General features: G+C 41.5%; 1 protein-coding gene and 1 pseudogene across 1 annotated transcript; both read left to right on the forward strand.

Annotated features, from left to right (window-relative positions):
- The first annotated feature begins 55732 nt into the window (after positions 1-55732).
- cbln4 (cerebellin 4 precursor) lies at positions 55733-191702 on the forward strand. The gene is made up of 3 exons (XM_055652444.1): positions 55733-56871; positions 58245-58361; positions 185187-191702. The coding sequence occupies exons 1-3, from the start codon at positions 56599-56601 to the stop codon at positions 185382-185384; spliced, it is 588 nt and encodes a 195-aa protein (XP_055508419.1). The 5' UTR covers positions 55733-56598; the 3' UTR covers positions 185385-191702.
- LOC129707605 (U2 spliceosomal RNA) lies at positions 165116-165282 on the forward strand (annotated as a pseudogene).
- Positions 191703-288358: the final 96656 nt, after the last annotated feature.

The raw sequence follows: 288358 nt of genomic DNA on the forward strand, positions 1-288358 counted from the left end.
GATGATCAGCCATGATCATAATGAATGGCGGTGGTGGCTCGAAGGGCCTAATGGCCTACTCCTGCACCTACTTTCTATGTTTATATCTCTCTGTGACGATTATCCGATGGCTCTTAAAGTTAGATGAGTGTTAATCAGATTTCTTCATGTGAATGTTTTTTTGTCTGCAAAAAAAAATTCCAATATAAGCCCTTCTGCTGATAAACAGGATACTTACGTGAACAAAAACATGCCGATTTCAATTTTGATATTTTTTATATTGGATGTTTTATGAACAGAAAATGTCAGTTTTTGGGAAAATAATGTCAAGTTACGTGCTCAAAAGCTGCAGGGTTTGAATTTAAACTTTTGCATTGATAGGATGAAAATATGCAAAATCTCTTGGACTGCTTAATGCGTTGAATACAAATGCAGATGGTTGTGAAACTGCACAAGCCTAGGTACAATGCTGCAGTGATTGCCACTGATTATCCATTTACAGGCAGCAGGGATGGCTTATCTGGGAAATGCAAATGTCTTCTTGTGGGGATGGGGAGGTGGTGTTGACGAAGGTGGGTCTGGAGAAGATTTCTTGATGCAGATGGCAAATGTAAAAATTGCAAAATTATTCCTACGGATTCGTCCTTGTTGCAATATCATACAAATCATTTGGGTTAAAGTATTGGAAAATAGCATTTAAAACGGTAAAAATATGCAATAAATGCTATTGGTATTATTATAAAATAAAATGTAAAATAGTACAAAAATCTTCCTGTTTGAAGTTTTATATTCATTTCTCCTGATTTATTGGCCATGGGTATTTGGGATTTGGGATCCTTGTTCAAGAGGTTGAGTGATTGTTTCAGACAAAATAAATATTGCTCCAGGCGATGGATTTTTAGAATTATTAAAGGTGCCAAGGAGCATCCTTGAAAACTTTGATTCTCAAAGTCTATATGGTATCCAACCACACATCTCTTAACCTAATATGATTTGCCTTGTCAGTCGTAGTTGTAAAAAGCTTTTCTCCAGTCAGGCTCATATAAATGGCTAGGCTTTCTGTGTTGATCACAGTTATCATATAGATTTCATTACTTTGTATATAAATGGTCTTGTGGAATTGAGTGTGTCTTTTATGTGACTGCCATCTTACCTGCATCTAACATCTTATCCAAGTTCTAAATCCCTTGTAAATTTGAGCCTGTGCATCCATCTCTCAATAAGCCAGCTCTTTTGGTGGTACCTTTGAGGTTTGCCCATCATAACCCAAATGCTGATACCATGGTATTTTACCTTCTGATTGTGTCTAGAAACTTTTATTCAGAGACTTGACAGATAATGCACTCAGTTAAGCTCTGCTAACCTAGCAATGGAAGAGTTATTGGGCACTTTGGTAGGATCATCAAGGAAAGTTTTACTGAGAGGAAGAGGGATGGAATATAGAAAAGCAATGCTTCATGTACTGTGATAGAAAGGTCACATATGTGGAAGAACAACCAGTCCTATTGTGCTGTGATTTGAGGAAGGCAGGGTTGAAGGACAGGGAAGGTCTTGCACTAAGCGCTATTCACGCTATTCCCTTTATCATGTATCTGTACACTGTGGATGGCTCGATTGTGAACATGTATAATCTTCCCGCTGACAACAACTTTTCACTGTACCTCGGTACACGTGACAATAAACTAAACTCAAACTCAAAACAAGGACGTGTTAACTGTGAACATACAAAAACAAATCATCTTTAAAGGCAATTCACATTTCCCAACCAGAAAAGACCTACCACCTTTTAACACATCAAGGTTCTATGCTTCTAGTGCCAAATTCCATAGTTTATGGAAAGGTTGTTACTGAATCAGTCTGGGTCTGCCCTACACGCCACATATCCTGGCTGCCTGCACTTACCCGAGCTGGATTCAGAGGGATGATCGAGTTCAGTCCCTACCTCTGACAGATGAGTGGCAAGTCATAGCGAACCTTCGGTAATGAGGAGGCCGCTGAGAACTTCCTGACAGCTCAAAAATTAAAACTAACAGCTAAAAAAAGTTAAGTATTGTGTTTAAAAAACAGTTTTTAAACAAAGAAGACAGTAAAACAAAATAATTAAAAATATGTATGAATTTTTTTGTTCTTAATTTCCAGCTGAAGTTAAATGGATGAAGCTGTTAACTGGCCTAGGGTCAAAAAGAGAGATTTTGTAATAATTGCACAATTAGATTCCACCATAGGTCTTGGCACAAAGTCCATGGATGGATGGACTTAGTATGGCCTAGACCTAGATTTAGAATACTGAGGGATGGCCTGGACCTTCTTACCTGGGAAAGGCTGAGTGCTAACAGTTTGATCAGAACAACTGATGCAGCCAGCTCACCTTTACCTACTGATATCATTGTCCTTGTTCTTAATGTATCTGTGCTCTATTAGCCTACTGGTATAGCCATGTTCTATCTCTGCGTGGATGATTTGGACACTTGGTTCTTGGTTTCTTGGTCTGATATTAAACACATGGGAGAAATGAGGTCATCAGTGGTATTCACCTCCCACACATTTGTTACATTGAAGTTAAGGGAAACAAATGTGTGACTGGTGGGTGCAACAGATATGGTGAAATTGCAGTGTTTCTCTTCTCTCTAGACTAAAAATACAGAAACCCGAGTTCAAATGCCACCATGCTCGCTGTGGAATTTAAATTGTTAATAATCTGAGATTTAATTGAGGATTAGCCAATGGTGAAGGTGAGGACAGACATACCTGAACGTCTTAAAAAATCGATCTGCTTTGCAAATGTCCTTCGGAGTAGAAAATCTGACTTACTTACGAGGTCTGGTCTGTGTTTGACTCCTAATCCAACAATGCGGTTTGATTTTTAATGGTGTAGCCATTTCAAGGGGAAATTAGGGATGGGCAGAAACTGCTGAATCTGCCAGTGACACCCAGATATTCAAAAATGAAATAACTTTAAAAATGTGGCTCATAATTTCACATTTTTAACATGAGTGACCAAAGAGGAATTTCTCCTCCAACATTCATAATCACGACTGGCCATAATATCTCAATACCCTCCCGTCTGCAGTTCATTCCTACAATTAATATATAAGGTTGTTCAAACAGATTAGCTGGTCTAATTCTTGAGGTGAGAAGGTTGTCCTATAATTAGTGGTTAAATAAATTAAATTGACATTCTCTGGAGTTCAGAAGAATGAGGGAGTGATTTTAGTGACATATAAAAAATCCTTTTGGGGTGTGACTTGGTAAGTGTCGAGATACTACCACTAATATGTAAGAGTCAAACAAGGGGACATGGTTGCTAGGGGGTGATCATTTAAAACTAAGGTGGATAGGAATGTCTTCTCACACAGGATAGTGTTTCTCTGGAATTCTTTGTCCAAGAGGCTTGTGGAGGTTAGATTTTTGGGGGTATTTAAAGAGGATTTTGCTTTAAAGAATGGGAAACTGAGCAGAACGGGCACAGAAGAGGAGTTGAGGTCTGGGATAGATCAGGATGATCATATTGATGGGCAGGCTTGAGAGGACGACATCTGCTCCTATTTTAATATGACATGGATATTGTAAATGTGGAGGCATTAGTCATTGGTAATTTCAGTTCAAAAGCTTAAGTTTTAAAGAATAATACAGGTGATTCATGTGAAACCATTTTCTAATCACAATGAATTGCTCTGCAACAAAATCAATAGACCCTGATTTTTGTTCTGGTTTTGTAAGTAAGCCTGCACAGATGAATTGGAAAGATTAATAAAATGTTGGGTTTTCAAAGAGATCAGTAAACAAAAAAAATATTTTTATTTGTAGAAAGCCTCAGTAACACTCAATAGAAGGGGAAACATTTATTTCCGTAAATGGCATCTTCGACTTGGAGGAGTTATGGCACAGATTTACTAAAATATTATCACTGGGTTATGCAATTAGTTACATTAGTTTATGCGCTGATAAACTAATATTCCCATTGGTGAAAGGCTCCCGAAAGGCTGATGATTGATCTAATGGAGGTGTTTAAACTAATCCCTAGGTTTGGGGTAAAATGGAGTAAAATTAATGGCTTGCAATCAAAATCAGGAAGCAATTTCTCATCCAGTCATTAGCCCCATGACCTTTGGGTCAATTGGAGCTTTTGAGGTTGAAATGTTTAGTAGAGATGATTATTAATGGGTAATGAGTAGAGCCAGGATTTTGCCATCAATGCCATGTGTGCCTTTTAATGCCTTTTATGATGATTTCATCAGGATAATGCCTTTTTCTTGATCGAGTGCCAAAATCAGCCTTTTTTTCCCATTTTGCTAAAAGGTCGTGCTATTTTCTCTAGTTGTACAATGATTACAATGACATTTTCTATGTTAACACGTTAATATTAATAAGTTATTATTAATGTGTTAACATAGTATAAGTTGCAAGAAAATCTCCACCACCGGGGTGAAACCGGGGTCGCCACCATCGGTCATTCATTCGTTCGTGGTGCTGCCCGCTGGTTAACTCTTCTCCAAGATCTATTTAAGAAGGAACTGCAGATGCTGGAAAATCGAAGGTAGACAAAAAATGCTGGAGAAACTCAGCGGGTGAGGCAGCATCTATGGAGAGAAGGAATAGGCGACATTTCGTGTCGAGATCTTTCTTCAGACTGATGTGAATGTGGGGCGGGAAAAAGAAAGGAAGAGGCGAAGACAGTAGGACTAGAAGGAGAGCTGGGAAGGAAGAGGGGGAGGAGGGAGAAGACAAGGGCTATCTAAAATTAGAGAAGTCAATGTTGATACCGCTGGGGTGTAGACTACCCAAGCAAAATACCAAAGCTTGTCTCCTCACTACATTTACTGCTGGCTCCAGTCGCAAATCTGAGTTTTCGAGTGATCTGTGCAAGGCATTCATTGATGCCGGAATTCCACTGTGGAAATTGGAAAACAAATCTCTCAGAGGTTTTTTTAGAGAAATGCACAGAGGGACTAATACCAAGCGAGTCATCATTATGGAAATATTATGTTGACAGCAACTTCAACATTGTTGTGCAGAAAATTATAGATTAAGTTCCATGCAACAAAATATGGTTCTCAATAGACAAGACAACTGATGCTGTGGGGAGATATTTAAGAAGTAACTGCAGATGCTGGAAAATCGAAGGTAGACAAAAATGCAGGAGAAACTCAGTGGGTGAAGCAGCATCTATGAAGAAGGGTCTCGACCTGAAACGTTGCCTATTTCCTTCACTCCATAGATGCTGCCTCACTCGCTGGGTTTCTCCAGCATTTTTGTCCACCTGAGGGGAGATATGTTGCCAATGTGGTCATTGGTACATTGGAGACAGGTCAACCATCAAAGGAGTATTTGTTGGCATTGGAAGTATTGGAGAAGTCAAACAGCTCAACTATTGCTCAGTTGTTTATATCTTCACTTGCTGTACTTTTGCCAGAAGGTATAAAACCCGAGAATGTTCTTCTCTTTGTAACTGATGCAGCTCCGTACATGAAAAAAGCTGCTCATGCTCTTAAAGTTTTATTCCCAAAATGTTGCATTTGACATGCTTAGCTCAAGGACTTCATAGAATTGCCAAGCACATACATAGCTTGTTTCCAAATGTCGATCGCCTAGTTTCCAATGTCAAGAAAATCTTCCTCAATGCAGTTGTGCAGTTGTTCAAGGAAATGGCACCCGAGATTCCGCTACCTCATCAGCCTGTTTTGACTAGGTGGGGATACATGGCTCTCTGCTGTACTCTACTATGCTGCAAATTTTGAAAAGATAAAATAAATCGTCAACTGTTTTGAAGAAGAAGAATCTGCTCCAGTATGGATTGTCAGTGAAATCATGCAGAAAAAATCCCTCCTACGCGATCTTGTGTTTATTGCTTCCAATTTTGTAAACTTCCCACAAGCTATCACTTCCCTTGAGAAACATTGCGAAACATTAGTGAATAAGTTGCAGGTTTTCACACAAAATAGCTGACGATATTCGTAAAGTTCCTGGCGATGTAGGTAAAGACATAAAAGGAAAATGTGAGAGTGATTTTAGCTAACAAAGATCTTGAAGAAATACAAAACATAGCTAAAGTTCTCAAAGGGAGTTGTAATGCACAAGATATCGACATGAATTTAGAGTTTGTAGCTTGTTTTGGGTATGCACCAGTGACCTCAGCTGAGGTAGAAAGAAGTTTTTCACAGCTGAAGCATATTCTGTCTGACAGACAGCATAGTATATCACAAGATAATTTGAAAAAAATGCTGGTAATTATGTGCAACAAGGCAACTTTGGTCATTTAATGTAGTATACCTTTATATTATCATTTTAAACCATATTTTGGTGGCGGAAATACATGCCTTTTTATGCCTTTTTTAGTCAACAAATGCCTTTTCCGTTCCTTTTTTGTGATTTTATTTTGCTTTTTTGCCTGCCTATTTTAGAGTTTTTTAGTGCCTAAACATCCTGGCTCTAGTAATGAGGAACTAAGGTGGATGGTCAGATTAGTTGTGATCTAATTGAATGGTAGAGGGGGCTCAGAGCATGAAAGCTCTGTTCCCATGGAGTTAATCTATCCCCCTGTAAAATATTAACATCAGAAACCAAACCTCAACTTGAATTTCATTTTGATCTAATTGAGGCAGGGTTGAGAGCAGCCCTGCTCTGAAATCTGCGTGCTTCAGATTTTAATAGCCTTTCAGTTTCATCAGTTGCCAGTCAAGTGTCCAAATGAATGAGAACATTGTCAGCTGAACACAGGACCTCATCCATCAGGTAAGTAACTTTCCAATGCTGCCTGTGGCCCTGGAAAAGCAGATATGTCTTATATCAAGGAAGCTGGCTTGCAGGTCTAGGCTTGACTGTTGGTTCTCTTTGCTTGAAGCCTGCTCATGCAGGAACTCCTGTTTGGCAGCCTGGCAGCCTCAGAACTTGGTTGTTGCTCATACAGCGTGGAAGCAGGCCCTTTGCCCCAACTTGCCCATGCGTCAACGTGCTCCATATATACTAGTCCCACCTGCCGGCGTTTGGCCCATTTCCCTCTAAACCCATCCTATCACAAAGGGATTGGTGTTGGCTGCTGTTAAAATGGAACAAGGAAGATTGAGAAAATGCTCAGTCACTTCCCTTAAAATTGTCCACAATTCTTCACATGAAGGGACCTGTTCTGAACTTTATCCATTATCGACCACTTCTTTACTTTCAGATTGATCAAGCACGAATAAAAGTCAAATGTGTTTAACACATAGTTCATTTGCCTCGCTGCTTTAAAACCTGTACACAAAGTATCAGAATTGTTAATAAGACTTAACTTGAGTTCTCAAGTCTGAAACTAGTGTCTTAAATTGAATAATACAATTATTGTAGATAAATTTGTTGAGAAATTTAGTAACATTGGTGGGGGAATGATATGACTGAACTTAGGCAGTGGGAAACAATTAAAGAAATAATTCATGATTAGCAATTAATATATATTCCTTCAAAATTGTTTGATGCCAGTGGCAAATGCCATCAAGAGTCGTTTAATGTAAGAAGCTTTTAATGTTATGAAAATGAATAACGAGCATGATTGGGAACAAATCAGAACTCAGCCCAGGATGTTAAAGAACTTGATAAAAAGAGTGAAGTTGGAATGAGAGTCAGAAACATAATAGAGAGTGGGAGCAAGGAGACATAACATAGACTGTTATTTTCTGATGTAAATAAAGGGTTTGGCAGAAGTAATTGCGGATAAAAACATAGAAATATAGGTGCAGGAGCAGGCCATTCGGCCCTTCGAGCCACCACCGCCATTCAATATGATCATGTCTGATAATCTAAAATCAGTACCCCGTTCCTGCTTTTTCCCCATATTCCTTGATTCCTTTAGCCCTAAGTAACTCTCTCTTGAAATCCTTTATGAGTAGAGATGCAAATAAAATCAAGAAGAGAAGTAAGGAAATTAAATCTATGCTTTGTAACTCTCCCCTATAAAAGACAGAAAACTTAGAAATGTTAGAAAATCAACTGAGGACAATGAATTCAAAGAAATAGAGATAGCATTGGTGAAATAATGGACAATTATATCTCCTGAGCATGCTAGGCTAAATTTGAACTGTGAAGGGGTTTAATTTAGTACACATATTTTTAAAATGTGTTTAAAAAGATGCTGCACAAAACAATATTACACAATTTTGGCATTCATGGTATTGGGCTAAAATCTTAGCATGGACTGAGGGTTGGTTAATGGTCAGAAAACAGAATGAGAATAAATTGTCATTTCCAGATTGGAGGGCTAGAGGTGCTACATGAATGATATTTAAATTGGCGCAATCTATAATTTGCATCAAACCTTTGGAAAAGTGGAGTCAAAGCAATATACAGTGCCCTCCATAATGTTTGGAACAAAGACCCATCATTTATTTATTTGCCACTGTACTCCACAATTTGAGATTTGTAATAGAAAAAAATCACATGTGGTTAAAGTGCACATTGTCAGATTTTATTACAGGTGCACAACCTTTTATCCGGTGTTCCAGAAACCGAAAAGCTCCGAAAACCGGCCATTTTTTCCAGATGTCGTCTGCGCACCAAAGCTCGCGTTTGGCGCCAAACTTGACCCAAAACGACCCACGGTCAACCCAGGTCTGTACTACTGTAACGGCTGCCTCCTCCCTGGAGACCGGGAGACGCTTAAACATCTGTAAATCATTGCTTAAATGTTAGTCAGTTAGTTTGGAGGGCTTTTATGTGAAGGGGGGTGAAGGGGTAAACTTTAATTCTTAGTCCCCTACCTGGGCGGGGAGCGGTCAGTGCCTTACCGGTTCGCCGTGCAGTCAGCTCCGCAGCGCTGTGGCCGGTGGGGCTGTGGGCGGCGCTGGTTGTAGCTCCGACCCCGGCAACTCTACCCCTGGCTGCGAGGCGCTCCAAATCCAGCGCCGCCCGCGGCCTGACGCCCCAGCTCCGCAAATGTCGGGAGTCGGCGGCGTCGCAGCGGCAAGCTCCGGAGCGCTGTGGCCGCCGACACACAACATCGCGGAGCGTCGCTGGATTTGGAGCCGCGCAGCCAGGGGTAGAGTTGCCGGGGTTGGAGCTCCAACCGGCGTTTCCCGCGGCCGGACGGAGCCCCCAGCTCCGCGGTTCCAAATCCAGCGACGCTCCGCAATGTTGTGTGTCGGCGGCCACAGCGTTCCGGAGCTTGCCGCACGGCGACCCGGTAAGGCATTGCCCGCTCCCCGCTGGTATCCCAGCGCTGCGATGCCGCCGATTCCCGACATTCCCGGAGCTGGGACGTCCGGCCGCGGGCCGCGCTGGATTTGGAGCCGTCGCAGCCAGGGGTAGAGTTGCCGGGGTCGGAGCTACAACCAGCGCCGCCCGCGGCCGGACGGAGCCCCCAGCTCCGCGAGGTTGGGAGTCGCCGACCAGGTAGGTAGGGGACTAAGAATTAAAGTTTCCCCCTTCACCCCGACTCCACCACCACCACATAAAATCCCTCCAAACTAACTAACATTTATGCAATGATTCTCCCGGTCACCCGGGAGGAGGCAGCAGCTCCAGACTTTTCAAGCCGCCCGCGCTACCTACCTAATCTACGCTAAAAATCTTCCATTCTGAAATCCGAAAATGTCCGAAATCCGACAAGTGTCTGGTCCCAAGGCTTTCGGATAAAAGGTTGTGCACCTGTAAAGGTTATTTTTATACATTTTGGTTTCACCATGTAGAAATTACAGCAGTGTTTGTACATAGTCCCTCTTATTTCAGGGCACCATAATGCTTGGGACACAGCAATGTCACGTAACTGAAAGTAGTCATGTTTAGTTGCATATCCTTTGCATGCAATGAAGTCTGCGATTCATGGACATCACCTGCGCTGGGTGTATTCTCTGGTGATGCTCTGCCAGGCCTGTATTGCTGCCATCTTTAGCTTATGCTTGTTTTGGGGGGCTAGTACCCTTCAGTTTTCTCCACCATATAAAAGGCGTGCTCAATTGGGTTCAGATCGAGTGATTGACTTTGCCACTCAAATTGTCCATTGACCATTTTTAAGCTTTGAAAAACTCCTTTGTTGCTTTTGCAGTATGTTTGTGTTCATTGTCTTGCTGAAGAATGAACCGCTGGCCAACGAGTTTTGAGGTATTTGTTTGAACTTGAGCAGATAGGATGTGTCTATACACTTCAGAATTCATTATGCTACTACCATCAGCATTTGTATCATCAATGAATTCAAAGAAATAGAGATAGCATTGGTGAAATAAATGAGTCAGTACCTTCAGCAGCCATACATGCCCAGGCCATAACACCCCCACCACCGTGTTTCACAGATGAGGTGGTATGCTTTGGATCTTGGGCAGTTCCTTCACTCCTCCATACTTTGATCTTGCCGTCACTCTGATATGTTAATCTTCATCTCATCTGTCCACAAGACCTTTTTCCCGAACTGTGGTTACTCTTTTAAGTACTTCTTATCAAACTGTAACCTGGCCATCCTATTTTTGCGGCTAACCAGTGGTTTGCATCTTGCAGTGTAGCCTCTGTATTTCAGTTCATGAAGTCTTCTGCGGATAGTGGTCATTGACAAATCCATACCTGACTCCTGAAGAGTGTTTCTGATCTGTCCGACAGGTGTTTGGGGATTTTACTTTATTAAAGAGAGAATTCTTCAGTCCTTGGCCTGCCAGTCCCTTTGTGATTAGTAAGCTCACCAGTGCTCGCTTTCTTCTTAATGATGTTCCAAACAGTTGATTTTAGTAAGCCTAAGGCTTGGCTGATGTCTCTAAGATATTTATTCTTGTTTCTGAGTCTCATAATGGCTTCTTTGACTTTCATTGGCACAACTTCTGCCTTCATGTTGATAAACAGCAATAAAAGTTTCCAAAGATGATGGAAAGACTGGAGGAAAGACTAGGTGCTGATAGCTCTCTTATACCTGCATTAAGGAGGCAATTAAACACACTTGAGCAATTACAAACACCTGTGAAACCATGTGCTCCAAACATTATGGTGCCCTTAAATGGGGGGACTATGTATAAACACAGCTGTGATTTTTACATAGTGAAACCAAAATGTATAAAAATGGCCTTTAATAAAATCTGACAATCTCAAATTGTGGAGTACAGAGGCAAATAAATATGGAGAGCAGTGTATCTAGGGTAGCTGATGATATAAAAATTGGTGGAGGACTTAAAGAGGCAGCAAAGAACAGGTAGAAGCCTGTTCAACAAATTGGCGAGAATGTAGCAAATGCAACAACAGTGTGATTATCTACTTTGGTACACACACATATATATATATTATATGCATGTGTGTTAGTGAATGTGTATATATATATAGATATATATCTATATATATATATAGATTTCCATAAATATTCAGTGCTAAATTATTCAGAGAGCCTCGGGTGTTCTTGTATATAAATCACAAAAACCTGGAAAGCTGGTACAACAAACAATTAGGAAAACAAATGTCTTACACATTTTATTTCTCAAAGGAACTGTGGTCAAAGAGTAATGAATTATAACTACAAATATACCTGGAGCATAAAATATTGTTTTGGCCTCCTTAAGTAAGGAAGGAAATGTGATGAACTGATTCCTGGAAATGGGTAAATGTTCTTTGAGGAGTGGCTAAGTAGCTATTTACATAATCCCGATTACTGAAAGAATGAAAGATAGCCTCGTTGAACTGAATGTAACAGCCATTCTTGAGGACATTGATAGGGAAATTGTCGGGTAAATGTTTCCCCTTGCTGGGAATTCAGAATAAATAGTTGGCCACTTTGGGCACAAGTGAAGAGAAATGTCTTCATATTAAGATGTAATGAATCTTGGAAATGCAGAAGGTTATGGGTGCTCAGTCATTGAATATATTCACAAGATCAATGAAGTATTTTTTTTTGGTATACTAAAGGAAAAGCACAAAGATAGTTGGATATAGTCGAAGATTGGTCAAATTGAAGGGTGAATCAGGCCTGATATATGTCATATTTCGTTATGAATGCATGCAGCATTATACAACACCACTGTGTTGATCAGATCAGAAGGATAAATGGGCTGAGGAATGGCAAATTCATTCACATAAGTGTGGAATGTGGCATTTTCAGAAGTCAAACCAGAACAGGATTTTCACAGTGTACCCTGGGGAGTATTTCAGAACAGGGTGACCTAGGAGTACAATTCCCTAAAAAATGATATCACAGGTCGACAGATTGATGAAGAAAGTTTTTGGCACATTGGCCTTCAACAGTAAGGGCATTTAGTATAGAGTTGGGTCATTATGTTGTAATTATATAAAACATAAATGAGGCTGCACTTGGAGTGTTGTATTCAGTTTTGCTCGCCCACCTATTAATTTAGAAAGAATGCGATAAAGATTTACAAGGATGTAGCCAGGACTAAGTTATAGGGCGAAATTGGGCAGGCTAGGACTTTATTCCTTAGAGCATAGAAGATTGAGGGGTGATCTAATGGAGTTGTATAAAATCACGAGGGCATAGATGGGATGAATGCGCAGAATATATTTCCTGAGGTTGTGGAGTCAAGAATTAGAAGGCGTAGGTTTATGGTGAGAAGGGAAAGATTTAATAGGAAAATGTGGTGCAACTTTTTCATGCAGAGTATGTTAGGCGCACGGAGTGAGCTGGCTGGGGAAGTAATTGAGGTAGGTACTATAATAACATTTAAAAGACATTTGGACTGGTGTGTGGATAGGAAAGGTGTAGGAGGATATGGGTTAAACATGGCATCTGGATTTGGCATAGATGGGCATGTTGGCCATCATACACGAATTGGGCCAAAGGGCTTGTATCTTTGATACGTTATACCATGATTTGGTCAGTATTTTGAGCAACCAATTAATAATTAATGTATTGTTCTTTGCATGTTATAAATTAAAATGCTGCATCCATTTGTTTTGAAGACTTTCTATAAAATTAGTCCACATTCAGAGCTTGTGTTGTCCTTTGTTTTTCCTGTCACCATCGGCTGCTATTACTTTGATTACACAATCCAACAGCAGCTTAGAGATGCCTTTTTGACTTGTTTAATGTCATTTTGCCACCAGCCACAGTATATCTTCATGCAGTCAGAAAGGTTTATCATGATTGGAGTAAATAGAAATGAATGTGAAAGGAAGTCTTCATTTAATTACAAAATTACAACTGATGGCTATTTCAATTCTTCAATTCAATTATTGGCACACTTTATGATGCTGCTTTGCTATATTGCATTCATATTGCACATCACCAGGTTGCTTATGTGTATCATTTTGTTAACAATTTTGCATTTGCACCAAATGATTAGATATAATTGTTAGTTATTTCACTTTTATCATCGTTTTGTAGAAGGTGGACAAAAATGTACAAAATGGCAGAGAATAGTATCTTAGTTACACAACCCTTACTGACCCTTTCATTTATTCAATGTAGTTGAGAACCGTTCACTTAAAATGTTCAACTAAGACTATTTAATGATACCCTGCCACCAAAGAAGCATCTGCAGGATTCAGATTGATGAGCCATCATGTAAGCAGGGCTTCTCCAGTTGCTGGTATTAATAGCAGTCCAGAGTGACAAAAATATTTCTTTATGCTTATACCTTTTTTATTCATTTTATAATGGCCTGGATTTTATTGCAACATCTCTGAAATTTCCAATTAAAAGAAATGAAAATTATTTATTGAGTCTTATTTGAGCAAGTCCAACCTAATGTGCAGTTATAATGGTGATTTTCTTCTGCCCTGAATTTTGTGATGCGCAAATGCTTTAAATTTGTGAACCAATAGAACCCAATGGCACAGCACAACTTCATATGTCTCCCAAGCATTTGAACTGAGAAATTCAAACACAAACTGGACACAACCCAGACCACCACACAAACCAACCTCCATTCTATTGACTCCATTTATACCTCACGCTGCCTTGGCAAGGCCAGCAGCATAATCAAGGACATGTTGCACCCTGGCCACTCCCTGTTCTCCTCTCTCCCATCAGGCAATGGTATAGAAAAATGCCCACCTCCATATTCAGGGACAGTTTCTTCTCAGCTGTTATCAGGCAACTGAATCATCCCTGAAGGGCTGAATGGCCTACTCCTGCACCTATTCTCTATGTTTCTGTGTTTCTATCGTACCACAACCAGAGAGCAGTGCTGAAATACTATCTTCCTCATTGATGACTCTCAGACTATCTTTGATTGAACTTTGCTGGCTTTACCTTGCACTGAATGTTATTCCCTTATCATGTATCTATGTATACACTGTCAATGGCTCAATTGTAATCATGTATTGTCTTTCTGCTGACTGGATAGCATGCAACAAAAGCTTTTCACTGCACCTTGGTACATGTGACAATAAACAAAACTGAAACAGAAACTGATTAGCTGAGTTCCTCCAACACAAGGATTTTTGCTCCAGTTTCCAGCATCTGCTGTCTCTTGTATCTTGACATGATAATTAACCTATTTTATTTTAAAGAATAAATATGATAATGATATAGTAAGATGTTTATACTTAATATTAAAACAGATCTCACATTCAACTTATGGAAACCTAGAGATGCCATCATCATAAAATGTTATGAATATTTCAATGACTCAATTAACCACTTTAAGCAGAGTGGCATTTCAATTGATTTGTAGTGTTCAAATTAGCTTCCCACATTTGTCAGTATAACAATATTATTTTCACTGATATACTTGGAGAATTCGTATGGCTGAGACACGAGTGACCTAGTTTCTGGTCAATACAATATCACAAATTATTTTGGTTTAGAGATACAGCGTGGAAACAGGTTCTCTGGTCCATCGAGTCCATTCGTACTTCATAAACTGGTGTCGATTATTCTCAAAAAACACATTTTCCATCAAGAACAATTTAGTAGATGCAACATAATTTTCCGTTGAGGGAATACAGGTCTGGAGCACATTTTGGGGAAAATGTCAAAGAGATGAGCCAGAAGCTATGGAATCCCTAGATTTTTAAGCTGCATCCATGTCGGATATGAAAGATTGGTATTTATGTCTAATTATGTCTAATTAGACATGTCTAATATGTCTTGTGTTTACTCACAGAAGCAGCAATAGAGAGTAGTCCTAGACATCCAAAGGTAGATAGAAGAAACAGTCTATGCACTTTATATTGCTCACAGAATTGTCATGCAGAACAGAAGGAGGTTTGATTAGCTTGCAAGGGAAACCAAGCCAAGTGTCAAAACTGTTGTGTCAATATGCTTCATCTGTTACTTTGTCTATTCTTCACTCCCACTTAACGATCAAGATCCGATTGTCAGGTAAACATGTATATCAGAAGCAATTTCATTGTTTAAGATTAATTTCACTCTATCCATCACAAGGACTGCAGTTAGTCCTGAATGTTATTTTATTTAAAGGGACATGGACATATAGACCTGGTAAATAGAACGTCTAAACCTCTGGACCCAGGTATCAGCACAACCCATCTGCAGCTGGATCCTTGACTTCCTGACCTACAGTATAAACCACAATTAGTAAGGATAGAGGGATTCTCAGCACCTTACTATACTCACTATACACTCATGACGGTGCAGCGGAAATCTGCTCTATCTCCATTAACAGGTTTTCAGATGACACCATCATTGTGGGTTGCATCTTGAACAATGATGAGAGGATGTACGGGAAGGGAATAGAGTGCTTAGTACATGGTGTCCACAACTTCTTCCTCAATGTTAGGTGAATGAAAGAGCTTGTCATCAACTTCAGATATTGGGGTGTTGTACATGCTCCATTCAGAATCAATGGTGCTGAGATGAAGATGGTCAAATTCTTCAAGCTCCTAGGGGTAAATATCACCAATAATTTGTACTGATCCACCCACCTTGATACTAGGTGGCCAAAAAGGTACAGCAACACTTCCACGTCCTCAGAAGAATAAATAAATTAGACTGGTCTCCAATTACTCTTATCAATTTCAACAGGTTTAATCAGGATGCATCATACCTTTGTTTGGCAACTGCTCTCCCCAAACCACGAGAAATTGTGGCTATAGCCCATTTCATCATGCACACCAGCCTATCCTAGCCCCCCCCCCCCCCCCCCCCCCCCCCCCCCCCCTCCCATCTACATGGACTTCATCTACACTTCACACTGCCTCAGGAAAAATTGCTCAAGGCAAAATTACACCCAAGTCATCCCCCCTTCTCCCCTCTCCTTTGGGATGGAAGAAACCAAAGTGTAAAAGCATTTACCATCAGGTTTAGACATAGCCTCTTCCATGCTGTTATGAGACTATTCAACAGACCTCTCATAAGGTAAAGGGCCTGTCCCACTTGGGTGACCTAATCGGCGAGTTAAAAAGAGTGTCTTCAACCTTCCAGCTCGAGGGCCCTCACCTGGAAAACCTCGAGCTGGATCGAGCGTCCACGCTGAAACCGTGAGCTGGATCGACCGACCGCACATGCGCACAAACACAAACACGTCACGAAAGCGGGGGCCAGGGAAAGTGGAGGAGTTTCCTACGGCTGCCCTCGACTGCCTGTAACTATATAGCAACCCCACTCCACTGCACTGCGAGTTAAAAAGAACCATGCCGACCAAATCTTATTTGCGGAAAATGTTTCAACATGCTGAAAAATTTCTGCGACCTACCTGAGGCCACGAGTATTTGGGAACTACCCTCGAGCATGAAGGAGAGTTCCAACCACCTCATAGGACCTCCTACGACCACATGTCGACCATGCTGTGAGTTTGAAGGTCAACAACACTCTTCTAAACTCTCAGATTAGGCCGCCCAAGTGGGACAGGCCCTTAAGAGCATTATTCCAATCTCTGAATCCACCTTGATGTGGTCCTTGCATTAAATAAAAATCCATATTTTCTCTGTAGCTGTCACGCTATTCTGCACTCTATTCCTTTTTCTCGTGGTGCTTCAAGTTGTACATGTGTATGATTTAATTTAATTCATACGTATGATTTGTTTGGATATCATACCGAACAACGTTTTTCACTGTATCTTGGTACAAATTAACCAAAAAAATATTTTGAATACAGCCAAGGAGTTTCTCTATCTTTTGCTTTGTATGGAATTCAATTGGAAAAATCTAATGATCTCCCAAGAACATCTATTTCCTACTTGGCTTCAATGCCCTCACCAGCTCTTTTTTGATCTGCATGTTCCAGCAAAATAATTTTGACACACTTGGTGATGACTGACTCTAAGCGGAGATGTTAGTCATTCTCAGCTGAGCTATTTACATGTCCACCTACCTTCACTTGAAAATAAATATGTTTCCTTTGAGCAATTCCTGCCTTTGAGCAATTCCTGCCTTGAGAAATGACCAAACCGAAGCAGCAAATGTCCTTTATAGCCCCATAGAAATGAAAACATTGTTGTTCAGGCAAGAAGCACCAAGTGTAGCAGCCACTCAAAATGTCCTCTAATTTCTGACTTCTCTGAGCAATGATTTTGAGATGCAGATAGACACAAAGTGCTGGAGTAACTCAGCGGGCCAGGCAGCATCACTGGAGAAAAGGAATAGGTGACATTTTGGGTTGAGACCCTTCTTCAGACTGATACTGCCTTTCCACTGACTCTCAGTCTGAAGGAAGGTCTCGACCCAAAGGGTCACCTATTCCCTTTCTCCTAAGATGCTGCCTGACCCACTGAGTTACCAGCTTTTTGTGTCTATCTTTGGTTTAAACCAGCATCTGTAGTTCCTTCGTTCAAATTTCATGGTGGAAGTGGATGGTGTGAGGATGGCAAAGGTGGAGAGATCTCCAAATTTGGGTTGAGTTAGGTTATAAACTGGTGATAATTTGCAAGGTGTGATTATATGCATTCATTTTTATGATAACTCTGACGGATATGTCTTCATGTCTATTCATCACTTCACACTGATAGAATACTTATTCCCTCTAAAATGTTTCCAAAATTGATGCCATTTTTCAAAAAAAAATTTAGACCTTTGCATGGACTATAAAGTGCATTGGGATAGCTTGAGGGCATGGAAAGATTATATAAATCTCAGTTTGTCCTCTCTATCCCAGCTCACTGTCAGAGAGTTCCATAAAATTTTGGTTAATGACATTTTTACAGTGACATTGATACTTACAGGGGATGGCGGAGTTCTGCAGTCAGCAGATTAGAAAAAGAGTCTTCCTTCCTTCAACAATATCCAATAACTTGTGACGTTTTTTTGCAATGTTGTCATTTAATGAGGCCATGCGTGGCATCAGGTTTACTTTTAGTGGCTTTAATGCTGGCAGTCCCCCTCATCATATATGGAATAGCTTTGAGAACAGGCATGGGATCATGAGGCCTGATTAAGCTGCATTCATTAATTCCAATACAAGCAGCATTATTGCGATAATGCCACTTCTTCATGATGATTTATCAGTTGTGCTGATTGTTGATGAGATATTTTAGTAGATATTCAATATTGTGAGTTATTAGCTCCCATTAAAGTTAGCTGCATCTATCTTTCTCTTTACACAACCTATTGTATTTGTGTGACTTGATTGCATTCACGTACAGGTCCACCACTAATTTTACAACACCCTTGGTTCCTGAGCCTTGCTGTATTATTCATTTTGTTGGGCCACCAGAGGTCGTGGCTTTGGGGCGGGGGACGGAGGAGCCACTGGCCCACAAAGTTGGTCGTGGAAGTCGGCAATGAGAATGGATCTGCTGGCTCTGGCTGGGCTGGAGTTCCAGAGCCCCGGCCGCAGGTGGCAAATTCAACGTGCCGAGGAAGCAAGTCCCGATGAGGTCAGGATCAACTGTGTCGCCCAGCCTAGGTGCCACATTTTTGGGGTGACAATGAACCAATACCAAATAATGAACCAAAATAAAGGTGAATTGCATTGCGGTTGATGCGGATATGAATGTGAACAATAATGCAGCAAGTGAAACTATCCGAGAAACAGCAATAGGCCTGTCCCACTTAGGCGATTTTTCAGGCGACTGCCGACGGCTGTCAAGTCGTACTGAAAAATCGGTGACTGGAACGGCGACTGTCAGAGTGGAACACACACACACACGCTATACACATCGCTTCCTTCACCAGCCAGTTATGCAGGCGGGGGACAGGGCAAGCGGGGGCAGTGCTGTCTGAATGAAATTCACATGGTGCAAAGCCAATGTGATACAGACACACTCCACGATGAACAGGAAGGTTGGCGCTGTAATTAAGACGGTGAAAGCACAGTGTACGGGAAGGGTCACTTAAGACCTTTAAAAGAGAGTGAAGGAGGGGGAGAGGGGGCAGAAGGGGGAGACGGGGTGGGGAGACGGGCTGGAGAGAAGGAGTGGAGACAACTTTTAAGAAGCCAGACATACACGGCTGTGAAGCTCGGCGGACAGTAACATTACCGGTTAGTTATCCTTGGTTCTGAAAACTACTGTTTAAGTTTTGTTTCCCCCAATGAGCCAATCTTATTCATCTGTCAGCACCAGCAACAACCTACGACCTCCTGGTGACCCACTACCACTGCACCTACGTCACGAGAATTCTCGCTAATCTCCATGGCCTCAAAATTCTGGTCGCTGCTAATTTTTCAACATGTGGCGACCTTGTGGCAACATCATAGTCTCCTGTAGTTGCCTAAAAAGTCGCATACGTGGGACAGGCCCATAAGGGATGGCACAACAAGGGAAGGGCAAGCTCCCCAATTTGCAAAATCTGAATGGAAAGATTGGTGGAGAATGTGGGCCCTGCAGACATAGTCAGCCAAGGAAGTCAATGCTAGATGATAGAAACTCAGTCAATTGAGTCAAATGTAACATTCAAATGTTTTACCATCCCCTTACAAACGCTTCACTGTTTCAAACTCCACATTCAGATCATTCAGCTTTCACATATTGCCATGTCAATAGTCAAGAGTGTTTTATTGTCATGTGTCCCAGGTAGGACAATGATATTGTTGCTTGCTGCAGCACAACAGAATATGTAAACATAATACGGAACAGAAGATAAAAGTACCATAGACCATATATATACGCAATAAATAAACAGCCAAAGTGCAATAGGCTGTTATTGTTCAGAGTTTGTTTAATGGCGAGTTTAATAGCCTGATGGCTGTGGGGAAGAAGTTGTTCCTAAACCTGGATGGTCCAGATTTCAAGCTCCTGAAACTTCTTCCCGACGGCAACGGAGAGATGAGTGTGTGGCCAGGATGGTGTGGGTCTTTGAAGATGTTGGGAGCCTTTTTGAGGCAGTGACTGCGATAGATCCCTTTGATGGTGCGGAGGTCAGAGCCGATGATGAACTGGGCAGTGGTCACAACTTTCTGCAATCTTTTCCACTCCTGGACGTTCAAGTTACCGAACCAAGCCACGATGCAGCCAGTCAATATGCTCTCTACTGTGCACCTGTAGAAGTTCGAGAGAGTCCTTGACATACCGACTCTCCGTAATCTTCTTGGGATGTAAAGGCGCTGATGTGCCTTACTTATGATTGCATCAGTGTGCTGGGACCAGGAAAGATCTTCGGAAATATGCACACCTAGCAATTTGAAGTTCTTGACCCTTTCCACCATCATCCCATTGATATAAATGGAATTGTGGGCCCCTATCCTACCCCTTCCAAAGTCCACAAACAGTTCCTTAGTTTTGCTGGTGCTGAGAGCCAGGTTGTTGTGCTGGCAGCATTTGGTCAATCGGTGGATTTCACTTCTATACTCTGACTCATCACCATCAGTGATTCATCCCACAACAGTGATGTCGTCGGCGAACTTGATGATGGAGTTTGCACTATTTCCGGCTATGCAGTCATGAGTATAGAGTGAGTACAGCAGGGGGCTGAGCACGCAGCCTTGTGATGCTCCCGTGCTGATTGTTAATGAGGATGACACAGTTCCACCAAGACGGACAGACTGTGGTCTGTGGATGAGGAAGTCGAGGAACCAATTGCAGAGGGATGCGCGGAGACCCAGATCTGAGTGCTTGGTAACCAGCTTGGAGAGGATGATGGTATTAAACGCCGAGCTGTAGTCTATGAATAACAGCCTGACGTGAGTTTTTGTTGTCCAAGTGGTCCAGAGTGGAGTGGAGAGCCAGTAAGATTGCATCCACCGTTGATCTGCGTGGAGGTAAGCGAACTGCAGTGGGTCGAGGTTCTTGTCGAGGTAAGAGTTGATATGCGCCATAATCAACCTCTCAAAGCACTTCATCACCACAGATGTTAGTGCCACTGGTCAATAGTCATTGAGGCACGTCTCCTTGCTCTTCTTGGGCACTGGTATTATTGATGCCCTTTTAAAGCATGTGGGAACCTCAGACGTATTGGGCATGGATGCTCAAGAATTGGGTTGGGGACAATATTCTCATGCGAGGGAGAGGTCGAACTTCAGTTCTGTGACAAGGCTATCTAATGAAGCAGCCTACGAATGATTTATAATGGATGGAATCTGTGGCATATTGTCAGGTTGCCAGAAAGCCTGCCCACCATGTCAAGATGGATGAACAATTCGGCACAAACTAACATCCTGGAGTTGTTTGCACAGAGCTGATGTGAGAGCTAATGTCTTCCAGTGCGCGAAGGAGGTCAACTCCAATAGTTGACTTGCAGTCATAACCATCACTTTGCTGGTAGCTATCTAGGCTTCCACAGCTGCAGGTAAAGCGCAACTTCTGCCATCATGTTTACTGATTGCAGTGATCAAAGGAACTTGGAGGGTATCACTCTATCAAATTACTGACATAGTTGAGGTGCCCAGTCAAGGAAGAAGAATGGGCTGCAAGGGGATTAACTATCTGTGCTATCTCAGATGGACAGCATTCATCCACAAATCTTCCTTATTTTTCTGTCAGGCAGTCGGTCACCCTTCCAAAGATGTAGGGTTACCCCAGAGTGAGTGGTCATAATTCTCTGGTCAGCGATCCCTATCACGAAAAGACTGCAGCATCCACCAGCCAAGCAGCAGCCACTAGAGGAAGCCCATGGAAGATGGAAATCAAAGTACCATTGCTACTTATTAAATTGTGTTTTTGAAATTATCTACTGCACCATGCAATCTGACACTTTAAGAGGAGTCTTGACCCGAAACGGCACCCATTCCTTCTATCCAGAGATGCTGTCTATCCTACTGAGTTACTCCAGCATGTTATGTCCACCTTCAATGTAAGCCAGCATCTGCAGTTCCTCACTACACTTTAAACAGCTGATCACTCTGCTCAGAGGTACTTTAAACTATTTAAATGCCCTATTACAGGGTTCAGCAATTTACGTTGTCTACTATTAGGAAACAAAACTCAAGATTTCAGGCTATGAATAAATCATTATAAAAGCAGACTATAGTTAATCAAGATATTGTTAAATAACATTTTCAATACAAATCCCACATATTGATGGCGCCTACAAATTTTATTGATTACAAATTCAAAGCTTAGTCCAATTACACAAATAGGCATAGATTTACATCCTATGATACAATATAAATCAGCTTATAATGAACATAGCTGTTTATATCTGTCATAGTTTTGTTTCTATTGACTATATTGGAATTGAAATTGGAGTGATGTAAAACATGCTACCAATTCATTGTTACATAATTTATACAACGAATAACAGGTGCTGGTTTACAAAAAAGGACATAAAGTGCTGGTGTAACTCAACAGGTTAGGCAGCAACTCTGGAAAACATGGATAGGTGACGTTTCAGTCAGGATATTTCTTCATGTGTAGGAAGGAATTGTAGATGCTGGTTTAAACTGAAGATAGACACAAAAAGATTGAGTAATGCAGCGAGACAGGCAGCATCTCTGGAGAGAAGGAATGGGTGAAGGAACTGTCTCGACCCGAACGTTACCCATTCCTTCTCTCCAGAGATGCTGCCTATCCCGCTGAGTTACTCAAGCGTTTTGTGTCTATCTACAGGATACTTCTTCAGATTAAAGTAAGGTCCCGACGCAAAATGTCACCTATTATTATACTTTAGTGATGCTTTCTGACCCGCTAAGTTGTTCCAGCACTTTGTGTCCAGCACTATGTGTCCTTCACTGTTAAAACAATTTGTACTATCGCTCAAAAACAACCAATTTATATTATGAAACAATTAATTTGTGCAAATGATGAAGACATGGAAAATAATCAGTCAGACTTAAGAAATGGCTAGGTTGGTAATTCTGTCAAGACAATATGATAAATATGTGCATTGGCTGCCCATGTTAAAAGTCAATTAAATGTTAATGTGATATGTTCCTTCTATTAAGAACATAAGAAATAGAAACAGGAAATTCAATAAGGTCATGGATATTTTGAAACTAGCATTCATTCCCTGGATTATCTTCCTATCCCACAATCAATAATCAATAATTATGTCTGGAATATATTCAGTGAGTGAGTCTCTACAGTCCTTTGAAAGCAAAGATTCACTGCTTCTAGGGAGAAGAAATTTCTTCCATTTTCAGTTCTTACCTTGATTGTGTGAATTCAAGGTCTAGATAGCTCATATATTCCAAAGAAAACATTATCCCCAAATCTTTCTCTGAAGAGTATTGTAAGAATTATTTCATGTTTTAACGATACCACTTCTCTTTTTTCTGAACACTAGAGTCTATGGGCCCAATCTACTTGATCTCTCCTTCCAAGCATCCCATGAAGATTTGTTGCACTCTCTCTATTACAACTGTATCCTTGCTGAGATCGAGAGATCAGATTGTTATGTTATTCCCCTGTCCCACTTAGGAAACCCAAACGGAAACCTCTGGAGACTTTGCGCCTCACCCAAGGTTTCTGTGCAGTTCCTCGAGGTTCCCGGAGGTTTTTGTCAGTCTCCTGACCTGCTTCCACTATCTGCAACCACCGGCAACCACCTGCAACCTCAGGGAACCACACGGAAACCTTGAGTGGGGCGCAAAGTCTCCAGAGGTTTCCGTTCAGGTTTCCTAAGTGGGACAGGGGCATAATACTTCAGCTATGTTTTCTCAAGAGCCGTATATAATTGCAGCCAGATTATGTTACTCTCATGCCCAAATCCTTTTAGAATAAAATGCAAGATAAGGATTTGTCTTCTTAATTGCTCGCTGCACCTATATGTTAGCTTCCTGTGATATGTATGCAAACACCAGGTCCCCCTGACCACCAAGACCTTTCAAACTTCATTTAAAAACGTACTTGACTTTTCTGCAATGTTCTGTACAGACTCATACCTTTCCACATTATATTCCATCTACCATAATTTGTTCATTCATTTAGCATGTCTCTCTGCATTCTTATCAGCACCAGTACTGTCAATCAACTTGGGTTACACTTGATCTTCTCATCAAATTATTGATATAGAAATGTTCAAATGCCTTCACAATCTTTGCATTTCTGCTCTTTTTGACAGAAATCAGAAACTTATATTCCCTGGTGCCGTAGTTTTTGAATGAGCTGAACTAAAATAACCAATCTAGTTACCGGGTGGGATTCTGACTTACCGCCTTCTATTGTTTGTTTGAAAATACTGCCTTCATGAAAATCTAACCATGAAGCAAAATTAAAGTAACAATTGTTAAAATCAAATGCCCCCTTCCTCATTAAGTTCCACAATTTGTCGGCACTGCACTAATGCAATGGCACAGAATGTGCTAATAGACACCAACAATTGGTTTCCCACTGTTTGGAGTTGGATTAATGTTCCAGGGGTGATTATGCAACGACTAAGTCATTTAGGAAACATAAAGTGAGTAAAACAGCAGATGAATGCTGATTAACTTGATCCTTGCAAGTAAACAAGATCCGCATAATGGGTAAAAGGATTAATTAAAATTTCTATTTAAAGGCAAAATAAACACACATCACTTTACATCATCATTTCTACAAGCAAGTTAGAGCCAATACTATTATTAGCAATATATAAGGCACCGACTTTTTCAAATACGAACTCATAAAAGATCACCGGTTTACTACGCTGCATGAAATTGTGGAATTTTCCTACTTTAATGATTGTTTTTACTTCCTAATGTGTTTAGATTTCAATAGATTCTATTCAAGCTGTCAGCCTTTCCATGGATAGGCTATAATGTTTATAATTCTGGTCCTGAGTACAGTGCTGGATATTGCACTTCTACCTGAGGCCTCCTAATTCTTTATTTCTTGATATTTTTTTAAACAATTGCAGCTTCTTTGTCACACTTTACTAATACAGTTCCTGATTTGTATTTTGAAGGGTCAGAAGTCGAATTACCAATTAGCTTCATATTAGCTGATATTATTGAACCCTTGTTTTCATTTAAACTTTTAACTTACTCCCAGAGCAAATATGCCTTACAAAAAAAGCAATGAAGCAGTTAGCTAGTAACTACAGTAAATCTAATAGATACTCTGCCCACATGAAAGGTGATTCCAGCTTCTTTTTACTCTGGATTTGTATTGATGTCAGTTACCTTTCTGTCAAATACCTTTTCTTTAAAACCATTATCGTGCCACACAGTTGCACAGTAAGCGAACAATTTCTTAATTGTGCTGTAAAAATGTTCTATTATGTTGATATATTAAACTATAAATATACCATTCAAAATATTTTGTTGTGCCAACTGCAATTAGTCATGCAGAAATTGCAGAAGCTGCAATTGTTTATGCCATAATGTTGAATAGAAAATCTATTCTGTGTTCACAATTCAATACATACAGTTTAGGTCACTTTGGGGCTTGTCTAATCTTAATAGCAAGTGTCTCAAATCTGTGTAGGAAAGAACCGCAGATGCAGATTTAAATCGAAGGTAGACACAAAATGCTGGAGTAACTCAGCGGGACAGGCAGCGTCTCTGGAGAGAAGGAATGGGTGCCGTTTCGGGTCGAGACTCTTCTTCAGACTTCTGAGTCGGTGTGTTTCTTTTGACTTTAAATTGAAATTTTAATTAATCCTTTTACCCAGTGTGTGAATCTTGTTAACTTGCAAGGATCAAGTTAATCAGCATTCATCAGCTGGTTTCACTCACTTTATGTTTCTTAAATGACTTAATCGCCATTAAGTCATCGAAATTCAGCCTCAAATCTCATTTACTCAAAACAATTGATGCTGTATTCAATTTACAATGGACTTCATTCTCAAATGAATATTATTGGACCCTCATCTGGGTTAGTAACACACCTGATTGCACGTTTTTGTGGATGCACGAAGACTTGCCGAGCAACTTTGAATTGGTAGTCTGATCACCATTCTTCTCTAGCTGGCCAGTTCTCTTTATAGTTTGAAAAGATCTACAGTTTGTAGCAGAGTAAATAAAGCAGATCTTTCACCAATATCCTGAGGGGCCCATACTGGAAATGCTCTGGTTGCAAGAGTAAATGTGGTTTTATATATTGACTGAGTAGCTTATCGTGACTAGTAATCATCTCTCCGGATGCTGTATTCAGCATTTCTACTGCAAAAGCATTTGCAGTCAGGTTGATTGGGTTGAAAAGTGAAATGGAAGCATTTTCTGGACAAAAATCTTACAGCTGGGGATAGAGCATTGGATTTCTCAAATAGTGAGTGATTAAAATAAAGCATAATCTGAATTGAAATCAGAAAACAGCAGGGCAGCATGGTGGTGCAATGGTAGTGTTGCTGCCTTACTGCGCCAGAGGCCCAGGATCAATCCTGATTAGGGGTACTGTCTTTACGTAGTTCTCCCTGTGACCGCATGCATTTTATCCGGGTCTCTGGTTTCCTCCCACATTCCGAAGACGTACAGGTTTGCATGTTAATTTGGCTTCAGTAAAAATTGTAAATTGTCCCTAGTGTGTAGGACAGTGCTAGTGTATGGGGATCGCTGATCAGTGCAGACGTGGTGGGCTGAAGGGCCTGTTTCCCCACTGTATCTCTAAAACTAAAAACTAAAACAAAAGAAATGTAAAAACTTGTTTATGACATTAAATACGATTAGCTTATTGTCAAATGCAGCAACATGCAATGAAATTCCTTGTTCACTTGAGCTCACAGAGTAAACAGTATACATATAATAAAGATAATACAACAAAAGCAAAATAGCAGAATAGTCCAATATTTTAAGGCCAAATCTGAGTTGGGCAAAGGAATAATAAAGTACAAAAGTAAATAGCTGAATAAGGTATATTTAAGAGTGAGTGCCAATATGGAATCTAAAATTAAAATCTGGCATAGTGGAAACTAAGAGATAATTTTGTTCACTTATGTACTATTGTAGAAAATATTCAACTGTCTATATAGGAAATATGTAATCAGATGTAATCTTTTGCAGTTGTCAATTCAATACATTCTAATGCCTTTTGACACACACTCCCCAGCACGGTGATAACATTATCCCAGGAAAAATCTCCAAATAATTTTTGTTTTCCATGCAAATAGATGGTATAGGCTCAAAAACTTGATATAAACCAGGTATAAAGGAGAATCTCACTCAGCCACTCTCTAAGGCATTGGGACATAGTTAGTGAATTAATCTACCCACAAGTTCAATGTTTTTATAAAGCAAAATCTTGCAGGGTCATGCAGAATTACTGTGTCAAAGTGCCTCTGGAACCTTCTACATACTTTGTTGCAGCCCTGAGAGTGTACATTATATAACACTTTCTTCAAAAGGAAGGTAGAATTAAAATGCCGATTATTGTCTGCAAACCAATGTTAAAATAAAACACAGATATTGTGCAAACCTATTTAATAATGAAAAACAAAAATAAATAAAAAACAATCATCTAAATAATTGTTCAACACAACATGTCTTCCAGGTATTTCAGTCATTGCTTTCTTATGATCTGCCTTTCTGCCATATGTCTGGATTAGGTCTGATGCAATCATTCATCCCAAAAGCTATGGCTTCTGGCCACTGTGTGTGAAAATCTGATATGGTCTGCTAATTCAGGTCAATAAAATTACCTTAAAGATCTTGACCAAAGAGACTGCAGGTTTGCCAGGGCCTGTGGCTGAGGGGTGGTATTCACAAACTGCAGATCTGATGGAGCAGCCTATGATGTCTTCATAACTACATTTATAATCAAGTAATCTTGCCATCTTCACTTGTAGCCCTTTTGCAATGTGCCTGTTCCTCTAATATAGGTTACCTTCTTTGGCAGTAACCTTATACAATCTGGAGTATAGACTATACCATGGCTTCTGCCATATCTGATATTGGTCTGATATTGGCTTCATCCCAACAATTCCTCAAACTCAGATTATTGACATGTCTCTCCTGCCTCTGTTCTGGCCGGGTGCATGTATTGTTGCTATCTTACCTTGCTTAACTATGGTTGTGTTTCAAGTTCTTGTTCATCATCTAGTATGCCTCTGCACAGGTGTCAACATCATCCCATGTGTGGGGTATTGTTAAACATCAGGTCAACAAGTTGGGACCTGATGATTATGTACAGAAAGGAACTGCACATGTTGGTTAATATCAAAGATAGACACAAAGTGCTTGAGTACCTCAGCAGGCCAGGCAGCATCTTTGGAGATAAAGGGTGGGTGATATTTTGGGTTGGAACATTTCTCAAACCCAGTCTGAGTTACTCCAGCACTTTATGTCTATCTTGGGGACCTGATGATAATCATGTAACCTTCTCCAGCGATTCTTTCACAGCATTCTCTGCCTTTGCATCACTCTGTGGATTGAGATGTTGAAATGCAATGAGGAAACCAGTTATTGAGCTGCAAATTTGTCAGCTATGAACTGTGAACCACTGATCATGATGAGCACCTTCAGGTGCCATATCTAGCCAACTGATCTTTGAGCTGGTGCATGCCCATTGGTATTTGGGCTTTACAGAGCCTGCCTCCCTGTCATCAGATGCAATTCCCATAGGTCTGAAGTCCTGAAACATTAAGCACTGGAGTAACTTGGTGGGTCAAGCAGCATCTCTGGAGGTAATGGACAGGTGATATTTTGGGTTGGGACTCTTCTTCAAGACGCTAAAGAAGGATCTTGACCCAAAGCGTTACCTATTCATGTCCTCCAGAGATGATGCCTGATCCACTGAGTTAATCCAGCAGTTTGTGTTCTAGCAAGATTCCAGCATTTGCAATTCCTTGTATCTCCCAAAATATGAACTCTGTTTCTTTATCGCTGATGCTGTCAGACCTGCTGAGAGATCCTGACATTTCTGTTTTTATGAATGCATTGCATGTTGAAATGCAAGAAAACTATTCTGAAATGGACAATTAAAGAATTGAACAGCTTGTATCTTAATGGACCCTCATCCATAGAAAAAGATTAGTTTTGAATTTTAATCTTGGTTCAAATGTGATAGAAATCAAAGTCCTGAATCTGTCAGCAATGATGTGATGTCATTTAACTGGATAGAATGTATTATTTCTGTATTACAGAGCCAATTTTAATGAAGCTCACAGTTGACTATTTTGCGTGCTTCAATCCACCTACCTTGGACCAATACAAAAGGAATTCACTTACACTTTGCAAGATATTACTAGGAGCGGCATGGTGGCGCAGCGGTAGAGTCACTGCCTGACAGCGCCAGAGACCCCGGTTCGATCCTGACAATGGGTGCTTATCTGTACAGAGTTTGTACGTTTGTACGTTCTCCCCATGCCCTGTGTGGGTTTTTCCCTGGAGCTCTGGTTCCTATCACACTCCATAGAGGTACAGGTTTGTAGCTTAATTGGTTTGGTAACATTGTAAATTGTCCCTAGTGGGTGTAGGATAGTGTTAATGTGTGGGGATCACAAGTCGGCATGGACTTGTTGAGCCAAAGGGCCTGTTTCCGCCCTGTATCTCTAAACTAAACTAAACTTCATCAAGATAACCAAGGTACAGAAGCAAGAAGCAGATTAAACTGATCCGTAATTTGAAAGCTTCAACCTCCAATCACACTGACGTGATCATATTGTCACTCGGGTCTAATCCACCCAGCCAATTTCATATAAATGCAGATTTGATAGAAGATCGCTCTGAATACATTTTTTTTTGTTCTGTTTTCATAACACATCCAGATATTATAATAATATGCAGCTTTTTCAAATTTTAATTACAACAAAAAAACAAAGGCATGGTATGCATCACATGAAGTGAGGTTCAAGACCCCATCCAACTGACAATGAATTATCCATAGCCCTCAAATTTTAGATTGCTGCGATTGGAATTGTCTGTGTAAAATGTAACCATTGGGAGTCATGACTCTCAATTATTTCATAATATGTTTTTTTTCCACTTTCACAGAAAGTCACAAAACTGCAATAAATGAACTATTTAATTGCACATTTGCATTTTTGTAATGCAGCTCTGCATGATAGCTTTGAATATAAAATAGATACAATACATTTGATGTATACTGGAGGTTTAAGGCAACTTCATTTACTGAAAGTGGTGAAAAGTAATGGCGCAATGCCTTTTGAAAAAGAGTTTCAAGCCCAGGTAAAATAAAACATGCATTAAATCCTCAGAATCCAAAGGTTGATGAAAACATTAAATATTGTTCTATAATGCTCTCTCCCTTTTTCCTCGGTTAACATTTTAAAACATGATCATATTGCTGATGACAGTTGAAAGGAATTCAACAGATACATCCAGCCTTTCCCAAACAGCAGTGATGTCTTATGATTTACAATACACACATGGCCAGTGGACCCAGAAAGAATAGATCTGTGAGATACAAGAAAGTAAATCAACATTATATGAAATGTGTAGACGCTGGAAATTTGAAGCAAAAACAGAAAATGGTTGCAGAATCTCAGTAGATCACAGTGGTGCAGAATCTCAGTAGATCACAGTGGTGCAGAATCTCAGTAGATCACAGTGGCACAGCTGGTTGAACTGTTTCCTCACATCACCGGAGACCTGGGTTCCATTTTGGCCTTGGGCTCTCTCTGTATGGAGTTTGCGTGTTGTCTCTGTGATCATGATCGCTTTTTTCCGGGTACTCCAGTTTCCTCCCACGCCCTAAAAATGTGCAGACTTGTTAATTGTCCTTTGTAAATGTGTGTGTATGTTGTCTATGCAAAAGTGGGACAACAGAACTAATGTGAATGGGTGATCGATGGTCAACATGGACACTGTGGTCTGTAGTGCCTGTTTCCATGTTGTCTCTTTCAATTAGTCAATCAGTCATGTAGCGTTTGTGGACAAAGAGACACAGATGCCATATTAGATTGATGACCTTTTTTTTAATTGGAAATTGAACAGAGTAAACAAGCCTCTCCCAATCTGCAAAGAGAGATTCAGATGGAGAAAGCAGATGGAATGTCTATGAAAGTTGGAGATTGTCCAGGTGACACAAGTGTTCTTGGTGCCACTGAAGCGAAGGTGACCCCTTGCCTTTTAATCACAGCTAATCTGCCTGAGGAGGTAATGAGTGAGGAGGTAATGAGGAATGAATTGGAACAGTTAAGGGCCTGTCCCACAATATGAGTTTACCCAAGAGCTCTCCAGAGTTTAAAAAAAAATCAAACTCGTGGTAAGTACGTAGAATTTACGTAGCGGGTACATCGGAGCTCGGGACATCTCTTAGCGGCTCGTATCGCTAACAGCAGGCACTCAGGAAACGCGGTAAGCTAGTGAAATTTTTTCAACATGTTGAAAAATGTCTACGAGAGCCCCGAGTACCTATGAGCAGCTATTACCTTAAGTCTCCGAGTTCAAATCAGGGGAAACTCGGGAGAACTCTTGAATTACCTTGTACAGTGGGACAGGCCCTTTAGATGCAGAACACAGCAGCTGCCAGAACTAAGAAAGAGAAGAGAATATTGGGAATGCCTAACAATTTACGTAGCATCTTTGGAGCGAGAAAATTAGTTAATGTTATAGACAAATGACTTTGCAATAGAACTAGACATATTAACATCAGTACTTTTGGTTTATCAGCCTGTTATCTGTAGATTAGCCAGTTCTAATATATGCAGGACAGGCTGGTTATCTGAAAGTACTGAAGTTAATATGGGGTCCTTCACGTAGAAACATGCCCAGATTGAAAATGAAATGCTGGTATTTAGGCTTTCATTACACTTCATGGGAATAGAGTAAGAAATAAAAGACGGAGAGGTCTGAGTGAGAGTTGGGTTGAGAATTGAAATGACTATAACTGGAAGATCAACATCACCCTTGGTGAGCAAAAGGAGGTGTTCTGAAAAGTAGTCTACATGCAAACCTATTAGAGAGCAAATATAATATGTAAAACCCCTTACAATTCCTTTTGCAATCAAAACCAATACAATACAATACAATACAATTTATTTGTCGTTTGGACCCCGTTGAGGTCCAAACGAAATGTCGTTTCTGCAGTCATACATACAAAACGAAAAAGACCCAAGACACAACACAATTTACACAAACATCCTTCACAGCGCATCTTCTCCTCGCTGTGAAGGAAGGCAAAAAAAAACATATCTCTCCCCTGCACTCCCCTCTCCCCCCCATGTCAGAGTCAAAGACAGAGTCAAAGCCCCCAGCGGGCGATGTTAAATGTCCCGCAGCCATTAAAGCCACGCCGGGTGATGCAAGGCCAAGCACGGGGTCTTGGTGTTGGAGCCCCGGCGGGCTCTTGGTGTTGGAAACCAGTCCATGAGATTCATGCTTAGATTCAGCAATACGCTTACAATGAGGATCAGCCTTGCCTAAAACCAGTCTTGCATTCCAGAGTACTTTCACATGAAGGAATCCTCTACACATGCTGGAAGCCAATTTTTGAAAGATATTTTATCAATTTGACTGCCTAGACAAATGTGCCATTTAAAACTTTTGCCTTTGCTGCCCACAAAAAAAAATAATCAGAAGAATCTGTGAATGATCAGCTTGGGATACCAATTTAAATACATTCATAGGGCACACACCTTATTTGATGGGAGTGCTGGTCGCATAAATGAAGATTCCCTGGAAACTAGCATTAGCTAGGCTACTGGAATAAAATTACCACATATATTGTTTTTAAAAGGTGACGATATTTAAGGGCGGCAGAATGGCGCAGAGGTAGAGTTGCTGCCTTACAGCACCAGAGACTTGGGTACGATCCTGACTAAGGTTGCTGTCAATAGGGAGTTTGTACATTCTCCATGTGAGTGTGTGAGCTTTCTCTGCGTGCATCGGTTTCCTCCCGCATTCCAAAGACGTGTTTTTCTGTGTTAAATATGCAATTTATATTGAATAAAATTTTTTCACATTTTTACTGATACTTGTATTGCAATAGAGCTATTGAAGGTCGAAACAAGATGAATGTCAATGGTGAATCTCTCATCAGGTGTGTAGGTTAATTGGCATCTGTAAATTATCCCTAGTTTGTAGGATAGAACTAGTATACAAGTGATTGCTGGTTGGCCAGGACTCGATGGGCCGAAGGGCCTGTTTTCATGCTATATCTCTAAACTGAACTGAACTAAACCTGCTGTTGTTCATCCTAAAATGTGGGGTAATAATTTTCAGTATTTTAAATGATGACCTAATAATCTACATATTTTTGTATTTGTTTTGCCTGCAATCATATGAATAAAACATCAAGCCAGAGAGATTCACCATTGACATTCATCTTGTTTGTACCTTCAATAGCTCTATTGCAATACAAGTATCAGTAAAAATGGGAAAAAACTGAATTTTTATTCAATATAAATAGTATATTTAACACAGAAAAGCATTTCAGGAATCTTCACAGGAATATTTGACATCCAACTACAAAAGATGAAATCAAGCAAGATGACCAAATAGGTCGGTTTTAAGTAAAATGTCTGTGTGGGTTGGTTTCAGCATTGTAGCAAAACCAGTTTAGTTTAGTTTAGTTTAGTTTAGAGATACAGTGAGGAAACAAGCCCTTTGGCCCACCGAGGCAGCGCTGACTAGCGATCCCCGTACACTAGCACCATCCTACACACTAGGGACAATTTACAATTTTACCTAAGCCAATTAACCTACAAACCTATACGTCTGTGTAGTGTTGGAGGAAACCAGAGCACTCGGAGAAAACACACGCGGTCACAGGGAGAACTTACAATCTCCATACAGACAGCACCCATAGTCAGCATCGAACCAAGGCCTCTGGCGCTGTAAAACAGCAACTCTACCGATGTGCCAGTGTGCTGCCCAGTTACAGAAACAAAGTCCAGTGTACGCAATGAGAGAGTGGTGAAAGGGCTAGTATCTTAGCTAATGGAAGGATCATTCAGAAGCTCGATAACAGAAGGGAAGAAGCTTTTCCTGAGTTTGGTGATGCACACTTTCAAGCTTTTGTATCTTCTGGTGACAAGACTTTGATTGTGTTGGTTGCTTTCCTGAGGCAACCTGAAATGTAGGAGTCATGCATGGGAATTCTGGTCTGTGTGATGGACTGGGCTACACCAATTAGTTTCTGTAAGATTCCAGGAAGATGGTCCATGAAATGTATTTAAAGTTCATAGCACGGTTATATCACAAGATGTGCACAAACTATCATATGCTGTGGTCACATACATGCCCTGAATTCCACATGTGAAATGAGGGCCATTGTTGCCACATTGTGTGACAGGAATTAAAAAAAAACAAAAAAACATAAGCTGTAAATTGATGAAGTACCTACAACCCATGATGTATGTGTGGATGCTACTTGACTGGATGAGTGTATTCTGCAATTTCTGTTCATGTTATCTTAACAAGTATTTAGCACATAAAACAGATATCCAATTTGTACCCAATTCTCTTTGATGAAGAGTTGGAATCTAGTTATAAATTTATCACAAGCAAGAGACTTTATGAAGGAGTAGTTTAAGAAAGAACTGCAGAAGCTGGAAAAATCGAAGGTAGACAAAATGCTGGAGAAACTCAGCGGGTGAGGCAGTATCTATGGTGAAGGAATAGGTGGCGTTTCGGGTCGAGATCCATCTGAAGAAGGGTCTCGATCCAAAATGTCACCTATTCCTTAGCTCCATAGATGCTACGTCACCCGCTGAGTTTATGAAGGAATCGTCATTTTTTCTCTGGTGGTGCTTTTTTGTGCAGTAATCATTGTTTCGTTTCTATTCAAAGTAACATTAGAACATTTGCAGATGACACAAAGCTGGGTGGCAGTGTGAACTGCTATGAGAGTGCAGGGTGACTTGGACAGGTTAGGGGAGTGGGCAGATGCATGGCAGATGAAGTTTAATACGGATACATGTGAGGTTATCCACTTTGGTAGCAAAAACAGGAAGGCAGATTACTATCTAAATGGCGTCAAGTTGGGAAAAGGGAATGTACAATGGGATCTGGGGTCCTTGTACATCAGTCTGTGAAAGTAAGTATGCAGGTACAGCAGGCAGTGAAGAAAGCGAATGGCATGTTGGCCTTTATAACAAGAGGAATCGAATATAGGAGCAAAGAGGTCCTTCTGCAGTTGTACAGAGCCCTAGTGAGACCACACCTGGAGCATTGTGTACAGTTTTGGTCCCCTAATTTGAGGAAGGACATTCTGGCTATTGAGGGAGTGCAGCATAGGTTTACAAGGTTAATTCCCGGGATGGCGGGACTGTCATATGCTGAGAGAATGGAGCAGCTGGGCTTGTACTCTGCAGTTTAGAAGGATGAGAGGGGATCTCATTGAAACATATAAGATTGTTAAGGGTTTCAGTTACGTTACAGACAGGAAACATGTTTCCGATGTTGGGGGAGTCCAGAACCAGGGGCCACATTTTAAGAATAAGGAGTAAGCCATTTAGAACGGAGATGAGGAAACACTTTTTCTCATAGATAGTGGTGAGTTTGTGGAATTCTCTGCCTCAGAGGGCAGTGGAGGCGGGTTCTCTAGAAACTTTCATGAGAGAGCTAGATAGGGCTCTTAAAAATTAGAGTCGGGGGATATGGGGAGAAGGCAGGAACGAGGTACTGATTGGGGATGATCAGCCATGATCACATTGAATGGCGGTGCTGGCTCGAAGGACTGAATGGCCTACACCTGCATCTATTGTCTATTGCCTATTGTCTATTACTTTCGGGATAGGGTTTACTTAGGTTTTCCTTATAAAAGACGCTGTGTCTCACTTGTTCTGATCCATTTTCTCATGATATCTGTATTAAAACATATCAGTTATTAATTTATTAGAGGGTGGTTTGTTTTATTCATACTGGATATACATTATACGATTGCTTTCAACCTTTGCACAGGTGTCTCCTGTACATTGAGTAGACACTCATTGAGTATTACCAGTATTTTCACTGTCGTTTGTTGTATTTTAAACCATTGGCAAACTGAATAAATTACTGTGGCTGATTTTGGCAGATGTCCACATCAAGATCATTGAGATGTTTAATATGAATTGCCTGTAAAGATGCATGTAAACAATTTGCTTTGTTGAAACACAAATGTTCTAAGCTCCATTTTGCAATTAATCGCGGGAGTCCTCTTTGCATTTCAGATAGTGCACAACATAAAGTAGGAATCAACATAGGAGTTTGTTTTTTGATTTTTTCCTTTTCTCTTTTTCCTGTTAATTGAATTAGCTCCATTACATCATACTTAATCAGTGCCATGCAAGTGGTATTTGTTTAATAATATGCTCTAATAATAAATACAAACATAGTACATCAAGAAAAAAAACATAACCCACAGTAATATTGAAACTCCAGTGGAGTTGAACTGGAATTACTAATAGATTTACCTGATATTACTTACTGGAGATAGTTAATAGGTGTTACCATTTAATGTTTTACATTTCATATTCCTATAATTGAATGTTAAGTTCCAACACATTTTTGTTATTAATATAACAGAGATCAATGAGTTTTTAAAGTTCAATTAAATAGGGAGGCATTGTTACATATAGGCAGAATTAATCTGTCTTCTCTATACCTTGTTAAGAGTAACTGGTTTCATTGATTAACCTTCCTTGTTTCGCTTTGCCGCATTTATTTTATATTTGTATTGCTTGAGGCTTCCATATATTGTGTTCACAGCCCTTAAGGCCTGTCAATAGGAAATGCAATAATACGAATTGTCATGTTTTCTCTATAAAATAAAAGGCAAACATTTTTAGGTAGGTTTTTGTATCAGATGCCTTGAGTACAATGTAGATGCATTGAATTAGATTTCTGTTTATTTCACTTGTCACCATTTTTCAGCTGACACAAAGTTTCCCAATAGTTCAATATTAATGATGGTGTAACTGGCTTCATTATTTACATTTTCTTTTTTAACACTACTTTGGCACTCAGCCAACCTCTAATAATTCAAAACCAGATGTGGAATTCACAATATGTGTTAAGAAGCTTATGTTAAGATTTCTAATGAAATCTTCGCAGTCCCACCCCACAATATTTCACCCCCTCTTTAATTTATTTTGATCAAGGACCAATTATGACTCTCATTTTACGGACCATCCATGATAATGGAATGTGTAGGAAATAGCTGCAGTTGCTGGTTTAAATCGAAGGTAGACACAAAACGCGTCTCAGCGTCTCAGTGGGACATGTAGCATCTCTGGAGAGAAGGAATGGGTAACGTTTCGCGTTGGGTCTGAAGAAGGGTCTTGACCCGAAACGTCACCCATTCCTTTACTCCAGAGATGCTGCCTGTCCCGCTGAGTTACTCCAGAATTTTGTGTCTACCTTGATAATGGAATAAGGGGTAGGTCAACAGAATGTGTGTTTAAGAAAGAACAGCAGATGCTGGAAAAATCGAAGGTAGACGCAAAATGCTGGAAAAACTCAGCAGATGAGGCAGCATCTATGGAGAGAAGGAATAGGCGATGTTTCGGGTCGAGACCCTTCTTCAAACTGATGTCGGGGGGGGGGGGTCAGGAAAAAGAAAGGAAGAGGTGCTGACAATAGGCCGTGGGAAGGAGGAAGGAGGAAGGAGGGCGAAAGCAAGGACTACCTGAAATTGGAGGTCAATGTTCATACCACAGGGGTATAAACTACCCAAGCGAAATATCAGGTCCTGTTCATCCTGTTTGTGCTGGGCCTCACTCTGACAATGGCGGAGGCCAAGGACAGAAAGGTTGGATTCAGAATGGGAGGGGGAGTTGAAGTGCTGAGCCACCGAGAGATCTGGTTAGTTTTTGCGAACTGAACGGAGGTATTGGGCGAAGCAATCGCCAAGATTGGTCTCACCGATGTAGAAAAGTTGACACCTGGAACAGCGGATGCAGTAGATGAGGTTGAAGAAGGTGAGATGAACCTCTGCCTTCTCTGGAAAGATTGCTTGGGTCCTTGGATGTAGTCGAGGGGGGAGGTAAAGTAACAAGTGTAGCATTTCCTGCGGTTACTAGGGAAAGTACCTGGGGAGGGGGTGGTTTGGATGGGAAGGGATGAATTGTCCAGGGAGTTAAGGGGGGGACGGTCTCCAAGGAAAAGAAGGGAGGAGATGGGAAGTGGCCCGTGGTGGGATCCCGTTGGAGGTGGCGAAATTGTCAGAGGATTATATATTGTATGCGACGGCTGGTAGGGTAGAAGGTGAGGGCAAGGGGGACTCTGTCCTTGTTACGAGTAGGGGGATCAGGAGTGAGAGCGGAGCTGCAGCATATAGAGGAGGTCCTGGTGAGAGCCTCATCTATAATAGAAGAGTGGAACCACCATTCCCTAAAGAATGAGGACATCTCCGATACCCTAGTCTGGAACACCTCATTCTGGGTGCAGATGCGGCATAGACGGAGGAATTGGGAGTAGGGGGATAGAGTCCTTACAGGAAGCAGGGTGGGAAGAAGTGTAGTCCAGATAACCATGGGAATCATTGAGTTTGTAGCAGATGTCGGTCAATAGTCTGCTACCTGCAATGGAGATGGTGAGGTCTAGAAACGGTAGGAAGATGACTGAACTTTATTGCCTTCCCTCACAGTGGGAAATGTTGATTCCACTGTGTGGAGATGTTCATGTTAAATTCTATCGTGTATTGTGTTCTTTTTTATTCGTATGGCTGTATGGTAACTCAAATCTCACTGTACCATTTGGTGCGTGTGACAATAAATGCAACTGGAACTTGAACGTGAGATGTCAGTAATGGTCCAGGTGAATTTGAGTGCCAGATGGAAGTTAGTGGTGAATGTCTGTTTTTGTATTTTCTTTAAAATAAACATTGTGAGCTGGAATGCGTGATTTTTAGGCAAAATCATAAATAGCATCCAGAGTATTTTTGCACTTGCTGTAAATATCCTACCCGCCCTGTATGTAGAGCAGACCCACCTGAAAAACTATGCTTTAGTTACATGACCTCTGGCCCATCTCATTAATCATCCTTTAATGAGATGGAGGCATTATTGATTAGGCTTGCAAATGAAATGCCATGAAAAAGGCTATGAAATGTCATTGTTGAGTCAGACTAAGGAAAATCCCAAAGCTTTTTATACGTATGTTAAAAATAAGAGGGTGTCCAGGGAGAAGGTCGGACCGGTAAAAGATAAAGGACAGAATCTATGCTTGGAGTTGAGGATATAGGTGAGGTACTAAATGGATATTTGCATCTGTGTTCACTATGGAGAAGGACTTGGAGGACTGTGAGATCAGTATGGAGAATACAAATATGTTAGGGCAGTTTGAGATTGAGAAAGAGGTGTTGCAGAGGCTCTTGAAGAACATTAAGGTGGATAATCCTCCAGGGCCAGATGGGATCTGTCGCAGATTATTGAGGGAGGCAGAAGAGAAGATTGTCGGAGCCTTGATAAGGATCTTTGTTTCTTCTCGACCCACAGGTGAGGTCCTGGAGGACTGAAGAGTTACCAATGCTGTCCCTTTGTTTAAAAAAGAAAGTAGGGAGAATTCAAGGAACTATAGACTAATGAACTTTATATCCGTAGTAGGGAAACTGTTGGAGAGAAATCGCCAACATGGTTTTGTACATTAGAGGTCATGTCTCACTAACTAACTTCATTGAGTTTTGTAACCAGTGGCATTCCGCAGGGATCTGTGCTTGGACCTTTGTTGTTTTTCATATGTACAAATGATCTAGACATAAATATAGATGTGCAGGAAGAAACTGCAGATGCTGATTTATAGAGAAGATAGACACAAAGTGCTGGAGTAATTCAACGGGCCAGTCAACATCTCTGGAGAAAAATTATGGCTGACGTTTTGAAGAAGGGTTCCGACGCGAAAGATCACCCATCCTTTTTCTCCAGAGATGCTGCCTGACACACACACACAACACACACACACACACACACACACACACACACACACACACACACACACACACACACACACACACACACACACACACACACACACACACACACACACACACACACACACACACACACACACACACACACACACACACACACACACACACACGCACACACACACACACACACACACACACACACACACACACACACACACACACACACACACACACACACACACACACACACACACACACACACACACACACACACACACACACACACACACACACACACACACACACACACACACACACACACACACACACACACACACACAAAACACACACAAACACATCGCAAGGGCCGGGGCCAGGAAAGCGGGAGAGCGCTGTCTGAAATTCTGTGATGAAGAAGAAGGTAAAACGGCTGCAGAGTGCAAGGTAAGTCCTTTGGAAAAGGGAAGAGAAGGAGAGAGAGGGGAGAGAGGGGGAGAGAAGGGGGAGCGAAGGGGGAGAAGGGGAGAGAATGGGGAGGAGAAAGAGTGGAGATATTTTTAAGAAGTTTAATAAAGTTTAGCGGGCATTTTACGTACCGGTAGGTCTTCCTTGGTCCTGAAAACTCCAATGATTCAATCAAAATGCCTGGTCAGTGAAGGAGACTGCCTATGGCTGCCCTCGACTGCCTGTAGGTAAATGGCGACCCCACTCCACTGCACTACAAGTTAAAAAGACCTATGCCGACCAAATTTTACTAGCGGAAAAATGTTCAACATGCTGAAAAATGTTCCGTGACCTAGCTGAGGCCACGAGTATTCGGGAACTTCCCTCGAGCATGGAGAGTTCGAGTGAACAAGACCACGTGTCGACCATGCTGCAAGTTTGAAGGTCAAAGACACTCTTCTAAACTCGCAGATTGGGTCGCCCAAGTGGGACAGTCCCTTAAGAAAGGGCATTGAGTATATCGCAATGGGCATTGCTAAGGGCATTGAATATATAGCAATGTTACAAAATTTTGAGATTTTAAAAATCAAGTCTGCAATTTATCCCATCAGATAAAGCATAACAATAAGTTTAATTTGACACCAAATTCACTTTCATATCTCAAGTATTAAAAAAGTTATGGCCATTTTCATACTCGGAAATTAGCATCTTGTTCCCTATTGATTTTCAATGGATATTACAAAAAAGCTGTGATCTTGGATAGTCAAAAGCCCATTTCTTAAGGAAAGATTAACATTTTTAAATAGCCTAAGTGTCCAAAGATTATTCACAAATAATTCGCAATATAACATGATTTTTATATCTAATTTACATTAATTTATAGGCCAAATGGAAGGAATTTAGTGTTCAATTGCTGTAAATAAATGCCCATTTAAATCGGCTTTCTAGTGGGTTCATGTGGAACGCGCTGGTTTAGAACGTTGACATCGCGCTGGATTAGTGCCCTCAAATGCCGAGAAAAATACTGCGGGATATAAAAAGCCCAAAATGAACTACTCGCTATAGATAACTTGATATATAGGGTTATATATATGCCCCATTTAATGTAAAAATAAGGTACATACCTTTAATAGTTTGCTTTATAAAACCCTGGGGCTGCGAGAGGTTGCGGAGTGAACGAGAGCTTTTAAAACTAATTATATCTATTATTCGAGGCCTATAAAACTAATAATAGCTTTTGCGACCGGGTCTTGCAGCGATTCTCCGTTAATGATTTACTAGGCTGAACATCTGCGATTGGAACAGCCTAGTAAAAATCGCGTTTTAAACCCGCCCCCTCCAAACAGCGCCAAAATCACACACAAGGGGTGGGGCAGATGCTCAGCCACGATTCAGGTAGGTTTTGTAACATACCTAGAGTATACAGTAAAAATCAGGAAGTTATGATTCAGCTCTATAGGACTCTGTTTAGGCTGCATTTGGAGTATTGCATGTAGTTCTGGCCGCCAACTCTAGAGGGCATAGCTATAAGGCGAGAGAGAAAAAGTTTAATGAAGATATGCGGGGCAGGTTTTTGACTCAGAGAGTGGTGGGGGCTTGGAAGGCACTGCCAGGTGTGGTGGTGGAACAGATACAATAATGAAGTTATTTGGATAGGCATGTGGAAGTGCAGTGAATAGACAGATATGGATCTTGTACAGGCAGATTCGATCAGCTTAACTTAACATCAAGTTCGGCACAAACATAGTGGGATGAATTGCCCGTCCCCGTGCTGTACTGTTCCACGTTCTAAATATTATGCATCAGGAGTGTATATTTACTCACTTCACTTCTTCTAATGAAGGTACAATGCCATAGGGAAAGGTATTTCTGGTATCCCATTTTAGCTCAGTAGATGTGTCACTTGGGGATGCGGCTCCTACGCGTTTGTTGCCCTTTTACATGATAACGATCAGAGATTTGGGTGGTTATATTAAAATAGCCGAGATGAATAATTGCAGTGTATTTTGTAGATGATACATACTGGAGCCATGATGCAGCCGTGATGAAAGGAATGAATGATTAGATTGGTGGGTGCTTTGTCTTGAATATTACCAGGTGTTGATGGAGCTGCAGGCACTTTGGCAAGTGGAGAGTATGTTTAGATTTTTTTTAGTTTAGTTTAGAGATACAGTGTGGAAACAGGCTCTTCGGCCTACCGAGTCTGCGGCAATCAGCGATCCCAGCACACCAGCGCTATCCTTGTACACGAGAGACAATTTATAATGTTACCAAAGCAAACTAACATAGAAACATGCATGTGTTTGGAATATGGGAGGAAACAGGAGCAACGGGGAAAAGCCACCCGTTTTCAGGGAGAACGTACAAACTTCTTACAGATAGCACCAGTAGTCAGGATCGAACCTGGGTCTCTGGTGCAGTAAATCAGCAACTAGCAACTCTACTGCTGTGCCTCCCCGATGTTACTACATTTCATTCTCATGTCTTGCAGATAAAGCAGAGCCTTTAGGATCCAAAAACGTATTTACTTACTGCAACAGAAAAGGAGGCCCTTCAGCCCACTGGGTCCATGACCTTCTTCAGTCTGAGACATCAGTCTGAAGAAGGATTTCGGCCCGAAACATTGCCCATTTCCTTCGCTCCATAGATGCTGCTGCACCCATTGAGTTTCTCCAGCATTTTTGTCTATCCTGGGTCCATGACATCTCCTAGTGGAACAAACCCCATCAATCACACCACCCCACTTCATATTTCCCTTTAGCTGTGCAACATTCTTTATTTCTCCTTCAACTTCCTGTTGATTCTTTTTCTTGGTTATTTTTGAGTATTTGTTGAGTATTTAACTTACCACCAAGTTTGGGATATGCAAAGAAACTGAAACTAGCAGAGATCTATCCAGCCATGGAGAGATCATGTGAATTCCACACGGACAACATCTGAGGCTGTGAATAAACACAGGTCACTGGAGCTATGAGACATCGACACTAACTGTTGCTCTGCTGTACCATCCAGGAGGTAAATTGCCCGCCACAGGTCTGCAACTTGATCTTGCAACCACAATATTTATGTGTCTCTTCCTCTTAACTTTCTGATCAATAGTAACTAAGAAAGGTGAGGGCTTCGGGTTGACATAGCTATTGCTTGGCACATGCGTGTCATGTCGCCACTCACCCTTGCCTGAATGTTCTCCCTGTCTCGGCGTAGGGTAAGTGTAATTTTCCAGGGAGTTGTGACTGGAGTTGAGCTGTCTGCAATCATCAATGAACATCGCATCTACTGACCTCTCCTGCAAGGAAGGACATTGATCCTGATCTTTTGAGCAAATCCACTTGAAACTGCAGATTTTAAGCACTTAACTACAGTATTTGGAGGGTCAGGAGTCTGACAGAATGCTGAAAATCAGCCCTGTTAGATCATCATCTATATCTCTCGCTTCCCTTTATCCGTAACCAGTCTGAAGAAGGGTCCCGACCTGAAACATCACTCATACCTTCTCTCCAGAGATGCTTCCTGTACCGCTGAGTTACTCCAGCTTTTTGTGTCTATCCTCAGTTTAGATGTGTGCTGGCCTCCTGACCTGTGAATTTCAGTAGCAATCAACAGAGCAGCATAGACTGTGCCTGGTTAATGAGCATAACAGTCCGATTGAAGTGGATGGGAAATTTAAGCTGCAGATGGAAGGCTTGGTAGACTGTTTGATTTGATTTCAAAGGTTCAAAGGTGCAAAGGCCAGTTTATTTGTCATGTGTACCAATTATGGTACATGAAACTCTAATTACAATGCAGCCATACTAAAACAAAAGCGATAAGACACACTAACATAAACATCCACCACAGTGGATTCCCCACATTCCTCAATGTGATGGAAGGCTATAAAGTCTTATCCTCTTCCCTCTTTATTCTACCGCGGTCAGGGCAGTCGAACCATCTGCAGTCGGAGAGATCGAAGCTCCCACAGCCGGCGATCAAAGCCTCCGCGTTGGGACTGTCGAAGATCCTATGGCGTGAAGCTCCCGAAGTCCTATATCCACGATGTTAGGCCGCAGTGTGGACAGAGATACAATTCGGGGAAAGATTGCATCTCCATCGAGGTAAGTGATATAAATTAGTAGGGTAGGCAGGGTAGGCAGTGCCTACCCGGACTAAAATTATATAAATGTAATTATTAATTATAAAAAGTTCATTTATTTCCAATTCAGTTACTAAATCCAGTATTTATTATTAAATGGTTATTATTTTAACAATCGATCTTAGATAGGCATAATTCTCCCGTGCCTTTTATCCGCAGTACTCGTTAAAGCCCTGTCCCACGGTGCTAGTTCATTCCAAGAGCTCTCCCAAGTAAAAAAAAATCAAACTCGTGGTAAGCACGGAGAATGAATGTAGCGGGTACGTCGGAGCTCGGGGACGTCTCTTAGCACTAACGGCAGGTACTAGGGAAGACTAGCTAACGGCAGGTAAGCACATGAAGACTCGTGAAGATTTTTCAACATGATGAAAAATGTCCACGAGAGCCCCGAGTACCGACGAGTGGCCATTACCGTAAATCTCCGAATCAGGGCAAACTCGGGAGAACTCTTTGAAGGAACTCGTACCATGGGACAGGGCTTTAATACGCGTAACTGTGTTCAACTCACATGCCGTGGATGCTGCTTCAAGCCTTCACTTACAACGGGCAATGAAGGCAGCTGAAATCCTGACTTTGCACCGTGGACTGCGCGCAAGGTGCTGCGCATGCCTGCAGGAGAGAAGACCAATCTGCGCATGTGCTTTTAAAAACGATTTTTAAAAAGTCGACTGACTGCCTAGTGTCTGGCCTGAGTAATTACTCATGGTACGTGCTTGATAGAAGAAGTTCATATAATGTTGTTACCTATGTATTTTATATTTACCTTGAATCTAAATATTTGTATTATCTGAAATATGCAAGTGCTGTGTCGAAAAGGGAAATTATTTATCTATAAATTGCACATTGGAAGTATGTATCTATGAATCCAAAGCTCAGGTCTGCATTTTGTAAATATGCAAATGGCAAAATAATTACTCTAAAAGGGCCTATCGCACTTAGGGGATATTTAGGCGAATGTCATAGTTGTAGCAGGTCGCCAAAAAATCGGCGACTAGATTAATCGGCCTATCCGACTTAGGCGATTTTTTAGGCAACTGCCTGTGAATACGTCAATGGAATTCGCCGAAGACAGCACCAGCGACAGCTAACGTCACCTGGTGACAACCTATGACATCCTGGCGACAACCTACAACAGCACCTACATCATTAGCGTCAAACCCACGGCCGTCGAAAAGATTTTCAACATGTTGAAAATCCAGCGGTGACCTGAAAGACGAGGTTCACAGCAGGAGAGGTTCACACCATCGCAATCTGAACCCCCATGGCTTGGCATCTCCCTCACCTGTCACTTATTGTGAGCTAAGGCTAACAAGTCTGATTCAATGAGGAGTGCAAAAAGGGCCAGAGACATGATTCAATCCTGACCTCAGGTCTGTGTGATGTTTGCATATTCTCCCTGTGATCCTGTGAGTTACCTCCAGGTACTCTAGTTAATTTTCAAATATCAAAGACATATGGGTTAATAGATTAATTTGCACGATAAAAAGCACTATAAAATGCATGAGTGGGTAGAATCTGAGAATAGTTGAAATTGTGGGAAGAAAAAACCTGAGATTAGTGTATGATTAATGTAAAATGGGTGATTGTTTGCTGATGTGGATTTGGTCGGCCAAAGGACCAGCTTCCAGGCTGCATCTCTTTATGATTCGAAGACCTTAGAAATCTAAATGCCAAATAGTCTGTTTATCTTAGCTTATTTTGAGATCCTCGCAATTATAGAAAGCCTTTCCCCAGCCAATGTGATTTACTCCAGATGATGTTGAGAAATGGTTGACAGTGCTGGAAGCAGCAAAGGCTTGGGACCAGACAACATCCCAGATATAGCACTGAACACCTCTGCTCCTGAACAAAATGCAGCTCCAGCCAAGCTGTTTCAGCATTATTATAACACTGGCATCTAGCTGACAATGTGGAAAATTGCCCAGGCAGTTTCGGCTCACAAATCGCATGACAAATCTATCCAGCTAATTACAGCCCAAGCAGTCTTTTCACTGATTACCAGTACGTTGTTGGATTTTGCAAAGACAATTCATCTTCAGATCTTTTCACTGCCTTGGCTCATACCTGTGTTGAGTTACAGAGGAAGTATGAAGGGAACATCCCATATTATCAATACAACATTTGACAGGATGCAGTATCAAAGGTAAACATGAAGTCCGTGGGTATCAAGAGGAAAATCTCCATTAGTTTGAGTCACAGTTCATGAAAAGAAAGAAGATTGTGGTTGTTGGAGGTGGATTGTCCAGGCACAGCCTTGCAGGAGTACTAGGCACAGTTATCTTTAGACTCTTCTTCAATGAACTTACTTCCCCATACGGTTATAAGTTTGCTGATTACACAATGTTTAATTTCACTCAGACAATCTCAGATAATGAAGCCGTCCATGCTTGCATGCATCAAGACCACATTTATGCCTCAAAGGTGCCAGGCAATAACCATATCCAACAAAGGAGAATCTAGCCAGGTGTACGTGACATACAATGACACTGCTATTACCAAGAACATTCCAGGGGTTGCCATTGATTCTCAACGGACCTGCAACTTAATTACCATGATTAAGGTCAAAGGTTTTTGCTTCACCCTACTCCTCACCTCCCTTTACTTGCTTTCTCCCTTCCACTCCATTTGTCTGAAGAAGGGTTCCGATCCAAAATATCATCTGTCCATTTTCCTCCACAGCTGCTGCCTGGCCTGCTGAGTTCCTCCAGCACATTGTCTTTTGTTCAAGATGCCACCATCTGCAGTCTCATATGTCTATAGTTCAGAGGATCAGTATCTTGAGTCAAACAATTAATTTACTGACACACTAAGGACCTTCGACCAACTATAGGACCCCAATCAGGAATACCATACAAACAACTCACAGAGCTGGACGTAATCCAGAAAAAGTCAGCCACTTAAGTTCAAGTTCACATTTATTGTCACGTGCACCAATTAAGGTACAGTGATATTTGAGTTACCATACAGCCATACAAGTATAAAAAAGAACGCAATACACAATAATTTTAACATAAAATCCACCACAGTGGAATCAACATTCCTCAGTGATGGAAGGCAATAGAGTTCAGTCACCTTCCTCCTTTGTTCACCCGTGGTGGTTGGGGTCTTGAACCATCAACACTGCCTCTGCCGACGGCCCGATGTTAAAGTCCACTCATCGGGATGATGGAGACTCCGACGTTGGGACGGAACGGAAACACTCAGTGGCATGCAGCTCCCGAGTCGGCCGTTCCTTAACGGAGACCGCGGTGTTAAAGTCCACAAGCCGTATGGTCGGAGCACTTCCACAGCGATCCTCGGCAAAGGATTGCCAGCTCCGCGATGGTAAGTCCGTGCCACGCCCATGGCTTGAAGCTCCAGGCCCGTTCCAGGAAAGGCCGCACTAATCCAGTTGTTTGACCGCGGGGAGGGGACAGAGACATGACACGGAGAAAGATCACATCTCCGTCGAGGTACGTGACTAAAAACGGTTTCCCCCTATTCCCCCTTCCCACCTCCCAGATAAAAACATACCAGGAAACATTAAAATATACAATTTAAACACACTTAAAATAACAAAAAATCGAAATAACATACAGGCTGTTGGCGAGGCTGCCATCTTGGCGTCACCAACATCCAATCCATTTTGTGTTCTATCTACTACTGGCACCTGGATGCTGCAATGTGCCATCTAGAAAATACACTGTATGCACTGTAAATATACTGAGTTGCTCAGGCAACTCTGACAAATCCACCCACAATCATTACTACCAAGAAGAACAAGGGCAGTTATGCATGGGAACACCACCACCAGCAGGTTCCCATCCAAGTAACACACAATCCTGACTTGGACATGAATCGCTAATTCCTTATCATTGTTGGATTTGATTTCTGGAATTTCCTTCCCAGTGGCACAGTGGGAGTTTTTTTCATTAAAAATACAGGAAGAGTTCAAGAAGGCCGGTGACCACCACCTTTATGCACAATTAAGGATAGGCTATAAATGCTGGCTTTGATAGTGGTGATCAGCTCCTGAAAAAATAATTTAAAATAAAATTGAAAAGCCATTGAATTGCCCATTTACACTTACATCTTTATGCAATGGAACATCATTAAACATATTCTGGAACAATGCACATTGCAATGTTAGAATGGATTTTGATTTTATATGTTTGGTGTGGGCAATTGGGATCAAGTCTTTCAAGGCTCAGGGAAGATACATGGAACAATTTTTGTTCTCCTCTTCCACTGCAAATTGAACGGCGGAGAGTTCAAAGGAGACAGAGCTGCTGAACAATATTCCAATTAATTCTGAGACAGAAGAATTCCAGGCTGAAGTACAAATGCACATTCTGCAATGGAAAAGAATACTCTGAATTTGTTCAAACTACTGGTAACTTGTTAGTGAGTTCTGCCAATGGTATGAAATTGGGAGGTCATGTTGCAGTTGTATAAGACGTTGATGAGACTGCATTTAGAATATTGTGTTCAGTTCCGGGCACTATGTTATAGGAAAGATAATGTCAAGCTTGAAAGGTTCAGAAAATATTTACGAGGATGTTGCCCAGACTAGAGGGTGTGAGCTATGGGGAGAGGTTAAGTAGGATGGGTCTCTATTCCATGGAGCATAGGAGGATGAGGGAAGATCTTATAGAGGTATACAAAATCATGAGAGGAATAGATGAACAGAGTCTTTTACCCAGAGTAGGGGAGACGAGGACCAGAGGGCATAGGTTCAAGGTGATGGAGAAAGCATTTAATAGGAATCCGAGGGGTAACTTTTTCACAGAGTGGGTGGTGGATGTATGGAACAAGCTGCCAGATGAGGTAGTTGAGGCTGGGACTATCCAATCGTTTAAGAAACGGTTGGGCAGGTACATGGATAGGACAGGTTTGGAGGGTTATGGACCAAGTGCAGGCAAGTGGGACTAGGGTAGCTGGGACATTGTTGGCCAGGGTGGGCGAGTTGGGCTGAAGGGCCTGTTTCTACACTGTATCACTCTATGACTCTACGACTCTATGACAAAGAGGAAATCCATTTATTTATGTATGATTGCTTCCAATCATTTATATTTGGTTATAATGGTCTATTGAGAGAATGAGAACAGATGGTAGCAAATGCAAGCAGCTCACAGTTCATGCTACATCATGTAGGAAGGAACCACAAATGCTGGTTTAAACCGAAGATAGACACACAAAGCTGGAGTAACTCAGCGGGACAGGCAGCATCTCTGGAGAGAAGGAATGGGTGACGTTTTGGGTTGAGACCCTATTCAGACTCACACTACATCATTGGTTATTGTGTTTACATAGGAGCTGTGGTACTCAAAAGGCAAGTTACCTGAAGCACTTTGAGATAAGAATTCAGTAAATAGCAAAAGGAAAAAAGAGCAAAATGCCTACAGTGCATTTGCTGGACATTTCAGCATAGTTTGCATTCACTCTACTGTTGTAAATTTTGTAATTCATTGCGGAATCACAGGTAAAGTAGGGTTCAGCTGCCACACGTAATCCCGAGACCACTGTGAGAAACTGGGAATATTATGGGAAACATTACTCTCACTGCTTCCTTTTTGAAAGCTCCAGGATATTTACCACTCGAACTGCTGTCTTTTCATAGTGAGGCCTGTATATTATTTGGCCGTAAGGTAAACTATTAGGATTCCTCAACAGTGATCCAGGAAACCATCACTATAGGACAATCAAAGATGGACAACAAGTATTGGCCTATCCAGTAACAACCACTGTCTTTGAATGAATAAATAATCAAAAACAAAAAATGTTTTTTTTCTTTAAAGATGTTTCAGGTTTTCAATTTATAATGGAAATGGGAAGTTGTGGTGCGTGGGTCTCAAAAGGAGGCACGAAGTCCCCAATTTGAGAAGCACCTTTATTGTATTCCTCCCGGTTGAAGGGAAGACAAAACCAGAGGAAGTTGGCACCCAAACCCTGCCTTTTAAACCCTGCCTTTTAAACGGTACTTGTCCAGGTTGATGGCCAAACCATGCTCGCTGAGCCGCTGACAGAGCTGTCGAAGGTGAGCGCAGTGTTCCTGCTTCGAGCGGCTGGCCACCAGGATGTCGTCCAGGCCCCCCATATGCAGGATCCTACCTGCCCGCTCCATCCTACTCAGTCCGTAAATCTGGAGCAGGAGCTCTTTCAGGCCGAGATATTTATTATTGTCCGGGGGGTCTGCAAGGAAATCCGTGAGTTCTTCAACCGCATCCTGGTCGAGGGCTCCCACCAGGTAATAGAAACAGGTGGCATCGACCGTGATGCCCCGCAGGTTGAACAGCCTGCTGGAACCAGATGAGCGGCCGGGTGGTCCAGAAGTTGGGCAGCTTAACGGCGACTGCGTCTAGAGCCCAGGCCGGGCTGGCGGTGTGAGGAGGTAGGGCTTTCTCGTCTCTCCATCATGACACCAATGGAGCGTCGGGGTCACCAATGTGGTGCGTGGGTCTCAAAAGGAGGCACGAAGTCCAGTGTTTGAGAAGCACCTTTATTGTATTCCTCCCGGTTGAAGGGAAGACGAAACCAGAGGAAGTTGGCACCCAAACCCTGCCTTTTAAACCCTCCGGCTGAGGGCCGCCTCCGGACTGCACCACTCCTGTGCCGAGGGGTTCGGCAGTATAATGGCACGACCTTTAGGAGCCGCCACAGTCATTTAATCTTCTATTCACTAAACTCTTTTCCAAATCTACTCTAATATTTGCCTTACCACCTAAGTAAAGATATAATAATGTCATAGCTCTCCTGAGGTTGTCTCCTTCTTAATGTTAAGGGGTTGTCAAATTTACAAAGGTTATTTACATGTAAAATGCACATGGTTGAGCCATTTCATAAAAGTGCTGAGCTGATAATGGATCCTCCCCTGCAGCCCTTGTTGCACCATCCCCATTGTTTGATCAGGTTTGATATGTTTATTGTAATAATGGAGCTCACACCTTTTTGACAGATCCCCAGGCAACGTAAAATAATATGAATTTATAATTAAAAAGTCAAATAATTGTAATTTTGTGCTTTATCTTCACTGATGTTTTCCATACGCCTTTTTTCCTAAAATCCCCAAATTGCCTATATATGCCTTTATCCAAATAGTTGATTATTCATTGTTCCACAGGTCCCAGATTCACTCCTTAGTTTTCTCTTAGTCATTCTCTACACCCGTCACAGGCTTGATGATGGTTCAACCTCCCACGTGTCAGTGAGCTTATGAGAATTTAACCATTTTACAGATTATTTTCAAAGGAAAATACATTAAGAACATTATGCTGTGCTACATGATGTATCAGTGAGTTTCATGGCATATTAAGCATTAATTTACTGCTTAGCAAACTCTTTGGCTCCATCCTTTTCAGTATGTAGATTTTAATTCTCTCAGCTAAATATATTAAAATATCATGGTCAAAAGCAAAATATATATTTTAAATTATTTATGAGATTTCATTTTTACTGGATGACAACTATATGCAATAATCTTTATAAGCCATGTATCGTATTTAAAATATGAATTACATTTGTGTTGTTTTACTCTTTGGCATTCTATTTGTGAAAACTGACTCTTTGGCATTCTATTTGTGAAAACTGTGTAATATGTTTAATTGCACAACCAGCTTGATAATATCATTAAAGATAGACACAAAATGGTGGAGTAATTTAGCGGTTCAGGCAACATTTCTGGAGAGAAGGAATGGGTGACATTTCAGTTCAAGTCCCTTCTTCAGACTGAACGTCAAAGGGTTGGGGGAGACTGGAGATATGGAAGGGTAAGGTGTGAAAACGACTGATCAAAGCAGATGATGTTCAAGGAAATGTAGAATGGTTAATTGTTAACTGAGGGGATGGTGACAACAATGCATACAATCAGTAAAATATCAGTAACATTAATCAGGGGGATAGTGAAACTAGTCAGAGAACTAAAGTTGAGGAGGGAAGGAGAGAGAGGAAAAGTAAGGATTGCTTAAAGTAAGAGAAATCAATATTCATACCGTTGGGTTGTAAGCTGCCCAAATATGAGCAATAATATCCATGCTGTTCTACACTGGGTACTTCTATAGCTGAGGCCTGAGTGTAAATGGTATCAGAAAATATCAAATCCACATCACAAAGATTGCTTCGCTGTTGATCGGAGAATCCAGGCTATATGATGTTTTTATTATATTTCCAATCTTGTTAACTGCTACTTGAGTCAGACTGCACTATTTAGAATGAACAGAAATCTGTTTGCATAGGTTTGTTAATGATGGTGGGAGAAGGTGATGGGTAAGTGGTGTAGACAGGAGCAATAAGTTACAATGGACCATAGATGTGCTAAGTCGTTGTACAAAACTTTGACAGATCGAATACGATATGGGAAATTGTAAGGTCAAAAAATTGGAAATGGCAAACACTAAAGGACAAAGGGCAAAAAGTGATGGAATACAGAAGTTGAGTAATAGGACAATTATATAGAGCCAGTCGAACATGGAACAGTGCAGCATAGAAACAGTTCTTTGGCTCACAATGTAGGTGCAGAACATAAAGCCAAGTTAAACTAATCTCCTCTGTCTGCACGGGACCAATATCCACAACCAAAATCCGCTAAAATTCCACTATCATATCTACAGTATCTCCACCACCACTCCTGCTGCGCATTCCAGGCATCCATCAATCTCTGTGTAAAACCTTACCTTGCACATTTCCCTAAAACTGTGCCTCTATCAACTTAAAGCTTGCCCTCTAGTATTTGAAATTTCCACCGTGGGAAAACTGTTCTGGTGGTCTACCCTATCTCCGCCTCTCATGATTTTATATATTTCTATCAGGTTTCCCCTCGTCCTTTAAAACATTAGACAACACCATCCAAGTTTGTCCAACCTCTCCTTATAGCTAGAAACAAGGAATTTTGGATGCTGGTTTACGAAAATAAAGACACGAGTGCTGAGTAACTCAATGGGTCAGGCAGCATCTCTGGAGTACAGGGGCAGTTGATGTTTCAGATCTGCACCCTTCTTCAGACTGAAGAAGGGTCCTGATCTGAAACATCACCAAGCCATGTTCTCCAGTGATTTTGCCTGACCTGCTGAGCTGCTCCACTATGTGTCTTTGTTTTGCTTATTATTGCTGATACCCTTGATTCTGCATTCTGGTAAATCGCTTTGGCATCATCTTAAAAGTAACTATACACCTGCCCTCTTACATTCAATCTGGTAAAGTGCAACACCTCACTTTGCTCGGATTAAACTCCATCTGCCGCCCCTCCCACGACCCCATTTCTGTAGTTGATCTATATCCCATTATGTTCTTTGATAACCTTCCATATTGTCTGCAACTCCATCAATGTTACTAACCAACACATCTATTTACATCCAAGTCATTTAGAAACAACATAAATCACTGTGAAATTCCACTGGTCACAGACATCCAGACAAAATAACACTCTTCCACCACAATCCTCTATCTTCTATGAGTAGCTCAGTTTTAATCCAAATGACCAAGTCACAATGGATCGCAGGCATCTTAATCTTCTGGATCAACCGATCATGAGGGACTTGATCCAATGTCTTGCTAAAATCAATTTGGGCAACATCCACTGCCCTATCCTCGATCACCTTCATCACTTCATGAAAAGTCTTAATCAAGTTCATAAGACATGACCTGTCATGGACAAACCATGCTGATTGTCCCTAATTAGCTCATCCCCTTCCAAATGCGAATAAATCATATCCCATAGAATCCTCTCCAATAACTTCCCTACACCTTACATGCAGCTCACCAGCCTATAATATCTTGGTCTGAAGAAGGGTCTCGACCCGAAACGTCACCTATTCCTTCTCTCTAGAGATGCTGCCTGTCGTGCTGAGTTACTCCAGCATTTTGTGTCTATCTTTGGATTATCTCTATTCCCTTTCTTAAACAAAAAATCAACATTGGCTACTCTTCAGCCTGCTGGGACTTCACCTGTGGTAGAGAAGATGCAAAGATATTTATCAAGGCCCCTCGCTTGCCTTTCCCAATAGAGTCATAGAGAGTCATACAGTCATACAGCATGGAAACAGACCCTTGGCCCAACCTGTGTATGCCGACCAAGATGCCCCATATGGGCTCCGTTTGCTTTTGGCCCATATCCTAAATTTGAAAATTCCTCAATTAATTATAGATATTGGATTAATTTAAATGTTTAAAAAAATTAGATTGACATGTTTGTGTTAAGCAATATAACAGCTCCAATTTAGGAAAAGTAATGGTAAATGGTGCTGAGTGATAGATGAGCAATGAATAGCCTAATTTTGTACATGTTTCAATTGACAATATCGGGGAAGAAACTCAGCTGCATATACACAGGCATCACTGATTTTAAATGTGTGTTTTAACCAAGTGGGCAAGCCTCACACTGTCTGCAGCATTTAGTGGCAGTTACATTACAGAAGTCAATTATGTAGCTTGAGAAGAGAATAAATAACAGCAGCAGCTGAAAATCAACAATAGAACAGAAAATGCTGGAAATAGCAAGATAGACAACATTTTTCAGAGCAAGAAACGGAAATAAAATTTGTCAATTATCCTTCATAGAAAGACTGAAAGATTCAGCATGGAAAAAGGCCTTTCAGCCCACGAGTTCACGCCAACCACCCCTTCACACTAATTCTGCGTTAACCCATTTTCGCAACCAGGGGCGCTTTACAGAGGCCAATCAAAAACATGTTTTTTTGAGATGTGAGCGGAACGGAGGAAACTCACGCTATCACAGGAAGAATGTGCAAACTCCACACAGACAGCACCCAAGATCAGTATCAAACCCGGGTCTCTGGCCTAGTGAGACAGCAGTTCTACTAGTTACGCCACCGTGCCACCCTTGTTCATCTGAACAAGAATAATTTAGCAAAACTGAGCGTTTCCAAGAATGACGAAGGACTATTGACTTGACACCATATTTTTTCTCTACAACACCAGGGTCTGTCCTGCTGAGTATTCACAGTATATTCTGTTTTATAACATTTGTTCTTGGACTTGGTATTTAAGTACAATGTGCGCTAATTTTTACCTCTATCTGTACAATAAGTTCCTATCATGTTTCTTAAACGTGGATATTGATATTGTTGTTCCTCACGTTTGGAAGAGCGAACATTACATTTATTTGGACATTTTGACGAGAGTGATCCAATAATGTCAGGTGCCACAAGGAGGCGGCGTTGAGCATTAAAAACGAGCAGTGCACTGAAAAGTAATATCGAACTTCTTCAGAGCTTCTATTTCATATTATGATCGGATTAATATTCGTCAAGACTCAAAATATTTCGATTGTTTAAAACTTGTCTTCTATTAAATTAATTCAAGAAAACACACCGAGTCTTATGCAGCAGAACATTTAAATCACAGAATTGAAATCCCACCGTATACTCCACACGGTTCACTTTGTTTAATCAAAATGCTCGACTTTTCCACCAATCAAGTTATGTCATAGCAAAAGCCGACTCATTCGTCTGTTTATATGGAAAGGGAAGTGTAGGAAGAGAAAAATAATGAAGCAACCGCTCAACCCACCTCTGCGAATAAAGTACAATGGGATTATCAGTAATATTAAGATAACCTTCGTTCGTGCCTGACATCTTTGAACAGCTGCTCGCATCTCACACTTCTTTATATTGACACCTTGCTGGATTGAATCCCCGCAGTACGGGCGGAATTTGGAAGAGCACTCATTAGCGCTACTCTTCACACGTTTGGAAGTAAAGGAGGTGTGTGACATAAAACCGGAGGGACTGCCGATTACACTGACTCCACAAACTGCAACCACTTGGATCAGACAGCGAGCTGGGCAACCGGGAGCCGGAGCCAGCGGCTAACCTTGGGTCTCTGGCGCTGTGTCCCGCCCGAAGTGGGGGCAGTGGGATATACTATTGGATGTGACAACGACAGATAATGTCTAGTTTGACTATGGTCTTTCCCGTCAATAATTCGCACCGGGACACCTAGATCAAGAAGTTCTTTGTGTGTTGCTTGGAGAAGAGAGATCTACAGGGGACAGAGGACTTTAAGGTGCAATGCAAGGATTTCTGCAGGGGGTTCTGCTAATTCGTATTGGGATATCCAGATGTAGAACAGATTAAGTGGAGCTGCTTTCCGCTCGTACAGCAGAAACCGTGCGAGGAGGCGAGGAAGGGGGCTGCGGGAGAGCGGCTGGGCGAGAGGGGCTGATATAGGGCTTGGACTGGGGCACTTGGTTTCTCGGCGCGGTTGTGCGAGAGAGGATGCTGTCCATGGTGCTGCTAGCGGCGGGGGCTCTGGCGCTGTCTGCCGTGGCGGCGCTGGCTCAGAACGACACCGAGCCCATCGTGTTGGAAGGCAAGTGCCTGGTGGTCTGCGACTCCAACCCGACCGGTGACTCCAAGGCGTCTTCCTCCTCCCCGCTTGGGATCTCTGTCCGCGCCGCTCACTCCAAGGTGGCTTTCTCCGCCGTCAGGAGCACCAACCACGAGCCATCCGAGATGAGCAACAAAACTCGGATCATTTACTTTGACCAGGTAACCAGAGAGATTCGGAAATAAGCCACACTCGCACAGTACGGGAATTGTCTGCAAAGCCAGCGCTCTTTGGACGGATTAGTGTGGAAAGATGGACATATGCGTCTCAGCGTCATCTGGTTTAAACAGCGAGGGTGGTTTAAGTTCACTTATTACAGTGTGGAGATATAATGACATCGCACCAAGGGTTAAGCATCCAGTGTGCCATTCTCTCTAAAGGGCCGATTCAAGGCACCAGTCTGGAATCGGTCCCCATATTAGAACAGGGTTGAATAAGATTGGGTTGGAGCGGACAAAAGACGCAACAGGTGTAAATGGGAAGGGAGAGAGTGAGCGATAATGACGGTTGGCAATCTATAGCCGGCGTTAAACACTCTGGATGGAGTATAACGACGGAGATTACGGTGAAGCAGTAATTTACTATGCAAGGGGTACATACAGTATATATATAAGGATACGTTCAGCGTGCAATTAAAAATCGTTACTAATAGCAAAGGTTTCCGAGCCGCTGGCAGTCGATACCAAACACACACAAAAAACTTAAGCATTAAATAATTAATTGAGGCATTACATTATCTGTACTTTGATATTCATTTGGTCCCGGTAGGTGAGAGGAATCCTAGCATTGAACCCAGTCCCGCAATCCTGCCAAGACTCAGACGCTAGGGCTCTGTATTTTTATAGATGAATAAAGTTACTGGAGAGAAGTGATTTGTGGTGTTGGTTTCAGGTTATGGGAGCAAGCCCCCCGAGTGGGTTTAACTGGATAGATGTGCATTGGTAAAATGCAAGCGCGTCGCACCCGGGAGTGACAGGCAGGCAGGCTCTGCGTTGAGAACTTCACGCACACTTTAAAGTCTCCCAGCCCGAATCACTGCAGCGATTTGTTCAGAAGGGATCACAAGATTTTAATTATCATAACAAGTGGGGTGATTTCTGGACCCAACGCGTTTATTATTATGCGGAGAATGAGACCTTGAGTGTAATTTGCATCCTCTTGGTTTATGAAGAGCAGTGATGAAACTTTGTAATTAGCAATGGCCAGTAGCACTAAACTAGTTAAACGATTGAATGGTCTCAATTTGCTGCACTTGCGTTTATATTTTTATTTTTATTTAACTGCATCAGCGTGTCAAACATCAAGAATCTGCCACGGTTTGATGGGAGCTATTTGGATAAGGCGCCCATGCCCAGATAGTGGGCTCAAAACTTTATGATATTTCCACAACAGTTGGTGGTTCTTAGACATCTTCAGCCTGTACAATAATGTTCCATGTTTTAAGATGTGCGCTGTCTTTGAAAGCAGTATCTATTTTATTTTATCCCCGAGCTTTCAAAGCGGACTGATGTAGTTCCTCCTGTCTCTCTTGCAGATCTTGGTGAATGTGGGTAATTGTTTTACCCTGGAGTCAGTCTTTGTAGCTCCACGAAAAGGCATTTACAGTTTCAACTTTCATGTTATCAAAGTATACCAGAGTCAGACGATTCAGGTCTGTATGTGTATTTATAGCAACTGACATTCTAGTCGCGGTAATGTGATTATTTAACCTTTCATCTCCCGAGTTGCTTTCCTGCCTATCTAAATGCAAAAAAAACCAACTTGAATCCCAATGCAATTGTCAGGTGTATTTCGCAGATGGATACAACAATGATTTGTGATATCTTAAAGAAATTCCGAATTCCGAATGTATTTGTTGCTATAAATCTACCAAAGAGGTCAGAGGATCACTGAAAGATATGTCAGTGAAGTATTATTTTTATCGAACGTTTGAATTAAAAAAAAAGTGTGAACTGTTATTATTTTACTGGTATATTCTGTATGAAATATGCTCATTTTACAAATATGAAATTGGGATCGAAGCCACAATAGGTGTTTTTAATTTCCTGCGAAAATTAACTGCCACGGGAATTTACAGTTGATAAATTGGAACCATGTGCAGATAAAATAAAATAAAAGAGGATTCATTGAGCAGTGTGTGGAGAATTATGATTAGGATCACAATGCGAGAAAGCAGAGCCAGAAGCTTTCTGGCTATAGAAAATTTATAAGGAACCTTTCAGCTTCTTCTGATATAATGGATTGCACCCTGTAGCATCAGCCAACTCTTATTGGATCACTTGGTTCATCAGTTAGCACTGATTTTTATCACTAAACAGTGGATATTTATGCTGCTTTCCGCCATTGTGTGATGGACATTGAAAACATATTAACCTTTCATGTTTATGATGCCTCCTATTGATGTTAGTGGTATGATTTATTAAACCATCATTGTTTTAATACTTGTTTTAATAGGTGTAGTTAAAGTCATTGGTAAAACATATTGCTTATGAAGATTGAAAAATATGAATGCACATGCTTTCTATTGTCAGTATAAAATATTCAATCTTGGTTTCCTTTCTGTAGCTAGAAATATTATTTTTAACAGAAACCGTGTAGATGTGCCTATTATTTGCAATTATCTAAGTATCAATATAAAAGTAGATCATAACCAATTGCAACTTGTTCATGATGGTATCATTCTAGCAGACAGACTGGCTGAGTTATTCTCATTCAAAACTTCCACATTCATTTCAGAGAGAGATTTGTTGATCTGGGTTGGAATCAAAGTAAAATCCTAAAATGAAAATAATGTTATGTTAATCTAGCAATCCCTCCTCAAAGCCATCTCTATGTTTTATTTCTAATTGAGCTGTTTGTTTCCACTTTGTTAACTTTGGTCCCTATATTTGCAAAGTTGGTGATATTTAACAACTGGAGATTCATAAGATGATTTTTAAACATTTATTTACGATACGATACGATACGATACGATACGATACGATAGAACTTTATTTATCCCAGGAGGGAAATTGGGGGGGGGGGGGGGGGGGGGGGGGGGGTAGGGGGAGTTGGTCTACCCCATGACAGAAGGGGGAGAAGTTGTACAGTTTGATAGCCACAGGGAAAAAAGATCTCCTGTGCTGCATTTTGGTGGAACCAATCTGTTGCTGAAGGTGCTCCTCAGGTTGACCAGTGTGTCAAGGAGGGGATGAGCTGTATTGTCCAAGATGCTCCATAGTTTGAAGAGCACCTCCCCTCCAAGACCATCTCCAACGAATCCAACTCCACCACCAAGACGAAATGAGCCTTCCTGATGAGCTTATTAGTTCTGTTGGCATTCGCGGCCTTTGCCCCGCTACCGACAACGAAGAAGATGGCACTGGCCACCACCGATTAATAGAACATCTTACTGTAGACGTTGAAAGAGTGGAGCCTTCTCAGAAAGTACAGATGGCTCTGTCCCTTCTTATGCCTCAGTGTTCCTGGACCAGTCCAGTTTACTGTCCAGGTAAACTCAAAGGTACTTGTACTCCTTGGCAAACTGCACATCCACACCCTTGATGGAGACAGCAGACAGGGGTTTTCCTCTACTCCTAAAATCCCCCACTATCTCCTTAGTCTTGCCAGTGTTGAACTGCAGGTGATTCAGCCTGCTCCACTCAACAAAGTCGTTGACCACACCTCTGTATTCTGCTTCCCTCCCCTCACTGATGCAGCCCACAATCGCAGAGTCATCCGAAAGCATCTGCAGGTGGTAGGAGTCTGAGTTGTATCTGAAGTCCGAGGTGTAGATGGTGAACAGGAAGGGAGAGAGGACCGTCCCCTCTAGAGGATATATTGGATCTCTGGCTGATAGGCTGGTTTAATACCAAATTTCATTAGTCATCCTCTCTGGCAATCAATGTGAGGAAAAATAGATCCCAAGCCATGTAGCGGACGAATGCTAACAAGATGAGTGTGTGCAGAAGGGCCTTGAAGAGTAATAGGAAGGCAACAATTGGAAGGGTTCGGAAGGGAAACTCCAAAGTGTGCAGAACGGATCATTGAATTTTTGGCAAGCATTGCAGGATAAGGTTGGAGATTCAGAAGTGACAGGTTAGCAGAATGAAGTATTGGGAGGCAAGGGTAAACCTGAGGGATACAGTGATGAGTGGGCTAATCATAGGCTTATCACCCATTGCCTTTTTAAGAACATATCTCCATTTACTCCATCCAATTTTAACAATCTTCTTGCTAATACACCAATTTGAGATTAACTTTATATCCCATATCCCTTTCCCCTCACTCACCTACCGAGATCCAATGATGAACTGATTCATTTTCACTGCCACTATTGATAGTTCCTTCGCAATGTCATGCACAAAGCTTGTGGGAAATGATTGTGTTGATATGCAATATTGAAATGAAGGGAGTAATTTTGACAAAATTGGACAGGCCATTCATTTTAAATTATGTCCAGATTATGTTTTTAATCAACTTCAGTGGTGTATCAGGGTGTAAAATAGAAAGTCAATCCAGTCTCCTCAGCTGGTAATAGGAGGGATAATTTAAAACTACTCACTGGAAATGTTTTGAAATTGTGAATAATGGCCAAAAAGTTTCTACCTTACTGACATATTGTGAAATCTTAACAAAATACTATTCATTTGGATCTTTTCACTTTGTGCCAATTCTACCCTTCATTTTTATGGTTATTCTCAAAATTAGCCACCCTGTTCCAGTCTGTTTACAGCTTTAATATCAGAAGATTTATCATTGGTCTCAGTGGAAAACCTTCCAATGTACTATCATTACCAACACTACCTTCTCTGAAGCAACAGCACTTTCTGCTTCTTGTTATGTGAATGTTGTCTTGATCTATCGGCATGCTATCTACCTTAAAACATGTCTTTTCTGAGGTATTCAATTCTAACAGTTACTAACAAAAAAAACTTCCCAAAGAATAATCGGTACCATCCCCAGTGAAGAACTGTCAGAGGCATTGCCACTTCTATGTTTGTGTAGTTGCAGGATAACTCACTAATCTCTCATATATCCACGCTCTCCTCTCCAATATTGCATTCTAGTAACTCAATTGTTCCATTATTATTCATTCTGATCTCGCGTTGGCAGGTACATCCATGCTGCCTGAGTGCCAACTCTATTTATTATGCATTTTATTGCACATTTTGCTCTTCTTTATCTTTTCCTCTTAGTTTTGTGACAAACCGTTCCCTCTCCCTGTCACCAAAACAATGTTTTGGTATATCCCAGCACCAGCATTTCACCAGTGCTATGTCAACCTACTTCATTTGAAATGTCACGGTGTTTCCATGGACAGCTCAATCTGCTCAGATAAACATTTCAAATCTCACCTCTCATTTCTAAACAGGTTTCCTGTAGTATTGTGTAGGAAGGAACTGCAGATGTTGGTTTACACCGAAGATAGACACAAAATGGTGCAATAACTCAGCGGCTCAGGCAGCATCTCTGGAGAAAAGGAATAGGTGATATTCAGAGTCCGAAGAAGGGTCTTGACCCGAAACCACCTATTCCTTTCCTCCAGAGATGCTGCCTGATCCGCTGAGTTACTCCAACATTATAGTGTCGATTTTTTTGTAGTATTGTTCATGTATGGTGTTCAATCTCAGTACAACAGTGATACTCATAACTAGTTTCTGGCTGGTAGTTCTGTTGTGTGGTGTCTTATGATGGACTTGGCTTAGGAACACAATTATGATATCCGTGGCTATTCTGGGATCCGCTGAAATGAAAAAATTGGAAGTGATGTTTCATACACTTTTACATGATGTGGCAGGTAAATATTGCTCCTACTGTGTCCATAATGGCTACATAAACCCTTATTCCCTGATGGTGAGCACATTTTAAAATCAGTCTCTGGATTATGAAGCACTTTGGGATGTTCTATTTTCAACCATCCTCCATAATTGAAAGTTTTTCCTTTTCTTTTTTATTTCAATTTATTATGAAATCAATAAATATTGATTGATGGAAATATTAAATTTATTTGCTGCAAAATTAAACATCAATCCTATGAAACAGACATTGAAGAATTCAAGGAAATGCAGGCTTGTAAAGTTTCAAAAATATAGTATAATAAAATTAATTGCCAGGTAAAATTATAGTTTGGAATGAATTATTGATCTGGAGGAAGGTCAAAATGTCATCAGAGATTACTTTAGAGGTTGGAGGTGCTTTAGGCAAAAGACAGAATTAACAAGAGGTAGGGGAGACTGGAAGCGCATTCTCAGTAAAGGTAAGCTACAAAGTGTCATATAAACATTGATTTCAGAGCCAAAAATCAATTGGTTGCGGCAGTTAGAGACCTTTACATCTTATTGGGGAGTCAGCTGAACTAAGCCCATGGCCAAGAACTATTGTGTAGTAAATTGACTGCAGGGATATTTTCCTCAGAGATCGCCTTGCATTAAGTGATACACTATTTTATAAAGAAGAGTGCAAGATTGGGTAGCCAACTTTCGCTGATGTGCATCCCTGGAAATCTACTCGCATGACATCCTGCTTCCTTGCATCTCATCCGTGATGTTTCTGCTACTGGCTACCTGAAATATCAATCCGGTTAACAATGATCATAAGATTTTAAGGAGCAGAATTAGATCATTCGGCCCATCAAGTCTCCTCCACCATTCAATCATGGCTGCTCAATCTCTCCCTCCTAACCCAATTCTCCCGCCCTCTCTTCACAACCTCTGACACCCGTCTTGATGTATTCTTGATGTTGCATAAAACATTATATGAATCATTTGAAGCATATACAGTATGTGGCAGTATCATTTTATGGGTTGTGTCACCACTGGCCTTTGTACTGACTGATATTTGATTTTGATCTCTCACAGTTATGTGTCTATGTACAGTATATATATATAAAACTAAAAGTCTCATCTTGACCACTTCCTGTCTGCGTTATATATCGATTTTAGAAAAAAACGCTACCGTATATCTCTATGATTTTTGGCCATCTTACTCAAAGACCTCCTCCGCGGCGGCAACCCCAAGAATTTTTTTGATCGATAAAAAATAAAAAAGTTATGAATGTATAAAAAATCTTGCGATCACCTGATTGGTCCTCTCGCCCTTCTATCACCACGATGAAGTGAAATGGCATTGGAAATGAAATGGAAATGAAAATAAGATGAGTTGTTTGGCCTGCCCTGTGCTTGAAACTGAAATGGCAATGGAAATGAAATGAAATGAAATGAAAATGGAATGAGTTGTTTGGCCTGACCTGTGCTTGAAACTGAAACGGCAATGGAAATGAAATGAAAATGAAATGAGTTGTTTGGCCTGCCCTGTGCTTGAAATTGAAATGGAAATGGAAATGAAATGAAATAAGTTGTTTGGCCTGCCTGAAACCACTCAATTCGGCCCACAAGGCCCCTATTAGCCGAGAAACCAGTCGCTTTTGCCCAAAATGCCGTATTAGCCCAGGAAGAGCATTTTGGTCCAAAAGTCCAGACAAAGTGCCTTTCACTGAGATTTCACTCAGATTTTTTTTAAAGAATCCCTTCAGCCCATCAAGCCTGTATTAGGCCAGGAGGAGTCCCTTTGGCCCATCAGTAAGCATTCCCCCTGCAAGTACCCCGGTGGCTGTACACCTTGACAATAAGTATTCCTGTTTGAGTACTGTTGAGGGGGACAGCCTACCTGGCGGTAGCAACAGCGGCTGGACCTCCAGTACAGAGACCGGTCTTGTTGCTCAGAAGGGTAAGGGGAAAAAAGATGAGGGCATTAGTAATAGGGGACTATAGTTAGGGGGTCAGACAGGCGATTCTGTGGATGCAGTCGGGAGACCTGGATGGTAGTTTGCCTCCCTGGTGTCAGTGTCTGGGATGTGTCTGAATGTGTCCAAGATATCCTGAAATGGGAGGGAGATGAGCCCGAGGTCATGGTACATATAGGTACCAATGAGATAGGTAGAAAAAGAGAAGAGGTCCTGAAATGAGAATTTAGGGAGTTAGGAGGAGAGTCAAAAAGAAGGACCGCAAAGGTAACAATCTCGGGATGACTGCCTGTACCACGCGACAGTGAGAGTAGGAATGGAGCGAGGTGGAGGATAAATGCGTGGCTGAAGGTCTGGTGCAGAAGGCAGGGATTCAAGTTTCTGGATCATTGGGACCTCTTTTGTGGAAGGTGCGACCTGTACAAAAAGGATGGGTTGCACTTGAACCCTAGGGGGACCAATATCCTGGCGGGGGGATTTGCAAGTGCTACTGCGGAGACTTTAAACTAGAACGGTTGGGGGGAGGGACTCAAATAGAGAAAGCTAGTAGACAGTGTGTGAGGCAGGAGGCAGAGAAGGGAACCACTCAGACCCAACATATAGGGGGGAAAGAAGAAAACAATAATAAACAGAGAATATGAGGTGGTGGGGTTCTTAAATATGTGAGCAGAGAGACAGAGGGGTGTAAAATGGAGGTAAAAGCTGTAGGTAGCAAGGTGAAAAGTAAAAGTGGCAGGCAGACAAATCCAGGGTAAAAATCAAAAAGGGCCACGTTTCAACATAATTGTATAAAGGGTAAGAGCGTTATAAAAACAAGCCTGAAGGCTTTGTGTCTCAATGCAAGGAGCATTCGTAATAAGGTGGATAAGTTGAATGTGCAGATAGCTATTAATGTTTATGATATAGTCGGCATCACGGAGACATGGCTCCAGGGTGACTAAGGCTGGGAGCTGAACATCCAGGAATATTCAATATTCAGGAGGGATAGACAGAAAGGAAAGGGAGGTGGGGTAGCGTTGCTGGTTAGAGAGGAGATTAACGCAATGGAAAGGAAGGACATTAGCTTGGAGGATGTGGAATCGATATGGGTAGAACTGCGAAACACTAAGGGGCAGAAAACGCTAGTGGGTGTTGTGTACAGGCCACCTAACAGTAGTAGTGGAGTTGGGTATGGCATCAAACAGGAAATTAGAAATGCGTGCAACAAAGGTAAAAACAGTTATAATGGGTGACTTCAATCTACATATAGATTGGGTGAATCAAATTGGCAGGGGTGCTGAGGAAGAGGATTTCTTGGAATGTTTGCGGGATCGTTTTCTAAACCAACATGTAGAGGAACCAACGAGAGAGCAGGCTGTTCTAGACTGGGTATTGAGTAATGAGGAAGGGTTAGTTAGCAGTCTTGTTGTGCGTGGCCCCTTGGGCAAGAGTGACCATAATATGGTTGAGTTCTTCATTAGGATGGGGAGTGACATTGTTAATTCAGAAACAATGGTTCTGAACTTAAAGAAAGGTAACTTTGAGGGTATGAGACGTGAATTGGCCAAGATTGACTGGCGATTAATTGTTAAAGGGCTGACGGTGGATATGCAATGGAAGGCATTTAAAGACTGTATGGATGAACTACAAAAATTGTTCATCCCAGTTTGGCAAAAGAATAAATCAGGGAAGGTAGTACATCCATGGATAACAAGGGAAATCAGGGATAGTATCTAGCAAAAGATGAAGCGTACCAATTAGCCAGAAAAAGCAGCCTACCAGAGGACGGAGAAAATCAGACACCAGCAGAGGAGGACAAAGGGCTTAATTAGGAAAGGAAAAATAGATTATGAAAGAAAACTGGCAGGGAACATTAAAACTGACAGCAAAAGTTTTTATAGATATGTGAAGTGAAAGAGATTAGTTAAAACAAATGTAGGTCCCTTGCAGTCAGAAACAGGTGAATTGATCATGGGGAACAAGGACATGGCGGACCAATTGAATAACTACTTTGGTTCCGTCTTCACTAAGGAAGACATACATAATCTGCCGGAAATAACAGGGGACCGCGGGTCAAAGGAGATGAAGGAACTGAGTGAAATCCAGGTTGGCCGGGAAGTGGTGTTAGGTAAATTGAATGGATTAAAGGCCGATAAATCCCCAGGGCCAGATAGGCTGCATCCCAGATTACTTAAGGAAGTAGCTCCAGAAATTGTGGATGCATTAGTGATAATTTTTCAAAACTCTTTAGATTCTAGAGTAGTTCCTGAGGATTGGAGGGTAGTTAATGTAACCCCACTTTTTAAAAAGGGAGGGAGAGAGAAAATGGGGAATTACAAACCAGTTCGTCTAACATCGGTAGTGGGGAAACTGCTAGAGTCAGTTATTAAAGATGGGATAGCAGCACATTTGAAAAGTGGTGAAATCATTGGACAAAGTCAGCATGGATTTACGAAAGGTAAATCATGTCTGATGAACCTTATAGAATTTTTCGAGGATGTAACTAGTAGAGTGGATAGGGGAGAACCAGTAGATGTGTTATATCTGGACTTTTAGAAGGCTTTCGACAAGGTCCCACATAAGAGATTAGTATACAAACTTAAAGCACACGGTATTGGTGGTTCAGTATTGATGTGGATAGAGAACTGGCTGGCAAACAGGAAGCAAAGAGTAGGAGTAAACGGGTCCTTTTCAGAATGGCAGGCAGTGACTATTGGGGTACCGCAAGGCTCAGTGCTGGGACCCCAGCTATTTACAATATATATTAATGATTTGGATGAGGGAATTGAATACAACATCTCCAAGTTTGCGGATGACACTGAGCTGGGGGGCAGTGTTAGCTGTGAAGAGGATGTTAGGAGGCTGCAAGGTGACTTGGATAGGCTGGGTGAGTTGGCAAATGCATGGCAGATGCAGTATAATGTGGATAAATGTGAGGTTATCCATTTTGGTGGCAAAAACAGGAAAGCAGACTGTTATCTAAATGGTGGCCGATTAGGAAAAGGGGAGATGCAACGAGACCTGGGTGTCATGGTACACCAGTCATTGAAAGTAGGCATGCAGGTGCAGCAGGCAGTGAAGAAAGCAAATGGTATGTTAGCATTCATAGCAAAAGGATTTGAGTATAGGAGCAGGGAGGTTCTACTGCAGTTGTACAGGGTCTTGTTGAGACCACACCTGTAGTATTACGTACGGTTTTCGTCTCCAAATCTGAGGAAGGACAGTATTGCCATAGAGGAAGTGCAGAGAAGGTTCACCAGACTGATTCCTGGGATGTCAGGACTGTCTTATGAAGAAAGACTGGATAGACTCGGTTTGTACTGGCTAGAATTTAGGAGATTGAGAGGGGATCTTATAGAAACTTACAAAATTCTTAAGGGGTTGGACAGGCTAGATGCAGGAAGATTGATCCCGATGTTGGGGAAGTCCAGGACAAGGGGTCACAGCTTAAGGATAGAGGGGGAATCCTTTAGAACCGAGATGAGAAAAATTTTTTTTCACACAGAAAGTGGTGAATCTCTGGAACTCTCTGCCACAGAAGGTAGTTGAGGCCAGTTCATTGGTTATATTTAAGAGGGAGTTAGATGTGGAACTTGTGGCTAATGGGATCGGGGGTATGGAGAGAAGGCAGGTACGGGATACTGAGTTGGATGATCAGCCATGATCATATTGAATGGCGGTGCAGGCTCGAAGGGCCGAATGGCCTACTCCTGCACCTATTTTCTATGTTTCTATGTCTAAGTATTAAACCTCACCCCAGTATTTTTCTCCCTCCTTTCATTGGCTCCCTGTGAAGTCCAGGCCAGGATGGACTTTCCTTCTTCATTGATGTGGTCTGCATAAATAGATGGAAAAATGTCTAAAATTGATTCTCCACCCTCTCCCCCTTCTGTCTCTCACAGTCTCTCACCTGTTTTGGGCAGAATTTCTGGCATTTTTCTGAGCTCCTGCACCAACCCTGAGTGACTGTGAGGTCCAGGCCAGGGATGGACTTTCCTCCTTCATTATATGTGCATATATATGTGTGTGTGTGTGTGTGTGTGTATATGTCTTTTAAATTATATATATATATATATATATATATATTGCAGTCGCTGACCCAAAAAGGCTGGCAATATCATCAAGGACCCACACCATCCTGCCATCCTGGCCACATACTCATCTCCCTGCTAACTTCAGGAAGAAGGTACAGGAGCCTGAAGAGTGCAACAACCAGGTTCAGGAATAGCTAGTTCCCCACAGCCATCAGGCTATTAAACTTGGCTCGGACAAAACTCTGAACATTAATAGCCCATTATCTGTTATTTGCACTCTATCAGTTTATTTATTCATGTGTGTATTTACGTATATAATGGTATATGGACACACTGATCTGTTTTGTAGTAAATGACTACTATGTTCTATTGTGCTGAAGCAAAGCAAGATTTTCATTGTCCTATCAGGGACACATAACAATAAACTCTCTTGACTTGACTTGACTTGACTTGTGTGTATATATATATATATATATATATGTGTGCGTGTTTTAAATATGTATGTATGTATGTCTTTTAAAGGCTCAGAGGCTATTATTGTTAAGTAAATAACAAATGCAGTTCTGACCTCCCATCTACTTCATTGGAGACTTTGAACTTTCTTTCACCAGACTTTATTGGACCTCATCAGGAGGAAGCAGCGAGATGAGTAAGGGCAATAGCTCAGGTTAAACAGGGACAGTGGATGAACTGGGAAAGTGTAGAAAGGAGGAGGTTTAGCTGGAGGGAACTGTGGTGTTATAAGGGCTATTTATGATGTGCTGCCTTTACCACAGCACCTTAAACAATGGGTAGGTGTGGACCCAGCATGTCCCTTGTGTTCAGAGGTGGCAATGTTGAGGCATATTTTATCAAGATGTAGGACTAATCTTTCTCAGGGTCGGTATACTTGGTAGCATAACCAGATATTGAAGCGCATAGCTGCAGTAAATGAGTGGAGGAGAGTACAGGTGAATTCAGCAGGCATCAGGATTGGAAATGTAGCGATTCATTTTGTCCGTGAGGGAGAGAAAGTTAGAGGTTGGAAGTTTGCAGATAGATATGAGTCAAGCCAGTTACGGAGAGCCAATGATTGGAAGATGCGGGTAGATTTAGGAGGAAAGCTTGTTGTTCCGCAGGAAATAATTACTACATGTTTGGGGCCTGATATAGTTAAAGGCCTGTCCCACGAGTATGCGACTGCATGCGGCAAGCACGACTAAACCGGAAGCGGGGGCCACGCAGAAGCCACGCGGAGGTCAAGTGATCCCTGAACAGGGCCTGTCCCACTAGCATACGACAGCATGCGGCGAGCGTGACCAACCTGAAGCGGGGATCGCGCCGAAGTCGAGTGATCCCGTACGAATTGCCGTGAAGTTCGAGCGAAGTCCGCGGGAAGTTCGTGCGTGACGTACGGCATCAAGGCGCTGCGTACGACATCGAGACGCTGCGCACGCCCGTCGAGCTGGTGCGTACGGCCTCCACGCAGAATTTTTGGACAGTGTCAGTTTTTCGGAGCCCCGTGCAATGTCGGGACCAGTTCCGCACAACTCCACACGGCTCCGGCGATCGAAGTGGGACCGGCCCCGCGAGGCCGTACAGCTCAAGCGACCACGTTAGGTCACGCTTGCCGCATTCAGTCGCATGCTCGTGGGACAGGCCCTTTATGGTCAGTTAGTCAGTGGATAGTGGATTTTATAGAACTGACAGTGCCTTGGGAGAACTTAATGGATGAGGCTTATGAAAGGAAAAGGCTTAGATATGTGGAGTTGGCAGATGTTGAGCAACAAGGATGGAGAACAAGAGTGTGTTCGGTAGAGGTGGGTTGTAGAGGTTTCACAGCGAGATTGACCACGTCGCTCTTTGGAGAGTTAGGAATTCGCAGACAGAGTTTGCGTCAGGCTGTAAAACAAATGCCACAGGCAGCAGAGCAAGGCAATAGGTGGATTTAGTGGAGAAGAAATAGTGTCAGTTAGAGGCAGAAAGGAAATGTATGACATGCAGTATGTGTATTTCTTTGTAATTGTAGTCTGTGCAAGTGCATCTTGGTCTTATGCAAGGGTGATATTTGTGATGTTACAAACTTAACGATGGGCTAGGATTAGTGGAAAATAGGATGTTTAACATTTGTTAGAGTTAGCTAATTGGCTGCAGCTTGCTTTATTTAGCAGATACTGGTAGCTTAGGTGGCAAGAGCAGGTTTTGGGATGGTCTTGAGATGTTGTTGGCCTAACTCAATGAAACACCAATAAAGGGAGATGCCCACTTGATAACCTCAATGATATACTTGCATCGATAGGATTAGTTGGGTTTTTTTAAAGAGCTAATTAATATGTAGGTAGCTAGGGTTTTTTTTTGCATATGGAATCATTTATTGTAAGTTGGTGTATTTAATTAGATAATATTTTGGTTTTGGGCTTGGTTTTCTTAGTTGAGTGCTTATCCTGGAGTTATGGCACACGTACTTTGGTTTAAATGTAATTTAAATTTAAATTTGCACTAAATGTTATATCGTTTATTTTTGCACTGTGGATGGTTGTATTCATGTGTAGTCTTTTTTCACTGGATAGCTTGCAAACAAAAGCTTTTCATTGAATCTTGGAATGTGCCAAAAATAATAAACTAAACAGAATTAAAACTAAGTTTAATTGGCATTTGATAGTTTAGTTTAGCTTAGAGACACAGCATGGTCCCACTGAGTCTGTGCCGACCAGCAATCACCTGTACACCTGTTCTATCCTACACACTAGGGACAATTTGCAGAACCCAATCAACCTACAATCATGTTCAAGTTCAGATTTATTGCCAAATGCACCAATTGAGGTACAATGGAATTTGATTTACCATGCAGCCACACAATCAAAAAGAGAATAGAATAGAATAGAATAGAATAGAATAGTTTCTTTATTGTCATTGTAACATGGGCCATGTGATTTACCATGCAGCAAACATTTCAAGCTCAAAAAGAGATAAGCAATAAAAATAAAAAACACAGACAAAAGACGCATATCCAACACCGTTACCCACAGTCCCAGTCCACAAACACAATAGAATATAACATGGAACGTCCACCACAGTGGAATCAACATTCTTCACTGTGGTGGAAGGCAATAATGTTCAGTCAGTCGCCCTCCTCCTTCCTTGTTCATCTGTGGTCAGGGCCATGAACCCTCCACAGTCGCCGCTACGGATGGCCCAATGTGCAGGCCCTCTCGTCGGGATGTTCGAAACTCCGACGTCGGGACGGACGGTCGGACACTCCGCGGCTTGGAGGTCCCGAATCGACCGCATCCTACCGGAGACTGCGGATTTACGATGTTATAGGCCGCATGCCAGCGGTCGGAGGTCTTCACTGGCAATCCCTGGTGAGGGATTCCAGACTCCGCGATGGAAAGTCCATGCCACGCCTGCAGCTAGAAGCTCCGCAGACCACAGCTTCAGGATGTTGTAGGCGGGCCAGCATTCGGAGCACTTCTCTGGCGATCCCCGGCAATGGATCGCTCAGCTCCGCGATGGAAAGTTCATGCTGCGGCCGCTGCTGAAGCTCTGGGCCCGACCCCGGGAAAGGCCGCACCAATCCAAGCTGTTATCCGCGAGGGAGGGCGAAAATGCGACTACGTGGAAAGTCGCATTCCACCGAGGTAAGTGGCTGAAAAATAGTTTCCTCCTATTCCCCGCCTCCACCCTCCACACTAAAACAAACTTGTAGACATACGAAAAACAAAAACAAGTCGAAAGGACGAACAGCTGCTGGCGAGGCTGCCGGCTCGTGGCACCACCCGATGGATGGGTGCCCTGCACGTCTTTGGAGTGTGGGAGAAAACCGGAGCATCTGCAGAAAACCCATGCAGTCACAGGCAGAACGTACAAACTCTGCACCCAGACAGCATCCATAGTCAGGTTTGAATTCATAAGTGATTGGAGCAGAATTGGGCCATTCAGCCCATCAAGCCTACTCCACCACTTGATCATGGCTGATCTATCTCTCCCTCCTAATGCCATTATCTTGCCTTTCCCGATAATCTCTGACACCCAATTGAACCCGTGTCTCTGGGCGCTGTAAGGCAGCAACTCTACTGCTGCGCCACCGTACTGCCCAAAGCAGCAATTGATTTGTTGATTAGAATATGTTCATCAATTTCAGGCTGCATTTAAAAAACATTTTTAGAATTTTTGGTTTTGGATGTATCATCTTTACAGAAGTTGCTCTTTTCTGTACAGAATGACTCACACCAGTAGTAAAGGTAATTAATGAGCCACAATTTGGTGGGAAAGGCTCGTTATAATGTGGCAAATTGCCAGCAATTACCCCCAGAAATATTGCTGTTTGGAACTCTGGCACAAATGCAAAGTCCCGATCTTTCTGGCTGAGCTCCAGGTGCAAATAGTCCACCAAGGGACTTAACATGGGATCCGGCAGGTACTTGTGTGAACTTAGTAGGTTTTCTCAGCAAGCAACAACCATAGGGATCCACTTTCAGGGTCCATTCATTATGCCTCATAACTGGATTGTGTTCTGCCATGTTTTGTGTGCTGTGCAATTTTGCTTCGATGAAATTGAAAAATGTATAGAAAAATCCGGAATCCTAGGTATAGTCTGGGGTTTTAATTTCAGATCAATTCAGGTTGATCAGGTCTATCCATTGAAAAAGCTTGACCAGGGCACCTGTGGGCAGTGCATTGCTAGATACACGTCTGGGATTTATGTCTATGCATCCAGCTTCTCGACTGATGTTGGTCACTCCTGCAGACGAGGCTTTGCACTGTATATGATGCCTACTTCAGCTTTACTTTTTTTTAGTTTAGTTTATTATTGTTACTTGCGCTGAGGTACAGTGAAATACTTTTGTTTGCCTGCTATTCAGTCAAAGAAAAGAGTATACATGATTACAATCAAGCCTCCCACAGTGCACGTATAAAGGAGAAAGTGCACAATATTTGCTGGAGGGATTTACCTTTAAATAATACATTCATCTGATCTTTCATCACTTCTTTACTCTTTTCCAACCCACCACCACCATTGGACATTGATTTCTTTCCCTCAGCCCCACCTCCCAATTGCCTGTAACTTATGTATTCATCTGGCTCTCATTGGCTACCAATCTGCTGACGTGATGCACCCTCATTTTAAACCAATTCAGTGGCCATCCCTTGCCCTCGCCCTCTGCCCACCAAACCTTTACCAAACTGCCAGGGAAAACTCCTTTCAACCCTGCATTCAATCTGCCGAAAAGCCAAGTGGCCCAACTTTCCATCCCATTTTCTCTTCAATCCGTGGCCTGAAACCGACTCTGCCTACCGAGTGTCCTGACCTGAAACGTTGCCCATCCATTTCCCTCCACAGAAGCTGCCATTAAATCCACTAAATTTTTCCAGCAGTTTGTTTCTTGAGCATTCTATCAAGCTCCCTGACCCAACCTTTCTGGAATACAGACCAACAATTCCTCAATCTTTTTTCCCCACCCCTGACCTTTACTCTTTCTTGACTGCCTATTGCAACTATCCTGGAATGCTCCTTATTTCCTTTGTATGATCAATGTTGATACTGCACATAAACTGTAGGCCCCTCCAGGTATAAAGCTTGTTGGTAGGTAGACAAAAATGCTGGAGAAACTTAGCGGGTGAGGCAGCATCTATGGAGCAAAGGTATTTCCTTCGCTCTATAGATGCTGCCTCACCCACTGAGTTTCTCCAGCATTTTTGTCCACCTTCGATTTTCCAGCATCTGCAGTTCATTCTTCAACAAGCTTGTTGGTAGCACTTGTTATCTTCGACTGAATTAATTCTTGAAATTTTCCCTGGAACTTGCATGAAACATTCGTAAGTGTTTAAGAAGGAACTGCAGATGCTGTTATCCTGTCATATGCCATTTTGTTAATACAACTTTCAAGTTTAATATTTAAAAGAGATCTTTTCAAAAGTTACAAGCCATTGAGACCAGACCTGAAATGTCTCATCTGCTGTTATCAAGTTATTTACTTCATCTATTTAAATTAACATTTGGAAGATCAGAGTATCACAACAACGGTCTCTCATTTAATGTGCCCTATCAACACTGTGACTTCCTAGGCATGTTGGATGCTTGATTTTGATGTGTCAGGGCTTCACATTGTCTGAAGACAAAGTTGCTATGAAAACCATCAGGTTCTGAATTCATGACCATTGTTGAATTGTGTTGTGTACCAAGCTCTGTCATTGCAAGTCATATAACCATAAGAATCAAACTATTGTAATGAACATTATTACAATGTTATTGTAATGAACATTATTACAATGTTAAAACTTAAGTAGTTCTGTAAAATTACAATAAGTATTCTGGTGAAGGAAGCTCCTGAGGTTGCATTCAAAAACAAGTTTTAAATCATTGTGATTTCATTCCAATTCAGAACATTCTTTTCAAGTAACCTTCATCCAAATTGATTTTTTTTTAGCAATCAAACTGGGCACAGAGCAAGCAGAGTACTCACAGAATTACTAAACAAAACATTTTTTTCCAGTGTATTAGATTTAGTCGAAGTATATTTAGAAATGTAACCCTGTTCTGTACATTGAACATGCAGAACATCGAACAATACAGCATGGGAACAGGCATCCCTCCCATTATATTTGTGCTGGACATGATGCCAAGGCCAACTCTTATCTGCCTGCACACAAACCATATCCCTCCATTCCATGCATATCAATGTGCCTATCCAAAGGTCTCTTAAATGCCACTACAGTAACTCCCTCTGCCACCGCACCAGGATATCACCACCCTCTGCACAAACTTGCCCCAAGCATCTCCTTTAAACTTTGTCCCTCTCACCTTAAGTCTGTGTCCTCTATTATTTGTATTTCGATCCTGGGAAATAGCTTCTGATTGTCCATCCTATCTATGCCTCTCATAATTTTACATACTGCCATCAGGTCTCCCCACAATCTCTGACATTTCAGAGGCATCAATCCAAGTCTGCTTATCTTCTCCCTGTAAGTAATACCCACTAATCCAGGTATCATTCTGGTAAAGTTTCTCTGCATCTTTTCCAAAATTTCCACATCCTTCCTCAATGGAACAATCAGAATTTCACACCGTAATCAAAATGTGGCCTAACCAAAGTCCTGAAAGAAGAAGTAATTCTTGTCCCGCAGCATTGTATTCATCCGCACTCTTTGAAGGTCATGGAAACAGGCCTGAATTGTGGTATGGAAGGAAAATTTATCTGTACACCAGAATTTTGTTTGAATGTTTTAGATCTGGACAATGACTGTTTCTCCAGAGTCATTTTGAAGATAAATATATCCTAATACCATTTTGCTTTAGATATGTTTATAATTCAAGCCTTTTAGAATTTTCCAGTTTGTTAATCTAATCCTTTGAAAATCCTTCTAATGATTTTAAATGACCTTTCTCTAAATCACTCTTTAGCATCCTTTACTGAGAATGAGCAATGTAATCTGTTTGTTCATGGCTTGGTCTCACTGGTTGATCCAGTCACTGGCTCTTGTAGTGTCTGTGCTTATCTTCACTCTTGGATTTTGCTTTTCCCAATGGACAGTCTTCACTCCAAAACTCCTCCATAAATAGGTGGGAATTAAACCTCTGTCAACCTCTTAATGGCTTAGTTCACCAATGAGTGGTGACAATAGTAAGTCCATGGCCTCTACTTTTATGATTTGACCAATAAGATCACCAATAAGACTTCTAACAAACTGATGCCACATTTCTATTGGGAGAAACTGAAAACATTTCCTATATATTCTAACACTCCCATTTCCATTTCATGACATGATATACTTCCTTGCGCGTCACTGCTGTTATTTCATGGTTGAGAAAAATTGTGTTCTTGGTTTACTTCTGACTTAGCTTCAGTATATTCTACAGACTGCAAAGGCAAAATACTGCAGATGTTGGAAATTGAAATAAAATGTGTGTGCTGGAAATGTTTAAGATAAGGCATCTTTTCACACAGAGGGTGGTAAGTATTTGGAACAAGCTGCCAGAGGAGGTAGTTGAGGCAGGGACTATAACAACATTTGAAATGCATTTGACCAGGTATATGGATAGGATAGGTTTAGAGGGATATGGGTCAAACTCAGACAAGTGGGACAAGTGTGGATTTGGCATCTTGTTCGCCATGGGCAAGTTGTGCTGAAGAACGTTTCCATGCCTTATGACTAACTTCTGTGAAAAGAGATATTGGTGCATGAATTTCTTATTTGGCTACAGATAATTCAGTTCCCTTGTAGCTAAGGTTCTCCAGCAGGATTATCAATGGTACTCTTAATTTTGAACTGGCTAATTGAATAGTATTGAAAGTGAATGGGATTGATGATTAAATTCTGTATAAATATTTTTCAGAAGTTTGATTCAACCCTTTTACACCCAAGTTCTCTGAAGTTGGTTGCAGTTAATTTAAAGTCAATGTTCCATATTTCAGGATACCATTGAAAAGTCTTTGAAATGTTAATTTTGTTTCCAGATATTGCATGATCTGTTGATTATTTCCAACCTATTCTGTTTTATTTCAGAAGGGTTCCTATTGGGATTGGACAGACTTTGCTAAAACGTTTTTAATATATGTGATATTAAAAAAGATTTCAGAAATGCACTTCATCTGAAAGGAAGTTTATGATAGAGAAATAATAGACCTGAAATTGCTGTGAAAATAGAAACTAATCTTCGTAGATTTAGTGATCTCCCCTTGGACAATTTACATTATGCTCACAACATTTGCCTTTGTCAAATTTCTTCAAGCCCATGGCTTGTTTTATGTTTGAGTCAATGCTTATTTTGAAAACCCTAATACATTTTTTTCAAATTTTTTTTTCATATTTAACAGGTAAGGGTTTTAACTGAACAACAATTACATCTTTGCGTGTTTTGTATCTAGATAATGAATTACATTACTATATTGGTTGCTGATTAATTCTTAAAGGTATTATCTTGGGCTAAGGGTTTTCTCTAACAACTTTTAATTCCAAGTAGTAATGAATCCCCTTCTCACATCCTCATAAAAATATGACCATCAATATTTTTATGAACACATTTTTCAATTTTGAAAAGGGTCAAATAGTCGTTTGAATTGCACGAAAATAACTTGATTAATGTAGTACTAAGCATTAAGTTTTAAGCAGGAATAGAAAACAGTTAGTTGTAAAGAAGCAATTGACCATTTACTCAGCTCTATAGAGACACAGAAGCTGAAAGTGTTATTTAGAGAAAGGTTGCTGATTAATTGTACAACTTGTCTTTAATGCCACATTTCCCCCCAGTGATTCACATTGTTACGGAGAAAAATGTTGCTGCCTTAATCGTTAAGGAAACTGTCAAAGATTTTCCACAATAGGATGCACCCAGATTTATGCAATATTCCATAAAAGCCATTAGGTAATTTGTGACCAGAGAATTCTGTCTTGTCTAGCATCGCACTGGCTGAGTACATTGCAATCCATTATTGAATCGTACAATGAAGAGATGTGTGTGCTGGACTGAGTGATTAGAGTTATACTTGTAATTATATTAGAGAGACACTGACCTATTGTATTCCCTGGCCACAAGGGAGAAGATATCTAGGATCCATGTCTTGATCTTTACCTGCATGTGCGTTTAATGATCAGGAATGGACTGGATTCAGTTCAGATTACTCCACAATTTATCTGACCACACTTATGGTTAAATTTTGATATGCGCTATTGTGAGTATTTTGACAACATGTCTTCTAGATCTCCTAATTTTTCTTTGACTTTGTTAGAAGAAACATTGTGAGATATTTAAAGCAAGCTACCCACATTACGAATATCTAATACAGAGGAAATAAAACAAGATCTAACCCTGGTTTTAGTTTTGAGATATGGTGTGAAAACTGGCCCTTCAGCCCACCAAGTCAGTGCCAACCTAGTGCTAGTTCTATCCAACATACTGTGGACAATTTATGAAGCTAATTAACCTTCAAACTTGCATGTCTTTTGGATGTGGCAGGGAACCTGAGCACCTGGAGAAAAACCACGTGGTCACAGGAAGAACGTACAAACTCTGTACACAGCACCCTTAATCAGGATCGAATACGGGTCTCTGGCACTGTTGGGCAGCAACTCTACCATTGCTCCATTGTACCACGCTGCCGTAGTGTCGTTGAACAGTCCTCTACAAAGTGTGAAACCTGGGACTGAGTATCAACATTGGGACAATGAACAGTTCTTATATTGGCATTGGTTTCTTATTGTCATATGTGAAGATACAGTGAAAAACTTTGTTTTGTATGCTATTCAGTCAAATTATGCCAGATAGATACAATCAAGCAATACAAGTACATCAGATAGTGCAAGGTGTAAAATTGACAGAGTGCAGAAGAAAGTGTTACAGCTTCAGAAATGTGCAACTAAAAAGGTGCACAGGCCACAATGAAGCAAGTTAAGGGATCAGGAATACACCTTTAAGTCTTGAGAGATTTGTTTATTGTGTGATAACAGTGGGGAAGAAGCTGTTTTTGAATCTGGTGGTGTGTGTTTTCAAGCTTTTGTATCTCTGTCCACCAGGAGAGGGGAGAAGAGAGTGTGGTCTAAAATTTCAAGTTCCGAGTTTAGTTTTAATTTAGTTTAGTTTATTATTGTCTCGTGTAATGATGTATAGTTAAAACATTTTGTTTGTGTACTATCCAGTCAAAGGAAGACTATACATGATGACAATCAAGCTGTTCAATGAGGGAGAGGTTCTTTTCTTGACACCATGTCATTAAACTCTACCTCATTCATGTACTCTGTCTGGTCATTGTTTGAGGTGTGGCCACCTATGTGTTGACATCAGCACACTTGTAAATGGATATAGGGCAGAGTGAGTGTAGCGGGAATATAGTAAGGGGTTGAGAATGTGTCCTTGCATGGCACTTCTAGTCCAGACAGATTGACACAGGTATGAATATTTTTATTGTGTTTCAATTCAGTTGTTTGCATAGGATGAAAAGCATAATCTGCAAAAAAAAACATTGCAAAATGGAAGTGTTTAAATTCTGTGGTGCCTAACAAAATACTTGCAGACCGTTCTTCATACTAAAACTTTATACAACTTTGGTTGGGATGAGCAAAGAAAATCGGTAATGTTTTAAACATTAATGTCAATTTTAATTTATGTAACTGCGAAGGTATTAACATCAATATGGAGATGTTGTTTTTGATATGAATCAAAACTGTTATAGAACTTTTGGTGCTGATGAAGGGTGAAGATATATTGCAGGAAAATACATAAAACCAGTAGTTGTATGTCCAATAATCTGAAAGATATATATATATCATTATATATATATATATATATATATAATTAGTTTACTACTGTGTAAGAAGGAACAGCAAATGCTGGTTTAAACTGAAGATAAACACAAAAAGATGGAGTAACTCAGCGAGACAGGCAGCATCTCTGGAGAGAATGAATGGGTGACGTTTCAGGTCGAGAAGTCTGAAGAAGGACCTTGACCCAAAATGTCACCCATTCCTTCTCTCCAGAGTGTGTCTGTGATTGGTTTGCTACTGCTTGGTAGTAACCTGGACAGAAGCAATTTTTCCTTTCATAATTGTGACTAAAAATACCTGTACATATTTACGTACGGTTAAAGTAAGGAATGTTTCATATTTATGGTTGTTAGGATTGGTGTAGCTTGTCAATCCTGTTATCAATCCAAATCATTGTTCGCTACTGGTTTTGACTCTTGAGAGCAAAGCTTCCCTCATTATTGTCCTCAAACTGCAATCTGCTTCTAGTGATGTTTTACTGACTGCTATATTTTGGCTTGATGATGGCTTTTGATAGGTGTTTAATAAATTATAACACATCGGATGGAGATTAATATATACCAATGCGGATAACAAATGGAATAACGAAGATAGAAATAAAGGAATCATTATAACTAGTGGGATGTTGCTGGGATCACACTCAGAATTTCAGTCATCCATAATCAAACTAAATAGACCATAGACAATTAGACAATAGGTGCAGGAGTAGGCAATTTGGCCATTCAATGTGATCATGGCTGATCATCTACAATCAGTAGCCCGTTGCTGTCTTCTCTCCATATCCCTTAAATGTTTCTCTCCACATACCCAATAGTTGAAGGATCCAAGATTAAGCTGTTCACTTTCATTGTATCTATCCCAAAAATGAGGTTCAGCACAATAGCAGGTATGGGTCCTCATTAGGTTACGGAAGAGCTCCATTCCAATCATAACCAGAACATATTGGAAGTTGGAAGTGCAGATACATACTGATTTCTATATTTGCACACAGCAAAAGATGTATGCAATGGCCATCAAATCTAACCCTCCCCCGTTTCCTAAACTTATGTACTGACTCTACCTGTACTTAGGTATTAACATTTGCAATATCAAAGTTGGGCTAAAGTAAGAAATATGGTTATGACTGTTTTTAAGATTGGAACTTGGAATGCAATACTTTAAGGGCAACTATTATAAAGTCACTGTTATTTTTTATTTGATATCAACATTTTTATATAATGACTTGATTAAACTTCAATATCTGTCATGTGGGGTTCAGACTCGTGTCTATGATGAATGGTCCGGAACCCTGCCTATCAATTCAATATCTACTGGAGCTTGGATGGCAGAATGTCTGAATCACAGCACTCTCTAAATTGCAGGGATGGTAAAGAGTTGAGAGAATTAGGAAAGTCTATTCTCACGAGATTGAGCTTGAGGCTATTCATCTGAAATGATGAAGCACATCTTAGATTGAAGATCTAATTCTCATCTAGTCAGCCAGGAATTTGGAGATTTTAATAATAGATAAGAATTCATTTTAAGTTCTTGTTTTTTAATCTACTATCTCTAGATAAGGATCTTGAACAAAACTTACCATTTCAACATTAAAAAAAATGCATTCTCTATTCTAGAGAAGAGATTATTCACCAATGATGTGTGGAGCTCTGAAACCATTATATATCTTATTAATTTCAGTAGTAGTGTTTCCTGATACCTCATAATGAAATACACATTTTTTGTAAATAGCTTGCACCTTTAAATCATGAAGATTGCAACATTTTCTTTACTGAAACCTTTTTCAGTTCAATTGTTGTTCCCTTTATTTAACATGGTTCTTAAATTAAGAATCTTATGGGCAGTTTGGATAGTAAGAAAGGCATGATAAAATCTTTTAAGGAGTCAACACATTTCAATAGTCAATTTCAATTGGATTTATTTCTATATTTAGCTTTATTATTGTCATTTGTATTAAGGTAGAGTGAAAAGCTTTGCTTTTTTGTGTTGTCAAATCAAATAAGATAATGCTTTACATGAATACAACCAAGCCAAACTGGCTGTGTAATGGGTTGTGTGCAGTGTGCTGAATTAACTGATCCAGAGAAAAAGACTAATGTCTGCAATGAAGTAGATTGGAGAATTGGGACTATACCCGAACTTATGGAATGACCAATCAAATGTTTGATAGCAGAGGGGAAGAATCTGTTCCTGAATTTTGTGGTGCCCCCCTCAAGCTTTTGTATTTTCTGCCCTATGAGAGTGGAGAGAAGAAGGAATGCCTGGGTGTGTATGGTCTTTGATTATATTGCCTTCTTTCCTGAGATAGCAAGAAGTGTAGATGGAGTGAATGGTGGGGAGTCTGGTCTGTGTGATGGGCTGGACCACATCCACAACTCTCTGCACTTTATTGCGCTGTTAAGCAGAGCTGTTTCCAAACCAAACAGTAATGCAACCCGACAGTGCACAAGACAGTACACATTTTTTAAGAGTTGCTGGAGACATGCCTAATTTCCTCAGTCTCTTGAGGAAGTTGAGGCATTGGAATGCCTTCTTGGCTGCCGCTTCAATGTGTTTGTTCTACAACAGATCACTGATAATATTTAGGCCAAGGGATCTTAAGCTCCTACCAATTTCCACTTTGGCTCCGTTGATGCTGATTGAGGAGTGTACTCCACCACGCTTTTGGAAATTGATAACTAGTTCCTTCATATTGCAGACATTGAGTGAGAGGTTGTTCTTCTGACATCATGTTACTAAACTCTCTACCTCCTTCATGTACTCCGCCTCATCATAGTTGGTGATCCGGCCCACTACAGTGGTGCCATCTGCAAATGTATGGATGGAGTTAGAGTAGAATTTGGCTGTACTGTCATTTTCCCTAGGAAGCATATGGGATGCACGACTAATGATCTCCTCGGTCGAGGAATGAGAAATGTCAAATTTTCATCCATTGTAAATTGTGGCCTGCCTTCTGCTCACAATTCTGCTGTAAAAGAATTGTTCACAGATGCTGACATCATTCCCAACAGAAATGGTAGAGAGACACAAAAAAGACTGAGCTTGCCTAACCTTGCTTGAGAGTAATTGCCGATTTTTTGGTTTATTGATGGATTTTGCAGTATCTCTTACATCAGGCCTATTTTCTTTGCCTTATTCAAATGCTTAGAAGAGGTCATGATGTTTCTTTCAGGTTTCTGCAGAGGAAGGGGGAGGAATTAGGATGAAAGGATAACCAACCTCCAGGGAGGACAGGACATAATCAATATCTGTAGGTAGCCTAACCATGTCGCTAAAGATCAAAGCATTCCCACGACAAGCTTTACAATGCTTCAGAATCTTGTGCATCTACATAATTCATACTCTTCCTACTTTTCTAATTACAAAATCCACTGTTTTGAATCGGTGTCAGCAACTATGTTAACGTTTCAGATTGCTGATCGTTCATGCGAGCTGGAAGAAGGTTGATGAGAGTTTGTGAAAGGAAAGGGAAGTGAAAAGTCAAGGTCTATGACTGGCTAGTAGGTGGGGAGACTATGGGGTATTTTAGCCTATCGTTTTCTGTATACTAGAAATTCCAGGCAATTATCTGAATGTGTTTCAGTTTATTGTCAAATCCTCACTGCTAACTTGACCAAATGACAGAGATGGACTTTATGTTTAAGAAAAAACTGCAGATGCTGGAAAAATCAAAGGTCGACAAAAATGCTGGAGAAACTCAGCTGGTGAGGCAGCATCTATGGGCAAAGGAATAGTTTGGGTCACTCATGTTGCTGACAGCAACAGATATTGCAGCAGGGGGAGCTAGAGTGGTAATGGAAGAGAGAAGATTGACTTGGGGAATTGTCCAATGGTCAGGATGGGAAAGTTTCATCTCTGTCTGAATTTGGTCTAGGAACATGTCGATTCACATATTTAATTACTAGTGTCCAAAATCCCCAATGAAGAAGTAAAAAAGGGTGTTAAACGTGAAAATAGAATGTACAAAACTGAATATAATGGTCAGGAATCATTAATTAGCTAGTGTAATATATAAAGTGTGAGATAATACTACTAATACAGTTATATGCAATATTGTAATTTAGTATTTCTGCCACTTCTGTGTCTGCTTTTAGATGCATTTTAAGATAATTGCATTTTTTAATATAATAATTCAAAATGCTTTGCTTTTGAGTACAATTAATGATCAAACTCTTCAACTCATAAAGAAAATGTTGCCTATGAAATTGAAAAATCAAAGGGTAGTTTTTCAAATTATCGCTTTGACAAAAGTAGCCATTTTTCATGGGTGGAATAATAAATCAAACCAAACCAGGTGATCAGTTAATTTCAGCAGTTCCTATGTGACAGAAGGAAAAAACTGCCTGACCTTTGCTCCAGGCAAGTGATGACATTTTGCCATGATGTACATAGACTTTGCATCAGGAGAACTTCTCCTAAACATCCGCTTTAATCATTTGCTAGGATGCTAGGAGGATGCAAGGTGACTTGGATAGGTTGGGTGAGTGGGCAAATGCATGGCAGATGCAGTATAATGTGGATAAATGTGAGGTTATCCACTTTGGTGGCAAAAACAGGAAAGTAGACTGTTATCTGAATGATGGCCGATTAGGAAAAGGGGAGATGCAACGAGACCTGGGTGTCATGGTACACCAGTTATTGAAAGTAGGAATGCAGGTGCAGCAGGCAGTGAAGAAAGCGAATGGTATGCTAGTATTCATAGCAAAATGATTTGAGTATAAGAGCAGGGAGGTTCTACTGCAGTTGTACAGGGTCTTGGTTAGACCACACCTGGAGTATAGCGTACAGTTTTGGTCTCCTAATCTGAGGAAAGATTTTCTTGCCATAGAGGGAGTACAGAGAAGGTTCACCAGACTGATTCCTGGGATGGCAGGACTTTCATATGAAGAAAGACTGGATAGACTTGGCTTGTACTCGCTAGAATTTAGACGATTGAAGGGGGATCTTATAGAAACTTACAAAATTCTTAAAGGGTTGGACAGGCTTGATGCAGGAAGATTATTCCCGATGTTGGGGAAGTCCAGAACAAGGGGTCACAGTTTAAGGATAAGGGGGAAGTCTTTTAGGACCAAGATGAGAAAAACATTTTTCACACAGAGAGTGGTGAATCTGTGGAATTCTCTGCCACAGAAGGTAGTTGAGGCCAGTTCATTGGCTATATTTAAGAGGGAGTTAGATGTGGCCATTGTGGCTAAAGGGATCAGGGGGTATGGAGAGAAGGCATGTACAGGATACTGAGTTGGATGATCAGCCATGATTATATTGAATGGCGGTGCAGGCTCGAAGGGCCGAATGGCCTATTCCTAGGTATGTTACAAAACCTACCTGAATCGTGGCTGAGCATCTGCCCCACCCCTTGTGTGTGATTTTGGAGCTGTTTGGAGGGGGCGGGTTTAAAACCCAATTTTTACTAGGCTGTTCCAATCGCAGATGTTCAGCCTAGTAAATCATTAACGGAGAATCGCTGCAAGACCCGGTCCCAAAAGCTATTATTAGTTTTATAGGCCTTGAATAGTAGATATAATAAATTTAAAAGCTCTCGTTCAGTTCGCAAGCTCTGGCAGCCCCAGGGTTTTATAAAGCAAACAATTAAAGGTATGTACCTTATTTTTACATTAAATGGGGCATGTATATAACCCTATAATTATAATTTTCTATAGCGAGTAGCTCATTTTGGGCTTTTTATATCCCGCAGTATTTTTCTCGGCATTTGAGGGCACTAATCCAGCGCGCTGTCAACATTCTAAACCTGCGCGTTCCACATGAACCCACTAGAAAACCGATTTAAATGGGCATTTATTTACAGCAATTGAACATTAAATTCCTTCCATTTGGCCTATAAATTAATGTAAATTAGATATAAAAATCATGTTATATTGTGAATTATTTGTGAATAATCTTTGGACACTTAGGCTATTTAAAAATGTTAATCTTTCCTTAAGAAATGTGCTTTTGACTATCCAAGATCACAGCTTTTTTGTAATGCCCATTGAAAATCAATAGGGAACAAGATGCTAATTTCCGAGTATGAAAATGGTCATAACTTTTTTAATACTTGAGATATGAAAGTGAATTTGGTGTCAAATTAAACTTATTGTTATGCTTTATCTGATGGGATAAATTGCAGACTTGATTTTTTAAATCTCAAAATTTTGTAACATTGCTACTATTCCTGCACCTATTTTCTATGTTTTTATGTTTCTATGTTGCCCTTCCTCACCAGTCCGCAGAGAGAATTCACAAAAAAAAACCTCTAAACTTAATCCCCCCCCCCCCTCTTCCCCCCCCCCCTCCCTCTTCCCCCCCCCCCCTCTTCCCCCTCCATGTGTGGTCAGTCGATCGATCCAGCTTGTGGTTTGAACGCCGACGGTCAATCCAGCTCGAGGTTTTCCAGGCGAGTGTCCTCGAGCTTGAAGGTCGAAGACACTCTTCTTATGTTGCGAATTAGGTCACCGCAGTGGGACAGCCCCTTTACAGGAGTGAAAAATAAACAGCCTTGTGTTGTACAGAAACCTGGCTCCTGGGCTTTGCCTGAGGTGACACTTGAGGGTTCTGTTGTAATTACAGTCAGTGTTGTGTGGGCGCTTGCAGGAACTGAAGAGAATCTAGTTTTTGCCAAGGAGTTCCAGCTCATCTAGCTCTTAATATTTCACTGACAAATGAAGAGAAAAATGATAAAAGTGTAGAAAGCAGAACAGTTAAGAAATGAGAAAATTGTGCAAATAGTTAGCAGGTTAGGCTGCATCTGTGGGAAGAGAAATAAGGAAAACATCTCATCGGAATTAGTGAGGAGACAAGATAAACTTGACCTGACTGAGTATTTCTAGCATTTTCTGTTATTATGTTAGATTTCCAGCATCTGCAGTTTTTTTTATCACTTACATGCTGAGATCAATATTACCTGCAATATTGATGTGATCTTTATGCATTAAAGATAGATGCATGTTTTCGAAACACATCACAGCTGGCAGGAGTGAAAACAAAAATGGAGAAAAAGCATGGAATGCTGGATCACGCTGTGATCATGTGGGCTTAGGAGAAGAAAGCTTTGGTCCCAAAAATCAGTAAACTCAATTAGAGTTTAGTTTATTGTCACGTGTACCGGGGTAAAGTGAAAAGCTTTTGTTGCATGCTAACCAGTCAGCAGAAAGACAATACATGATTATTATCGAGTTATTCACAAGCGAATAACATTTAGTGCAAGGTAAAGATTATGACAATGGCTTCAGTTGCTAATTTAGGCCCAAGTCAGGAGTCATTGTACGGCATGTTTTTCACTCTGTTCTTATTCCTTCTTCATTTCTACATCCATAACTTGGTAGGTTGGCAGGAGGCAGTAATGCATTTTGCAGAAGGTTGCATCTGGGCCTGAAGCTGAAGATAATGCAAAGTCCAAAACTAGGTTTTCTAAGGACGGGTTGATAACATTTCAATGGGATAGATAATGCTTTACACAGAACAGCTCTCCACTGCATCTTTGACTAAGGCTACCGTGCTCTTTATTAAGGAAATATGGAATGTGCTCGAGATCAGATGGCAGTGCACCAGTCCACCTATCCCACCACTGGCTTTAGTGTTAATTTCAGCAGCATGCCCAAATCTTACTCAGCTGAGATAAACTTCACATCCAGCCCCTCAATATTAATGTGTAGGAAAGAACTGCAGCTGCTGGTTTAAATTGAAGATAGACACAAAATGCTGGAGTAACTCAGCGGGACAATCAGCATCTCTGAAGAGAAGTAATGGGTGACGTTTCTGGTCGAGACTCTTCTTCAGACTTCAAGAGTATGTCTGTCCCGCTGAGTTACTTCAGCATTTTGTGTCCACCCTCAATATTAATGCCACCTGTGGTTGGTGCACAAGTAGCAATGCCAATAATTAGAATGGAGCTTAATTAATGTAATTAAATATATAAGCTTGATTAAAATGGACACACAAGGAACTGCAGATGCTGCTATCTTGACTAAAACACAAAGTGTTGGAATAACTCAGTGGGTTAGGCAACATCTGTGGTGGGAATGGATAGTTGACGTTTTGAGTCGGGGGTCCTACTCGAGTCTGAAGGGTTCCCAGCCAAAGTGTCGTTGATCCATGATCTTCACAGATGCTGTCCGATCTACTGAGTTACTCTAGCACTCTAAGCTTCATTAAGTTTTCTGACTTTTTAAATTTTAATGCAGACTTATGTTGTAATTAATTAATAGAAATCTCTCAATTACTTAATTTTCAATTACTATGATTTTTTAAATGATTTATTTTAATTCTTTTTAACTGTTTTCAAAACTCTCTGTTATATTTAAGAATGATGTGATGTGCCTTTGACAACATGTGTCTACCTGCGACAACATTTTGCCGACTGCACGACAGAAAATCTTCAAATATAATATTTCTGAGGTAGGCATAATGGCAGGCTGTACCATTCCTCCTCTGGTTTTCACCATGGCAATGGAGCTCATCATTCGAGCATCACGATGGGTAGTCGGAGGGGAACGCTTGAAGAGTGGGCTGCGTCTTCCTCCAATCATGGATGACATGACCACAATAACAACAACAAAAGCATGCACCAAACGCCTGCTGGATAAACTCCAGGAAAACATCAAATGGGCACGAATGGAGATTAAACCCAGCTAATCCTGCAGTATTTCCATCGTCAAAGGCCGGCTCACTGACGAAAGGTTCCGCATCAATAACGAGACAATACCAACTATCCTGGAGAAGCCTGTCAAAAGCCTCAGGCGATGGTACACTGCATACCTCAAGGATGCAGAGCAGGTGGAAGAACTCAGGCAGGATACAATCAGTGGCCTCAAACAAATCGACAACACTGCTCTCTCAGGGAAGCTGAAGCTTTTGTGCCTTCAATTTGGTCTACTTCCCCGACTCATGTGAGCAATTACCATCTGCGAGGTCACTTATCCGATGTCAACCAGCTGGAGAGACTGGTGAACTCGCGTGAGGAAGTGGCTTGGGCTTCCGAGATGCCTCAGCAGCATAGGGCTATATTGGAATGGAGCCCTCTCACTGCCAGTCTCAAGCCTGGTGGAGGAGTACAAATGTGCCAATGTGAGGCTGGACATGACACTAACAGAATCCCGGGACCCAATAATAAGAGGTGTCACTCCAACCCTAGCAACAGGGAAGAAATGGACTCCAGCAGCAGTGGTACTGGACGCAAAATCAGCCCTCCAACACCAGGACATAGTGGGCCATGTCCAACAAGGCCGAGGGGGCTTTGGCCTTGGGAGCAATGAAACCTACCTGGCCAAAGGCTACTCCAGCTGAACATCAGCACCTGGTGGTGGAGGAGGTGTGCCACCAGGAAGAAGCAGCTTGGTGTGCCAAAGCCATATCCCATGCCAAACAAGGCCGCTGGATGACGTGGGATGGCGTTGAGAGGAGGAAGATCACATGTAGAGAGCTGTGGACCATGTAGTTAAATAAGTTGAGCTTCATTATCAGAGCCACGTATGACATCCTTCCCTCTCCCACAAAACTAAATCTTTGGCTGGGAGAGGATCCAGCCTGCCCCCTGTGTGCAGTTCCAGCAAACCTCAAGTACATCCTGGTCGGTTGTAAGACCTAACACCTGGTGCTGAGGTGTTTGGCAGCTGAACTCGAGTGTAAGAGAGTTACCACCAACGCCATGCCTATCAATGCCCAGATAACATTCCAGCAAATACCATCCTTCATCCGGGATACTGCCACGACGGCTGTTTCACTGGCTCGCCACTCCGCATTTGACCACTTGGCCAATACAAACACTTACGTCAGGCTGTTGTTTATGGACTACAGCTCAGCGTTTAATATCATCAACCCTTCCAAGCTGGTTACCAAGCTCATGGAACTGGGCCTCTGTGCATCCCTCTGCAATTGGATACTCGACTTCCTCATCCACAGACACCACAGCCACTTCGAATTGGTGGAAACACTTCATCCTCAGTAACAATCAGTATGGGAGTACCTCAAGGCTGCGTGCTCAGCCCCCTGCTTTATTCACTCTATACCCATGACTGCGTAGCCGGATATAATGCAAACTCCATCATCAAGTTCACTGACGACACCACTGTGGTTGGATGAATCACAGATGGAGACAAGTCAGAGTATAGAAGTTAGTTCGACCGACTGATCAAATGGTGCCGGCACAACAATCTGGCTCTCAACATCAGTAAGACCAATTAACTGATTGTGGACTTTGGTAGGGGAAGGATGAGGACTCACAATCCTGTTCATTTCAATGGGACAATGGTGGAGAGGGTCAATAACTTCAAATTCCTGGATGTGCATATTTCTGAAAATCTTTCCTGGACCCAGCACACCGATGCAATTATAAAGAAGGCACATCAGCGACTCTATTTCCTGAGAATTTACAAAGATTCAGCATGTCCAAGGGGATTCTCCTAAACCTCTACAGGTGCATGGTAGAGTGCATGGTAGGTGCATGGTAGAGTGCATCGTGGGCTGGTTCAGCAACTTGAAGGTCCAGGAGCGAAAAATACGCCAAAAATTTGTGACCACTGCCCAGTCCATCACCGGCTTTGACCTCCCCACCGTTGAAGGGATCTATCGTAGTCACTGCCTCAAAAAAGCAGCCAAAATCATCAAGGACCCACACCATCCTGGCCACACACTCATCTCACCATTGCCATCTGGAAGAAGGTGCAGGAGCCTGAAAACTGTAACATCCAGGTTCAGGAACAACTTCTTCCCTACAGCCGTCAGGCTATTAAACACAACAATGAAAAAGCTCTGAGCTCTGAACTGCAAAAGGCTATTATTATTATTGCACTATATTTGTTATTTATTGAACTTTTTCTTTTTTTCGCTTCTCCCGTTATGTACTATGTTTACATTTCACACATTCTGTTGTGCTGCATCAAGTAAGAATTAGACAGTGTTAGACAAGTTAGACAATTTCGTTGTCTAAATGCATTTCGTTGTCTCTGTACTGTACACTGACAATGACAATTAAAATTGAATCTGAATCTGAAATTGAATCTGAAGAATTTCATTGTCCCATCCGGGACATACGACAATAAAACACCCTTGACCTCGGTGAATTCCATTGACGCCAACCTACGTCATCCGGCGTCAAGAGAAGTATTCATTTGTCTTCATTTGTCGCCAACAGGGTCGCAGCTTGTCGTTGGTGGAGATAGGTTGACTTTGGGTGTCGTAGGTTGTCATCTGTGTGGCGGAAGGTTATCGAAGGTGGACGTCCCGAATTGCGAGGAATTGAGTCGCAGGTTGACGTAACTTGTCATAGCTTGACGTCGAGTAGCTGGTAGCTTGTCTTGGCCATTGTCATGGGGTGGGTGTATTTCCGGCATCATACTTCCTATATTTGGAGCCAGGCCAATTCCTTGCTGTGACAATGTTGGCAGAAGGAGAGAAAGAAGAAAACAGATCAAGATCAAGATAGATCAAGATCAAGATCAAGATACATTTAATTGTCACATGTGCCAGATGGCACAGTGAAATGAAATTCCCATACAGCCATACAATAAAAATATAGAACACAACACACTATAGAATTTGACATAAAACATCCCCACACAGCTGAATCAAAGTTCCCCACTGTGTGGGTAGGCACCAAAGCCAGTCTCTTCCTCCACTGTTCCTCATGCTCAGGGCCTCCCCAAGCCCTCCGCAGTTGCAGCTACGGGCGGCCCGATGTCCAGGACCGCTCGCCGGGGTGATACAAGTCCGACGTCGGGGCAGCGGGACGTCCTCAGCGGCGTGGACACCAGAGTCGGCCCCCTCCTACCGGAGTCGGCGGCTTCCAAAGTCCGTAGGCCGCGCCGGGTGGAGACTGCTGCTGTAGACCCTCTGCAAGGCGCCCCAGGACTCCACGATGTTGTTCAGCGCCGCCCGCATTGGAAGCTCTCCGCACCAGAGCTCCACGACGTTGGAGCAACGGCCCAACGCTCCGGAGCTCCAAACGGCGACCCGGGTAGGCATCGTCCGCTCCGCGGTGACTCCAGCGCTGCGCCGCCGCCGTAGCAGCCCCGGTCCGGTTCCCAGTCCCTGGCAGGAAAGGCCGCTCCGATCCAGCTGGTAGGCCGCGAGGTGGGGGGCGAGGACACGACTCGGAGAAATAGTCGCGTCCCCGCCAGGAAGAGACTGGGAGACGGTTTCCCCCTTACCCTGCCCCCCTCCCCCACATAGAAATGTAAAAGTTCCCCCCCAAAACAGACTTTGGACTAACTGAAAATTTAAAAAAAGATAGAAATGACAGACGGGCTGTAGGCAGAGGCTGCTGCCAGTGCAGCGCCCCCTAGTGATAGGATCCTCTGCTGCTTGTGGTTAGAAAGATGGTCAGCCTACTACATTTTGTGCAAACTTAACTTTGGGGAAAAAAAATCACAAACTACTTGTCATATTATCGTGTCTTTCACAAACTCAGGATGTTCCAATGCTAATTAGGTATGTCCTTAGATGTTTTCTGTCTTAAAATGCTTGGAAACATGGAGATCAATTGTGCATGATGATGTCCCATGCATACCAATACGGCAATCATCAAACAATCTGTTTTAGTGCTTTAATACGGATTCTGGCTAGTCCATCATGGACAATAGACCTTCTTAACTTTGATAAGGTACTATGAAGTATTTGCCTTTCACTTATGACAAGGGCCAAGTTGTTTGAATGTCATATCTGACATTTGACCGTCCAGCACTCTCTCTGCATTGCACCAGTGTCATCTTGGAGTGGGACATGTATGACCTTCAGAGGGGAATGAGCACTTTACTAAACCATATTTGGAGAAAGAAGTTTCAATACAGAATTCCACTGAGAATGACATGGGTTAATGCAATTTTGTGTGACCCTAGTTTACAGAAAGAAACAAAATATATTCTGAAGATTATAGCTGGAACTTTTTAATTGCAGCTTTTTACCAGAGGAATTGACGGTAAGCTTTATTATACAGTGCATGAACATTAATCTGATGGGGATCATAAAGTGATGGAGTTCAATGAAGCATTTGAAAGGGAGAAATATGAAACAGTTGCAAAGATTCCAGATTTAGGTAAGGCCAACTTTAATGTGATGAGATAGAGACTGTGCACATCTAACAGTGCAAAGCTGATAATGACAAAATAACAGAAGATCAGTGGGAGGCCTTCAAAAAAGAGATTGATTATAAACAAATCCAGTTTACATCCCTGAGGCAGAAGAGCTCTACTTGTTGAAAATGGCAATGGAGAAGTTGAAACCAGGGAGAATATTAAACTAAAGAATATACAACACCAGGAGAGTAACAGAGAGCAATCAAACTTGACAAATACATTGTAAAAGCAACCAAACAATATTGAAATAATCTTATAAGAAATCAATACTTATTTGAATATTTAGGTAATGCAACAGATAATGGGTGTAACAGGCCCTTAAGAACTGATACAGTCAATGAAAATTAACAAATGGTGAAAATCTTGATTAATAACTTTGAATAATAATTTTGGGGTGACACAGTACACAGCTGGCAGAGCTGCTTTCTCATGGCAAGAGACCTGGGTTTGAATCCTGACGGGTGCTGGGTGTGTAGAATTTGTATGTTCGTCCTGTAACCACGTGGGTTTCCTCTGGGTGTTCTGGTTTCCTCCCACATCCCACGGACATGCAAGTGTATAGATTAAAATGTACTGTAAATTGGCCCTAATGTGTAAGTGGATGTGAAAGTGAGATAACACCTAACTAATATAAGCAGGTGCCCGATGATCGGTGTGGACTTCATGTGCAAAGGGTATGTTTCCATGCTGTATCTTTCAACTTGATTCCAAATTAATGTTTACGTTGTAGACAAATGACAGCAGAACAGAAGAGACCAGAGAGCTACCGGTTTTATTCACACTGGCTGGTAGTTCAAAAGAGATCTGTTGGTTGTGCCTTTCTGACTGATCAGCTTGTCTCTGGGCATCGAAGGGTAAGGTGACAAGGCAGGAGAAGAGTGTTGAGAGGGAAAAATAGATTAGTTATGATTGAATGGCAAAGTAGACTCGATGGGCTGAATGGCCTAATTCTGCGCCTCTGTCTTATGGACTTCAGTACCTGTGTGTTGAAAAATGGAAGTCATGGATGAACTGGAGGTCAATGCAAATGCCACACAATCACCATTGGGTCTAGTGGGGAAGCACTCATTGAAGGGTCACTGACCTTCATTAAAAATGCGGTAGCTAGTAACTGTTTTACTTTATCGCCACTTTTCTAGCCAACCATTTAATTTAATGAATTTGAGTACATTTATTTGTTTTAATTATTTTTATTTTCAGTCGATTAAATCTAATTGAATTGTATTAAATATTTTTATCAGTGACATTAAAAAATATATATTCAAAGGCATGTCATGGAAGTAGGCTCTCAAAGGGTTGTTAGGGTATTCCATGGCCATTTAAAATATTTTAAAATAGTTTTTTTAAGTCTGACCCATGCTTGGTCATTTGCAATAAACACTGGATTTTGGGGGTGGAATGATTTGTGCAACCACTACTGGACACTGTGCTTAGCTTGAATATTTGGAATGGATTTGATAGTTCCAGCCAACTGGCCTCATGAGCACATCTGTTTTCATTTTTCCCTCATTTCTTGCGGGCAGAGATAACTTTGGTCTTGCTATAGAATGTTGTTTTTAACATTCTCACAGGGCTTCAACGTGTAAATGCCTTTCCCAGCATCAATTAAGTACTTATTTTGTATAGCATCAATACAGTTACATAAATAACTTAGCAAGAATTGAGGCCATAGCTTTGTGACTTACCAAACAGTTCTAGAGCAAAATAAATTGTATTTAGAATGATAATTATACTTCTATTCTACTAGGATCAGGGCATATTGTATACTGTTTATTCTATTAATAATATCCTTACATATTGGGACTTTTGAGATGGTATTATGTTTTAATTTTGGATTCTCTGCTGTAATATATTCCCAATTTAATATCATGATGCATTTGTACTCTGGACTTCCCCTGAAAATATATACGTGCCATAGTAATAGTACTGCATTAAAATGATAGAAAAGGCTACATTACTTTAATATTAAATCTCTTTAAATAATGTAATGTATTTATTATGTTATGAGAGTGCTATAATATATACGATCAGCAGACACCACTGGTATATTTTAGTGCACTGGAGAACATGGTATGATTTATCTTTTTTTTGCAGATGGTACTTCATTGCTTATGTTCGGGAAATACTTTGATTTTTTTGAGGATTGTATTGGAATGCGTTGATGCATTTCAACACGGACGACATCCATGTTGAAATGCACCAGCATTCCATCTGGTGCTATAATATATTGGTGCACTGGAGAAATACTGTAATATGTTGGGCCAGATCAAATTGACTGAGAGCTGATGGCTCTGAGGTGAATTGTCGGCTGCTAGCTGTTTGTGGCCCAGATCACTTACACATCTGCATATGGCATGATTATAAAATGCTGCTTCATTATTTTCCCCAACACATTGATGAAAATGAATGCTATTAAGCTGGAAAGAGTGCAAAGAAGATATACGAGGATGTTACCAGGTGTTGAGGCCCTAAGCTATAGGGTGTGGTTGGGTAGGAGAGGACTTTATTTCTTGGAGTGCAGAAGACTGACGGGTGACCTTATACAAGTGTATATAAGTCCACCGAGTCCTCGTCTACCAGACCATACACTAGCACTATCACAAGCACGAGGGACAATTTACAATTTGCAGAAGCCAAGTAACCTCCAAACCTGTACGTCTTTGTGGTGTGGGAGGGAACTGGAGCACCCGGAGAAACCCCATGAAGTCATAGGGAGAATGTACAAATACTGTACAGACAGCACCTGTAGTCAAGATCGACCCTGGGTCTCCGGCGCTTTAGGGCAGCAACTCTAATGCTGCGACACTGTGTCACCCACAAACATACACCAGCAAAAATTGTTTGACATAACTTTTATTGAATTATTGTGATATGTTCTTAAATTGTTGCTTCATGTTTAAAAATAAAATTTTCCAAATAAACCTGCAGACAATAAAATATTTTCTTACATTTTTCATATATATAACTGCTTCATTTAAGACACAGTCCGATTTCAAAGGTTTACGAAAGCTATAATGCTAATACAAGAAAATATATTTTCATTCTTCTGAAGGATACCAATGATCACAGCAACAAGGCAATGAAAGGATTGGAATTAAAACCATGTCAAAAAATGAAGTGAGTGATAAGAATGAGAATCACCAGGCAGAGTAAATAGATTAAAAGTTACAAGTAATTATTTTTTTAACCAAGCATCTATGGCAACACAGATCTAAATATTGCAGATGTAATTGATTGAGAAATCAAAGCTTCTCATCCAACTGCCAAAGATTTATATTATAAAACAAACCACAAGCATTTCTGCTCATACTTTAGATTGGTTTCACATGACCGTTCAATAAAGCGATCTTGGCTTTGCAGTGGTGTACGTTGTGTGGCAGGTCCCCTGTGAACAGGGTGATATTTGCCAGAAGGAAGAAACTCGGTACTTTATTGTTAGCTAGAATATATTTCCACCACTGTGACAAATCCACTTCACAAGTGCTTTGGGGATTTGTTAAACTTACTGGAAATGATTCAACCCACCATGATTTATTAAAATGTATTAAAAGTGTGGGTGATTTCAACATTTAAGAAGTATTGCTGAAGAGCAGAGCTCTATGTGTAAGAATATTTGCACAGAAAGAGTATTTACTCTCATGCATCTGATAGTCTGTATAACAGACAACAGTCTAAACAAGGTAAACTGGGCTGCAATAAGCCTTGTAACAACTCATCTATTGATGCAGAATTTGTGGTCGTAACGATAACAAGGCTTTAAATTCTTGGAATGTCCAATGTGTGATCAACTGAAGACATTCCTGCGTGTATAATTGAACACAAACATCCAGACAGCGTTATCACAGTTACCTTTATCCTCCACAAGATGTGCTGTTGTTTCCTTTGCAATGAATACAGAATGCATGATTGTTCTCTAAATGTCATGCAGAATTAAAGTTACCTGTGTTTTCAATGGCATCGTAAGTTATATTTACAGTTATGTAAGATTGCAAAGCCTAGAAAACTAATCATATTAATTTAGCATGGAATGCCTCCTCAAGTACAATATGAACTTCAACAATATGAACATTGAATTCTCCAATTGTAGGTAACCTCACACACCCCCTTCCTTCCCCATACCTCTTCTTTCTTTACCTCTCTCCCCTCCTTTGTGGCCTACCTAGACTACCACCTATTTCACCCTAACCCTACTCCCCCTCCCATCCCCCCCCCCTACTTTCCTGCTTCTGGCTTCACAATCACAATGTTTCAATCCTGTCTCACACCTTCTGTTTTTATCTCTGGCCTTTGTTTCAACTATCCACCTATCAACCTCCACTCCCCTACTGCCCATGTCCACCTATTATTGGCCATCCAATATCCTGTCTCTCCCCTCCTCTAGTTTTCTTCTCCCCCACCTATAATCAGTTTGAGGAAGGGTCTTGACCCAAAACATCACCTATCCATGTTCTCCAGACTTGCTCCCTCACCTGCTGAGGTACTCCGGCAATTCTTTTGTGTATCAAATGGTATCTGCGGTTCCTTGCAGCCAATTGAACTTGATTGCTCACCATTAAAGACTTATGTGGTCTTGTTCTGGTCAAACACATTTCCTGATCTGTAGACCATATAGAACTAACAAAATGGATTGGGCATATCTGACTGCTGCTTTGTCCAATTATTCCTATAATCTAATGTAATTATCTGCTTAACTATTTAACTGAAAATAAGTCCAAGAGCCTCAAAAATAGTTCAGACTTTGAGTATATTTCCCCTTTATCTCAAATGCACTATTTCATATTCAAAGGCAGTAGGGTGGCGCAGAGGTTAGTGCTGCTGCCTCATGCTTCAGGGACCCAGGCTCTATCCTGGCTCTGCTTGTTCTCAGTGAAGAATGCACATTCCCTCTGTGCCCATGTGGCTTTCCTATGGATGCTCTGGTTTCTTTCCACACCCTAAAGACACAACGGTATGCTACGGATCATTACAAATCACCCTTTAGTGTAGGTTACTGGCAAAAAAATCCCATCAAAAAGGAATTGATGGGCATGGTTGAGTAAGAATGAGGGTACATGGAAATATAGAGGGTGAATGGCAATAATGGATTAATTCCCCTGGGAGCTAGAATAGGCTCGATGGGCAAATGGCCTCTGCATTGTGGTAAAAAAGATCTTAACAAGTTGCTATTTGATTCTGAATACCACATATTAAAATTATTTTTTCCATCTATGCAGCTGATTTACATAATAGGATTTTCATAAGTTAATCTGTCATGCATACATTTTAATATATCAGTAGTAATATATCAGTAATAATCTTAAAATGCTGTACATCTACTGGTTGCAGTATAAACCGACACAAGCAACAACAGTCTGTATTTAATCACCCCTTAGCATAGGAACATTCCCTAACGCTTCCAAGGCAAGAAGGAGAGATTAGAAAAACTGAACTGAAATGAAGTCAAACAGATGGATTTCTGCAGGCTTTTGTAAGAATAAAGATTGGAGGAGGTGCTTCCAATGAATATAGCTGATATCTGAGTGATCAGTTGGAAGCAATGGGGCAAAGAACTTTGAGAACTGCATTGAAATGACTGGGAATATAATTATTCTGAACAGTGAGGATTATTCTAAACAATGTCCAGGAGCAGAAAAGACTGCAAAAAGTTGTGAACACTGCCCAGTCCATCACTGGTTCTGACCTCCACACCATCTAAGGGATTTATCGGAGTCGTTGCTTCAAAAAAGCAGCTATCATCAACAGAGACCCACACCATCCTGGCCACATGCTCATCTCACCACTGCAATCGGGAAGAAGGTACAGTAGCCTGAGAACTGTAATGTCCAGGTTCAGTAACAGCTTCTTCCCTACAACCATCAGGTTATTAAACACTAAAACTTCATAAGCTACAATAGACTACAATAGACTATTATTATTATTATTATTATTATTATTATTATTATTATTATTATTATTATTATTATTGCACTGTTATTGTTTTGTTTTTTTAGTTTTGTTATATTATTTATTACGATTACATATTCTGCTGTGCTGCAGCAAGTAAAAATGCCATTGTTCCATTTGGGACATATGACAATAAAACACTCTTGACTCAGTTTAACGTTCAACACCCAAACCTGTGCAGAACAGTCATGTTATCTGACCTGCTGATATTTCCAGTGTATGAAAGAACTGCAGATGCTGGTTTAAATCAAAGGTAGACAGAAAATGCTGGAGTAACTCAGCGGGACAGGCAGCTTCTCTGGAGAGAAGGAATGGGTGACGTTTCGGGTCGAGACCCTTCTTCAGACTGATGTCAGGGGAGTGGGCGGGACAAAGAGAGAATCTAGTCGGAGACTGTAAGACTGGTGGGAGATCGGCGATCGTTTCGCTGAACACCTCCGCTCAGTCCGTCTTAACTTACCTGATCTCTCGGTTGCTCAGCACTTCAACTCCCCCTCCCATTCCCAATCTGACCTTTCTGTCCTGGGCCTCCTCCATTGTCAGAGTGAGGCACAGAGTAAATTGGAGGAACAGCCCCTCATATTTCGCTTGGGTAGTTTACACCCCAGCATTATGAACATTGACTTCTCTAACTTCAAATAGCCCTTGCTTTCTCTCTCTATCCCTTTCCCCTTCCCAGTTCTCCAATCAATATTACTGTCTCCGACTACATTCTTAGTTTAGTTTAGTTTAGAAATACAGCGCGAAAACAGGCCCTTCGGCCCACCGAGTCCGCGATGACCAGTGACCCCGCACATTGACACTAGCCTACACCCACTTTTTTGGGACATTTTTTACATTTACAAAGCCAATTAACCTACAAACCTGTATGTCTTTGGAGTGTAGGAGGAAACTGAAGATCTCGGACAAAACTCACGCAGGTCACGGGGAAAACGTACAAACTCCGCACAGACAGCACCCGTAGTCGGGATCGTACTCAGGTCTCCGGCGCTGCATTTGCTGTAAGGCAGCACCTCTACCACTGCGCCACCGTGATCTATCTTTGGCCCTCCCACTCCCCTGACATCAGTCTGAAGAAGGGTCTTGACCCAAAACATCACCCATTCCTTCTCTCCACAGATGCTGCCTGTTCTGCTGAGTTAAAGCCCCGGTCCCACTTAGGAAACCTGAACGGAAACCTCTGGAGACTTTGTGCCCCACCCAAGGTTTCCGTGCGGTTCCTGGAGGTTTTTGTCAGTCTTCCTACCTTCTTCCACTGTCTGCAACCTCCGGCAACCACCTGCAACCTCCGGGAACTGCACGGAAACCTTGGTGGGGTGCAAAGTCTCCAGAGGTTTCCGTTCAGGTTTCCTAAGTGGGACAGGGGTATTACTCCATCATTTTGTGTCTACCTTCGTTATTTCCAGTGTATTCTACTTCTATTTCAGATTTCCAGCTTCTACTGTATTTTGCTTTTAGAGTTTTTGGCATTAGGTTTTTGACAAGTAAGGAGAATCCCTCTTGAAACAGGATAACAATTATATATTTTCACTATACGAGAACATGCCTCTTTAAATATGACTGATTTTTTGTTCATTTTCGCATGTACCAAGAAAATGTGAAAAGCTTTTTAGTCGCGTGCTATCCAGTTAGCAGAAATATTATATATGGTTATAATCAAGCCGTCCACAGCGTACAGATACATGATAATGGGAATAACATTTAGTGCAAGATAAAGTCCAGGGTCTCCAATGAGATAGATGATAGCTCAGGGTCACTCTCCAGGTGCCAAAATACATGACATGAGCACATATTCAATATTTCAAAACTCTCTGAAGTCCATCATTATTTTCATTAAATAATTAAATCATCATTGCATCTTCATTAGAAGGGCAGATGGGGTAGTATTGAAGTAGAAAAAAGAAACATTGGCCAAAATACAAAGTTCTGTAGAAATTTTGTGTCCTTGACTATTACATGTTTTAATTTGACAGGTTATCTAGCCTAGATAAACAACAAGGTGGAGAATCAGCAGACTGTTCCCTGAAAGTTGGCTTTCAGTTTTTGGTGTGTTGAATAAATGCTCCATATAGCACACTCCATATAGCACACTCTTTGAACTTTGGAAAGTGTTGAGCATCTTGTGAATTCCAAAGCTGCCTTCTTAGGTCTCCCGATGTCACTGAAGGATCCGTTTGAATAGATACAAGCGCAACAAACGTATGCTCCATGTACTCCTACTTGTACTGTGAGTGTTCAACAAAGGTCATAGATTGTTTTTGAAGGCTCTAATTTAAGTCAGGAAGGGAGGAAACGTGTGGTGTGTGACTTATCATCAGATACTTGACTGACATTAGAATAATGTCAGGCATGCTGGGGTGAATTGCTTATTGAAGTACTTGGCCAATTTCCTGACAGGAAATTTCAAGTGGAAATGATTGCTAGAGCAATCTAACCAACGTTAAATCACTAATGTATGGTTTGTATATTAAAATAATTTTGTTGTTATATTAAAATTCTAGGCTAATGCATTTAAAATAATGGATTTGTGTTTAAATCCAATCTATGGATGTTGCATGCAACACAGCCTTGTGATGCTGTCTGTGTTAAATTGCCAAACCTTTCCAATCTGCAAAACTCCCTTAACAAGCATCATTTAATCTCAGATTGATCTGTGACTTTGTTTACTAACAGCAAATCAATATTTGTGACAATGAATGAACATGCTGAGTTTAATATTATTACTACTTTGTATTTTTAATATATGTTATTATTCAGAAATCAAATTTTATAAACTACAAACCATTTGATTTCTTACATTGCATCAGTAGCTAAAAAAAATATCAATGTCTGCAAATTCCTGGAGGCATCATGGAGTACAATTTTTTATCAACTGTTTCTGAGCTATTATTTTTGGAAATATTTGTGGCTATTTTTTATGTCGGATTCCATACACAGTTACTAATGATGAGGAAAGAGGCTATTTTGGCTCAAGGAGTTTATGTTGAATCACAGAATAATACACTTTTCCCACTAACGTTCCCTATAACCTAATCTCTGCGCATTCTGATCAACTCTCTCCAGATTCTAACACTCACTTACATGCTCAGGGCAATTTACAGTGGCCAATTAATCTATCAAACTGCTTGAGATAGAATGGGGCAGGAAACTGGAATCCCTGAGGGGAACCCGTATGGTCACGGAAGAAGTTTGTACGTACTCCCCGTGACCTGCGTGGTTTTCTCCGGAATCTCTGGTTTCCTCCCACACTCCAAAGACATACAGGGTTGTAGGTTAATTGGTTTGGCATAATTGTAAATAGTCCCTAGTGTGTGTAGGGTAGTGTTAGTGTGCGTGGATCGTTGGTCGGCAGGGACTTGGTGCACCGAAGGGCCTGATTCCGTGCTGTATCTCTAAACTAAACAAAATTAACAAAATCCTCGCTGCGGAGGTCACGATTAATCCAGGTTCCTGAAGCAGCACTATCACACCCAGGTATTGCAACTGACGATTTGGTTTGGGAACTGCTCTGCCCAGGACAAGAAGGCTCTGCAGAGAGTAGTGCGGCCGAACACACTATGGGAACTACACTCGCCCCCCTGCAGGAACTATACATCAGAAGGTGCAACTCCAGAGCCAACAAGATCATGGGAGACCCCTTCCACCCCAGCAACGGTTTGTTCCGGCTGCTACGGTCAGGCAAACACCCCCGTTGCCATGCTGTGAAAACGGAGAGGATGAGAAGGAGTTTCTTCCCAGAGGCCATTAGGACTGTAAACTCCTATCTCACCAGCGACTAACTTTACTGTACCAATTTACTGTTGTGTGCTGTCTTTTTAAAACTGCTGTTTTTTCTTTTTTTTTCCTCCCACAAATATGTAATACGTGAATATGTGATTCTGTTCCATTCTGGTTTTGTAGTTTTTTTGCACAATCCGCAAGCATTGCCACTTTTCATTTCACTGCACATCTCGTATGTGTATGTGATGAATAAACGTGACTTGAGAAAGCATCTCAATAATTTGGACATGCATATCCTTCACAGATATTGTACCAAGCAAGTCATATATTTCACTCCAATATGTTTGTGCGTGAGCGTGTGCATGTGCATGTGTCAGCTGTAAAGCTTGTGGGTATTTCTGGATAAGTGACTCACTTAGAAGATTTTGTTTAAGCACGAGATTTCATGAAAACCAAGTTATTACTGGGTTTAATTGCAGAAGAGTTTATTCCCCTGAACAACTGCCTCTCCAGAGAAATCAAACAAAGAAAAGCATGATAGACTTTTTTGTGAAATCCTCATAGTCCAATAAATGCAAGGAGAGGTGACATTCTATTGTAACACATGAGCCCTGAGTACTGCAATCAAATGACTGGAAACATAAGTGGTCCACATATTGAATGCTCCACAACAGTTTAACTCTCCGGATCCCTAAGTGAGCTGCCAGAAAATGGTTGTGCAATGGGTTTTGAATCATTCGTTTTGAATTGCAGATAAAGTCAACACATTTTGAACTATGTGAACTGCGTACCTTATTTAATTCCATAATGCATAATGCCGGAAGTGGCGGCGCTGTTAACAGCTGCGGCTCGCCTGCAGTCCGTCTGTCTTTACTTTTTTCTGTTGTTTTTTTGTCTTGTTTTGGTTAAGTTTTAGTTTGTTGGGTTGTGTTAGAGAGGGGGGGGTGAAACGTGTTCTCTGTCTCTTCCTTCGGTGGAATGCGACTTTTTCGTGTGGTATTCCCCTTCTCTGCCTCCGTCTGCACTGAGGCCTAATGGCGGAGCTGGCGGCCTGGAGGTTCCGGAGGCAGAGCCAGCCAGGACTCACCAACGAGAGGCTGGCCGTCTTCGGGACTGAGGCAGAAGTGGCCCGACTTGCTGGTGCGGCGTTCTGGCTTTCGGCGGCGGCCTGGAGCTGATGCAGCGGGGCTCGGAGCTGAGACTGCGGGACCCGGAGCTGGGGCGGCGGCCTGGAGCGGATACTGCGGGACCCTGAGCTGGGGCAGCGGCCTGGAGCTGGGGCAGCGGGCCGGAGCGGAGACTACGGGACCCGGAGCTGGGGCAGCGGCCCGGAGCGGAGACTGCGGGTCCCGGAGCTGGGGCAGCGGCCTGGAGCTGGGGCAGCGACCCGGAGTGGAGACTGCGGGATCCGGAGATGGGCGGCTGCCCGGAGCTGATGCTGTGGCGGGCCGTCTCGGAGCGGAGATGGCGTTCCGGCTTTCGGCGGCGGTGACATCACCACGAAGGTCCACTGGACTGGAGGGCGACATCTCCGGCCTGGATCGATCGCCTCAGCGCAGAGGGAGAACAAGGAGGGAAGAGACGGAGACTAAGACTTTGCCTTCATCACAGTGAGGGTGTGCTTGGTGAACTCACTGTGGTGGATGTTTAATTTGTGTTTATTGTATGTTTTGTTTTTATTTGTTCTGTGTATGACTGCAGGCAACATAATTTCGTTCAGACCGAAAGGTCTGAATGACAATAAAGGAATCTAATTCTAATTCTAATTCTAATGATTTTTGTTGCAGGCGTTTGTCGTTAGGCATAATGTGGGGAAGATTCTGCTGGACTGCTTCAACTTGTTTGGCAACTGATTGTCATGGCTTGCTGGTGTATTTATGGCAAATGTTACAGCAGAGTTTTGATTACAACAATACACCTTACACACTGTAACATTCTATCCTTCTAATCCTCACCTCAAGAGAAGGATTCACATGCAAGGGGAAATTAAGATATCTGGCAAAACGAGAAAACAATTATAATGGATAAACTGCAAGAGACTGAACAAACGTCTAGTTTTGAGATTGGTAGTAAACTATAACCTTTGCAATTATATGTTTTAAAAATCTTACAAATTTCACAGTCTGTTAATTTCACCCCAAATTACTTTGACCTTTCTTGTGAATATTCCCTCCGCAGATCCAAAACTGCATGAAAAAAATATTCAAGACCTGAATCCTAGATTTCTAACACCACCAGATATCTTGATGACATGGAACATTAAAAGCATGTATCTTGATAAGATTTTTGAGTGAATTGCAATAATATCTTCAGTGTCTGAAGACCACTTTTTAATTAAACCTACATGAGAGCTTTGCAATTAATTTGATGTGTAATTCTTAAGAGATTACGTCTGGCCCAAATATGAACTGAAATCTTAACTGAACCTTCACGCCGACTGGCAATTTATTTGATCTAAGTTGATAAGGACATTCAATCAGATGTGGGCTTCTAATCACCAGTTGTACTCAACAGTTAAGCTCCACAATCACCCACTATTTTCCATGGGAATGATTCAACGGCAATTATTTGATTCTCTAATGGCTGATGCTATCTGTTATGATCAAATTTGCAAAAAAAAAAGAAATCTGTATGGGGATTGCTATAGTATATGATATATGTAAACATCTTGGACATAAAGAACTGCAGATGCCGGTTTACCAAAAAATACGCAAGGTGCTGGAGTAACCCTATGGGCCAGGCAGCATCTCTGGAGAACAGGTGTAGCTGATGGTTCAGGTTGGAACCCTTCTTTAGGTGTAAGCAGGGTCAAGACTCTGAAGAAGGGTACCGACCCAAATCATCATCTATATACTGGTTTCCAGAGATGCTGCTTGACCCAATGATTTTACTCCACTATTCTGTCTTTTTTGGACATTAATGCAGATGGATTGGTTAGTAAATTTGCAGACAACATCAACATTGATGGAGTTGCAGACAATGAGGAAAGTTGTTAAAGGATAAGGCGGGATATAGATCAGCTACAGATATAGGTGGAGATATTGTAATTATAAATAACTGAAATATCACATTTACATAAGTATTCAGACCCTTTGCTATGACACTCAAAATTGAGCTTAGGTTCATCCTGTTTCCAATGATTATCCTTGAGATGATTCTACAACTTGATTGGAGTCCACCAGTGGTAAATTAAATTGATTGGACATGATTTGGAAAGGCACACACCTGTCTATATAAGGTCCCACAGTTGACAGTGCATGTCACAGCAAAAATCAAGCCATGAAGTTGAAAAATTGTCCATAGCCATCCGAGACAGGATTGTGTCAAGACACAGATCTGGGTGAAGGGTATAAAACAATTTCTGCAGCATTGCAGGTGCTGAAGAGCACAGTGGTCTCCGTCATTCTTAAATGGAAGAACTTTGGTACCACCGAGACTCTTCATAAAGCTGGCCGACAGCCAAACTAAGCAATTGGGGGAGAAGGGCCTTGGTCAGGGAGGTGACCAAGAACCCGATGGTCACTCTGACAGAACTCCGGAATTCCTCTTTGGAGATAGGAGATCCTTCCAGAAGGACAACGATATTTGTGGCACTCCACCAATCAGGCCTTTATGGCAGAGTGGCCAAACGGAAGCCACTCCTCAGTAAAAGGCACATGACATTTTAATTGGGAGTTTGCCAAAACTCACGAGAAACAAGATTGTCTGGTCTGATGAAACCAAGATTGAACTCTTTGCCCTGAGTGCCAAGCGTCACGTCTGGAGGAAACCAGGCACCGCTCATCACTTGGCTAATACCATACCTATGGTGAACCATGGTGGTGGCAGCATCATGCTGTGGGGATGTTTTTTCAGTGGCAGGAACTGGGAGACTAGTCAGGATCGAGGGAAAGATGAACGGAGCAAAGTACAGGGAGATCAATGATGAAAACCTGTTCCAGAGCGTTCTGGACCGCAGACTGGAGCGGAGATTCACCTTCCAACAGGACAACGACTCTAAGCACCCAGCCAAGACAATGCAGGAGTGGCTATGTGACAAGTCTGTGAATGTCCTTGAGTTACCCAGCCAGAGCCCAGACTTGAACCCCATCGAACATCTCTGGAGGGGCTGAAAAATAGCTGGGCATCGACGCTCCCCATCCAACCTGACACAGCTTGAGAGGATCTGCAGAGAAGAATACGAGAAAATGCTCAAATACAGGTGTGCCAAACTTGTAGCGTCATACCCAAGAAGACTTGAGGCTGTAATCACTGCCAAAGGTGCCTCAACAAAGTACTGAGTGAAGGGTCTGAATACTTATGTAAATGTAACATTTTAGTTATTTATTTTTAACTAATTTACAAAAATTTCTAAACACTTGTTTTTGCTTTTTCATTATGGGGTATTGTGTGTACATGGATGATAAACAAAAATGAATTTAATCCATTTTAGAATAAGGCTGTGACGTAACAAAATGTGGAAAAAGTGAAGGGGTCTGAATACTTTCTGAATGCACTATAAGTTTGGTTAGGCCACATTTTGAGCCTTGTATGCAACTTTGGGCTCCACATAACAAGAAGGGTGTGGAGGAATTCGAGTGTGTGCAGAAAAGGTATATTCCTGAATGCTGCTAGTATTAAGGTATATTGGCCATAATGAGAGGTTGGACAAACTTAAATTACTGTCTCTGGAGCATCGGAAGTTGAAGGGAGACCTGATAGAAGTATGTAAAATGATGAGGGGTGTAGATAAACTACTGTAGATAGAAGCTTTACGCCAGGGTGGAAATGTCAAAGACTGGAGGATGTAACTTTAAGGTCTGAAGGGGATAGTTTAATGGAGATGGGTGCGGCAAGTTTTTTTTAACAAACTGAGTGGCGGGTGTCAGGAGTAGTGATGGAAGAAGATATGATAGTTTAAGAAACATTTAGACAAGCATATAAATCTGCATCGAATGGAGAGGTATGGGTCGCCTGCAAGCAGAGAAGATTAGGTTAACTAGACATCAGGTTCGTCACGGATGATTTGAGTGGAAGGGCCTTTTTCTGTGCGGTACTGTTCTTTGTTACAGTTTCTGCAATTTATAATGTGATTTGAATAGTATTTTAGCTATTTACCATAATGACAAAGCATTGAATAATTTGCAATCCATTTCATTAAGGGCAGTGAGCAGTTTGGATTCCACTCAATTATTAATATGCACACAACTACAAAGCCATTTGATTTACTGTATATCCATTTTAATTTATTTCTTCTGCTCTTTATGGCAGTTACTTCCATTGTAAATTAAAAACAAGGAGATGTCCAATATAATTCTGGTGTAAGTTTATGTAAACTCTCAGAATGATGGGAATCCTTTTTTTATGTTTTTGTGGTGCTGACTGCCATGAAATAGACAATGGATCATTTCAGCTTTTGCACAAGAGTTCTGGTGAGGTAGTTTTATATTTATGTAAGAAATTTGTTATTTATTTTCCTGCTGAAGATATCATCGTTCTGCATGGATGATTTCTTCAGCATTGTCTCCTTAGCCAACACCACATCATTTATTTGATGCTTGTAAGATATTGCTGTGTGTAGGCAGGGTGTACTTCAAAGCAATTCATTGTAAAGTACTCATTATGACACTTTAAGCATCTGAATACTTACAGTTGCTCATAAACTCCTCTAATAACTCCAGGACCAGAAAATATATTGTGCGAACAAATTGAATGTAATTACTTTGTCCAACTATCTTTTCTCATTTTGTTAACTAGTTATTTGACACGGATTAACATCACAGGTAAAATTATACTTGTCTCTAGGTGCAAAACTGGCCCAATCTTTGAGGGAATCTACAAATCAAAACTGCCCGACCTGCTGGGTTACTCAGCTTTTTGTGTCTATCTTTGGTGTAAACCAGTGTCTGCAGTTATTTCCTACAGATATAATAGTAACTACTTTGGTTGGGACATTGGAGCAAAATGGTTGACACTTTTTGGAGTTCAGAGGAAGGAGAGGTCATCACACATTTAGTTTTTACATCGGATATACGGTATCTGCCTCTTTTCTATTTGTCTCAGCAGTCTGTGGGTGGATATATTGCTGGGATGTTGTACCAGCGCAAATCCCCTTTGGCGTTCGTATCCAGATTCACGATGCCAGCAGCCTGACTTTTTTTTGCTTGAAGCCTGAACTTGCATGAGAGCAGTCTGAGCTATTAACATTTCACTGCAGCACTCACATTTTCTGTTTGTCTGGCAATGGAAGCAGACAATGGCTGCCCGAGATTGCATCCATTGAGTTCTCGTGTTGAAACAATAGACAATAGACAATAGAAACGTTATGAAAGAGACAGCAGTCAAGAGAGTTTAATAGCCATAGGAACTGCATTAATGAAATTCCTACTTGTTGTAGCTGTACAAGTGCATTAAATACAGAAACATAACAATTAAACATACAATAAATTATCATTTATACTAAGTAAACTAGACCATAAACTCAGGGAACCATAGATGCTGGTATATATTTTTTTTAAAACACAAAATTGCGGCAATAAGCAGTAGGCCAGTCAGCATCTCTGGAGTCCATGGACTTATTTTAGGAGGTGTGGGGAAAGCTGAGTTAGAGCATACTGATGCAAGTCAAAGTTTATAGTGCAATCTTACTCAAATTCCATAGTAGTTTGTTGCTGTGGTAGGCTTATGGTTATAATTACGAAGGGTGGTTCAAGAGTCTGATGGTTGATGGGAAGAAACTGTTCTTCAACCCAGAGGTAATGGTCTTCAGGCTCCTGTACCTTTTTCCCAATGGAGCAGTGAGATGAAAGCGTGCTAGCTTGGCGTGGGTTTTTGATGATATTAGGTTCCTTCTGTAGGCAACTCTTGTTGACCAAAGGTGGGGAGATCTGCAGAAGGGTCCCAAGTTGAAACATAGCCAATCAATTTTCCCAAAGATACTGCCTGACCCAATCCAGCCCGACAAAATCCATCAGTTTGTATCTATATTAGGACTACACACAGTGCTACCAATTTCTGCAGACTTCTTCAATATTGACCATTCAAATGACCAAACCAGGCCATGATGCAACCAATCAGTATGCTCTCCACCATAAGTTTGTTGAAGTTTGATAAGATATTCGATGACATGCCGAATCTCTTCAAACTACTGAGGAAGTAGAGGTGTTTATAAACATTTACTGGAATTGCATCATTGTTCAGGACCCAGGGATGCCCCGAAACTTGAAGCCATATGGCTCTTTACACTCTTATCCAGTTAATAAAGGTGTGTTCATGGACCCTTAACTTTCCTTTTCTCAAGTCTGTATTCAATTCGTGGGTCTTGCTAACACTGAGAGCAAGATCATTTGTTGTGGCATCATTCAATCTAATAATTGATTTCCTTTTCTACTCTGACTCGTCGCTGCCTGGTATTTGTTCAACAATGGTGATCTCGTCAGAGAACTTAAAGATGGCTTTGGGGCTGTGTCTGGCCACACAGTCATGGGTGTAGAGAGAGTAGAACGGGGGTCAGAGCATGCAACTCTGCACTGGTAATCAGCTGACTCTGCATTGATAGGACTCCTTAACATCCAACATTTGTGTGTGCATTCATATCATTGTTCTAATGGAAGTTGTTCCATACTCGTTAAGTCGTTTTGTAACAGGTCAAAGGCAGATCTCCTGCCTCGGAGCTCTTCTCCACAGTTGGTGGTTGCTTTTCGATCCCCTGCCCTTGATCTATAATCTGCCCAGGCTGGACCTTCAAATCACCTCAAGAGAAACATAACAGGATTAGTCTTGAGTTGAGGTGGGGTGTGAGGGAACATGTCAAAAGATGAGTGAGGTTACTAAAGAAGCACAATATTACGTCATGTAATGCTTCTAAATCAGAAGCAATTGTGGATAGGGTGGAACTGGAACATGTCGGGTCCTATTGGAGGAAATTGAATGAACAGCACCTCATATTTTGCTTGGGCAGTTTACACACCAGTGGTATGAACATTGATTTCTCTAACTTCAAGTAGCCCTTGCTTTCCCTCTCTCTGTATCGCATCCCCCTTCCCAGTTCTCTGACCAGTCTTACTGTCACCTACTACATTTCATCTCTGTACCGCCCCCTGCCCTGACTTCAGTCAGAAGAAAGATCTCGACCCGAAACGTTACCCATTCCTTCTCTCCACAGATGTTGTCGGTCCCACTGAGTTACTCCAGCATTTTGTGTCTATCTTCGATTTAAACCAGCATCTGCAGTTCTTTCCTACACATGTTAGGTCCCATCGGTCTCAAGCTAGCACTGGTCTCAGTCACTGTGAATGGCAGCTCCATTACTGGCCACTTCCTTTACAGGCTTGAGATACACTCCTCTCACAAACATCTCTACTTCCTCAGAAGCTGGAGGAGATTTGGCACGTCACTGAATACTCTATATCGGACTTCAACAAACGTATTGTGGAGAACATGCTGACTGCTGTACATGGCCTGGTTTGGTAATTCCAATGTTCCAGGATAAAGAAGACTGCCGAAAGTGGTGACAATGCCCTGTCCAGCATGGGTATAGACCCAAGGTAGGGGCAAAATGCTGGAGTAACTCAATAGGTCAGGCAGCATCTTTAGAGAAAATGGATAGGTGACATTTCGGGTTGTGACCCTTCTGTAGGTCTCCCCGCCTTTCCAGTCATGTTTTTTTCCTGCCTGTTTGTTGCTTGTTCTTCTGGTTAAATATCATGTGCTCTAGCATAGGAAGTGTGAAATATGCCGGTGAAAGACATGTGATAAGGCTTGCGGCTATGCCTGCACTCTGGCATGGCAGTACCATGTGAGATGTTGGCTTGAGACCTCCGTGGCCATGTGGCCAACTAGTGAGGATATGTTGGAGCATGAAGATTGGGCTCAAACTCCATTGGTAGAGGCTGCCAGATTGTGAGTGATGCTGATGTCATAGTCATAGAGTGATACAGTGTGGAAACGGGCCCTTCAGCCCAACTTGCCCACACAGGCCAACATTCCCAGCTATACTAGTCCCACCTGTCAGCACTTGGTCCATGTCCCTCCAAACCTCTCCTATCCATGTACCTGTCTAACTGCTTCTTAAATGTTGGGATAGTCCCTGCCTCAACTACCTCATCTGGCAGCTTGTTCTATACACCCATCACCCTTTGTGTGAAAAGGTTACCCCTCAGATTAAATCTTTTCACCTTCACCTTAAACTTGTCCCCTTCACCTTAAATACCCAGTGTGTAATGAGCAATATTTGTAGAAAGTGGGATAGTTGGTGGGAGTTGCATTTGATGTTTTTCCTACTGACCTGGACTGCACATAATTGTGTTAGATCATTGAACATTTCTTATCACTGCAGCTGTATTTGAAGGCCACTCTCCTTCTTTTAGCTTAATTGCTGCCACATTTGACTGGAAGATTTGTGGATAGAGAACCCTCCTCAACATGTCGACCATGATATCCAGTAAAAAGTATGCTACATGTTCTCACCCTTGTTCAGCTATCCTTCCTGCAAATGCCAGGCCACCCCCTACAGTTTCAACCAAAGAGCACTGGCCTTTGAATTGAAATCAGAGCTTCGTACATCATCAGCTAGATTGAACTGGTGGTCATTCCTCATAAAATTGTACTTTGTGGGAGTAATATCCATCAAGGCAATAAACAGGGCATTAATGAATTAGGCAGTAGAAACGTTATGTGCATTCTGCAGTGATGCACCCAGGTACTTGTTAGTGGTGTATTGCAATGCCAACACTATTCAGTTCAGCGCACATCATGCTTAAAAGGTTGAAATTTAATTGACGCTGTCCGAAGATTCAAGGAACTTGCTATACAATATTTCTACTGTTATTGAATGTCACCTTCCTACCTATTTTCACTAAACATATGTGGCTTAAAATGTAAGAGTGTCAGCAGATTAATTATTTCAGTGCAACAGCCTTGCACTCTAACCTATAAATCTCCGCTCTGAATCTGAGACTGTTAAGGGTACATTTCACCTATTATTCATTGCTCAGTAGTTGTTCACCTTCCACGTTTGAAAAGAAATGGAAGCAAAGCTGCAATGAAAATATCAGAACCATACTGAGAAATCTAACATTATTCATGCTTGTTTTATCCACTGTAGAACTGGAAATCTGATCGGGGCTTAAGCATAATTTCCCATAAAACAAACTACAGAATAGCATTCTGATTATTCAAAACAAATAGTGTGTGTCAGTGTCTTGAACGTAATAAGAGCAAATCAAAGTGACTGTCAAAATATTTACAGTATTTACAGTTCGGTTTCCTGGAAAAATATTTACAGTACAGAAGACAGGCTATTAAATTAAGATGGTGGCCATATAAGTCCCCGAGTGTAGACTTTATCAAAAAAAATCAATAACTGTGCAGGTCAAGACCATTTCTTACAAAACCAGACTGCAGAGTGAGTGGAGCCCAAGAGCAATAAGCACTTTCAACAAATATGGTGCTTTGAAGAAGAAAGCTAAGGCGTATAATATTAAGACACAAGAAATCTGCAGCAAAATTCGAAGTACTGAAGTAACTCAGCAGATCAGGCAATGTCTGTGGAGGAATGAATGAGCAATATTTCTTCAGGCTGATAGTAGTAGGGGGTTTGATAGGTCGAATAAGGCCAAAGAAAGAGACAAGTGTTAGATAAGGAGGAATGAAATGTAAAGCCAGAGAGAGAGATATAAGTGGATGGGGTCAGGGGGAAGAGGGATGGAATAGTGGGAGAAATGGATGCACATCAAGGCAGGAAGGCTATGGGGAAAAGAGGGAGGTGTAGGGGCGTATTACTTCACATTGGAAAATTCAATGTTCATACGATAGGGTTGTAAGCTAACCAAATGGAATTGGTGTTGTTCCTCCAGTTCCAATGTAGCCTTATTTGGCAATGGAGGAGACCCAGGACAGAAGATTCAGTATGGAAGTGGGAAGTGGATTTAAAATGGTTAGCAACCGGGACATCTAGCAGGTCCTGGTGGACCTAGTGCAAGTGTTGGGCAAAATGGTGACCTACTTTTGGTCTCGCCGATGGAGGCCACATTGGGGACTGAATACAGCAGAGGAGTTTTGAAGAGATGCATGCGAACCTCTGTTTCATCTTGAAGGGCTGCTGGAGTCCCTGGATGGAGAAGGTATGGGTACATCTCCTGTGGCTGTCGGGTAAAGTGCCTGGGATATGGGTGGTTTGGTTGGGAAGGGATGAGTGAACCAAGGAGTTGCAGAGAGATTGGCCTCTGTGGAAAGCAGAAAATGGTGATATCATGTTGGGAGGTGATGTAAATGTGGGAGAATGTGTTGGATGAGGAGGCTGGCAGGGAGAAAGGTAAGGTCCAGGGGAACTCTATCCTTGTTTTAGTCTGGGGGAGGAGGAACAAGAGCAGAACTGTGGGAGACAGAGGAGACATGGGTGAGGGATTCGTACCCAGTTATTGGGCGGAAACTACATTGATTGAAGAAGGAGGACATCTCTGATGCAGCAGCGATGGAGAAAGTGTGAGCAGATGCAACAGAAACAGAGAAATTGAGGGTAAGGGATGGTGTCCTTGCAAGCGGTACTGTGGGAGATAGCGGTGGCAATTGGTGGGTTTGTAATAGACATCAGTTTACAGTCTGTACCTTGCGGTAGAGACAGAGAGATTGAGAAAGGAGAGAGAGGTGTAAGAGATAGTCCAAGTGAATTTCACATTCACAATTTCACGTAATAGGAGTAGAATTAGGCCATTTGGCCGATCGAGTGTATTCCGCCATTCATTCATGGCTGATCTCCGTCTTCTAATCTCATTTTCCTGCCTTCCCCCAATAACCCTTGACACCTGCTGTAATCATGAGTTGTGCAGGAGGCAGTCCCAATGCAATTGTCAATGCAGCAGAGAACGAGCTGGGGGATATTGTTGGGTTGTGTTTGGAACACAGACTGTCCAGCGTAACCACTGCATCAGCCATTTGTTGGATGTTTCTCTTTATTTTTGGTTCCATCTTAGTGGTCAGAATCAAAGTCAGGAGAGTTTTCAGCAAAACATTGAATCCATCTTTGGTCTCACAGCAAAATGACCACTTCTGAGATCACAGATCACCTGCTATACTTACTGTAAATGTACACATTTTGGATATACAATTTTTATCAAGGATTTGGAGATCTTTTTCTGTTTCAGTTTTATATTGAATATTTTAATAGAACCTATCCAATCGCAGCTCAGAAAGATATATAGGAGAAATTAAGCAATGCCTTGTATAATAACACAAATGCTATGAATCCCACTGATTGGCTTTGGTACAGTCAGGAGTGGGATCACTAACCTGATTCCAGATGCATCAATGGATTCATGTCACAGCATGAGTGAGATGGGTCATTAAAGATAATTTCAGAATAATGTTGTTTGGTTGATTAAATATTTGAATATTAATTATAATTAATTCCTTGCCCCAATAATTTAACACCAGGATATGCATTTTAAGATTTAGCTTTTAATTAGTTCACTTATTATTATCTGCATTGATTCACCACTATGCTCAGCTGTAGATGAAAAAGGCACAGAACACATCTCACATCCTGCTATCGCTGAGACGATTGACCAAGATGTAATTGCTGATGTGAAAAGAGTTAAGGAGACCAACCAATGAAATGGATGGTATAATAAACAATTAATTTGCAATATTCAATTTGCTGATACATTTATCTTCACAAGTAATTGTTCTTTCACGGTCCCAGGTTTCTCATTTTATGAGCTGATTTCTGGTTCATCGTTATGACTCTGTGCTTGAACACAATTATTTTAATACTAATCAACTCACCATCAACATTGAGAAATGCCGCATTTCACTTGTACTGGGCTGTCCAATCTCTCATCCAAACAATGATCGCTTTGGTCATTAGCCCACTATTGAAACATTCTGAAATGATATCTAAAAGATTGGAGTGTGACTGGACAGGCCTCACACATTTCCCTTCATCTAGTGCACACATGGTGGATCATGCATAGAAACCCTATCGGTAAGACCAGGATGGAGGCTGGGTCTTGGGTCTGGGGTAAAATCTTGGGAAGAATGTCTAGCTTCCACGGTTGGGATATTCGATTTGGACCTGGTGGGTGAATAAACCAACAATCGGTGCATGGGAGGTAATCGGTGCCTTCAATTGCACTGTGAATAATATTTTGAGCTCTGGATTGGAAAGGCTTGAGATATAAAGCAGGCCCTTGGGGAAGACTAGAGCTGGAGTAAGGAGAGTGACAAATACAACGGCTTAGGGCACAATGGGGCATGTGCTGCAAACTGAGGCCTTGGAGATATTGCGGTTCAGGGATAGATGATATGGGTGTCATTAGGTAGGTGGGAGTTCATGAGGCGATTGGCATTTGTGCTAATAGATAGATATGTTAAGAAATCAGTTCTGGAAAATCAGCTGCAGTTAAGAAATGCCCAGGAGGCCCCTCATTAAATTGCAATGCCCCAGGGAGATTATGTTCTGCCAAAGGATACACGGTCCCTGAAGCAACAAATACATTTCTGGAAGGGGAGGGCTGGAGAGAGAGAGGGAAAGCAAGGGTTACTTGAAGTTATAGATCAATATTCATAACTCTGGGGTATAAATCATAACGCTGGGGACTGCAGTATGAATATTGACTTTTTTAACTTCAAGTAACCCTTGTTTACCCTCTCTCTCCATCCCTCCCGTTTCCCAGTTTTGGACCAGTCTGACTGTCCCTGATTACATTATATCTCTGTTAGCTTTGTTGTTAACTTCTCCTAGCTAACAATGACCTACTCTACATTTCCCTTGATCTCCACCCGCTTTAATGTCTCGTTCTCATACCTTACACTTCCTTATCTCTGTACATTTCCCTCCCCTGACTCAGCCTGAAAAAGGGTCTCAACCCCAATCGTCACCCATCCCTTCTCTCCAGAGATGCTATTTGTCCCGCTGAGGAACTCCAGCATTTTGTGTCTATGGTTTAAACCAGCATCTGCAGTTCCTTCCTACACATTTCTGAGGCTAAGAACAAACTGCTGGAGGAACTTAGTAAGTTGAGCATCAGTAGAGGCAAAAGGATAGTCAACATTTTGTGTTGTGAGCTTACATTTGGACCTGGAACTTCTCATCTATGCAGCGATGCTCTGAAGAAGTGTTGCACCACGGAAAGCAATTCATTGGCATGGCCGCATTACATGTCTGGAAACGCCTAATTGATTTTAACCCAGAAATGATTGTAATCCTTTTACTCGAGATAACAGAAAGTGTCGAAATAAGTGGGACTACACATTCAAATTTCCAAACCAAAATGTGTTTTATTTATGTTTGAGAGAGTTTTATATTGTACAATCAATGATGCATTAATGTATAAAACCAAATTAACCTCAGCCCACGGTGTTACAAGGTTGAAGGAATGAGAAGATACAGGCTGAGGCAAAACAATTATGTTTTTCTGTTGCTTTACTGAAAAAGCTAATGGCAACTCATCTCCAGGCAACAGTAAATGTTGGGAGAACTGTGATCTGTGCTTGAGTAGAAACTATGCAGGTGGGGAGAGTACTTCTACAGACAATAACTCCTAGAATGGATTTGTGCCCCCCTGGTGTAAATGTTTCCCTGAATTGGCAGCAATGTTGGACATTCACTAATATGCCACTAATTGAAACCTCGAAATTCACATCTCCCAAATCATGCACATAATTGTAAAATGATGACAGTTGAAAACCTGAGGGAGATGATTGTTAACAAGCGTTAAGCTGACTTGATCTTTTGTGTAAAGTATCAAAAATGAAATGTGAAAGGGCGGCATGTTGGCGCAGAGGTAGTGTTGCTGCCTTGCAGTGTTTACAGCGCTGGAGACCCGAGTTCAATCCCGACTATGGGTGCTGTCTGTACGGAGTTTGTACCTGCTCACTGTGACCGCGTGGGTTTACTACGAGATCTTCGGTTTCCTCCCACGGACTCAGTGGGCCGTTGAGTCTGTTTCTGTTCTGTGTCTCTAAACTAAACTTTACATTTTCCTTCCAAAGATATCTTTGAAAGTAAAAATTAGGTGAGGTAACATGGGCCAGATCTTGTTCCTACAGCTAATAGATAGATATTTTTTATACTTCTGTGGATCATCAGATGATGGTTCGGCTTTTGATCTCCACATCCAGAAGATGAGGTTATGCATGGTTGTGGTACGCTGTGTGGTGTAATCCCACAATGTGAGCATGCTAGTACATGCCACACTCACAAAAAGGTTGACCATTAACAATATTCAGAAACATTTAATAGCTATTAAATGCTGAATATCTACTGTTTTCTCAGCTATGATGATCTTTAGAGTTTTAGACTTTAAATTTTAAATATGCAACGTGGAAACAGGCCCTTCAGCCCACCAATTCTGTGCTCACTCCATATACAAGCACTATCCTACACACTAGAGACCATTTACAATAGCCAAATAACCTACAAACCTGCATGTCTTTGGGGTGTGGGAGGAAACCGGATCACCTGGAGAAAACCCATGCGGTCACAGGGAGAATGTACAAATGCAATACAGACTACACTCGTGATTGAATCCAAGAATGGCACAGTGCCACCCTAAATGCTTTTACTGGTAATGAATTTGCCTATTCAAAATAAATGTAATAGTTATCAAGATTATTATCAACTTACAAGAAGGTGCTTTGATGTACTTACAAATATTGAAATAAACAGGAGTTAGGGCAGGAAAAAAAACATTGATTGCCTTTTAATCCTGTTAGCCATCCATCAGATTCAAATGAATGAGCTCACCTTTCGTGTGGCAGGTTTGACCTGACAAATAGCTATATTCCTGGCATAGGTAATCAGCAATTGTAACAAGTTTGTCCAGTGCCAAAGCACAGATGGGATGTTGGAGACTGTTCAACAAGTTCAGGGTTTCCAGGGTTCCCAAAGTGTCATCAGTAATAAAGGAAAACATCTACAGTTTGGCTGGTACTTCCTACAACGTTCTGACCAATGGTTATTAATATATTTTAAGTATCATTGAATATTGTCATGTCAGAAATACTGAGATCATGACCATCTTGACAGTTAGTTAGGAATTTTAGAGTAATTTAGCTAGTTGCCAAGTTTTGTTTAAAGTAGAACCATCGTCTCCACCCTCCTCCAACACCTCCCCCTACAAAACAATCAACCACGTTACATTATCTCTTTAGTTTTGTTTACTATAGCTTAGAGATACAGTGCGGAAACAGGCCTCTCGGCCCACTGAGTCTGCACCGACCAGCGATCCCTGCACACTAACACTATCCTGCACACACTAGGGACAATTTACATTTATACCTAGCCAATTAACCTACAAACCTATACGTCTTTGGAGTATGGGAGGAAACCGAAGATCTCAAAGTTAACCCACGCGGTCACGGGGAGAATGTAAATACTCTGTACAGTCAGCAACCATAGTCGGGATTGAATCGGGTCTCTGTGCTGCAAGGGCTGTAAGGCAGCATCTCTACTGCTGCGCCACTGTGCCACACTCTTGGTGTAAGTATTGGTTCCAGACTTTGTTCTTGTTAGAAGATTTCCAATTGACTAGGTGGTAGGCAATTTTTTTAGGCGACTACAAGCGATTAGGCTGTAGCCACATGGTCTCCGGGGTGGCGTCTGTATGGTGGTGAGTAGCCTCCTCAGTCGCCCAAAGAGTCGTAATGTTTTTCTGGTCACCCCTGGATTTTGAAATGTTCAACATTTTTTGGCAACAGTGGGCTTGACGCCAATGAGAGTAGCTTGACTTCTCCTGATGTAGATTCTGTCATAGGTTGTCACCAGGTGACGTAGGTTGTTGCCAGTGCAGACTTTGGTGAATTCCATTGGTGACTACCTACATCGACCTATGTCAACCGGCGACAGGTACCCGCGGCTGAATTGTCTTAAGTTGTCTTCAGGTGTCACCGACAGGGTCGTAGCTTGTCGCGGGTGGATGCAGGTTGTCGTAGATGTGTGGTTGTAGGTGGACATCCTAATGGGTCGCCAATTGTCGGTAGCTTGCCATAGCTTGACATCGACAAGGTGGTACGTTGTTGTAGCTTGTCGTAGACATTGTCGTGGGGGGGGTCCAGTTTTTCGGTGACCTGCTATGACTATGACTGTCGCCGGCAGTCTCCGAGAAAATCGCCTAAGTGGGACAGACCCTATAGGCTGCATTCATGGTATAACTGTGGCAAGTCAACTTACTTGAAATTTGCGTGCTCAAGTACTAGAGATAAATTCACATTATAGTTAATGTATTGTAAAACTGTGATACTGTACTTGCAAGGTGGACCAAGTCACATAATTTCCTCGTTTGAATAATTTTCTTTCTCCAAATATTTTCACAAATTTGCTATATCAGCATAAAACCATACTGACTATATTCCATAACATGAACGCTGTCAGGGATCAAAAGGATGGCCTTCATCTCCCTCAAACACAATGATAACGGAATGTCAAATACCAACTACCCCCATCCCACCAATCTGTGCTCACATCATAAGCTATGAAGAGAATGCAAAATCCCCATTTTAACAAGAAACCCAGGCAAAAGGCTCTCTGCTCCTGATCATCTTCATTGCCCAGAAGCGATAAAATCAATATTTTTCTATTTCTTTATCAGAGATAAGCCATATAATCTGAAGGAATGAACTGCAGTTGTTGGTTTACTCCAAAGATAGACACAAAATGCTGGAGTGTGCAGTTTCTCCCGCTGAGTTACTCCAGCATTTTGTGTCTATAAACCATATAATCCTTGACTACCACCTATGTGCATAGCCTTCATGTCTGTATTTTAGGATTATGCTTATGCATTGTATCTCAGTGGCTGAGGAATGGTTGTTTTTTGCAACACAGGATGACCTTATCATCTCCGGACATTGATATCCTGGTTTTGTATTGCACCAACTAATCATGAGTGATGGCAGCCTGCCAAAGTCAGCTGATCAGCAACAGCAGGGTTATAGCTAGAATTGCAACAGCGGGTGTGTGAGCGTTGTTATGCTAGAGATGACAGATGATTCACGCTCTACAAAATCTCTGCCATTTCTTCAAAGCAGAGCATCAGAAACTCACCATGCTGTTGCAGCTCATTGCACTGATGCTCTCAAGGGCCCATCCAATAAAGATATCCAGAGTTGTCATTAGACATAAAAAGCTGGAGTAACTCAGCGGGACAGGCAGCATCTCTGGAGAGAAGGAACAGGTGACGTTTCGGGTCGAGACACTTCTTTAGTCCCGACCCGAAATGTCACCCATTCCTTCTCTCCAGGGATGCTGCCTGTCTTCCAGTAACTGAGTAACTCCAGTGTTCTTGTCTATCTTTGGTTAAAATCGGCATCTACAGTTCCTTCCTACATATCCAGAGTTGTAGTGTCAGCCAGCTGCAATTGCACTCAAGTTTTAGATTATTTCCACCTATGTTACAATGAGGCAAAAACCGTCAGACCTTGCAGCCATGCTTGATAATAGGAGATAGACACAAATAGCTGGGGTAACTCAGCGGGCCAGGCAGTATCTCTGGAGAGAAGTGATAGGTAATATTTTGAGTCGAGACCCTTCTTCAGACTTAGAGTCTGGGGAAACTGATAACAGGAGTGTTGGTATCGAGATGACTACCACTTCCATGCTAGAAAAAGTCTGTTTCTGGCTCAGCAAATGGCCACAATGCTCCTAGGCATTTCGTAACAGTTTCAGGTTCGCCAAACAATTCTTCAATTACTAGCCTCTTATTCTGAGGCCCTTATTTGATTGTTCTGGAGCAGAACTGATGTGTGTCCCTGCATTTGGGGAAATTGGCACACAATTGCTACTTCTCCTTGGACTCGCTACAGTTCACTTCCGCCTGATGTCTCACAAGGTGTCGATCCATCCTTAAGCTATCCTCCACTGTTCAAGTAGGGCCAGGGTATGGAAAGGGGCATGCTACCGCCACAGAGAGTGAAAGGTGTCTATTCTAAGAAAACACAGCAAGCCACATGGAAACAAAATCAATATACTTTTATGAAAGGGAAATCAAGATTGATGAAATATTAAAGTTTGCTGGGGATGTAAGCAGCAAGTTGGATAAAGTGAAACCAAAGAAGGTAATTTTGAATTTCCTCAGGCATTTTCTAAGGTGTCGCATAAACAGATTATTGTGTAAGAGAAGAACTTATGGCATTTGGGATAATATTTTCACAGGAAGACAGGATTGATACATTTATAGAAATCAGAGAATGAAGATAAATGGATTTCATGGTTTACCAGTTGTGGCTACGTATGGGAAGGGGGATAATGTTGAGGAGAAATAGAATCATTACAGTGGCCTCTACTATTTACAATTTATATTGTGCCTTGGATGAAGGAAAATAGGTTGTCACAGTGATATTTACAGCTGATATAAATGTAACTGAAGGGAACAATTTATGACAAAGACGTAGAGACTTCAAAGACATAAATGAATGGGTAAAAATAAGGCAGATGGAATATAATACATGGAAATATGAGTTTATTCCTGTAAGTAGGAATAATATAAATCAAAATATTGTTCATACAAAGAGAGGTCAGAGAATGGAGCTGAATACTGTGGCCTGGGTGCCCTTATATATGAAAAACAAAATGTTGGCATGACTATGGTTCGGGTCCAATAGTCAACTTACTGAACTAGTAAACCAAAGGCCTGGACTAACAATCCAGCGGCCTGACCTTAACTTGCAGTATGGCATCTGTGGGTTTAAGAATCAAATAATTAAATAATCTGGAATTTCAAAGAATAGCATAACCGATAATGTTCATGAAATTATTGGATTGTTATTAGACAGAAAGCATTCACTTTAATTGCCTTTAGCTATGTTGTAAATGTGGTAAAGAAAGATACAAAGTGCTGGAGTAACTCAGCAGGTCAGTCAGCATCTCTGGAGGATATGGATTGGTGACGTACTGGGAAGGGGGGGGGAGGGGAGGAAGGGGGCTGTATGTGGGTTAAGGGCCTGTCCCACTGCGGCGACCTAATCCGCGAGTTCAGAAGAGTTTGCCCTCCACTCATACTCACAGCATGCTTGATACAAGGTCCTAGGAGGTCTTTGTAACTCTCCTTCATGCTTGAGAGTAGTCCCCGCGTACTCGAAGCTTCAGCTAGGTCGAGGCATATTTTTCAAAATGCTGAAAAATGCCCGCGAGTAAAAAAAGGTTGCCATGGAAAAAATCTATATATTTTTTACTCGTAGGTTTAGTTGTAGTAGGTTGGCATGTTATTCATAGGTAATCGAGGGTAGACTAAGGTAGTTGAAGTTGAAAGTAGTCGTGGATAGTCTTCAACATAGTTGAAGGGAGGTCGAAGGAGATCGAAGGAGGTCATCTTCACTCTCCATTATTCAGTGTCCAATTTTCCCAAAGCTAGTCGAAGTTAGTCTTCAACATAGTCGGAGGTCAAAGGAGGTCTTCTACATAGTCGACGGAGGTATTCAACATGACACTTTTTCAAACTCTCCTAAACTCTTCTGAACTTGCAGATTAGGTCGCTGCAGTGGGACAGCCCCTTTAGTTACGTTAAGATGGAGAATTCAATGTTCAAATGTTGTAAATGTGATAGTTTATCTTGGGATTACAGAAGGAAAATAAATGCTGGTCTTGAAGGGAGTGAAGTAGAAAAAATGCACACCTGCTACAGTTGTAAAGAATATCATTGAGACCATTGCTGGAATACCTGGACTCAAAGGTCAATGTGTGGAAAAAATTCAAAATGTTGCGATTGACATTGTGGTAACCATTTAGCTCAACTCAGTATGTTATAACTATAACCAGTTACCTTTAAATTGTATCTGCCTGTAATTATGTGGGTGGGATTTATACATAGACTGGGCCTGTTTGTGGCTATGATTCTCGCGCAGACTCCCTAGTAGTTAGTTTAGTTTGAAGAAGAATGGGGGAGAGGTCATAGCTTTCGACAAGGCATGAGCATTACCACGAGTATGATTAAAATGTACTTGTACAAGAAGAAGTTTGAATAAATATCTTACTGTTTTTAACCATGTGTCCTTTTTTCAAACATCCAAAACAGATTCCTTCTCCTTTAAGAAATCCATCTTTTCTTTATATTCCTTCTTCTTGAATTTCCGACACCACCTTATGGTGTGACCAACTTCATTACATGACAAGCAGAACCATCTTGGCTTAACAGTAGATGTATCTCCTTTCTTCATTTAAAGTGACTAAAGGACTAAATCTTTGAAACAATATAAAAATCTGTCACTACAAACATCTCATATGCACCAATTTTGTTTTTTTTTTGAGTAAAATAGGCATACAAAAACCCCTTGGCTATGTTGTTTTTCCTCAGTCATAGAGTCACAGTCATATAGTGTAGAAGCAGGTCCTTTGGCCCAACTTACCCACACTGGCCAACATGTCCCAGATACACTAGTCCCACATGCCTGTGTTTTGCCAATAACCATCCAAACATGTTTTATCCATGTACCTGTCTAACTGTTTCTTAAATGTTGGGATAGTCACTGCCTCAACTCTCTCATCTGGCACCTCAGTACAGTACCATATTCACTTATCATTTGGAATTACATTTTTTTTGTCCAGGAGTCATTCCTGTACAGTAGCACTGAGTGTGCTTTATAGTAACAGCTACGTATTGTACTCCAGTTAACTTCAATACAGCTAAACTTCAGACATTGAGTGCAGTTTGCTGCTGTTAATCTACAATGAATTCAGTGCTACTGTTTGGGGATGAATTTCTAAAGAAATACCAAACAGCTTGATAGAGAATTGGATTTGGACATGTGAGATTCTGAACAAACATTAATGGAACTAATTAAGGAATGGTTAACCTTCTCTTTAAATATTGTAGCAACTAGAGTGATAGAAAGACTGACCTGTGGGAGCCCATTGAAGGAAGCCGCCGAGCCTGGCCCTTGCTCGTCCCCATAAGACTGGAGAACCAGAGAGGAGGATGGAGTGAACCAGTGATGATGAAAGCAAGGACCAAAGACTGGCAAGAGAGTGAACCAGATTCTTATCTTTCGCACCCTCAAGGTTGGCTGTGTGAGGAACCCCTGGGACAATAAGGCTGAAAGTGGCTGGGCGAGGAAAGGGTCAATGGTTCTCAGGACCATCTGGATGGAGGTAATGGGTTGAAGCCCTGCAACAGCCTGGGGCTCACCTGGATCGGGTGCCACCCCAGAGGCCCGAGTGCACGGACCTATCTGGACTTTGAAAATGGTGGCAAAACCTGGCGACTCGTGCATGCGGTCTCAGTGAACTATTTCTGTAGACTTTGCTAATTGGGGATTGTGCTTAGGTATGGCAATACTATACTGGACTGTATGCAAAAAAATAATTTCACTGTTCATTTGTACATGTGATAATAAAGCACCATTGACCACTGAAGAGCAGATCCTAGATTTAACGATGGCTGGAAGATATTGACAGTAGGAAAGAATGGGGAAAAGGTATTCAAGATATTTTCTGAGTGAGGAGCCATGATTGGCCATTGCAGTGCATGAACAGTGAGGTAGACATAAGGAATTCTCAAGGGTTAGATGCAGAAGAAACAACAATACAATGTAGGGCTTTAAGAGATTTTGGAGATAGGATAGCGTAATGTCACTGAAGAAGTCATAACGTGAACTCTGAAGACTGTCCACAGGGAGATGAGATTTAGAAGATCTTCAATTAGATTTACAGATACAAGCAGAGGCAACACTTCAAATGCTTTGAAGGATCATGGCACTCATAGGCAAGGGTTTACACAAGGTTATAGAATGACACCGTGACTAACACAAGGTATAATACTGAATTACCACAGGAAAATTGTGTTATGAACCTTCCATACAAATGATAAATCATATAAGTGTAAGAACTGGAAATGAAAGTTATGCTTAGCCCATGCAGTGAGCCTGATTGACAATTCCTAGCTCTCCAGCATTTCTTCAAGCCTATATTTCTCTAGTCCTTTTTGAATCAAAAATAAAAATCAGTTTTTTCTTTCCGATTATTTCAGTGGAGTATTTCTGCGGCAGGTGCAAAACTATAGCAGAGTGTCACATCACTGAAAGGGGAGAGTGATTGTAAATATATTTCAAATAATGGATGTGTTAATCCCCACATGCTACACTCACAAAGCATCTTCCTAGTGATTGATGAAATTTATAATTCCAAACATGTTCAAGTTGGAATATTATCCTACTTACTTTTTGTGGAGTTTTTCAATTTCTCACCTCATGATTTTAAATATATATAAAGGTTTGTTTCCCCATGCAGAATTTGTTTTTAAACTTTAGGGTCTTCGTCTATTTACATAAAACTTGGAAGTATCTTTTGTTATTATGTGAACATTTATATTGTGCCTTTTATAAATTAAGTTGTCATTTGTTACTTAATGCTTTACGCTATATGAGAATAAATTGTGGGGACTCATTTATCGAGGAAACATTGATACCTTCAGCAGTTGGATAGTTATTTACATCAGTGGTATGTACATCAATAAATTGTTGCTGACGTTTTAGGTCTGATTAGCTGGAGATTCTAGCAAACATTTTTTGCATTTATTACTTTTTCAAGGTCAGAGCATTACGAGGATAGCCATCATTATTATCTTTGAACAAGGTAACTTGCCAGGCCCTTTGGCCCATCGAGTCCGTGCCGACCAGCAATCACCCCGTACGCAAGCACTATCCTACACACCAGGGACAATTCACAATTTTACCAAATCCAATTAACCTACAAACCTGTACATTTCTGTAGTGTGGGAGGAAACCAGAGCAAGGAGAGAAAACCCACATGGTCACAAGGAGCATATACAACTTACTTATTCACTTACTTATTTACTGCCTATTATGCCTCCTGGCATGTAGGGCAGCAACGAAGGTCCTCCATTCCTTGTTGATTACTTCGGTTGCTGTATCTGTAACATATGTGTTTTACGAGACAGATTGTTAGCCCTGTGCTCAACCTCCAACCTGCAGGACCAGTGGATCGCTCTTTGTCTCACCTCTACCCTTTGACCTGTCCAGCATGGGAAACCCTAACAGGAGACGAATCTCCCGCTGGCATAGCTCTAGGGGTCACTGAGACACACAAGCTCCCCGACCAGGACAAGGTTGCAATCCACGGGGAGCAAACTCTGTACAGACAGCAGCCATAGTCAGGATTGAATCCGGGTTTCTGGTACTGTAAGTAGCAATGTCTAAAATTTTTGAGATTTTAAAAAATCAAGTCTGCAATTTATCCCATCGGATAAAGCATAAAAAGAAGTTTAATTTAACATCTAATTCACTTTCATATCTTCAGTATTAAAAAAGTTATGGCCATTTTCATACTCAGAAATTAGCATCTCAGAAATTGCTTTTCCATTGACATAACACAAAAGCTATGATCGAGGACAGTCAAAAGCCCATAACCTTCTTAAAAATTAAGAGAACTGAAATTTTATTTTCAGTTATTATAGATTGAAACATTCTGAAACAAACCTGAAACAATCATACTTGGATGACCTGAAATTAAAGCATATTATTAGTTAGTTACCTAATTGCAGCTAATTACAAAATTCAATTACTAGATCTAAACATCTATCCATTTCTTAAGAAAAGGTTAACATTTTTAAATAGCCTAAGTGTCCAAATAACATTCACACAAGAATTCACAATATAACATGATTTTTAAATCTCATTGTCATGAATTTATATCCAAATGGAAGGAATTTAATGTTTAATTTCCGTAAATTAATGGCCATTTAAATCATCTTGTGAGTGGGTTTTTGTGGAACGTGATCGATTGGAACATTGCTGTTGCAGTGAATTTGAACCCCATATCGGCAGGAAAAACACTGCCGGTTCGTCTGGGGCCAAAATCACATTTTCGCCAAGGAAATTTTCATTAAAGTCATCCTAAGAAGCAAGTTTATATGTAAAATACATGACTTACATTATGTTTTGTCCCCTACATGAGATCCGTCCCGTTGTCAGCGTTGATGGCGTTAGAAGTCGCTTTTTTATTTTACTCCAGCGATTAAATTGTCCTGCGATTTGTTTTTTTTTTAAACTTCCGAGGACTGAAGTCGGAACGATTTTTCTGCATCAGCTACCAGTCGAGAAAATATATCTTGGACAGGCAGGGAAAAAAGGCATTTTAATTCCGCCTCCCCCCCAAAGGTGCCAAAGTCGCGCACACGGCCAGTGGCAGAACTGCAGCGCCGCTGAAGGTAAGTATTGTAACATACCTACTGTAAGGCAGGAACTCTACCGCTGCTCCACCACGCCACCACCACCTCTCTGAAGCAGTGAAACAGATGGGCTTCTTCAACAATCAAGTAGTTTTGCAAACGTTATTAATAACAATTAGTTATGTTTTTAAATTCCAGAATATCATCTGGAATATAAGATTATAAGCATTTATACTCCTGAGCAGCTATGGTGTATTTTAATTTGTGTCTCTAAGTTGTTAGTCCATATCTTTGCATTATTAATCCAGTACTTTAAACATAGCTGACCCACCACAAACCCCTTGTTTATGAAGCTATAAGATGCTGCCAATTGCCTTTATCTTTTTCCTGCTTTGCCTTGTTCCTTTCATTCCTTTTGTTGGTGTTATCTGTAATTCTGCTTTCTACTATATAAACACATTCTGGGTTGTGATACCTGTGCCTGACTGGAGCTCCAAAGTTTTGACATTGCTTCTTAACAAGACTCATTATTTAACCATTGTTATGAGAGCCTGATGGGACTGAAGGCAAATAAATCTCCAGGGCCTGATAGTCTGTATCCCAGAATACTCAAGGATGTGGCCCTAGAAATCGCAGATGCATTAGTGATCATTTTCCAATGTTCTCTCGACACTGGATCAGTTCCTGTGGGCTGGAGGGTAGCTAATGTAACTCCACTTTTTAAGAAAGGAGGGGGGAGAGAGAAAACGGAGAATTATAGACCAGTTAGCCTTACATCGGCAGTGAGGAAGTTGCTTCAGTCAATTGTTAAAGATGTTATGGCAGCGCATTTGGAAAGCAGTGCCAGGATTGGTCAAAGTCAGCATGGATTTATGAAGGGGAAATAATGCTAGACTAATCTTGTGGAATTTTTTTGAAGATGTAGCAAGTAAAATGGATAATGGAGAGCCAGTGGATGTGGTGTATCCGGACTTCCAAAAAGCCTTTGACAAGGTCCCACACAAGAGATTAGTGTGCAAAATTAGAGCACATGGTATGGGGGTAGGGTATTGACATGGATAGAGAGCTGATTGGCAGACAGGAAGCAAACAGTAGGAATTAATGAGTCCTTTTCAGAATGGCAGGTAGTGACTAGTGGTGTACTGCAAAGCCCGGTGCTAGGATCCCAGTTATTTACAATATATATTAATGATTTAGACGAGGGAATTAAATGTAACACCTCCAAGTTTGTGGATGACACAAAGCTGGGTGGCAGTGTGAGCTGCGAGGATGATGCTATGTGGCTGCAGGGTGATTTGGATAGGTTGGGTGAGTGGGCAGATGCATAGCAGATGCAGTATAATGTGGATAAATGTGAGGTTATCCATTTTGGTGGCAAGAACAGGAAGGCAAGTTATTGTCTGAATGGTGTCAGATTAGGATAAGTGAAGGTACAATGAGACTTGGGTGTGCTTGTACATTAGACACTGAAAGTAAACATGCAGGTACAGTAGGCAGGGAAGAAATGGCATGTTGGCCTTCATTGCAAGAAGATTTGAGTTTAGTAGCAAGGAGGTCCTACTGCAGTTATATAGGGCCCTGGTGAGACCGCACCTGGAGTATTGTGTGCAATTTTGGTCTCCTAATTTGAGGAAGGACATTATTGCTATTGAGGGAATGCAACATAGGTTCACCAGGTTAATTCCCGGGATGGTGGGACTGACATATGATGAAAGAATGGGTCGACTGGGCTTGTATTCACTGGAATTTAGAAGGATGGGATCTTATAGAAACATATACAATTCCTAAAGGATTGGACAGGCTAGATGCAGGAAAAATGTTCCCGATGTTGGGAGAGTCCAGAACCAGGGGTCACAGTTTATGAATAAGGGGTAGACCATTTAGGACTGAGATGAGGAAAAACTTTTTCACCCAGAGTTGTGAATCTGGAATTTGTCACAGAAGGCAGTGGAGGCCAAAACTGGATGTTTTCAAGAGAGAGTTAGATTTAGCTCTTAGGGCCAAAGGAATCAAGAGATATGGGGGAAAAAGCAGGAACGGGGTACTGATTTTAGATGATCAACCATGGTCATATTGAATGGCGGTGCTGGCTTGAAGGGCCAAATAGCCTACTCCTGTACCTATTTTTCCACGTTTTCTATGTTTTTGACCCAAGCAGTTGACTAGCATTTTATGAACTGGATAGGAGTAAATTTATAAAATGCTGTCACATTGGTAACCTTAAGGGTTAAATGTGGCTGAGTTGATAATCTGCTTAGTTACTCAGTTTTTAAGTCTTGTGATGGAGAGAGCAGTCTCGGCTTAGATTATATCTCAGCAATTTTCCATGTAACCTGATGTAATTTGCAACGTCAGCAATTCTGCTCATGTTATCAGTAATGCCCGAGGTGTCAGAAAACATATGAACAAACATTATTGTGTATCTAGTGAATTAAATGTAGGGAGAGAGTTATAGCAGGCCATAAGGCCAAATGTTCACTTTACAGCACCATACACACACCAGAGTATTTTCAAGGGTGGCACAGTGGTGCTGTGGTAGAGTTGATGCCGCACAGTGCCAGAGACACATGTTCGATCCCGAACTCGTGTGTTGTCTGTGTGGAATTTGTACGTTTCTCCCTGTGACCATGTATGTTATCTCCAGGTGCACCGGTTTCATCCCACATCCCAAAGACATGCAGGTAGGTTAATTGCCCATGAAAATTGTCCCTTGGGTGTTGGAGTACATGAGAAAATGGGATAACATAGAACTAGTGTTGAGTGGGTGATCGATGGTTGCCATGGACTAGGTAGGCCGAATGACCTGGTTCCTCTAAACTATCTCTAAACTAAACAAAAACTAAAATATATTTGTGAACAGAACACAATCAAATCGATTGGAACAACTCATGATACAAATGGATTAGTTCTCCTGCAACGTTGAATAGAGTTACATAATACAAATTATGCAAATATAATCAATTCTAGTCACTTTACAGGGGTAATGTATCTCAATGTGATTGTCAGGTGATGAAGAGGGGAAATTACCCAACATCTTTCAAGCAGTTGAGATGATATTTTCATTATGTGAATTCCCTCAACATGTAATGATGGTTCTGTCATCCACCATATTCAATTTTAAGACTTTAGCATTGATGATTTTAATCTGGCTTCTATCGCTGATGAAAATCATCGGAAATGAAAAGGGTATGATCACCTTGTTGGGATTATACCCCAGGCTCTCAAATAGTCAATGAGAATTAGAGGAACAAATGTGCTGGGAAATTGCAAACAGCTGCAAGACTAATAGGATTGGTAGTGCAGGGGATTTTAATTTTCTCAATATAATTTAAGGCTGCCAGAGTGCCACAGGCTTAGATGGGATGTTGTCAAGAGAGTTCACAAAAGTTTCCTCAAGCAAGAGAAAAGCCAAAACTGTACCTCAACTTAAGAAATGGCAAAGGACAAGGGATGGGAGTGCCAGTGGGTGAGCTTTTTGGGACTAACACTATTGGGTGGCATATTGGCACAGTGTTAGAGTTGCTGCCTTACAGCGCCAGAGACCTGATTATGGTTGCTGTCTGTATGGAGTTTGTACATGTGCTCCAATTTCCTCCCACATTCCAAAGCAGTGCAGGTTTGTAGGTTAATTGGCTTCTATAATTGTCCCTGGTGTGTAGGCTCAAGCTAATATACGGGTGATCGATGGTTGGTATGGACTCAGTACACCAAAGGGCCTGTTTCCATCTCTAAACTAAGCTAAATTAAGCAACATATTAACTTCAAAATATACATGGATGGAGGCAGGGTCCGTACACAAGTTAAAGTTCTAAATTGGGGCAAGGTCAACTTTGATAGTATTACACAGGAATTTGTAAAAGTGTATTGGAACAGTTTGTTTGCAGGCACAGGGACATCAATAAAGTGGGAAGCTTTTAAAATCATGATAATGAGAGTACAAGGCTCCTGTCAGAGTTAAGGGCAAAGTTGCCTGGAGTAAAGGGCCTGTCCCTCTGTACGAGGTAATTCAAGAGTACTCCCGATTTTCCTCTGATTCGAACGCGGAGCATTACGGTAATAGCTGTTCGTAGGTACTCTGGTCTCTCGTGGGCATTTTTCACAGTGCTGGAAAAACTTCACGAGCTTACCGCGTTTCCCGAGGACCTGCCGTTAGCGTTACAAGCCGCAAAAACACGTCCCGAGCTCCGACGTACCCGCTATGTACATTCTACGTACTTACCACAAGTTTATTTTTAAACTCGGGAGAGCTCTTGGCTAAACTCGTATAGTGGGACAGGGCCTTAAGGAATCAAGATGACAATGGAAATTGAGGCTCTGGAAAGGAATCAGAAGGGGCAGGGGTCAGATGTAGTCAGGTGGGATCAAGTGTGTCCTGGGAGGAGTATAAGGAATTGAGGAGCATATATATATATATAAAAGAAATCAGGAGGGCAAAAAGGGTGCATGAAATAGCTCTGACAGATACGATTAAAGAAAATCCAAAGCAATTTTATTTTACAAATACATTAAGGGAAAAAGGGTAACAAGAGAAAGAATAGACCCTCCAGAAACCAAAGTGGGCATCCAAATGTGGAGCTGCAGGATACAATACAATACAATACAATACAATACAATTTATTTGTCACTTGAACCTCATAGAGGCTCAAGTGAAATGTTGTTTCTGCAGTCATACATACAAGAAAAAAAGACCCAAGACACAACACAATTTACACAGACATCCATCACAGTGCATCTCCTCCTCGCTGTGATGGAAGGCAAAAAAACTTATCTCTCCCCTGCACTTCCCTCTCCCCCCGATGTCAGAGTCAAAGTCAGAGCCCAAGTCAGAGCCCCCGGCGGGCGACAACAATTGTCCCGCGGCCATTAACGCCGTGCCGGGTGGTGCAAGGCCACGCTCCGGGTCTTGTTGTTGGAGCCCCGGGCGAAAGGGGATAGATAGTCTTGCGGATCTGAATCAAAAAACTGTATTTAGCTGTACCTGGTACACGTGACAATAAAGAAACCATTGACCATTAACCATTCAGGCCCCCCAATTAAAAGTTCCCCTTTGTTTTTACCACATAGAAATACACAAAGATTAGGGAACTTGCGAAAGTTAATGGAGATATCAGTATTACATTCGAGGAGGTGCTGAATGTGCTAAGATATATGAGGTAGATGAATCTCCAGGGTCTATCCAAGGACACTGTGGGAAGCAAGGTCATTGCTTGGGACCTTGCTGAGATATGTGAATCATCTTTGGGTATGGGTGAGGTGCGGGTAGACTGAGTTGTTAATTGTGTCTCTATATAAGAAGGGCTGTAAAGAAAAACCTGGGAATTATAGACCAGCAACCCTATCATCTATAATAGGAAAGTAATTGAATGGAATTCTGAAATATAAGGTATATATGCATTTGGAAAGACTGGGATTAATTACAGTTAGTTGGCAAGGTTTTGTGGAAGATCTTGAATTTGACTGAGTTTTTGAAGCTGTAACCAAGAACGTCAATGAGGGCAATGCCATAGATGTAGTCTATATGGACCTCAGCAAGGCGTTTACCAAGGTTCCATATGGCAGGCTGCTATGGAAAGTAAAATTTCATGGAATCTATGAAGAGCTTGCTAACTGGGTATAGAATTGACATAACTTAAAGAAGAAGAAAGTAGTGGTAGGGGAGGTAGAAGGTAGTGGAAGGTAATTTTTCAGACAACACCTGTGACTAGTGATATGCTTCAGGGCTTGATGCTGAACCCATTGCTATTCGTCATCAGTATCAGCCATTTGGATGAGAACATACAAGGCATGATTAGTAAATATGTGGTATCGTAGACAGTGAAGATGGTTTATCAAGAATTACGGGGGTATCTTGATCAGCCAGGCAAGTGGACAAGAAATGGTAAATGGATTTTAATTCAGAGAAGTCTTAGGTGTTGCATTTTGGGATGTAAAACTAGGCCAGGACCATCACAATACAAGGAAGCAGGTACCTGAGAGTATTAAAAAGCTTATGATATTGGAGTACAAGTACAGTATTTGCTTCACAGGTAGATAGGGAGGTAAAGAAGGCTTTTGGCATGCTGGCTTTCATCAGTTAGGGAATTGAGTAGAAGGTGGGACATTATATAAGCTTGTACAAAATATCGATGAGGCTGCACTTGGAGTATTGTGTTCAGTTTTGATCACCTTGCTAAAGGAAAGATGCATTAAGCTGGTTCAATGGTTCAATAGTGGGAAGAGTGTAGAGAAGATTTATGAGGATATTGTCAGGACTCAAGGGGCTGCTGTTGTGAGAGGTTAGATATGTTATGATTTTATTCCTTAGTGTAAAGGGGTTGAGAGGTAATCGTATGGAGTATATAAAATCATGAGGGGAATAGATGGGCTGAGTGCACAGAGTTTTTATTCCCAGGGTAGGGGAAGCAGGAACTAGAGGGCATAACTTTTTAAGGAGCGAGGGGAAAGATTAAATAGGAATCTGAGGGGCAAATCTGTCACAAAGAGGGCAGTGGGCATATGGAATGAGCTGCCAAAGGAAGCAGGTACAATAATAATATTTGAGACATTTGGACACGTATATGTATTGGATATATTAAGCGGATATGGGCCAAACATGGGCACATAGGACTTGCCTAGATATGGTCGATATGGACGTTGGGCCAAAGAGCCTGTTTAACTGCTCTATGACTGTGACTCCATGGCTCTGTAATAGCATCCATTCTTTGTCACGCATGTCATCTTAAAATTATTCTAGTCAATGTCATTTTTTAATTACAACGTTTTAGATGTTTTCCCATTGACATCAGTCCAGAAGGCGCACAATTTTGAAGATTATTTACAATGTTACCAGCATACTGATCTATTTCTCAGTCCTTTAAAATGTTTCCTATGATGACATTTTATCTGAGCATCCTTAAATGTAGGCTGTTTAAGAAGGAACTGCAGATGCTGGAAAATCGAAGGTAGACAAAGGTGCTGGAGAAACTCAGTGGGGTGCAGCAGCATCTATGGAGCGAAGGAAATAGGCAACGTTTCGGGCCGAAACCCTTCTTCAGACTGATGAATGCTTATGTTTGCAATACTCTTGGATACATTTCCTTTGGCCCTTGTACATCATCAAAGTTTAATCATGTGACATTCTGATGAAATGTTCATGTGTGACAGTTATATTGTTTTTGAACTCTGAAGACATTTCCAACCATTTTAGCTGCTGAATTGGCAAGGCTTGGGTAGTTTGGCAGCAAGCAGACAACAGCATTCAAGCATATACATCACAGCTCAGTGCAAAACCCATTCATGCATTTCTCAGGACAAGTGTCAGTAGCACTTTTTATTGTATCTTTTTTTATGAAACTAACTTACAGCACCAATTAGGTTATAAGAATAAATTGGACGTCCAAATTATAATCCATAAATAATATTTATATAAACCATAATTTTATTGTGATGTGGTGATAATGCCTCTACAGATTATAGTAAATAGGTGCTACAATTTAACAACATAACATTTTGCCTATATCTACAACATTGAAGTTTGTATGAACTGGGTGCATTTACGTGGAATCAGTTACTGGAGTATATAAAAAGGATTGCAAATGACAATTAGAATAATTCATTTTTTAAAATCCCTTAAAGCAATAAATAGATTATGACAAAACTTTATTTGCTGTGCTATTAAATGTTTTGTCATAGAATGATGATGGATTCATGGCCACCTGCTGTTATTAAGATGTTGATGGCACAACATATGATGTCAACAGTAAGCTGCCTCTAGTAATGTCCCCTCACATTACAAATCTTCATACTCAATTTAGAGCTAACTTTCCAGATACTTTGGTATCAATTTGTTATCAGAGTCCAACATGCACGCTGGGCATGGCTTAACAAGTAATCAGAGCGTTTACTGCTGTTTTTGGCCTCTGCTACATGTGGATTTACATCATCTAGATGTCATATGCCTGTAATATCAGCACTCATCAGACATCAGATTTCAACATCTGCAAACATGATAGTTAACTCAAAAGTTAGAAATCCAGACCATCCTACAGTACTTCTTCAATGATCAAACCACAATGTGCTGGAGGAACTCAGCACGTCTGGCAACATCTGTGGAGGGAATGGAGAGGCAGCGTTTCAGGTTGAGACCCAGCCTGATTTCAAAGTCTCCACTATTGTTCCTGTACCCAAAAAGCGAAGGATTACTGGTCTTAATGGCTACAGGCCTATCGCACTGACCTCTGTAGTCATGAAGACCCTTGAAAGACTTGTGCTGGCCCACCTGAAAAATATCATAAACCCCCTGCTGGACCCCCTGCAGTTTGCATACTGGGCCAATAGATCAGTGGATGACGCAGTCAACCTAGGCCTGCACTTCATCCTCCAGTATCTAGACTGCCAGGGGACCTATGCAAGGAATTTGTTTGTGGATTTTAACTCTGCATTCAACACCATTGTGTCAGAGCTACTACACTCCAAACCCTCCCAGTTGACTGTGCCTGAACCCCTCTGTCAGTGGATCACCAACTTCCTGACATACAGGAAGCAGCATGTGAGGCTGAGAAAGCACATCACGGACACGCTGACCCTCAGCATAGCAGCACCACATGGCTGCATGCTCTCTCCTCTCCTTTACTCTGTCTACACCAATGACTGCACCTCCACAGAATCGTCTGTCAAGCTTCTCAAGTTTGCGGATGACACAACCCTGATTGAACTGATCCAGGATGGGGAGGAATCTGCCTACAGACAGGAAGTGACACAGCTGGCATCCTGGTGCCATTGCAATAACCTGGAGCTCAAAGCTCTTAAGACAGTGGAATTGATTGTAGACTTTAGGAGAGCTCCCTCTCCCCTCCCCCTCCACTCACCACCAACAACACCCCAGTCACATCTGTGGAGCCATTTAGGTTTCTTGGCACTATCATCTCCAGGGTCCTTAAATGGGACGCCACCATAGACTCTGCAGTCAAAAAGGTCCAACAGAGGATGTACTTAGTGCGGCAGCTGAGAAAACACAACCTGCCACAGGCAATGATGGTTCCGTTTTATACTGCCATCATAGAGCCTGTCCTCACCTTCTCCATCATGGTCTGGTTTGGCTCAGACACCATGCATGGCATCCAGAGGCTGCAGAGCATCGTTCGATCAGCCGAGAAGATTGTTGGCTGCAACCTTCCCCCCCCCCAATAGACAAACTGTACACTGCAAGGGCCAGGAAGAGAGTGGGTAAGATCATCTCTGACCACTCTCACCCTGGCCACAAAGTCTTTGAAGCACTTCCCTCCTGGAGGTGACTCCGGACTGTCAAAGCTGTCAACAGCCAGACATAAAAAGAGCTTTTTTTCCACGAGCAGTAGCTCTACTCAACAGCCAAAAGTCTGTAGTCTCCTTGTGCTCTGGTATTTTATATCATTTTTCACGTTTAAATTATAATGTTTTATTCTTAATTGTTGACTGTATATCATGTTGTTATTTGCAAGCAAATCACCAAGGCAAATTCCTTGTATGTATGCATACTTGGCTAGTAAAATGTATTCAATTCAATTCAATTATTCAGAAGGGCCCAGACGCTAAGTGTCAATTATCTTATCCCTCCCCAGATGCCGCCAGACCTGCTGTGTTTCTTTAGCACTTTGTGTTTTGATCAAGCGTCCGGCTTCTGCAGTTTCTGATTTCTCTGCTCCTTCACAGATTGTGCTGGTACAGGGGCTCACCAATCTAAACATGAAGGCCATGAAAGTTCTGTAACCAATGAATATGGTATGGGTTCTTCATTCAAATGTTGGTCAAATTTTTAACAGTGTAATATATCTTAGTTATATTGCACCTGCGTTTCCGCTTCAGAAAAGTAACCATCATAAGTGGAAAATATCTATTCTGAGGGTTCAATTATTGTTTATGTGTGTGTGCGACTTTGATTTAAACAATGATAGTTATTTTATAGCTGTCACCCCTTTAAGAGTTGTTCATTGGACTTATTGTTCCCTGGGTGCCCACAATGTTTTGTAGAAGATAGGTGTGCGAAAAGCCTTGAATAAACCACACATTACTTTAGCTCATTGGGTCTCCTGTGTATAATTCTGTGTATTCTCGATTGGACTTCATTAGAGTTAAATAAACCACAAAACACATATACTTGTCAGTTGAAGATTAAATGTTGGAAAATCAAATAAATACTTTATAACTTTTTATTTGCATCATCCATTACTTTTCCATTTCTTGCTTTTATTTCCTTCATTTATTTTGTTTTGGATAATTGATACGACAATTCATTACTCCCTCTTATTTACACTTCCTGTTTCTAACCCACATTATTCGGTGAGTCAGTTTTCGGAGATGAAGATACGGTTGGAAATGAGTTGAAGCTTTTACCTCAAAGCATGTTTTTTTTTTTTTTTTTTACAAATTTCTTATCTAGAAGCTATTCATAACCATAGGTTGACTTCTTTTGGATTGGGACTGTTCCAAAAATGGACTGACATTTTGCCTTTGCATTGTAAAAGTTTATTTCCTGTGGCATAAATATTGGTGGAAGTGAAGTAAATAAGACATCTTACATAATGAGATTGCAGCAAATAATAAGCAGGATGATATAATCTTCAGTCTGAAGTAGGGTTCCAATCCAATCCGAAGGACCTGAACCAAAACATCATCTCTCCATGTTCTCCATAGATGATGCCTGATCCTCTGAGATACTCCAACACTTTGTGTTCTTTTGTGTAAACCAGCTGCTGCAATTCTGTGTTTCTACAGACAAAGTTTCTATTGCTGAACCTCTGTCTTTACAAAATCTGTAAGGGAGCAGGATGTCTGGACCACTGGCATTTGTGCAGATGCTGGGATTTGCCGATTGATGAGTCCAGATTTGCAGGCATATGACATCAAATGCAGTATTCCTACATTTGCAGGTGTCAGATTGTGTTTGGGAGTCGTGTTTCCATGTAGAGGTGTGGTTAGAAACTGGTGCTGTGTATACTAGAGGTGGACACACCTTGCTCAGGAGGGGCAGGTGGTCGCGGGCAAGGTATAAAGTTGCAATGTCATGAAAGGTTTGGACTGTGGTCTATGACTGTGTGCAATGGAGTTCAATGATCACAAATTGGCAATGGACTTGTATGGACTTGTATCATGACCACTTGTCAATAGTGGGCCTAACACTCAGTTTAGGGCCTGACTGGAAATTCAATTCATTTACCTGATGATGTTGCTGCATCAAAATGTCTTGCCCTCTACAGAACTTAAACAGTGGTCTATCAGTATGTGGCTTCAATCTCCAAACAAAATGCTGGGGTTTAAAAATGATATTTTCCTGAAGGTGGAAAATGATTGAGCATGTTGCTTCATTTGGTTCTATAATGAAACAAGAACTCATTGCAAGAAGCACAGCATCTGCACCCATGCATTTAACTCAGGTATATGACCCACCCCAGATTCTTACTGTCACGGTACCAGATGCATGTTACTTTGTCGGTTGGTATTCCAACCATCTGATCTTCCTACCCCAGCCCTAATTTCCCATACATGAGTTTCCTCCGAGGCCAGGACTGTTATCTGAAGCTCCCTGACAATAAAATTATGAAGCCAGCAGACCATTTTGCACAGACATAGTTTTTACATTCAATTATTAAGAAAAATAAATTTCTGCAAGAAGATAATTTAAAACAACTCAACAAAATCTGTTTTTGTTTGGCCTCTTGTAAATGTTCAAAAGTTGTTGAGTTTCATTAATAAAGTTATGCAAACAGCCTACTGGGGCAGGCATTATGCATTTCCCATCTTACTGACAATTCACTAAATGGACACATAAATTGATGATGTGATCTGAAATCAAGTCTTTTGTTGGCTTCATGAAGATGAGAGAAATAGGTTAGGGCAGATCTAAGAAAATTCTAGGCCGACATAATGAAATACATATTGATTGTACCAAATTCAGTCATATGTTAAGGGCCTGTCCCACTTTGGCGACTTTTTCAGCAACAGTCACTGTTGTGGCATAACGCTGAGAAATCGCCCCCCTACGACAACCTACGACAGCATCCACGTCAAGCTAACTGTTGCCGAGAGGTTTTGAACATTTCAAAACCAAGCTGCAACAAGATAAAGGCCATGACACTTGAGGCAACAGCTCACGACAATATAGGCGTCACGCCGTGTCACCCCACAACCTTTTCCGGCTGTCGCCAAAAAAGTCGCCAAGTGGGGCAGGCCCTATAAGTTCATAGTACCTGTATATTGCATTACGTTTTATGATGTTTATACCTGTTATTCTTCAAACCTATTTATAATAATAACCATAAATATTGAATTGTTCACCTATTATCCCTCTAATTTGCATGCTTTCTGCTATCTCCCTCTTTTATTGCTTTGAAATGGTAGGAAATGATTACAGAACAAAATAAATTGTTGTAATGGGAAAAAATTGTATATCGAGCTACAGGTCACACTGAATAACAAGCAATTGAGGACAGTCATTTGAACAACAAAGACACTAACAAATGAAGTAAATTATTATTTGTTCAGCCCTGCAAAGCATAACCACCTGTTAACCTGAATATGTTTCAGCAATAAAAGGACCTCTTGTGGCGGCTCCTAAGGGTCGTCCCATTATACTGCCGAACCCCTCGGCACAGGAGTGGTGCAGTCCGGAGGCGGTCCTTAGCCGGAGGGTATAAAAGGCAGGGTTTGGGTGCCATCTTCCCCTGGTTTCGTCTTCCCCTGAACCGGGAGGAAATAAAGTAAAGTGCTTCTCAAACTGCGGACTACTTGCCTCATTTTGAGACCCACGCACTACATTGGTGACCCCCGACGCTCCATTGGCATCATGATGGAGACCGAACAAAGCCCTGCCACCTCACACGCCAGCCCGACCCTGTCTCTGGACGCGGTCTCCGTGAAACTGCCCAGCTTCTGGACCACACGGCCGCTCATCTGGTTCCAGCAGGCGGAGGCCCAGTTCAACCTGCGGGGCATCACGGTCGATGCCACCCGCTTCTATTACCTGGTGGGAGCCCTCGACCAGGATGCGGTGGAAGAAGTATCGGACTTCCTCGCAGCCCCCCCGGACAATGATAAATATCTCGGCCTGAAACAGCTCCTGCTCCAAATTTACGGACTAAGTAGGATGGAGCGGGCAGGTAGGATCCTGCATATGGGTGGCCTGGGCGACCGGCGGCCATCTACCCTCCTAAAGGAAATGGTGGCGTTATTAGACGGGCACACGCCGTGCCTGTTGTTCGAGTACACTTACCTGCATCTGCTGCCGGCCTACATTAGGTTGCAACTCACCGACGCCTCGTTTGACGACCTTCGGGCCCTCGGGAGGCGCGCCTACGCCATGTGGATGGCGCGCCCTGATGACGTCAGCGCGCTGGGCGTCAGCAGAGACGAGGTCGCGCTGAGGTCGACGCACCGGGATGACGTCAACGCGCTGGCCGTCGGCAGGCACGCCGGTGACGTCAACGCGCTGGCCGTCGGCAGGCACGCCGGTGACGTCAACGCGCTGGCCGTCGGCAGGCACACCGATGACGTCAGCCCAGCAGCTCCCGATTTCCTCCGGTGGGGCGGGGGAGCTGTGGAAGGAGTGACAGCTCCAGCCCGACGGCCCGCTCGATTACCCCCAGCGGCAGTGAGGGGTACTGCACCTGCAGTCCAGCGCCAGCAAGCTGCAGGCACCACCAGTAGGGGCAGGCAAGCTCAAAATAGCACGAACACAAGGAGCTGGTGCTATTTCCATCAGCGCTGGGGTGCTGCAGCACGACAATGCCGCCAGCCATGCACGTTCCCGGGAAACGCCTGGGCCGGCTGCCTATAGTCCCCGCGGTGGCCGGCCAAATTCACCGCCTTTTCGCTTGGGATCAGCGCTCCGGGACCCGCTTCCTCGTGGATACAGGAGCGGAGCTCAGCGTCCTGCCCCCTTCGCTGGCCGACATTCGTTCCGGTAAGCGGGGGCCCGTCCTCACCGCGGCGAACGGCAGCCCCATCCACACATATGGACTGCGCATGGTTCCCATCGTGCTCGGCTCCTGCCATTTTTCATGGAACTTTACCGTTGCCGACGTCTCCCAACCATTGCTCGGGGCCGATTTTCTCCGGACGCATTCCCTCATGGTGGACGTCGGGCGTCAGCGTTTGGTCAACGCCACTACAATGGAGCCGATCACGTTGCGCTTGGGTTAACCGGTGGGACGGCCACTGGCGTCCGTGGACTCCCGATACGCACGAATCTTGGCTGCGTTCCCGGACATTCTCACTCCGCAGTTTCATTCAGCAACCCCCAGCCAAGGAGTTGTACATTATATCCCGACTACCGGCCCACCCCTCCATGCACGAGCACGACGACTGCCACCAGATAAACTGCGTCTGGCACGGTGGGAATTCCGCACGATGGAGGCCTTGGGGATCGTCCGCCCTTCGAGCAGCCCTTGGGCGTCCCCACTCCACATGGTCCCTAAGTCAAGTGGGGGCTGGCGACCTTGTGGGGATTACCGACGGCTGAACGCTGCAACAACAGCGGATCGATACCCCGTACCCCACATCCAGGACTTCACGGCCCATTTGGCTGGGGCCACATTTTTTTCAAAAGTGGATCTGGTACGGGGTTATAACCAGATCCCGGTTCACCCGGATGACGTACCCAAGACGGCTATCATCACGCCATTCGGGCTTTACGAGTTTACTCGGATGCCGTTCGGCCTCAAAAACGCTGCACAGGCCTTTCAGCGCCTCATGGACGGGGTTTGTCGTGACCTCGAATTCGTGTTCGTGTACCTGGACAACATCCTGGTGGCCAGCCGCTCGCAGCAGGAACACTGCGCTCACCTTCAACAGCTCTGTCAGCGGCTCAGCGAGCATGGTTTGGCCATCAACCTGGACAAGTGCCGTTTTGGGGTCAACGAAATTGACTTTCTCGGCCACCGTGTGACTGCGCAAGGCGCGGTTCGCCTACCTGACAGGGTTGACCGCCGCCGTCCGTCGGTTTCCCCGCCCCCGCACGGTGCGTGGCCTGCAGGAATTTGTCGGCATGGTGGCATTCTACCATCGTTTCGTGCCATCCGCGGCCCACATCATGCGGCCCCTGTATCAACTTCTGGCGGGTGGGCAGCAGAAGAGCGTTGAGTGGACCCACGAGGCGGAGGCAGCTTTCGACGGCGCGAAGGAGGCCCTTGCTCGGGCCGTGCTGCTGGTGCACCCGCGGGAAGATGCCCCGACTGCTCTCACTGTGGATGCCTCGGAGTCGGCGGTTGGTGCTGTACTGGAGCAGCTGACGGGCGGAGTTTGGCGGCCTCTGGCCTTCTTCAGTCGGCACCTCAACCGCGCGCAGACCAAATACAGTGCGTTCGATCGTGAGCTCCTGGCTCTGTACCTGGCCGTGCGCCATTTTCGTTACTTCCTGGAGGGCCGCCCGTTCACCGCCTACACCGACCATAAGCCGCTCACTTTCGCCCTGCAGAAGGTTTCCGACCCCTGGTCCGCACGTCAGCAGCGGCAGTTAGCTTACATCTCCGAGTACACCACAGCCATCCGCTACGTCAAGGGGAAAGAGAACCGGGTGGCCGACGCATTGTCCCGCCCTGCTATAAATGCCGTGTTCGAGGTGGCGCCCGGATCGGACTATTCTGCTCTGGCGGCGGCACAGCTCACGGACGACGAGGTGCCCACCTACCGGACTGCCATCTCCGGACTCCGTCTTGAGGATGTCCCTCTCAGTCCTGGGGGTATGACAATCCTGTGCGATGTGTCGTCCGGTCAGCCGCGCCCCATCGTCCCTGCCACCTGGCGCCGGAGAGTGTTCGAGGTCATCCACGGACTGGCTCACCCATCAATCCGGGCGACAACGGCACTGGTGGCAGCTCGCTTCATGTGGCACGGTCTGCGCAAGCAAGTTGCCCATTGGGCTCGCACCTGCATCCCGTGCCAGACAGCAAAGATCCAGCGCCATGTCCGCGCACCTCTCCAGGAGTTCGGTCTACCTCACCGGCGGTTCGACCATCTCCACGTGGACATTGTGGGGCCCCTTCCACCGTCCCGGGGCATCACCCACCTTTTGACCATGGTGGACCGCTTCACGCGGTGGCCGGAGGCCATTCCGTTGGCTGACACCTCATCGGCTTCGTGTGCTCGTGCGTTGTCCGCGCACTGGATTGCTCGCTTCGGGGTGCCGGCGCACATCTCCTCCGACCGGGGGCCACAGTTCACCTCCGAGCTGTGGTCAGCCATGGCTCGCTTGCTGGGGGTGCAGCTGCACCACACCACGGCTTACCACCCGCAGGCTAACGGTCTGGTGGAGAGGTTCCACCGGCAGCTGAAGGCGGCATTGAAGGCACGGCTCACCGGCCCGGACTGGATGGACGAGTTGCCGTGGGTCATGCTGGGCATCCGGACCGCTCCCAAAGAGGACTTGGCCTCATCATCGGCGGAGCCGGTGTACGGGTCGACACTCACAGTGCCCGGGGAGTTCGTGCCGTCGGCGCCGGAGCAGCAGGAAACGCCCTCCTCCACCCTTCAACGCCTTCGCGAGCGAGTTGGCAGGCTCGCACCCGTCCCGACATCCCGCCATGGGACATTTCGCCCACACGTGCCAATGGCTCTCACGGACTGCCCATACGTCTTCCTGCGCCGTGATGCCCACCGGACGCCACTTCAGAGGCCGTACGAGGGCCCGTTCCGGGTGCTGGAACACGGGCAGTCGACTTTTGTCCTGGACATGGGGGGCCGGCCGGAGGCCGTGTCGATTGACCGTTTGAAGCCGGCGCACCTGGACATTGACCAGCCGGTGCTGGTTGCTCAACCTCGGCCCCGAGGGCGTCCCCCCTCACGACTCCCTCCACCTGTCACTCCACCTGTCCTCCCGCCGGCCCCTCGACCTGTCCCTCCACCTACGCCCCCGCAAGCCCCGGGATCTGCTGACTTCCGCACGCGGGCCGGCCGGGTCGTGCGCCCGCCGGTGCGTTTTGTGCCTCTGGTTCTGGGGGGGGGTCCTGTGGCGGCTCCTAAGGGTCGTCCCATTATACTGCCGAACCCCTCGGCACAGGAGTGGTGCAGTCCGGAGGCGGTCCTTAGCTGGAGGATATAAAAGGCAGGGTTTGGGTGCCATCTTCCCCTGGTTTCGTCTTCCCCTGAACCGGGAGGAAATAAAGTAAAGTGCTTCTCAAACTGCGGACTACTTGCCTCATTTTGAGACCCACGCACTACACTCTAAGTGATTCCAGGGAAATTGCGAATTAAAATCCCATTGAATAAGGGATGTCAGAAACTTTGTTTCTAATGCAAGGAATGAGTTATATTGATATTTTTAATGTATTGATTAACGTGAAACCAGAAACACAAAAAATAATTATGTACAATATGATTTTTCCTTATGATTTTTTTTCTCTATAAGCAAAGGTAAACAAATATCATAATGAATTTGAGTCATTCGAAAAAGCAAACTCAATGTTAGCATTTATTTCAAATGGGCTTGTATGCAAAAACAGGGATGTGATGCTGAGGCCCTGTAATGCGCTAGTAAAGGCGCATTTGGAATTTTGGAACTGTGAGCAACTTTGGGCACCATATCTGAGGTAGGATGTGCTGGCTCCGGAGAGGGTCCAGAGGAGGTGTGCAGGAATGATCCCAGGAATGAGTAGGCTAACCTGTGATGAGCGTTTGTCAGCACTGGGCTGGAGTTTAGAAGAATGAGGGGGGACCTCATTGAAACATACAGAATAGTGAAAGGCTTGGATAGAGTGGATGTGGAGAGGATCTTTCCACTAGTCTGGGAGAGTCTAGGACTAGAGTCATAGCCTCAAAATTAAAGGACATTATTTTAGGAAGGAGATGAGGAGAAATGTCTTTAGCCAGAGGGTGGTGAATCTGTTGAATTATTTGCCACAGATGATGTGGAGGCCAAGTCAATGGATACTTTGAAGGCAGACATAGATAGATTCTTGATTAGTACATGCGTCAGAGGTTATGGGGAGAAGGCAGGAAGGAGAATGGGGTTAGGAGGGAGAGTAGATCAGCCACAATTGAATGGCAGAGTGGACTTGATGGGCCAAATGGCCTAATTCTACTCCTACACATATGACCTTATGACTTATAAGTCATGTGATGTTATCAAGAGCTTCATCAGAACTGGGAAAGAGAGAAAAAATAATTAGCTATTCAAGAACAGAGAGGATGGGGAAGGGATGGGAATAACAAAAGGAATCTGAAGAAGGGTCTCGACCTGTGACATCATCCATCCCTTCTCTCCAGAGATGCTGCCTGCCCCACTGAGTTACTCCAGCATTTTGTGTCTATAAAGGGAATAACTCGTTACATTATACAGACAGGGAAACATTATGAGCTTGTAACCTCCCCATCACCCCAAAAGGTATCTCCCTATTTTTCACAATCATTTTGTTCGGCCCATCCCTTCCCACATTCCCTGCTCCTGTAATCTATTTTCTCCCTCTATTTCCAAATTCTTATGAAAGGTCCTAAATTTAAAGCGTTGATTGTTTCTCTTTCCACATATGCTGTCTGGCCTGCTGGTTTTTACAGCATTTTCAGTTTTGATATGTCACTAATCCAACAAATAAACATAGCCTTACCTTATTTGTGTTAATAATCTCCAGTGAAATATGAATTATATTGTCATTAGGTGGTTAACTTACACAGCAAAGATCAATCCAACACATTATCTTTCATACCTTAAAACGTCTATCTCAAGTCATCCTACAGATGATGCAGAACTCCAATTTACACCGCTTTATGGGGAAAAATAAACATTTTTTCATATATCTATCCACAGCAAATTTGTTTTATCAGAATACAGTTGAGTTCCATCACAAGAACACAAGAAACTTAAAACGGATGGAAATAGAAACAGGCATCGGCCGCTCAGTCTCTCAAGCTGGCCCCAGCTAGGCTGATGTGCCCCAGGACTTATCTCTTCCTCTGTGCAGGTTCAGTGATTGTTCAAAAATATATCAATTTTCTCTTTCGCTACCCTCTATAATCTCGCCTCCATAACGGTCTCGGGGTGGAGAATTCCAGAGATTCGCCACTCTTTGCGAGATGTTCATATACAGCTCGGGTGACACGGTGGCACAACGGTAGAGCTACTACCTTACAACGACCACAGACCCAGGTTTGATCCTGACTATGCTTTTCTATACAGTTGGTATGTTCTCCCAGTGACCTGCGTGGGTTTTCCCTGGGAGCTCTGGCTTCCTACCACACAACAAAGACTTACAAGTTTGTAGGTTAATTGGCTTGGTAAAATTGTAAATCTTCCCAAATTTGTGTACGATAGTGTTAATGTGCTGGGATCACTGTTCAGCGCAGACTCGGTGGCTGAAGAGCTTGTTTCTGTGCCGTATCTCTAACGTAAAAAGATCAGTTTTAAATTACCGGATCCTAATCCTGTAGTGAGGTTCACTTGTTTGAGATTCACCCACCAAAGTAAACATCACAACAGCTGCCCTGTCATTCCCCATAAGGAACATACTGTATATTTTCAATAAAATCATCCCTCATTCTTCGAATGTAAATACAATTACTTTACATCATGGTAGTATAATCTTTCTATCCAATAATTTACTTAGTGAATCTCTTTGGGAATACCTGCAATGAAGGAATATAATTGCACCTAATACTTTAGGTAATGTAATGGCATGAGTCCCACAAGTCTTGATGGGCCAAATGGCCTACATCTACACCCATTTCTTATGACCTTATGATGTCACAAACTGGCCAGTTATGCAGAACCATTGGGCTGTGATGAAAATCATCTCATTATTATAAATCGTCTTATTACACTTCACCGTCCTAATGTTACTACATTGACGGGAGTGGGGGTTGGGGTGTGGAAATATAATAAACACATATATATTGCACAATACACTCAGCATTTTTGAGCTTATCAGCTGTTGTGTGTTTTTCTAACCAAATTGCACAGACAGCAATAATTTTAAAAAAGCATAGCTTAGTAAATGCTGATTCAATTGCTGTGCTGAAAGGAAATTGGGAAAATTTACAACTCAGCATGCAGTAAATAAGTTTATGATAGGAAAATGATGAGAAATTGTTTGACTGGACAGGATTTATAAATAATACAGCGTTCCAAGATGCTACTCTCTCCCACCCCCATCAAACACTCTGCTCACCTGCAGTTACCTTAATAACCAAACATAATGTCCTTAACAGGGTGAACAATGATGGCAAGCTAATGGAGTCAGCTAAAGCAATGGGTTATTTCTGTGTAGGAAGGAACTGCAGATGCTTGTTTACACCAAAGATAGACACAAAATGCTGGAGGAACTCAGCAGGACAGGCAGAATCTCCGGAGAGAAGGAGTGGGTGACGTTTCGAGTCAAGACCTTTCTTCAGACTGAGTCAGGGTAGAGGGAAACTGGACATGTGAAAACAGCAGCCCAAAGTTGACGATGTTCAAGGAAATGTAGAACAGTTCACTGTTGGCTGTGAGGAAGTGGACATTGATACATACAAACAGTGAAATTAATCAGGACAGTGAAACTAGTCAGAGAACTGGGGTGGGGGAATGACAGCGAGAGAGGGAAAGCAATGATTACTTGAAGTGAGAGAAATCAACATTCATACCGCTAAGTTATAAATTGCCCAAACAAAATATGAGGTGTTGTACCTCCAATTTGCATTTGGTCTCACTCTGACAGTGACACTCTGAGCTTCCTTACTGAGCTGTTTGTAATTATTGAAATTGAATGTCTACCATATTTTGGAAATTCCGCCTGTGATTCCACAAGAGAATCTTGGATTAATATAAATAATTTTATTATCCTTTGTACGTACATGTGAAGAGTTTAAATTCACAAGAACGCAAAAAAATTCAGGTGAAGATCATAAGAAACACTTTAATGAATTTAAATAATGAATCCTGGTTCAAAGACCTCAGTGAAGGTTGAGAAAACGCTGAGTGAAAAAAATGTCCATTTCATTGAGTTCAATGAGATGGATTTTCTACAGATACTGTATATTCTAACAGAGAGGTTTTGTTGACAGGCTTCTTGCAAATCCCTGCATGAGGAATGATTTTGACACCGTCTATCTGGTTTCTGCAAAATGCTATAAGGTTAGGAATAAGAGGCAAAAAGGATTATTCTTCAATCATCCAGTGACAGCATTGAGGGAGAGGGAAATGTCAAAGTGAAATTCTCAAATATAGAGCCGCAACAGAGCAAATTAAGTTATCTTGCTAATTGGCCCCTGTGACATATTTTTGCATTATCTTACTGAAGAAGGCTGCGTCACTGGTTGGACTGATGTGAAATTTGAATGTCTGTGTTTTGTGAAGTAACTAACCATCTGCAAGATAAAGCGTTAATAAATTTGTGCTTGCCCTGATTTGCCCTAATTTCACTGAAGTATTTCAGTGCAAATTTGTAAAGATTAGTTCACTTAAGATTTTTTGATCATGTGTGCACATGGGGCATATGCACCTTCATGTAGAACATGGAACATAGAACAATACAGCAAAGGAAAGGGAATTTTCCTGCTAGATGCAGGAAAAATGTTCTCAATGTTGGGCGCGTCCAGAACCAGGGGCCACAGTCTTGGAATAAAGGGGAGGCCATTTAAGACTGAAGAGAGAAAAAACATTTTCACCCAGAGAGTTGTGAATTTGTGGAATTCCCTTCCACAGAGAGCAGTGGAGGCCAAATCACTGGATGGATTTAAGAGATAGTTAGATAGAGCTCTAGGGGCTAGTGAAATCAAGGGATCTGGGGAGAAAGCAGGCACGGGTTATTGATTGGGAACGATCAGCCATGATCACAATGAATGGCGGTGCTGGCTCGCAGGGCCGAATGGCCTCCTCCTGCTCCTATTTTCTATGTTTCTATGGCTCTTTGGCCTGTGACAATAATTTTTAAATTACATTCCATACATAAAAATTAGATATTGCAGGTTACGTTTCTTGCACAGTTACATCAGAGGTTAGTACATGCATGCATGGACTCGTTCATGACTGGCAAATTTAAACTGCCTACGATCAGTTGTTACACTTCCAACTTCTTCCCACAGAGTGTCATCTCCCAGAATGGACAATGCAAAATGTGCACTCCTGTCCAATCTTTCATCCATTTTGTCAAAAAAATGTACACTTACTAATTTGATGGACTCTTTAAAGAAATATAAGGTAAAAAATATAACTGGTGATACTAACATCATTTTGGATTCAAAAACTGGAATCTAATAACATAATTTATGGATCTTGGTGCAAAGTGTATGTCACTTCAAAGATCTTTTGTCTTCAGTGCTACCTGTCACGTTTATACATTCTCTCTGTAGCTCCATTCATTCCCCCTGGAAGCTCTGGTTTCCTCTCATGTCCCAAAAATCATGTGGATTGTTAGGTAAATTGGCACTGCAAATAGCACATAGTTGAGTGTTAGAACATAAGGAGGAGTTGGTGAGACTGCCAAGGTTGTCTGTCATCTAACAGCACATATTCTGTATCTCTCCATTCCTTGCATATCCATATGCCTATCCAAACCTCTCTTAAATGTCACTATCGTGTCTGCTCAACTACCAACCCCAGCAGTGCATTCAAGACACTCAATACCCACCGTATAAAATGTTGCCCCGCGCATCTCATTTAAACTTTGCTCCTCTCAGCTTAAAACTATGCCCTCTAAGATGTGTTTGTTGCCATACTGAGAAAAAACAATTCTGACCGTCTACCTTATCTATGCATCTCATAATTTTATATACTTCTATCAGGTCTCTCCACCTATACCTTTAGATAGGTATTTGATGTTCAGCATGGAGATTGTGGGCCAAAGGCCCTATGTCTGTGCTGCATGGCTCCATGACATAAAGCACACGGTATTGGGGGTTCAGTATTGATGTGGATAGAGAACTGGCTGGCAGACAGGAAGCAAAGAGTAGGAGTAAACAGGTCCTTTTCACAATGGCAGGCAGTGACTAGTGGGGTACCGCAAGGCTCAGTTCTGGGACCCCAGCTATTTACGATATATATTAATGATTTGGACGAGGGAATTGAATGCAACATCTCCAAGTTTGCGGATGGCACGAAGCTGGGCGGCAGTGTTAGCTGTGAGGAGGAGGCTGCAAGGTGACTTGGATAGGCTGGGTGAGTGGGAAAATGCATGGCAGATGCAGTATAATGTGGATAAATGTGAGGTTATCCACTTTGGTGGCAAAAACAGGAAAGTAGATTATTATCTGAATGGTGGCCGATTAGGAAAGGGGGAGATGCAACGAGACCTGGGTGTCATGGTACACCAGTCATTAAAAGTAGGCAAAGTAGGAACAAGATGGCGGCGCGCACGGTCGCAGCGGCTCACGGCTCCCGGACTCGGTGCTCTTTTTTGTTGTTTTTGTACGTTGTGTTGTCCGTGTACGTCTTTGCAGTCGGTTCTGCGAACACCCGCTACACCCGCTACTCCCGACAGAACCTCGTGGATATCGCGGATATCGGTGACCAGCGCCAGACTGCGGTTTCGGGTGTCTTCCATCGCAAGTATAACATCCCGGGCGACATAGCGAGACCACCGGGGTCCCCGTGGATTGTTGTCGGGTCTAGGAGGCGGCGCAGACGGAGGAGGGAGAGGAAGCAGAAGTGAGGTCGCAGGTCCGGGACTTTGCTAAGGCTAAGGAATCGACCACACAAGCCACCTCTACAGAGCCTGTATCTCTCCAACGCCAGATCCCTGGTTCACAAAATGGATGACCTGGAAGTACAACTCGCCGGAAATCGATATGTCCGCGACTGCTGTGTTATGATCATCACCGAAACCTGGCTTCACCCGGGGATACCTGATGCTAGCATGCAGCTAGCAGGTCGCTTTCTGCTCCGCGGGGACAGGACTATAGACTCCGGTAAGAGCAGGGGAGGGGGTCTCTGTATATACGTGCATGAGAATTGGTGCAACAACGGGACAATCATAGACAAACATTGTTCCCCTGACCTCGAGTACATGTCTGTAAGATGCCGGCCTTTTTTTCTACCGAGAGAACTAACAGTCGTGATTGTCACGGCTGTGTATATTCCACCTGATGCCAATGTAAACAAGGCGCTCTCTCTCCTGCTGAACACCATTAACGAACAGCAGCGGGATCACCCCGAAGGTGTTCACATAATTGCAGGGGACTTTAATAAGGCCAACTTGAAGACTGTACTGCCGAAATTCTACCAACATGTCAAGTGTTCTACTAAAGGGGTGAACACGCTGGATCATGTCTACACCAATATCAAGCACGCCTATAGAGCCACCCCCCTCCCCCAACTCGGCCAGTCAGATCATCTCTCCCTCCTGCTCTCTCCAGCCTACACCCCCCTCAGACGCAGTGCCAGGCCCACCATAAGATCTGTTACAACCTGGCCTGAAAATGCACTCTCCAATCTACAGGACTGCTTTACACAGACAAACTGGGACATATTCGAACACCAGGATCTGGAAACTCTCACAGAATCGGTGCTGGACTATATCAAGTTCTGCATCGGAAATGTGACTGTAGACAAAAACATACGGGTCTTCCCAAACCAGAAACCCTGGATGTCCAGCCAGGTCCGCACACTCCTCAGAGCCCGCGATGCTGCCTTCAGGTCAGGTGACAGAGCTCAGTACAGGGCTGCTCGAGTCGATCTGAAAAGTGGTATTAAAAAAGCCAAGGCGGACCATAAGAGGAGCATAGAGTCCCACTTGTCCAGCAATAATACACGGGAGGTATGGCGGGGCATACAAGACATTACCAACTACAGAGGCTGTGCCACAAAGTCAGAAGACCTGAGTGCGCCGCTGGCAGAAAAGCTAAATTGCTTCTTCTCCCACTTTGAAACATCACAACAGCAGCACTCACCTGCTACAGCCCTGTTTCCACCCTCACCTAGCTCCTGTACTACCCCACTCACTGTAACGGAGCACGATGTCAGACGGGTGCTCCTGGCAGTGAACCCCAAGAAGGCTACCGGCCCAGATGGAGTACCTGGTAAGGTGCTCAAAGCGTGCGCCCACCAGCTCACTGCCATCTTCACCAGAATTTTCAACCTCTCCCTGGCCCAGGCAGTTATTCCGTCCTGCCTAAAATCCGCCACAATCGTCCCTGTGCCGAAGAAGTCTACCATCGCCAGCCTTAATGACTACCGTCCTGTGGCCCTCACTCCGGTAATCACGAAGTGCTTCGAGAGGTTGGTCCTCCAGCACATCAAGGACTATCTACCACCAGACCTCGACCCCCACCAATTCGCCTATCGCCAAAACAGATCCACAGAAGACGCCATCACCGTAGCTCTCCACTCTGTGCTGAGCCATCTGGAGCAGGGGCAGAGCTACGTCCGGATGCTCTTTGTGGATTTTAGTTCAGCCTTTAATACAATCATTCCGGACATTCTCATTGGTAAACTGGTCACTCTCGGCCTCCCCACTGTCACATGTGCCTGGATAAAGGACCAACCGGCCCCAGACTGTGAGACTCGGCCCCCACCTCTCCTCCACTCGCAGGTTGAGTACCGGTTCCCCACAGGGCTGTGTGCTAAGCCCCCTCTTATACTGTCTCTACACCTACGACTGTAGTCCGGCCCACAACAACAACCGCATCGTCAAATTTGCTGACGACACTACTGTGGTCGGACTTATTTCGAAGGGAGACGAGGCAGCCTACAGAGAGGAAGTCCTGAAGTTGACAACCTGGTGCTCAGAAAACAATCTGGCTCTGAACACCAGGAAAACAAAAGAGCTCATTGTCGACTTCAGGAGGCACAGCACCGACTTAGCCCCCCTACACATCAACGGCGAGTGTGTGGAGAGGGTCAACACCTTCCGGTTTCTCGGTGTCCATATCGCTGCCGACATCTCCTGGACGGACAACACGACAGCGGTCATCAAGAAGGCTCAGCAGCGGCTGCACTTCCTGAGGGTCCTCAGGAAGCACAACCTGGACTCTAACCTGCTGCTGACCTTCTACCGCTCGTCCATCGAGAGCCTGCTGACATACTGCATTACAGCATGGTATGGCAGCTGCACCATGGCAGACAGGGAGAGGCTTCAGAGGGTAACCAGGACAGCGCAGAGGATCAGTGGCTGCCCTCTCCCCTCCCTGATGGACATCTACACCTCCCGCTGCCTTAGCAGGGCAAAGAAGATCATCAAAGACAGCTCCCATCCTGCGTTTGGACTGTTCGACCTGCTGCCCTCTGGAAGGCGCTATAGGTGCATCAAATCCAGGACAAACAGACTCAGGAATAGTTGCTTTCCGAGAATTATATCTACCATAAATTCAAATTCACACATGCACTGACTACACCGCCCAACACGGACTTCCATCTGTATATATGATATATGTATATATGTCCCCCCCCCCCCCATCTCCCTTCTGTTTTTTTTTCTGTTTCTTGTTTGTTGTGCTAAATTGTATGTATGCACTGAGTACGAGCAGCTTTCAGTTTCACTGTACATGTATAGTGACAATAAATGGCATATCGATATCGCATGCAGGTGCAGCAGGCAGTAAAGAAAGCGAATGGTATGTTAGCATTCATAGCAAAAGGATTTGAGTATAGGAGCAGGGAGGTTCGACTGCAGTTGTACAGAGTCTTGGTGAGACCACACCTGGAGTATTGCGTACAGTTTTGGTCTCCTAATCTGAGGAAAGACATTATTGCCATAGAGGGAGTGCAGAGAAGGTTCACCAGACTGATTCCTGGGATGTCAGGACATTCATATGAAGAAAGACTGGATAGACTTGGTTTGTACTCGCTAGAATTTAGAAGATTGAGGGGGGATCTTATAGAAACTTACAAAATTCTTAAGGGGTTGGACAGGCTAGATGCAGGAAGATTGTTCCCGATGTTGGGGAAGTCCAGAACAAGGGGTCACAGTTTAAGGATAAGGGGGAAATCTTTTAGGACCGGGATGAGGAAAACTTTTTTCACACAGAGAGTGGTGAATCTGTGGAATTCTCTGCCACAGAAGGAAGTTGAGGCCAGTTCATTGGCTATATTTAAGGGGGTATGGAGAGAAGGCAGGTACAGGATACTGAGTTGGATGATCAGCCATGATCATATTGGATGGCGGTGCAGGCTCGAAGAGCCGAATGGCCTACTCCTGCACCTATTTTCTATGTTTCTATGACTATAATTCACATGCTGTTCTCATGGAGCGTAGGGGAAGACTGGGGGAGGGTCCACGGGGAAAAGTCTTTGCACAAAGATATTTCCAGGATTTTTTTGAAGGAATATCCCTGCTGGAATCTCACTGAGAAATAATGTGTGGAGGGTTGTGAAGGGGACCATTGTAACAATCCTTCGCTAATTCTATTCCACCCATAATGATGCTGGGATTTATAGCAATACCTGTCTTATTTTGCTGTCTTATTTTCCATAACTGGGGCTGTCACTTCCTTCTATTTTGAGAGGGAAAGTATAGAAGTGATGAGACCTTATAGATGTGACCTTATAAAAGATTATGAAATTATGAGGTGCATGAATGGGATAGATAGTCAGTCTTTTTCCAGGGCCAGGTAGTCTAGAACGAGAAGGCATGGATTTAAGGCACGATGAGAGAAATTTAAAGGAAGTCTAAGGGTGAATTCTTCAGGGCGGTGGTTATCTAGAAACAGCTGTCAGAGGAGATGGTAGAGGTAGATATAAATACTGCATTTTAATGGGAATTTGCACATATTTAGATAGGAAAAGGCATAGAGGGACACGGGTCTAATGCAGCAAATGTGATTAGCATTGATATTTTCACTGTAGGCATGGGCAAGGTGGACTGAGAGGGTTAATTTCTGTGTTTTTAGATTCTATAATTGACTGATTCAAATTTATAAGCGTGACATCTGACCCAGCCATGAGAACGGTCACTTCAGAGGGTGGAATTGAATCTGTGATCCATACTATCAGTAGTGGTGTAGGAAGGAACAGTAGATGCTGGTTACGCTGACGACAGATGCAAAATGCAGGACTTACTCAACAGGTCAGGCAGCATCTCTGGAGAAAAATCTGAAGAAAGGTTGCGACCCGTAACTTTGCCTATTCCTTTTCCCCAGGGATGCTGCCTGACCCGTTGAGTTACTCCAGCATTTTGTGTCTATCAATGAGTAGTGGTGTTTTGGAGGAGCAGATAACCAACATTTCCAATGTGTTATTGGGCATTGCGGTGGTGAAGTTGGACAACTAGCAAGTATTGCAGAAGATGGTGTGTCCATCTCTCAAAAAAGAAAAAAAACTTTAATTGAATAGACACAAAATGTTGGAGTAACTCATCAGGGCAGGCAGCATCTCTGGATAGAAGGAATGGGTGACATTTTGAGTCGAGACCCATCTTCAGACTGCTGATATTTGGTTCAGAAGAGAAGATTGTTGGTTTGCTTTAGTGGTTCTCTGCAACTATGACCAGGAATAGGGTGCGCCCTAATGCAGACACAGATCTTCTTCTTTGTAGACAAGGCCCATGTGGTTTATTCAGTGTGCATGTCAGCTTTAAAACGATGACCACAACATTAAACATGCATTGTGTGGCTGAATACTGTCAACGCCTGCTTGTCCAGTGATATCTTTATGTAGGTATGTCATGTGCACGGAGGCCAGTGAATCAATTTTACTTTGTGGCCATTGTCACTCAGATCGTGTTTTGGAAACAATTCTGTGCTTCCACTCAATTCTGCAGAGAATAAAGATATGAGCTATGCAATCTTTAAAGGTGCTTCACCCATAGACTACACACAACCTCAAGGTTGCAATGTGAAATGAATGCTACGTTTAGGATTCTAAAGGGAAAAGATGATACGGACAATATCAAGCATTTTCACCTAGATCAGCGTAAGGAATGAGCAGTCAGTTAATGAAGGGGGCTAAATTCAAATGCATCAATGAAAGTTGTCAATCTATAAAACTGGATCCCCGGAGAAATTATTTAAAAGCCTGATATTGATTTGTTCAAATATATATTAGATGGAATTTTTTTTTCTTCATAAGAAAACACTTTCAGAAACGAGGAAGGCCACAAAGCTCATGCAATACTTGCTGCCCATTCCTAATGAGAACATGTACACTGAAATCCTTCAAAGGGACTTGGAAAATCATGAAGGTGAGCTTTCCCTTCTGCATTTTTGAACCTGTCAACATTCAAATCACAGTTAATATTACATTAAAGAGTTGACATAGTTTATCAATTATAATGATTTCATGTTTATTTCTTAAGGGCAGCATGGTTCCGCAGCGGCAGAGTTGCTGCCTTCCAGCGCCAGAGACCCGGGTTCCATCCTGACTACCGGTGCTTGTCTGTATGGAGTTTATACATTCTCCCCGTGATCTGTGTAGATTTTCTCTGGGATTAGTTTTCTCCCACAGTCCAAGGTTGTACAGGTTTTGTAGGTACATTTGCTTGGCATCATTGTAAATTGTCCCTAGTATGCGTAGGATAGTGTGCGTAGGATAATGCAATTATCAAGAAAGCACATCAGCGCCTCTACTTCCTGAGAAGATTATGGAGAGTCGGTTTGTCAAGGAGGACCTTTCTCTAGATCTCATTGGATTTAAAGAGAGCTAGCTAATTGGATATGTAATTATCAGGATGATAGGAAGCAGAGGATGATGGTGGCTTGCTGTTTCCTGGATAGGAGGCCTGTTACTAGTGGTGTGCCTCACAGATTGGTGCTGTGGCCATTGTAGTTGTCTTTTATATACTGTAAATGATTTAGATGAGAATGATTAGTACGTTTTCAGATAACCTTCTTTACTGCCGATGGTACCACCTATTTAAATGTTATCAACAAATACAATGGGATCTTGATCTGCTAGGTGAGTGGGACAACGAATGCCGGGACTCAAGGGCCAGAGTTATTGGGAGAGGTTGGGCTGGCTAGGAACATACTCCTTGGAGAATAGTAGACCGAGAATTACATTATAGAGCTGTATTAAATCATAAAGGGCTCAGATAAAGTAAATAGATATACTCTTGTTCCCAGGGAGGGGGAATAAGAAAATAGAGCACACAAGTTAAAAATGGAAGGAAAAAGATTTAAAAGGGACCTGAGGGACAAGTTCTTCATACAAAGTGGGGCAGATATGGAAATAGCTGCTGGTTGGCCAGTATAAATGTACCCTAGTGTGCGGTGAATGGTAGAATGCCAGAGAAAGGGGTTGAGCAGGAACAATAACAACATTTAAAAGATATTTGAATGGGTAGAAGGATAGCAAAGATTCAGAGAGGTATGGACAAAATGCAGGTAAATGGGACTAGCTAAGATGGGGCATCTTTGTTAGCATGGAGTTGAGCTAGGGGACCTGGCTCCTTGCTGTATTAGGCTATAACTCTAGTGGAAGTAACTTTACAACTGATGCTTTTCTTTTTAAAATTACTTTTGAGATGTAATGGACCAGTGATAAGTGGAAATGTACTCTTCTGGTGTTTCACATGGACAAATAAATGGGCTTCAAAGAAGTATTACGAAAGCTGAAGTCACCTATCACTTGATGATAATCGTCTTGGCCCTTCCTATATTTCACTTTCTGTAAGCAATGGGGATATGAAAGATCAGCAGGAAATAGAACTGGGAATATCAATGAGGAGAAAACTCAATGTAGTGAAGAAGACAGCTTGGAAGTCGTAAAAGTTAAGAATTTATAAACTCCCTAGTGTATGACAACTAGTCAGCGAAATGTACTGGCAGAGAAAATTAATTAATGAAGAAAGCGTGTTCATTTATGTTACAGTATGATGAGTCGGGTACAATTGTCAATTCCAATTCATACCATCATAAATTAAGACAGGTATATCATGCACAGACATTTCAATCCACTGTTGACTTGCATTTATTGATACTGAATCAAAGCTTGTGAATTATTAAAGTCACTTTTTATGAGCCTTGCTAATACATATTGCTCATTACATTTCATAAATGTATCCAAACTCACCCATCTATAGCTCTCATAATTTTCATCATATAATTAATGTCCCACATCTTAAATTGCATATACAATATTAAGCAAGAGGATTCTCAGTTGTGAAGCATTTGATTAACTTTTTATTGGGCGATTCAATTATCACAGTTTAATTGCATTTACCTGTATTAATAGCGAAGGCATCATGAGAGATCACAAATAGGAGTTTGAGAATGTTACCTGTTTAGAGCAGATTGATTCAACATGTACGGGTTGAGGATCATAAATTCATAAGTTTGTAAGTTGATGTTCCAGGAGCAGAATTAGGTGATTCGGCCCATTGCGTCTACTCCGCTATTCAATGATGGCTGATCAATCTTTCCCTCTCAACCCCATTCTCCTGCCTTTGCCCCCTAATCCCGACACCCTTACTAATCAAGGATCTGTCAATCTCCGCCTTAACAATATCCATCGACTTGGCCTCCACAGCCGTCTGTGGCAATGAGTCTCACAGATTCACCATCCTCTGACTAAAGATGTCTTATGTCTTCAAAATACTTCCTCAATTGCAAAATGTTTTGGGATATTCTGAGGTATTTTGCTTTCAATTGGTTTGGAAACATGGATATTATAAGCTGACATCAATGATTAGTTACCAGAGCCTACAATACAGTTACCAAACTGCATTACAGTGTTTCCCCTCCTGCAAGTGGTGAGGGAAGTTAAAATTTTGCCCATTCTGTCTTATCACATGGAACTACTGTCAGCACTTCCTGCGATCAGTTTAGCTGTATAATAAGGGAAGGAGATTTATAATAGTACTGAGAGGTGAAAAGATCCAAATAGAAAAAGGTTTAGCAGATAGTGAAACAAATTGAAGGAGGAATTGAAGAAATAAGTGATCAATATATCAAGAATAAACAGAGAACTTTGAAGATTTAATAGTCACCCATTGTTTTGGGGCAAAGGATCAGTTTATAGTTGTTTGGTGTGGCCTATTCCAAAATAGTGGAAGAAATCTCAAATTTAAAAAAAAGGCAAATGTTGTTTCAAAATCTTAAAGATTTGTAATCTGTCCCCAATTATTTCAACCGAGCATCGAAGAAGGCAAAAAGCTAAGTGGAATAAAACAAAACAATATTGGAAGCACTTATCAGATCAGGCAGCATCTGTGAAAAGAGAAGCAGAGCTTTCATCAGAACTGAGAAAATAAGTTTGTTTTAAGTTGCAGGAATATCAGAGGGAGGAAGGGATAGGATGAATGGCATACAGTATCTCTTACAGGGCAAGGTCAAGGTTGCTGAGGTTTTAAGAAGTTGATAAAACAATTTGGCTGATGAGTTAATGGGGTATTTAGAATGGGAGTTAACGAAGACAATATACCATGCAGTTCAGAGCTATTGAAACCCAATATGGAGTAAATGGAATCCATAGTCACAGATATCCATAACCTACAGCTGAAAATGACAGTTTTGATACAAACAAAGAAAGCAGGTTGCTTATAATTATTGAATTCAGTATTAATTACAAAAGTTGCAATGTGCTCAGACAAAAGATGAGGTTTTGAAAATAAACCTTATGCTCAGCCTCTTTAACATAGTGCAGGAGGGCACAGATATATAGCTCAGTATGGGGCCGCGGCAAATAATTAAAGTGGCAGGCGATGGGAAGCTCAGGATCACCTCTGCTGAATGAACACAGATAAAACAAATAAAACTGTAAAGGTTAAGTGGAAATGAGAAAGATAAAGTAGAGAGCATATTGACTGGTTGCATCACGGCCTGGTTTGGCAACTCAAACATAGGAATGAAGGAGATTACAAAAAGTGGCTGACCTCCCCACTATAGAGATAATCTATAGGAGATGGTGCCTTAAAAAGGCAGCCAGCATCATCAAAGACCCACACCACACTGGCCGTGCTCTCATTTTACTCCCACCCTTGGGAAGAAGGCATAGGAGTCTGAAATCTGTGACCACCAGTTTCAAGAAAGGAGCATGGAAAAATAGGACAATGGTTTGAGGTGCAATACAGAAAGGTATAGAAGTAGATGGATTAACTGAAAAAAAAAACCATTAAGGGTACTCCAAATTGTAGAAATTGAAGGCTATTAACCTGTTGTGTGGTTTGCAGTGAGATACAGAGTGCAAGCTTTAATTAATGGAAAGGGGATTCCAGGCTTGAATGGTAGTAGAAGAGACTATCTGCTTAATGGACTCAGATTGCATCCTGGACTCTTAAGGACAATACGTCAGGAGAATGGTCATTAACAGAATCTCAGTTCGTATGTAGTATTCATTTTATGCCTTTTCATTATCCTGATTTTTAAGTAAAGACCGTTGCTGTATATCACATCAAGATGATGGACAGCACATCTTACAGCAGAATCTTTGTGTATTTCTGTAACATGTCATTGCCAAGCTTAATTTGTGTCTTGTATCTCAACGTGGATTAGGGCTGACTCCAAATGATTTAATGCAGAGCAACTGTTACGAAGGAACATGATCTCTCCCCAAGGGAAATAAATCACAGCTCCTCATGTCATCTGCCAAGTTCAGAATGTTTCCTTTTTCACAATGTATTTTCTGTGTGAGGATTGATATTGTAATACACCACTGACACGAGTTATGTGTTGTTATGATATTCCAGTCTATTGTTTAAACACAAGAAACAATTAGATTCTTGGCAATGAAGGAGGACAATAGATTTGTGTACTGATAACGCCCTTATAACTATATACTATATGGATACAGGGGAAATAGTTGAAAGGTAACACAAGTTTACGGCCTAATGAATACCTGATACTAGATCATGCTGGCACCACATTGGTTCCATGGAGTTATGGAATGCAGTAATACTCCAATAATTTAGGTTAGTTCAGTTTAGTGATACAGCGAGGAAACAGACCCTTTGGCCCAACTAGTCCGATGTCGACCAGCGATCACTGTGCACTTACACTTTCTTATAGACAAGAGACAATTTTCAATGTTACCAAGGGAGAAAACCAGAGCACCTGAAGAAAACCCGTGCAGGTCACAGGGAGAACATGCAAACTCCATGTAGACAGCACCCGTAGCAGGATCGAACCCAGATCTCTGGTGCTATAAGGCAGAAATTCTACTGCTGCGCCACTGTGCCTCCCAATCTGGCATCCGATTGCTCAGACCTCCTGATGGTCCAGCATCTGGGTCATTCATTATTCCTGAAGATAATCTGGGCATCTGGAGTGTGGCCCAGGCTAGGAATCGGACTGTGGGCAGGATGGTATCTGGAACAATGTGTGTAAGTAAGAACTGCAGATGCTGGTTTAAATCGAAGGTAGACACAAAATGCTGGAGTGACTCAGCGGGTGAGGCAGCATCTCTGGAGAGAAGGAATGGGCGACGTTTCCGGTTGAGACCCTTCTTCAGCCTGAAGAAGGGTCTCAACCCGAAAAGTATACCCGCTGAGTATTGTGTGTCTACTTGGCATCTGGAACACCTGGGGTTAGGTTTGAGTCAGAGCCCATGGAATGTTTATATATTCCCTGCTCCCTTTAAACTCATTGAGTTCATGAGACCATTTATTATTCAATGAGGGCATGTAACCTTTTATATGCATTGTCCTGAGATTATGCCCTTTTAAATCATTCTGATGTTTCAAATTGCAAATTAATTAGGCACGCTGACAGATATTGTTTTGCATCCTGTAAATAGCTGTGGCCTTTGTGCATTTTACAGGGGCAGTAACTCCTGGATTTCCTTGCAGCCCAGAATTTTAAAAGATAACTTTAGATTCTTAGCCATCGTGCAACAAATAAGGATGCCGTGGTCATCCTTGGCAAAGACATCTTGTGATGGAACCATTCCATGGAATGCAGTAGAATAGTAAGATTAAACGAGAACTTACCAGTTCGAAGTTTGATCGTTATTTTACGAGGAGTACGTTGAGGGAATACGTGAAGAACCCCGCCAGGACGCATGCATGTCATTCTTCAAAGCAGCGGTGTGAAATCACAAATAACTGTAATGACTGAACATAGTAAGATTAGAGAAGAAAATACCAGTTGAGTATATGATCAAGGGTGGGAGCGGAGGGCACGTATTCCCTCAAAGTACTCCTCATAAAATAACGATCAAACTTCGAACTGGTAAGTTCTCGTTTAATCTTACTATTTTACTTCGGAGTCACGTGAGTGACTACGTGAAGATTTCAAAGCTCTGTGATTTCATGCCGTGGAAACGAGTCCATGCATCACATCTGCCTTAATTGACTGTGGGAGGAATTGTGTTAACATGTTTAGACATGAACCCAACATTGAAATCCATGATAAATTGTTAACAACAAATTATAGCCCCTATTTATGGGGTGAAATTATATTACAGAACTTAAAATTGGCTCTGCAAAGTTCCAGTTTAACTACTGGTTTGTGGTAGAATAGTTGGAACATTTTCCCCTGATCCATCCTGCTGTCTCAAGGATTTGGTTCATTGGTACATCCAACTCCATAGCTGCCGATGTAGTTGCAGCCCTGGTGGAATAAGATTTGAATATGTTAGTATCCACCCCAGCTGTTGTTAAAACCTGTTTCAGCCATCTGGAAATAGTTTGAACCAACACTTTTTTGTGGGTTTGTTTGTGGCTGATTAGTAGTGCCATCTCATAGCTTCAGATGTTTTGGGTGTTCTCCGTATAGAACAATAATTGTCTTATTATATAGAGACAATATCTGTAGGATAATCCATAAATTCTATTTTGAGGTCTGATGATCCCGGTCTGTTCTGTTTGACTAATTCGTAATATGTAACGTTGTATTCCTGTTGAAGAAGTCATAGTCCAGCCTTAAGTTATGTACGACTGTACCCTTAGTGCCGTGACCAAAGCCATCAGCATGACTGTTTGATGCGTCAGTCTTTGCAGGGACAGAGCTGTTGCTGGAGACTAATTCCTTAGCAACGTTAGGGCAATACTCATATCCCATTTAGAGAATACCTGGTTCTTGGGGGATAGATATTAAAAATTCCCCTCATAAATTTGGTTACCAGGGGTGAGTCCCAACAGAATGACGCTCTGATCCTCGCCATAGATATGTTGATAGGGCGCTTCTGGCGCAGTTAATGGCACTGGAACTGAGCCCCTCATCATAATGGAGGCCTGCCAGGAATTCGAGAACAGACGTTATGTTCATCAAACTGTAGGTGATGTTGTTTCTGTGACAATATATCTCCCATTTCCTGATGTATACCAGATATAGTTTTTGGTGGACTGTCTGTGGCCCACTCAGATAATGTTCAATGTTCGGTCCGCCAGTCCCAGTTGTAGTAGAGGTTTCTTTAGACTCTAAAAAATTGATAGGTTTGTTGTTTTTGACATGGATGGGTTCCCGTGTTACGGGATGAACCAATAATCTGGTTGTTTCAAGATGGTGATGCATGGTTAAACCCCGTGTTGAGTATCACAGGGAACCATGATTAAGCAGGCCAATCGGCACTACCAATTAACAGACGCTGAGTCTTGTTGTATTTTTCGTAATACCCGACTGATGATGTAGAAAAGGAGAGAATGCATAGATAAACAATTGCCCCCTCAATGCAGTGAAAAGCATCTGTCCCTGCTGTCCCAGGTCTGGTTCCCAAGGAACACAGTTTGGTAACTGGTGATTAAGTCTTATTTTACTTCGGAGTCACGTGAGTGACTTCGTGAAGAACCCCGCTTCCACGCATGCGTGCCATATCGCTACACGCATTGCAACGAGTCACACAGGGGGAACGGCGTTCCCCAAGCGGGAGAATTTGAAAGTCGGGAACAGCAGGTAAGAGACTCTGCGTTTCCCTTTTTTACTACTTACTTTTAGGTGGCTGCGGAAAGCTGGCGGGGAGACCCGTGGAGGGCGAGCAGCCGGCAGCAGCAACAGCACGAGTTTCCCTGGAGGGGAACAACCTGTGCCCGACTTTGCTCCCGCACCGGCAAAATTCACCTCTCGGCCGGGCGGGAAGCAAAGTAAAGAGGTCCGTATGCCAGTCTCAAGCGAGACTGGCTTGGGACCAGTCGCTAGCAGCCAGCGCAGAGGCTGCGGGACAGACAGCACGGACCAGCGGTACCGGGGCTCGAAACACTCAGCGAGTGCAGAGGCACTGATGGAGTAGGAACGGGACGTTGGGGACGAAAACCTTCTCCAAAAGGTAGGCACCGGGATAGGAACAGCCGGGTTTTACCGGCTGCGGAACTGCCGCGAAGGACCAGGCCCGTGGATACCGGGGTCGGTCCGAGCGGCTCGAACCCGCAACGGAGGGAACGACGGTCACCAGCGGGAGAAGGAAAGTCGGGAACAGCAGGTAAGAGACCCTGCGTTTCCTTCCACTTACCTTCTAGGTGCAGACATGGACCGGGTCCATGTAAGCTGCAGAAGGCCGGCGGGAGAACCGCGGAGGAGCAGCAGCAGCAGCAGCAGCGGCAGCGGCAGCGGCAGCGGCAGCAGCAGTGGCAGCCGGCAGCTGCAGGAGTACCGGCAGCTGCAGGAGTACTGACAGCTGCACGAGCACTGGCAGCGGCAGCGGCAGCAGCAGTGGCAGCCGGCAGCTGCAGGAGCACTGACAGCTGCAGGGGCACTGGCAGCGGCAGGAGCAGCATGGGCACATCGATTCCCGGAGGAGGAAAACACCTGTGCCCAACTTCGCTCCAGCACGGTGAAAAAATTCATTTCTCAGCAGCAAAGGACTTTGCAGTTGACTGGCTGCACTCTACTACAAGGGACCAGTATGTGAGTACCAGGGTCGGTCCCAGCGGGGTTTTTTAGTTACAATGATCGCTTCTAGGCTTTTTGGCTAAGATTAAGTGTAGTATCTGTTCTTATCAGTTTAATATCTGATACGTCCCTTATCTAGGGACCATATATTAATAAAATCTATAGTAGCTGTTATCATCAGTTTTAATGTCTTATATGTCCCTTAGCTAAGGACCATATAAGTAGGAGTGCCCAGAATTGAGGGCATTACAGTGGGGTTGACCGGCTGCAACGACCGGAAGGGACCAGTACCGTCAGTACGGGGGTGGGTCCCAGGGGTCTAAGATAAAGGAGCAGCCAGGAGCGCTGAGAGCGTTGGTGCCGGGTTTAAAGGAATAGATGGAAGCAGCTGTGCCAGTTATCCTCCACACCGGCCATATCCACTCCACGGAAGGAAGGACAATACTGGAGAAGGAGGACCGTGGAACAGCGGGCAGCCAGCAGCAGCCAGCGGCACTTGGATCATCCGTAGTGGGATCAGCTGTGCCCGATGTCGGCCCCGCACGGGCCAGCTCCATGCGGCTGAGCGGTAAGGCTAGACACAAATCAAACAAGGTAGTGGACTCAGAGGGTCCGACTTTGCATAAAACCGCCGGCAACCAGCGCCCGAGAGGGCTAGAGCGGGAAGAAGCGGTGTATGGAGCCTTGCTCCAACGTGATAAACCCACAGCAGTACCTTTTTGAGGGCTGCACAATGCTTCTACCCCATCAGAGGGGAGCACTGTGGGTCAGTTCTGGGCTGACTTGCAAGAGGGGTCCGCAGAACAAAAGACAAGTGGGCAGCAGTTAAGCCCACATGGGTACCCCGTGCGGGACCCCTAGAGATCTCTAACTCTATAAAAAAGAGTAGGCAGGACCCTGATGGGCCAGAGCCTGGTAATACAGCGTCCCATGATCCTAAACACAGCAGGGACTCTGCTGGACATGGTGGCTGATTACTTTAACCAAGTCAAACATGGGTAGACTTGGATCCAGGATGGCAATAGTATTACTATATGTCTGGCCACAAACGCCAACAGGGAAAAATTTACAGACACTGGCCAGACATCTGCCACCTGGCAACGGTGAGGCATTACAGGTGCCCAGTGTAAACCAATGCATTTGACAGCATATGGGGACGAACATCAGGAACAGGACCTCAAGATCCAGAGAACCTTAAAGGGATTGACGGAAGGCATCATAGAATACACCCGCACCCTGGACTAAACGTAGGTAACCAAAGACCATCAAGACGCACTAGCTCTGTTTAGTAATATGCAATATGACCTGAACTACACGTGGAAGGCGGCCATTCAGCCAGCACTGGGACCCCAAAAAATGCTACCATTTGCAAACAAAGAACCGTGAGTGGACAAAGCCAAGACACTGGGGCTCATCAAGGCCAGCGCAAGGGCCTATTTTGGAGCATGATACCGGCCACAGGCAACGCCAAAAAAAAAAAAAAAAAAAAAAAAAAAAAAAAATGTGGCAGTGCTAGATATCAATAACCCGCAGGATCCTTTTTTAGGGTATGGCCAGGGCGGCCACCCTGGAAGATGCGGAAACCTCAACCTCCCACACAACCCCGAACAAGAGATATCAAACCAGAACCTCCTTTTTTCAAAAAAAAAAAAAAAAAAAAAAAGGAAATAACGCAACCACCGGTAACCATGGAGGTAGGTGGGTGGGGTTTCTTCTGTTTAAAATAGGGACCTACGATGGTAGGGGAGGTTACAACACTACAGTTATGTATGGTATATAATCACTACAGATTCATATAATCTCAGGAGTATTCAGGGTTATCTGATAAGATTTACTCATCCCAATAACCACAGTACAACATACACCAGAAGGGCATTTTGTCCTTACATAAAACCCACATGGTCTACAAAAATTGTACACAAAAGATGTGATTGAGCATACTTTTCATGGAACATTAGAATTGTATCAAACATATTTATTAAAAATAAAATAGAGTAGGGTTGCAGGATTATCATTGATTTTAACCCTAAACACATTTGTTCTAGATATTTATTTTAAGATGGATTCTCTTATTCTTGATAAGACTTGGTGTCAGCTGCGGGGTTCTATATGGCAGGCATTGACTTAAAAGAGGAACTTTGGCAATAGAGCTTACAATAGGGGTAATTATTAGCTCCAATATTATTTACTAAAATTCTAAAACCAGCTTGGCATTGTTATGTAACAAAACCATAGGGTGATGTTTTTCCCCCGTTCGGCCCCATCAATGGGGTACTAGGGATAATTCAACTACACTCGGCATCTGGAATTCTCAGATTTCCGACTGACCTTCTAAATCATGGTATTCGGTCATACAGGGGATGGTTTAGAACCATGTTCCCTAATGAACATAGCCAAAAATTATTAATTTATCCAGTGACTGCGGGCAGTCATCCATGCCATAAGACTATGGATTATGGGTTTATAGAGTCTAAAAGACCCACTGCACGGCATTGGGCTGTCAGACAGGACGATGAATCTCATCTCATCTGCACTAAGACTGTCAACACGGAAGCAGTACCTTTGGACACATCAAGAAATGGGGCATATACTGCTTGGACAACAACCTCGACCAAAAGGCCAAGAACATTCTGGCCGTATTGGAATTTTAACAAGCCTCCATTATGATAATCGATGGAGCTACAGTGCCATCAATAGTGCCACAGGTGCACTCTCCAATTACCTATCACAAGGAACGGAGCGGCACGCGGTGGGAACGCACCCCTGGTAAGAAAACCAGGTACTCCGAAATCTGGGACGTGGGTGTCGTTTCTCAACATGCTGAGGAGCTTGTAGCTCATAACAGCGTTGTCACTTCAGTAACAGACCAGGAAGATGGTTATGCTCATGGTGTTATTTACCGCACAACAAGTCCAGCCATTTAGCAAACTGAGCCTGGACTCCCTGATCATCTCACCGAGAAACTGGTGTTGTCATACAGGATTTAATAAAAGAAAACAGATCGGGTTTCCTCGGGTCAAGTGTTTGAATTTATGGTACACCCATATGGCAACCGACTGTGTATAGCAAGACACATCTAACAATATATGGAATATACTAAGAACATTCGAGGTCAGAAAATGGAGTTGTTTATCTCTTAAAAGAAACCGCATGAAAGGGTCACGACTCAAACTATATTAGGTGGCTCAAATAGGTCCTAAAAATGACACTAATGTTTTAACTCTCATTCCACCAGGGCTGCAGCAACATCCGCAGCAAAAATTTGTACAGGTACCCACAGACCAAATCCTCAGAATGGCAGGATGGTCATTCAAAAGGGGTTTTCCACAGGTTTTTATAATAAACCAGTTAAATTTTGGAGCCATCATTTGTATTAAGAAGACATTTTATGTCCAACAAAATAATTGCCCGAAAGGTTACAGGGCTATGATTCTCAAATTTAAAAAAAAAAAAAAAAAAAAAAAAAAAAAAAAAATGTTATATAATTTTTTCATTATACCACACAACTCTTTGTATAATTGTGTTTTAAAATTACTAATGATGCTCTCTCCCAATACCCAAGGCAGTTGTGAAGCATGGACTCGTTCCACGGCATGAGGTCACAGAGCTTTGAAATCTTCACGAAGTCACTCACGTGACTCCGAAGTAAAATAGTAAGATTAAACGAGAACTTACCAGTTTGAAGTTTGATCTGTATTTTATGAGGAGTTACGATGAGGGATTTCGTGCCCTCCGCTCCCACCCTCTTATGATCATATCAAAAACTGGTATCTCTTTGATAATCTTACTATGTTAGATCATTATAGATTCCTGTGACCTCACACCGCTGCTTTGAAGAATGACACGCATGCGTGGAAGCGGGGTTCTTCACGAAATCCCTCATCGTAACTCCTCATAAAATACAGATCAAACTTCAAACTGGTAAGTTCTCGTTTAATCTTACTATTTTATTGAATTTGTGTGACCTGATGTCTGTCACTGAATTTTGGGTTACCTGGTAGGTAAGTAGCTGATATTCCAATATTTCTCAGGATACACCATTACCAAATTGTATTAGTCAGATTGTCACTCTGTAGTCTAACACGCTGGTGATTTATCCCAGAGTAGTATGACTTTAGTCCATAGAACGCACCCCACATGTCCAGGTAGTTTATGCCCAGTGTCTGTGATAATGATGCCTCCTGTGCCTTTCATCTACCTCCACAGATGGAGATGGAAATTGGTAGTACCCCAACCAAGCACACTGGCATCAGTTTGTAGCACCACTAAGGGTTTGCTGATACCGATAGGGTTGGAACAATGCCGAATGTTATCCCTCCACCATTTTAATTCCATAAGCTTTGATTGGTGGCTTATTGGTCTGTCGAAATGACCAGTATGAACTTTGAGTGTTTGTATTTTGCCCTTTGTAGATATTTGGTAATACAAAGGTCCAAATTGTGTGGCTGGAAAGGCAGACACTGTATGCCAATTATACTTGCTACCAATCTGATAGATGGTTCACTGATGTCAGTGGGGTTGTTGCAGGCCTCAGTTAAGACTGTAGCCTTGTCCTTTGGTAAAGTCACCGACATGTGAGCTGTCAATAGTGAACCCCAAATAATCCATTAAGTTGGTAGGTGTTAGTTTAGATTTAACTGGATGGATGATAACCCCAGTTTTCACCCAATTGTATGGTGGCTGTTACAGCTAGTTAGGCCAACTCCAAAGTTATGCCCACAATTAGTATGATCATATGATTATGTATTTGGTAGAGCTCTATACTGCCAGAGCTGTCCCATCCAGTTGAATTTTTTAAAATAACGTTTGTGATCAGTCCGTGTAGGCACTGAATAGTAAGCATCTTTTAGGTCGATGCTAGCCACGGAGTAGCCTTTGGAAATCAGTCCTTTAGCAGTTACCAGTTCCCATTTTGTACTGAATATATAGTACAATGTATTCCAGCCAATCGTGTTGGGTTTACCCATTACCCTTTTTGCACAATTCCATGGTATATCCCTGGATACTGCTTAGGATATAAGTGTCTGTAGTTAATATACACCATGTATCCAAAAGAGTGTAATCTCCCCCCAATGTGTGTATTATCCACTCTTCCTATAATTTGTAAGGAACCAGACCCACCTACCTCCATTGTTACCAGTGGAAGTTTGCTTCTTCTGTGTGGTCTTCGTGGAGGTTGAGGCGCCGGTGTCTGGGTTTGTTTTTGGGTTGGGGGTTTGCGCATCTTCCAGAAAGGCCGGTCTGAGCTATGGTCTAAAAGACCACTGTCCAGTATGCCCGGCCTTTGAGCTTTCACCAGCTTCTCTTGTTCTGCTGGTGGGTGCATAAGGGTGCTGTCTTTGGTTGTAGGTGATCCTTAATATTGTCGCCTTTATGAGCCCCAGGGCTTTCCTAAGTCCTGCTCCGACATGTTTCCAGATGCTATTTCCACGACTGGAACATTTCAGGGATGCGCAGTTTCCTGGTCCCAAGTATTTTTGCAGTATTTGTCCATCGTTGTCTGGCTGTATGTATTTGGGCACCATGACCAGTAGATTTTGCCTTCCTGCACCCACTGCACACTTGTAGTTTTGTTCGTCAAAACCCCTCTTCAGGGTCAGCCCAGAATTGACCCCCCAGTACTCCCCTCTGATGAGGGAGATGCACTGTGCAGCCCTACAAGAGGGGCTGCTGTGGGTTTTACATAGTGCCCACAGTGACTAGACTCCATCTCCCGGAGCCTGTCATGTTGGAGCTCGGCTCCATAAGCCGCTCCAACCGGCTCCAGCGCTCACGGCCGCTGGCCGCCCAAAGTCGGACTCATCAGTCCTCGACTCTTTTGGTTTTCTTTTTGCCTTCCCGCCCAGACGCAGTGTTTAATCTGGCCGGCGCGGTGGCGAAGTCGGGCACAGCTGTTCCCTTACGGGTGATTCCTGTGCCGCCGGCCGCTGTTGGCGTCCGCAACTCCGCGGTCTTCCCCCGCCAGCTCTGGTTGACTTCTTTGCCTTGTGCATGTTTCCCCCCACCTGTAGAACAGTATGGGAACAATAAAGACCGCAGTATCACTTGCCTGCAGGTCCAGGCTCAAAACCTGCCGTTAAGGGAGCGAAGTCGGGCTCAGCTGTTCCCTTACGGGTGATTCCAGTGCCGCCTGCCGTTATTTGCACAGCTCTCCATGTTTCCCCACCTGTGAAACAGTATGGGGAGAATAAAGACCGCAGTTTCACTTACCTGCAGGTCCAGGTTTAAACTGTCGCTACGGGGGAACGTCGTTCCACCCCGCCTCCTGCCGTTTTGACTTGTCAAAGTCGACGGTCCCATTCTGAATAGTCTCCCGCCCGGCCGTGGTGATCTGGCCGGCGCGGGACCAAAGGTCGGCACAGCTGATCCCACTTACGGGGCTTGTGCCTTCAGCTGCTGCTGGCTCCCGCAACTTTGCGGTCCTCCCCAGCCAGCTTCACTCGCAGCACTTGTGGACACTATTTTGTCCAGCTTCCCCCCCTCTGTGTAAAAACAGCGCGGGGACAAACACTACCACAGAGTAAATCACTTACCTGCAGGTCGCGGTTTCAAACTTACCGCTGCGGGGGAACGCTCCACCCCGCCTGTCGTTTCGCAAGCGTGAAAGCGATATGACACGCATACGTCCTGGTGGAGTTCTTCACGTAGTCACTCACGTGACTCCGAAGTAAAATCCTAATAGCTTGACAGATTCATTCATGCTACACCTTTAATCATGTATATTTTGACACTTCTGAAAAAACAAACTAGAGAAAGAGACTAACTGAAGAATTATTATCATATTTATCCCTATTCTGCAAATTATTCTTACCATCTCAATGCCTGTATCCTTTCATCTTGTAATATTTGTGCATTTTGTGAGTCACCTTACCTTATTAACTTTGAAATGACCACCCATGATATACTGGAAGTCAAGGGTTTTCTGAAAATGCTTTATTTTTATCTGTATAATTCAGTAGAAAATTGCACTTGTAGGCTATCTAAAGTCTATATTCTTCAAAATAACACTCACTAAAATGGGGCGGCACGGTGGCACAGCGGTAGAATTGCTGCCTTACAATGCCAGATACCGATCCTGACTTCGGGTGCTCTCTCTATGGAGTTTGAGCTTTCTCCCTGTGACCTTGCGTGGGTTTTCTCTGGGAGCTGTGGTTTCCTCCCACACTCCAAATATGTACAGATTTGGAGGCTGACTGGCTTGGTAAATTTGTAAATTGTCCCTAGTGTGTGTAGGATAATGTTAGTGTGCGGAGATTGCTGGTCGACACGGACTTGGTGGGCTGAAGGGCCTGTTTCCAAACAGAATCTGTAAACTGTACTAAACTAAACCAAGATGTACTGCTGTGTACTTTTGGAGTTCCTAGGGAATGATTTCAGTAACAAGAAAGAAGCAGCAGGTGCCTTTAGCAATCTTGAGGTAAACCTTAATTTTAAAGCAAATAATTGTATTTCATTTTCAAATTTTACATCAGTGATGCAGGAAAAAAAACTGAATAATACAGAATATGTGTGATAACTGAAGTAGAAAAATAAATTAAACTTTGCAATGATACATCAGTGGCTACACACATATATTACACTTTGCAAATTACTAACGGAGCTAGATTCCAGTTGCATTGTAGTAAATTCAAAAATCAGGATGCTTCATAAGAATAATAAACCATGAAAACTGGAATGGAAATTAATTTTCAGGTTCGAAAATATGAGATACCAAGTAGCAGTTCATTATTCAAGGATATAAGGCAGAATTATCCACAAAGGTTGTTAATAAAGCGGTTTGATTTTATCTTATGATTTCATAAGTGCAGATCCCTTTCTAATTAATACTGAGTCAATAATTTGGACCTGGTTTGCATATTTAATGGTGTTTTGAATCTTAACATTAAAGATCTATCATTGATATCAATTGTGCTAAGTACTTTCCCAATAATTAAGATGGACATTTCTTTTAGAATTACTTGGCACATCATTACCATTTTTTACTAATTATTAAGAACTGTCAGTTATGTCTTTGAAGTAAATACAAAGTCTTGTCGGCATTGTAATTTTTACTAGTTAATAGGATCAATATCATCTGCCCATTTTCCAATTTATTATATCTGATCACCCATCTCTTTGGTGGGTGAGATTATAGTTACTATCAATGGTACAAGGGATGCCACTTGGACCAAGCGCAAGTGTTCGGTGAAATGGATGCCGATTCTATGCTTGGTCTTGCAGATGTACAGGAGGCCACCAAGGAGCACCGGATGCAGTAGATGAGGTTAGATGAGGTACACATGAACCTGTGTCTCATCTTGAAGGACTGCTGGGGTCCCTGGATGGAGGCATGGGAGGAGGTTTAGGGCCAGGTATTACAACTCCTGTGGTTGCAAGAGAAAATAACTCGGGATGAGGTGGTTTGAATGGGAAAGGATGAGTGGATGAAGGAGTTGTGGAGGGAGTGGTCTCTGCGGAAGGTGGAAAGGGGTGGAATATCTTTATTTTTTTTATTTTTTAGGCTGGGTAATGCTGATGTTCAAATTTACTAAGATGGACTTGGACACAATTCACTTAAGCACACCAGGGAAGCAAGGAATATATCTCTTGCTGCAATTATATAGGACCTTGTTTATACAGTTATAACCTACTTACCTCCAAAATTAATGGAAGTAGAAACCATAGTAAACTATATAGATCTTCATGCCTATTCCAACAGTCTGCAAGATCATGGCTAATTCCTCAGGTCAGTGCTATTTTCCTACACTAATTGCCTCTTCTGCTTCTCATTAGCCAAAGATCTTTCAGTCTCTGTCTTGAATATACTCAGTGAACGAGCTTCCAAAGACCCAATTGAGACTCTTGTCTCAGATTTCAACGGATGCCCCCTTATTTTTAGACTGTGATCACTGGTTCTGGATACCCATTCAGAAGAATCATTTTCTTTATCCAATCTGTTAACCCTTTGGAAATTTTGGTATGGTTTAAAAATATAATCTCTCATTCTCTGGACTCTGGAGATTGGCCTAGTCTGCTTTATCTTCCACTGTATTGCAAAGTGGACATCCCAAGAACCAAGTTTGAAGAAGGGTCTTGACCCGAAACATCATCCATTCTTTCTCTCCAGAGATGCTGCTTGTCCCACTGAGTTGCTCCAGCATTTTGTGTCTATACCAAGTATCAATATGGTGAGGTTTTAATGCTCTCCCTTTGAGTATAGAAGATGGGTGGTTATGTGTATAGATGTTGGGTGGCCTGAGTGTAGAAGTTGGGAGGTCATGTTGCAGTTGTATAAAACGATGGTAAGGCTGCCTTGAGAGAGCTGTGCTCAGTTTTGTGTACCATGTTATAGGAAAGATGTTGTCAGACTGGAAAGGGTGCAGAGAAGATTTACGAGGATATTGTCAGGACTCAAGAGTTATAGGGAGAGGTTAAGCAGGCTGGGACTCTATTCCTTGGAACGCAGGAGGATGAGAATTGATCTTATAGAGGTGTACAAAATGATGAGATGAATAGATCGGGAAGACCCAAAGAGTCTCTTGCCCAGAGCAGAGAAATCAAGAACCGGAGTACATGGGTTTAAGGTGAGGAAGGAAAGATTGACCTGTGGGGTAACTTTTTCACACAGAGTGTGTTGAGTGTATGTCATAGAATCATAGAAACATTTTGACAGGTTTCAAGGTCACGGTCATGGATAGGACAGGTTTAGAGGGATATGGACCAAACGCAGGCAGGTGAGACTAGTGTAGATGGGACATGTTGGGCTGTGTGGGCAAGTTGGGTCGAAGGGCCTGTTTCCATGCTGTATGACGTTATGACTCTGTGACTATTTCAAGTAGATTATTTTTTCAATGGGGAGTCTATATCCCTGCACAATTTTTTCAGATACAGCCTCAACAAGGACCATTGCAATTCCAATAGGATGCCGTAACTCTTGAACTCAAATACTCTTGCTGTAAAAGGCAACTAAATGCTTTCTTCCTAATTGCATGTTCAACCTGCATCTTAGTTTTCAATGATTTGTGTCCATCTAAACATTAACACCTTTTAATCTGTCACCAATTACTATTTTATTTCCAGCAAAGCAAGGATATTTTGAAGTCTATTGGATAAAAGGTATTTACATTAAGAATATCCACTTTTAGAGAGACAGAAACAAGGTTGACAGACTAAATTCATTGCACATTTTGTAGATTTTTACCTAAGGAAAGCAATCGAAGAAGAGTTGTATTTAAATATTCAGCTTTTACAGCACCATAAATTCACATACACTTCCAACAAATCTCCAAAGATGAAGCGAATAAAAATGTGAAGGAACTGGGATTGATTTACTTCTCTCCAAGACTGAAAGCAACTAGAAATGTATTAGCCTTCATAATTATACTCGTAATTAATAAAGCCCTCAGATGTATTTTGCTGGGAAGTCTCTAATTCTGGGTGCTTGCTAAGGTTATCTGCAGGAGATAAAGCTCTCTGCTTGTGAATACAGGGAGATACATCCTGCGAAATGTAGTGCATGTTATTATAATTTTTATTATTTTTCCGGTTTGTTTTATGTGGGGGAGGGGGTCGGGGGAAACCTTTTTTCAGTTTCTTACCTTGCTGGAGATGAGATTATTTTTCGGATCGTGTCTCTGGTCGCTCTGCGGCCTACCATCGATGGAGCTGGAGGGTTCCTCGGACTAACTGTTCCAGTTTCGAGAGAGGCCTAGTTGGGAGCTCCAACGATCGCAGAGGTTCGACCAGTCCCGACACAGGGTACTTCGCTGGCACGGGGGAGCTGACATTCCCCCAATGCAGGAGTTGACCGCCCCGACGCGGAGGGCCCGCCGCCGGCTATGGGAGTCAAGATTGTCCCATCAACAGAGGGCTCGAGGCCCCTGACCCAAACAAGGGAAGAGATTGAACTTCCATCACAGTGAGGAATGTGGAGTAGTCACTGTGGCGGATGTTGATGTTAAAATGTGTTTTGTGTGTTCTGTTGTATGACTAACTTATTGTATGACTAACTTGGCAAAATAAATTCCTCGTTTGTTGCAAAACATGCTTGGCTAATAAAGTATTATTGTGATATTGTGATTGTGATTAAAGAGTAGATTGCTGCCAAGAAATATTTGCAGGACAGTAGTATAAAAATTTGTCATAGATTTGCCAAAATGTTTGAAGCATGATTTATTTTCTGAGAAATATCAGTTATTTAATTGATAAATCAATGCTTTTTGCCATTGTTTTCTTGCTGATTTATTGTTCATCTGACATCTTTGCAACTTTATATTATACATTTTTTTTTAAAAAGAGTAGAATGATTGGATTAAAACAAATGATAACAACTAAGCAGGTACCTATGATGGAGACCATTAATATTAAATATGAAACCATCTATTATATAGGGGAAACTATAAATATTTAAGTTTAAGGAGGAAATATGACCAAAATAAACAATTATTATGCAGCATAATGACAGAGTACAATATAAATGTCAAAACCCTATAAATATCTATAATTTAAAAACTCCAAGAGTAGCCCGATGTGCTATGGATTAAATGGAAAAATAAAAAGTTATGGTAATAATTTATTGGTGTGGAGGATAAAAGTGGGATTTATTATTTGGTTAGGTGCATTTGTTCTTAATTTACTATTGTGGAGTTTTGATTCTGTTTGGCAGAAAGTAATTCACTTATTCAACTCAGAGTCCCTACCATCAAAGTATTTTCTACTGCGAGCTGAAGAAATTAAACTTAATTTGAGGTTATAATAGATTGTGAAATCTCAAATGAAATGGCAGCATCAATTGCCTTGAAATGCACAGCTTGTTAATAACATTAAACCTGCTGTAATATAGCTTCAATAGATTGCATTTTGGAGACAAATTACAATGCATAGATGCCACCCTATAGAATATTTAGCACTGTTGATTGCAAATAAATTTCAAGGCTGGCATGCAGACATGACAAAGCAGGCTATTATTATTCACCTCTGTACACCCTTCAATTGTAACTCCAAAAGTGAAAATCAATGGCATGTCAGGCTTTTAAATCCCACTTTAACCCCTTCTGACAATTTATGTAAGAAACTACCTGGAATTATTTCACAAGTGTGAAGGATTATGATGGGTGCAATTACATGGAATGCTCATATATGAAATATATTTGGTAGTTGCTGCATATTCTATTTGGCATGAGACTTTCATGTGGGTACAAATATATTGACACATTAAAATAAAGTAACATAAAATCATTAGAGGAATAGATCGGGTAAATGCACAGAGTTTCTTGCCCAGAGTAGGTGAATCGAAGACCAGAGCACATGGGTTTAAGGTGACGGGGAAAAGATTTAATAGGAATCTGAGGGGTAACTTTTTCACACAAAGGCTGGTGGGTGTATGCAACAAGCTACCAGATGAGGTAGTTGAGGTGGGGACTATCCTACTGACAATCCTAGGAAACAGTTAGAAGTACATGAATAGGACAGGTTTGGAGGGATATGGGCCAAAAGCAGGCTGGTGGGACTAGTGTAGCTGGGACATTTTGGCTGGTGAGGGCAAGTTGTGCCGAAGTATCTGTTTCCACGCTGTATCACTAGATGACTCTATGACTAACCCTTGTTGGATAAGTTTACTACAAAGCCATAATTCCCATGCTGTTGTGATTGCATTGATGAAAATGTGACCATGTGCTCCACTTACCTCTGATGCCTTTCATATCTAAAAAATCTATTGCTTTATACTCAATGGCTGCTCTCACAGAAACCCTCAGGTTGAGAATTCCAAAACAATCACTCACCTCTGAGTGAAAACATTTCTTCTCCTCTCTGTCCAAAATGACCAATCCCTTATTTTGTGATTGTGAACCTTGGTTTTAGCCATAGGCTAACAGAAATACCATCGACTATGTCATGCCATTTAAAAAGAAATGTAGATTTCAACAAGATCAACGTGTCACTCATTCCATCAGCTCGATTCCTGAAATGTTGTGGGTTCAGAGGTTTTGATCGACACATGGTGATTCTCCACCCCTGAATAGTCTGCACCCAGACTTGGGGTCTCGTGTGAGTCTATTGTCACATGTAAAAAGTCTGTGACAGAGAGCTCACATGAAGACCACAATGTGGTAACCTACAGGTGAAGTTTGTTAGTACACCTAAATGTGTGGGGCTTTGTTTGGTTTTTGTGAGATGTTCACAGCATTAAGAGTTCAACTTCAGTCTTACAATTCTATCTATGGGGGGTGGGAGCCCATGCTTTTCAGCAAGGAAATGGTGACCAGTACACTGTCTGCATTCACGGACCAAACCAATGGCAGAGGGCATAGCCTCTGTTCCAAAACATAGAGGAGCTGCCGAATAAATGAGATCTTGAGTGAAAACTCTAATTTCTTCCCTCTAAGTTCAGCTTGTTGCTACTGTATAAAGTCGTGCCAAATGTATCTTGGGCTAATGCTTTGAGTTACACACACAGCTGATGCGCTGCCTGGGAATGACAGAGGGGTTGCTGAGTATGAATCACCTCACCCCTCTCAGGATGAACACATACATGCACCCCCACTACTGTCCCACTGATGGTACAGTCACAGGTGGCTCAGACTGCAAACATTGTTCCAAGAGTGGTACAGTGTCAAGCTGCGGGCAGCACCATGGCACAATAGTGGAGCTGCCGCCTTATGAAGCCAAAGAGCCGGGTTCGATCCTGATTCTGGGCGCTGTCTGTACGGAGTCTGTACATTCCCCCTGTGATTGCGTGGGTTTTCTCTGTGTGGTCCAGTTACCTCCCACAATTCAAAGACATGACACGGCTTTGGTAAGTTGTAAAATTATCCCCAGTGTGTTTAGGTTAGTGTACATGGTGATTTCTGGTCAGTGGGGACTTGGTAGGGCGAAGAGCCTGTTTCCGCGCTGTATCTCTAAAGCCTAAAGTCTAAAGAGTCTCACTGACTTAAAGCAGCTGCATTCAACACTGTGAACTTATCTCAAACAAGCTTACAACTTTGAATGCACTGCTGCAACCATTGCCCCACAGCTGAGAGTTGCATTCCTGCATATGCACTCAGTGTGTGCTGACTGCACACAGTAAATCACTTTTACAGGGAAAGCAGCAATTGGGCACCATGTGATAATTGACATCACCTCGCTGTGCTCTGCTGTGTCTATGCACCTGTTACAAGCATGGAATCGCATAATTGAAAATTACATGAAGCACTATCAGTTCCTGATCGCATTTTTCCATTGATTTTATGCTGCACATTAATCCCATAGTGCATAAAAAATGTACTAAGCGATTAAATTTCTAGGTCACAACCTCATAATTCATTCTCAGTCAGTAGCATGAAATGCCCAGTATGGCAGCATCAAAGGAGCAAGGTTTTGAAAGCAGAATGCAAAGTATTATATGATACGTTTCGCGCTGGTGACCAGGAATGAGTTTCTAGCCAGTGGTCTTTTATCTTGTAATGCAAGTGCAGAGAGAAATGGTAAGCCGACTGTAGTTATCAGTTGGAGCAAAACTGATCATGAAGACAGATAGATAGCCTGTGTATTTTTTAATATTTATTTTTAGAATATTTATTCATTGTTCTTTAGAATCGCTGCACGTATTGCAATCTTTCTACTTTATGTTTTGGGACATGTTCTACATGGTACAGGCATTTAGACAGTGTTTAGAATCATTGCATATACCACAATGTTTCTGACAAATATTTTGTGATGTGTCCTCCATGGTACAAATATTAGAGGACTAATGTGACCCCCATCCATAACATTACTGGGAGGTTGTAACATTTTAGATTTCAACAGAATCACGATTACTTAAAATAAGAGTGCTTCTCGCCATCTGATGTTTATGTCACTTTTGATGCAGGAAATTAGACATTTCTTTGGAAGTTTCATGATGGAGTTTTATGAAGGAATTGGTGGCAACTCCCTTTCTCCTAAAATGGCCACCCAAGTAAATGTTGCAAGAAAGGATGAACCACAACATCAAGGCTAATCCCACCATAAATGGGTGTCTGAACAGCATTCACATCTGGCTTTGAAAAGCATAGAGAATAATTTAATAAGAACATAGGGAGCTTGGAAATATAAGCAATAGTAGGTCATTTAGGTCTTCATGCCTATTCCACCATTTTGTGAGGTCATAGGTAATGTCCCAGTTCAGTGCCATTTTGTAGCCATATGCACTGTGGAGGTACAGTGAAATAATTTGTTTTTGCATGCACAGTACACAAAAGAGTTGCCAGAAGGTGCCAACAGTTACAGAGTACCCTTAAGGGGTTGTCCCACTTGGGCGACCTAATCTGCGAGTTTAGAAGAGTGTCTTCGACCTTCAAACTCGCAGCATGGTCAACACATGGTCCTAGGAGGTCCTATGAGGTCGCTGGAACTCTCCTTCATGCTTGAGGGAAGTTCCCGAATACTCGTGGCCTCAGCCAGGTCGTGGAAAATTTTTCTGCATATTGAAAAATTTTCCGCGAGTAAAATTTGCTCGGCATGGTTCTTGTTGACTCGTAGTGCAATGGAGTGGGATCGCTATTTAGTTACAGGCAGTCAAAGGCAGCGTAGACAATGCCATTCGCTGACTCATTGGAGTTTTCAGGACTAGGGACACCTGACTGGTAGGTAAAATGCCCGCTAAATTTTATTATACTTGTTAAAAGTGTCTCCGCTCCTTCTCCCCCCCTTCTCTCCCCTTCTTCTCCCCCCCTTCTCTCCCCTTCTTCCCCCTTTTATCCTATTCTCTCCCCTTCTCTCCCCTTCTCCCCCCCTCTCTCCCCTTCTCACACAATATGGACTCTGAACACGGGCCTGAGCCGCTGGCATTGACCAAACCGCCAAGAACGAGGAGGGACGTGGAATATCGAGGTCGGAGTCCCTGGGGGTGGAGGTGGAATGGCCGTGTTGCGAAGAATAAAGGGGACCTGGCAAGGGGGGGGTCACCGAGAATAATGGGGGAACCTGGCATGGGGGGGCTGCTGAGAACTAGAGGGACCAGTGGTGATGGTGGGGCCTGCTTGCCGAGACCTTTCCGTCGCCGCTCCGCCTCGGCTGCCCTGAAGGGCGTGGCGCCCTGTGGGTACCTTCAGCCAAGCGCAGCATCCTTGCCTCCATTACTATTGAAAAATCTATCGGTCTCTGCCTTGAATATATTCTGGACTGCCCTTTCAAAAACTGTATTGGCTGGGGAATTTTCCCTTGTCTCAGATCTAAATGGATGACCCCTTATTTTAGGAATAAAATATATTGATAGAAACTTCAGGATTGCACCAACAATGCTTCGTCACCTTCCAATCATTGACAGTGCTGAGCTATACCCTTGCAGAAAATCCACAATTAGACAATAGACAATAGGTGCAGGAGCAGGCCATTTGGCCCTTCGAGCTAGCACCGCCATTCAATGTGATCATGGCTGATCATCCCCAATCAGTACCCAGTTCCTGCCTTCCCCCCATATCCCATGACTCCGCTATCTTTAAGAGCCCTCTCTAGCTCTCTCTTGAAAGCATCCAGAGAACCTGCCTCCACCGCCCTCTGTGGCAGAGAATTCCACACTCACCACTCTCTGTGAGAAAAAGTGTTTCCTCGTCTCCATTCTCAATGGCTTACTCCTTATTCTTAAACTGTGCCCCTGATTCTGGACTCCCCCAACATCGGGAACGCATTTTCTGCCTCTAGTGTGTCCAAGCCCTTAACAATCTTATATGTTTCAATGAGATTTCCTCTCATCCTTCTAAACTCCAGAGTGTACAAGCCCAGCTGCTCCATTCTCTCAGCATATGACAGTCCCGCCATCCCGGGAATTAACCCTGTAAACCTACGCTGCACTCCCTCAATAGCAAGAATGTCCTTCCTCAAATTAGGGGACCAAAACTGCACACAATACTCAAGGTGTGGTCTCACTAAGGCTCTGTACAACTGCAGAAAGACCTCTTTGCTCCTATATTTGATTCCTCTTGTTATAAAGGCCAACTCCATTTGCTTTCTTCACTGCCTGCTGTGAATTGAAGTCATGCATATATATTCATTGAAATTCTCTCAACTGATGTTGTTTTTTTGTGAAAGCCAAAACTCTTTGGGGGGCAGTAGGCTGGTTAAAGTGGCTGTCCTTCTTCAGGAAGATTAGATAACCTAAATCAGGACTATCAAACAGAAGCGGGTCATTTTCATCTTGGCAAGCTATATTCTGTTGTGCTGATACAAAGCAAGAATTGTATTGTCCTATCTGGGACATATGACATTAAACTCTCTTGACTTGACTTGACTATAACTAATAGGCTGCCTCAGGCTGCCTCAGTTATCAGTTCTGGGACCTCAGCTAAAAGCAACATTACAAGCAACAAGCTACAAGCAACATTAATGACGTGTGTACATGAACCAATTTTGCTAGGATGTGTAAGAAGAACACAAGGAGCATGCAGAGTGATATAGGCAAGTTATCTAAGTAGGAAAAATAAATTTCAGATGAAGGATGTAATGTTTGGGAATGTGTGGGAAGGAGCAGAGGATGCTGGTTTACACTGAAGATAGACACAAAAATGCTGGAGCAACTTGATGGCTCATGCAGCATCTCTGGAGAAAAGGAATAGGTGACTGTTTGGGTCAGAAGGGTGTCAACCTGAAATGTCACCTATTCCTTTTCTCCAGACATGTTACCTGACCAACTGAATTGCTCCAGTATTTTGTGTCTATCTTTAATGTATAGAAATGTATGGTTCATGTATGTTGGCATTCTAAAAACATCTGTGTATATTTAATGTTTAAGAAGGAACTGCAGATGTTGGAAAATCGAAGGTAGAATAGTCTGAAGAAGGGTCCCGAAACATTGCCTATTTCCTTCGCCAGGCTAAAGAAGGGTCTCTACCCAAAACGTTGCCTATTTCCTTTGCTCCACAGATGCTGCCTCACCCGCTGAGTTTCCCCAGCATTTTTGTCTACCTGTGTACATTTAATAGTCTTTTTATTGCCTTAATGACAGCTCACCAGCTTGATTTCTGTGGTGAAGTGTTTGACATCTGAGGAAAGATTAAACTGAATGACCTTCTTTCAGCTTTTCCACCAGTTGCTGTTGGTGTTCCTCCAGTTCCCTTTCTGCAGCTGATGATGGCAGACTAATACTAATCTCACTGATCAGTAACATAAGACTTTGTTACATAAGTAACTTTGTGCTAAAAGAACGATTGACATGATATTAAATACAAAATATAACCGAGCATCTATTTTCCAAAAGCACACTTCATTCATAATGTATAGAGTATATACAATTATCTACACTTATTATGCCATCTGTTCATGACATTCTCTTGCAATGTGCCAATGCCACTCATGCTTCCTCCTTAAAGGATGTATCCATTGATAATTTATGATAATGTGGCAGGTGGAATTCAATGCTGGTAATTGTGAGATAGAAAAATAGGTGCAGGAGTAGGCCATTCGGTTCTTCAAGCCTAATGAACTTTAGGAGGAGAAATAAGGGTTCGGACATCCATAATGAATGGTGGCATACTCGGGAGAACTGAGAGCAACATTGATGCTCAAATCTAAAGATCTGCGAAGATGTCAGCACGTCGATAAAATGGGGAATAAGGCATATAGATTATTTACCTTCATTAATTATGGCACAGAACATAAGAACATGGAGCTTATGGTACAACTTTTTTTTTTAAAACCACAGTTAGAGTGTTGTGCGCAGTTTCAGTCACTACACAATGGGAAGAAGGTGACTACTGGATAAATGCTTTTAATTATGTATCTTGTCATTATCCTCTTTTTAAATTTACTACTAAAGAAAACGTTTAAATATATGTGTTTCTCCACCATAATTTGACATTTTATGGGATGTCCTTACCAAGAAATGTATCCCTGCTGGTTTGTATTACCATACACTAATGATCATTTCAGTCCATTGTTCACTGCCTCTGAAGAATATTCCAATGAATTCAGAGTTGAGTTTCTAAGATTGAGCCAAATGTGCTATTGTTACCATATAGATTGTTTAATGCTACTGATCAGGGATGAATTTCTAACGACTTGCATTTCTTAGTGCACAGTGAGCGATTTAAGTAAACTTTGTGCAATTTAATCCTAACTCATGAGTGACTATTTACAAATGATTTATTAAGTAGCCCTTAGCAATTGCACATTTCACTCTTGAAGCTATTGCATTATTTTTAAAGAATGAAAGCTGATACCTTGAACATATTAATTTATCTGAGACATGAATCTCAGTTTTTAGTGTAATTGTTTGTGAATGAGAAAGGTGACGTTTTGTGCCCACTTTACTGTTAGATACCCACCATTTGAATTAATGCAACCTGTGATTGTCACAAAACAATTTACCAAGGAACATTAATCAGAATATGATACAATAAAATGACAAATCAAGTATGGTGGCACGTTGGCACAGCTGGTAGAGATGCTGCCACGCAGCACCAGAGCCTCAGGTTAAATCTGACCTCAGGTACTATATGTGTTGAGTTCACACATTCTCCGTCTGACCGCGTGGATTTCCTCGGGGTGCACAAGTTTCCAGCTGCATCTGAAAGGCGTGCAGGTTTGTAGGTTAATTGGCCTATGTAAATTGTCCATGTCAGGGGTGCGGTGGGGGGCAGGAGACTCGGTGGCCCAAAGAGGTCTGTTTCCATGTAGTATCTTTCAGTCGATCAATCAAGTATAACTTCCATGAGAGTGATAGCATTTTGGTAGTCTGTCACAAATTTAATAAAACACAGCAGGCAGGTGCACCATATAATTATCTATGATAATAAATTGTAAGATTTTAAGAAGATGTTCAGAACTGGTTTAACAGAAAGCAATATCATAGCAACTGGAAAGATAACAGCATAAGGATCATGAATAACAATGGATGTTGCCATGATTCAGTGTATAACTGATCCATGGGTTTAAGGTTAGTAACCATCTTAAAACATTGAAAATGTTTAAACATATGAACCGATGAAACATCACCCATTTTCTGATGATTCCTACAGAAAAAAAAGTTTTTATTTATGGATATAAGGTGGCAATCAGATAAGGCTCTATAAAAATTAAACTGTGTGGATTGTAGCTGAGTCATATCAGTCAGTTATACTGTATGCTTCCTTGCTTATAATGATGTTTGTTTCATCGGCATATAGTAACACAATTGTTTTTCTTTTTGAATCGTAGGTCAATCTTATGCTTAATGGTAAACCAGTCATTTCTGCCTTTGCTGGGGATAAGGATGTGACCCGTGAAGCTGCCACAAATGGAGTCCTGTTGTATTTAGACAAAGAAGACAAGGCATATCTGAAACTGGAGAAAGGTAACCTGGTTGGTGGATGGCAATACTCAACATTTTCTGGCTTCCTGGTTTTCCCTCTGTAAAGTCCTACTGAATGTCCTTCAATCCACATACGTAATTTTCTTGATATAAACTGATTGTCCTACATGTTGTTTTTGAGGATTATTTAATAATTGTGGATCATTGTTCCAAGTATTAATATGGACTATATCTGGTTGTACGAAACAAACAGTCAGGTGGATCTGAATTGTCTGTATTTTTTCAAACCGCTTTAAAGACCTATGGAAGGAAAGAAAAGTTTTTAACCTCTTATCTCAAACCTGCAAAATGAGATAGGACTTACAGTGGAGAATGGTAAAGAAAGGGAAATCATCCTTGCTACAGTGGATATCAAAGTGGAACAATTTGCCTGCAACAATAGTGACAAATTGTTTGGACTGGATACGTCTGTGTATCTTCACACATATTATTTTGCTTTTAACAGCCTTGCCAATAAGATTAAACACATTTAAAAATGGCTTAAAATTTTGTTCCCTTATTTAATATATCAGAATGAGGAGAAAAGAATATACTAATTTACCATAAATGTATTGTGGATTTGGGATGCAATATGCTCATTACCATGCTATGTATGCTAACATTGCCTTAAAATACATGGAAATAGATGTACAACTCTACTTTGGCATAATGTATTCTTAATATTGGAAACTGAATTGTTGCTTTAAGTTTTCAATGCACTTTACCTGAAGATTCTATTATTTTGAAGTGAAATAATTCCAGACCAAATGAACTTTATAAATTTCATTCAAGTATAAGAGCAGAGCACCGTGGAACTGCAATCTTTGCTTGATGGTACAGATGTTATGCTGCCTTCAGGACATTTATTATCAGAGAGAATTTCACATTGATGCAGGTTGAGGGTGGTGAAAAATAGCCACATCTGGTAGCATTGTTTTTGACACTTGCATGTATGCTTGAAACAATGAAACATTGAGTTAACATGTGGGAAAAGGTTGAAGCTGTCCCAAATCTGTTTATTGTTGCAATTTCCTTTCAGTTCATGACTCATCTGCTTTTGAGAAATAAGCTTGACTCAATTACCAATAAAGATTCATTGTTCCATGTTTAGATTCTGAAACAATTTTTTTCTTTGTTATCAAGTTTACATGGACATATTAAACTTATTTCTTACCCATCTGATGAGGCATGGGTGGAATTTTCATGTTGATTATTACAATTATTATAATGGTAAGGTAACTAATTTAATGGAGTGTCTCACTAGTGTAAGTTCCAGTCCAGTTCATTTCATAACAGAATAAACATGAAACAAATAAATGTATTCAAGATATTTAGTATAGTTTTTGCCGAACAACTCATGAGAAGGAGTCGCAAGTCTCTACAACGAAGAATGATCTGACTTCATAATGTCACCTTTTTTAAACATTAAACCAAGACTATCAATGATGCAAGAACATCATCAATAAGTGGTGGAGTTTCAACAAATGATTTTTCTCCATCATATCCATAACCTAAATAACTGAATTCTAAACATTGTGTTAAATTTATGGTTGGTCCCTTTGTAGCAGATCATTTAATTTTTACAGTAAGATTCCCCTTTTGGAGTGGAGTGTTGATATACCAACATGGCAGCAGACATAATTTGTTCATTTGAAATTTACTCAAGATGGAGAATTGCAAATAAGCTTTGCAAATTTTGCCATTTATCAAGGAATTTGGAAATAGCAATCACACTGGACATTGGTCTTTTTCTTATTGGAAATAATACAACTAAATTGCTTTTCAGATTTTGAGCATCTGCCATGTTTAGCCTTTTCAATTCTTGAATCTTCTTCAATATTGGCATACATGTAGTTACAGCTGGTTCATAATTGGAAACAAGCAATCTGATAAGACCATGCTTTGGGAGAGGGATGAGCCCAAATGTGACATGTCTTTGTCCTTCTCGTATAGAAGCTATGCACAAGATCTTATTGATAAATAATGATAGTGCTCTTTTGTTGTTGCATTTAAATATATTTTATATATGACTCAAATAATGTAACTGTATTAATGTGGAGGTAATACTCGATATATGTTAATATTGACTGACATTTATAATTTGAAAAATAAATTATCTACTTACCTTTTGAACTCCAAAATAAAGTTTAATTACATGTTAAATAATGAGTCCAGATAAAATGGATAATCCTTTTCATCCATCTTTGTTTAGAAGGCAATGTGGAATTGTGGAATTTGCTAAAGGAAGCTTCTAATGAACTCTCCTGAGAATATTTAATTTCTGCTAATCCCTTTTTTCACTCCAGCTGCATAAGCACAAATTTGTCAATCAGAAAGGAGGTTAGAATTTAATCTTTAATTATAAGAGCTGAGAAATACATTAGGCCTATTAAGTCAAATTGCCTGTAAGACATATTCCTTGTCTCAATTTTACTTGTTTATGGTTGTTCTTATTGAATTGCCTGTTTATGACACGTTCAGTCGAGACCGGTTGCTTCATGACACAAGGACAAGTGTAAAGGTGTGGTGGACACATTTACACAGCAGGAGATGGTGTGGTCAACCTTTACTGCACTACCATGAATGGTCACAGGAGTTCTTCAGAATGATGCAAGAAAGCAAATTAATAATGTTTCATATTATGAAGTAATTGGATACAACAAATCATTAAAACACAATAAAGAAAAAATGGGAGTCACTGCTTGATAATAAAAAGTGTTTTTAACCTACACAGGAGTGTTGATAAAATTAAGATTACAATAAATCATATAAAGTCCATTTTGATATTGATGTTCAAGAATCTCAATCAACGATGCTGCATAAAGAGGAGATAGAAGGAAAGAATGGAGAGTATTAGTGACAAAATATCAGAGCTAAGAATCTGGGCATGAAATTGTGGACATCGGTGTGGGAATGATTAATATTGGGAATGCTCAAGTAAAGAGAAGCATATGGCAGAAGTATATTCTGTGGAATGAAACACTGGGTGATTACTCCCTTAAGGATTGTAGTACATGACACTATAAATAGCATAATAACATGAATATTGTAGCTTCCACAAGCTCTCACTCTGCAGAAACTGATACAGTGTATCATACAATATGAAGAAGGGTCTCGACCAAAACGTCATCCATTTCATCTTTCCAGAGATGCTGCCTGCCCTGCTGAGTTACTCCAGCATTTTGTGTCTATCTACACAACATCAGAAATGGTCTTTAATGAATCAATGAAATTTAGATTGCCTGCCTAAAAATTAAGATAACTCATGGATGTACAAGCTATGCGATTCAAATAAAATACCGCTTCAAGGAGGATGCTGGGCCTTTGGATTTCCAGGCAAGTATTTTATCGTGCAAGTGGAAACATTGGGGGAAAAAAACATTAAAAAAAAACATATATTGGGTTGGTTATCCAAGATAAACAGTTGAACAAAATAATTGTACCCCACTGACCATTGTACCATTATACCCCAAAATAATTATACCCCATTGAATTGTACCATTCTATGAAACTCTGTATTAAGTTGAGAGTCTTGTTCATAAGCAATTTAAAATCACGCTGCAGTCTAGACATGAAATACTTGACCAGTACCAGCTCTTCCCTCATAATCAGGAGCTGGGGGAAATTCTGTGGTAATTTCTTAATAGAGCTAATAGAAACAGTCGACGTTCAGCAGGTCACGCAGTGTATGTCGAGAAAGATACAGAGTTAATGTTTCAAATCAATGCCTTTCATCTGAGACACCAAGGTTTGCTGGACAATAAGTGCAGTTTCGCAGATTTGAAGAACATTTTAGGAAATTTTAGATTATTTGCGGAAAACTGAATTCCAGCCCTTGACAGACACTGTTATGTGACTGGGTTAATTTAAAATGTGAATGTAGGTGTTCAAAGCTGTGGAACTATTCAAAGCGTGCCAGAAATGTTGAGTGGCCAACAGAAAGAAGTGGATGCAGTGAAATACAAAATAAAAGGCAGAATAAAGTAAGTAATGCAAAATGAGAAATCTATTGTAAGTTCGGTGGACTGCAACATGGCAACTGACCCAAAAAAATATCCTGCATTTGAAGAAAAACATTTATGATGTGGACAGGAAACTCATTGCTATAAACATGGCACAAAGAGGCCATAATGAAGATGTCCATGGAGCGGATTAAATGAACTCTAAAGAAATAGAACAAGGATTAGATTCAGAGTAGCACTTGAAGATAATGAAATTCATGCTATGATGGAATATCTGCTGATGCATTTACACCAAGATGTGATGCAAGAACTATCAGTAATATTTCAATTGTCTCAGGAGCAATGTACAATGTCTTCATGGAACTAACAGTCAATCTCAAGGTGGTATGATTAAAACCAATGAAGCCTGCACTTGATTACAACAAATCTACACCGAAGCCTGTGGGGAATGCTGCCCGAAAGTGGTGAAGCAAAGAATCGAGAGATACATGAGGTGCATTTCAATGTAAGACAATAGAGGTGTCACGCCCATACTTGGCAACAGTGTAGTCCAGCAGATGGATTGACCCCAATGTGCTATGAGAGAATACTAGAGGCATTTGAAAGATAACAGATATTGCACAGAGGAGCTGAAGATCTGAGGGTTGGAGTCACAATGAGGATGAAGTCAACACCTGACATCACAGCAGGCAGCAGTGACTCAACCAACACCAAACTCCAGATCAGGTTGTGATGGAGGAGGATTTCCACAATCATAGGAACTGGTACCTTCTAAGGAAGACTAACGAAGAGGCTTTCCGTACAGAATCAGATGTGGAAATACCAGAAGATGCATCATTCAGTGAGGATACCACAGCTGAGCATAGGCCTCAGAGAACTGCAAATAGATCCAGAAAGGTATTTTATTTACACAGTTATCTGGGGGACATTATCCCAGAGATTGTACAGTGTTATTTGTTCCTCATTATTTTTTTTAAAGAAATGTGACTGAGTACCTTATATAATATTGAGTGTTTATCACCTTAAGGATTGTATCATGATTTTAGTAAGTTGCAATAATATTTAGGGAGAAGCTATCAGAAAGTTTATCACTGCAGTTTTCCTGCTTGTCTGCAGCAGACACACAGCAGAGAAAGGACACTTGTCTCTCTGGAAGTTCTTTTGTTTGAGAAACCAAGATATGAAGGGTGGAAGTTGAGGAGAGGGAGAAGGAATGGCTAAGGCACTCAAAAGTTTGGAAAATAAAGATAAGCATTTTAAAACCGAAACTTTGCTTAACCATGTTCATCAGCAGATGTAGTGATGAAGTTTGCATCCATATCGTAAGAGACATGTCAAGGGTTTACAAAAATCTAGGCCAAGGGGCACTATCCTGGAATGAGTAGGAATAGTTAATTATACAGATTACAAAGTAATTGCTGCACTTTTCAAGAGCACTTGAGTGGAGGAAAGACTGACGTTACTAATGTAGATATAGATGGTCTTATTGATGGCAAGGTTATATAGTCCAATGCTCATCTTTGATTCTGTTTAGGACAGGCAGTAGGGAAAGATGAAGATCGTGGTTCACAAAGGGTCCAAAAATAGCGGAGAGTGTATTTTTTGAAGAGGCTTTTCTTCATCCAATATTAAATGTTAGATAATGAGTGAATAGAGAGGAATTGAGTGATGCACTAGTGAGATAGATTTGGATGCTTTTGGTGTAAGTGTGAAAACTGCTGCAATTTTCGTGGGATGGTGCAGAAGTTATGTAGTGAATTTGTCTTTAAGTATGCAGTTGAGAAATAGGAAAGGACAAAGGATGCATACCTGGGGAAACACCAGAGGTAACGATATGGGACCAAATATAAATGTCTTTGCCAGTGGTGCACTGTAAATAAAAAGGGAAGTAGATACATGGCATTCCATTTGAAGAAGAATGCTATGGTCAGCTTTTACAGAGTATTGCAGACAGGATGAGAATGGATGAGAAAGTTTACTTTTTGCACAGTTAAATTTAGACACCAAAATTGCCTTTATTCAGAGATCATTACAACTGCAAAGAGGCTTGATTAGAGTATTCATGCATGATGCTCTGGGAATGAGGTGTGCAGATTTGAGATCAAATAATATATTCAAGGACTATATCTCAAGGGTCACGAGATTTTTGTTTGAAGAGAAGCAGAATGGTACTCGATTTAATGAGATAACGAAGAAAAAGAAACGTTAAAAATACCTGTTAAGCGGGAAACCAACGATAAATAATGGAATTTTATGGTGTTTTTTTGCTACATAATCGTATTATCCTAACAACAACCTGGAGCTGGTGCAAAATGCTGGTTTGGGACTTGTGGCTTGCTGAAGGAGATTGGAAACATGGTCCTGGAAATGTTTTGAATTTCTTGATTCTGACATTAGACGAGTGTAAAGGACAGACCATCAATATCTCCGCTATCATATAACCAACTAATAAAGAGCTGCAATAGTTTCCAGCACCAATTAAAGTTGCTTGAGGATCGTCATTTGGATCAGTAGTTTTAAACTTGAAAGAGAACAAATTACTGACACAGGTTAGTCCCATTAGAAGGAAGTTCCAAAAAAATGTACCTCAGAATTATGAGAATTTAATGAGAACCTTGGAGGGAAAAGATTGGATGGATGTAAGAGAGAGTTAGATAGCGCTAGAGCTTAGATAAGGGCTAGTGGAATCAAGGGATATGGGGAGAAGGCAGGCGCAGGTTATTCATTGGGGACGATCAGCCATGATCACAATGAATGGCGGTGCTGGCTCGAAGGGCCGAATGGCCTCCACCTGCATCCATTTTCTATGTTTCTATGCCACAAAAAATTAAAAGACTGATAATTTAGCTGATGGTCACGGAATGATACTTCAAAATTCCTACATCAGTAAACTCAGTAATTACCCTTTTCACCAAATCTTAACCTACCAATGTCTCTGTCAACAATCAATACTCATTATTTATATTTGTGCCTTAATACATCCTCAGCCTCTGTAGTTGCAAGTAACATCTTTTCACCAGTGATGGGGTTAGTTTTGCATTGAGACATCAGGAAAATCACTGGCACACAGAAGGGAGGCCTCAGGAAATTGTAAGATGCCAATTAGTCATTGATTAAATGCAGTGCAGCAGGTTTTTATTTGCAATAAATATTTTGTGTTTGATTTTAGTTGTAATTGCAGACAAGTTAACACTGTACACACTGATCAGTTACAGAGGGAAGATGCTGCTATGGTTAAGTAGGGTTTTGTTAACTGGCATCGCAGTAGGATGAATTATTAAAAGACACTAGCTGGATTAAGGTAGACCAACTTCTTCATTCCTCTTTCCTTTTGCTCCTTTGTTAGTTATACAGTGGAGGCAATGGGTGTGCTCTTCTGATTGCAGGGTTGTGAAGAATATTGCAGGCCATTCCAAATCCTGTCACTGTGCCAAACATTGGAGTACCTGGTGAAGTTGAAACCTCGCAGCGCTAAATACATGGGTTCGATCCTGACCTCGGGTGCTGTCTGTGAGGAGTTTGCACATTCTCCCTGTGACCACACAGATTTTTTTAGGCTGATTCGCTTATTTTTTAAGATACAGCATGGAAACAGGCCCCTTGTGCCACTGAGTCTACGCTGACCAGCGATCCCCGCACACTAGCACACAATCCTGCACACACTAGGGGCAATTTACAATTTTACCAAGCCAATTAGCTGCAAATGTGTGGAAGGATACAGGAGTAGTTGGAGAAAATCCACGCAGGCCACGGGGAGAACATACAGACTCCATACAGACAGCACCCATTGTCAGGAGAACGTTGGTCTCTGCCGCTGTAAGGCAGCAACTTCTGAAGAAGGGTCTCAACCCGAAACTTAGTCTATTTCCTTCGCACCATAGATGCTGCCTCACCCGCTGAGTTTCTCCAGCATTTTTGTCTATCATGCATTAAACAATTGTGCCCTCTGTCACTTTCCCTGTGGTAGCATTACTTTTGTCTTATGGGCACTGTTCACATCTGCAGAAGAACATTAAATAATGCATTTGGGGAGGCGCAGTGAGGCGGGGAAGAGATAATTAATGGCAGGATACTTAATGGTGTGGAGAAACAATGAAGTGCACATTCACAGCTTCTCAAATCATCACATATGCTTTTTTTAACCAGTTTATTTACAAGTCCTATTAAAGAACATGTAACTAAGATGATTAACAAAACATCTGGGATGATTCCCTATATTGGCCAAGGCATTGAAGTAAGACCAAAGTGGTTATGGTAAAACTGTGTACAACAATAGTTCACTACTACTTAGTTTACTTTAGAGATACAGCACGGAAACAGGCCCTACGGCTCACCGACCAGCGATCCCCTAGCACTATCCTACACACAAGAAGGACAATTTACAATTTTACCAAACATATTAGCTTACAAATCCGTACATTTTTGGAGTGTGGGAGGAAACTGGAGCTCCTGGAAAATGCCGCAGGTCATGGGGAGAATGTACAAACTCCGTAAAGACAAGCACCCATAGTCAGGATCGATCTCTCATCTCTGGTGCTATAAGCCAGCAATTCTGCAGTTGCACCACCATGCTGCCCCAAGTAGATTTCGGATCATCACATAAGTACACAGAGAGAAAGAGTAGGAGAAGGTCATTTAGTACTTTGAGCTTGCTTCACCATGTAATGTGATTGTGGCTGACCATTCAAATTCAGCACCTTGTTCGTGCTTACTTCCTATATCCCTAACCCTCCTTTAGTACATGGCACATTGGCATGGCGGATAGAGCTGCTATTTCACAGCACCAGTGATTTGGGTTCAATTCTGACCACGGTTGCTACCTGTGTGAGGTTTGTACATTCTCTCTGGGGCTGCATAGATTTCTTCTGGGTGCTCCAGTAAGTTACCTCCTACATGCCAGGGATTAGAGGTTTGGTAGGCTAATTGGCTTCTGTAATATTGCCCCTAATGTATAGGTAGTGGATGAGAAAGTGAGGCCACATGGAATTAGTGTGAATGATGGTCGGTGAGAACTTGGTGGGCTAAAGGGCCTCTTTCCATGCTGTATCACTAAAAACAAAAACTCTCTCAAAAAACTAAAAATTATCCAATTCCTACTTGTTTCCCAGATGCTATTACATCTTTAATAATGTACTCCAGCATTTAATCCACCACCATTGTCAGACTAACCAGTCTATAACTGCTAATGTGGGCTAAAATAGAGACATATAAAATGGAATATCAGGGCCTTTGCAAAGCCTGTTTGGTCAATTCCTGTGCAAAGCTGAGCTGCAAATTGGTGCCAGGAAGTCCAAGTCCTAGATTAAACTATCAGATAAGGTGAGGTCCAGATATCTTCACAATTGTTAACATGTATCAGTACTTTGCAGAGAAACCCAAAGGTGTTGGACTGCATTAGCATGATAGGCTGGCTGCAGAAGGATTGTAAATAATGTTAATAATGTTACGCAGTGTTTATGTTACTGTTTGAGGATTGGCTGAAGTGTGAAGCCTTGTTTGAATTGTTTATACTCCCCAGGAGAATGTTGCATTACTTGGGTCAACTGACTTCTTTCCAGAAGCTTCTGTAGAAACATTGTAATGGGATGCTTTGTAATTGGGTTGGGGGATTGTCAATAACACTTTAATGTAATTGATATCTGTGATTGGTTTGTAGGGGTACCACCCCCATGTAGATCTGCCGCACAAGGTTCGATGACCCACGAGGTTCGTTATCGATCTTCCGGAGGAGCGCTTGGGACTGCGTAACCTTTTGGAAGTATCTGCTTGCACAAGGCTGAAGGGCTTGGACAAGCAGAGACAAGGATCGATCCCGTGGTGTGGCTAGGTATTGTATAGGGAATTTGTCATTGTTTCGTAAAATAAAAGATTCAACGTTCCAGTGCTTGACTCGGTGTTTTACACAACTAGACTAAGGGGATTAGCTGTAGGAGCATAATAACATAACTTCTTGATTTTTCTCCTCCTCCTACTTTGAATGGTGGGGTTACATTAGCTTTTTTTTGTCTGTTGGAATAGTTCCAGATTCTATAGAACTTTAGAATAAAACTAGCAAGGCATATATCATTTCTAGAACCACTTCCTTAAGTACCATTGGATGGAGATTCGCTGGCCTTTAATCCCATGAAATTCCACTATATATACACTGGTTAATTCCTTCCCTCTCAATAAATCCTCTGTTTGCCAACATATCTAAGGGGTTATTGGCATCTACATTTTGAAGAAAGAACAAAAGTCTACGCTCTGCCTTTTCTTTCACTCCCATTATAAATTATTTCATTCTGACAGTAAGGGCACTTGTTTTCATTATTTTTTTTTCTCTTTGCATATCTATAGTCACTTTCTATGCTCTCTGCAATTTTATTCTCATACTTATTTCCCTTTCCTTTACTTAATGCCTTGTTTTCTGCCCTCCCCCTCCTTCCTCCCTCCCCATCCCTCTTTGCCGATTTCTTAATTGCTCCTCAGATTTGCTTTTTATACTGCCACCCTGCACTATGTGGACACCTCAACGTCATGAAATTGGGTGTGTTTTCATGTTCATGATATGAGCAGGATTAGGCCATTCAGCTCATCAAGTCTACTCTGCCATTCATTTTTCCCTCTTAACCCATTCTCCAGCCTTCTCCCCATAACCCGTCAGCCGAATTAATCAAGAATCTAACTATCTCTGCCATAAAAATATCCATTGCCCTGGCCTCCATAGCCTGTGGCAATACATTCCACAGCTTCACCACCCTCTGACTCAAGAGATTCCTCCTCATCTCCTTCCTAAAGGAAGATCCTTTAATTCTGAGGCTATAACCCCTGGTCCTAGACTCTCCCACTAGTGGAAACATCCTCTCCACATCCATTCTATCCAGGCCTTTCTCTATTCCGTAAACTGCAATGAGGTTACCCCTCATCCTTCTAAACTCCAGTGAATACAGGCCTCTATTCTCTGGAAAAAGGAATCAAATATATTCTGTTGCCATTGAATAAGAATCATTAATGTAAAAATTGATGTCGATCCCAAGATATTAACATCCCTAGAACCGACCTGGATTACATCCATTCTATAAATAGTTTTTGTGCATTAACTCAAAAATCACTGATAATACAGTTCTCATTCTGCTCTCCAGTTGAGATTTCGAAGCCATAGGTTATTTTTTTCAGCAAGGATGTATTTGTGGAAGTGCAGCTGTCCTATATTCTTTTCACCAAGGTTGGAAAATTTCTACCTGGAATATCATAAGTAGATAATTATCCCCTGCTAAGAGCATTTTTTCATACTGTCTTCATCCTCTACTTGTTAGCAAATTATCTTGTCTGTGTTACCTTGCTCGCTCTCCCATCAATGGGTCATTGCATAAAGATATTCTACTAGTGACGCAATGCTGGTGACGCAATCCCAAATGGCCATTAACATCTGCAGCTTGTATTCAGATTCAATTTAATTGTCATTGTCAGTGTACAGTACAGAGACAACGAAATGCATTTGTAGGGCTTTAGGGCATTGTAGGGCTTTAGTATGGCTGAATTTGGCCATTCTGGTCACCCGCTTACAGGAAAGATGTGGAGGGTTTGGAGAGGTGGTTGACCAGAATGCTTCCTGGATTGGAGGCTTTCAGCTACAGGGAGAGGTTGGATAGACTTGGATTGTTTTTGATGGAATATCAGATGTGGACGGGAGACTTGATAGAAGTATGAGAGGCATCGATGGGGTAGACAGTCAGAAGCTTTTTGTCAGGCTGGAAATATTGAACACTCTAGGGCATAGCTATAAAGCAAGAGGAGGGAAGTTTAATGGAGATGTGCGGGGCAAGTTTTTTTCCACAGATAGTGGTGGGGGCCTGGAATGTGCTGTAGCAAGGGAGGTGGTGGAGGCAGATACTATAGTGACATTTAAGAGGCTTTTGGATAGGCATATAGAAGTGCAGGGAATAGAGAGATATAAATCATGTACAGGCATATGAGATCAGTTCAACTTGGCATCATGTTCAGCACAAACATTGTGGGCTGAAGAGCCCTTTCCTGTGCTGTACTGTTCTATGTTCTATGCGAGGTACATAAAAATGCTGGAGAAACTCAGTGGGTGCAGCAGCATCTATGGAGCGAAGGAGATAGGCAACGTTTCGGGCCGAAACCCTTCTTCAGACCCTATGTTCTATGTTCTATGCATCTGTCACACCATTGCCATTAGCCACGTTGAAGTGCTCTTGTAAGGTTATACCTACATCCACGAATTTTCAGTCTGATGGATCAAAAAGTAACGACTGTGGATTTGCTATTGCTAAACGTAGATGCAGCCATGTTCGTTTAAACTGGAGGATTGGTTGCTGTCTGACCAGCTTTTCATTCTGATTAATATTGTAATATACCTACTTTGTTAATCATCAGGTAGACCGAGCTGCATCTGTTCTGATACCTTCACCAATACAGTATCTGGCACAACTTGCCTCCAAATGTGACAGCATGTCAAGACACAGTTTTGGAACAAAATGCCACCCGTGTGCCTAAATATGTTTACCCTGATTTGGTGTTCTTAAACTGCTGTGTTTTGATAGATCACTTTGGACCATCTGTCTTTCCTCTCCACGGCATATCTTTCTTCTGCTACACCAGCTATCTGAACAAAATGGTGATGGCAGATTGACATCTGATTCTGATGATAGTTTCTGAAAATTCTGGACAGTGTGTTTAGCCAAAATAACAGATGAATAACTGGCAGAAGAATCAATAGGAACAAAATGTGAATCGAGCAGCTGTTGTGTTTCTGTGTCTATTCTGGATCTGTTACAGCACAACTGGCTGAGTCGATTTTTGTACAGAGTGGTTTTACTTTTAATGGGATGACTTTTAAAATACTGCCTAATGGCTCTGAGCTCTCAGTCAAGTGTGATAATGCTTAGAATTAAAAGTGTTTCCAATGTAATTAGCAACCAACTTTCACACAGACTGATTAACTTCCATCTTAATGTAAGAAAACAAATCCCTCAGATCTCTGAACTGTTGTTATTATAATTTCCTCCACACACCTTCACATTAATAAATATTCATTCAGGGAGAAGAAAATGTCAGATATTTGACTTGCTCCGACATTAGTATGCCACTGTTCTTGCTTGCTTATCATCAGTTTTCTTCCTGCCTCTAATAATCTCACAATTTCTTTAAAACAATGTTATCTTTATTAAAGCAAATTCTGGAATAACAAAACACAATGTCGAACATGATGTTATATTTGATTGAACCAATGTAAACCTACAGTACATGTCTTTGCTATTTACATTATTAGTATGAAAATGCATGCAGCCCAGCTTGAAGCTGTGAACCACATTAACATTTATGACAGACATCTAATGTGTTCGGTGATGGTAATGATTATTTTCACATGAAGTTGCCAGGATTTTGGTTCTACTTGCCAGACTCAAAAAACAAACTAACCATAATGATTCCTAGGCTATAAAATAATTTTGTTTTCAGAGCATTTAGGAAAATACTTGCTATAGAGGACAATATGAAGAGTACAATGGCAATGGATCATCTTTTTGTGTAAATACAATCTCTGTCAAAGCTGCTTTTATCATTTTATTACTTCCATATAATGGTTACTGGTGTTCAATTACATCTTCAATATAACTTAAAAGAAAATGGGACATTGTAAAATGGAAATATGTCTTCTTGATCAGATGTGTTGGTCTTTGAAATAAATAGAAGTTAAGGGCCTGTCCCACTTACATGTCCTTGGCACGCAAATTACGCGACCTCGTCATTGCGTTGAGGCGCACGGGCATCGTGTGGCCGCGCGGGGCCGGTCCCACTGAGATGCGCGGAGGGGTATGTAGTTGTGCGCGACATCGCGCGGGGCTCCACAATTTTTGCAGCGAACAAAATCTTCACGCGCCAACGGCCTGTCGCGTAACTGACGGCCAAAGTGGGACAAGACCCTGGCGTGACACAACATCTCACCTCCAGCAGCAGCAGAAGCAGGCAAACGATCGCCAAACTCAGCCTGCGACTCACGGCTGTTGCGGTCCGGATCCGCCCCCACTTCTCCTCACAGAGTGGGGCCAAGAAAATTGAAGATAGACGCAAAATGCTGGAGTAACTCAGCGGGACCGGCAGCATCTCTGGAGAGAAGCAATGGGTGACGTTTCGGGTCAAGACCCTTCTTTTAGACTGAAGAAGAGTCTCGACATGAAACATCACCCATTCCTTCCCTCCAGAGATGCTGCCAGGCTCGCTGAGTGACTCCGGCATTTTGAGTCCATCTTCAAATGACGTCACGCGCTCCAGACGGCTGTGCGGTCGAATGAAATCGCGCGCGACCTTCGCGGGACCGTTGCGGCTCAACGCGATCACAAGGTCGCGTAATTTGCTGCCAAGGACACGTAAGTAGGACAGGCTCTTTAGTGTACAAGTTTGTCTCTAAGTGTACAAGCCCTATAATTTCCAATCATCAGAGATGTGCGTAGTGTCAGAAATGTATGTATGGAAAAATGCTGTTATTGCTTTGGCATTTTAGCTACCTTTATTAAGGATGTTTTTTGCAATGCGATGTGGTAGGTATTAATAAAAGCTAATTCAGTGTAATTACAGCTTTGAAAATAAAAGTATATTTGTATTTTGAACATGGTTGACTATCTGTTAAGTATACCCAGTTACTGAAAATGTAGATTGAGATCAATTTAAAAAAATCAGGTTATTAATATCTGTTATCATTTTGCCCTTCCTATTTTACTGAAAAATGGAAGTGATATGACTACGTCCCTATTTATTTCTCGGTCCAATAAACCATCACATCAATTCACAGTGAAAGTACGCCAGTATCATTTAACTGCTGTATAACATTTCTCAACTGCAATGTTGATTTTATCTTTTGAAACTCATGATGTATTTTAATTTGTCTATTTCTTACATAACACATACAAAATAGTTTCTAGCTTGCATAACCAGAAATAAAAATCTGAATGGTTTAAATGTGGGTGGATCTCTTAATTTCTGATAGCTAAGGATCTCATTAACTTAATAAAACACTTCAGTTTGAAAAATACTGATGTATTATTTTGATAAGTGTTATATTACTGGTTATTTCCTGTAAAGAGAGTGGAATCTTTCATGCAAGATGATGGATAGATAGAATGAATTTCTCGGGTACAGAATGTTTTATTTGCAAATCAGCTGAACTCAATTGGTTATATTCCTGCTGGCATTCATTCGAGCTTCAGGATGCGTTTGAGCACATAATTTAAGCTGTCTAATTCGCTGCTGTCCTGAAGGATTTCAGAAGTACTGGCTTTCGAATGAGATATCAAATTAACATCTTTCTTCCTGGTGAGATAGATATGCAACATCTGGTAGCGGTTAAAAGAAACATGGTTCTTTAATTGACTACCCTAATAATTGTCCATATACAAATATAACCAAGGACACAGTTTCTGTCCTTTCATTCTTTTTGTAAACTCCTTTCGTTCTTTTTGTTCATGGAAACTTCCCATGTTTACATGAATAAAATTAACAATACCCCCAATGGCTGTGAAACATTTAGATTTAAACTTGAAAAACATCATTGCAAAATACATATTTCTGCCTTTTTACCGCATGCAAAATTAAGGACTGACAGCAATGCATTTAAGAGAGGAGACTTCTATATTAGTTTAGCGGGACAGGCAACATCTCTGGAGAGAAGGAATGGATGACGTTTCGGGTCGAGACTGTTCTTCAGACTGATGTCAGGGCAGTGGCCGGTACAGAGATAAAATGTAGTCGGAGACAGTAAGACTGGTCGGAGAACTGGGAAGGGGAGGGGATAGAGAGTGGGTAACCATGGGCTACTTGAAGTTAATGAAGTCAATGTTTATGCCGCTGGGATGTAAGCTACCCAAGCAAAATATGAAGTGCTGTTCCTCCAATTTGCACTGGGCCTCACTCTGACAATGAACGATAGCCCAGGACAGAAAGGTTAATATCTTCGATTTAAACCAGCATTTGCAGTTCTTCCCAACACACTCTATATTAGGTTATACAGAAAAGCTGGAGAAACTCAGCGGGTGCAGCAGCATCTATGGAGCGAAGGAAATAGGCAACGTTTCGGGCCGAAACCCTTCTCCAGCATCTGCAGTTCCCTCTTAAACACTCTATATTAGTTTAGCTAGTTGAGAGATACAACGCGGAAACAGGTCCTTTCGGCCCACAGACCAGCGATCCCCGTACACTAACATTATCCTACAAACTAGGAACAATTTACAATGTTATCCAAAGCCAATTAACCTACAAACATACATCTTTGGTGTGTGGGAGGAAGTCGGAGCTCCCAAAGAAATCAGACATGGTCACGGGAAGAACGGACAAACTCCGTACAGACAGCACCTGTAGTCAGGATCGAACCCGGGTCTCTAGCGCTGTGAAGCAGCAACTCTACTGCTGCGCCACCGTGCACACCAGAAATATCTGGAAATTCTCAAGCAGCATCGCCAGAGAGAGAAAAATGGTTAATATTTCATGTGGATATCTTTCCATCAGAACTTACACGTCTAGCATTTAAATTTACTTTTCAGTCTTATTAATCAGTAAATTTTGTTTTAATGAAAGACAGATGGATTAACTTACGTTAATTATAATCCATCTAAAGGAAAATGTTAAAACACAGTGATTTTAATTTTCAAATATATATTCTTTACCAACCAATCTCGAAAATATTTTAATCTTAGGTGGAGGAGGTGATTTGTTTTTGTGTCTGATTATCCTGCGGCTCCTACATTATTTTTCATTTCATTAACAAACATCTCTCTTCTTTATTAGAATTTACTTCGCCCTGTTTTTCGTACACTGAACTAAGGACTTTATGTGGCATATTGCAGACACACCAGTGTAATTTTCCCCAATGAATTGACATAGAATGAGATCCCTTGGGTTGAACACTGCTTAGTAGTGATGATATTTGTTTTTAATTATGGTGATTTGAATTAGGGGGGGGCTTGTGTTTGCTTTAGGCTTCGCGTTATTATAGCGTAATCACTAAAATATTAGAGACTTGCATCCACCATCTGGCTATTTGGGGAATTCATGTTGTGACTCAAATTACCTGAAATTACTCTAGTCTATTTGCAATAGTAATACATCATTCTTATGCCACTTGTGCAACCAGCAGTATATCTAAGAGATAGGTTGGAAAAACATAAAGACGGAATTTCACGTTTCATTACTAATTTAATGGAATTTCAAAGAACTTAGATCATAGAACAGTACAGTACAGGAACAGGCCTTTTAGCCCACAATGTCCATGGTGAACATGATGCCAAGTTAACTAATCTCCACCACCCAATACATGATCCATATCCATCCCTTCCCTGCCTGTTCAAATGCCTGCCAAATGCCATTGTCGTATCGGCCTCCATCACCATCCCTGGTGTCATGTTCCAGGCATCCACCACTCTCTCTGCAACAAACCTGCTCCACACAGCTCCTTTCAATTTTGCTCTTCTGACCTGAAAGTCATTGACATTTCCACCCTCGGAAAAACGTTCTGACTGTCTACCACATCTACTCTAATCATAATTTGATATACTGCTGTCAGGTTGCCCCTCAGTCTTTGATACTCAAGAGCAAATAATTCAAATTTGTCCAATATTATAGCTAATACCTTCTATCCAGGCAGCATCCTGTTAAAGAAGGAACTGCAGATGCTGGAAAATCGAAGGTAAACAAAAATGCTGGAGAAACTCAGCGGGTGCAGCAGCATCTATGGAGCGAAGGAAATAGACAACATTTCGGGATGAAACCCATCATTAATGCATCCACTATTTCTGGGGCTACTTCCTTAAGCACTGGGATGCAACCCATTTGGCCCTGGGGATTTATCGGCCTTTAATCCATTCAATTTACCTAATGCCCCTGTCCCACTTAGGAAACCTGAACGGAAACCTCTGGAGACTTTGCACCCCACCCAAGGTTTCCGTGCAGTTCCCGGAGGTTTTTGTCAGTCTCCCTAATGGTCGAAAGTGGTTTCCTCTACTTCTATGTTCCGGCGATTATTTCAAAAAAATTCAAAACTGGCCGAAACTAAAAATAGGTTGTCGTTTTAAAAATCGGTAATTTTTTAGTCGAAGCCGATTGCGATGCTAGTTGAAGGTTGTTGCCGGAGGTTGCAGGTAGTGGAAGGTCTTACCTTCCACTACCTGCAACCTCCGGCAACCACCTGCAACCTCCGGCAACCACCTGCAACCTCCGGCAACCACCTGCAACCTCCGGCAACCACATTCAACTAGCATCGCAACCGGCTTTGATTAAAAAGTTACCGATTTTTAAAACTGCAACCTATTTTTAGTCACGGCCGGTTTTTAGTTTTTTGAAATAATCGCCGGAACATAGAAGAAGCGGAAACCACTTTCGACCATTAGGGAGACTGACAAAAACCTTTGGGAACCGCACGGAAACCTTGGGTGGGGCGCAAAGTCTCCAGAGGTTTCCGTTCATGTTTCCTAAGTGGGACTGGGGCATAACACCACTTCCTGAATAACCACAGTCAAGGAAGCATCTTTGAAATAGGGCAGCCCTCTGACATTCCTAATATTATTAGTTTTGAATCTGGCTCCAATTGAGTTTTAAGTGTTTTAGAAATAATATTGAATATTTCTGTCCAGACGTTTTGTATTTTTATACCGGATACAAAAGAATGAGTTAGGGTGACTTCTTGAAAGTGACATTTATCACAAAGAGGAGAGACAGTTGGGAAGATCTTGTTCAATTTGGTCTTTGAGTAGTATAACCTATGCAATACTTTAAATTGTATGAGCCAATGCCTGGCATTTAAAGAACAGTGGTGCATGTATTGTAGGCTTTCCTCCCATATATCTTTCGAAATGGATAAACCCAGCTCATCCTCCCATGCTCGCCTATACATCTCAGAGGGTGGGGTATCAATATTTAGAAGGGTGTTATAAATGTAACATATCAACTAAACTTGCATCGGCATGTCTATTCAAACAATCGTCTAATATATCTGGACCCATAAGAGGACAGTCTTGTGTATATGTTTTCACGTAATCTCAGATTTCAAGATATCTCAAAAATGTATTGGCATTCAAGTCATATTTCTCCAGTAGTTCTTGAAAAGAGGAGAGAGTCCCCTTCTTTAGAGAGGTCTCCCACCGTATTGATTCCCAGGTTCGTCCTCTCCATATCCATATCCTATCCATATTTTAACAATGCATTTTAATACACAACTTTTAAAAATCCAGGACTGATGTGGAACATGTGAAAAAAATAACGGAACTAATGTTGTTGTGGATCAGTAAATCAGACAGTGTTGTTAGATTTAAGCTATTGTGCACAAAGCCATTTAGACAAATTGGCACAGTTAAAAATGTTAGGAGACCGCAGGATAAACCAATTTAATTAGTAGTTTTTACTTTTAGTTATAGTTTTAGAAATACATTGCAGAAACAGGCCCTTCGGCCCACCGAGTCCACACTGACCAGCGATCCCCGCACACTAACACTATCCTACACACACTAGGGACAATTTACACTTATATCAAGCCAATTAACCTACACACAGTACCTGTACGTCTTTGGAGTGTGGGAGGAAACTGAAGATCTCGGAGAAAACCCATGCAGTCATGGGGAGAACGTGCCAACTCCATACATACACGACCCATAGTCAGGATCGAACCCGGGTCTCTAGCACTGCAAGTGCTGTAGGGCTGCAACTCTACTGCTGCACCACCATGGCCACCCAACTCTCCTCACTCCTCATTTATATATGAATTAAAATACAATCTCGAAAATGATTCATTACATATTTGACATCTTTCAGAAAGAAATAGTGCAATTCTGTTTACTATTACAAAAAAAACATGGGTCTGAAGAAATAATCAAGAGTGGTATGTATGTAAATAAAATAACTCCAACATACAATGATTGTGTCTCAAGCCATTGTTGCATTCATGTTATTCCATCCCTCAGTTCCGGAGCCTTGCCCAACGAATGTAATTAAAATGAATTATTTAAACTCTAAATGCAAACATATTTTAGCTGAATTTATTCATCTTAATTTCGTCTAAATGCTCAGTCACAAAATTAATTGTAAATTCTACAATCCCAATACATCCACTTCCGAGAAAATATTTCAATTACATTATGCATTGAGTAAATGATTCTTATTTAAAATATTTAACAGAGCTTGGATGTTATCCCTTTCATGATACCATTCCGTTTTAGTTAGATATATTGGCTTAGAAATGTTAATACTTACAATTAAATGTACTAAAGGAGTGCAGCGGCAGAATACTAATGATCATTTCAGACATTATTGCAGACTTCAATAGCGTCATAGTTCCAAGGTCGCCATTACTTTGGAAAGCTGTTGCGAAGAATACAGAAGAGGTCAGGGCGCCATGGTAGCACAGCAGTAGAGTTGCTGCCTTACTGTGCCAGACACCTGGGTTCAAATTTACTATAGGTGCTGCCTATATTGAGTTTATACATTCTCCCTGGGTTTTCACTGGGTGCTCTGATTTCCTCCCACACTTTAAAGATGTACACTAATTGGCTTTGGTAAAAACTGTAAATTGTCCTGGTGTGTAGTGTGTCCTAGTGTATCAGGGATCGCCGGTCGGCACGGACGCATTGGGCCGAAGAGCCTGTTTCCACGCTGTGATTCTCTAAACTCGAAACTCTAAAAGGGTTGGGTCCAGGGGGTTGCAAAATGCACAAGGCAGCTATAACACAAGGATTGGTTACCCAAGAACACAAGTGTCATGGGCATGGATGGACGGGATCAAGGACTACAGAGACCAGGTAAGTAGATGGGTTGGATTGGGTGTGTGAGGTAGGTGCCTCCATCAGAGAAGGCTAAGAAGAGATCTGATCAACATATTTAAAATCTTGAATGCCCTTAACATGCAGCAAGGCAGAAACTGTTCCCATGGACCGAAGACTCAATAACTAGAGAGAGTACAATGAGAATAGTTGAGAAGAAATCCAAAGGGTTTCCACCCACATTCCTTCCTCTGGCTTCACAATTCGCAGCTCTTTAATCCTTTTGTCTCACACTTTCTGTTTTAATGTCTGGCCTTTGTTCCAATCATCTGCCTATCAAAAACTCCCCCCTGCCTGGGATGACCTATTACCTGCCATGCTATATTATGCCTCTCCTCTCTCCCAGTTTTCTTCCTTCCCCCCAACAATCAGACTGAAGAAGGTTTCCAACGCAAATCGTCAACCAAACATGATAAGATTTTCATTGTCCTATCTGGGACACATGACAATAAACTCTCTTGACTTGACTTGACGAGATGAAGGGATTCAAAGTAACATTAGCAAATTTGCAGATGACGCAAAGCTGGATGGCAGTGTGAACTGTGAAGAGGATGATATGAGAATGCAGGGTGACTTCGACAGGTTGGGTGAGTGGGCAGATGCATGGCAGATGCAGTTTAATGTGGCTAAATGTAAGGTTACCCACTTTGGTAGCAAAAACAGGAAGGCAGATTACTATCTAAATGGTGTCAAGTGGGAGGGAAAAGGGGATCTGGGAGCCTTGTTCATCAGTCAATACAAGTAAGCATGCAGGTACAGCAGGCAGCGAAGAAAGCGAATGGCATGTTGGCCTTTATAACCAGAGGAGTTGAGTATAGCAGCAAAGAGGTCCTTCTGTAGTTGTATAGGGTGCTAGTGAGACCACACCTGAAGTATTGTGTGCAGTTTTGGACCCCTAATTTGAGACAAGACATTCTTGCTATTGAGGAAGTGCAGCATAGGTTTACAAGGTTATTTCCTAGGATGGTGGGACTGTCATGTGCTGAGAGAATGGAGCGGCTGGGCTTGTATACTCTGGATTTTAGAAGGATGAGAGGGAATCTTATTGAAACATATAAGATTATTAATGGTTTGGACACGAAAAAAACTGGAAACATGTGCCCGATCTTGGGGGAATCCAGAACCAGGGGCGCCAGTTTAAGAATAAGGGGAAAGCTATTTAGAACAGAGAGTTGTGAGTCTGTGGAATTCTCTGCCTCAGAGGGCGGTGGCGGACGGTTCTCTGGATACTTTCAAGAGCGAGCTAAATAGGGCTTTTAAAGATAGCGGAGTTAGGTGATATGGGGAGAAGGCAGGAACGGAGTATTGATTGGGTATGATCAGCCATGATCAAATTGAATGCTGGTGCTGGCTCGAAGGACTAAATGGCCTACTCCTGCACCTATTGTCTATTGTCTATTGTCTATTATCTGCACACTTGTTCAATGTTATCCCAGTTTCACATCCTAAGGGGCAATTTACAGAAGCCAACTAACCAACAACCCTGCACACCTTTGGAATGTGGGAGGAAACTGGAGCGCCCGGAGAAAGCCCACACGGTCACAGGGAGAACGTACAAACTCCGTGCAGACAGCACCTATAGTCAAAATCGAACCTGGATATCTGGACCTGTAAGGCAACAACTCCACCACTGTGCTGCCCTTATTTTGATGAACCAAAGGGCCCATTGAATAGTTAGAGTATGGAATGTACTAGCAGTATTTGTAGAGACATATCCAGCTGCAATGTTTAAAACCAAATGGCTGCTTGTATGCTACTACGTTAACATGTTCCCATACCATAGTCGATATTGCACTCCGGGTTCACTCAATTTTCAAATGCACAATGTTAAAGAAGTATTAAGGGATTTTGATTTCTGATAGCATTTGAATAATTGTGTACATTAAAGAACACTCAGACACGAGAGAACATTAATTCTTTCCTGATGTTTGAGTTAATTAACTCACCCAATTAGTTAGTTACACAACAAACAGGACATTATTTGAATATGTTTCTGAAATTGAAGTAGTATTCAGGGTAACTCACCACTCCACTAAAGCTCTCCACTAAAGAAGAGGAAGGTTAAAGAAAACTAGCACAGTGTACGGTAAGTCCTTTAAAAGAGCGGGGAGGGGGGGGGGGGGGGAAGAAGGGGGGTGGGTAAGGAGTGGAGAAACTTTTAAAAAGCCTGACAACTTTTAATAAGCTAGAGATACACAGCTGTGAAGTTTAGCGGGCATTTAACATTACCGGTCGGTTTTCCTTGGTTCTGAAAACTCGTGCTTATGTTTCTTTGTTCCGCAATGAGCCAATGAAAATGCCCGGTCAGCAAAGGAGATTAACTAAAACTACCTACGGCTACCTCGACTACCTACAACGACATGGCGACCCCACTGCCCTGCACCTACGACTACAAAAGTATAGATTTTCTCCATGGCGACCAATTTTAGATCGCAGAAAATGTTTCAACATGTTGAAAAAGTTGTTGCGACCATATTGAAGCCGCGACTAGTTCCTAGAATGCGGGAACTCCTCTCAACCATGAAGGAGACTCACCAGAGATCACCAGCGAAAATGTGGCGACCATGTGGCAATCAACAGGTGAGCGCAGTCTCCTGCAATCGCCTAAAAAGTCACCTAAGTGGGACAGGCCCTTAAGTCTGCCCTACCTCTAGCTAACTGTAGTTTGTAGCTGGTATTGTTGCTAAAACATCAAATCAAAGCATAATTCTGGTAAACCTCCACTGCACCCTTTGCAAATTCTCCACATCCTTCCTGGATAGGGGCAACCAGAACTGCATACAATACTCCAGATGCAGCCTAACTATAGACGTATAAAGCCCCGACCATGAAGGCAAGCAAACTATATGTCTTCCTTTTCACTTTATCTAACTGTGCTGCTACAAAATGTTGTGACCACTGCCCAGCCCATCACTGGCTTTGACTTTCCCACCGTCGAAGAGATCTATTGTAATCGCTGCCTCAAAAAGGCAGCCAAAATCATCAAAGACCCACACCATCCTGGACACACATTCATTTCACCATTGCCATCAGGAAAGAGCCTGAAAACTATAACGTCCAGGTTCAGGAACAGCTCTACAGCTATCAGGCTTTTAAACACAACAACAAATAAGCTTTGAGCTCTGAACTGCAAAATACTATATTATTATTGTACTTTATTTGTTATTAAATGAACTTTTTTTTTCTCTTCCCCCTTTATGTACTATGTTTACATATTCACATATTCTGTTGTGCTGCAGCAAATAAGAATTTCATTGTCCCATCTGGGACATATGACAATAAAACACTCTTGACTCTCTTGACTCTTGAGTTATGGACATAGACCCCAAGATACCTCGGTACATTAATACTTTTAAGGATCATGCTGTTAATTGTATATTCTCCCCTTCATTCGAACACACATAGTGCAACGGCTCTCATTTGCTCAGATTCATCTCTGATACTTCACCAAATTTCTAGCTGGCATTATTGGAAAACCACACTACTTCCTTTCAAAGGTCAATATGTCTTAAAATGTGCTAACCAGAACAGTTCACAGTGGGCCTGGTGTGGACTACCTAAGATTTGTGTAGGTGGAGTGTGATTTAATCATTGACTAGGATTTTTAGAGGTTTGGGCATCAGGGGTTCAGAGCTTGAGGTGATCAAGGAGTCATGGGTGTTCGGGAAGCTTGGGGTGAAATCACTTCGTTGGGGAAGGTGGTGGATTTGGAGTTTTTCAGTGAGAGAGAATTCTCCAAGGATGGAAAATTAAGCAAGTAATTGCTACTATAATCTAACTGTTCCAGGATGAACATTATCAATTTTTCCTGGCAAAGCTGCAAGAATAGCTTTGTGAAAGATGTCACATGATTCATATATACACAAGCTCAACGCAATGTAAAAAAGCGTGTAGTTCATGGGCAGTACTGTAAAATAATTCAAATTCATCATTACAATATTCAGTCCCGGAAAAATATATCCAATAAATTCCTAGATACTTTTAAATAGTTAGAATCTCAATCGTAGTCTCAGCCCCTGCATGTTTCAAACCAATGTGTAGTGCATTCTATGTTCATGTGCTCCAGGCAATACTGTTACAAGGGTCCTTGTAGCAGCAAGAAACAACTGCTCCCAAGGCCAAATTCACCCCAGATTTCTGATGTTGACATTCATGCCTGGTTAGTTGTAAATACCTCAGGCTTCTATCCTAACGGGACCGGTACACTCTTCATTCATAATTCTATCCTTTTGTGATAATTGCAACAACAATCTGGTTTCTTAGATACAGATCTCACCTTAATAAATGAATGCACCCATCCATGTATTTCAATAATCTTCCAACTCCTATTAGTTGATTTTGGTCACAGGTCACATCAGTTAACTAGAATTTGTATCATCTGGCAACATATTTTTGAGATTTAAATGATCCAATTTACTATGTGTAAAATGTCCCAGGAAACTTGTCAAGTGGCATAAAGTCTGTGAGTGTTCTACCAGGCTCTTCACTCACCTCTTGTGCTAATGCAGAAAGGAGCACAGTGGCATATATTGTAGTGCAACACATAACTGATGCCATTCCCTTAACTTGGTCTCATGTGAATGCACACACTGGCACTGTAGTTAGCCACTGTAGTGGGTCACTGTGGCACCTTCTGTCTCCCTAGGTAGCCACTTTAGTGGGTCACTTAGCTCCCAATGTCACTGTAGCTACTGTAGCCACTGTGGTAGCTATATGTCACACCAACTGTCACTGGAGCTAACCACTGTAGTGTTCATTGTAATACCCACTGTCACTGTTGCTGTGCCTGCTATAAACTGCAGCAGGCCTTCCATCACTTGCGAGGCCTGCTTCAGTATTACTGCCTGCTTTGGCACCTGTCCATTTCCTGTCATCATACTTAAGCAGTAAACCATTTAAGAAGTGTGTGTTTCTCAGCCTGTCCCTCAGGAAGCTCCAGTCCTGAAGCAAACCAATTACTACCCCGTTCACAACTCTTACCTGACTGTTTCCTTTATGCTGCTGACCATCGACCACAACACCCACAACCACAAAGACCAACATACCTGACTACTGAACAACTCCCCCAGACTATCTATAGCAACACTGACTACCAAATCCCTCCCGAGGCAGCCAATCCTAGCCTAAGGACCTCCTGCCCCCAGTCCTCCAACCTATTGAATTTGTTTGTGACAAATGCTAAAACAAGCAGACATTGGTTTGATGCAAGTCGTCAGTACAAGAGGAAGGGTCCCGGCTACAAACGCCACCTGTCCATTTCTCCGCAGATGCAGGCTGATGCGCTGAATTCTTCCAGCAATTTGCGATTTGCTCAAGATTCCAGCATCTGCAGTTTGTCGTGTCTCCTTAGTATAACTTGAGTTTGGTGTAATTTAGAAAGAGGTGGTAGCAAGTATGAAGGCAGGTACTATCATACTGCCTTGTATTGATGTCCTTTCATTGTCAAACTCAATGCAAAGTGGATGTGTGATTTTCACTTCCATTCCTTCTTTCTCCTCCCTTTGGTAACTTGTGGAAATTTAAACTAAAACCTTCTTTGCTGCTTGCATCACAGATTCAATGCTGGGTTCCAATTCTCATAATGCTTATTGTCACAGGTCCAGCAAACAATTGACCTCTGATCAGAATTGCCTCCATTTCCTTGGCTTCTGATCATGAACCTTATATGGGTATCGCTTAATCTCCCAGAGAGCTGAATGGTTAGTAAGGAAGTTTTTGCCTTCAGTCACTCAACCCAGACCTTCACTAATATTAGGGTCCTCGTCCCTCTCCAATGGGCAATCTTCCTCTCACTCCTTTAGTTCACCAAGGGTGTGGGAGATTGCAACCTTCACGTGGTCCACCCTGTTTTGATTAATACAATCAACCCGATGTGCACAAACAAGATCAAATAGAACAAGTTGACTTACAACTTTAGGCTGTGCATGCCATACACAAGAAGAAGTTCACCAAGAATGTATACTTCGCAAAATAGGAATTGTCACTTCTCCAATCACACAAGACTTTTTGAACTCAATACATATCGAGTCATAGAGTCATAAAGCACAGAAACAAGCTCTCACCAAACTTTCTTTAGCTACTATCCATAACTACCTCTGCTCACACTAGCATTTGCTTCAGGGTTCAATATTGCTTTTAAGGGAGAAATCAATATCACGTGGGGATTAAGTGAATGCTAAATAAATCTGCAAGCTCCCTGTTAATAGCCGTGGATGAGCACTTAACAAGAAGTTAGGAAGGAGCTGTGTATTAATATCCATTAGAAATAATATGAAATCAAAATCAATTTCAGACACATTTATAGCAACTAATGCTCCTTTTATGCTAATATAGAGAGCTATAACTCATTAACATAGCAATAACGGGGTCATTTTAATTTCGAGTGCAAGGATTTAGATGCAAGTGCGTTGTTAAGAAACAGCAGTAATCAGGACTGCAATTATTTCAAGCTGCTGTTCAAACTAGGTGATGCTAGGCTGCCTGTGTATTATTTTTTTGGGGAGCAATGTTAACATCTGGGTCAGGATTATTTTCATAGTAAGTAAATGTCTTTATTGTTTACCTTATATAGTTGTCCAGAGTCTTTTTGCAGGCTTATCAGTGAACATTTCTGCCACTTCAATATATACTTTAATGCAAGACCATCTGTAGAATTGTATCAATCCGAAATGTCACCCATTTCTTTTCTCCAGAGATGTTGCTTGTCCCGTTGAATTACCTCAGCATTTTGTGTCTACTTTCGATTTAAACCAGCATCTGCAGTTCTGCCCCACACCTGACCATCTACACGACATCTGTAACATTTGTGAGCGGGTCTAACTACAGCAAGACCCTTCAACTAGAGAGAAATCTCACTTGCGCCATAGAGGAAATAATATAGTGTGTAAAATAAAAATACAGATGAGATTATAGGAAAATTTTAAAAAGAGAAGAAAACATTTAAAGGGTGTGTTTTTTCTGTTTGTACGATATCTCCTACGTTAAGTTTCTTCTGATAGATTAGGATAAATAAAACAAAGCCCAGGAGAGTATTCAGCAAAAATTATAATTATCAATACAACATCTTCCCAACCCATCCCTTTCCACCTTCCACAGAGACCACTCCCTGAAGATGCTGCCTGACTCGCTGAGTTACTCCAGCACATTGTGTCTTTTTCAGTTCTATATTCTCCTACTTTCTCATCCACTTTTTACAAATTAGAGGCAACTTACAGAGCACTATTAATGTGCATATGCACACATCTTTCTGGGAGGAAATTGGAACATGAAGAGAATACCCACACGGTCACAGAGAGAATGTGCAAACTCCACACAGACAGCACACAGGTCAGGGTCAAACCCAGGCGTCTGGCACTGTGAGGCAGGAGCTCAACCGGCTGCACAACCTTTACTTTTCGTTTTCCCAAATGTCAAGGCTTCAAGCAAAGGTATGCAGCTGAGATACTACCAGCCCAAGACCAATATTGAAATCTTGGAGCAAATGATAGTGTAAGCAGAGGAGATTCGGGAAATTATTGAAATTAAGTTTGTCAATCTGTGCAGTATGAAATGTTGCACCAAGTCCTTTCATTCCTATGATTTTTGGAGCAATGTAAATCACAACTAGAGTGTTCTGACATCATGGAACCTGGGAGTTAGGAGTAGCTATGACTCAAACCATATTGAGTCACATTGAGTACTAATCTCACATGGGTCTAGATCTCAGTAAAAACAAATAATGTCTTTACATTTATGTAGCTCCTTGTGAGATCCCACAACATACCACATACTTCAATGTCAGTGAAATACTTTTGTGCTCCCTGCTGTAAAGTAGGAAACATGACAGTCAACATTTACATATCAAGATCCTACAACCAACCTGATTGATGTACAAGTCCTCCGGGACAGAGAATTCCTTGTGTATACAATCAAGACTCATGACTACATCTTCAAAGATGATTATTGAAAAGCTAAGGTGCTGCATATAAACACATCAAAGTGGCATTGCGTTAAGTGAAATGCAGTTTATGTTTTGTTAAATTATTGTAAATAATGCTGAATACAAAAACGAGCTAAGCGACCTCACACGCAAGAGATCAGATTAAAGCCTTGCAGTCTTGTCACACTTAGTTATGATGGTGATGCACAGGTAAAGGGAGGAAGGAGATCTGGGAGCATCCTCGATGTTGGTGAAGCCTGTATGTGAATGCTAAAGCATTGAATTGAATTGAATTGTATTGAATACATTTTATTAGCCAAGTATGTATACATACAAGGAATTTGCCTTGGTGCTTTGCCCGTAAGGATAACAACACAATATACAGTAGAAAATTAAAAATAAAGCATTATAATTTGAGTTATAAAATAAAATACCAGAGCAAAAGGAGGCTACAAACTTTTGGCTGTTGAGTAGAGCTACTGCTCGTGGATAAAAGCTGTTTTTATCTGGCATTGGGTCCTTTGATAGTCCGGTGTCACCTCCCAGAGGGAAGTGCTTCAAAGACTTTGTGGCCAGGGTGAGAGGGCTCAGAGATGATCTTACCCGCTCGCTTCCTGACCCTTGCAGTGTACAGTTTGTCAATTAGGGGAAGGTTGCAGCCAACAACCTTCTCGGCTGGTCGAACGATGCGCTGCAGCGTCCCGGTGTCATGCTTGGTGGCTGAGCCAAACCAGATCATGTTGGAGAAGGTGAGAACAGACTCTAGGATGGCAGTAAAAAACTGGACCATCATTGCCTGTGGCTCATTGTGTTTTCTCAGCTGCCGCAGGAAGCACATCCTCTGTTGGCCCTTTTTGACTGTGGAGTCGATGGTGGCCCCCCAATTTTAGGTTCCTGGAGATGATGGTTCCAAGGATCTTAAATCACTCAACAGATGTGACCGTGGTGTTATTGATGGCGAGTGGGGGGAGGGAAGGTGGAGCTCTCCTAAAGTCTACAATAATTTGTATTATGCTGCGTTCAGCCAGAAATGCTGGGTGGTTGCTCTTTTTCGGTTTCTTCCTGAAATCCCCATCACCTCAGTTGGTGTTCAATTAATTTGTTTCATTTCACATGATATGAACAGATGGTTGGAAGCACTGGGCTGGCAAAGACCATGGGGCCAGGCATCAGCAGATTATAAGAAAACAAGAGCAAGAGCGGACATGTAAGGCCCCCAAGCCTGCCCCACCATTCAGTAGGATGATGCTTGATCCATGTAGGCCACAAATCCTCTTCGTACCATTTCACCGCAACCTTCAATTTCCCAGTCTTTCAAATATTTATCTATTTCCATCATAAATTTCTAATGATCAGATCTCCATCACCCTTGGTGGCAGAGTATTCCAGAGATTCATTACTCTTACATATCTCTTACATTTTTTCCGTCTTTTTATTCTTCTCTAAATACCCAAGGCCAGAACGAGCTGCATCTCTGCTGGAACTCAGCCAGGCTACTCTGACAACACATCATAGACTCAGGACATCTCCGACCAGGAAGGAGAACAGCTTCAAGCTCATGGGACAAGACCACCTGTATATTTACCTGAAACCAAATCACATCCCATATCATTGCAGAGTCCAGATCGTGCAACTCCACACCCAACAACACTGTGGAAGTATCATTAGTAATTAACTAGGAAATAAGCACAGCATCTTCTAAAATACATTAGGGGCGGGCAAACATTGTTGACCTTGCCAGTGAACACTGAAAATAGTATAAATGTTAATGTGCTTCTAATTGATATGCATTAATTTTGTTATAATGATTCTCTGATATTTTCCCTGGTTTTAAGTGAATCTCAAACACCTGCATTCAATAATAAACAACTAAATGAGACGTCGGTGATGATGTGCTACATATTTAGTCAGGCAAAGCTTCTTTGCATCTAGAGCATTTTTATCTACCGGATGTAAATGTAGCAGTTAGAGGATTATTGCTTATGATATGCAATGAAAATGCAGTTATTGAAATAGTTCACTGGAAATATATGCTCATTGCAAAAGCAGGAATTCTCATTAACTCCTGACTCCACTATGAATCCATTTCACAGTGTTACTTTCTATTTTTTATGGAAGAATTTCTCTGTAGAGATGTAGCTTAGTTATTTTAGTTTTTAGTCCTGTTGGAGGTCTTCTTTTATGTGGTGGGTGGGGGAGGGGAAGGGGGAAACTATTTTAACCCCAGTTCTACCTGGTCGGAGATGCGGTTTTTCTCCGAACCGCATCTTCGTCCTCTCTGTGCGGCCTAGTCGAACTGGAGCAGCGCTGGAGCGGCGTTTCCTGCGGGGACTGCAGCTTCGACGGCGGTGTAGATGCTGGGACATCTACAAGGAGCGGGCGATGCCTTGCCGGGTCGCCTTGCGGTAAGCTCCGGGGCACTGTTACCGCCGACAGCACCGCAGAGCCTGGGATCCGAGATCGCCAGAGTCGGGGGTTCGGCCGGCGCGGCCTGTGAACTTTGGTCGTTGCAGTCTTCGCGTCGGGAAGCGGCCACTTCAGTCCTGGCCGCTGATGGATGTTCACCGACGCCGATGGTCCAGCTTCGCGGCAGGAGGGCCTGAAGACACCGGGCTGGCTGAGGAGGCCAGATATAGGCCCCGACCTCGGGTGGACTATGAGGGGGAGAACTGGTTATTTTTGGTGCCTTCCCTCACAGTGAATTCTGCTGTGGGGGGACGTTTCATGTTGATTTCTATAGTGTACTGTTTCTGTGTCTTTTTTCTTATTCTCTTTTTTCTCTTTTTTTGATTTGTATGGATTTATTGCATTGATCTGTTCAATTAATTTAATCAATCTCTGTAAAGCACTTTGGTTCAAATACTGGTTTTGTTGAAAAGTGCTATATAAATAAATATTATTATTATTATTATTATTATTTTTGTAGATTAATATGCACCATAATGTGTTAGCAGCATTGATTTATCCTTAGTCCAAATGAAAGACTGGTTTTCATAAATCATTAATTATTTTTGCATTATATTATTTTTTTAAAATTGTGATGTCTATTCCCTTAACCAGTGTCTCTGCATGAAAACACTTTACAAATATCCTGCACTCTTTGTTGACAACTTGAAATGACATCACTTTTTCACGACAAATTATGAACTTGTTTTTCAGTTCAGTTTTAGTTTATTGTCACATGTATCGAGGTACAGTGAAAAGCTTTTTGTTGCGTGCTAACCAGTCAGCGGAAAGACAATACATGATTACAATTGAGTCATTCACAGTGTACAGATACATGATAAAGGGAATAACTCTTAGTGCAAGATAAAGTCCAGTAAAGTCCGATCAAAGATAGTTCGAGGGACACTGATGAGGTAGATAGTAGTTCAGAACTGGTCTCAAGTTGCTCTAGTTCGGCTTGGATCTTACAGGACTTGAGCTACTATCTGGAATCTCAGCCCATGGACTGAGGCTCTATAAGGCATTAGTAAGGCCGTATTTGGAATATTGTGAGCAATTTTGGGCACCATATCTGAGGAAGGATCTGCTGGCTCTGGAGAGAGGGACCAGAAGTGTTTACAAGAATGATCCCAGGAATGAGTAGGTTAACCTATGATGAGTGTTTATCAGCACTGGGTCTGTACTCACTGGAGTTTAGAAGAATAAGGGGGGACCTCATTGATACAGAGTAATGAAAGCCTTGGATAGGGTGGTTGTGGAGAGGATGTTTCCACTAGTGGGAGAGTCTAGGACTGGAGGTCATAGCCTTAGAATTAAAGGACATTCTTTTAGGAAGGAGATGAGAAGAAATGTCTTTAGTCAGAGGGTGGTGAATCTGTGGAATTCTTTGCCACAGAAGGCTGTAGAGGCCAAGTCAGTGAATATATTTTAAGGCAAAGTTAGATGGATTTTTGATTAGTACAGGTGTCAGAGGTTATGGTGAGAAGGCAGGAGAATGGGATTAGGAGGGAGAGATAGATCAGCCATGAGTGAATGGCAGAGTAGACTTAATGAGCCGAATGGTCTAATTCTATTATCTCTTACGATCTTATGACATCTACAACAGTCTGCACACAATTGTTTGCATGAAGCTTGGTGTGACTGGATGATGGGCTTCAGATAGCATTCTACAGAAGCCCCACATCTAGACTGTCCCTGAAAGGCTTTCATTCAAGACAAAGTTGGAGGCAGAGCATATGTTTTTTCAATGCTCTCATGGAGATTAACAATTTTGAAATGCCTTTTTCATTCATGGATATGTAGCAGCTGTTAAAATTGCTGCCAATTACTAAATCTGAAAGCAGTAAAACATTCTTATAAATAAAACCAAATAAGTGAAAGCACATTAAAACAGAAATAAATAAAAACACTAATTAATCATTGCTCTTTTTGCCTTGTAGTCCACAGTCTGATTATCTCCAATGAATATAGTTTTTGATCCAAGTCTGATGAAGGTAAGATTGGATGTCCCCAGGAAGACATGGATCTACAGCTGGAGTCTGTTTGAGGTCTGGTGAAGAACATTGTGCCAGATACTAACAGGAGGTCTGCATAAATCTGACCTGCTGTTCTATTGCAATGTCTGAATGCTCAACATCCCCTTTTGGGATCTGGTCAGAGTCAAGAACATCCTCTCCTTTTTGTAGCTTATCAAATTTGTCACTCTATCATTAACCTGGTGATTGGGCCAAATCATTTGCTCTTGCTCTGCTTTATCATTTAATCTGACCAGAACCCATACCAAGAAATGCCATTCCTTTCTTTTAAGGCCTCAATTGACCACTTCAGGCATTGGACACACAAAGAACTGCAGATGTTGGAATCTAGTTTAGAACACAAAGTGCTGGAGTAACTCAGCAGGTCAAGGAGCATCTCTGCAGAACATGGATCGGTAATGTTATGGGATCGGGGAACTTCCTCGGGCCTTTTGTGCTACAAAGAGAAGATTGCATCAACTAATGTGTTTTAAAAAATTCTTTCTTGGAGCTTTCTTGTCCAGGATATTTGTCAATTTGATTCCTGGTTCTTGTCCTGCTCAGTGTAATTGCTGGGAGAGCTGGGAGAGCTGCCGGTGAAACCAGCTAACAGCTTTTCTAGAATGATTCTCAACCAGATAACCCCAGGATACTTCAAGTGAAAATGTTTACAGGAAGCATCGGAAATAAGTATTTGAACAAGTTGTTCCAGGCTACTAGGTGTAAGAGTTTCATTGACTGCCTGATTAACCTAGGTGGCACAATAATATATCAAATGTTATTTTGTCTTGAGGGCTCTTGGTATCTTTCATTCAGGAAAGGATGCTATTTCCTTCAGGATCAATATTTTAAAAAAATCTGTGTCTCAACTTCTATTACAATCATATTGTTATATGAAGGTAGACTGGTTCGAAGGTCGTCATGGTCAGACACACCGAGGCCACTCTGGTGTTCTTCTCATGACCACTACCTCCTGTCGGAGTACCAGAAGGCAAACAGGGGGATGTTGAACAGTAATGGCACAGTGGCACAGTGGTAGAGTTGCTGCCTTACATTGCCAGAGTCCCGGGTTCAATCCTGACCATGGGTGCTGTCCATAAGGAGTTTGGTAGTTTTGCCTATGATTGCATGGGTTTCCCCCAGGTGCTCCAGTTTCCTCCTACTTTCCAAAGATATACAGATTTATAGGTTAATTGGCTTTGGTAAATATTGTAAATTGTCCTTAGTGTGTAGGACAGTGATAGTGTATGGGGATCGCTGGTTGATGTAAACTCAGTGGGCCAAAGAACCTGTTTCTGTGTTGTATCTCTAAACTAACCTAAACTAAACAAAACACCCACTACTCTTACTGACCTTCCGAAGATCCTGCCCAGATGGTTTGCCAACTGGACGTGACCCCCAATTATCTGCATGATCACCCCGACCAATCCCTCTGCATCCATTCATCTTTTCCCTGTCTGATTTTCATCCTTCAATCCTGCCTTACTTCATCAGATCCTCTCCTGCTTGATCAAACCCCGAACACTGGCCAGGCCTACAGTGACAACAACCACCCCCCCTTCCAATAAATAGTCCCCAGACTCCACCACTCTGCTCCCCAACACGCAACCTCCATCAGTTCCATTCTCTACAATCTCGTTTCCCTCTCTGCTGACACGCAGTCTGAAGAAGGGTCTTGACCCGAAACGTCACTCATTCCAACTCACTAGAGATGCTGCCTGTACCGCTGAGTTACTCCAGCATTTTGTGTCTATCTTCAGTTTAAACCAGCGTCTGCAGTTCCTTCCTACACATTCAGTGATTGAGATGTTGCCTCCCCATAACCGAACTACAGGCCGGAAAAGTGACGGTGCTTGCCCCCAGAACCATAGTCTGGGCGGCTGAGGAATGGCTAATGGACTTCAATGCAGATAAGTGTGAGGTGTGGCATTTAGGGAAATCAAACCAGGGCAGGACCTTCACAGTGAATGGTAGGATCATGGAGAATGTTCTGCAGAAGAGTACAGGTTCACAGTTCCCAAGAACTGGCATTATACATAGAAAGGGTGGTAAGGAAGGCTTCTGGTACATTGGCCTTCATCAGTCAGGGCTTTGAGTATAGAAATTGGGGCATTCTGTTAGAGTTGTGCAAGATCTTGGTAAGGCTACGTTTGGAGTATTGTGTTCAGTTTTTGTCGCCTTGTCCTAGAAAGAATGTAATTAAAGTGGAAATAGTGCAGAGAGGATTTACATAGAAACATAGCAAATAGGTGCAGGAGGAGGCCATTCGGCCCTTTGTGCCAGCACCGCCATTCATTGTCATCATGGCTGATCGTCCCCTATCAACAACTCGAGTCTGCCTTCTCCCCATATGCCTTGACTCCACTAGTCCCTAAAGCTCTATCTAAATCTCTCTTAAATCCATCCAGTGACTTAGCCTCCACTGTCCTCTGAGGCAGGGATTTCCATAAATTTACAACTCGCTGAGTGAAAAAGTATTTTCTCACCTCAGAGTTAAATGACCTCCCCTTTATTCTAAGACTGTGGCCCCTGGTTCTGGACTCGCCCAACATTGGGAACATTTTTCCTACATCTAACTTGTCCAGTCCTTTTATAATTTTATATGTTCTATAAGACACCCCTCATCCTTCTGAACTCCAGTGAATACAAGCCTAGTCTTTTCAATCTTTCCTCATATGACAGTCCCGCCATCCCAGGGATCAATCTCGTGAACCTCCACTGCACTGCCTCAATCACAAGGATGTCCTTCCTCAAATTAGGAGACCAAAACTGTACACAATACTCCAGATGTGGTCTCACCAGAACTCTTTACAACTGCAGAAGAACCTCTTTACTCCTATACTGAAATTCTCTTGTTATGAAGGACTTACGAGGATTCCTAGCCTACAACTGGGCTGGCTAGGGTAGAATCACTGAGACATCCGTCATTATGATGTTGGGAAATCACAATTCAAGTCGAGTCAAGTCAAGTCAAGTTTATTTGTCACATACACATACGAGATGTGCAGTGAAATGAAAGTGGCAATGCTCGCAGACTTTTGTGCAAAAGACAAACAACAAAACAACCAAACAAATTATAAACACAATCATAACACACATATTCCTCACTCAGTCTCTGCAAGATGAAGCCATCTCTCTGAGCTCTGAATAACACTGAACATATGTCTACTCAACTGTGAGTGTCCTTAATGTGGTTTGAAAATGAAAATATTGTTGGTTTGAAGTAAAAAGGCACTGCCTGCAAATGGTTGTTTGGGGGGGGGGGGGGGGGTTGGGTTTAAATAAAAAAGGCACTGCCTGCAAATGGTTATTTGTCTAAACTTGACAACTTCCTGTAACTTACTATATTGATTTTGGATAAAACTCTACCACTTACAGCTGTGATTTTTGGCCATCTTACTAAGTTCCCCTCCTCTCATCGGGTGCAGAGGATTCTTCCCATCAATGAAAAACAAAAGTGTTATTAGTGTTTAAAAAATGTTGAGAATCTCTCTCCTGTCAATCACACCATGAAGGCCACACCTTTTCCAGTGGGAGGGGGAGGGATTATAAAACCCGGAATTGTGGGTGTTGCTCAGTCTCTGCATGATGGGGGAGGGAGAGGTCATGACTGTCTGAGCTGTGAATCAACTGAACACACTGAATGTCTACTGTGTGGTTTTATGGTGGTTTCACCCTGCTTGAAATAGTATGAAACTGCATTTGAATGTGGTGTCGTTGCACCCTGCATGAAATGGTATGAAACTGCATTTGAATTTGGTGGCCTTGCACCCTGCATGAAATGGTATGAAACTGCATTTGAATTTGGTGGCCTTGCACTCTGCTTGAACTGGTAGGAAACTGAACCTGAATTTGGTGGCCTTGCACCCTGCTCGAAGAGGTAAGAAACTGCACTTGAAATTGGTGGCCTTGCACCTTGCTTTAAATGGTAGGAAAATGGATTTGAATTTGGTGGCCATGAGTCAACTGCCAGCACATCAGGCTTGAGAGACTGCGCTGCCACCCCAAGAATCCATTTGGCCCACAATGCCCCCCCCCCCCCCCCCCCCCTTTGGTGGGGAGGTGGAATATTACGTTGGGGGACCAGCCCTCCTGTGTGAACAGGGGACCCAATGGGTTCCACTTAGTCTAGTATTTATCTAAAAATTCAACTCAACTGTGTAGAGGTTATTTATGTAAACAGCCTTTGATGAGGTGGAGTAGCTGTTACTACTAATTATGTGTTTGGCATGTATATAGTGATGCATTTCATGTGAAGTCCAGTCTCAGTCATGCAAGTAACTACTCAGTCATGCAAGTAACTAATGTCAATCAGAGATACATTCAGTAATGACTCATATAATTATTCACATGGACTGCAAATCTCTTTGCTCTGCACATATGGTATTGGATTACAAACAATATAGAATTTAGTGAGAGCATGGACAAAGAGGTTGGCACAATGTGGGCAGGCAATGGGAGCATTGAGAGCAGGGTCTTGGAACCGGGCTCGGTTTAGGCATAGGCTGAGATCGGGCCTCAGTATGAGTGTAGATTGAGAACAGAGCTTACTTTAGTGAAGTTTAGAGATACAGAGCGTAAACATGCCATTCGACCCATCGAGTCTGTGCCGACCAGCGATCCCCTACACTAGCACTATCCTACACACTAGGGACAAGTTATATTTTTTACTAAAGCCAATTAACCTACAAACCTGCATGTCTTTGGAGTGTGAGAGGAAACCGGAGCTCCCGGCGAAAACCCAAGTGGTCATGGAGAGAACGTACAAACTCCGTACAGACAGCACCATAGTCAGGATCGAACCGAGGTCTCTGGCACTGCAAGGCAGCAACTCTACCACTGCGCTACCTTACCACCCCAAACATTAATGTGAACAGGGACTAAAAGCAGATGTCAGTGTGGGCATGGACTGGAATGGAACAATATGGAGAGGAACTAAGAACCGGGTTCAGTATGAGCAGGGACTCAGAACAGGGCATAGTGTTGGCGTAGACTGAGAATGGAACAGAGTCGAGAGGGATTGAGAATGGGACTCAGTGTGGGCAGGGACTGAACATGAGGTTCCATCAGGTGGGAAAGAAAGGTGGACAGGAATATAAAATAAATTGTGAGTGGTAAATCAGAAATAACTGCAGAGAGCGTTCTTGGTTAGACAAGCAATACCACCAGTGAAAATAAATATATTTTAAAATGTTGCACTTATCTATCAGAAGAAGCATGAAAAGTATAATATATTTTGTTTATAATCATCCCAATAAAAACTGTTGATTAGATTAAATTAGCATGCTCTACTAGATTCACTTTCTGCCAATTTGACATTTACAAGAAACTGCAATAATTGTGATTCCTGACAAAACAAATATATGTAAATTATCTCTTAAAGGATGTAGAGATATTAATGTCTGTTAAACTGTTTGGTAAACATAGCATTTTGCATTACATTGCAACAAGATCTAAAGTGAAATAAACATTAAATTGACTTTGAGTCTATTGTTTCAGAAGTGCTTGTTAAATCTGAATTGAATTCCATCTAACCATGGTGAGATAAAAATGTCACAATATCAAGCTTGATAATGTATTTGGTTCAACAGTATCAACATTATTTGTTTTTGTGAGTTGGTACTATATATGAGATGTGTTTGAATGTGGAGTTAAAGCAATGTCCAAATATGAACCAGTTCAAAATGACATACAAAAAACTTTTTTTCACAAGGTACAGGGATGAAGGGGATGGTTGACAAACAGGGGTTAATGTTTATTTATTATTTTATTTATTATTAATTTATGTTTTTGGTTACTTCATACATATTACTTGTATGTGTACATCAGTTGTATGCATATATATGTCTGTATGCATCTCTAAAAATTGTCTGGGGTATTATTATTATTAATTAATTAATTAATATGGAAGAAGGGTTTAGGGAGAAGGGGTGAGATTAAATAAGTTATTCTTCTTCTCACTCCTTTTCGAGCTTGTAAAGAAAAAGTGTTGGACATTTAAATTTTGCTTTATGCTTTTCATTGCTTTGCAAATATTGCCTGGAATGTCCAATTGTTTGACTATTTCGATTTTGTTGTTGTTATTTATTCCTATTTATGTCTTTCCTTGTTCCGAACAAATAAACAAAAAAAAAATATCTTGATCATTGTGAAACTAAGTAACATAATCAAATGTTGCCTTTTCTTGTGCATCACAGAAACCAAATACAAATCTTCAAAGGAAATGATCTACATTCAGTTGTCTCCATTTACTGTGATTATTATTTTATATTAAAATGTAGCCTTCTTCATTTCCAGCAATACTTTGTTATAATGCAAAACAAATCCATAGTCAAGAAAACAATTATCTGATGATCTGTGCTGTAACTAAAATTGATTTTCTCCAAACAGCTTTTGGTATTAATAGTCCATAACATTTATTGTACTCCACAGATGGTTGGCAATTATTTGATTTAATCTAATAGGGGAAAAATATGTTTACCAGAGTCTGCAAATAAATCAGATGACCAATGGATGACAGAGTCTGAATGTCAAAAGATGATGATATCTGTGCTAATTAAGAGTTCCTTCTCCCACCCAATCAATTATTTGTTTAATTAAAGGTGTTAGATGCATTTCCCCCTCCATCTGTTAAGCCACAAGGTCATCCTGACAGCTATTACTGTGACAAATTGTCTTAATTATACTTTCAATCCTCAACATGTCTGGTTAAAATACAGCTCAGTGACATGTAATGCTTTCAACCTAAGGCTAAAGTGTCTGATAGTATTGTTCGCAAAGCAATCACACACTTAACTCTTTGAGTGCAATGGATGCATTTAAGCCAATTGAAATATAAGATTGATTACTGTTTACTTTATCTTGTTGACATCTGACAAACAAATGGAACTAGATCAATTGGCTTTATAAATGTAAAAAAATGTCCAGTATAAAATTGTCCAACTTCCAGTATAGTTCCTGGTGGACTCTTCGGAAGGTACAAGGTAATAGGTACAAGGTATTACATTGTACAAGGTATCACAATGCTGTAATTTTGTTCATGCATGGAACAAATAAACTTACTGAGTTTCAGACTTTGCATGGATTGCTTGATTTCCATGTTCTTGTGTTAAAACAACATACTTTTGCTTTTTAAATAACTGACACTACTAGTCATATTGACTATTTTAAAATAATTGCAATATTTGTAGCAAGATAGATACAAAATGCTGAAGTAACAGGTCATGCAGCATCTCTGGAGAAAATGTATACGTGACGTTTCGGGCCGGGGCCCATCTTCAGATTCAATTATCAGTTCCAGCACTTTTTTTTCTTCGATTGCTTAAATTTCCTCCACATTTCCCCATTCCTGTAGATTTTTCAGTCTTGTCCAAAATAATATGTTACAATATCATTGTGGTGTGTTGTTATTGTCCTAAGCTGTGTTGTAATGTGTGTTTTATAATGTGTTATCAGGCAACTGAATCACCCTACCGTAACTAGAAAGCAGTCCTGAACTACTATCTACCTCGGACTATCTTTGATCGGACGTTACTGGCTTTATCTTGCTCTAAACATTATTCCTTTATCGTGTAGCTGTGCACTGTGAATGGCACGATAATAATCATGTATTGTTGCAACAAAAGCTTTTCACTGTACCTCGGTACTCATGACAATAAATTAAAACTGAAGTAATGCCCATTAATGCCTTCCTCAAATCTTTAATGTAATGCTTTCATTTGCAACCAATAGGGGCTTGAAATTCATCTTTAGGTAGTGATGACTAATTAGATCTTCTTAGCGAGTCCACATCACAAGATTAGAAATTGTTCAGCCAGAGCTGAACACGCTTGTCGGCATCGGCAGCTTTGGGTCAACCGCAAACTTAGAAATGTCACATTTAATTCCCTCATCTAAATTGTTAATATATATTGTAAACAACTGGGGTCCCAGCATCAAGCCCTGCGGCACCCCACTAGTCACTGCCTGCCTTACTGAAAAGTACCCGTTATGGTCCTGTCCCATGATGCGAGTTTACCCAAGAGCTCTTCCGAGTTCACTCGTGGTACACCATCGAGTATTTTTTTACGCTTGGAAATTTTTCACAGTTGAAAAAACTTCACGAGTTTCCGCGTTTCCCGAGTACCTGCTGTTAGCATTACGAGGCACTATGAGACATCCACGAGTCCCGACGTACCCGCTACGTACATTCTACGTACTTACCACGAGTTAGATTTTTTTTTTAACTCGGGAGAGCTCTTGGGTAAACTCGAATTGTGGGACAGGGCCTTACGTCCCTGCACTTTGCTTACTGTCTGCCAACCAGTGTGCTCTAAAACTATGTGCTCTGATTTTGCCCACTAATCTCCTGTGTGGGACCTTAACAAAGGCTTTCTGAAAGTTCAGATACACTACATCCACTGGTTTTCCTTCATCTATTTTACTTGTCACGTCTTCAAAAAAATTCCAGAAGATTAGTCAAGCAGGATTTCCCCTTCAGAAATCCATGCTGACTTGGACTAATCTGTTTACTGCTATCCAAATGCGCCATTATTACTTCTTTAATAATTGACTCCAGCATCTTCCCCACCAGATTAACTGGTCTATAATTCCCCATTTTCTCACTCGCTCATTTCTTTAAAAGTGGGATAACATTGGCTATCCTCCAATCCACAGGAGCTGATCCTGAATCTATAGAACATTGGAAAATAATCACCAATGCATCCATGATTTCTAGATCCACCTCCTTGAATACCCTGGGATGCAGACCATCAGGCCCTGGGGATTTATCAGCCTTCAGTCCCTTCAGTCTACCCAATACTATTTCTAGCCTAATGCAATCTTTATTTCTGTTCCTCTGTCTCCCTAGATCCTCTGTCCTCTTGTACATCTGGGAGACTGTTTGTATCTTCCTAAGTGAAGACAAAACCAAAGTTCCTGTTCAACTCGTCTGCCATTTCCCTGTTCCTCATAATAATTTCACCTGTTTCTGCCTTCATGGGACCCAAATTTGTCTTAACTAATCTTTTTCTCTATGCAAAAACAAATAATTTCATGTGACAATAAAGTATTATTGAATCATCGAATTAAATCATTGAATCAAACTATTGGAAGAACGCAGTGAGTTAAGCATCAACTGTGGTCGATGTTTCAGGTTGAATCCCTGCATCAGGACTGCCACTTCAGTTCACGATGCGAGATTACAACCCAAAATGTTGACTTTCCTTTGGCCCCAGTTTATGCAGCTTGATCTGCTGTGTTCTTCCAACAGTTTGTTACTATTGCTCCAGATTCCATCACCTGCAATCTCTTATACCTCCACACAATGTTAGCAACACTATGCAGACAAAGAAGTTTAATCTTCTGTTAACTGCCCGATTATTTTACCCAATCAGGAAATTCCTTTTTTTCCCACCCATCACCCTCCCCCTAACTTCTTTTCTACAAAGGCTAATTTGTTTTTCTCTTTCTCTGTTCAAATGAAGTATCTCTGACCTGTTTTTCTTTCCACAGATAACCCCTGCCTTGATGAGGTAAACCTTGATGAAGTTGAGTTTTTTTAGTTTAGAGCGGAAACACCCACTTTGGCCCGCCGACCAGCGATCCTCGCACATTAACACCACCCTACACACTACCCTACGTACACTAATGATAATTTATATGTATAACAAGCCAATTAACCTACAAATCTGTATGTCTTTGTAGTGTGGAAGGAAACCGAAGATATTGGAGAAAACCCAGGCAGGTCATTGGAAGAATGTACAAACTCTGTATAAACAGCACGCGTAATCAGGATTGAACCCGAGACTCTGGCTCTCCAAGGCCGCAACTCGACCGCTACGCCACCATGCCACCCTAAATTTATTTTTTATTTAGAGGGATAATTACTGATTTATGCATTCTTCTGTTCTCACAGTATCAAAGGAAATATTTATTCTTCGATGAAGACCACCAATATGGTTTAATTGCACGATTTTCAATTTATTTGAGAATGCCTTGTTCCTGCTCAATGTTAGAATTAAGAATATCTCCTCAGTGTGAGCGAGGAACATTACGTGGGTTGAGAAAGATCTATTTACCTGGACCAAGTGCAAGTCAAAGATATAGATGAGTCAAAGAAAGAAGTTCTACTAAAGCAGTATGCCAACTAGGGACCAAATTAAAAAGTAGAGCTACCAAGGTGACCAAAGGTTACACAAAAAAGCTGGAGAAACTCAGCTGGTGCAGCAGCATCTATGGAGCGAAGGAAATAGGCAACGTTTCGGGCCGAAACCCTTCAAAGGTCTACCTTGAAGAAGTTCTCCTCTTCTCTCTCTTAAACAAGGTGACCAAATGTGAATTTCTACCTGAGCAAATGCCCAAAATATTATTAGATCAGGGAGCTGAATGTATGGTTCAAAGATTGATGTGGATAGAAGGTTGAATTCATGGTGCATTAGTACTGGTACTGACAAAGGAGAAAGAGATTCCATTAGAGCAGGCAATTAAGACGTTGAATAATATATTTGTTTTTATTACAAGGGGATTTTGAGTAAATGAAAAAAATGTAATATAAGGCTCGGTGAGACAAAACAGAAATACTCCCATAAACTTAGGTAAAGTATAAAGGGCTGTTGCTCTCTTTGATTTGGAAGAAATATTAAATTCATTTAGTAACTTTACATCCTAGCAAGTAAATCAGTTTAGCGTCTTCTGAAGCATTATATTCAAAACTAAAGAGCATGCTTGAAACCTATTCACATGGAATTCTGACGTCAATTAAAATTGTAAGCAAATGGATCCAGTATTGGAGATGAGATCAATATCCAGAAGCCAAAAAGGTTCTGGATATTTTAGGTGTAGATTATGATTGTTGACATACTGTATATAGCATGGAATAGTGAACTTATAACATTTTAATATGCCTCAATCAATATTTTAACACTAAATTTTTCTTAAGGGCATTTTCATTTTTTCCTGAATAATATTCCTTATAAATGTCAAGCAGTAATGAGGCTCTGCATGTTTTCAGAGTATTGCAAACATTCTTATTTTGGCAGAGATGAGAGCATATATTTAATGTTCTCCCTCTCTCTCTCTCTCTCTCTCTCTCTCTCTCCCTCACACGCACACACACACACACACGCTGAGTTTGCCCTTGACTCATACTTGCAGCATGGTCGCCACAAGGTCGTAGGAGGTCATAGGAAGTCTTCGTAACTCTTCCTCATGCTCGTAAGTGGTCTCCGCGTACTCGTGGCCTCAAGTAGGTTGCGGCGTTTTTGCAAGCCTGAAAAAAATGTCCACGAGTAAAAAAAAGGTCGGCATGGAAAAAATTGATACGTTTTACTCATAGGTAGGTCGTAGTACGTTGTGATGGTAGTCGTGGGTAGTCGTAGATAGTTGTAGGTCGGTAACTGGTCAGAGAAAAAAAAATGCAAACATGACATAATTTTATCATGTGATCATTTCCACTCGTAGCTAGTCATAGTTGGTCTAAGGTGTGGAAGACTGAGGTCGAGGGGGGTCGTAGGAGGTCATAGACATATTCGTAGGAGATCGTAGACATAGTCGTAGGAGGTCGTAGGAGGTCTTTTACTTTGGTGAGTCAACACGACCGTGACAATTTTTTCAGCATGTCTAGGGTCTTCTAAACTCGTGGATTACGTCGAGACAGGACCTTAAAATTGTAAGTTGGCCCGAGTGTGTGTAGGTTAATGTTTGTGCGCGGGGATCGCTGGTCGGCGTGGACTCGATGAGCCCCCCCCCCCCCCCCCGGACACTTATTATTATTTATTCAAATCGTTTGCTATGTCGCTCTTCAAGGGAGATGCTAAATGCATTTCGTTGTCTCTGTACTGTACACTGACAATGACAATTAAAATTGAATCTGAAATTGAATCTGAATCAAAGGGCCTTTTTTCTTACTGTATCTCTAAACTAAAGTAAACTAATTTCTCAGCCATTCACCTTCCCTTTCAATTGGCCTGCTTATAATCGGTGGCAATCCACCACTAGCATCCTTGCACCCTTAGGCTTAACGCAATAATATAATAATACACAAAAAATTATGGTACTGTTAAATTGGAGGAATGTTGTCTATAGCTACAACTTGACATGAATCACATGCAAAATAGAGGTACTTTGGCAGATATAATTTAACCCTGAGTGTAAGATACCTATTTAGAAAAGCCAAATAGGGATAGACTATATAAATAAATATTAGGGCAGGAAGGAATGTTGGTGAACAGTGAGACCTAGAGATCTAAGTTTATAAGTTCCATGAAAATGGCAACACAGGCTGATTCTTCCAGTTTCTTTTGGAGTGAGTGAGGCAGAGGGGGAGTTGGGAGGACATCTTAGAAGTATGTAGGATTAAGAGAGGCATAAATAGGGTTGTTACAGTTGTCAAAATCTTATTTTTTCCATGGTAAGAATAAGAGGGCACAGATTAAAAGCTAGAATGCTGGAGAAACTCAGCAGGTGAGGCAGCATCTATGGGATAGGAATAGGTAACGTTTCCGGTCGAAACCCTTCTTCAGATTCATCCAATTGAACCCAACGTTCTACCAATTCATCATTATATTTTACTTTGGATTGCCCCTTTGCTTTTGGAACAACTCATTTAAATCAGATGATGTTATAATCCCTATCTCATAACCAATTAACAACCCAGATATCCTTCTCTGATTGTCTTTGTGTAAATTCCTTTGCAGCTGCACAACATAAGAGGTTCAAACAGTTATGGATTTTAATTGAAGCTCAGGTAAAAAAAAAGCATGATTATGAAAATGCATTCCAAATCCAGTGAAGATATTTAGTTGCCATAAATTGCATTCTTAATGATTCGGAAGCTCTGTGAAATAAGAAGGAATGCCAATGAAAGTTTGGCAGAAAAGAACAGATAATACATGTAAACATTTTGAAAGAAGACACAAGGAACTGCGGATGCTGGTTTATACCAAAGATAGACACAAAGTGCTGGAGTAACTCAGTGGGTCAGGCAGCATCTCTGGAGAAAAAGGATGGGTGACATTTCAGGTTGGGTGCCTTCGGGAAGGGTCAGGACCTGAAACATCACCCATGCTATTTCTCCAGAGATGCTGCCTGATCCACTGAATTACTCCAGCACTTTGTGTCTAAACATTTTGAAAATTTATTTATCCATAGAATTGATGTGTGAATACCATATGATTTAAGTTATAGAAACTTACAAAATTCTTAAGGGGTTGTACAGGCTAGATGCAGGAAGATTGTTCCTGATGTTGGGGAAGTCCAGAACAAGGGGTCACAGTTTAAGGATAAGGGGAAATCTTTTAGGACCGAGATGAGGAAAACTTTTTTCACACAGAGAGTGGTGAATCTCTGGAATTCTCTCCCGCAGAAGGTAGTTGAAGCCAGTTCATTGGCTATATTTAAGAGGAAGTTAGATGTGGCCCTTGTGGCTAAAGGGATCAGGGGGTATGGAGAGAAGGCAGGTACAGGATACTGAGTTGGATGATCAGCCATGATCATATTGAATGGTGGTGCAGGCTCGAAGGGCCGAATGGCCTACTCCTGCACCTATTTTCTATGTTTCTTTGTTTCTAAGTGCATCCCCAATAAATATTATTTACAATTACTGAAATTAATACTGTAGGAAATAGCACAATATGTTATTTCAGGCATTTAATTCCAGTTATTATTGATTTAAAAGCTGTTTGAATGACAGAGCAGCATTTAGATGAGGCATTTCTGTGGACAGTTTTTCTCTGTTGTTGAATGCTAGCTCAATGTAAAATTTCACAGTTTGATGGATTAGGGATGAGCATTTTAAATTTCCAGAAGCAAGTTAATTAAAACTCTTTGCATGTTTTTCTCACCTTGTTCTTTCACAGGATGTGTGCATTTTTGGCAAGATGAGTATTTATTATTCATTCTTAGTTGCCCTTGAAAAGCTGGTGAGCTGCATACCTAAATTACTGCGGAAGGTATTCCATTGAGATGTTAGATACGGAGCTGCATGATCCTGATCCATCAACAATGATTGAACATTTAAAAAAATGCCTAAAGATGATGGTATATGATTTGGAGGGGAACTTGAAAGTGATGGTATTCTTTATTGATAGCGCCATACATTGATGAAGCAGTCAACAGGTATTTTCTGTCTCTGAATATCGGATGCAGTGTACAAAACACTGATGTTGTTACTTAGTGCATTTGTTGTTAACAACAGGGGTGAATTTCCAGGCAATTATCTTCTTTGCTATTATGCAACTTGGACCCGTTGCTTTTCGACTGAGTAAACGATATTTGCTATGAAGATCAAATATTTATATGTTTATTTACTTTACTATTTCCTTCCTACATTCATAAAGTTCTATTTTTAATCATGAATTCAGTTCATTTCTTCTGCCTTTCCCTGATCATCTCATGCCTTTTATTTAGAAACCTACCATATAAAATCTAATGTAACAAGAAGGAACTGCAGATGCTGGTTTATACCAAAGAAATACACAAGATCTCTCATCTTAAACTCGGGCCTTCTAGTTCTAGATTTCTCCTTCCCTGTGTATTCACCCTATCTATTCCCCTCATGAAGTTATACAACTTTATTAGTCTCCTGCCCTTTAAGGAATAAAATCCAAGTCTGCCGAACCTCTAAGAAGGCAACAAATGTACATTGTACAATATTGGATGCCATTGTAGGACATTGGCATACATTGGACATGTGGAGGTCCTAGCATGAAACTGCTGACTATGATACGTGTGGTAAATTCTGGCCTTTAGATTGCTTCCAAGCATGTGTCATTTGCCTTGCTATTCAATATTTTCATGCATTTCAATTCCACATCAATCTCCATTGCATCTAAAGCATAATCCAGTGCCACACTGACGTAATCTTACCCTGTCTCCTTTCTCATGTCACCTATTTTTGGGGGGAGCATTTTATGACCTGAAATTGCTTACCCCACGACCCCATCTCTGTATTAGCCGTAATTTCCAGTGTTGCTAGTCGTACCATCAGAGCAAATCCTATGTGTTGTTAATGGTGGCAGTGTTTAGTATCTGAAGTCTGGATATGCTCTGGTCTTGATTTTGGTTTGACTTTGTTCTGGACTCAAACATAATCTTAGTTAGGTTTGATTTACATTTAAATACCATTCTCTTAATCTTAATCTTCAAACCTGGTCTTCTGAAGGAAAGTAAAAAGCCCCTTTCAGGTTTAATTGTTAAATATCTGTAAATCCTTGAAAATTGCACGACAATATTTCCGTTGAAAAGCATAGCATCAGTTTTTCTGTGTGTTCATAATGCTATGAGTAGGTATATCAGAATTAGTAGGAGTCTTTATTTTTTTCTGCCAAAAGCAATTTAGAAGTGTAAACAAGCTAATTAAGCCCAACATGGAAATCTTCAGACTGAATAGCGTTGCAAATTACAGGTTTCCTGCTGTTATGCTATGATATAGTTTTGTTGTTGTAAAAATTAACCTAGCCTTATGAGGGTTACACTTTCAATTCACCACACTTATTGCTGTTGTTTTTGCTGTCTTTAAGCTTCCCATTTTCTGAGAACTGTGTTCATAAAGGAAACGGATATCAATGCCAGAAGTGGATTTATTTTCACGGTTAACATATTATAGCGAAAAAATTCCTGGTGTGATGTGCCACGCAGAGGAATGTATGGTCCTTGTTATAGGAATAAGCACAGTGGTGTTTTGGACCTTCTCGGGTCAAAGACCGGCACTGCAGTAGTTTGACCTTCTGTGCACGAGCAAATCAATAGCTCCTCTAGAATCTTTCTCTACTTTGATGCATTTTTATGTGATTCCTGGCTTACACTGATGGTTTAGCAATAGTGTGAAGCCGAAAATATTTCATCCTAATGCCAAGCTAAATGCTCCATTAAATCATGCTTTTATCATCACACTTTGAGTTGAATAACATTGCTTCGCAATAGCAAATCAGGCAGTAGAGGGAACAAAATACATTCCCATCGCAAATATACTGACATGAAACCTTTCATCATTTAGAAACCTTGGTTATTGAAAAGAATGATGTAAGGAAATTGGATAGAGAATAAAAGGGTCATCAAGTTGCTCTTGGGCATTTTGCCCTGACAACCAATATACATTCCACCTATTACATTTGGGACAGAAATGTATGTGGTGAATATATTCACCACAGAGAGGGAGTAATGGGGGAGGTCCATGGCATTTTCCTGTCTGTCACACTGCAATCATTTACTGGCATGCGTGATGTTCAACATATTTTGTATAATAAGACAGGCCTTGCACATGCAGATTGGCACAAAATACATTCCTCTGTAATTCCACAATGGGTGAGCCAGTGCAGAAGTAGATTGAGAAAGGAAAAAAAAACACATTATACAGTGAAAATACTCAAGCAGCATCTATGGGGCAGGAAATCAATCCAGATCAAGGACCTTTCATCCAAACTTGGGTTGTGTGAAATCTGGAAGTGTTTTGGAAGCCTTGGGATGAACATAGCAAAACTAACAGGCAGCAATCCCCACCATTTTACTGTTGAGATATTCATTCAGTGGATACCTCAATGCTAGGAGAGAACAAGCAACAATTGGGCCATCAAGACTTAGGGTAAGTGGAGATGAAGTCTCATTGAGGTAAGACTGAAATGAAACTGTCAACGCCAGAAACATGGCGATTTTTTATGTAATGCCTCGGTAAAGTCTGCTGAATAATTTTACCTGATTAAATACAAAAATAAAGAATTTCACTGTACATAGGTACATATGACTATGAAGTATCGTTGAATCATCAATGAATCATTAATTTTGGAATACTATTCCTTTACAAAGCTCATAAAAATGCTGCCCTAGGTTAAGTAATTTTGAGTCTCTTGTCAGTACATGTTCCTTTACCTACGAATCTGATTTCTTCTGATGTGAATGCAATGTTAGGGATAGATACTTTACAGTACAGAAACAGAGCATTTGGCCCAGTGACCCAGTACTAACCATCAACTATCAATCAACGGCTCAATTACTCTAATCATAAATTATTCTTCCATTTTTATCATAAATCTTCCCAGATTCTACTGCTCACCTACACACAAGGGAACATTTACAGTGGCCAATAAACATATTAACTTGTACAATTTTAGGATGTGGGAGTAGACTGGAGCACCTGGAGGTAACACATGCAGCCACAGGGAGAATGAGCAAACTCCATAGAGATAGCACCGGTCAGAATTGAACCAGGATCTCCCGTGCTATGGAGCAGTAATTCTACTAGCTGTGCATCTTTATCTTTGGCATATAAAAAAATACCAAAACAAATGTCAGTGAAAACAGATGTAACAGTGAAAAGACTCCATTCACCATAAATGGATTAGCTGCAACCATGTAACATACATCAAGGTAATATCTTTGATAATTTTGCATTTGAATTAATTATACAATATCACATAATTAATATTTTTTTTCTAATAGAAAAACAGAGAACCCTGTGTTCCCTTTTTAAATGGCGTCTGAGATTGAAAGCCATAGCAGACATTAAGAGCAATTTAATAATAAAATACAACAAATGCTAATTAGTTCATGTCCTTTCATGTTTGACTGATTAATTTCACTTAAGGAGTTTAGAAAACCCTTTTTTAATGGCGTGCATTTTAAAGTCAACAGTGAATAAGGGTACGTGGAATTGCACACAGACGTTTTGTGGTTTTGATTCAGGTACATGTGAGAATGTCTTGTTTACTCCTTGAACTGAACTTGGGGCTTTGGTGGTATAGAGGAGGAACAAATGTGGAGTAGAAACTCATGCCCGGCCAGAGTCAATGAATGCTTGATAAACTGGGGTATGCATAATGTACTGTGGTGCACAGGAGTCAATTGGATAGAACATTAAGCTCTGAGCACCATGCACTTACACAATTATATTCTGAGGTTAAGACATGTGAGCAAGGATCAACCTACATTGATCCCAAAATAAAGGATTTATTTGCCACTAATCTTTAATAAGCAAATTGTACAAATATTTATTTCCGGATGCGGCTATGGTGGTGGCTAGAGATTTTAATAAATTAAAGCTCAAAAAGGTAATGTCCAACTTCCACCGATACATCACGTGTGCCACCAGGGGGGAAGAATCTTGGACCACTGCTATACGCCGTTCCGGAAAGGCTACAAGGTCGTTTCACTCCCTCCTTTTGGAAAATCTGCCAATGCAGCCATTTTCCTGTTGCCGGAATATAAACAACGAATAGGACGGGAAGCGGCGGTGACGAGGGACATAAAGCGGTAGTCCGACCAGTCAAAGGCCATGCTGCAAGATGCACTGACCAATGTCAACTGAAATATGTTCCAAGCAAGTTCCAGTGATGTCAGTTCGCGGAAGCGGTCACGGACTTCATTGCAACAATAGCCGATAACATTGTCCCCACGGTAAGGGTTAGCATCTTCCCTAATCAAAAACCCTAGGTGGACAGGTCCATTTGCGTTGTCTTGAATGCTCGCACCACTGCTTACAACTCTGGCCTGGCATCCAGAAATAAGGACGACTACAAGGTAGAGTCCTACCGACTGCGAAGGGCGGTGAAGGACGCAAAAAGGAGGTACAGAGGCAGGATGGAGTCGCAGATAGAGTAGAGTCTGGACAGAGTCTGGACCCTGCCAAAGACCAGACGCCTTTGGCAGGGGCTACGGACTATAACTATCTACCGGAGCAGGCCCCCTTCAACCGGAAGTGCCGTGCCCTAGCTGATGACCTGAACTCTTTCTACGCATGTTACGAGACAGGAGTAGAAAGAGTTCAGGTCATCTGCTAGGTTGCCGGCTAACAACAACACCGCCAGCGCGCTGGCTAGCAAGGCTGGAGGGAGGTCCTCCTCTGGGGATGGATACACAATCTTGTTGTCCGAGCACGACGTGAGGAGGGCTCTGACACATGTGAACATGAGAAAGCTGGAGGCCCAGATGCTATATCTGGGCGAGTACTTAAGTCTTGTGCTACTCAGCTAGCTCCGGTGCTCACTGCAATATTCAACCTCTTCCTGGCCAGGTCCGTGGTCCCTGCCTGCTTCAAAAGATCCATCATTGTACCTGTACCAAAGAATGCTTCTCCAGCTTGTTTGAATGACTACCGACCGGTGGCCCTCACCTCGGTAGTCATGAAATGCTTCGAGAGGCTGGTCAAGAACCACATCTGCGCCTTCCTCTCTCACAACATGGGCCCGCTACAGTTCGCATACCATCCAAACAGATCCACGGACGATGCGGTCTCCCCAGTTCTGCACACCGCTCTCTCTCACCTTGACAGCCAGAAGGGGGGCTATGTGAGGATGCAGTTCATTGACTACAGTTCAGCCTTCAACACGATAGTCCCCACCAGACTTGCTGAGAAGCTGCTGGAACTGGGACTTAACACTCCCCTGTGTGCCTGGCTCCTGGACGTTCTCACCGCCAGGCCCCAGGTAGTCAAGATGGGAGGAAATACATCAAAGACCCTCAACCTGAGCACAGGATCCCCCCAAGGTTGTGTCCTCAGCCCCCACTGTACTCCCTGTACACACATGACTGTGTGTCTAGGTTCAGCTACAACTCTATAATGAAGTTTGCTGATGACACTGTGATGTCACCGAAAATAATGAGAAGGCCTACCGGGAAGAGGTGGCTGATCTGACACTTTGGTGTCAGGGCAACAGCCTCCTCTTGAATGTCAAACTCAGCTTCTACTCAGCGGTTGTAGAAAGCATCTTGTCTGGAAACATCACAATCTGGTTTGGGAACTGCTCTGCCCGGGACAAAAAGGCTCTGCAAAATAGTGTGTTCGGCCGAACGCGCTATGGGAACTACACTCGCCCCTCTGCAAGAACTATACATCAGAAGGTGCAGATCCAGAGCCAGCAACATTATGGGGGACCCCTTCCACCTCAGCAATGGACTGTTCCAGCTGTTACGGTCAGGCAAACGCTTCCGCTGTCATGATGTGAAAACAGAGGATGAGACCTAGTTTCTTCCCAGAGGCCGTTAGGACTGTAAACTCTTATCTCACCAGGGACTAACTTAATCTACCAAACTACTGTTGTGTTGTGTCTTTTAAAAATTGCTGGGTTTTTTTCTCACCAATATGTAATTACTGATTCTGTTCTATTCTGTTTTGTCATTTTTTGCACATTCCGCAGGCATTGCCACTTTTCATTTCGCTACACATCTCGTATGCGTATGTGACAACTAAAGTTGACTTGACTTAATCCAGAGAAAATTAAGTTTTTGATCATTTGTAGATTAACTTCTGACTGACGTGAAATTCAACGTGTGTTGCGTGTACTATTCATTATAGCTCATCTAATTGCATTTTCTGTGTTCGACGCAGACCTGACTATTTATACAACACTCCTTTATACAACACACATGTTCTTATTAGCAACAATTGGACACAGAGCTACAACTAATGATCTTCATTGGTTTGTCAGTAAAAGTGAGAGATCATCACACGATGATGTTGCTTTAACCTTTATTTACAGAGACACCCTGCTGACGCAATGATACCGGTCAGGTCAGCTTCAGGAATCATGAAAGGTTGCTCAAACATCTCCCAAAGCCAACAGAAAATAAGTTAAACCAATAGAGACTATTTTCTCTAACATCTTGCAGCTGAGATATTTATTGGGTGTCTCAATGTTGAGTTTGCTCTCAGCACTTGAAGAAACAAAGAACTGCTGATGCTGGTCAATACACAAAGAAGAGGTCTCTGAGCATATAACATTGAACATCATGATAGAAACATAGAAACATAGAAAATAGGTGCAGGAGTAGGCCATTCGGCCCTTCGAGCCTGCACCGCCATTCAACATGATCATGGCAGATCATCCAACTCAGTATCCTGTACCTGCCTTCTCTCCATAACCCCGATCCCTTTACTGAGCAGTTCTGGGAAACCCTTGGCAAGACCTGCTGCTCTCTAGCCATAGAAATGATATATTTTAATCTATCTAGACATTGCTTCTAACACAAACAATACTTGGCTGTATCTAAAAGCCTCTTAAAATGAGTGGATTGCTAAATTATTTCAGAAGACAATTAGGGCCTGGAGTCACATAAAGGTCAGACCATGGGAGCATGAACACCAGTAAACCTGATGGGGGTGTTTGTGGACATCCAGCAGTTTGAAGGTCATGAAGATGAATTTGCCTTCTATTGAGAAGAAGCCTTTGTCATCTCTGAAATGCAGCAGTGCTCAGGAGATAGAACTATAGGTCTGTAATATTCACATTTTTAATGAGGTAAAAGTGACATATTTAAGGGAGGCTTGATATGCATGCAGAAAAGAGATGAGATATGAAGGGAAATCATGATTACAGTGTGAGGAACATAAGGAAGGATATTGACCAGAAAGATTAGATAGCTTATTTCTGTGCTATATGTTCTGTTTTGGTTAATTAATAACTTTTCTGCATGAAAGAAGTGTTATAAAAACATAGTGCGATATTCTTTACTAAAGTTGCTGAACAGCACACACAAAAACTTTTTTAATAAACCTAAACAAACATTAGAAACTGCAGAAAAAAACGAACTGAAAATACTGGGAACACTGAGGAACAGAGTTAATGTCAAGCATCTTTCATCTGAAACTAGCAGAAATTTCAGAAGAAAATAACCATAAAATTTGAATGCATTTTATGACCACAAAAATCACAAAAGACCTGCTCCTCTTAAATAAAATTCTGTTTATACTGTCACATAACTAGAAAAATATTTTTTAAATATATCATTGGGAGAGCTGACCACATATATAATACATTTGAACCTTCAAAGGTGGCTTTTTTTCCTGTGTGTTTTGCCAGTATGGAAAATTCTTCATATAATTTCTTATTTTTTTAGAATTCACTTAGAAAATAAAGCACAGATGCCTAATTATATTAGACTTTTAAGACAAATCTGTTTGTTCTGTTTTAGCTTCCTCACATTGGCTTTATACTATATCTTCAATATAAATTGATCTGGCGATCTTACTTTGTTGCTCATTAGCATCATTACAAAACGTTTCACAGGTCTTAGCAGGTTGTATTGATAATTCAGAAGATTTATAAATCAATTAGTTTACTACTTTGAGAAGTAAATTGAAAGGGTTATTAATGCCCGTTTCATTTCAGTCACCAACAACGTAGAACATCAAGTTCTCTACAAAACCCTTTGTGAACCTTAAACAAATGAGCGAGTAAACAGTTCATTTAATCCAAACTTAATGCACATTATGAACACTCATCTCTTATATAGTGAACATTCCAAGTAAATTGAAGGTAGACACAAAACTCAGCGGGACAGGCAGCATCTTTGGAGAGAAGGAATTGATGAAGCTGAATAAAGTTACAAAAATAAGAAGATATTAAATTGGCTTCTGGGCTAGTTTACAGCTTATATTTAGTCTCAAATTAGGCTTGCTTCAGGTTGTGGTGTGTGAGATAATAAATACTATAACATTGTCTCCCAAGTGACGAGGTGACAGAGAGGAAGAGAGAAAGAGCTAGAGTCATCTCTTCGAAGTAAGATGTCGTAAACCAAGTGTCCTATGTTTATGAGGGAGGAGGTGACAAGCGAGGAGAAGCTAGACTGATCTAAGGGAATGTGACAAAATGCCTTTGATGTTATGCCTTTTCCTGTACCTCTGACTGTGACTAATGTCTGTGGAATGTGCTAAGGTGACAACGAAACTATATAATGCGATGTAATTCTGTTGTTCAGAGAAGTGGATGAGGACGGCGAAGTGTCTGTAATTGCTCACTTGACTGGAGTTCTCCCTCCCTTCCATCGGCCGATAATAAGTAAAGTTTTGAACTGGTCTACCAAACAGTTTGTGTGGTGTCTGTTTATTAAGAAGCGAACCTGTTTAGTTGTTATAAAAGTAACTTTTTCAGAACGGGTGATGTTTTGGGTCAAGACCCTTCTTCAGACTCCTTCCAAGTAAGTTCCTTTTGTTTTTACAAGATATGCCTTACTTTGGTTACTGCTGCAACAAGAGTTTATAACTAATATAGATTGAATTTGTTTCTGAGGCAGATTTTTAATTTTGAAGAGGATGAGAATGAAAGAAGAGAGGTGTTTTTCAAGGTTCATATCTATCCTTCCACATCAAGTCATGTTGTCTGACACAGGTGCATTGAGGAACAAGCACATGGAACTGAATTTACAGGTTTCAAATCAAAAGAAGCATTTCGATGGGCATGTAATCTGGTAGAATTTGACAAATGTATCCATAGCAATAAGTGTGGGGAGGGAGGGGGAGGTAGATTGTCATGAGTCTACATTCTCTAAAGCTCTGAGCAGAAGCTCACATTCTGGAAGATAAATCCGTGGGATGTAAACCTAAAACAAGGCGACGCAAAATGCTGGAGTAAAAGAGGTGACATTTTGGGTTGGGACCCTTCTTCGGAAGAAAGGAGGCTTGTCCTCTTTATTTCTCTTTAAAAGATTCCAAGTAGTCTTGATAAGGTGATTTGGAGATGATGTTTCCTCTCGTGGGACAACTGAGAACTGAGAATTGCTTTGAAAATATAAAGAATCACCCACTCAGCACAGAACTTAGGTGATATATTTGTTCTCTATGAGACTTGTGAGTCTTTGGAACTCAATTCAATGCAGGGTGGTGGAAGCAGAAGCTTAGAAGAGGTTATTAGTTGTAGTCTGAATAAGCAAAGGAGTTAAAATTTACAGCGAAAGGCAGGGACTCCAAGTTAAGGATGCTGTCTGGTCAGCCTTGATCTCATTGAATAGCAGATCAGGCTCAGAGTGCCTCATTGCTGCTTCTAATTCCAATGTGCATGTATCTCACTACATCGCATAGAAGGGGCATTCTCTGAAGTTAAACTAATAATAATCATGCGTATTTGCAAGGGCAGAGAATGATGCTCCCGTGGTCAGCCAAGGGACATTCAATAGCAAGGCAGGTTTCAAAATCTAGCTGGGTTTGGGTCTACAATGTGCCATTAAAGCCCTTTAAATGCCCACTGCACAATAGTCAACCTGACATTGAATGAGTTAGATTCCAATCCATTATTTGAGCACATGCCAGAACTAATCATATTTTGTTCCATCTGTGTTCAGTTTCATGTTGCTCTCAGCATGGATTTCAGAAGTTCATAAACGATAGGAGCAGAATTAGGCCATTTGGTCCATCAAGTCTACTCCACCATTCAATCATGGCTGATCTAGTTTTCCTCTCAACCGCATTCTCCTGCCTTCTCCCCATAGTCCCTGACGCCTGTACTAATCAAGAATCTACCAATCTCTGCCTTAAACATATACATTGACTTGGCCTCCACACCCTTCTATGGCAATGAATTCCACAGATTAAGTACTCTCTGACTAAAGAAATTCCTCCTCATCTCCTTCCAAAAGTTACATCCTTTTATTCTGAGGCTATGGTTTCTGGTCCCAGAATCTCCCACTATTGGCAACATTAAACAGCTGGGTCATTTTTCTTTATAATTTTAATGTTTCAGGTCAATGCCTTTGAACCCTTATCAGAACATTTGTCCAGCACATACTAATACCAGACCCCAGGAGATCACGAGGTTCTTGGGGTGGAGAGGGGTGATAGCGGTATAAAGGGGAGGGTAGTGTCTTGTGTTCTGTGTCTTGTGTCTACTGTTTGTGGGTAAGTGTGTCTGTTTAGTGTTCAGCCATGAGCGAATGGCGGTGCGGGCTCGATGGACCTGGTGGTCTGCTCTCGCACCTACTTTCTATGTTTCTATGTTTCTATGACCCGGTCGTGAAGTAGCCAGCTCAACCAGCCTTGCAGCTGCACTAGTTTATTGCAGTCACATAGCTGTCAAAGCACTGTTAGCCTAGCTGCCATAGCCCCTCCATGAGGCTGTGTCAGTGCCTCCATGAGGCAGTGCATTAGTATTGGCATTGGATGATTATTGTTATGTGCACCAATATGCAGTGAAGAACTTTGTTTTGTAAGCTCTCCAGGTAAATCATCCATTCATAAGTACAGTCAAACGATGCAAAATATAGTTTTACAGTTACAAAATGCAGTTTAAAGCTGATATAAAGTGGAAGGTCTAGATCACATAAGCATCCAACCCTCAGCTCAACAACTTACTGCACTGTGGCAGGTCAAGGAGCAGAACAGTAGATCTAACCTCAGCCTCAGTATCCCCAGGTATTCCGCCTTCTCATTGGGTCCCCATTGACATGTTACCTCATAATTCACATTTTTAGCATCTGCAGATTTTGTAAGGAATGCGGTTATTGCAACTCCTGGTATAAACACTTTACGTTAAGTGTCAGTTTTTACACTATCAACAAGTGCAAAAAGAAAAATGAGCACAAACCACCTTCTCTTCCATTTACAATTCAACTGTTGTACTAACATCTCTTTCATTCTTGTCCTCGAGCACTATTGTATTATTAGCATTGGTCTCTGGATAGAAAGTACAAAGGTAACATCAAATTCACAGTAGATATTTCATGCATTGTGTAAGTGCACAAAAGATTGTCAGCTTGATATGGCACTCTTGATAATGTTAAGAATTAAAGTGCTCAGATGTTTTTGTATGGCACCTTCAAATTCTACATTAGCTACTTGCTAATAAACAAAATATTATCAGATGAGTAATTTCATATCAGGAAGACTGCACAATATGTAACTTCCCCTATCTCTTTCATCATTTATAAAGAATGTAGCATACAAGTTGCCAATTCATCCCCATGTTTGAATTGGCTATGTAATAAATCTGAAGCTCCTTACTCTAAAACTATGACTTATTCATGCCATCAAAAATTAATTTAAATAGCCTCAAAATAACTTCTTGCATGATACTGCAATGTTCTACAAGTATATATATAGGGACCCATATATATTTAAGGCAGTGCCAACAGGGAGAAAAATGTTATTATGAATTCCAAGACGTCAAGCCATATCAAAATTTAGCTCATTCCCTGGCATAAAGGGATCACTATCTGAAAGGTATTTTTCATATTTTATATAAGTCAATTTGATTTATATCATCAAAACATTGTCAGGTTGCTTGGCATGGGAGGATTGTTGTGCAAATGTGAACCATGTATAGATGTCTGAGTTTGTCTGTTATTTATTTACTTGCATTATATTCTGAATTACAGATTGAACACTGAATACAAACAAGCACTTCAGTCAGATTAGAAATGTAATCTCTGAGTTACTGGAAATTGATTTTTGTAATGTGTGCTTTGTGTGTTACTATGCATATAATGTATTCAAACAATATTCAATTCAGTCTATGACTGCGTAAGTTGTTATGCTTCATTTTAAGACACATTGTCCTAATGGGAAAACTTGAATGTTTTGATTGATTCTTGTGATGATAGCAACTAAAATAAACATTTTCTCTGCTGAGGCAATGGTCAGCTTTCATTGCTCCAATTCTGCCATCAGGAAGAAGGTACAGGAGTCCGAAAACGGTGACATCCAGGTTAGAAAACATAGAAAATAGGTGCAGGAGTAGGCCATTCAGTTCTTCAATCCAATACCGCCATTCAATATCATCATGGCTGATCATCCAAAATCAGTACCCTGTTCCTGCATTCTCCCCATATCCCTTAATTCCATTAGCTCTAAGAGCTATATCTAACTCTCTCTTAAATACATCCTAAGAAATGGCCTCCATTGCCTTCTGTGGCAGGGAATTCCACATATTCACAACTCTCTGGGTGAAAACGTTTTTCCTCATCTCAGTCCCAAATGGCCTACCCCTTATTCTTAAACTGGGACTACTGGTTCTGGACATTGTTCCTGCATCTATCCTGTTCAATCCCTTATGGGCCTGTCCCACTTAGGCGATTTTTCAGCGGACTACCGGCGACTGTCAAGTTGCTGGCAGTCGCCTGAAAAACCGGGAACTGGAACAGCGGCTGTCAGAGTGGAACACACACACACACATCGCTTCCTTCACCAGCCCGTGTGAATTTTTTAGATAGCGCCCCCCCCACTTGCACTGTCTAAAAAATTCACACGGCGCAAAGCCAAGGTGATACAGACACACACCACGATGAACAGGAAGGTTGGCGCTGTAAAAAGACAGCTAAAGCACAGTGTACGATAAGTCCTTTAAAAGAGGGGGGAGGGGAGATGGGGATATGGGGAGAAGGCAGGATGAAGGCTCTAAATTGTTAATATATATTGTCAGTAACTGGGTCCCAGCACTGAGCCTTGCGGCACCCCACTAGTCACCGCCTGCCATTCTGAAGAGGACCCGTTAATTCCTACTCTTTGCTTCCTGTCTGCCAGCCAGTTCTCTATCCATGTGAATACCCTACCCCCAATGCCGTGTGCTCTAATTCAGAATCAAGTTCAGGATCAACTTCCTCCCAACAACCATTAGGCTATTGAAAACTATGAACTCCAACTAAACTCTGAACTACAAACTGCGTTGATCGCACTAGGGACATGAGGGCTTTATTTTTGTTTCTCTCACAGACCTGCAGCCAGGATAATGCCCTTCCAATTCAAACTTCTGTCTTTTATAAGTGTGCCAGTTCTGAATCAATATGATCAAACCACGGTGACAAGGTGGTGTAGCAGTAGAGTTGCTGCCTTACAGCCCTTACAGTGCCAGAGACCCGGGTTCAATCCATTCAGAGTTTGCGCATTCTCCCCGTGACTGCGTGGGTTTTCTCTGAGATCTTCAGTTTCCTCCCACACTCCAAAGATGTACATGTTTGTAGGTTGATTGGCTTGGTATAAATGTAAATTGTCTCTAGTGTGTGTAAGATCGTGCTAATGTGCGGGGATCGCTGGTCGGTGCGGACTGTTTCCACGCTGTATCGAAGGGCTTGTTTCCACGCTGTATCTCTAAACTAAACTAAACTCAGTCGCTGTGAGTGCTGTGCATCTTAGTCTTCTTGATCAGCCTACCATGGGGAAGTTTATCAAAAGCTTTACTAAAATCCATGCAGATAACGTCCATTGTTCCACCATCGTAGATCACCTTAGTCACCTCCTCAGAAAATCCATTCAAGTTAGTACGACAAGACCTGCCACGTAGAAGGCCGTGCAGATTGTCCTTGATTAGCCCACTCCCATCCAAACAGGAGTACATTCTATTCCAAAGGTCTCCAAATGAATGGCGTGAGGCTCCCCAATTCACTTGCTTATAATTCACTTGCTTATCTCTACTTCAATTCATAAACACTGGGAATAACATTGGGTTCTCTCCAGTTCTCCGGGACCTCGCCTGTGGCTGAAGAAGTTGGAAAGATCTTCATCAAAGCCCCTGCAATCTCCTCTCTTGCCACTCACAATAACCTGGGATAGAACCCATCAGGTTCTGAGGATTTTTAACAATTTAATGCTCTTTAACAGCCCCAACACCACCTCCTTTTTTAAATCTCAAACTGCCCTTGCATATCAATATTCTCCACATTGATCTTACTGTCCATGTCCTTCTCTTTGGTGAATACAGATGCAAAGTACTCATTTAGTACTTCATACATTGAAGTTGTGTAATATATTATCAGTCAGACAGCTTATTGCCATATCCTGACAATGAGAAATTAAGAATAAGATTTTACACCGTCTACAAAGTAGTGTTGTACTCCAACCCAAGATATTTCTCTGATGCAAACCCAAATTATGCATGAGCACTTTGCAACTATAATGCATTGTTGTAAACATGATGAAAAGCAATCAATTTGTGAACAACTGTACAAACTGCAATATAGCAATAGGCAGTTTATCCTCTTTTTAGCGACTTTGGTTGAGGGAAATATATTGACCTGGTCTCTGGAGAGAAGTCCATTGTTCTTCATTTAATAGTACCATGGGATCTTTTCATCTCCACCTCAGACAAGGAGATGGAGCCGCAGTGTTATGGCTGTAGATCTGCACAAGGTGAATTCAGCTTTTCCACAATACCGGTTCCATATCTTTGATCTTGTTTTGAATCTTTCTTTTTTTTTAAAGAAGGAAATTGATGAAAGGCAGTAAGGATAATATTAATCATACTTACTCTCTACTGAAACAAAAAAAAACTATAAAATGTGCAGCATTCAGTCATTTAACGACCTAGCTCCTAAACTGCAAACAGTTCAGAGGAGATCCAAGAAAGATAAAAAAAATACAGAGTAAAGTGGAAATCTGGTGGAGATAAAAACCCTCATAATATCTGGATAAGCACTTGAATCAATAATGCTCAGGACTAGTGTAGATGATACATGTTGGTCGGTTGGCAAGTTGGACAGATGGACCTGTTTCCACACTGATGACTCTTTGACTCAATGACTAACAAGGCATAGAAGGCTATGATTCAAGGGAGGATAATTAGGATTAGCATAGATGAGTACTTGACATGAACATTTATGCTCTAAAAAGGGGATAAAGGGATCAGGTATGAAAGTAGACAATATGGAGGACCAACTGTGAGCTTGTGAATGGTGAAGCAACACACTAATTCTAGTGCATTGCATTGGAGATCTTCCTGCATTCATACACTAATTAAAAAACACATTTACATTGTATTCAGAGGATTTAAATTGTGGATAAAGAACTCAATCGATAAGCTAAAGTCATGCCAGCATTTATCCCCAATCTCAGTGATATTTTATACAGATGTAAACAGCCCATCGAACCCTCCAAAATTCATAATCTTAAAACACGTAAGCTACGGGCTACTTTGCACAGCATTCTCTCATGAGTTATTCATTGCCTTGTTTTTTTGTATATGTACAATTTATATTCATAGGCACGCAATGGTTTTCTCTCTTGTAGTGTTCATTAAATGTTTCTGCAGTTAAATTATTATCAACTCAGTTTGTTTTATTTTATTGCTTTTTAAGCACAGATCAACAGAGGCTTAATAAGAATAAAATTATAAAGCATCACATCAAATTACATCGACCTTGGCACTGGATTCGAACACAATGAAGTAATACACAGCTCAACGTGTAGGAAGGAACTGCAGATGCTGGTTTAAACAGAAGATAGACACACAAAAGATGGAGTAACTCAGCGTGTCAGGCAGCATCTCTGTGAGAAAAGGAATAGATGACATTTCGGGTCGAGACCTTTCAGACTGAGTCGGGGAAAGGGAAATGAGAGATATGGATGGTGATATAGAGAGATATAGAACAGCCAAATGTAAAAGTAAAAGTCTTATTTACTGACATCGAGAGATGCGTTACATTTGAAAATGTTATCTCATAGTCAGTTGACAGCCTTATATCCTTACTCATACTTGGGAATATCTTGCACCATTATTAATAAAGGCTGACGTTTATTCCTTCCCCTCACAGTCAGTCTTGTAGCATCCGAGGTGATATGCTTTCACTCCGCTCTTTGGCGACTTAGGTAGTTCATGACTTCAATCTGGAATGCACAGACTCTGCCACAGGTGGCGCAGAAAGTTTTTTAATCGATGGATTTTTGGAATGTTTAATTTCCCTTCCATTTATGCTGGGCTTCCCGGCATTTCCAACAATTGAACTCTAAATGCTTAATACCTTCCCAAATACTGCTCCATTTTGGGCAGTTATGGATCAGAGATTGCCATAGTTTGGTGAGTACTTAATCTGTTTTCGTCGACGTTGAGAAATACTTGAATCTTTTCCACTGTCCGCTCAGTAATCATTTGTCCTGTTAGTTGTTTGCCTCAAGAATGTGATGTCAGGAATATGAACATAAAAACAATGTGACCTGCCTACAAAGGTGTATTAAGAGTTCAAACCTGGGAGAGGACACTGAAGTTAGTTGGTTTATCTTGCCAGTGGACATCTCTTCAGAGCTTTGTGAAGTCTGCTGTCATGTAGATGATAAACTTTGTTGTAGGTTTGAGGTTCTGATTATCAAATACTCTTTTCATCAGATGGCCAAAGGCTGTGCATTGAAACCTTGGTAAATTTCATCACTGAAGTTAATTACAGCAGGAATGGGACAGTGGCCAATAAAGGAGTTCAATAATGAGAAGAACTGGCCAGGAGCAACAACAGAAGTGTTGAAACAAGATGCCAACTGAATCACTTGGATCCTAAACAGTCGAAGCACACGTTCTGTACAGAAACTATTTCACCTTGTTTGTCACCCCTTAGTCCATTAATCTTCCTGCCTCCCTTTCTCTCACAGGGGCCTTGGACACCATTAAAAAACTTCTTTCATCTCCAACTCCTTCCATTTCTCATGGAAGGTTATCAGCCTGATCCTACGCTTTCTAATCATATCAGTACCCTACCTTCATACTGATAACAGGTCAACCAATGTAATTCTTAACTCTGTTTCCTTATCCACAGTTACCATCTTATCTGCTAAGTAATCCCACCATTTTCTGTATTTTGTTTTTCATTTTTCCAAGCAAGCTAAAGTGATCCTAATACCAACAGGTCAGACTAAAGATGTTCCACTGCTGGTCGTGGTTAGTGAATAATTAAAAAAAAAAAAGAGTACACTCTCTGAAGATCACCCATTCCGTCTCCCCAGAGATGCTGCCTGTCCCGCTGAGTTACTCCAACATTTTGTGTCTATCTTCGGTTTAAACCAGCATCTGCAGTTCCTTCCTACACTCTTTGAATAGCCTAATTCTCAGTGATGGCAGAACCCAGCACAGGAGTATAAAAAAACAAGGTACAACTGTTTGCAACAATCTGCATTCAAAAGTAAAGACTGTACAAGATACAAGATACATACTAGACTGCATGGTCCATCTTGGCTTCCTCTTGCAATAAACATTATCAAACGTAATCGCCTTCAAGTCACATTATTCACTCCATTTGATATCAATATACTGGGAATAGCAAACAATATGAACCCTAACAATATCCTTGCTAATCCTAAAAATCAATCTGTGCCGAAAGCCAAACTATCAGCTAAATTTTAAGTAATGCCGACATTACCTCGTTTCATTACCCTTCCTACCCGTGCACATCCCATTTCTCCCACTACCTTGCCCCTCTTTCCCCAGCTCAAGCCCCGTCCCCTTTCACATATCACTCCCCCGGCTTTATATCTCACACCTCGTTTTTTCTTGTGTGACTCCCTGTGGCGGGGCTTGAATGCAATAACCTCCTAAAAGGCGAAATCAGTGAAGCATCAGTCCCTGACGAGCTCAATGCGTTTTACGCACGTTTTGATAGGGAGAACACTGATGTGCCTTCCCGAGCCACCATTCGCCGTGATGGTATTTCGATCACAGTCACAGAGACCGACAGCAGAAGATCCTTCAGAGGGGTGAGCCCTCTACCTGATTGTATACACGGGCGTGTTTTAAAAATCTGTGCGGACCAACTGGCTGGAGTTTTTGCGGATATTTTCATCCTCTCACTTCTGACCTCTCACCTGTTTTGAAAGGACATCAATAATACTGGTGCCCAAGAAGAGCAAGGTGACGTGCCTCAATGACTAAAATATTCTGTTGTGCTGCAGCAAGCAAGAATTTCATTGTCCTATCTGGGACACATGACAATAAACTCTCTTTTGTTCCTCTTTCATCTCTAGCCTTACTCCACCCATTTGCTAACCAAACCACCCCCACCTGTATTCACTTGCCAGGCGTGTCCCGCCCCCACTTCTTTTCCAGTTTTCTCCCCCATTATAATCAATCTGAAGAAGAATCCCGATCCAAAACGGTAATTGTTCATTTCCCTTCACTGCTGTGTTTCTCCAGTACTTTGTGTCTTGCCAAAGAGAACGTCAAATCCTTTCTGATCAATTTGCATCCAATAGTTTATTTTGATTATTAATGGAGTGATGGAAGATTTCATTGATGTCAAGCAACACTAACTTACTAATATCTTGCTCACTCAGGCACAGTTTGGGTTCTACCAGCTCCAGTTATTTCAGTTAATGAATCAATGCTCATCAAGAGTGAAAACTCCATTGGTTTAAGTTAAGCCATGCAATATGAAGATGAGTGTAGTCATTGCCGATCAATCATCTCAACTCTAGGACATTATTGCAAAAAGCATTTGGCTGGGGTTCATTGACTCAGCTATCTTTAAATCTATCATCAATTACATTGTCCCATCTAAAGCTAAAGCTAAGGATGTTCTTGAAAATTGCCCAGTAGGTAGTCACATTTGTAAGCCTCAGATAAATGAACTAATCCTTAGAGTCATGCACCATAATCTGGACAAAATATGGTGTTGGGCTGGTAAATAGTAACATAGACATAATGATGATCAGAGTGATTTAGATCACTTTCCCTTGATGATCAACTTCATTGCTATCATCACATCTTCATCATCATTGACATGGTCACAGTTTGCCTGGAAATATATTGCTGTTCATTGTTCATTAATGGATCAAGTCTTCGAACCCTTTATCTAATAGAACAATTAGGTATCTTCACCACAAACAGTACATGTTTTGAAGAGGTGATTAACCCCAACCATCAGAAGAGTAGATACTGATCAGCTATAAATGCTGGTCTTAACAGTAAAGTCCACGTTTCATTAACCTATAAAATAAAATTTGATTTTAGAAACAACTTTTGTTCTCTGTGAGAAATTGGTCTAAAAGCTAATTTTGAAAACTGTATTTTTATTTGTAGCTTTTATAATGAATGGAAGATTGTTGAATATTGTTCATAGTGTTCAGCATTTATCTAAAAATATATTTTATTAAGGTAGCAGCTGGTGGTAAATAATATTTCTTTAGATTATTTAATTTTCCCATTTACATTGATAGCTTGTATAATTTCTAATATTTCTTAAAGAGAACCCATCAGGAATTTTTTATAAATATGTACCCATTATTTCATTTTCTGTGAAGCAAAAATATTTAATGCAATATGTTAATTGCCAAACGAGTTACCCAGTACAATTGGTAGGATTCCTCCTACTAACTGAATGTTATGTACCATTGGAGGAGGACTTGTCTAACATTGTTATCCTTAATCGAACTTATAGGTAATATTTCATAATAACAGTTCCCTTCCTGGGTAAAATAGACTTTTTATAATATTATAATTAGTTATTTTTTTCTCTTCATACTGTTTGCAGCTAGCTTACCTTTCTTTACACTGATAAAACCGAATAAATTAAATAAATTGGGAGTAAAAAAGTTAGACTGCTCAATAATGTGTAACAGTTGACTCAAATACAGATTAAGCGATGACCCACCGGAATAAACTACACATTTTCATTCAGTTTCTCAAGTTTATGTCAATCAGTTTAAGGGTCTAATGGAAGCTGAAATATCAGCCCAGGGAATGTCTGCTTTCTGGACTCAAAGGTCTATGAAAACTGCATGAGAAAAAAAATCATTGATTTAGCAAATGGTCCAGCACAGAAGGAGGGTTCACTGCTGGATTTTTTGAAAAGGGTTCTCCAAATTGTCACATTTCCTGCAGTTTTCTCAGAAATATGCAAAATGTTCCTCCTTCAGATATCCTGACATTACAATTGTTCTCTTTCAGTAAGTCTTAAACTGCAGTTTAATTTGAAAAGTTGGGTAGCCTTCTTACTTCCTTCATTGAATAATGGAAATACTAGTTTTAAGACAGTTTGTTTAAAGAAACATTCAATCAAGATGGGGAGAAGACAGGAACGGGGTACTGATTGGGGATGATCAGCCATGATCATATTGAATGGCGGTGCTGGATCGAAGGGCCGAATGGCCTGCTCATGCACCTATTGTCTGTTGTTTATTGTCTATTACGATGGTTCATTTTTTTACGTAGTTCAAAAGAATGATATATTTATTTAAAAAAAATAAAAAATTCAGAATTACTACAATGTTACCAAAATAATAGGCAAATCTAATAAAATGAATTGTTTATCACACAGGAGTGCTTTTACTGAACCCATTCAGAGCACATTTTAAGTAAGAACATGGCATTTAAAGATTATTATTAAAAGGAGGATGAAATCAAAATGTTAATTAGCTACCTACATATTTAAACAGATAACAGAAAACAACTTTTCACAAATGTTCTGATATTATAAATTATAATAAATGATAAAAGGCCAATTAGATTTAACACTAAAACTGTGATAGTATATTTTCAATATACAGAATTAGTCAATAAAAGTGGGCTAAACAAAGCAGAGTAATCTTGCTAAGTTTGTTTTATTCAACATTAAGATTCACCTTTCTTATGTATCCATATTATATCTTGGGAACGTAATGAAAATCACCCTTAATTGTGAACTGATTTCTTTAGACTCAGGAAATTGTGTAGGATATGTTATTGCTAAATAGGCACCAGGTACATGGGAGTGGATTTTAGGTGTGTGAAGAACACAGCTAAATAAAACACTGCTAAACTTTAAAACTTAATTTAGAACACATTTACCAGACGATTGCCCCACTAGAGATTGCATCATTTGATCTATTCAGCCGAAGATAGACATAAAAAGCTGGAGTAACTCCGCCGTACAGGCTGCATCTCTGGAGAGAAAGAGTGGATGACGTTCCAGGTCAAGACCCTTCTTCAAAATGAAAGTTACGGGCTCAGCCTATTGTTTCTGCACTCCACTGGTGTGAATTTGAAAGATTCACCACCTTGTGCATGAAAATAAATTCTTACCATTTCGCTTCTGAATGCCTGATATCAGAATTTTGACCCCAGCTAGAAACGTCAATACTGTATGTACTATATCATCCCCATAAGAATTTTGAATTCCTGCTGCAGTTTTCTCCAGTGTCTGCTATATTGCATTTGTACTGCTAAGAATAATCTGCTCCTCATGTTCTACACTCTTTGAAGCTTCCAGTTGACCATTTTCCTTTGTGTGGAAGTCTTCAGAGTGTATGATATTGTACTATTAAAAATTGGCCTGCATAGCTTTCTATTATTTACTGGGACAGAGGTTAGGTTGCACCCTGCGCTGACACTCAATTATTGATATTGGTCAGTCTCCTGCAGGTGTTGCACTGTACAGATGATGTCTGGTCCATAAAAGAAGAAAATCACAGATTAGCAAGTGTGCTTTATATTGCTCAGAGAGCTTAAGGAAAGCAGTTTTAATAAACATACCAAAATGACTGTCAGAAGATGAAAGAAAGGAGCGACTGGGCTTGTACCCACTGGAATTTAGAAAGATGAGAGGGGATCTTATAGAAACATATAAAATGATTAAGGAATTCGACAGGATAGATTCAGGAAACATGTTCCCGATGTTGGGGGAGTCCAGAATCAGTGGCTACAGTTTGAGACTAAGGGGTAGGCCGTTTAGAACTGAGATGAGGAAAAAACTTTTTCACACAGAGAGTTGTGAATTTGTGGAATTCTCTGCCTCAGAAGGCAGTGGAAGACGATTCACTGGATGCATTCAAAAGAGAGTTAGATAGAGCTCTCGGGCATGCGGAATCAAGTGATATGGGGAGAAGGCAGGAGTGGGGTACTGATTGTGGATGATCAGCCATGACCACATTGACTGGCGGTGCTGGGGCGAAGGACCGAATGGCTTACTCCGGCGCCTATTGTTTATGTATCTATGTGTATAAATTTCAAGCTTATCTCACTGGGAATGGAGGAGGTAGAATGATTATTTCCTAATACAGCTGATATTACAGAGTCCAATGACACATTTGAACACAATGTTTTGGAGAGTAAAAATAAAAACATTTCTCAAGCACATTCGAGAAATTCCTCTTTATGGGAGCAAATATGGATGTTTTGTAAGACGGCAAACAGCTATGTTTCCATCACTTTCAGTCTTATAAAGAAATGTCTTCCTCTGTGTATTGTGTTGGTGGAATTGTAAATCTGTTTAGAAACAGGTGGCCCTGTGAAGTTGTTCTATGCAGTGCAAAACTTCTCATGTAAAAAACACAGAACGAGCATCTGAACTTTTAGCAGTAGGGTTATTTTTTACACAAACGTGTCCATGTTGTTCTTGTAAATTAATTTGGAGCGGTTGATCTATGATGAGACAAATTGATTCCTTACCTGATTCAAATATTGTTTGGGGTGTTGTGCCCTTAGCTGATCAATTGATCAGAGTAATGGTGGTGAGACAGATAGGAGAAGACATGTTTGGTAATGGCCTCTAGGTATATTATTGGTTTTGGAGGAATGCGTGTAATTGGTGTTTGTCACACCTGTAGGTAAAAGGTAAGTGTGGAATTGACTTTAGAAGGTTTCTAATCCAACAGTTCCCTGAAGGAAGAGGTTTTCTGGGAGCTGCTAATGATAATCTACCCTCATCTAATTTCCCTCAAAATGATCCAAACAAATTTTTACATGGGGAGTGACTGGTGCATTAACCATTACAGACAAGCATGGGGCTACAGAATGACTGGAATGATCAGCCAATTTTCTATTGTACTGCAAAGAAATATAAGTATCCCTTTCATATGTACTTTATTGTATTTCTTTTCACCAGTTTTGCATCTGCTAGTCTTCTTTTTTCATTTTGTTTTATATACTTTTACCATGTTGCCTCCTATAATCATTGAACATCAGGTCAACTCCAATATTCTGCCTTCTGATTATTCAAAAGTCGTGATGTTTCAGTGTCTGTTTCATTGGGGAATGTATCTCATATTTCCTTTAGGAAAGGAATAAAGCTAAGCTCCTATATTATTTTTAAATGCCTCATGTCCCTATTTCCCTTGTTTCCTTTAAACTTAATGTGTTCATGGAAGAAAATTATCAGGCTACTGTTTGTTTAAGAGGGAACTGCAGATGCTGGAAAATCGAAGGTAGACAAAAATGCGAGAGGAACTCAACAGGTGAGGCAGTATCAATGGAGTGAAGGAAATAGGCTACTGTTTGTTGTGATTATGTGAAGTGTGTCAGAATGTTTTCATTGGAATGCCGAAGGTTATGGGGAGACCGGATACAGTATCTAAAATTATGAGAGACATTGATAGAGTTGACACTTAGCATCTTTTTCCCAGGGAGGAAATGTCAAAGACTAGAGGGCAAAGCTTAAAGGAGATGTGCGTTACAAGTTTTTTGCACAGAGGGTGATGGGTGCCTGGAACATGCTGCCAGGGTTGGTGGTGGAGGCAGATGCGATAGCAGAGTTTAAGAGAATGGAGAGATATGGATCATTTGCAGGCAGATGAAATTAGTTTATCTTGGCATTACCTTCAGCTCAGATATTGTGGGCCAAAAGACCTGTTACTGTACTGTTCTGTTTTGTTCTATGATGACAAATAACATTCCATCTGCTAGTAGATTGCCACCAAGTCAAGTCAAGTCCAGTTTATTCGTCACATACACATACGAGATGTGCAGTGAAATGAAAAGTGGCAATGCTTGCGGATTGTGCAAAAAACAACTACTAAACAGAATGGAACAGAATCACATATTCACACATTGCATATTTGTGGGAGGGAAAAAAAGAAAAAACAGCAATTTTTAAAAGACAGCACACAACCGTAAATTGGTACAGTAAAGTTAGCCCCTGGTGAAAAGGGAGTTTGCAGTCCTAATTGCCTCTGGGAAGAAGCTCCTTCTCATCCTCTCCGTTTTCACAGCATGGCAACGGAGGCGTTTGCCTGACCTTAGCAGCTGGAACAGTCCATTGCTGGGGTGGAAGGGGTCTCCCATGATCTTGTTGGCTCTGGAGTTGCACCTTCTGATGTATAGTTCCTGCAGGGGGGTGAGTGTAGTTCCCATAGTGCATTCGGCCGAACGCACTACTCTCTGCAGAGCCTTCTTGTCCTGGGCAGAGCAGTTCCCAAACCAAATCATGATGTTTCTGGACGAGATGCTTTCCATCAAGTGTGCTTGATCCTTGGAGCTTACATAATATGCAATTTTATATTTTTTAATATATATTTTCTCCTTTAATTCTTCCTACAATGTGGGTTAAGAAAGGTCATGTAATATTGGAAGCAAAATATTTTGAGTCGGACAATTAGATTTTTTTTTCCATTATAACTCATTTCTCAAGGTTGAGGTTGTGACCTATTTTGGTCGAGAGAGGAAACTCAACAAGTTGAGCTTCCTTCACCCTTCCTCCTTCTCCATCTGTCTCACCACTCCTCCCTTCTGCTGCACAGGCTTCTCTCTCCACTCCACTCCCACTGCTGATGCACGGTTTTGGCCCAAAATATCAACCATTCCTTTTCGTTCATAAAGCAGCTCAACCCACCGAGGTGAATAGATTTTTTGTTGCTTCGGATTCCAGCATATATTGTCTCCTGTGTCTCAATTTGTTTGCTCCTGGGTCAGAAGTGCTTTGTTGCTCTTTATTGAAACTTAATGCGCTCAGTAATTTAGATTTAACAAATGTATTATCTGCATGTTAAGGAGTAACTTCTTTATGGTATTATAAATTATATGAACATTATATTTTATTCCCATGACTACAATTTTATTCAAATTAAATTACCTTCAAGCCTATTAATGTACAGCTCTATGCTGCATCTATTTTCTCCTTTAACTGTTTTTTTCCACAACAATTAAGACGTGGCACACAAATCTATTGCGGAATTACTTAATGTCGTTAATGCTTGTTAATTTTTCCATTTAAAGCTGATATTGATGGACTCAGATAGGTTTCAGAATAAGCAGCAATGGTTCATATTGGCTGCTACATAAGCTCCTGCAATGGGTGTTCATAAATTCATAAGTTATACGAGCTGAATTAGGCCAGTTGGCCCATCAAGTCTATTCTGCCATTCAATCATGACTTATCTATCTTTCCCTCTCAAAACCATTCTCCTGCCTTCTCCCCATAATCCCTGACACCCTTACTAATCAAGAATCTATCAATCTCCACCTTAAAAATATCCACAGCCTTCTGTGACAACGAATTCCACAGATTCACCACCCACTGACTAAAGGATGTGCTTCCTATCTCATTGATGTGCGTTTCCTCTCGCACTGAAATGATTATCTCACATTTTTAGCACAGTTCTTACTGTACAATGTATTGTTTAGGGCCATGGCACTTGCTCCACTTTACATACCAAAGGAATCTATAGGGTGGCATCAGATCCCATACAATGGACTTGATGGGTGGACTGAGTTCTTTCAGTGCTAATTTTAATTTGGTGCGACCAAACTGCACCTCAATCATCCAATTCATATTAGTTATTTGTAGAAAACAGCAGCATGTAGAGTTGGGCAGACTGTCTACATACACCCCCCCCCCCCCCCCTCCCCCCCAATAGCAATTAAATGGAATCTTAATGACTTGGTTTATTGGTGACTGATGAAAAGGGGAGATGGCTGTTTACATCTCGTTGATTTTCATTGTTAGATAGCTACAGAGTTTTAGAAGTGGTAGGGAGAAGTTATGTTTCAAGAAGGTGACTTAATTGAGATCACACAATTTCCAAAGACCTGAAAAATATTCAGTTCTGGGAAGGAGGTAAGGTAAGTATCACCATACAATCAAGTGTAGCACAGCGACCACCTCCAGCAAGAGAGAATATCTCTTCTGTCCATTGGTGCTCCAGAGTGTTGCTTTCACCAATCACTCAACATACATTTCCTGGGGCTGATCATTGGCCGGAGAAGTAACAAACTGGACAACCACATAATTGTTGCAGCTGCTCTATTAGGTCAGATGTCAGGCAGGTGGGACAACATTTCTAATTCTCCTCAGGTTTTTCAACATTGATAGCTACAAATGAGGATCTTTAAAGTTGGGTGATGCTCCAGAACACATGAGAAGCTGGACGCCATCAAGGTTAATTGAGCCGAAGAGTTTGGCATCCTTTCCACCACCTTGAACATTTCTACCTTCTACCACAGCATAGACCAGATGTAAAATGTACACTGCTTCTTTGAGAGGTTCGCTTAAAGTTAGGATATCTACCATTCCATAAGACAAAGTAGCAAGAAACAAGTTCATGGTGTCACCACCAGTGTATGGTAGCATCGTAAGGCATAGATTAATTCCATATGAGGAGCTTTTGAGACTTACTTGCAGAATTAGTAAATACCTTATTACCCTTCAGCATGATCTAACATGGAGCCCACAGGCATGATCATCAGTGTATATGTCTCAATCCTGGAAGCTACATTTTAGGGTTGGGTCTGACCTAGTAAAAGTTCTGGTCTGCATCCCACAGAAAGACATTTTAACAGTAAGGTGGAAAGGGCTACAATACTCTGGTAAAATGTGACTGGCAAGGAAGGGGGTGATAGGGGTAACTTCAGCAAGGTTCTTGTCCTGATAACGTTCTTGGAGCTTAGTCTTATAACAAACTCCTTGCTCTGCCAAAGGAACAAGCACAATTGTCATGGTAAAATCCAGTTCAAAGCATTGGATCTGACTAGATTATGAAACATGAAGATGTCCACATCGCCCATGCCATTACAGGGTCTAATGACTGCTTCACCTCAACCATCTACATCAAACTGGCCCCAAAACATCAGTGACAATATAAAGATGTTTGCAAGAAAATTGATGCTGAAAACTTTAAGGACCACACAAAGGTAGCTGTTGAAAGCACCTCCGTTATAATTTGCAAGTCCCAGCCTACAGAAGCTACAAAACTAATAAGAGTTGCATAAGAAGAAAAAGACAAGATGATTACTTTTTTTCAGTGTATTGAAGGACTGATAATTGGGAGATTTAAGATTAAATTCTATCATAGAAAGTAGAGAGAGTTTCAATTCAGTAAATTAAATAATCCAAAATTGAATGCTAGTCTTAGTAACAGTGACCATAGATCTATTGAGTTGTTATTAAAAAAAGAACTTATTCGCTGAAATCATGGCACAATAATTATTTTTTTAATTTGTAGGGAATGTTGTATTTTTCTTTATCAAAAGTTAAGTGAACAGCAGAATGAAGAAAGCAGCTAATGTGCATTTGTCAGATGGTATTCACAAAGCACAATGCATTCTTATGCAACTATGGGAGATGGTACAATACAAGCTTGATTGGTACATTCTACCACTTGGAATTGATTATATCTCGACTCCGTCCTCAGCATCAAAAAAGAAACAGAATTCAAACATGAAATCAAGTTGTATAAGCACAGAATTCTTTCTGGTTGGTACAAAGGGAGGAACAGCGATGCATCAGGTAGAGCTGATGCCTCACAGCTCCAATGACCCACTTCAATCCTGACTTCAGGTTCCGTGTGTCTGAAGTCCAGCACATTCCCTTTGTGAGCATGTGAGTTTTCTCTGGATGCTCCAGATTCCCCACTCATCCCAAAGATGCGCTGGGTGGAACGTTCATTTGCCAGGGTACATTGCCCTTATTAAGGAAGAAATCTGTTTGATTCTATGATGCTATCATTAATTCTGTTCACTGATGGAAGAAAACAATTTAGTGGAAGGAGAGTGTTAAATGTGAAACTTATGGAATATATCCTCAGCCTTTTCAGCATGCATTCACCACAGGTTGTACATTGATTGACATTGAGGTGCCCATTATCCTGTTATGGACATGCAGAATACTTAATCTGTTTAAATTGGACAATTCATGGTCTAGGTTTATTTGTCTTATTGTCACGTGTATCAAGGTACATTGAAAAGCTTTGTTTTGCATGTTATCCAAACAGATCAGATAGTATACATAAGTACAATGAAAGTGGCATCACAAGTAAATATAGTTAAGAAGGCTTTCGATACATTGGCCTTCATCAGTTATGGTATGAGTATAGAAGTCGGGGTGTTATGTTACAAAAGAAAGACATCAAGTGCTGGTATCTCAGCAAGGCGGGCAGCATCTTTGGAGAAAAATGATGGGTGACGTTTCATGTAGGGACCCTTCATCAGACTGAAAGTAGGGGAGGAGTGGGTGAAGAGTTGGAGATGAGAAAAGACCAGCATCAATCATGTTCATCCACAAATGACCTCAGGCAGGGCGATGCCTATTGGATCCATTGTTGACAAGGGAAGTTGTTATGTTACAGTTGTACAAGTTGGTGAGGCTGCATTTGGTGTGTTGTGTTCAGTTTTGCTGCTATGGGAAGGATGTTGTTAAGCTAGAAATAGTTCAGAGAAGATTTGCAAGGATGTTGCCAGGATGCAAAGGGGAATAGATAGGGTAAATGTCTAGTGTATTTTACCCAGAGTATGGGAATCAAGAACCAGAGGACATGGGTTTAAGGTGAGAGGGGGAAGGTCTAGCCTGCTCAACCTCTCCCTGTAGCTCAGACCTTCGAGTCCTGGTAAGATCTTCGTAAATCTTTTCTGTACTTTTTCCAGCTAAACAACATCCTTCCCGTAGCAGGGTAACCAAAACTGAACACAATATTACAAATGACGACATTGGTTTAAGGTGAGAGGAGAAAAATTTAATAGGAATCTAGAGGACAACTATTTCACACTGAGTGTGCTGGGTTTATGGAACGAGCTGCCAGAGGAGGTAGTTGAGGCAGGTACTACAACAGCAGTTAAAAGACAATTGGATGTTAAATCTAATACACAAGATTATAGGACTAGGGAACCAGAAATCCTTGATGAATGTTTGAATAAACATTCTAATACAGAAACATTAATAACTTATATTTATAACACCCTCTTAAATAACGAGGTCCCAGCGATGGAATTATATACACACATGGGAAAATGAATTAGGCCAACCTATAACGAAAGATATTTGGGATGAAAGTCTACAATATATACATCAATGCTCGTTAAATGCCAGGCATGCTTTAATACAATTTAAAGTATTACACAGATTACATTCAAACAAAACTAACTAGAATCTTCCCACATATCTCTCCTATCTGTGACAAATGTCAACATCTAGAGGCTAACTTAAAACATTCTTTTGTAAATTGTATAAAAATCAAAAATTTCTGGATTGATATTTTTAGAATAATTTCTGAAATTGTCAATACTAAATTGGATCCCGATTCAAAACTAATAATACTTGGAATATCAGACCAAAGTCTAACACTTACAACAAGCCAAATAAACCTTCTCGACTACAGTATAATAACTGGGAAAAAATTAATATTAAAATTTTGGAAAGGCCCTATAACCCCCACAATTAAAATGTGGATTATGGAAATGTCGGAGACCCTACACCTGGAAAGAACCCGACTTGTCTTAATGGACCAACAAGAACTTTTTGTTAGAATATGGTCTCCATTCATGGACTATTTGAAGGGGTAGATTGGTTCAACATGGGAACCTAACTGAAGCTTGAACTCGGGATTAGATGAAAAGTTATACTTTATAATTTATGAACCTATCTCCAATGATGTATTATTAGTAACTCATTCCATTCTTTTTTTTTAAATCTTGACATTAGTGGGGTTTTTTCTCTTACTTTCTTACTCTCTATCTATAAAAATAAAAAATAAACTAGAAGCAGAATCAATCCACAATTGATAATATTAATAATGTACGACTGATATACATGAAATGTTTTTTACCATAATATGTGTTTGCTTCTAATAAAAATATTATTGAAAAAAAGACAATTGGACATTTACATGGATTGGAAAGGATTAGAGGGATATGGGCCAAATGTGGGCAGGTGGAGCTATTGTAAGTGTGGAGTCTTAGTCGGCATGGACAAGTTAGGCCAAATGTCCTGTTTCCATTGCTATATGACTTGATGAATCCATGACTATGACTAAGTCAAATTCATGAACAATAAATAAAATAAAGGGGAAGGTACAGAGTGCAGAAGGTAGTTCTCAGCTTCGTAGCACATTGGCTCCATAGACAAAGTCCAATATCCACTGGACCTTGACCCACTGCAGTTCGCTTACCGCCACAACAGATCAACGGTGGATGCAATCTCGCTGGGCCTCCACTCCGCACTGGACCACTTGGACAACAAAAACTCGTATGTCAGGCTGTTATTCATTGAATACAGCTCGGCATTCAACACAAATATCCCCTCCAAACTGGTTACCAAACTCGCAGAATTGGGTCTCTGCGCATCCCTCTGCAACTGGATCCTCGACTTCCTCATCCACAGACCACAGTCTGTTCGTATTGGTGGAAATGTGTCAGCCTCGATAACAATCAGCACGGGAGCACCTCAAGGCTGTGTGCTCAGCCCCCTGCTGTACTCACTCTATACCCATACTGCGTAGCCAACCACAGTGCGAACTCCATCATCAAGTTCGCCAACGACACCACTATTGTGGGGCGTATCACTGATGGGGATGAGTCAGAATATAGAAGGGAGATCGAGCAACTGTCCTTATGGTGCCAGCGCAATAACCTGGCCCTCAACACCAGCAAAACCAAGGAACTGATTGTGGACTTTGGAAGGAGTAGGAGGGGGACCCACAGCCCCATTTATATCAATGGGTCGATGGTTGAAAGGGTCAAGAATTTCAAATTCCTGGGCTTGCACATCTCTGAAGATCTTTCCTGGTCTGAGAACACTAACGCAATTATCAAAAAAGCTCATCAGCACCTGTACTTCCTGAGAGGAATACGGAGAGTCGGTTTGTCAAGGAAGACTTTCTCTAAGTTCTACAGGTGCACAGTAGAGAGCATGCTGACCGGTTGCATCGTGGCTTGGTTCGGCAATTTGAGAGCCCTGGAGAGGAAAAGACTACAAAAAGATGGTGGATGTGCAGGAGTGGGCACCGTCTGTGTATGGCTGTGTATGGCAGCCTGCCTGCAGTCCGTCTCTACACCTTTTTAAAATTTTATTTTATCTTGTCCTGTTAAAAAATGTTAGTGGAGGTCTTCTATGTGGGGGGTGGGGGTAGCGAAGGGGGAAACTTTATTTCTTAGTCATCTACCTGGTCGGAGAGGCAGCATCCTTCCAAGCTGCTTTTTTGCCCCGTCCTCGCGGCCTACCATCGAGAATGGAGCGGCATTTCCTGTCGGGACCGGCTGGGACTACAACTTCGGCAGCGGTTGCGCAACGCTGGGATACCAACGCGGAGCGGGCGATGCCTTACCGGGTCGCCCTTACGGAAGGGTCCGGAGCGCTTTGGCCGTCGATCCCAACCTCACGGAGCTGGGGTTGCGGGCGTCCGGCCATGGACGGCGCTGGATTTGTAGCGCCGCAGAGCCAGGGATCGAGTTTGCCAGGGTCGGAGCTCCAACCGGCGCGTCCTGAGGACTACGAGTGCCTCGGTCTCCAGGGAGGAGGCAGCCGCTCCAGATTTTTCCAAGCCGCTGAGGAATGTTTCACCCGATGCCGAAGTTCCATCTTCACGGCAAGAGGGCCCTGAAAATCATCGGACTGGCTGCAAGGCCACAAATGGCCCCCGACCTCGGGCGTTTCACAGAGGAAGAGGACTTCACTTTCTGGTGCCTTTCCCCACAGTGGAAATTTTTGATTCTGCTGTGGGGGGACGTTTGTGTTGAACTCTATAATGTGTCCATTTTATTCATTTTTTTTAACCTTTTTATGGTTTGTATGGAAACTTATTATTTAATTTATGTAAAGCACTTTGGTGTCAATGCGAGTTGACGTAAAACGTGTTCTATAAATAAAACTTACTTACTTACTTACAAAAAGTAGTAAACACTGCCCAGTCCATCATCGGCTCTGACCTTCCTTCCATCGAGGGGATTTATCGCAGTCGCTGCCTCAAAAAGGCTGGCAGTATCATCAAAGACCCACACCATCCTGGCCACACACTCATCTCCCTGCTACCTTCAGGTAGAAGGTATAAGAGCCTGAAGACGGCAACAACCAGGTTCAGGAATAGCTACTTCCCCACAGCCATCAGGCTATTAAACCTGGCTCGGTAAAACTCTGATTATTAATAACCACTTTCTGCTATTTGCACTTTATCAGTTTATTTATTCATGTGTGTATATATTTATATCATGGTATATGGACACATGTATCTGTTTTGTAGTAAATGCCTACTATTTTCTGTGTGCTTAAGCAAAGCAAGAATTTCATTGTCCTATACAGGGACACATGACAATAAACTCACTTGAACTTGAACTTGAACCTTGGATAGATGTGAAAACACAATCTGGGTTATGGAAGGAGCATTTAGAATCTTGATAACAGAGGGGATGAGGTTGTTCCTGAATCTGGTGGTGCAGGCTTTCAAGCTTCTGTCCTTTCATCCAAATGGGAACAGGGAGAAGAATGAATGACTGGGGTGAGACAAGTCTTTGATTATTTTGCTTGCTTTTCTGAGGCAGCATGAAGTGCAGATGGAGTTAATGGTAGGAACCATGGTCTGTGGGATGGACTGCACTACATCTATAACCCTCTGCAATTTCCTGTGGTCCTGGGCGAGTTGTTCCCAAACCATGATGCAACAGTATGTTGTTCCTGTACATCTGCAGAAGTTTGTTGGAGCCACTGGAGACATGCCAAATTTCCTCAATTTCCTCAGGAAGCAGGGGCATTGATGTTCTTGGCTGTTGCTTCAATTCAGTTTGTGAACCACAGATTGTCCGTAATATTAATGCCAAGGAACCTGAAGTCATTACCACTTCAGCACCATTGATGCTGATTGGGGCATGTACTCCACCATGCTTCCTGAAGTTGATAACTAGCTCTTCCATCTTGCTGACATTGAGGGAGAGATCAACGTTCTATTAGAAATGTATTATTACTGTACATGTTTCCAAGTGACTGGAATATCTAGAGAAGCAACAGAAATAGCATGGAATAATCAGAGCTAAGTAATTCCACAATCAATGGATCAGGTCAGGACTCTCTAATGCTGATATATATATTTATGAAAGGTGGTGGATAATTAAACAGCTAAGAAGGGAAGTGTCCAAAACATCAGCATTCTCTGCAGTGGAGACGCCCAGCATAAGAGCCCTAACGTTAAGGCTAAAACATTTGTGGCCTCATCTTTTGTGTTCCCACGTTGGCTGTTCATCCAGAGGTACCAACTGGGTGATTCTTTTTCACTTCTTGAGATCTCCATGATGGATAGGACAATATTCAGCCAATTCAATTCACTCCATGTGATAACAAGAATTAGGTTAGAACATTGGAGGCAACCAAGACTATGAAGCTCGACAACACACCAGCTGTGATGCTAAGGACCTAAGCTCCAAAACTGAACGTGCAACTGGCCAAGATATTCTACTACAAGGATAACATTTTCATCTGCTTGACAATGTGGAAAATTGTCTGACTATGTCCTGTCAATAAAAATCGGAGCAAATACAATTTAGTTCATTTCTGCTCCATCAGTCTACTCTCAATCATTGGCATGAAGATGAAATGTATTGTCAACAGGGTTATCATTCAACATTTACTTTCCCACAACGATGTTCAACATGAGTTAGCCAGGACCGCTTGGCTCCAAATCTCATCACAGCCTTGGACCAAAGCGCGGAATTCCAGAAGGGAGGTGAAAGCGGTTACTCTTGGCATTAGTGTTCAAGAAGGAACTGCAGATGCTGGAAGATCGTGTACTCTTGGTATTAAATTGGCATTTGACAAAGTGCACCTATTTTCTATGTATCTATGTTTAAAATTAATCATTCAGATCAATTATGTCTTCTGGTTTTGTTCAGATTTCTAGTAGTTCTTTGTTTTTCCATGCCTTTGTAAATAGGGCTACATTTCATGTGCAGGTGAAGGATAATTGTTCATTTCTATTTTGGAGGGAAATGGAAGTGTGCTCAGGCTTTATTGGACATTCTCTCTCTGTGTCCCTTGGGATGGACTCACTGACAAGTAAACAATGAGTAGAAGTCCACTAGTCACATCCTGTCCCTTCCAAATGTGTATGATTAGATTTCCACTCTATTTCTACTCTATTGAATTTCATCCATCTCTTCACATCACCATCATGATGTCGTGAGCCTTAAAAAAGTCACTGTAAACGCCAATTACATAGAAGCTCAGGGGTGAACTGCATGCACCAATATGCTGACCTCTTGTACTGTACATACCATTGTACTTTGGAGAAAAGGAATAGGTGATGTTTCACGTCTGACTGAAGAAGAGTCTCGACCCAAAACGTCACCTATTTATTTTCTCCAGTTACTGCCTGACCTGCTGAGTTACTCCAGTATTTTGTGTCTATCTTTGGTGTAAACCAGCACCTGCAGTTCCTTCCTACACATCCCATTGTACCCTGTTCCTTTGTCTGCATCACAATTGGAAGGTGAGCTGTGAGTTGTGAGAGGCATTACAGGTAGATCTCTGGATAATTTGCATTTGATTCTACGATACAAGGGGTATCCTTGCATTTACGAATATAATATACATAGTCCTACAAGTAACTGCTAAAGTTTATTTCACATTAGCTATTTGGAATTTCACAATTTGTGTTGTTTCAGTCGGGAAGTTACAAATTAATGTAACATCGAACATGTTCGATTCTTTCTTGTTCTTTCTTGAACAATTCTTTCTTGTTTTTCTCACATAGGCTGCCAGCAAAATGCTGGTCGATCAAATGCACAGTAGGTGTTGGTCTTGCTCTTAAAACACTGAATAGTCTTCTCATGCCAATGTCTATCTTTGATCCAGATCGACATTCAAAAACCTTTAATTTATCAATGTCTGAAGCTCACTAAAGTGAGCATCCTTGACATTTGTTTGTATTCTACCTGACTGAGATTTTGTGTGTCGATTTCTGTCAGAGTAAAAACACAGTCTCCAAGTCAACCACATTTAAATGCCGTTACTCAGCTAAATGTTAGAATCTGATTGATTTCCACCGTGTCATGTGGTTCAATGAATTATATTTATGAGCTCATAACCATATATGATTCTTATTGAAATGATGAATATTATTGGTCCAATTGTGATTCCAGAGAATCTTCTCTTCCCCTGGCTTCTCAATTTTCCATATAAATATGAAACTGGCCCAATCTGAGTAGTCAAATCAATTATTTTTCCCATTAAAATGCTCAGCAAGGTTTCACACTTATTTCAGACATCAGTCTTGGAAATCTGCTTCATCGGTGAGGGTCTGCAGATCATTATCAATGCTGAGGATGTGGAACCTTGCATCCATGGTACAGAAGGACATTGAGTTGTGAATTGCAGATCAGATGGGCGTCTGTGACATTTGATTTATATCTTGATTGCCTTCAACAATTGTGTTTTCCATAACTTAAAAGAGTTACGCAACATCATGTCTATTGCAGAAAAGAAAATTATAAAAATGGAAGAAAATGAAAATGATGAAGATCCGAAATAAAAACAATTGGGAAACATTAAATCAAATGTATAGAACATGAAACATTGAACAGTATATGAACTTGAACAGGTACTTTGGCCTCCAATGACTGTGCTGACTATGGTGTCGAGTTAGACTAATCTCATCTGCCTGTAAATGGTCTATATCCTTTCCTTTACTTTCCTACTCATGTGTCTGCCTAAATGCCCCTTAAAAGTCACAATCATATTTGCTTCCACAACTTCTGCGGGCAGTGCATTCCGGGCACTTAACATTTTATGTGTAAACATTTTACATCGTATATATCCTTTAAACTTTTCCCCCCATCACCCCAAACATATATCATCCAGTATTTGATATTTCCATCGTGGGAAAAAGACTATATTCACTATCTATACCTCACATTGTTTTATACACTTCTACTATGTCATCGCTTAGCATTCGACACTCCAGAGAGAACAACCCAGGTTTGTCCAAACTCTCCTTATGGCTCATACCCTCCAATTCAGGCAACAACCTGGAGAATCCCTATATACTTTTCTATATGGTTGTAATATTCAAGCTAAACTTTATATTCAATACCTTGACAGATGAAGGCAATATACCATAAGCCTTCTTTACTAGCCAATCCACTTATGTTGCCACTTTCAGCAAGCTATAGACTGAAAATCCAAGATCCCTCTGTATATCAATGCCACAAAAGGTCATGCCATTCATTGTACACATTCCAATGTAAGGGATTTGGAAAAGCTCAGTTGGTCAGGCAGTATATGTGGGAAAATAAATAGTTAATGTGTTTTTTTTTACCAATAAATATTCTCCAAATCTCATTATTCTATTGTGGCAATCATAACAGTCTTAGACCTAATGTAGATATGGTGGTTACAAATCCACTGCTCCTTGTTACAAATGCTGGCCTTGTCCTTCGATTCCAATGTATGGAAAATTATGAGCATCATGTAATATTCAGTGGTACCTTGTGAGGTCATGCCAATGGCACGGGATCTCACAAAATTCTACACTACACTAACTCATTACACAGCAACAAAGCCACAGTCCCCGTCTGATGCAGGTGTCAAACCTGTCAAAAAAGTAATTCCTCAAATTAATAAAATCCAACATAGAAACAAAGGAAATAGGTGCAAGGGTAGACCATTCGGCCCTTCGAGCCAGCACCATTCAATATGTGATGGTTGATTATCCAAAATCAGTACCCCGTTCCTACTTTCTCCCCATATCCCGTGATTCCGTTTGCCTTATGAGCTATATCTAACTCTCTTGAAAACATCCAGTGAATTGGCCACTGCAATCTGTGGCAGCAAATTCCACAGATTCCACAATTAAAAAATCTTCAAATTATTATCTCCATAAAAATGACCATAATTAAAATGCTTCAAAAAAGTTCTGAATGTGAAACAAATTGACATCATTCGCTACACTGAATGCAAAACAATGTGAATTTTTCTAACCCAAGGGCCTGTCCCACTGCAGTGACCTAATTGGCAAGTTTAGAAGAGTTTAAGAGAGTTTGAAAAAGTGTCATGTTGAAGACCTCCTTCGACCATGTAGAAGAACTCCTTGGACCATGTAGAAGACCTCCTTCGACTATGTTGAAGACTAGCTTCCACTAGCTTTGGAAAAATTGGACATTGAATATTGGAGAGTGAAGACGACCTCTTTCGTTCTCCTTCGACCTCCCTTCGATTATTTTGAAGACTATCTACGATTACGTTGGACTACCCTCGATTACCCATGAACAACATGCCAACCTATTATGACCTACTTCGACTAAACCTATAAATAAAATAAAATTGATTTTTTTCTATGGCGACCTTTTTTACTCGCATGTTGAAATATATGCCGCGACCTAGCTGAGGCCGCAAGTCCGCGGGGGCTACTCTCGAGCATGAAGGAGAGTTACAAAGACCTCCAACGACCTTGTGTCGACCGTGCTGCGAGTATGAGTCGAGGGCAAACTCTTCTAAACTCTCCAATTAGGACGCCGCAGTGGGACAGGCCCTTCAGTATTTCCCTCATAACAGCTTCCCACCATTCAAATGATCGATTGATTGAATTGATTGAAAGATACAGCATGGAAATAGGCTCTTCAGCCCACCAAGTCCATGCTGACCATCGGTCACTTGTTCATGCTAGTTCTGTTTTTGCACATTTGCATCCACTCCCTACACCCCAATTTACCATGGTAGTTCACAAAGGCAATTAACCTACAAACCCACAAATCTTAGGAATGTGGGAAGAAATCAGAGCACCCAGAGGAAAATCATGAGTTCCCAGGGAGATTGTGCAAACATTGAGCACTTGAGGTCAGGACGGAAGTCAGAACTCTGCTGTTAAGAGGCAGCTCTACCAACTGCGCCGTCGTGCTGCCTGTGATGCTTTTGGAGATGCTGTTGCAGGTCTAATTTGGCACAGGTTCCGGCAGCTATCCCTGCAAAAATGCTGTGGGATTACAACCACTTTATGTCCCATTGTTCGGGTCCATGAGAAATCTAATATCAGAGCATTGTTTGGAAGAGAATAGGCTGGCAAAGAACAGTCAACAAATTAAGGACTTCTACATTGGCAGGGAAACCAAAAACTGGTACCACTCACACTTTGGCTAAATTCACAGATTTTTCATGGAATACAGATGTCGGCCACAGTCTGCAGGATCAAAAATGTTGTGATTTAGTTCTTGGTTTCATTGATTTCAGTTTTAATTTCAGGTCTCAAGTTTTTGCATTGTTATTTTCTTTCACCTACCCTTAAATATAGAATATCATCAGAACTTCCAGAGCAAATACATTTTCCCACCAAAGATAGATAGGACTATCCTTTGTATATAAAGGTTAGGTTTCACCAATTTAGTTTTGGTGAAATTCACCCCTCCAACGGAATCCATCATGGAGCAGAATTATTCTAAATTTGGGTTGAGCCATAAGGTCTCTGTGGCTCGACATAATTCCTTGGACAGGCACAAAATGCTGGGGTAACTCAGCAGGACAGGCAGCATCTCTGGATAGAAGGAATGGGTGACGTTTTGGGTCAAGACTTGAAGAAGGGTTATTGACCAAAAATGTCTCGCATTCCTTCTATCCAGAGATGCTGCCTGTCCCACTGAGTTACTCCAGCATTTTGTGTCTATCTTCGGTGTAAACTAGCATCTGCAGTTCCTTCCTATAGTTCCTTCACCCTGGGTTTCCTCTAGCTGCTCCATCTTCTTCCTCCACCATTAGATTAGTTGGCAAGTGTAAATTGCCCTTAGCCTGTAGTGAATGGCAGCATGCCAGAGGACATAGTTCAGACAGTTACCCGACTACTATTAAAATACATTTGGACAAGTACATGGATAGAAGTTTAGAGGGATAAAACACAGGCAAATGGACTAGCATATGGATCCGCTGAGTTACTCAAGTACTTTGTCATAGACTCATAGAGTGATACAGTACGGGAAAAAAAAAATCCTTTGGCCCATCTTGCCAACATGTGCCAGCTACGCTAGTCCCACCTGCTCACATTTGGTCCTTATCACTCCAAACCTGCCCTATGCATGTACCTGTCTAACTGTTTCTTAAATATTGGGATAGTCCCTGCCTCAACTACTTCCTCTGGCAGCTTGTTCCATACACCCACCACCCTTTGTGTGAAAAGGTTACCCCTCAGATTCCTATTAAATATTTTCCCATTCACCTTTGTGTCTATCTCTGGACTAGCATATGTAGGTATCTTGTTGACATGGATGAGTTAGGTCAAAGGGCCTGTTTCCATGCTCTTTGACTGTATCTCTATTTGGGGCAAGTTGGTAGAGTGCAGGGAGAATGGATTAAAGTTGGGTTAGTGTAAATGTATGCTTGAAGGTCAGTGTGGACTTAGTGGGACAAGGACCCGGTTACCGTACTGTATTTCTCTAAGATTCTATAGAAGGAGGCCATTCAGCCCATTGAGAGTGCTAGCTCACAGAGCATTATCCATTCCCCCATTTATTTCGCAGGGCTTATTTATGGAGCATAATGCTCTGTGTGTCCTCATCAAAAGTGCAGACAATACTGGCTAATTGACATGCTGATCATTCTTCATGCCATTTGTTAATTTAGCTGCCAATTCAGCAATATTATTAATTTTTGTGCTTGTTTGTTACGATTGATTACACAACTTTGCTTTACTTATAATTCAGAAGACTACCAGGAAAGTGTATTGGATAAGTGTGATTAATCCTATCAGTGTACTTTAAAAAATATCTTAATTTAAGTAAAGACAGCAAAGTAATGGCAAATAAAATTCTCACAAGGTTTTAATAAGGAAGGTTTTCTGTATCTAATTAGAAATGTATTTCTCAATGTGCCAATTTCGCCATGGGAGTACACTGAGCAAATGACAAACCAGCACAAAAGGGAAGATTAAAGCAATAAATAAAGGTAATTAAATCCAATTAAGGTGCATGTATACTGTAAAAGACCGTTCGCAGTATTTTATTCAGAATGTTGAATTTCAGATTTCCAGCTTGAAATTTTTATTTTAAACAGTGGTAGTTATCTAAAGGTTGGACATAGCATTAGCAGAAAGGCATTTCAATAATTTAGCATAACATCTTTATTTTACTTCGGAGTCACGTGAGTGACTACGTGAATAACCCCGCCAGGACGCATGCGTGTCATATCGCTACACGCATTGCAACGAGTCACAGCAGGGGGAACAACGTTCCCCTTAGCAGCAGAATTTGAAAGCCGGGAACAGCAGGTAAGGAGACTCTGCGTTCCTTCCACTTACCTTACAGGTGGAGAAATGGACCAGATCCACGAAGGCTGCGAAAAAGCTGGCGGGGGAGAACCGCGGAGTTGCGGGCAGCCAGCAGCAGCAGCCAACGGCACGCCAATCTCCCGTAATGGGAACAGCTGTGCCCGACTTCACTCCCGCCGGGCGGTAGAGTGAAGCAAAAAACTGACAGAGACGTTGACTCCGATGAGTCCGACTCTGAATAGCCGCGAGCGGCCAGTGCCCGTGAGCATTGGGGCCAGTTGGAGCGGCTTCAGGAGCAGCCGCGAGCGGCCAGTGCCCATGCGCATTGGAGCCAGTTGGAGCGGCTGGGAGCGGGGAACAAGAGCAGCCGCGACGGCCAGTGCCCGTGAGCATTGGAGCCGGTTGGAGCGGCTGCAGGAACTGGAGCAGGAGCGGCTTCAGGAGCAGCCGCGACGGCCAGTGCCCGAGCGCATTGGAGCCAGTTGGAGCGGCTGTTGGAGCAAATACTCCAAAGTGACAGGCTCCAGGAGATGGAGATTAGTCACAGTCATGCTGATGGCCTTGGTCATGGCACAAAGGGTCCAGTCACTACAGAAACTAAGGCTGGACAACATGACTATTTCATCTAGAAATTTAACTTTTCACATCAATGAATTAGTCAAACAGAACAGACAGGGGTCAGCAGGCCTAAAAACAGAATTCAGGGCATACCCGACAGATGATTGTCTCTGTATTGTAACACACTTACTATTATATATGGAGTATACTAAGATCATCAGAGGGAAAGAAATGTCACTTTTAATCAGCTACAAACAGCCACTCAAAACAGTGACAGTCCAGATCATCTCTAGATGGCTAAAACAGGTCCTAATAAGACTGGAGTAGACACTTGCATTTTAAATCTCACTCCACCAGGGCTGCAGCTACATCGGCAGCTATGAAGTTGGATGTTCCTATGAACCAAATCCTCAAGACAGCAGGATGGTCAACGGAGAAAACTTTCCAACGATTTTATAACAAACCAGTCATTGAACCTGGAACATTTGCAGAAACAATTTTAAGTTCTGTAATATAATTTACCCCATAAATAGGGGCTATAATTTGGTGTTAATATATTTATCATTGGGTTTTCAATATCGTATTGATGTCTAATGATGTTAACACTATTCTCCCCATAATCAAGGCAGATATGATGCATGGACTCATTTCCACGGCATGAAATCACCGCTCCCATCCTTGATCATATACTCAACTGGTATCTCTTCTCTAATCTTACTATGGTTAGTCATTACAGTTATCTGTGATTTCACACCGCTGCTTTGAAGTATGACACGCATGCGTCCTGGCGGGGTTCTTCGCGTAATCCCTCAACGTTACTCCTCATAAAATAACGATCAAATTTCAAACTGGTAAGTTCTCGTTTAATCTTACTAGTTATGCTATTTTAAGCACACGCACACACATGCACATGCATGCACGAAAACCTGAAAACCTTCCACTAAGATTTCTCATCGACATTACAGACACTCAATAAACCACATACATTATATAAAGAAACTGTAGTTATGCAATAAGGTTCCTATTTCTCTTATGTACAATGAGGGGTTTCTACATTCACTCCAAATTGCCGCTCTCCCAGCCAATATTTGGAAATTTGTACGTGTGTGATTATATCCTGGTACTCCACGGCTTAACTCACTGGGACCATGTATGCTGGTCTAAATAGTATAGTTATGGAAATGGGTGCAGGAGCTGTGAAAACCAGTACATTAGGAAGTTGAATCCAACCCATTGACTTCTCCTTTTAACTGTCATGCTTTGGGTTAGTTTTCTCAAAACTTCTTGGGAGTTGCAGAGCATCAATTTCAGTCTGCTAATTGGGCAACGACCCCATTATTTACCCAAACAGTGAAATTTAACTATGAATTTGCAGTTTTTCTGAACTTTAGAGAAAAGGCCAGTGATTGTGGGGTGACAATGAAATGGTTGTTGAGCAGTTGAAGAAGTGATAGGGAAGCATGGCACCTAAGCTCTCACTGCTCGTGGAGAAAAATTTGTGCTAACAGATTCCAGCACAAATCTTCTGTCACACATGACAACTTGGAAGCACCATCTTGAATTTCAATCTGCACTTTCATGTCATTTTCTGTCTCCTTCAAGCAATTTGTTTGGCCTTGTAAATAAGGGCTGAGACAGATCTTTTTCAGTAACGGAACCAGCTGTGGGAGTTGTAAGGCATCTGTCACGGTCAACCGCCATGGGCTCATAAACCTTCAGTCCCATTGGGGAAGAGAACATTGGAGGAGCAGCGAAACTTACAGGAGGCCATGGAAGGAGGTGGCTGAAGGACATGGAAGGGGGCAGCTGAAGTTGCGGAGCTTGCAGAAATTCTTTGGGTAAAACAAACAGTGGAAAACTGCTTCAAAATCCCAGCATTACAACAAAAGAACAATTGGCTTCTATTTATTGATCTTGTAATTCTGTAGTTAATGTAAGTGTCTAATGTTGTATTATGGTGTGCTTCTGGAAATGATAGTTCAAGGTACAGATTTGTTTAAGCATTGATGCACAGAGCTGTGAGTCGTATCATTACTCCTCTGTTAATGCTATCTGTCCCAGTGCCAATGCAATGGACAATAGACAATATTGTATAGACAAATGCAGTTTTTTTACTTATGCAGTTATTCCCTTTCATTGATGCAGTCATTGCTTATATCCAATGTCAACCATTCAACTATTATCAGTAGACAAATCTGCCACTCTGTAGATCCCAATGGCCTGGTGATCATTCAGTGAGTTTGGCAACACTAAATCAAAATGAACAGAGCCTCTTTCCCCATGAGAAAATCTCACTTTACAGAATTATTGAGAAATGATACAAGCTACCACAATTGAAACTTTAAAATCAATGAAATATAGATCGCAAGGAGTATATTTGTCACAAATCTGGGTTGCTTTGATTAAAGTGTAATTCCCATTCCTATGAGTAGAGAAATTTCATTTGGCACATCAAACCCCTTTACTCAAAGAGTGACAGTATTAAACTAATCAGGAAATCAAATATACAAAATTCTTCTAATGTTTTAAGGTTTTTGTTACATTTTCTTGTAATATCAATTATTGCAATATCTAACGATAGATACTATCTTTAATATTGATGTTTTATAGCTGATACAAGCTACATTGATATACTTCACATGTATGATAATCACCATTTCAATCCAATACATTAGCCATTAAATAGACAATAGACAATAGGTGTAGGAGTAGGCCATTCGGCCCTTCGAGCCAGCATCGCCATTCACTGTGATCATTGCTGATCATCCACAATCAGTAACCCATTCCTGCCTTCTCCCCATATCCCCTGACTCCGCTATCCTTTTGCCCCTGTCCCACTTAAGAAACCTAAACGGAAACCTCTGGAGTCTTTGCACCCCACCCAAGGTTTCCGTGCAGTTCCCGGATGTTGCAGGTGGTTGCCGGAGGTTGCAGGTAGTGGAAGCAGGTAGGGAGACTGACAAAAAACCTCTGGGAACCGCACGGAAACCTTGGTTGGGGCACAAAGTCTCCAGAGGTTTCCGTTCAGGTTTCCTAAGTGGGACAGGGGCATTAAGAGCTCTACGTTAATCTGAAGTAGGCTCCTGATTTGAAACATCACAGATACATTCTCCAGAGATGCCGACCAATCCACTGAGATACTTTACATCTTTTTTTTGTAAACCAGCATCTGCAGTTCCTAATAACACCCTTTACTTCTCATTTTTAACATCAGAAAAGATGTACATGAAAAGAATGTCAAGAAGATTCCTTTTTTGGCAAAAAATTGTTGAAATTGGCTAATTAAAGTAATAACTTGCAGAAGGTGGAGAATTCCTAGAATTGTTTATCTCAGATGGTTGTGGAAACGAAATCATTGGAGGTAGTTAAAAAGGAAAAAGGCAATTTCTTGATAGATCAAGGAATTAGAGGCTCTGGGGAATGATCAAGCTTGAGTAGCATATACCTACTCTTTATTATCTAATGTATTATATAATTATAAATTGGCAACATAAAATAAGACCCCTACCACACAGACTATTAACGAGATAAAACATTGTTTTATCAATGTCACCGTTGAATTGATTTATTGTTCAAATACTTTTTTAAGTAAATACTATCATAGTTAGACTACACAACTTTAGAGTCTATAATTGAACAGCAAAAATTACTCAATTACATATTCATGGTACATTTTCAATCTTCTTCAATTGAAGATATTTTACTTGCATCCTCTTTTTCGATTAGGGAACTGCACTTGCTGTGGGATTCTTTCTTTTGTACCGTTCTCAAAATTCTAGAAAGAGGCCATTTGGCTTGCATTCTGCTTGAAATGCTGTGTAATTGAATGTGGTGGCCTGCACTCTGCTTGAAATGCTGTGAAATCGAATGTGCTGACCTGCACTCTGCTTGAAATGCTGTGAAATTGAATGTGGTTGCCTGCACTCTGCTTGAAATGCTATGAAATTGAATGTGGTGGCCTGCACTCTGCTCGAAATGCTAGGAAATTGAATGTGGTGGCCTGCACTCTGCTTGAAATGGTATTTCAAGGAATAGCCGTGAGTGAACTGCCAGCCCACCAGCCCTGAGTTACTGATCTGCCAGCCCACCAGCCCTGAGTGACTGAGTTGCCAGCCTACCAGCCCTGAGTGACTGAGCTGCCAGCCCTCCAGCCCTGAGTGACTGTGCTGCCAGCCAATCAGTCCTGAGTGACTGTGCTGCCAGCCCACCAGCCCAGAGTGACTGAGCTGCCAGCCCACCAAGCCTCAGTGACTGAGCTACCAACCCTCCAGGCCCGAGTGACTGAGATGCCAGTCCACCAGGCCTGAATGACTGAGCTGCCAGCCAAATAATCCATTTGGCCCACAATGTCCATACTAGCCCTCTAGAAACCAGCCCCTTTGCCCCACAACACCCAGACTAGTGCTGGAGAAAGCCCCCTCCCCACTGGCCACCAATATTGGAGATGGTGGATAATTGCGTTCGGGGACCAGCCCTAAAGTAATCATTATTAATAAACTTGAACAAGAATGCTGACAGAGCTATTCACCGCCAACTTGCAACAAATCACATTTGTAAAGGTCAAATGGATAATAATTATTTGTATAAAGAAGCTGAGTTGTCTACTTGATAACTGTTTCTTTTTATTGTAGTTCATTGCCACCTTTGATCTAAATTTTCTTAATGCAGTATCCAGGTGGCATCTGAGTACAAGCAACACATATGCATTGTTGCACTTTTTATGTTGCAGTCTAAATGTGTTTATTTTCTACCGTTTTGTTTACTTGGAAATTTTTATTTCTTCAAGCTTTTATTTTCACACAGATTCTCTTGAGGAATGAAATATGAAGGTCATAAACTATAGGTTTAACGTAAACAAAGTGAAAGGACAGACACGCACTTTTGAGTTTATCATTCGTGTCTTTGAGAACAAAGTAAAACTTACTCTATGTGGAAATCTCTTTTAAAGTCCACTTTTAACGTTATGATCCTCTCAGTTTATAGTCTGGATGATTCACCAAGGGTGGCTCAAATACTTCATTTCACTCCAATAGCAACATCTTTAGCCTATAAAATGTCAATGTGCACTCATATTCTTGCAGGGAGTATAGAGAAATGTAAAAAATTGTGCTTTCATTTATAGGAATATGCCCAAATCTTTGCTGCTGGCATATATAGTGCATCGTCAAAGGAGTGCAAACCAATTTTCAAACTACTGTGTAAGCATTTATAAAGCTTTAGTATCAGCTGGCAACTTTACAACAGTGGGAAGTCAATAGCTGTCCTATCACTGTGTAAAAATTACAGTATATTATCAGGCCCCCTTCCAGCTTCCAATTATTGAGACAGAATGACTGCAAAGTCATTTTCACCTCCTTCATTGACGTCTAATCTTTTGTTTATTTTAGTTCAATATTACTTCTTCAGTTTTTTTCTTATTTGATACTGCTGGCATTATTGTTGTGACATTTTAGATGATGTAAATGCGATCGTAATCTCTATCAGTATTAACATACATTTTTCAGAGTTTTACTAAATCAAATTGAACGCCTCAGGTTTGTTTGACATATATATCTTGCAATGCTTGAAAAGTATAATGGTAATATTACACCAAACCATCAATTTAATAATGTGGCATTGGCATATTCGTCTGGAGCCATTCCAGAACATGGTTAGCTTTCTCTATATACCTGCTGAATCATACAGAACAGAATGAGGCCATTAAACCTATTGTGCCTTTGATGTTCTTTGAAAAAAATATCCAATTAGTTGCCCTGCCCTGTTATTTCCCCATAGAAGAAAAAAGGGAAGTCATATGATTAAGTGCGTGTTTCTATATTCTATTTTAAAAATTATGCTACCCTAACACAAATTATGCCAGCCTATTTTAATCATGATTATATTTATACCAAACTCATCCTGTTGTGAGTGATAAATGCTTTATGGAGATTAGATTATATTGTGGAGAGAAGGAACTAAATCAAAAGTCCTCCGACAATCTAGGGACTTTTACACTGGGGTGTGAACAGGTGATATCAGATCCATCCTCTCACCTCTCCTCATTCCTGCATGAATGAGGGCACACTTGGGCACACTTGGATAAAGCCATGTCAGTGACTGATTCAAATAAGCTAGTCTTATTTGTAGTAGCAAAGAAAATGGAAATTGATACAAAAACAGAATTAAAATGATATAATAGAACTAGACAAAGTGGGACTCGTTGGGTCCCATGTTCACACAGGAGGTCTGGTCCCCCAACGCAATAGTCCACCTCTCCACCAATTCCAATATTGGTGGCCTGTGGGGGGAGGGGGGCTTTCTGGAGTGCTAGTATGGGTGTTGTGGGCCAAAGGGACTGGTTTCCATTGTGGGCCGAATGGATTCTTGGGCTGGCAGCTCAGTCATTCAGACCTGGTGGGTTGGCAGCTCAGTCACTCAGGCCTGGTGGGCTGGCAGCTCAGTCACTCAGGCCTGGTGGGCTGGCAGCTCAGTTACTCAGGGCTGGTGGGCTGGCAGCTCAGAAACCTGCCAAAAATACTGCCCAAAACCGGTGAGAGACTCTGCGAGAGAAAGGGGGAGAGGGCGGAGAATCAATTTTAGACATTTTTCATCTTTTTCTGTAGATCTCAGCAATGAAGGAGGAAAGTCTATCCTGGCCTGGATCTCACAGGGTGTCAATAAAAGGAGGGAGAACAATACTGTGGTGAGGTTTAATACTTGCAGGGGGAATACTTACTGATGGACCGAATGGATTCCTCCTGGGCTAGTGCAGGGCTGATCGGCTGAAGGGACACTTTAAAAAAAATCTGAGTGTAATCTCAGTGAAAGGCAGTTTTTCTGGACTTTTCCTGGCTTGGCATGGGCCTTTTGGGTCATAATGCTCCGCCTGGGCTAATACGGGCATTTTGGGCTAAAGGGACTGGTTTGTCTGCTTATAGGGGCCTTGTGGGCCAAAATTAGTGGTTTCAGGCAGGCCAAACAACTCATTTCATTTCATTTCCATTTCCATTTCAATTTCAGGTTCAAGCACAGGGCAGGCTAAATAACGCAATGCATTTTCATTTCAGTTCCATTTCAATTTCAGTTTCAAGCACAGGGCAGGCCAAACAACTAATTGCATTTTCATTTCATTTCCATTTCCATTGCAGTTTCACGCACAGGGCTGGCCAAACAACTCATTGCATTTTCATTTCATTTCATTTCCATTTCCATTGCAGTTTCAAGCACAGGGCTGGCCAAACAAGCCATTGCATTTTCATTTCATTTCCATTTCAATTGCAGTTTCAAGCACAGGACAGGCCAAACAACTCATTGCATTTTCATTTCATTTCCATTTCCATTGCAGTTTCAAGCACAGGGCAGGCCAAACAACCCATTGCATTTTCATTTCATTTCCATTTTCATTGCAGTTTCAAGCACAGGGCAGGCCAAACAACTCATTGCATCTTCATTTCATTTCCATTTCCATTACAATTTCAAGCACAGGGCAGGCCAAACAACTCATTGCCTGTTCATTTCATTTCCATTTCCATTACAGTTTCAAGCACAGGGCAGGCCAAAAACTCATTGCATGTTTATTTCATTTCCATTTCCATTGCAGTTTCAAGCACAGGGCAGGCCAAGCAACTCATTTTACTGTTATTAAGGACTAACAAATCATTTATTGCTAGTACATTGCAGACTCACAGTTCAGTTGCCTCACAGCATAGAATCACCATTGTGGGCTCTCCCTCACGATCTTCCAGAGTGACTGACTGATGTCCAGCATCCGGCGCTTTATACACCTGGCACCCCCTCCTCCCCCCCTGGAAGGGGTGTTACCTTCATCATGGTGATTGGCAGGCGAGGGGGCCAATAAGCTGATCTCATGATTTTTGAAACATTCATAATTTTTTTTTTTCAGTGATCGGAAAATTCCTTGGGGCTGCTGCAGCGGAGGAGGACTGTGAGTAAGATGGCAAAAATTCATAGTGATATAGGGTAGCCTTTTTTCTAAAATCAATTAACAACGTAGACAGGAAGTGGTAAGATGAGGCTTTTAGTATAATAATAGATGCCACTGGTGATCACTGAACTACAGTGCAATTGAACTAAAGTTGCTGGTAGATTTTGTTTACTGTAACATATGTTCAGATATTTCTGTGTTTGATTTATTGGATACCAAAAACAATTGCTAAATCATTTTTGTCCATTACATCTGAGTGCAACGTCTATAATGTCCATCCTAGGAACTATCCTCTTACTCTAATAAGCATTAGATATTGTAACATAACACACCATTTCACTATTTATGGTTCATATTGGTTAAAAATATTTTGCAGTCTGGGACACAGCCAAGGTGTAATATAAAATAAGAGAGAATTGAATTTCTAAATAGGTCAAATGAACCCATTGGGCAAGTCAGGGGAGAGCAAATGTAAATAACTTACCTAAATTATTCTGTGACTTACTAGCATGTTGCTTGACAATGTTATATATCAACTAAGAGAAAACAAAGAACAATTTAACATTGCCCTGTGCACTAAAACAAATTCAAAGTAAGATTCAAATCTTAACATTTTGTAAGCAACATTATTATTTAATAGAGAGCTATGCATATCACCCACCTTGGGAAGAATTTCGAACAGCCATTGACGTTTGTTGCCGTTTGTTGAGCAGTGCTTACCATTAAACAATAGTGAAATGACAATGGATTTGCAGTTGGTGGGAAGATGCAACAGAGTTGGTGGGAAGATTGACTTTCTACTGCGCTGTAAAAGTTCTATGATTGAATTTTACTATTTCTGTACAGATTCTGGACAGGGGCAGCACTGTGGCACAACGGTGGAGTTGCTGCTTTACAGCACCAGAGACCCTGGCTCAATCCTGACAATGTGTGCTGGCTGTACGTTCTCCCTGTGACCACAAGAGTTTTCTCTGGGTGCTCTGGTTTCCTCCCACACTACAAAGACGTACAGGTTTGCAGGTTAATTAGCTTCACTGAATTATAAATTATCTCTCATGTGTAGGTTTGTGCTAGTGGATGTCCTAATCGTTGGGAGACACAAAATGCTGGTGCAACTCAGCTGGACAGGCAGCATCTCTGGAGAGAAGGAATGGGTGACGCTTCGGGTCGAGACCCTTCCTTTGACGTAATCGTTGGCCCGTATGGACTCGGGCCGAAGGCCTGTTTCCGCGCTGTATCTCTAAACTACACTAAACTAACTTAACTTTCCATATACTAATCAAATGCAGAATTATTTACATAACACTGTATTTTTGCTATTTTCAAGTTATTATATCCCCCTATACTACTTCATGTAAATTAAATCTATCAACTGCAACAGGAAATTCAACAGGCAAAGATTCAGTTTTGCTTTCAAATCCTTCTAAATTTATTATAACCTTTTGTGAAAATCCACCAATTGACCTGAAAATAAAAATACATAATTACAATGTTGTCATGGTGGTTCCAGATTGCTCTTCATCAACATCCCTTACTTTCTGAATGTGCAGGGTTTGAGATTTTCTCCGTGTAATAATGTTTTATTTGTACAGATACTTGACTGGCAGCTGATGGGTGTGCTGTACTTTCCTTTTGATTATCAGTAAAGACCCTGGGATTTGCTGGATGAGAGCCTGTACTTCATCAGCCTTCTTTTTGCCTTTCTTCTCTCACACACCCACATCATGGAAAGTAAATGAAATTAGATATTAAGGCTGCAAGAATTCAAAGTAAAAAGTAATGAATCTTGGTGCATCAATAATGCATTATTAAAAGGTTAAGAAATAAAATTAGCTGGAAGCAAATCAACAAAACCAAGCAAGGTTATAATATTTTATGGATAATCCTAACTGTAGGAAATGTTTATCCATCCATTGGTTTTCATTTTCCAACCCATTTACAAATGCCAGCATTTAATAACTTGATCAGTTAAGGACTCCTTTCTAACTTTGTCAATGAAGTAACTATTCCTATTCCAGTCAAAGTGCACTAAGCAGAAAAAACCTGCTGGGTGTGCTTTGTTTTCACTCCATCTATTCTTAACATCCAAGAAAATTGTATAGACGAATGGCTCATACAAATGCAGTGCAGATGCTGACCATTGGCTACCTGGGGCAATAAAGTCACCAACCAATAATGGATGGCTGACTACACTGTGTCGGGGAATTGAGGTTATGCAGGTTAATGTAATGAACAAGTCTGCAGGCCAAGCCCCTGAAATGATTTGCCACTTGCTTTACCTTAGAACAGCAAAATGCTATTTGATGAGGTCTGAATCACTGTTTATTTTTCAATTCTTTAGTTACTTCCTAACATAATTATCTGAGCTAAAGGACGATCAATGTCACCTCATCATTGGTGAACGGAAACAATGGTGCTTTTGCTGGCCGTGTGATTGTGCTGATTATTCAATATTTGTTAATTGGACGATCATTATTTTGCAAATATAAACGTCGCCATCAACATCCTAAAGATGGCCATTGACCAGAAACTTAACCGGACCAGTGAAATATATATTACCACATCGACAAAGGCAGCCCAAAGTATGGGTATCCTGTAGTTATTGGTGATGGGTAGACTTTCCAATGCCTTCCCATCATCTGTAAGTAAAGATCCGTATGATCAAATCCTTTGTGCCAGAACAGGTGCACCCACTATAATATATCAGCTGGAACAAGATACATTCTCACACCATTCAGCATCTTTGACATTCACACTGTCCATCACTGGCATTCGGTGATTGCAATGTTAATCCTCTAAATGAAAAACAACAGCAACTCTTCAGAACTACCTCGCAGCAGAAGAAGAATCCTGTGATCTCCATCACCTGTAAGAACAAGGATGTCAGTCATACTGAATACAACCACCTCCAAGTTCCTCTCCATGTCTGACACCATCATGACATGGAAAACATGAACCAATGTATCTTTCAATATTAGACATAAAGTGCTGGCGTAACTTAGCATGTCAGGCCAGCAGGTCAGCATCTCTGGAGACTATGACTAGGCAATATTTTGGGTCGGGGCCCTTATTCAGTTTAAAACACACACACCTTATCTAATGTTAACCAGGATATCATGTTCATGATAAAGGCTACAGTGGCTGCAGAAGAACTCCACAAGGCCATTTAGGGATAGATGCGAAATACAGAGTTTATTTGTGGTCTGAAGACCCTATGAATAAATGAATGAATGAATGAATGACTGATTGAATGTATGAATGTATGAATACAAAAATACCCGCCCGCCAAGTTACTTCAAGTACAGCATCAAACATACAATTTTCGTAAAATAACATTATTGGAGCTAGCAGTGGAAAAAAATGCTATCTGTATCATGATCACTTATGTATTATGCTTGTTAATTAACCTGTGTTAATTAAGTTTGATAACATATTTTTTTGTATTATGGGGCACTAATCTAAACTCCAGGTTGCTTTGGTTCCAGCTTTGGAAGAGCACCAAGCTGTGAAGGTAGCTGGAGGCTCTTGCTGAGCAAGGTTGACTTAATCTTCTACTTCCCTGCTCGAAGTGACAAAGCTGTTAAGACATCGAGTGACTACATGATTACATTGGTAGGACGATCTTGTGAAGCACTCAATAAATCAGAGCAAATTTGTGGTGCTGACTCGAGCACAAGGAACAAAAAGGAGGTACAGGGAAACGTGAATGGGAATAAGTAGTTAAGATTAATAATTAGACAGCATGAAGCAGGCCCCTCGACCCACAAAATCTACACTAAGCATCAAGTGCCAATTGAATTTTATCCTATTTTATTCGCCCCATATTCCCGTCAAGTCCTCCCAGATTCTACTACTCATCTAAACACCAAGGACAATTTACAATAGACATGCAGCCACATGTAACAACTAAAGGATTTGTTATGGTATTAAGAGGTGTTTGTATTTTAGAAACCCGGGAACATAGAAACACAGGAGCAGGAGAATGCCTTGTGGCTCTCCAGCTTCTTCTAATATTCAGGGCAATTAGAGCTGGTTCTCATTCTCAATACCACTGTCCTGTTCTACACCCATACTTTCTGATGCCTGTTGCTATGCAGGATCAATGGATGAGCACCAGTTAAAGTTACTTAACAGTAAAGATTAACATCAGAGTGTGCAAAAATGAGACAGGATTTCAGATGGTGCAAGGTTACAGAATACCACATTGAACATGTGTATGTGTGTGATATGGACCCATGGCGGGAGCAGTAGCACAGATTCCAACTTTGATTACTGGTCAGAGCAGGAAGATACTTCGGGTTTAGAAAGCAAAGGCACACTCTATTCAGCAAGCATAAATAGTACAATGCCAATCATAATGAACAATGCTACGTCAAAGTTCCTCTCAATGTCTGACACCATACTGACATGTAAAACATGAATTAATATACCCTTCAATATCATTAAGTTCACAATAGTCAAATGGAGGTCTAAAGGAAAGGGGGAACCATACAAGTAAACCACAGAAAGGAAATTTATGTACAATCATAGAGCACATTTTAAATTCACTGTGAACATTTAAAAAATAGTGATTTCACAGCTGGTGAAGATTAATAATCAAGACTGACACAAATCTTGACACAGCAGCAGATTATTCCATCGTAGGAGTGGACATATAGAATTAGAAATTTAGTAAAGGGAGACACAAAAATCTGGAGTAACCCAGCAGGTCAGCAACATCTTTTGAGAAAAGGAATAGGTGATGTTTTGGGTTGGGACCCTTTCTCAGGCTGAGAGTCAGGGGAAAGGAAAATGAGAGATATGCTGTAGATGATACTTAGGTGAAATAAATGGAAGATATGCAAAAATCGAGGATAATCAAGGGAACGTGAGTCACATAGTTGGCTGTGCGATAGATGATAATGAGTATAGTGACAGAGGAACTCAACGGGACCACAGTAAAATTAGCATGGACTAGGGTGGGGGATGGATGGAGAGAGAGGGGATGCGAGGGTTACTTGAAGTTAGAGAAATCCAGATCTTTCCTACACTACTGAGTTTTCTCCAGCACTATGTGTGTATCTTTGGCTTGACATGAATTGATTTGGCTTGAAATGACTTGATCTGATTTAACTTGATTTGACTTGACTGGACTTGACATGAATGAGCAAAGATGAGGTTTAACTCCAAGTGATGGATTCAGTGAGAGTGACTATGAAGCTAATGAATCACATCACATTAGGATCAGGGTATTATCATAGGACGGATAAATGAGGAAGAGTGTTGGAACTGCTACAGGTACTACTTACGGGAAAGTATATGTAGAGAAGGATGCAGTGGAGATGACCCAGCAAGAGAGAGTGCTAGGAACAGTTTTATTATGAGCAGTTTTGAGCCCCATATCTGAGGAAAGCATCCGGAGAAAACCCACGCAGGTCACGGTGAGAACATACAATCTCCATACAGACAGTACCCTTAGACAGGTTCGAACCCGGGTCTCTGGTGCTGTAAGGCAGCAACTCTACTGCGGCGTCACCATGCCGTCCTTGATTTTCTTTGATTTATTACATTTATAGCCACTTGCCCTATTTTAAACAGGTTTCTAAGTAGGTGGTCAGAGCATTGATCTGAAGTTCCCTGTATTCCCAGCCACTCAGCATTGCTCACCTGTTAGAACCATGTCTACAATAGCAAGCAAGACAACCTCCCTTTGCCCCACTTCTTGCAGAACCATCACTGTTATAATTGAGAACTTTGATGCTCAGACTCTTTGCTACTCAATATGGCACTTAAATGATGCTGCAAAACACATATTCCCTTTTAGACAGGAGGTGAAAGCCTTTAATGCCTGGGGCATCTATTTAAAATTCGCCCTGAGAATTCAGCGGCTGACTTTGCAAAGAGATTACTGGGTGAATCCCAGAGTGTGGCAAGGCGAAGAGAGGAGGGAGAATGTGTTTGAACCTTTAGCTGGGGAGGCTGGTTGTTGTCCTTGCTCAGTTACTAATCACAGAGATGTATACCTTATTGTGTGAGCAATTGTATTGCATTCACTTTGGAGTATGGAAAGCATCATATAAGATTTATAAATGATTGTGAAGGCCTCCAATAACTTTAACTTATTTATTCATTATTTGGGCACTATTGTAAAGCCAATATTTATTGCCCACCCCTAACTGAACAGAATAGCTTGCCAGGTTATTTCAGGGGACATTTTAAGAGACTTTGCTGTGTGTCTGAAGTTACACATAGGTCAGAGCAGGTAAGGATAGCAGATATCATCCCCTAAAGGATATTGATGAACCAAATAAGTATCTACAACAATCAATCAGATGGTTTCTTAGGTGTCATTACTAAGACTAGTCAAAGAATCATATAGCATAGAAACATGTCCTTCAGCCCACCATGTCCATCTGACTATCTATTCCCACCTGCACTTGGGCCACAGCCTTCTATGCCTTGGTGATTCAAGTGCTGATCTCAAAGAGTCATAGAGTCATACAGCGCAGAAACGGCCCAACTTGCTTACCAACATGCCCTATCTACACTAGTCCCACATGCCCGCGTTTGGTCAATATCCTTTGAAACCTATGCTGTCCTATACCTGTCAGTCTAGATGTTACTTAAATGTTGCAAGCTGCAAAATTAACCTGCCTAAACTACCGGCAGCTCTTTCCATACGTCCACCACCCTTTCTGCAAAAAAAAGCTACCCCTCAGGTCCTTCTAAAATCTTTCCCCCCTCATCCCCCTGGCTCCAAGAGAATAAAGTCCTAAAGTCTTCTGGATACTTCCTTCATGTTGTGAGCATTTCACTTCCATCGCCCACTGATTCTTCCTTTGAAAATATTGTTAATAATTGACTGCATTTAAATGCCACAGCTGCCGTG

This window comes from Leucoraja erinacea, chromosome 21, assembly GCF_028641065.1.
Source record: "Leucoraja erinacea ecotype New England chromosome 21, Leri_hhj_1, whole genome shotgun sequence".
Taxonomy (NCBI): Eukaryota; Metazoa; Chordata; class Chondrichthyes; order Rajiformes; family Rajidae; genus Leucoraja; species Leucoraja erinaceus.

Coding starts and splice junctions, on each gene's coding strand:
- cbln4 (XM_055652444.1), top strand. CDS start 56,599: ATGCTGTCCATGGTGCTGCTAGCGGCGGGGGCTCTGGCGCTGTCTGCC. Junction 56,872..58,244: donor GGATCATTTACTTTGACCAG/GTAACCAGAGAG, acceptor TCTCTCTTGCAG/ATCTTGGTGAATGTGGGTAA. Junction 58,362..185,186: donor ACCAGAGTCAGACGATTCAG/GTCTGTATGTGT, acceptor TTTGAATCGTAG/GTCAATCTTATGCTTAATGG.